The 288,358-nt window shown below is 39.0% G+C and overlaps 1 protein-coding gene and 1 long non-coding RNA gene across 2 annotated transcripts; one reads left to right on the top strand and one right to left on the bottom strand.

The window, feature by feature from the left end:
• Positions 1-63,782: 63,782 nt before the first annotated feature.
• Positions 63,783-67,828, bottom strand: LOC128137100 (uncharacterized). The gene is made up of 3 exons (XR_008233556.1): positions 67,725-67,828; positions 67,280-67,399; positions 63,783-65,281 (listed from the first exon to the last, which is right to left on the bottom strand). It is a non-coding gene; the product is annotated as an uncharacterized LOC128137100 (long non-coding RNA).
• Positions 67,827-203,320, top strand: SUCLG2 (succinate-CoA ligase GDP-forming subunit beta). The gene is made up of 11 exons (XM_052777751.1): positions 67,827-67,979; positions 96,322-96,463; positions 128,815-128,914; positions 129,039-129,129; positions 135,341-135,493; positions 136,464-136,553; positions 138,955-139,051; positions 144,797-144,958; positions 147,191-147,333; positions 193,777-193,897; positions 201,316-203,320. Exons 1-11 carry the CDS (start codon positions 67,896-67,898, stop codon positions 201,429-201,431), a joined length of 1,299 nt encoding a protein of 432 aa, XP_052633711.1. The 5' UTR covers positions 67,827-67,895; the 3' UTR covers positions 201,432-203,320.
• Positions 203,321-288,358: the final 85,038 nt, after the last annotated feature.

Raw genomic sequence — 288,358 nt, 5'->3', positions numbered from 1 at the left:
GAAACTATCAGATTATATAGATTAATGGATTTGAATGCCAGAAGAGGATCCTGTCAAAATGTAGTTGGATTTGGTCCCCCCTGTAGGTTCCAGTTTGGTTTGATTGTTTCCAAAGGGGACATCCAGTCCTGTTGGATATTTTTACAGAAACAAGCAGCTTGCATATATATCTTGTAATCATTGCTTCCTGTGCAATCTGTTTGGCAAATATGCCTTTACATAAGGGGACCTCTTTAAATAATTCCCATTATAAATATTTTAATAATAGAAACAGTTATTGCAGAAAAAAAAGGTCTATGATTAATTTTTCAAAGGGGCCAGCACCCACCCAAAATTCACTAGAGAAAACAAGTATGCACAATTAATTGTTTAGTCACAAAACTGGGACTTGAAAATTGCATGTGCCAAGGTGTAAGACCTTACACCTAGTATAATCCCATCTCTGATAGACTGTCTCAGAAAAGGATAAAATAGAAGCATCGCTCTTACTGAAGCATCAAATGCTGATGATTACTACAGCTAAAATGCAGGACTAGACTGAACACAACTTGAGCTGCTAAGGCAATGTCTGTTCTGAACTGAAGTGTTTTTATTAAGCAGGTCCAAAATAAGCAGGTAATTTTTAGAGCTAACTTCAGAAACATTGCAAACTGAAGTCAGAAAAAAACCCTGCTTTCAACTTCTCTGGAGCCAAGATTTCACCTCAAGTATCCAGTCAGTCTTGAGCTTCTCACATATGACTCTTATAGTTGGGCATTCTGACGATAAACAATAACCAGTATAGGCATATATTAAAGGAAACCAAACAGATATATCATAATACGAAATTTTAGAACATTACAGGGCTTTAATCTCTCTGACACATCTGAGCTGGCACCTTATTCTGTTTCTTCTTGAACAGATGGTGACATTACAGTCACTGCAAACACTGAAGAAAAATTGCAAGAAAAAATAAATACTTTTACACATAAAATTTAGAGTTTGTGTGATGAAAAACATTGTTGATGCAGTCTAACACTCCATTTTGATGCCTGTCCATATTTAAAACCTAAATCCCAGGCAGAGTACACAACTTCAAAGCCTAATAATCCAAGGACCAATGAGTTACTGGAAGCAGGTGAAAGTAAAAATCCCTAAAAAGTTATGCTAACAGAATTAAGTTTTCATTTCCTTTCCTAACATTTAGTGGGTTTTAGAGTCCTCCTATAAAGAGAGGTTAAAATAGCATCTGGATGAGGCTAGAGCCAGATCATCTTATTGTCCTGAAGTTTCTGCCAGAAAAGGCACTGGAGCAAGAAAACCTCTCCACAACCTCATCTAGATCCACAGAGATAAAATCCTTTAGAAGGAAATTGATCATAACCCATGATCTGAAAAAGATCCCTTACGGATTATAAATTTGGAAGTTTGTCTACATGGATGCTTAAGCCCCTAAACTGTCAATGTAAACCATGGGACTGTGCCCCACATGACAGGATGGGTTGTGTTCTGCCTGACCAAGAAGAGGTCATTGCCGCCAGCTTTTCACCTGTCACATGTCACCACTGTAGGAATAACTGGATGGCTTGTGAGGAACCATCAGACACAGTAGTTTTCTGTTTGGTCTATTAGATAACCTGAGACTATTTCACTTAATGCACTGACTTGGAAATTGAATAGGTTTAGGAGTCTTTCATAAGATGTTCTGGTGTCCCTGCAAATAGAATGAAAACCTGCAACTGCCTACGTTGCCCCATCCAGTGAGAAAAACCTCCGATTGGCAGCTACAGCTTAGCTGAGCTCTGAAGCTGTACAGATATTTGCTCTTGGTTTTCCCAACAGATAGCCCAATTGGATTTATCTGTCAGAGTTGATATTACTGTCCTCAGCTATGCCTTAGCTGGGCAGGTGGACATGTTTAGCTGTTACAGCTAGAATACAGTCATTCATGGGCCCACAGCCAAATATTTTTACAGCTATTAGTTTTGAATGCTCTATGGTACAGGTCAAAGGAAAGGATTTAGTATATAAAGCCTACTATTATACAAAATAGTAATCCTGCTCTGTACTCCATCAAGGCTGAAACTCATGTGAGTAAATTGCAGTATCTTTCAGATCAAGAACCATTCAAAACAATAGTGATCATCGTAATGGGAAATATATAATAGGGAAGTATTAGGGAATGTAAGTAAATGAAATAAATGCCTCTCGGCTGAAAAGCAGTAAGAAAAAAACTGAGGTAAACCATTACAGCATTGGATTAAAATAAGCAGTTGATAGCCAGAAAAAAAAAGTGCTGTATAAGAAAAAGCCCCATTTATTACTGTTTGACAGCTAAAGCAGTGCTTTCATCCCCCAATAACAGCTTAAAACAATTGCTAGCAGAGTTCTCTGCAGCTGGAAGGATTATCTGACTCTTACACAATTCCTGTTACTCAGGTTCATTTCTGAGAGATGTGGTTCATAAACTTGAAGTGATTGGCAGTATTTTTGGGATTGCTTTAATGTAAAATTCACTGCTAACATGATTACATTCTGATCATCTGCTAAAGGAAAGTCTGAGTTACCCAACAAAAGTACAGTGTGCTTACGGTTCAAGGCTCCAAGGGAGGTTGTAGTAGCTATTGGACCTGGAGGGAATTAGATGCATTTACCAGCTTTGGAAAGTTTCCAGGCTTTATCACTGAAGGCTGTTGGAAACACTCCTAAGAGCATCTGGAACTTATAACAATATTTTCCAAAGGTTTGTTGTAGTTCATGATCCTTGGGCAATTTCCAAAGAACCTGGGCAATTTTACAGTTATTAAGAAAGCAGTGCAAAAGCCAGTGGCTGAAATTAATTTCCCTTAAATTGCAGGATTAAAAATCTTGAGAAAGAGTCAAAGGAGTATGAACTTGGCATACAACAAAATTGAGAGGTCCACCTGTGAGTTGCTATGGCTGTGTTTCACACAAACCTGGTTCCATTAGAATAAAGTGGGCATCATCAGTATAATAGTCACTTAAGTCGTACTCACCTGTCTCCTTAGCTGTCCTTCCACTGTGACTGTCTGTGGGTTGTTTCACTTTCTACTTATAACAAATAATAGGAGAAAATCCTATTTAATAACACATTTTAAGAACTTGTATGCAATATCTTGAAATCAATAGAACTGCAGTGTCTCAGCAGCCCTCAGGACACACTACGAAGCTATTATCACAAACTGTGGGATCTTATTTCAGTTCCACTTGGCCAGACAGCAATCATTCCCGTTTCATGTTATAAAACTATACTATTTAACAGTGATCTTTAAGTCAGGGATGATTTAGATGGACAGGGGGGCAAGATGAATTGGCATAAATAACAAGGTAGCTCATCTGACAGAAAAACTAGCCAGTAACCTCTGCTTAACACTGTTTTTCAAAGGAGAAGATGTTCAGGAGTAAAATGAAAAAACCTGAATATCAGACAGACTTTCATATTACCAAATATCCTGGATGACTAGTGATGGAAACTGAATCATAGAATCATAGAATCATAGAATCATTTTGGTTGGAAAAGACCTTCAAGATCATCGAGTCCAACCATTAACGATGCCCCCTAAACCATCTCCTGGTGTACCCTGCCCACTCGCTTTTTGAATACCTCCAGGAATAGTGAATCAACCACTTCCCTGGGCAGCCCATTCCAATGTTTGACAACCCTCTCAGTAAAAAAATTTTTCCTAATATCTAACCTAAATCTCCCTTGCCTCAACTTGAGGCCATTTCCTCTTGTCCTATCTCCAGACACCTGACAGAAGAGACCAACACCCACCTCACTACAACCCCCTTTCAGGTAGTTGTAGAGAGCGATAAGGTCTCCCCTCAGCCTCCTCTTTTCTAGACTGAGATGGAAGGCAGCACTATACTTTGAGTCAGTTTTTCAAATACTCACATGCTTTGAGACTATATCCCTGAATTCCTAAAATCTAGTGGGATAGTCTAGTAGTGAGACATAATCTAGTACTATAGTCTGACCTATATCTTAGTATCTACACAATACTCATTTGTTGTGAAGCTGCAGAGTATTGATGCAAAGTGCTGCTGTAAATAATTATCCTCTAGGCTGCACTTGTAGCTAAGAGTTGTCCAAGGTTTTATCAGCTGGGTAGATGCAAACAGTTACCTACAAAGCACCCAGAAATTTATGTAGATATAAAATTAAAATGCCAGGAAATGCACCTAAGCTAGATACATGCTTCCTTCCTTAAAACTATGGTTCTGATATTTCCCTATGTGGGCAAGACTGAGAACTTCTGTCTTATCCCATCTGAAGCATGTCTACATGTGACAAAATTCCTCCTCCAGATTAACATCTTAGATATTTCACTCATACTGCCCCTTCCTTTCTTAAAAAAGCAAGCTTAGAACTGAAAGAAACACTGCCCTCTTCCTACAATTAGGAAAGCAGGCTCTCTAATTCTTTGTAAACTGCAGGGACTGCATTATACTGTCTATTACTTACCTAAGAGAATGGACTAAACAAGGAGATAAGGTCTTTGAAGCGTGATTAATTTACAGAGACCTTCCCACTACAATATAAACTGTTATCCAGAAAGATAAGCACAAATCTTGATTTATTTTTGATACAAGAATGACTGCAGCAGTAGGGACAGTGGTTATTTGAGCTACTATATCTGTATCAGTCTTCCCAAGTAGAAAGGTCATAACGCTGTACCTCTTCAAACCATTCTGCAGTAACAGGGCACTTTTTTGCAGTACCAGATGATTTTGACCATGTAAGTTCCTTTGTGAAGAGAGATCGGGAGGTGACATGTTTGCATCTCAGTTGCCTGGACTCTGTTCAAATTCAGCTCACATGATATCCTCCCTTTCTGTATTCAGTCCTAACACCCCAACCCGTCATAGTCTTGTCTTCCATTTTTCTTCACTGTCCCCGTGAGCTACAGTTGACAGCTTGCTTATTCAAGCTTTGAGTAATGTGGAAAAGCAATGAATTCACTAGAAATTGTATCCTTTTTTGCTGTACAATGTCTGGCTCAAATATCTGGTTGGTAGATCTGCAAAAAATCTGCTTAACAATTCCCCTCCCTGCTCTCCAGTTCCAGACAGATTTTAGAAATGTTGTACCAAAGTGTCCAATTTCTGCTCTGTTTTACCTGCCACATCGCCAGTCTACAGAAAACACTGAAGATGTTGCTGCAGTAGAACTTCACTTTACTTTTCAGAGGCATCTTTCTGTTAGATGTCTGATGGCTGTCAGAATGTATTGCTTTCTTGCCTGACATTTGCATGGGTCTTCCATCAAATATTGCCTTCCACAGCAATCCAGGTGTCCAGATATGTGAAATTCTCTTTTTTTCAGCTCTTTTCCTGCAAACATTACTCTTCCTTCTTTCTATATTCCTCCCACCTTCATCAGCTTTGATTTGGAACTACATACACACAGACTGTATACACAAATACAAAGATGCTATAGAAACAACTGAAGAAATCTAGGTGCCTCTCAAAGGATAATCACGCAGACTTAGACTAGGAAATGTAATGTCTACTTTATCATTGCTGTTTTATGCATCATTGTTAATGTCACCACTGGATGTGCCTCTTCTGGAAGATGGAAATGCTGAGTTTCTTGCATGCGGGTTTGTCCCAGAAATGCCATCACTTAAGTTTCACAAGTAATACAAGACTGCAGCAAACTGGTGAACATGCAAAAACATTCAGTAGTTTTCTCTTTAAGAATGAGTGACATTTTAACACTCACAACTTTAACGGAAGACAGTGCATCTGGCTCTATTCTCTACCAAATGAATTGAATGCTCTCTGTAAGGCTGGATAATAAATACAGTGATATGTTATCAGTATAAGTTGATAAACTGTAAGTGATAGCCTTCATTCACATTTACTTATTAAATTTTGCCTTGTAGTTATAAACATCCAGTAATAAATTAAAGACTTTAGAGATACTCATTCTAGCCTTTGTCTGGCTTTAACTCTGTTAGCTTAACTGTTTAGAGTATCAGTTCTTATGTAAAGTTTCACAAGAATGAAGAATTTAAGAATTCAGATATTTGTCCAGATCCAGAGAGTCTCCACTTGCCTGGATGAAATAAGATTGCTATGTCCAAACTTTATAAGCCATTCTCAAGGACAGATAACCAGACTAACTAAACAGAAACAGCAAAACATTCAGCCAAATATCAGAAAAAGTATTTCCCATTGATCACAAAAGGACAATACTTACAATTCTTACATGCAGAATAGACCTGATTTCCTTCTTGGTTTTGATATTAAATTCTATTAAACCTGTTGATGAAACCTGTTGATGAGTCCCTGAACTTTCCTTCCCCTCCATTCCCAGTGGAATCCAAACTATGAAAGACCTTAGGAATGTCAGCTGAGTCAGGAAAGATCAAACAGAGGTGTGAAACAAGATAGGCTTGCTGCCTTTTAGACACTTCCTGACTGCTTTTCTCTCCTACTCAAGTGACCATGAAAAATAACTTCAACGGAAATTTTAAGCTTCTCTATGTTATGGTGAGCATCGTGACTTTCCCTCTGTTGTTGGTTATATTTTGTGTGAAAGTGGCTGCTGCTTTGTATTTTTCGTAACACCTAGGAATCCAAAGAATTCAGAGTGCTAAGCATAAAATGAAAGTTCGCATCTATATCTTTCCTCTCGTGGCTTTGACGATACAATTTCTGTGATGCTAAGGGCTTTCATATATACTTTTATGCTTTTTCTTTCAGTCAGTCAACTCCCCACTTCTGGTTTCTCTCCCCTTTCCTAACCAGTATCTGGATGCTTTTGCAGCTTCCATGTGCACTCCTGCTAGCTAACTGCTCCTCTAGCCCTTCTGACAGCTAAGCACTTCTATTGCTGAAGACTTCACATTCATGTGTGTGACAAGCTTCCAAAATCCTTGGGGTTCAGAGTGTCCATAGGTTAATAACCAAGGATAGGCCCTTTAAATAGAGAGAGGAATGCAGGAAGTTGGTAACACCAAATGAATTATTCTACAGTAGTTCATCAGTATTTACAAAGATGTACAACAAGAAAATATGCCATTGTGCCCTTGTAAGTGTCACAAAGTATTGTGTGTGCTCAAAGCAATATCAGACATACTATTGGAGTCAGCTGGAAAAGCATTAGACCTTAGTAATTGGATAGAAACTACCTGTAGCCTAGTTCAACTCCTAAGCTAGAATGCTCTTTCCAAGACTTTAATTAAAGCTGAAATGTTTTTTCATTTGGCTTTGCATCTGAGTCTGGAGTATTTTATTACTGCTGAGTCATTCCAATGCATTTTTCTGAAATGCCTCAGGATAGTCTTTGAATGGCTGATAAGAAGTTAATTCCTATGCATTCAGTGGCAGAAAAAAACCCCAAACTGCCACATAACAAGTTGATCTTATTTGTCATGTCCTAGTGAAATGACAACCCGCAAAGACATAGACTTCATATTCCTTACTTCAATACCTATGTCCTGTTAGAGCTAAAGGAGGAGAACCACCTAAGCAAGATATACTTTTGAAGATCTTATATTCATAGGCTATTGGTTACTAGTTCCACGTAGAATATTTGAAGGAGGCTGGAGCTGAGAAGGTAAGAGCAGTACAAAGAGACAGATATTATCAGAAGGGGGAGGGAAGGGAAGATGTCATAGAAATGCTATAAGATGTTTTCAGATTAGGAAAAAAAAAGGGGGAAATAGGAAATTCTGAGCCAGGCTTAGAACAAAGCTAAGTGGTACTTCCTGCAACAGTCATGCAGTCTGTGAAACCTTTTGTCAAAGAGTATTGTGGATGCTACTGTAGGGTAGTTTGAGGGAAGACAGGAAAGTTCATGGAATCAAAATCCATTGAGGTTTACTAAAAACTTAGTACTCCTACTGAAAACAGCTGGAGACTGGCAAGAGTTTGGAGAGCAGAATCATATGTATGCTCCTTCTTCTACTCGTCCCCAGGTATCAGTTTCTGACAACTATCAGAGACAACATATTGGCCTAGATGGACCTTTAGTTTGACTCACAACTCATTCTTATGGCAAGAGGTAGGGGATACAGCCCTGAAGCAAAGTGATAAACATATGCGAAGAAATAGCTGGGCAGGAAAAAGTCACTATTCTGCTTTCCTTCTGTTTAAAGAGGGTATAGCTAGATAAGTTAGAGTGCATATATATGGTAGATGTGTGTATGCAATGGATGTCAGCAATTCACACACCTACCTTACTCAACAGAACATGCAGTGGAGACTGAAGCAGCTGCTCCTGAAATAAGTTATATGTTAGAAGCTGCAAAGTGTTTCCACTAACAAGTGGCAAGCTGTCTCAGTGAAACACATCTGTGGCTTGCTCCTGGTGAAATTTCACTGTGCTCACATAGAAAACTTGTCTTTGCTCGCAATAAGACCAGCATTTTCTTGTAGAATAAATTCATGGATTCTTTGCAAATATCTCTAGCTTTGCATGCAAATACTAACAAAAGCAAAAGTGGGTCATTTTGCTTACTTCAAATCCAGTAACAGAGGGAGTGATGTTTGAAACCAGAAAGCAAGAAACTGAGGACTGAAAAAACAAAAGGAGAATTTTTGCAAACAGCATAAGAAACCCAGTCTGAAAATACCCGTAGAGCAGAGAGCATAACAAACTAAATACAAGCTATAAATACATAATAATATAAATACATATATACAAACATATTTGATTTTGAGATTTTCAGATACAAACCTTGAACTTCCTCTCTTCAGTCTATTGCAGTTTGTTTGTTTTGCATAATAAAATTATTCTGGTTCCTCCCTTAAAACATACTGCAATTTCTTTCCTCAAAAAAGCCCACATTCCAGTGCAATGATATTAGCTCTGTGAAGACACATGGCTTATTTCAGCTGAGAAGTGTTCTGATTTATAGGAACTAATTAGAGCATTTTCTCGAGCTTGTCCCTTTCTTCTCATTACTGGTGACCAAAGACAACTGCTGAGACATGATTACTGCAGAACCGTCTGCTAGTGTATGCATTATTTTTTCAGAAATAAATTGACAAATACTACCAGCATAAGGGGTAGGTAATGCTTAGGAAAACACCACTGGCAGAAAACAGCACCCACAAAAGTCAGCCTAAGGCCAGACACAGAAACAGCTTCAGAAAGAAATTTGGGGGGGGAAGGGACTGTAGAAAAAATTAAGTCTGTGCAGGGTGATGTGAGTGTTTATTCATGAAGGCATTCATAAAATGATCAGAGGTATGGAACACCTCTCCTATGAGGAAAGGCTGAGAGAATTGGGGTTGTTTAGCCTGGAGAAGAGAAGGCTCTGGGGAGACCTTATTGCAGCTTTTCAATACTTAAAGGAGGCTTATAAGAAAGATGGGGACAGACTTTTTAATAGGGCCTGTAGCAATAGGACAAGGGGTAATGGTTTTAAACTAAAAGAGGGTAGATTCAGACTAGATATAAGGAAGACATTTTTTACGATGAGGGTGGTGGAACACTGGCCCAGGTTGCCCAGAGAGGTGGTAGATGCCCCATCCCTGGAAACATTCAAGGTCAGGTTGGACGGGGCTCTGAGCAATCTGATCTAGTTGAAGATGTCCTTGGTCATTGCAGGGGGGTTGGACTACATAACCTTTAAAGGTCCCTTCCAACCCAAATCATTCTATGATTCTATGATTTCTCAGTGCGGTCTGCATGTTGTTGCAACTGTTGGGTATTTCAACCAGAGATTTGAGGCATGTCGTATCTTCTGGAAGGCTGAACAACTTCATATAGAGAGTTCTTGAGTTCAATAAATTAGTGTTATTTACAAATTGGTTTATTTGTTTAGGGCCATTCCTTAGCACCATACTCTATGAGTGATACATTTGACCTCAAAGCAACAGCTTGCTTCATCTGCAAGTCCCTAATTGCTGTGCAAAGAACTAGCAATAATTACCTAAGAAGTGAGGAAAAGGAAGGCATAAGATGTTCACCCAGTTTAAATGTGGCTATGCATACTAATGGTATCACATTTTCACCTTTGTGGTGCTTTTCTACATTTCTGCATGGTATGCCTTTTTTTATTGTCTGGCTGCATGAACTTCTAAAAACCTGAATTAAGTTGTCATAGCATCATACTCGTACTGGACTGAAAGTCCCATGGAGTCAGCTGATATGTCGGCACATTATAAAGACAGAATAAGATTAATGTGAAGGAAGTGCAGAGAGCTATTCACAATATTGGCACCATCATGCCCCTAAGAAGTGTAAAGGTTGCTCTAGCTATTCAAACAGTCTTGCCTGACTATATGTTTCAGACAAAGAGTGGGTTGCTTTGCTGAAGAGTGTTAATAAGACATGCCAGATCTTAACAGAGTCAGTCAATATGACAAATTCTGTAGTCTGAAAAAAATGGTCAGGGCAGAATTTAGCTTCAAAGAGCAACCCCACCTCCAGGAACAGGCTCAAATAACTACAAAATCCATCGTGCTGCACAAGCACACTCAAAAAAGAGTATTTTAGCTTCCCCAGTCCTTCAAAATCCCATTTGTTTCTACTTCCAGAGTGCAGTGGGGCTTAAAAAGCATAAGTTTTCAAAAGTGACAGATTTAAATCCAAACCAAAATAACAACAACAGGAAAAAAGGAAAACATCACACCAGGTTTATGAGGGAGAAAATCAGATGGCATTTTTACATGCAAATGACAAATATATATGGGAAAGAATTCAATATGATAAATGTGCTCTGTTTTCTCTATGCTATTAAATGAGCTCCTGTGATGCATTTGCCTATCCTAGCTTTACATTTCCATAGGAAATTGCATGAGCTTTCCCATGCAAATTTGCAGCAGCTTTATAGGGGGGACAGAGCACAAGGCCATGACTGGTTGACCCATCAGTTGAAAGTAACCGATGGATCTTTTTCCTACCAAGGAAGGCAGCTGAAAAGAAGAAAGACCCTTCTAGGGTTTTTTGTGGGTTTTGTTGGGGTTTTTTTCACTTTTAACATTACATTACTGCTACCAGTATTTTTTCTTTTTCAGGAAGAACAGTCTATCAGAGTCACAGACTGGGTTCATGACTCAGCAGGAATTTCCCACGGTGCCACCAGCCAAGACTACACTGAAAAGTTTAGCTTAGTCTCACTGTGTCTTTCAGGCCTGAAAAAATATTTACATACTTCAAGAATCCCCCCCAAAAGAGTTTGGTTTGTATCATCAGTAGCTATGCCAGCAGGGAAAACTATTTTCAGCCGTATACACTATCCCTTCACCAGGGGTTTCTACAACAGTACTATAGCACAAAGATCTTCGTAGTTGCATCTTGTGACCTGTTCTTGTTTAAATTATCTTATTTAAAAGATTGAATAAAGAGGGAAAACCAAATAATTTTCTCACTTTCACAGGCAACTGATTACTTTCTGATTTTTAACACTTGGAAGTTAACATTCAAAGTCATCATCTTGCATTTCCCCAAACACAGAGAATTTTCACTACAGCTGATGAAGGTTTTGCCAGGAAAGACTGTAATTGTAAACCAAACACACTGAACCTTACTTTCAGAAGGAGAGACAAAATTAAAATGATATGAGTTAATCATAAATATTCTTCTTGAAAGGACACTAAAACTTTAAGATAGTGCTAGAAACAAAGGGTTAGGTTTCTGATGGAGAAATGTTACAATTGTTGTGTGTCTGTGTGCCTTAATTTGAAGACAAGGAAAACTTTTCCCACCACTGTAGTAGGCTCCTTGACTGGGGAAAAAAAAAGGAAGAAACAAATAATGACAGCCAATTTCCAGTGCTTTTAGGCTATTTCATATCAAACAGTGTGATGAATGTAGCAATATCACTTTTGGCTATAGCACAAAAAATATTATTCTCTATAGACACTGCAGCATAAAACAAAAATGCTTTTATTACCAGTAGCAATGATGTGACATGCCTGATAAATGCCACTTTAAGACTCCTTTGGGTCCCAGCATCCCTTCACACTTATTATCAAGTTACTAATCGATTCTGTAGGTTTGACTGGCCATCATTTAGGAGTGTCATTTACTCTAAAATGACAGAAAAGTAAAATGTTCTAAAACGTTCAATTTTTCTCTTTTCCCTGACTGAGTGACTAATGAGTAAGAATAATAACTTTTATTCATGTTGTCTAGGTGATGAAATGGCCATTGTAGAATGATGAATATCAAGTAAAGATGTTTTCATTTAACATAGGCAGGGGAAAAAAACACGATGAACCTTTAAGTCTTAAAAATATGAAAGAGAGCAGGCAGCTATTTAAGTATTCACATCTCTTGTATGACAACTGAGTCTGTTTCCCTTCGTTATTAGTTTTTCTCTGGATGCATAGAAGCATTGATAACAACAGGGTCAGACATGTTACAGATTAAATTCTTATTTGTAAGATGATACTGTCCAAAGGCCCCCACTGAGATTAACACCTCTTTATTCTAGGTACTGTATAGACATACCATAAAGGTTTATTCCCACAGCAGAGTGTAGAAGTTACACAAACCAGGCAGGCAGAAGATCAGAGCAGAGAGAGATTCACAGAAAGAGAAAATAGTTGTACAGCAGGTTCATGGCTGACCTCACAATGTATTATATTTAGATTAGAGATGATACTTAGGCTGCAAACACCTTGAAAGGGTCCCTGCCTTTGCAAATCATAACCATAATACCCAGCAGAAGACAATCTTCACCCAGAGATCGTTTCTACAGTATACCACTGTACCAACAGAAATAAGAATATAAATCACATCTTTCTGCAAATTTAATTAATTTGAGCTGAGTGCCTAATTCTCTTAAGCCACTTAAAAAAACAGCATAAATTCTTGTCTGTATTAGCAGATTTGATCTCACCATGACAAAGATACAGTAAGTAATTCTATATTAACTAACTCAATGTAAATGCTTACCTGACCCTCCACTCATGCTGCTCAGTCCTTGTAGTTCAGTCTGGTCAGCAATGGGAGCCACTGGGAGTTGACCTCTTCTAGAAAGAACAAAACATTAAATAATAATCTTTGTTTTCAAGGGCATAGATTTTGTCTTTCTCCTTATCTGGGAAAAAAACCCAAAAACTTCATTTCAGCCTAATTGTGTGTTGATCAAGTACAGGTTTTTTAAGATTTTTCTTAAAAAATTATCTTTACCTAAAATAGCTTGGCCTGTTCAGTCTAGTGAGTTTATTTGTGGATCAAAGGCACAAATAAATATTTGATTAATATTGTGTCTGTATAAACATGGCAGCAATTAAGCATATTCTAATGTTATTTAAAGTGTTCCTTTAGATTTGACATGGCAGCAATTCCAATAACTTCAGTGGAGATATTACTGATTTGCATGAATTATGTCCTGATTCAGTTTCATTGACTTCAGTATTGATTTTCATCTGGATGAGTCTAGCTATCCCAGATCTTTAGCTTTTCAGTTCTGCAGGGAGACTGAAATGTCACTGGAGAGCCCAGTCCTGCCAAAAAGGGATTAAGTAAGTGAGCTAGATCTGAGCAAGCATCTTTAGTTGCTCTTCTTGAGATGAAGAAATTCCATCATAAAAAGGTCCTGAAGGACAAAGGGCTTTATGGTGTAGGGGGTGAACGGCCACCACCCCGACTGACTCACCAGACAGAGCAAACTAGAGACTGGGGGAGATAAAAGCACCCACGGCCACAGCCTCAGTAAAGAAGTCAACTCTGCAGCTTCTTCAGTAATAGTGCCACAGCCTCTGATCCACTCTGAGAGGACTCCCATTGCTACTGTGCTTCTTATTCATTAGACAGACTTTGAAATGTCAGCTCTGGTCACTCGGCGGTCATTTTTGATCATAACAAGTTCCTTGGCAAAGAGGAGAAAAAAACAAACTATATGATCAGAAAGATCACAAAATGCTGCTCTGGCTGTATTGCAGGCTGTGTAATGTAAACTCTATCAAATAAACACTCCCAGATATTTTCCTACTCTCTGATTACTGCACTAGAAATGCTCAATAATGTTCAACAAATGTACGAAAACAGCATATGTCAATCCAGCATTTCCTTCAAACTGTTCTATTTTCAGTTCCTGTTTTGTTCAGTTACCACTGCTATAACTGACTCACTCTTGTTACATCTGATCTGCTTGGGAAGAACAGAAGGAGTTTTCGTTAGCACAGAAAATCTATAGTTAAGCAACTTTATAGCAGTGATGCACAGGTGAAAGTCAGAAAGATCTGAGGTGTGATGCTCAAAGGTCCTTCTCAAAATGGTGGCAAAAGGTATGTCCCTAGGACTGGTACTAAGGCTAAGCAAAGTCTGTGACTCTCTTCCTCCAGCCAGAAAAGAACAGAGGCAAAAAGCACCTTTGTATCAGATGTCATTAGTGATCGCTGTTGTATGTTAACACTGGTAAGAGCAATAAAGTAATCTTTTTTTCATTTTTCCTTAAGTTTCTTGTGTACACTTCTTACATGTGCTCTCTTTTTCCTTTGTGCATTAACAGGAATTTAACTATTTAACAGAGGAGGATAGCAGAACATACTTTTGGCTTAGCCAAAAAATCAGACTAAAGCTCAGCATGGAAAGCTTAGGGAGAAGGGCGTTATTGTAGCTGAGAGAGGTGGTCCCACACAGGCAAACATGTACATAATTTAACTCTTTCAAAACCCCAAATCTCTTCATGCCAATTAAGTCACTGGTGATTACAATTAGTACTGGTCTACAGTGATGCTGATCGTGCTAAGTACCACCCAGAACAGCTGTGGGCCCCATGTAGAAGACTGTCCGATCTCATCTCACACACAGCACTCTGAAATAAAAGAAGTAGGTGGGAAGGACAGAGGAGCACCCCCAGCACTCCCATGGTTATGGAGCAAAGCTTGCTGTTTGAGAGCACTGGCAGGTAAAAAGCCGGTGGTGGTGACTGGTTAGCATGCTGAAGCAAAACGTGAGAGAGTCAGGGCCCAGCATGTGGTGTTTGCCAGCTGTGTGGGCAGTGGAGAAGGCAAAAGTGTTGCCAGTAGGATGCTCCAGTGGAAGTCCCTAGTATTCAAGAGGTTGAGTGGTCCTGAACCACCACTGCTCAACTGGAGCTGCGGCTTGCGAGCCAGCTGGAAGAGAATGTGTGCAGGCTGAGAGATGAAGAATAAATGGCAGAAAACAGGTCAGGGATGGAAAGATGAGTGTTGTGAGCCGGACAGTCAGAGCAGGTAGCTAAAGCCACATGGGGGACAAGATTTGAAGGTCATGCACTGGCATAACTATTTTTCTGCTGGAAACTAAAGAAAAGTTAAAGGCCCAGGACTCTGACAACTTCACTGAGACCAGGACCCAATGGTACACTTATATAAAAACATATTTAAGCATCTGATTATGGTTTCTATCTTAAATGAAAATACTTATGAACTTGGCTGTATCAGAATCCAACAAAGTGGGAGAAATGCAACTGGACTTCAAATATGGTTCAGATAAACTCTGAGAATCAACAAACAACACATTCATCCCAGACTCCATGGTGAACTGTGCGTTAGACATCATTTGTAAAATTATTTTTTTAGTCCTAAAGACAAATTCATTTTACACAAGCCTAGAAGACTCTGTTGCTATTAAATCATCATCAAAAACATCAACGAAAGGTCATTTTGTCAGTGTTCTCATTTTATATTGCTAGATCCAAATTTCCCTGTGCCTGCCTGGATCTCTCTGCCTGAGGCGCTCTCTTCCCTTGTTGCTCAGGTGAAGGCAGCTGCTATGTGGATATACTTTACAATGTGTTTTGAAATTATTTTCCAAATAAAAATTGGGTTCTGTAGGCTGCAATAGGCAAGTATAAATAAGGAATGTGTCTCTGGTTTAAATACAGCAAGTAAAACACACATCCCTAACGTAGAGTAAGAAACATTTCTGGATAGAGGCAGGAAGGTAAGACATTATGTTTTATATAAAAGCTAACACTAATGAGCATTTCTAAGATGGATTTGTATTAAAATTACCCTGAAAAGATTTTAGAAACAGGTGTATTAAAATGTTCGTTTGAAATTGTTATGAATTTTTGTCTGAGGAGCAAGTTGTCTTAAAGGTTCCATTTTCTAACACAGAACTGTTTTCACTTTATGAAATATTTTGCATTATATTTTAATTAAAGTTATAATTACAGAACTAAATATAATTAGCTTCTTTCTTCAAAAGAAATTGGAAGCGAACTTACTTTATTAAATTTTCAATTTGTTTCCTGCAGTGTTACATAGTTTATTCTAATTAATTGAATGAGATCTCATAAATATTTTATCAACATAGGGATGTGATTAACAGCTCGAGTTTTGTGTGGTGTTCTTTTTTCTTTCCAGCTTTCTTCTTCTCTGCATTACCATTCCCCCAGTTTTCATGTGTGCTCTCCTGCCTTCAGTGATAACTTAAATACGGGAGCCCTGCCAGAGCCCCCCTCTTCCACAGCACAATGTCATATTTTAGCAGTCTCGGCCATAGGAAGCCATTTTTAACTTCTCTTTGGGAATGTTTGTTATCTAAGGGAGCCCTCATATAACACAGACCATGGAAGTGACACTCATTTCTTGTGTGATTTATAACTTCCACACTGAATAGCTTCCTGCAGAATCTTCTCTGCTTTCAGTGTGTGTGTGTGCACAGCATATTTGTTTATTCTCAGAGCAGATAAAGCACAAAGGAGTAAAAAGGACTGTAACCTCCCATTAGCACACCCTACTCTAGAGACTGGAAAATGGAGCAGAAGGTACATGTTGCACAGCTCCCTCGTCCCTGTTGGGTTGCAAAGGGCTCAATTTTTACATGGCATCAGTGAGATTTAAACTTGTGGGTGCTGAATGGAGCCATCGTGGTTTGAACCTCTGGCTTCACCTGCTCAGCCTCCCATTTGCCATGTGGACGTTCAGCACAGCAGAAACATCAGCACAGTGCCCTCAGGCCCCTCTTACAAAATCAAGAGCTAGCATCAGGGGGAAAACACACCAGGGGTTTCACAGATTCACAAGGAAAGAGGCAATCCCTGCTTCAAAGCATGTCAAAGCAAATAAAAAGGGAAGGAGGACATAGAGGTGAAGTGACCTACCTGTAGTTACACACTGTATTGGGACAAACATGAGAATTTGCTCTCCTAATCCCCAGTCCAATGTTGCCTCCCTCCCCACCACTACTGAAATGGGACAATTACAATTTATGTTGCAAACGCTGCTCTGCAGCCACAGCGCTGAGTAGATATTCTTATTGGTATGGATAGCTAAGCAAATAAACAGCATGTTGATTGTATCAAACAGAAAAAAATGCAAGTACAACTGTATGCAAACTGAATAGTCAGAAAGTGAGAAGATAATCATTATGACTCTGTATCAGATTGAATCTCTGTCAGTCCCTAGTTTGGAGGGGAAGGGACTGGTGTCAGAGTAACATTGTGTTCCTTTAATATATTCCAGATTAATTTAATTAAGCGCTGCTTTAATAATATGAAAGGAAAAATTCAGCCTTCACCATGACCTTTACCATCCAGCAATATCAAAGGTATGGGATAAATTGAACAAAAATGAAATCCATATATATTTTATCTATCCATTTAGCTCAGGCAGGCATTGTGTCACTTGCCCATCCTGTATTGTTGACAGCAACAGGCTGAGTATCTTTTAATATCCAAAGAACAAATTGTTTTCCTGTAAGCATACTTCAAAAGTCCGAATGATGCTAGCTGGAAGTGTACGCATTTCTCCCTGTGAAATTGTTTTTCCTGTTCATACATTCCTTTACTACTTATTCTTGAATTTAGGGCAAATTGTGGAAGTAGAAAAGTGAATCAGATTTTTTTCTCATTCTATATGTTGTACAAAACTGGGTAGTCTCCACCTGCATGAACAGTAATGCTTCTTTTGAATTGTGAAATAAATCAGTGGAAATCATGTTGACAAGAACCTTGCGCTGATGATTCAGTGATCCTGTTGCACTGTTAATGTTGTTTTCCAAAGTCTAAAACTATTTTCTGATCAATCCAAATTTTGATTGATAGATGAAGTTAACCCTGATCTTTACAGGCATTTCTTGTAGAGGCTGGAGCTGTGACTGTTGATGCCAGACCTGGATTTGACCTGAGAGTTGCTCTATATTTATGTCTTGTAATGACTCCAAAGAAAGCTTTATTGTGCTTGGGTCTTCATCCTCTCTTAATTTACTTTACTTGTCTGAAATCGAGTAGACCATTATTTGCACAGCTGCAAAGGCAGTAATAACAGTAAATGCAATTTTTATGTGGAGAAGGTCCACATTTCTCAGCTCCTAATACACCAAGAAAGATGAAAAGGCCAGAAAACTTGTTCTGCTTTTAAAATGACAAGATCATGGATATTTTCTAAAATTATTACAAGAGAGGCCTGGGATTCACATGTAATATTTAAAGCACATCCAACATACTTTAGGCACTGCATTATTAATGTCAAATGAAGTATATTCTTCAAGTATTTATTTACAACTCTCCAGTGTTAAAGATCCGAGTGGGGATTCCTTCCCTTGGCTGTATATCCCACTGTGGCAAACATCTTGCTCCTTCTCAGGGTAATGCAACCTCTCATTTTCCTAATTCAGACTTTCTGACCTTTCATTTTCTAGGTTGTCTCCTGGTTAGAGCTACATTTTATATGGTTAGTTGAGAAGGAACTTTGTGCAAAAACAGCGTCAGCAAAGTCAGCTGGGCCAGCTTCCAAACACTTAAAATTCCCTCACCACCACACTTCGACAAACTATGGCATCACGGTACTATCACTTTATCTAGTAAAGGGTATTTTATCTCCTTCTCTTGTTTTAGTTTGTTTTCACAGCCACAGTCTCGTCTTTTACCTTGTAACATAACTTCAGATACTTTCCCTGTTACCAGATTCTTTACTGCCTGCTGCAGATTTTTTCTCAACATATGGGGAAAACAGTCTTCACACTTTTCTTTCCATTCCACATCCCTGACATAACGGGTGGTTTAAACAGTTTGCATATGTATACACAATGGAAAGGGGAATCTGTGCTGACAGAGAGATGGATGCTTTAAGCATTTTGTTGAAACAAATTTTAGAGAAGGTTCTACTTTTTTTTTTTTTTGAAAGTTTGGAGCTGATTTGAAACCCAGATAGTATTAACTTATTTGTAAAGTTAACTCACAACCACTGGCAACAGCACAATCATTCTGTTCTTGCATTTCATCCACTGATGAGGCAAAAAACAACTGAGATCACTGTGCGAGGCACAGAACAGGCAGGTGCTCAGATCCGACCATGGCAGAGGCTCCCAGCTTTATGGGCTTAGGCGATCCCTTTACACACTCATGGCAGAGGGACACAGAAGTTCTATGGACTTACGAAGCTATATCGAAAAGAGAAGTACTGGTGCACATGTTTAGGGAGATGACACGCTACATCAACTCTGCTGCACAGTGAAGAGATGTTGAATTATGAGATGGAGAATAACTCATGTCATACTTCTCACTACCCATTTGTCCAGTATAGTTTCTATTTCATATCTCCTTTATCTTCAGAGCAAATTTCTTGATGATAGAAATACTATGAGCTGGGTTAGGCCTAGTTGGCATATTCTAATAACCAGGAGTCCTTGGAATAACTGCAAGGGCTTTGAAGAAAGATGTACTAATACCAGCTCTGAATGTTTTCAGGTTGTGACCACTACTGTAAGGGAGGACAAGTGAATAGATATTTTGATGTTGCAACATAGATCAATATATTTTTTTACTCTAGCTGTAACAAAACCACAATCTGGACTATTCAGCCTCTGTGGTTTTGTCACAGCATTCACGTGGCATATATACCACAGTATCCTGATCAGCAGGTAGCACCTGTCTTGAGTTTTGTTCCATTTAATTTGATAAAAGTGGAGCTCATGCAAAGACAACTAATTGAGGAGCTGAATACACAACCTACCACCCACCATGTGTCATTACTGGAAATAACTCCACAAAGAAACCACACTTGAATCTGAAAAACTAAGACAGCTTTAACTCCTGATAGTATTCTCTACTTCATTATCTTTCAGAGACTTGGGATGCTTTTTATGACACACACACACACACCACACACACCCCATGCCGAAGAAATTGGACCCAAAGGCATTCTAAGTAAGGGAACTTCAAAATCCCACAGGTGCTATAGTGTGGGCTTTACACTGACTTCAAGAGTGGGGCAGCTTGGCAGGAAGACCTGTCCAGAGCACAGATACTCTCCCTCTGTATCATTTGGTACTATGACACCAAGATGATTATTGGACCAAAAATTTAGTAAAAAGCTGCCACATTGCCTGATAATACACAGGGCACAAACATTGTTTAATGCGCACAGCAATTCCCTTGCTAGGACTTCACTTCATGGGACAAAAGAGAGACATGACACTGGGGCAGGGGCAGATAAATAAAGACATAAAGGACCTGGTGGCTACAGTGTCACCTCTCTTTAGCTTCCTGGAGAATGATAGAGGAAGAGCCTTATGGTTGTCAGGAAAACTTACTGCCCCAAGCCAACTTCCTTTGAAACTGTCGGGGAAAGTGTTGGCCGCCCTTGTCCTCTCTCCTTGGCAATGATAGACACTCCTCTCAGACATCTGCAGGGCACTGCATGACTAGGCAGGTTTCACTACAAGAAAATACCAGGTCTTCACAGTACTCCTGAGAGAAGCAAAGGAAAAAATAACTCCATATCTGGCTTTTCCAAAAAGCCTCTGCACAAGGGCCTATCTACATACATCCACGTCACTTTCAGTGCAATGCTCATCACACTCATTCAGGGCATAGCAGTTCAGATGGACAGACTGCCAGGGGCATTTATTCTACCACAGTCAGTATGTCAATACACCTGTGGCTTTAAACTAGCAGCCGGAACCAGCCACTGCTCTGTGCACCCATCCCAACTTTGAGAGCACCACTCACCCAGGCACCCCTGAAGTCCTGCTTACTTTGTGGCTGTAATTCAGGTCAGATTCCAGTTCATTCTCTTTTGCCCATGCCAATTCATCTCAACAGTTCTGTCTCCACAAAGTATTAAAGAAATTGTCAATGTGGTATTTCCCTTTGCTTGTGTTTTTAAATGGGATCACTGTGGCAGTTTCAGATAGATGGTTTATTTTATTGTCACCTGGAGAATGCCACAGCACTTCTCCCCCTCCTGATTTACACAATATGGGATAAGTGGAAACATGAAGTTTTTATTTTAGAGGCACTGTCACTAAAATGTCTTTAGAAGCTTCCAGATGAATAAGATGTCACCTATTTCTTTTGACCTTATCATTTCACAATTACAGAGCTACAAGCTATGGTTGAAGCCACTGCAAAAGGATATCCTTGTCTCTGCAGAGATTTGTTTCACTGAGGACCAGTCCCCACGGCCTTCCACATCTTGAATCATCATTGATACATTGCTGAAGATCTGGACCCAAAAAGTAACTAGAATTACTCAAAAAAGGACATGTAATCTTTAGTGAATTATGTCCTTGACTCCTTATTGCCCACTCAAGCCCTTGTAACTTTGTATTTAGACACTACTTAGATGTCGTATCAATTTTAATAAAGAACTTCCTGAAAATTCAAAAGGTCTACATCTTTTTACAATGTTAGTGAAATCCTTGAATGACCTGCTATCAAAAGAGGCTAGTTAAGCAGAATTTTCCATTCTTCACATTACTTAGATACTTGCTCCCGTTATTTCATCTCTCAGTAGTTTTCATAACTCTTAACATCTTGCTCATTTAATGCAATTAGAATTCAACATGAGTCTCATAAATCAAGACAATAAAATCACATCTCACTGTAACTTTTAAGCTGTTGTAGAAGCTCAAATTCTTTCCCAAAATCTTTCTTTTTCTCCAATTAACTATGATATATTTAGTGCTTATTTTCAAACATTAAATGCTTCAGTTCAAAAGTGCACTAAGCAAATAACTAATGTGCAAGGCTTTTTAGCATCACTCAGAGGAAATCCTAAGAACCTGTGACACACTATTTTTTAGTAGGAAGAAAAACAGACAATTGTGGATAGTTTAAATCAAAATACTTTGTAAATTTTTTAACACCACAATTCAATTTTGTAGCCATAATTTTCACTTTATGATGTACTTTCCAGAAGTCAAAATGAAAATTTTAAGAGTTTTGAATACATGTGGGTGTGAAAATGTTATCAAGGGAAACATGACTTTTTCACTGATTTCTAGATTATATACTCACATTTCAAAGAGCTGGGTTTTTCCATCACCTTGCTTTCACCAAGCAGCTGAAAGCATGAAATAAAAAGAAATGGGACAGTGTAGCTCTGTGATCAAGTAAATTATATGGAAATATGCAAGTTCATAAATGAACATGATTATTTTGCAATTAATTGGAGTTAGGCACAGAGGAAAGCAGACATTCATGACATTGACCATTGTGAAAATCCAATGTGACCAATGGCTTTTAATGCTATGTGGGAAAGTGATTGCAGTAGCTTCTAATGCTTTTTCTTTTGGATACATTCAGAACCTTTCTGATGTAGCATTTTTTTATTGGCAAATGTCAGTTATGCAATCTGAAACAGTTCACAAGAAGGGGTTAGTTTCAATATACTTCCCTCCACACATTTCTGACTCACACAAAATACCGAAATTAGCAAACATCTTGTTTGCCAAGAAGTTTCATTTCCTGGTCTAATAAACTGTCAGTATTTTCAAAATGATTGAAATGAGGATCTTAAGTGATACAGCATGAGAGGCTCAGTCACTCTGGATTTTTCCATTTCCAATTTAATCCTACTTCAAAATTATTATTTCTAAAATTTTACAAACCACTGCAGACTAGGAAAACCATTTGCCACTCAGGTACAGGATCAGGTACTCCTGCTTCCAGCCAGGTGTTCCCACAGAGAGAGAGGTGTCTGCTTCTGCAATGCACTCTCATTTAGAACTGATTATGAATTGGTTGATCCTTTCTTTCTCCCACATTGGAACATGTTGGTTATGTAGCACTGGACATTCAGGTTCTCCTGGGCACTTTCTACCCATGTAGGTATAGTTCAGGTCTCAGGCATCGGGGAAGAGTTAGGTGAGAAACATTATATTCTGCCCAGGGTTTAATGGATACGACTGTAATGGACTCGGATGTAACTTTGATATGAAAAAGGGAAGGGATGAACGGCAAGTGAATACAAAAATTAGGTAAAGTTTATAACCACTTTAACATCCCTGATAAATCTGTGCCTGTGCTAAACTTGCTAACCTGCATCTCTCTTGGCAGCATTAACTCTGACCTCCTAGAAACAGTCTTGTATGTACTGTGTACCTGTGAGCCAAAGACATTTTACAACAGCACAAAGTGAATAGCCCATGGTAGCAGTATTTCTGCTGGGAGGACTAGAGATGGAACAAGAGATACCACGTATCTGTGAACACCCTGAAGGGACCTCTCACATTGGTATCACTTTATAATCCCTTAAGCTGCTCTCTGTGAAAAGCGAATAACTTCTAGGAAACCCCAGGAGACTCTGATGACCATTAGCAACTATATAAAAGGGGAAGAAGTTCAGCTACCAGCTTTTTACCAAAACTAAACAACAGATATTGTAAATGATCTGGAATTCCAGCTCCACTTTATGAGGACACAGCCACAGAACCACATCTGTTCCTTTCTTCTGCCTACCTACAACCTTTCCTGGGACTTTGCAATCAAAGGAAGCAAAAATGGACTTTCCCCTACTCGGAGCAAAATTGGAAAAGGTTGCACATTACAGAGCATATTTTCTGTTCCGTTTGTTCCTTACATGCAGGCTGAAGTCCTCTTTGGTGAGGACTGAGAGTGGTATCTCACTAGATATGCTCACCAGAAGAGATGTTGCTTTTGGGCTGGGGGAGGGAGCAGGGAGTTGGAGGCTCCTGCTAACAGATGTTAGAGCAATCCCAAGCCTGCTCTAACCTATGCCCAGGAAACGGTACCGATTCTCTCAGCCCCATACTGACTTTAGGGAAGGCTGAACATGGCAGTAAAGAAGCACATGGCTTAGGAGTTTGCGCAGGGGAAATAGGAGGAGACAGCTTAGCTGAGTCCAAATGGAGCATGCTAGTAGCGTTATTCAAATATTAATAACAGCTGCTGGAAATTTGGAAGAGCCAGCCAAATTGAAAAATGCCCTGTGCATCTGCCCTTTTGTAACCATGTGCCCAACACATGTTCTGTCTATGCCAGGAGCAGTATTCCCTCTCTGCAAGGCATTACAGTTGGCACGAATGCCTACCTGGATCACTGCCGGTACCTGGCAAGCATGCTGCAGAAAGCAGTTGTTCTCCAGTCCCTAACCTCACCACATTCACTGAAACCCCTCCAGCACTGTCAGCACATGGCCTGGGGTAAGAGAGGAAGTGGGTTATTATTCCCAGTTCTCTGGACTGAATAACACAAGGAACTGAGGGGTGCTTACCATTTTGACAGCACTCATGGCTATAGATGGAAATATACAACCATAAATAAAATGTTTCTGAGAATTTAGCTCCTCATTGGCTACCACATTTGTCTCCTGCAGCTGGCTGCAATGATAAAGTTAGCTAAGCAGGGGCCATCAGCAATTTGGATGGATTAGCCCATAGCTGCCACACCAAAGGCATGGGTACATGTGTTCCTTTCAGTTCAGTCAATAGGTTCGAACTACAGTCAAACTAGCTGTCTCAGGGAGAAAAATGTGGTAGTCACAACGGCACGCATCTTACCTCGTGCTAAGCACCTCAGCAGATCTGTTGCTGGGCTTGTTAAATGAACCCTATTGTTAGGGGGTGCAATAGTCTCAACACTCAGGCTAGGTGGTTTAAAGCTACCTTAGATACGTTTATAAGCTCTGTATTCATGGCAATGTAGACATACTCTGAGAATACATGCTGATTACTGCCAGAAAGAGGGAGAGAAGCATACCATAGCAATAGAAACACACTATCAGTCCAGCGTGTTATGTCTGTCTAGCATCCACTATCATTGTATTAATGTATTTTATTGCAGTCATGTCAACAGTTCCGAAGGAAATTCTCAGTTTCAGCTCCACCCTAACTGTGGACCTCCACCTTGCTTGTAAGTCAAGCATATCAGACAGACAAAAAGAGGACAGGGGGAACTGTTGGACATTGGCAACTGGCAGTGGAGGACAGAAGGTGCCAAAGAGGCAGGAATGAATGTAGATCTCCTGAATCTTAGCCATAAAATCATTCTTCCTATCAGCTCCTAATCTGTGAACATTGCATGTTGGGTTAATGACCCTACATATTAGACTACAGCAGCAGACTCAGAACTGAAAGGTCCTGGATGATCTTCTTTCATTTATATTTCTTTTCTTGGTGCATAATTATAAGTACGTCCGTATGCATTCATCACGTGTACCACAACTTCTGTTGAATGACTAGGTTTTTTTCTAAGAGAAAGCAGTACAGCAAGGAACTTTTCCACTTAAAAGTATTCTGCTCCAATGAATCATGGCTGTCATTTCAAAGCTATTTATCGTGTTAACAATATTTTTCCAGAAGACTGTTTCATTTAGTGATTTGGAATGTAAGGACAATTGTGGGGAATAAATAACCATGCAAGCCATAAGATTGAAAATCCACAAAGATTTCAGAACATATGAAAAGAAATGTATTTTAAAAAATCCTGGACATGCAAATAAAAGATCCAGATTAAATTCTCATAGCTGTAGGCTTTTGCTTGCTATTCATGAGAGCTATGGAATTTGCTTCTACTTGACATCAGAAATGCAGATTCAGTGAATTCATTTAAGGCAAAATTGAAATCTTATCTTTTTAGGCTGGCTTTTCCAGCCTTAAATGCAGCTCAGTTTTTTAAAGCTCCTAGATATTATTTTAGGTAAAGCTATTTGAAACGCTTTGTATTTTCTGCACTATATACATTTAGTTTTATTGTATTTAGTTCATCTGCATTATAAAATACAAAGGAAAATAGTTGAAAGATGACAAACTGGATAATGGGTAAGGCAAAGTAGTTATTTGCTACTGCAAAAGGATAAATACAGCAGAAATGGGAGGAGACCTCTAAACCATGTTCTTAAATATGAAGAAATATTTAGTGAATGACTATACCATGGGGGATTTCTACATCCTATTTCTTTAGCTGCCATGCATAGCTGTGTGACTATGGGGACCAATTACAAATTGTACTGATCCACCATACCCATATTTCTACCTGCCTACACCACAGCACTTCCGAATGTTCCTCTGTCTTCTTCCTTAAATATGAAATCTCCATCTATTCTCTCTTCATACTTAGTCCATACCACCTACTTATGGACTACTACAAGTAGCCTGCCAACCAGGCAGAACAAATGGGCCTGCTCCAGAGCCCTAGTAAGGTAGTGAATACGTGTGTGTCCCCTTAGCCAGAAAGTCAGGAGGACAGAAGAGCAAATGCCTTTGCTCAGTTGCCAAAAGGCTAAAGAATAGCTAAACCCTGATGTATAGCTTCATCATACTGAACTAAAATCAACTTATTGTCAACAGAGGCAAATTTCAACATAGCAACCTTTTCTGAAGGTTCAGTAACTCCTTCATAAACCCACAGGCAACCAGTCCCCTTTTGCTTTTTTTAAAGGTGAATTTTGTTGAATCACAAACTGCTGCTTTAAATGTTATGATTGATACTGACTTCCCTAATATTTAGCACTGCACAAACACATGACCCTGACAAGATGTATTATGTCATCTCTTGGGAGAAGTCTGGGAGTGAATAAGGACAAAAAAGGGAGAAATCTGTTTCTAATTTGACTCAGGTGATCATCTACTTTAAATATCAAAGGTGCTTTCAGTGAAATCTGTTATAAGACTCAGATGTTCTTGCTTACTCCAAGTGTCAAGGCCTGTCACTCCTTCTTACAGTTACCTTCTCACCCAGCCAGGAGATACAGCTAAGTATTTCTGCATTCCTAAGTGACAAAAGGTTCAGTTCAATTTCTGTCTTTAGTTCACTAACTAGAGTGGCTGCTGCTGCCCAAAGTCTATGATCATTCATTTGCTGTTTATCCCTCACTCCAGCCCCACGTACATCATCATGCTGTAGTGCAAATCCAACAACAGAGCTCAGTTCAGAATGCCCCTGCAGTGTGTTTGTTAGGAGCATGGACCAAACTGAAGGACTGGCGCACCTACCTGCCTGCTTAACAAGAATTTGTGCTGACAAACTCATCATATGTTCTAACTGGTTGAATGAGCAGAACTCATTTTCTAAGGAAAAATGGGGTTTCAACTAAATATTTTTGAGCTTTCTGGGAGAAATTTTCCTTACTGAAAATAGCTTTGCCCCAACCTGACAGATGCAGGCTGAAACAAGAGTGTCATTTATCCCTCCTTCACCATTCTTCTCCGTGGGAAAAAGGATGCATCACTGACTGCTGGGGTGCAGAGAGAAGGACCAGGTTCAGCTTTTTGCTATCCATTATGTTTCCAGGATCAGCTATCTTTATCACTTCTTCACCATCAATGAGTAAGCAAACATGCACCACGCAGCATAGCCAAGAACACCCTGCTGGAGGCCCGCTTGCCCACATTGCCCATTTACCTTTCTCCTAATTTCAGAGAAAACTGCTGCAGAAGAAAAAAAAAATCAGATGAGCTACCTTCATGATTCTACACCCTGTAATTAAAGATTGCTGAACTATAAATGGCACCTACACTCCTGTGCAAGGTACAGGGTGGTCTAGGTGCACGCTCTCATGTCAGCTATATATATAGGTAGCATGCCATGTGACATCGGATGGATCATTGTCCTTTCACTAAAATAAGAAGTGATAATATCTTCTGAGAAGTTATTTACATTACGCTGCATGTTTTCTCTTTTGTAAAAACATTTCCTCTGTGCCTGCATTTGCAACTATCCATCAGTTCCTATCAGTTCCCTTTAAGGGTGCAGGACTACTCAACAGGCTGCTCTGCCACTAAGAAATAACAGCACTGGGAGTCTTAAATTGTAGAAAAGGCATGTTTTCTACATGAAGACTTTGAACTTGTGGAAATGAAGTCTGAAAATGATAGTGGCACTAGTAATAATAAAAAAAATAATGCCTTTGCTAGGATAAATAGACATTGTTCTAGTTACTTTATTTTAATCAGCCTACTCCAGCAAGGAATTTGGCTTATAATTTGTGTTTTTAAAACCCAGCATCTTCTGATATTTATAATTGATTTTGGTACAGAATCATCAAAGGAATGCAGAACAAAAATTGAACAACTTCCTTAAAAAACATTAGCAGAGCTAAATTATATCATGAATATGAAAAAAAGCACAGCACACAGGCAGCAGAAAATGAAAGGCAGCTGGGTAAAGTAAGAAGAGAGATCAAGGTGCAAAAATATCAATTCAAATATCCCAAACATGACTTAAATATTCATCAACTTGTTCTTCAGTATTTTACAGTTCATTCATCTGTGACTTAAGGGTCACATGATAGAAGGCATGGATTGAATTAGGAAACCCATCTTTTCCAGCTTTAGACTCAGCTTTGCATGAGAATAGGTAAATAGTATTTCCTCTTTCCCTGGGTTTCCCAAGCTATGCAATAGAAGTAATGATAATTATCTTCCATTTTAAGATGCTTTGAGATCTGTGATGAAAAAGTGCTCTGTCAGAGCTTAGATAAGGTGATGTTGCAGGCAACTTTCTCCTTATTTGACTCCATTTTTCTTTTTACAGGCACAGTGTCAATCTATGTTAGGTGTCCTTTTGAAACTCATGTTTCTTTTAAATGACCCCAGGCCTCTTAAAGGTCTGTGTCCTTTCATTCAGTCCCTCTGTGAGTACCCTTTGCACAGGTAACCACTAGGCATGTTCCTGTGCAGTCACACTATCCCTGGCTGCCTTTGAACAGATCAGACTCTTTAGGATGGCCCTCTTCACACACTTGCTTGAGGGCAAGCCTTACATTTTGATCTGTGCCAATGACCTGAGTTGTGCCATCAGACAGGGAAATATATTTGGTTTGTGATTCAGATTTAGTTTAGCAGTAGCTGAAAGACAGACACTGCCAGGGCTGGAACCAGACTGTTTTTAGAGCAACCAGTTCTGACAATATACTCTTTCTAAGCCAGGTAAACATCCTTCAGATTTGCTGGAGTCTGTGTGCAGCCTTCCCACATTTGCATGGGTCTGAAACATAGTAAAACTCATTCCCACTGGCACGCTTCAGTCTAGACCACCTTCTGTTCTTGGCACACATAATAACTATTTTCACTGCATCCTTATCAGCTTGTTCTTTCAGGAAATGCATTCTATTTTCCATTAAGTCCTGTTTGCATAAAGTAATTCTTACAGCAAGTAGTCTGCCAGGCTTTCTTTATCCTTGACTGACCTTTGCTAGGTTAGTCTGGCTAATGCCTTGCCTATCAGTTCCATTACTCACAGGCTAGTGCTATTCTTATTGAGGGCAATGCTTTCCAGGAAGTACAGACAGAGCTCTACAAGCAGCCACTTCGCTCAACTAATATCGTGATGAGATCTATGCAGTGTCGAAATCTTTGGGTTTGATCTTAATAAGAAGCCACTTGCATATTTCTGTCTGGGTCCAACACTTCAGTTTTTAAGTCAGATTCTCAGCACTACCTGTGGATGAGAACAGCAGAATCCGATGCCTGTGCACAGGTCTGCGGCAGAGCGAGGACCTGCACACCTCGCTATGCCAAAACGCCTTCATTCACACAGGGCTGTGAAGGCTCTGTGGCGCTATTCCACACAACAAAAGTCATCTGAATGCAGCCCTTAGGAAGTGCGTGCCAGATTTAAAAGCTCTGTTGTTTTGATGAATTAACTGGAATCCTGATTGCTCCAAATGAAGACCACAGAGACTTTTTCTTTCTGCCAAGTAGAAGCAGTAAGTTCGTAACACCATAGGATTTAAAAGATCTTTTTGTCTAGCACCTTGTGTCACATAGCCTTGTGAATTTTATCCAGCTATTCATGTACTGAGCCCATTACCATAACTATGATGAAGGGTTAATGTCTCAGGCTAGCAATAGGCACTTCCAGGGTGTATGTATTGTTTTGAAATAAAAACAATACAAAGACATCTAAAAGAACGTAAATGATATCATGGCTGAGAATCTGAAAAGCAAAGTGATGATTCCTTCCTTGTCTTTGATCTGCCTTGTTGCGTATTATTATATTTCTGAACTGACAGAAAAGAAGTTCATTTCAAGGCACCAAAATGTCTGAACTATATAGGAATTGTCGCCATGAATCAATTCTGGTTTCATATACTGCATCTTCACAGGCATTATTTCTTCCAAATCAATTCCATCTCTAAACTAATTGTTTAAAAGCCATGACTTCATTCCCATGTTAAGGGAATATCTGTGGCACGCCTAATTAAAACAAAAATATTTACAGTAGGATGCACAAGTTACACAATGGTATTGACAACAGTAAATGTTTCCAAATGCAGATCTTTCGCCTTTGTGCATACACAAAGCAGCTTTTTAAAGGCTGAAGGGCCTATGTTAGAAAAACATACAGTACCTACTTCAACAAGAGAATCAGACATCATTTATAATTCATGTAAGTATATTGAAGTTTTCTACTGCCATCCAAGAAAGATGGTTTCAAATCTATGGAGTGCAATAAGCCAATATTCTGTGTAGCAACTTCTATATATCTCACATAGATTTTACTCAGGAGATCATTTCTATACTGAGGTCTTCACATCTACAAAGTGATACATTCAAAACCATCACTTTCTCTGCATATCTATCACCATTAATTTGTCAGTTTGTACCCCGTGTTATTTTCATAAATGCTTTAGGGACACAGATTTGTTGAACAGATAGAAGATAGAGTTAAATGTAATCCGAGAGTAATCAGAAGCAAGAGGAATAGTTATCTCAATATTACAACTTTTTTTTTTCATATCCAGTATAAAAACCAAAGAGAAATGAATGATAGCTCTGGTCAGTTCCTCTTGCATTGATGGGCTGATGCAAAACTGCTGCATATAATTCAGCTATTTCCTACAACCACACAATTTAAAAGCCCAACAAGTGAGCTGCTGAGCTAAGGGAAGTTCATTACAGTTCAACTACAAACAGTTCAGTTCTACTCAAAGACAGACTTAGATTCTATTTGCCAGTATGAGAAATTTGCACTATGACTGCCTGCAAGGCATCTAACCTATCCAAGACAGGATCACAAGAGGAATTCCAGATCACAAGAGCAATTCCATTTTCAGCTCTTTTCTCTTAATTTTCCAAAACAGGTAGTCTCTTAAATAATCCTCTGAAATTTTAGGACTTATATTAAACGATCATGTCTAATGTATAAAATCCAGTTTTACACTTTGGTAAAAACTCACAGAGAACTTGATTACTAATAAAATTTTCCTCCATCTCTGCAGCTGGCAATAGTATTTAGCACAGAGCAGAAAAGGCTAGAGATTGTATAATGCATCACAAATGACTTTATTGGCTGTCATATACTTAAAACTGCTTTGTTCTGCACTTGATTAATTTGTAAAGCAGTTTATTTCAGATATTGAAGCTGCTTGTTCTGCATGATTATTAAAACTAAACAGAAGCAAGTATCCATTATTACCTAAAAATAATGAAGGCAGAAGAGGCAGACACTTGGGACCCAAGGAAGTGACATTAATGTTCAACATCTCGAAAACAGCAGCATATCAAATTATTGATGCAAAGCATTTGACGACTGTCTTTAAGAGGCAGGGACAAAGACTGTCTAGACATGATCAGATATCAAAGTCTACGAGTTTTGCAATCTGATCATTTTGTTTCCCTTTTACTAAGGTAAAGAGGCGCCTGTCAGTATTTGACAGGCTGCAGACACAATGATTATAACAACAATAAGAATAACTGCTCTCTGTAGTACTATTATCCCCTGAATAACTTTGTTGGAGGAACTCTGTTGCAGTTTGTTTATTTGTTGGTTTGGTGGTTTGGTTGTTTTTTATCTCTGATGGAGGGTAATGTCTGTATATTCTGTGACCCTTTGTTACAGCTCCCATTAGACAAGGATTTAGATACAGATTCCAGATTGATCTCGAACCACAGTGGAGAGACTAAGTGGCAACATCTGTAGAAGCTGAATTGGAATATATTCCAGATCCAGCAAGTTGTTCTTTTTTGAATTGGACTTAGTGGGTAAAACCTGACTTAACCCTTTGCATGCACTAGAAAACTTCTGCAATGTTCTCATCTCATGATTGTTTAACAGGCTGCAGGCAATGATTATAACAATAACTGCTTTTTTTTTTTTAGCAGCAGCCTATGATAATAGATTTTCAAGCGGTACACTATATATTTAACATATGCCAACAGCAATTTTAGGAATTGCTGTGTGCTTGTTTTATAATTCTAATTCAATATATCCGTCAATGTTGCTTCTTTTTCCCCAGAGTTCATGATTGTGCTTTTGTCAACAGAAAATGGCAATATTTTCCTCTAAGGGAAAATTCAAGGTCAAATGAAGGTTGAGATAGATAGAAAGCACGTGGTAGCAGAAACTATGATTAGGGCATTTGGTTTAGTCTTTTCTTTGTACCAGATTGCGTGGGCAGCCCCTGCTAAAGTATACATAAGAACAAATTCCCAACTCAGTATTAGTGTTTGATTTGATTTAGACAATGGTGCTGATGTCATTTGGGTGAATACCTATGAGAAAAATAGGATAAGACAGCTACTTAATGAGAGATTAAGTGATTCAATGTGAAACATCACAATTGTAGTTCAAAGAATTAGAACGTGTTCTGATTCCTGAAACTGAAACTGTCAAACCCGTACTCTATAATTTTATTTTATATTGTCATCTTCAAGCTTTCAAATGTCTCTTAAGTAATAACATCATATGATGCTGCATTACGACACTTAAGCCTCTGGGTTAAAATACCAAGTCTGCATCAAGTCATGTTGTCTCATACCCTGATGTTAAGTCACATGCAGAGATTTTCAAAGGCTTTAAAACCAGACTGTGCCCAACTGCTATTTAACATCACTAGGAACTGGAATTCTAACTCGTACCTCTGTGAAGGCTGATCTCATACTAGTGAATCAGTTTCCATATTGCAAAAAATAATACTGTTGCCTGTTACCAAGAGGACTTTAGATGACTGGTCAGTAACCATTTTTGATAGCAGCTGGTGCAAACTTCTAGTAGAAAATCAGAAAACTAATAGGAATAGACTTGTCATAGCTCACCTATAAAAAGTGTTTCCCATTTCTTGGCTTCAGAAGACTTTGGGCATTAACAAGACAGTGTCTGCTTTGCTTTGCAAAATCAGTACCCTGTTGTGTTGAGCATTAGATGCACACACAGTAGGAAACTGTTCTTGTCCTTACAAAGTTAACTACATAGATCAGAAAACATCTTATTGTCCCATTTCAGAGCAAGGAAATCAAGGCCATTGTCTGAAAACTGCAGCAGAAGCAGGAAGTAAATCCACTTCTCCTAAATGTGCACAAATCATCTTTCTTTTGCATGAAGTCAGTGAAGGAAAGACAGGGAAAAGCTGTGAAGACTGCAATTATTTAGGCAACTGGGGTAGCACTGAGGATAAGGAACAGGTGCCCTGTAAGTAATCTTACCATTCAGGCCAAAGGCCAGCTGCTCCAAGGGCTGCATCCCCTAAACCCCACAGATGGTTCCTTGGATCAGAGCTGAAGCCTGTTGCTTACAGTCTAAAATACGATTTGGTCAGCACTCCTGCCTTGCCGGTGAACTGAATTCTTAAACCCTCACGGTTGTCATCTCTCCTCTACAGAGAATCCATACAGACATTTAGGTGCTTAAAGGTGCAATGGGCCGTGTCTGATCCAGAACAGTAGTGAATCCCCGACATGTCCACAGGTACTGCATCATGGCCTGGTTCACACAGAAGCACAGATGTCAAATGTGCTCCAACCCCTGCTGGGACTTAAGAGTTTGAAGCAATGAACCACATGGGTGATAGGAAGGTTCAGGGAACCAAATGGAATCTAGTTCCAAGCAATGCCTCAGCCACACAGCGTGCAGATGCAGGGGCCACAGTACCAACCGCCCCAATCCACTGCACCGCTCCCACCATGCCACATAACCCCCTCTAATGTAGACATGACTATAGACACCCACACAGTCTGTAAAAATGCCTAAACAAGTGAGGGATGAAAGGCAAACTCTTGTGAATCTTGGTGTGTTTGTATGTTTTATCAATCTTTTGTCTGCACAGCTAAACTCTCAAATGCTTTTGAATTCTGCCCCTCAAAGTGCAGTGCTGTTTGACCAGCCTTCAGGTAGCTGGGATTCCTACTTAACCAAAGGTCAGCCATGTCAATGCCCCATCTAGTTCTCCCCTTCTTACTCCACAGCCTCAATTCACTAAGGATTTCTGATATCTCCTGAACTCTTGATCTGTATTATGAATAATGACAGATAAGCAGATAACATTACCAGGCTGCCCTACATTCATCTCCAGAATCTGGTGAACTTTTTCGTATGTCAGTAGAAACACTTAATGGAAAAAGAGCCTTTGTCCCTGCAGAAGTCTTCATCTATTAACCCCTTTTTACTAAAAAAATGCATGTCTAATTCCAAATAGGAGGGTTTATCATACAAAGTTTACAAGACAAACAAGTCATTACTTAACAAGTTAGTTAATAACATGGCACACAACTGACGAGAAATGTCAATTACTAGGGAGAAGGGGCACAGGATACTTTATGTAATCGCAACCGTTGCTCAGGGGCACTTGTGTTTAAGTCTTTCTGACAACATCTACAACACTCTAATTGAACTGACTGGGCATAGAGGAATTGCTTCTTGCTACTGCAAAATAGCTAGCAGAATTACAAAAATGGCGTATCAGAAAAATGTAGTGTTTTTTCAAGCTTTTGAAATGTCACACTCCTGGGCACCAATTTATCTGAGTTACATTGCAACATTACAAATAGCCAGCAAGCCTTACAGGGCCATTTTTCACAATAAAAATACTTTCCTAACTGCTATTTTAGTTCAGTAATGATTGTATAGATCTGTTTATTATGCATTTATATTTTTCCCTAAATAATACCTTACTGTTGGCAACATACTGAAACAGAGGAAAGTGTGTAATATTAATGGGGCCAACCGCTTGCTTCAGCGTAAAAATATTTTTGACTTCAGGGAAAAAAAAGAGAGAAAAAAGAAAAAACTCATAAGAAATCCATAAAGAAAACAAAGAAATCCTTCAGCTATTTTTCTAATTTAATATCGCTTCCACTTCTATCTGTTGTCTTCAGGATAATGGCCATTATGATCATAGTGAAAAGATTACATTGATTGCAGAGTGCCAGGGAAGCTATATTAAAGGTCAATAAGGAAAAGTGGTATATCTCTCTGCTGGAGCTATGATTCAGCCTCTTGAGAACACTTCTTAAGATATTTCCATTGTTTTCTGTTGTATGTAGAAGCACAGATAAACTGCAGCTTTTAGAAAAGCACAGCCAGAAACACAGGGAATCCAGCTTCTAAATGCTTTAAAGCACCTATGTTGTACAAATTATACAGCATCAAAGACACTGTTAGGCATGGAAGTCCCAGTTCTTGGAGACTCCTTCATTATCCCTAAGACAGCTCTTCTCACTGATATATGTCCTGCACCTGGCTAGGTTAGCTGGCTGTAAGGGCTGAACTTGGGATTCCTAGCCCAAATGCATATGCTAGGAATATGTATTTTTTTGCTAGAGCAAAATATGTTGCTATATATCTGGCTAATCTTCAGCGCTCTGTGGCTTATGCATCTCTTGGAGGCATGCAGCAGCATGTCTCATGAAATGTACACATCTGAATTTGACCGCTGCATACATGTTCCCTGTAGTACCAGAGATCGCAGCAGTGAGTTAATTTCAGCCAAGTATGATACTGAACCATTTACAGCTATGCTTCTAGAGCACCATTTCTTCTTGAGTTTGTCCTGGAGTTATTGAATAACAATTATTAATAGTAAATTAACATGCAATTGGCAACAAGCTAACTAATTAATTGTCTCAACAAACTGTCTGCATGCCCCTCTTACCACTGAGAAAATTGCAACTCTGGAAGGTAAGGATTTGATTTCAATGGCACCTCTACTGTTCCAGCTTCATCCTTTAATATATGTGCACACCTCACACAGGCACTTTCCTGATGCCAGGACTTATAGATGGAGTTAACTGATTCTAATACACTGGAAACAGCATATCTATCTACAAATGTGGTTAAAGTTATATTTTCCTTGGTAGTCACTGAAACAAGAAGGCAATTCCTATTCCTTGCTTAGAGTAGTTCCAACCAAATCAAGGAAAGGGATAAATTTAATCTATTATTTTCCTCAGATACACAATGGAGCCTGCTTTTGTCCCAGCTCAGCTCAGCATAAGCATCTACCTGAGGTGCCTGTGGTATAAATACAGTAATCCTATGTACCTTCTACAGTCCCTAGAGAAAATTCTATATCTCCAGATGGTGGCTTAGTCTATTTCTGATCTGAATCATATCTGAGGAAGTTAGCATCTCTTCATCACCTACAGAAGGAATCTAAAGGGAAGCAACAAGTTAAACTCCACTTAAAATTAGAGGGTATGAATACCCACCCACTACGTCTACAAGCCAAATTTCTCTTACAAAGGGAGGTTTGGGAAATCTCTCCATTATGGTTCTAAGTGCCAGTAACTTTCTAGCAGAAGGAGTTGTTAAAGGAACAGCTCTGCCACTTGAAAAAAATGGTTGTTTTTCAAAGAATTAATTGCTACCAGCTTGCTTGGCAGTGAGAGCAATGGAAAATAGTTGGTGTGTTTCATATAACAGCAAATGGAAATGTTTTAGGACTCCTTAGCCTCCCCCTCTGATGTCATGCAGAGGTGAGCAGAGACTAAAGATAAGTATTTTTTACACTGTAATAAAAAAAGTTTAAGTACTAATAACTATTGTTCATTCTGTTGGCAGGATTTTTATACAGCACCCTTTGTCTTTGATTTTTAGAAGCATAATACTACAACCTGGAGAGAACAACATTTATACTTTATATGGACATAAAGCAATTCCATGTATTTATTCTAAACATATGCCTTAGCACAGACTACTCCACTGGGGGGGTGTGTCTATAAACTGGACTCTTTAAAATAAACTCTGGGAAGCTTCCAGATTAATTAGCAAATAAAACACATGGAAAGTAGTTCAGCCCACAGTTCTGTAGGTAAATAACATTCTCATAATAGTTTAATTTTATTTGTGCTTTTAAACTATATTTTAGGAATGGTTTGAGGAATTAGAGTTGTTGCTACAGGGAAACAGTGGGCTCAAGAGGAATCTTGGGATGAGGAAAAGCAGGCTAGAAACCACAAAAACAGAATACTGGCTATTTTGAAGGGAAATATGCTAGTGACTTCTACCACATACAGAGGGGCTACTAGAAGTTATTAGTTTTCTAACATACCTTCCTAAACTAACTTGTCTGTATTTGTGTCTTCTCCCTCTTGTTTTGCAAAGGAGGAATATCTCTGTGTAGCACAAGAGAAGCAGTTGAAGTCAGGATTAGGTGAGGAACATGCAGAGAAACACTGACCTGCAGGATCATCTCATGGCTTTGAGCTTCAGAGCAGAAAGCTTTGATTCTTCAGAGGGATGCTGAGGTTAGTATTCAGCAGACACCAGCCTATTCACACTTGGGAAGCTGACACCTGGGACAGTCAACAGGTCTTGTTTTCGGTGTCTGCTCATCTCTAGGGACAAAGGCTCTTCCCTGAGCAGCAGTAGCATGACTTTGCTTAAGTGATCATCTCACCCACAGGAAAAGCTGTTTAGACAACTATGTGCTACTGAAGAAGCCCAAAAGGAATTGCTTACACTTTCTTGCCCTTTTATCTACTAGCATTGAGTGTTAGTATATGTCTATGAACACCATATGCAGCATGCTAATCCTGTCAGGAAACTGATGCTTAACACCCAGTGATTATTATGTCTTTGATCAGAGAAGACAGGTAAAAATTTCCTATCCTAAACCAAAACCTCAGCTTACAAAATGTAGATTCCTAAAGAAGGACACACAGCATAACGGCACCTTGAAAAAATCTTTCTTTGTGATAAACAGACCAAGTTTAAACAGTCCAGTTGCCTGTGCCAGTTAAATCAATGCCAACCAAACATCTAACCCATATTCTTCCAAGTAAGAATGTTACAGAACATTAGAGGCTTCCTTTTGTTCTTTTTTCTTTTCACACAAATTTGAACTTCTGCATTTTCATTCAACTCACAAAATCCAGAGGATGAGCTAAGAAAATAAGTCATGATAGAGACTGCATACTTTATCAATCCATTTGATGGGAAAGACATCATTATTTGTTTTATTAAACAGTGCATAATTAAAAGTCAATATGCAAGAATGTAATAGAATCTGTGTAACTAGTCAATTTTTTGTCAATGACAATGTCTAATTTATAGGAAATCAGTAATAATATGTTTGTTTTCAACATTATCTGCAAAATGATTTGTATATTATGAAAATAAATTCATATGGCTTTGGGTCAGCAGATAAACATCCATAGGCAAAGTTCATGGGAAGGTGATCCAGCTTAGGCACTGAACCAAGAAGTGTTATTCAGGGAAGACAAATTATAGTTTACTTCTTCAGGTCTCTAGCACATTGTGCAGAAATGAGTTTAGTTCCTTTGAGAATATCTGTCACATCCAAGCAGAGAAGAATACCTTAATAGGCTGTGTCCATTTCATAATGCATACAAGATAGATGTCTCCAGAGGAGGGAGAGGAGGAGTCTTATGCTTAAAAGTTTCTGAGCACAAGCTTTTTAAGAAAGTTGGCAATCTGTTATAGAAACTAACCCACTCAATGAATTACTAGTGTTTGTTAGTAAAGCACCACTAGTATGAAATAATTTCACTAACGACATACATGCTACACCATGCCCTAGTCTCCATTTGCTCTAGCAAGTATAGCAGTCAGTTTTTTAAAGTCTGACATGAGTCAGAGTGGCAACTGCCCATATCAAAGGAAACAAAACCAGTAATCCTAAGGATTTTACTTCCAAAGGAATTTAAAAGGAAATGGTACCTGTTAGTGGTAGTGTTCGACAGCATGTACGAGAATAACAAAGGGAACCTACAGATTGAAGTGGGATACTTCCAAACAGTTCTTTGAAATGCGTGAAAACATTTCCAAAAGGATTTGTTTACGCCAAGAAAAGCAGTGTTTTTTCCATTGTTGCTCAAGGTGCCAGGCATGGTACTAGCTCACAGAGACAGGGCATGAAGCCAGACAGAACCAGCTTCTGTGTGGATTGGAAATAAGCTAAAAAGCCAAGTCTGATTTACAGAGCTCAAGCTGAGATCTTGATCTGAACCTTCCCACTGCCTGGGTCAGTCTGAAATCAGACTCCTTGCTCTGGACCTCTCCTGAGCTAGTCTTGGCTGAATGAAAATTTTTTGTTGTTCTTCTGAGCAGAAATGAGGGGGTGATTTGACATGCAAACAGCACAGCTCTGCAGCAGCAAGCACATGAAAGATAAGAGACATACTGCTGTAAAGTAAGCACCAGAATTTGTTTGCATTTTGAGCAAGGACATAGCTACTGAGTGTGCAGTGTTAAAGCATTGGGCTAATGGACCAGATCTCCTGGGAAGGGGCTACAGAGATGTGAGACACCATAGGGACTGAAGAGGCAGATGGACCCCCTTTGATTCCGTGATTCCTTCCACATTCCTATTTACTAGGCTGCGGGACGGATGTGCTGATACTACAGCAGTGTTAATCTGCCATAACAATACTTAGAACCTGAAGCACTTTCTAGACCTGCCCCAGTTGTCCCTAAGTGACACAACGAAATGCAAGTGTGCCAGTGCATTCAGGACAGGTAGTATTTAAATTCTATATCACAAACATCCTAGAAGTACTCTAGAAAACCAGTTTCCCTCTGTAACCATAGGTAGGCAGAATCCATTTCGGAGACATGTTGAATCCACACATACTTGAGCTTTGAAAAGCTGCTGCCCGGGGCTGAGGCATAAGGGGGATGGAGGGGGGGGGGGTGTCAAAAGATGCCTGATTGCCTACGTGTAGAGCAGTGGCAAAGCATCAGCCTCAACATCTGTCCTCGCTTTTTAGCCTTATGTATACCCTACAGAAGTTTACACTGAGCTGTAGTAAATTGCCCAGATCTTCCTCTTTCCCACCTCCCCACCGATCTACCCCCCCCCGCCCCCCCACTGGCTCCAGTTACACTGTCCCTTGTAAAGACTTTGAAATTCTTCCAGTCGTAATAAGAGAGGAAGCAAATTATTACTTCCCCAGCACATGAGCAGAGAGGAAGCACACTGGTTTGCTCTGTGGGCCACACATATCTGTGCTCTCATTAAAGTTACAGTAGAAATTTCACCCTGCTGAAGTCATCAGGAGTTTGGCACTGGATTTCATCCTCTGCAAATGACTGTGCTACACCCTTTGAAAGCACTGGCTAACATCTCAGCATCCCCAAACTACTAGAACCAGGAATTTCTAGTTTGGAGGAGATTATCTCACCGATGGATTAAGAGGTTTTAGTAACACACACACACACACCCCCTCCCCAGTTACTTCAGCTAGGACTGCTTAGCAAAGTATGCTCCACGTTCCATGAACAAGAGCCCCCCTCCAGATACACCACCTGTAGCCTATTGCCCACAAAGTGTCTTCACAAGCCTTGCAAAAGCTCAGAGGCAAAATGCTGGCCACCTCTGCATCAGCAGGGAGTCCACTGCTGTGTCTGGCACGTCCCCCCAGTTGCACGCTGACTTTGGGCTCACGTCCCAGGAAAGGCTACACAACCTTGCACCAGCCTCTGTCTGCAAGGCCTCTCAGCTGCACTGCAGACTGCACAGCCCCACGATGTGTGCCATAGCCTGAGAGAAGGTGTATCTTAACACCATGACCTATAGAGATTGTTACTATTTTCCCATTGTATAGAGCTGTCCATACAGCAACATTTGGAGAAAAAATTCTTTGAAATAATTTTTCAGTCTCTGAGCTTCTTTTAAAGTTGAGTTTCTGTCTTAAAGGTCCCCAATCCTGTAAACTGACCATTTTCTTATCCCATGTGTTTTGCAGACATTTTAAAACACTGGGAAACGTGGTGAATTTTTATGGAACATTCTTCTTATCTGCAAGCACTCAACTACTTAAAAGAAAATGTATTTTTCAAATGTGTGCAGCACTGATTTGGCATCTTTATGTTAAAATTAACTAATTTGATGGTGTTACCTTCCGGCTGCTGCTCATGACAATTTAGAGCTTGCAGTTACAGCCCCATTATAAAAGGGAAGGGCTGCAAGAGGGTGTTAACAGCCTATTTAGGATAGAAAGCATCGTGCAGTACACAGATTTAAATTCAGGTGCAGTATAAGGTCAGCCTTGAATTGTATGTATAATATGTTTGTCAGGCACCCCATGTGTAAAACTGACAGCTCTAACCTAGTTGCCACGGGCTGTTTTATACAGTTGGGTATATTATGTCTCTTTGACTTCAGTGATGTACACTTGAAAAGAAAATTGTTTCATTTTGAGGAAACTTGGAAAGCCAGAGCCTACTGCAGTAATGAAATACAACATAAACTTTCTAGTTAAAAAGGCTATTTGGAATTAATTAACATCAGCTCATGCCACAATTACACGCAATACATACACATTAATAATAATAATAAAAGAATAATGAAGCTCACATAATCCAGTTTTCTTTTTGTATAAACTTGACACATGTAAAGTCTGGCTTTGCTCTGCTACACTGGAAACGTGAGCTGAATGCTTTGAGCACTCCAGATTCCAGCAAGCGCTTGGTGTATGTTTCAGGAGCAGTGCACAGAGCCAGCAGTAGTCACAGCTCTGTACCTCCTGCAGTACTTGAAGCTCGTGTTTTCTGCATGATCATGAAGTGCACGCTGCACCAGGATAAGGGGGCTAAGTTCCCACTGCTAACTTTAAGACACAAATTGTTCCCCCCCTCCTCACTCCCCGCCATCTTCTGGAGCTGCGAAGCTGTGGTCCTACCTATTCCCAGCTGATTTGATAATAACTAAGTTCTGTTGTCCCTGTTTTACATTTAGTCTGCTCTAACATGGACAGAATAATTCAGTCACTGAGTGAAATGTGAGAGTCCATGGCAGAGGCAATGCTCTAGTGCAAATCATTTGAATTTAAACACCAGACCACTTCTCGCCTACAGAAAGGTCTCTCACCTTTCAAAAAGAAAAGGATAGTGGAAAGAGAAAGGGTAGCCTAAAAGGAGCATGTTGGTGAAGAAATTGAGGCACACAGTAGCACTGTAGCTTGCCAAAGTCATATAATGGATCTGGGACAGAACTGTTTCCCAATCTACCACCTCAGCAGAAAGCCCACTCTCATACACCACATGCAACCAACAGACTGAAACGGAGGAGGGAACCTTTTACAATTGCAGAAATGACAAACCTGTAGGCTCTGAAAAGATGAGGACTGACCAGTATTAGGATACTGTCTCTTCATTATGCCCTACAGCTTTCTTCCAGAGAACAACAGTGCTGCTTCCAATCATTTCTCCCTCACTTTCTTAGAAGAAATGGATGATGATTTATCAGGCCATTGCACACTGATATAAAAAGTCCAGCTCTTCACAGAGCAGTTTGAAGATACCAAAGTTTTTTACGAGCGCTCTTGGGAGTTAAATTCTCAACTGGTGTAAAACAACACTCAGTAATGTCAAATGGAAATATGCCAATTTACATTGCCCATGGATTTTGCAGCTTTATTTCTTATGTAAGTGTTCTCAATATCTTTCAGTCGCCTCCCTAAAAGGTACAATTCAGATCGAATATTTATCATCCTTCTATATTTCTTATCTTCACTTTAAATTGGAAAAGAAAATAACAAGCTGTCTGTGGAATAATCAGTTGCTATAGTAAACATTACTTTAGCATACAATGCAGAACTTATCTCTGTTCTCTTTAATTAAATCTGTGGTGTATGCTGTCATTTGTCTATGCAGAATAAGTGTTCTTCTTACCAACCAGAAACTTAACTCCACTAATTAACTCTTTGGTTTTTGAACAAATTAGGAAAGAGGTTAAGTTAGCCTGATTTTCCTCAGACAGTTTTCTCATTTCCCACGTTACTGCAAACCGGTCATTTTAGTCCCCCAGCACCTCTGATGTGCAGAATCTATGTTACTGCTCTGAACTAGCAAACTTCAGCACCCAGTTGTACTGATGGAAAAAATACTTATATCACGTAAGAAAAGCCACTTTTATGGGCCTTATTTATCTTCTAATGATAATGAATATTCCAAACCTAATGCTTAACTTAATATATGAATTTTTAAGTTGGGAGGGTCACATGCAAGCACTGTGTACCACTAGTGAAGGGCAAAAGTATGAAGAAGATACTCATGAAATAGATGTGAGACTGATGATTTCAAACATTGAGATGAACAGATATTTGGATCTGAACTGCTAATGTGTACAGATATATAAAACAAGTATTGGTGTTAAACTTATAGGTCATTTGTTCAGCTGGTCCAAATCACGGAAAGGTCCTTCTACATCAGAGAAAATGGTCAGGCTTATGACAGCAAAGTGTTTTGTCCTACAGTCTGAAGAGAAAGGTAGTATGCTGTCTTGGGACTGTCTCCAGCAAAAATATAGCCAAAGGCAGGTTTTCCTACCATTGAGAAAGCACCTGGAAAGGAATTTTAACTGAAGGCTTCAGCTATTAAACGCAGGCATTGCTGAGAAGTGACGTGCCCAAGATAGCAGTGCAGAACAACTCTCTTCAGTAAAGTCTTTCTGCTCCAGTTCAGAGAAGCAGCCCAAATAGTGCAACACTCTGCTCAGCTACACAGCCCAGAATCTGCACTGAAATCAATGTAAACGAATGATACCTCTAGCTATTAGTCATATAGGTTTAGGACCCCACTCTGCCCCCAGACATGTGCAGACCTTGGCTCAGTATTATACTTGATGCACAGGTTGTTTCTGAGCTTACAGCTTCCAAATGCTGTGCTAGACCCTGAATAATCCAAAATTGGACTATTAAAAGCAGTGGCAACACAACACTGGTTGTAAAATATTGCCTGAATTTTTGTCAATGCACTTTGCAGATATGATGTTTTTTTCTTGTGTAACACATAACAGTTCGGTCACTCTACAGAGTTAGTGTATATTCTTGGTACAGAGACATGGAAAACATTGTGTTGTTTCACAGTTCTGTGGTAGGGCCCATGGGCACTGATCTAATTTCACTGCATCACAACAAGGCATCTGTAATATTACAGCACAACCTACAACTGAGCTGGAGTTAGCGCAGCAACCACGCTACTGGTACAACCCTGTCATTTCAATTCTTTACGCTTTTTTCACCAGCAAAGTCTCATCTCCCCAGTCTAATAGAGTCAGCTAATAACCAAGAACAGTCTCAACAATGGAAAATCTATGGAAAGTGAAAGGAACAAACTGGAATGATGAAACAGAAGTTCACATTCCTGATCCAACCCCAAGTTGAGGGAGTGGGACAAGAAGGATATAAAAGGGTCTTTTGATCTCTAATCTAAAGGAAAATCAGGAAGTCATACTGTTCAATCTTCATAGTGACATTGCTTAAAAATTACACCAGTGTGACCCAAAGTTTTAGGATGATAAAACCAAAATGAACCAAAGAGTGAAAATCTCTTTGGTTCAGAAGGTCACAGCTCAACTGAACTGACATTTGGACGTGCATTTTTTGGTTTCCATGAAAATAGTATTTCCCATAGAGAGCAGCAAATTTCAATAACTAAATAAATAAGAGTGAACCATCAGAAATACAGATTTTGACAGGAAATTCTCAGTTTACTTAAACATAAATGGATTATGGTATGCTTAAGAATTAGCTCAAATAGGTTTGCTGGGATATTACAAAAAAGAACAGCAAAGCCACACAGCACACCAGGAATCTCTGCACATCTATTTTCCATACCAAATTCTACCAGTACTTTTATTTGTGCAAACCCATCATCTATTCCTGGAGTAGTGCCCGTAAGAAAAAAGATACCATAATCGATCAGCACAGTGGACAATACAGTGGAACCTCCTTGGAACAGTTTCATTTATTGAAGATCTCTTTCATTAAGCATGTCTCTGACCTGCCTTCTCCTTTTCCCTCCTTACTAAGAAATTTTCAAAGAGAAAGAAAAAGATCAACCCTGTGGAAACCACACAGATGAAGGAGCTTGCAGAAGGCTGTGCCACCTGTGTGTACCAAATTGCATTTCCAAGCAATCTGCTTGGCCAGTAATGGAATGAAGCAGAGAATATAACCCTATACTATATTTTCTTCAAGGACCTATATGTGATATAGAAACATAAATTAATTAAACCTCATAACACCTGGAAGAGGCAGGTAAAAGATCTGGGACTACTTTACCTGTCCTAGAGCAGGATCCACTGCAGCTGTTTAACAGTAGATTGCAACAGTATACATCTGTGAAAGGAAGAGAAGGGAAAGAGTTAATATGCCCAACAAAATATTGAAGGGAATTTAATTCAGACTCATCCTTTATTCTTACAAAAATGGCTCCAAAACCTCTATTATTCATAGGTGCTCAGGGCCTCTATTTTATCTCCCATCAACTGCTCCAGAAGGCAATGCTGACTGCACTACTGAGGCATAGCTTCTGCACCAACTCTCAGACAGGAACTGCTGATTCTAAAATCAATTAGGCCTTCTCTTGGAAGTGTGTACTGCACCTGATTATTTTTTTAGTTATCTTACTCTGTAAGTTGCAAAACAGATTCTCAGCTCAGCTACAGCACCTTTTTCAGTGCAAGAACACTAACTTTGCACAATGGAAATGGTGATTAGTATCTGCCTGTTCAGACTATCACTTGATTATGGTCCAAATAACCCTTACATAGATTTAAATCAGTAGCTAAGATTTTACAATAATCCGGAAAAAAACGTAAACAAAATTAGGCTTCTTTATGAAGATTTAGACTATCCTCATACTATTCATTCTTTTCCACATAAGGTGAAAAACTATATGATCTCTTTCATAAAAACCATATTTAACTGTAAACTGTATTGCATACATAAAAACATGTTCTCCAGCTGCCAAAAGTATTCTCCAATGATTCTAAATAATATTCCTTGTCATTTTTACTCAGACAGTATATTAAACTAATAAAGTTGTTGATGAAATACTGCATAATGGAAAAGGAAATATGTTTATTTTTCTAATAACTTCCATGTTTTTTAATCAGTTCAATGCAAATTCAATACAGCCAATCTTCTCTTGGTACTGCTTCCCTTATTGAAATCAATCCTTCAAAAGGGAAGGCAATAAAAAAAAAAGAGAATGTAAATGTCTGAGTTACAATCAATGGAAATAATTCCACAGTCCACTTCCATTTCTGGGAAACAAACTGTCTGGGGGCTCTGCCTTCACACTTGTGCAAAGTTCTCTCCCAAACAAAGCACTCAGAAGTGACGCATCTTTTGTACCCACATGTGCAATTCAGAGTCTGGCCAGTTATCAAATCTGTGTCTTCTGCTTTTAGCATAATGAACTACACAACTTTCCTCTGGGTTTGAAAACTGCTATACAGTGGCTGCCTAAAGCACTTCTGATGATTTCTTTGTTCCCCATGACAGTCTCATAAGTAAATGCAAAATTCTTACCTAAGTTCATAATCAAAACACTATGCATTCTAGGACGTCTGTGTGTGATTTAATAAGAAACTATATGAAACAGTGTCATACAATATACAGAAGAAGTAGACAGCTTTCACAGTTCCCTAGTGTTGGACAAAACAGTCAGTTGTTGGTAATTTGGTATGATGATGATGCACTACAGTCTTCAATGACCAAATAGCAACAGATCCACTCAGCTAACTACAGGACTCAGTGTAATGACTGTTGAATCACGACTGATGAGAGAAGGTGTGCTGCCAAACTTCGTGCCTGTCCAGTTACATCCCCTTTATTTTTATAGAATGATTTAAACATAACCACAACTATTATTATAAAGAAAATCCCACACCGCGGCAAAGAAATTAAAATGGAAATTATCTGTGGAGTGGTATCAAACACTGTGATTGAAGCTTTAAATATACAATGGTAACAAATTTTCTGGGACAACATGACTGTTTAGATTGCCATAGGACTAATTCTGGGGGCTTTTTACATTGTCCGTGTAAATAGCCAGTTTCATACTCTACCACTTAATTCAAGACCTGAGAATGGTAGAGAGAAATTTTATTCAATCTATGGGCCAAATATTATTTTACACGATTTCAGGTTCAGGATCTTGTCCTTTTGGTTCAGGATTTTGTTGTTTTGGAAATATCCTTTTTGATGGTTTATTTTTAAATGTCCTCAAATGGAAAATAATTGCATGCGTAGGAATTTAAAAAGCAAGGGTTATCTAAAGAAAGTGGTTTACCTTGTGATAAACTATTCTGTCAGCACTTTAGCTGAACTTCATAATTCTTCACTCCTGTGAAGCATATAATATTCTGGACCTCTCTCAGACAGGATTTTTTAAAATTTTATTTTATTTTATGAGGAGAGCAGAATTAGCATTTGCTTTTCTACAGAAGAAATCTGCTTTCTCATCCTCTTAGTGCCTGGATACCAAACAGCATTTGGAAGTTTACATCATCAGTTTGCCCTATGCCATTTCCACCAGGGAAAGGACATTAGCTCTTCCTTGCGCTGAAGAAAATGTGTCTGTTCTTTACAATAACTAAGAAAAACAGAAGTATCAAATGGACTAGATGTATCACGACATTCATGGTTCAGATATGATCATCAGAGGAGTAATGCAAGTAGGATCTGCATGGCTCTGGAGCTGTAGGATACTAAGTGTAAGCCAGTGTGCTCTTGTGTGCTTATTTTGCTAATCAAGGATGGGGCAAAGCAGAATAGTATTGATCCTCCTTCAACTCTTCCTTCCTCCCCTATTGTCTCAGCCTGTTCCCAATCATCCACAGAATGTAGCTCCAGAAGCAGAAACTTCACAGATGTCAGATCCAAAGCAAGAGATAACAGAATTAGCTGCATCAGCTTTACACAGATGAAGATTCCCTCTAGCACAAGGTGTATTCTCCAGGTGTCAATCTGGCTAGTTAAGTTCATTTTGTACTGACTGAACTGGATGGACTGCAAAATCTGTTTCACTATAAGCAAGTCTTATTCAAACCCAGAAGGTAAAAATAATTTCTTCTCCCTTTTTGAAGCCAACACCAAAAGTCCCATGAGTTTCCTTGCAAACTGGCCACACTCTTTTCTTTCTTAGTGTGATGCCACCTTCTCCACTTGGGAGAATGATATATAAACAATTTCTGAAAAATAGTATAAAAGTATTATAAACAAACCCACTCCTGCTTCCTCTCCAGTATACCATTACAGTCAGGAAATGGCATTTATGGAGTTTCTTCTCCTTCCTTCATGAAGTCCTGAATTCATTCTCTTCTTTTTCTCTTCAAATCCATTAGCAAGCCAAGACTCAGCCACACCGGTATGTTCATTTATGATTTGCTACTTGAAAGCATCTGAAGCCCAGAAAAAAAGCCCTGGATCAAAGATGTTTGGCTGAAGTAACTTGGCTGGGGAACAAGTCATCTTCCTTGGGAAAGATTTTCCTTCATAATGGGAAAGATAAAGTGAACAAAAACTTTATCCCTAGCAGCAGTCACTATCAGGAAAGAGCGAAAACCACCACAAAGATAGGAAGAAATTTCCATGCACTGAATGCACTAGCCCAGAAACATTCAGCTACTGCAATGTTCAGCTGCTGTTTTCAATACCCTTTGGCAGGCAGGCTGCAGTAAGCATTGCAAAACAGTTGCTGGGGCGGGGACACAATAAAACCCATGCAGAAACACAAGTGCCTGTGCTATATTGGGTTCATGTGATTAGCACTGATACTTGCCTGAAATGCTGAAATATCACCTTTAATAAAGGTAGTATCCATGAAAGAGTTTGTCTTCAGAATCCCTCCTTACTCATTAGCATTCAATTTTTTTAGGCATTGCAGGCATTTTTGACACTTGTACCATCTGAAAGTTACAGCTGCACTCGCAATCTTCACTTGAAGGCATCCTCACCAATGAGAGTTTTTCTGAGAAATGGCAACCTCTCCCCTCATTCGGAACTGTGATTTTTGAATGGAGTGCAGTTAGACGATTTCAGCTGAACGGGTGTCTTTTAGAGGTAGACTCTTACATCTTTTACACTTCCTTAATTTCTTTTTGTGATAGCAAAAGCCTGAGTTTATTTATTCAATTACCATGTGTTTGAGCCTACAGGCTTTGCATGCTTCTACCTAGCTAAAATAACTCTCTCCACTGCTAAAATCTAATTGAAAGAGTTCTGTGCAGTCCCATTATGAATTATTCTGTGTTACGCTAGGAAGGCTAGAGGTTGTGAAACCAGTTATATCAGCAAAGCTGGCATCTGATTTCATTAACTTACACTATAATTACCTTACATATGATGGGCCTGATACTACTACTCCTGCTCAGAGAAAATTTCTGCTGTCTTTGTTTCAGAGCTGTCAGTTCCACTTTGGGGCTTATGGCTCTGTGATCCTGCACTTCATACTACAATGAATATCTGGCTGCTAAAAATATCCCAGGCAGTCAGGGTGGGACAAGGAACATGCCGATGCCATATGTATGTCTTATAGGAAAACTCTTCTACTAGTCTAGCCAACTCTAGAATTAGCCAGTCCATTTTAGACCACTCTTCATCATTACAGTCCTTTCATTTCTTTAGAAGGACTTCCATGAAGGGAAGCTAGGTATTCAATGCAGGCATGGTTAGAAAGAGGAGAGGCCGGTTTGCTCACTAGAAATAATGTCATTACAAGATCTATCTGCATTGTGCAACAGTACTCTAGGTAAAGCAAGACTAGTAGGTCTCCATAACACTACACAGGGCCAGATAACAATGACAGTTCTGAAAGCAGAACACATGGGTCAGTGCTGGTACACAAGTAGTGACAAAGTACAAGTGTTTCCAATGTCATCCTCTTCTAGAAACCTTGACCAATGTGGAGTCTTCCAGTAGGATTTTGGGAAGTGGTAAGGTCAGTATTAGCATCTCTTTTCCCTAGCCTTTTTTACAGCATTCATATCAATCACTGTAGTACCCAAATCGTTGATCAACAAGTTTTGTTTCTCCTCCAGCAGGAAAGCACAGTGGAAATGGGATCCTCTGTCTCTGCCATTCACAGGAAGAAGGATGCCATATACCAGTTATGAAGCTTCACCTAGATTTATGGTATGTGTTTGCCATGCAAAATGAAGACATTATCCACAAAGATTCTATGATTTATTACCTGGAGAGGTGATGCATCACTGAAGAAAAGGATACTGTGAAGGAATAATAAGAGAGAGATAAGCACAGGCAGCAGCAAGGTGGCAAACATTTTCTTCCTTTGCCTACAGGAATTATGCTTCCTAATCCATGCACCTCTTTTAGCTCAAGGAAAGGAATTGGAATTCACAAGGATTTCTGTAGGCAACCTCAAATTGCAGCTGGAAGGCACATACTTCTACCAGTTTCTTATCACTGCTCTCCAGTTCAGTGTAATATTTGCAACTGTCTTTTCCTCCTTTTAAATTCCATGAGCCTCTGCAGCAACTATATAATGAAAATTAATATATCCACTGTTTCTGGAAAAGTTGTGAACTTTAGTCTGCCATTTTTTTCCACAGGAAGGAGATCACATTGTTCCTTCTTCTGGAGCTTCAGAAGATGTGCACTTGGGCTCTTCATGTGCCATTGACTGAGCCGAAGCAGGCAGAGCTCCTGGGGATCTAGACCACTAGACCATAACACCACTACTAAGAATCACAGTGAGAATCACTATCAAACACCTCCCAAGAAATCAAATTCAATCCTCTCAAATTCCTGGGTTAAGAATAGTACAATTGTCCAAAATACATCACATCCTTTATGAGCTCTCCAGCTCCTTTTAAGTCTTTTCTTTGAAAGTCTACATGAAAGTATAAAGTTACTGGCACCTTTAGTAGAATGTCACCCAGTTTCCTCTGTCTGCTATTGGATGCTTATGAACTATTTTGATGTAGTAAAAATAAAATGGTTTCATTAAAAAAAAAGTTGTAAATCATGAATGGTTTTTAGAGAAAAGCTATAAAACAGTCTGTCATAAACCAGCTACCTTCCTGCAGAACACAGGGTGCTTGCAATACATACTCTACAAAAAGGTTAAACGGCTGAAGCATTAGAATAGTTTAATACAGTATTTGCCATTCTTTCTATTTTAGGGTTTTTTCATTATTGGAATATTATTTTATATTATACATTATATATTATATATTATATGTAATATAATATATAAATATTATATATAATATATAAAACATATTATATGTTATATATAATATATTATACAAAATATTGTATATAATAAATAAATATATATCATATATTTTATATTTTATATTACATATTTTATATTATATATTATATATTTATATATAATATTATATTATATATTATTATTTTATTATTGGATTATTATTTGTAGGGGGGGGGGGTTATTGGAAGATACCAATATAGCTAGGGTACATTTTACTTGATGCTATGTACTGTTGGAATACTACTTTAATTTATATAAAGTTTCCAGCTATCCTTGGATTATTCAGCTTTTTTTTAATGCTTTACTATGCAGTTTTATGATAGCAAATTCTTCTGGAGCACATAGTATAATTGAGCTGGTCAAGCAACCATGATTTCCTATAGAAACACATTCTAATGGGGTATAAATTATTGAGTGATCTTGAGGAAGAAGGTGTAATTACATACACAATGCAATATTTCCAATGAAATCTCAGACTAGGCTTGAGAAAATGAATTTTCAAGGCATTTGACCATGAAGTCCAGAATGTGCAAGAATGAACCTAAAAAAAAAGAATCAAAACAGAGCTCCACAGGAAAAAAATCCAGTATTCACATCTGTACAGATGGAACATCACTAAAGAAATAAGTGCATGTGCTCAGGTCAGGTGGAAAGCAGCTGAAAATAAACAGGCTGGGGTACATCTGAGAAGAACAGCCACCCAACTCAGTCACAACAGGAAGGCTGACAAAAGTACTTCTTTATGACAATAAGATTTATCTTTGCTACAGAGTCCCTTGCAAGGAAAATGGATCAGAAACATTCCCCCCACACTGTGTGGACAAGGGAGTGAGAAATGATGCTGAGCAATCTATTAAACAGTTCTGCGATGGAGCTGTAAGTTGTATCATAAGGTGAAAGGAAACTGAAGCAGAGTCTGTGACAAACCTAAATAACACAGCATTTGTTAGATAAATGGAAGCAAGTGACAACAGACAACAAGACAGGCTGTCTGGGCAAAGACTTTGTAGCTCTGAACTTTCAGGTGACAGAAAAACACACCAATATTTTTAAAGGCCTTTTTCCCAGAACCATTGACATGTCACTAGGGAATGTCAGCAAATAAAGAGACAATAAAATTTTATTGTAAAAAGATACATTACGCAAAAGACAGTTGCTATGAATATTCAGTCATTGTTTTAACTAATATTTCTGAGGCATTTGCAACTGACCATTTCTATACTGGTTTAGTGCGCAAAATGCATTTTGGGCCCAGAACTGTGGGAAGCAGATTTTACGAAGAATATTATTATGAGTGCCAGAAAGACTGTTGTCTGAGACAACTTCATATGACTTTGCTTGAGTAGTGACACTGGGGTAACATGTCTAAGATGTAGAGTATTCCTCAGAAATTCATTGAATCTAAAAATGCTGAAAAGCTATCCTTGAATAACAACTATAAGGAAGGAAATGATGGCAGTTCACAGGCATCTCCTGAGCTGAAAATACTAATTAAATACTGTGTTAATTTAGTACTCACCAAAATTTATCTACTTAGCTCCAATCAAATCAGATATATGCTCTATATTAGTTGTAAGCCATATTTAACTAAAAGGGTGCAACAAAGGTGGAAAGGGAGTACTTCATATTATTGTGGACTTCACAAGTATCATCTGTGGCTATTTACTCTAGCTAGGGTAGATATAGCCTGTTGCTTCTGACATGAAACTCTATACCTTTCCCTCCTCCAGGGAAAAAAAAACCTCTGTGAAATTCAAATCTTGAGCCTAGATCATAAAATTAGACCCTGTGAGACAAGTACCAGCAATGCCCTATCAACTAATATCAGTGGCTGGAAAAGAAGTTGAATGTTCCCTGAGTAAGGACCACATGCTTGATTCCAGAAAGAGTTCTTGCTGTATAGCAAGGCATTGATGGCAACACCATCAGCTACACTAAAATCAGAATCTAGCAGAATATTGATCTGCAGGATCTGAAAGCACTCTTAAGAAAGTTGGCTGTCTGAATATCAAGCAGTAGTAAACTACAAAATATGTTCATTGCTTCTTAGTACACCTTGCTATCGAATTTTTTTACATCCCAGAAAAATTTACTGAGCTTATATAGTTTATTGTGGGAGTAATAGAATGAGTGAATAAAATAAAAGTACTCTATCTTCTGTGTCATTCGAATGCAATCAGATTTGCTCAAAGAAAGACTACTGTACCAGTCTCCATCCCCAGTGTTAACATTCAGGACTTCTTCCTAGGTTTGCTTATCTGATAACAAGCCTCTCCATCTGAAGTCTGATATTAATGCATAAATCCCAGAAATGTGTCTAGAAAAGTTCACACTATTCAACTAAAAAACATTAAACAGAACATGAAAGGAGGATAAAACCCTTTTGGGATAAAATATGATTTCTATGTTTCCTCTGGGAAGAGTAACAACAGACCACAATCTCAAGGGATATTGTAAATTCTCCAAGGAACAAACAAAATAGCTGAAAACTTTAGAGATTAATGATATTTGAATAAAAATATTTTAATAAATTAAATATTCACAACAACTCTGTTGTTTATTTAGGCCTCAATATTGTAACGATGTTAGACTGCAGCACGGAGATAAACAAGCAATGAACTGGAGACCTCTGGACCTAAATATATCAGCTATTTCTGCTTGAGTTTAATGACCAACCCTGGAGCTAAAAGCGGTAACAGCATATCATATGTGGATTGGGACCTGAGAGGATAAGGAAAAGGTACTGACTGCTGGCCAGTAAACACTTAATCATGTCTATCCATCTCTCTTAGGGTTTTATACTGCCGTCCATCACCGTACCATCTGAGTGTCTTCATGTAAAATCAATACCAATAGTGAAATGCCTGGAGAATGTCACTGAAACTCTAGCACATCTTCTCTTCTGGGTCAAACTCTGTGTTTGCATAGCCATATAGTCATGCTTTTTGATTTTAATGAGCTATTCATGAGTATTATGTTAAGGTAACTTCCCATAATGATACAAACATTAAATTATTCCTCCAAATACTGTTGCTAACAAGAAGGACAGGTTCAGGTTCAGATACTATGGTTTTTTCTCAAAACTTGCAAATACTAGCTCAAAATATAACTTATAAACTCATAAAAAACCTAAAACATTTTCTCTGAGTTCACCAAGAAGTATTAAATCTTTCTGAAGAGCTTTGTCTGATTCTGAAACTAGCAAATGAAGATGAAATGGATTTCAGCACTGATTTGCACCAACTGCTTAGCAATGGTTCTACAAAATGTCGATATTTAAAGTATTTCTGGTGCACCTATGAAGAAAGACACACATAGCATCTTTGCATACACTCTATTAACTCGGTTTGAACATCTGATGAACAAATGATTTTGTAGTTTACCCATCAGCTGTACCCTTTTCATCATTTACTGTCAAAAAAGGGAATAGACAAATCCACAAATACTCTCAAGAAGGGCTGCCTCATTCCATAGAGGAAGCAATTTACTGTCTCCCCCATTTACACCCTTTGTCAGTGCTAATCCCGTATCATTGTACCTAAATGATGCTACCATCATCTTCTGTCATGCTGATGTCTTCACTCCATTTTTCAGCACACTAAAGACATCAGATCAGTCAGGAATAGATGTACTTACATATTCATATGGACTCAGCTTCATTTACTACCCCATGAAAGACTGAGGTTCAGTTATGATAACTCCTAAACAGATTATACTTAAACACAGTTCTGATTTTCTTTACCATACAGCAAGTATAACATTATTTCATTTCTCTGATTCTCCAAATGTTAATGATTCCTTAGCAAAGCAGTAAAAACGCCCCTCAGGAAAAAATAAATGGCAGATAAATATGCCAAAAAGTTTGTACATACATCTCCCTCTCTTCTCAGTTCACTGAGAGATGGCAGCAAAGAGTTTCTTTCCTAAGCTTCAGAGCTGCCACAGTTTCATACAAGTATTTTGTGAACACGAGCTAGATATCTTTTCAGATGGATGACTGAAAGCTTCATTAACAACTGCAAGTTTTCTTCAAGAGATAGGGTTTGTGTCTTGCTATTGCCACATTCAAGGAGCAGATAAATATGACCACTGATATATGAAAAAAAACCCAACCATGAGCTGCCTAAGCCTATGTGACCTGTTGGACTGGCATGCTGAGGGCAAGCCAATGTCAGTGGTATTGGTATCCAAAGGAGAATTGTGGTAGCATCATATGGAGCTGCCTTTGACACTCTAACCTGTAAAACAAGGTATAATGAATGGGTGGGCTGGCCAATGAATCACCCCAGACCTTAGAAGAACAGCCATGAACCCAGCAATACTCTGAATATTCTCTATACATACTACCATACACTGGATATTTATACAGCGGAACTGCAATTTCAGAGATAACAAGCAAAAAGGCTTGAGACAAGAAAAGGGCTAGAGTATAAGGAATCCAAGCTTCCTACTGCCCACTTTGAAAACATATGCCAGCCCAGAAGGTTGAACAAGATTAATTTCTCCAATTCCACCTGATTGTACAGTTCAGAATTGAAGTAACAGTTGCTTGAGTACCAAAGTATTTTCTTAGTATGTTCCTTTTTTGTTTTTTTTTTTCATATAGACTATTTGATTGTTGTTTTCTTGCCACTGAATGTCCAGACTAAAAATAAACTGGACTTAATTGTCAATTACATCAGGAAGAAAAAAAGTAATGGAATGTCAGTGTATTGCTATGAATCTTAGATTTTCATTATCAATAAAGTTAAAGTGTAATATGTATGTCACTAAGGCAGTAGAAAGCTCATAGCTGAAAGAACTGCGAATAGCTACAGTTATATACATTATTTCAAGAACAATCTAATAAAGCCTAATTGTTTGAATATTAGACGATTGAACAGAAACTACTTTAAACTCACTGTCCCCAAGCAAAAAGTCCATGTTCTTAATAAAGCTTAGAACAAAAGCTCCCAGATACAGCTTTGGAGCTGTCGCGGTATTGCATCAAACCTGCCCAATAGCCAAGACCTACCTCTTTCATAGGTCCTCCTCAGCTATTAGCAGAGAGCTAGTCCTTCTGTTATCCTCTCTGTTATCCTGCTAAAGTCATAGCATACTGGGCAAACAACCAGAAACCTTGAGGTTGCTCCCACTGCAGTGTCTGCAAAGGCAGATGGGATTTACACGCAGGCTGAGTTTAGACAGCCTGCAAAGACTGTAGGTAGGGATGCAAAGTGTCTTATCTGAGCATCTGTCTTTCCTGGGGCTGGTCAGTTAAGTTACCCTGCAGATATGAACAATATTCTTGCACTGCTGCACTGAAGCAGAGAGAGGCTTTTTCTTAGCATTCTTTTCATTCATTAAAATAAATCCTGCTAGTAAATTATTGGATGGGAATTGAGTTCTTAAACCACACATACTTAGTTTTGCTAGTTTTATGGTATGTACAACTGTATGGGTATCATTTCTCTAATCAAGTATTTTATAGGTTTGTATTACAGGTATTTTCGGGATGCTTGCAAGGGAAACTGGCACGTTACATTTTAATTTCCTAGGCATACAGGAATGTTGGATATGGATGGAGGAATCTTTACTGGGTTTGTCTCTTAAAATTGCCACTAACATATAGCAGTATTTTCTCACCCTCTTCTTCCCTCCCTTTGGGGAAAATGGTACCTCAGAGGCTCCTTCTTTTATGCAATGCTCTCTAAGCCTCCTCTCCTCCAACTCCACACTCCCAAAATAGAGAGCTACGTCTGCCCCTGTTTTTGTCTCTGCTAATCACCAAATTTCTTCCTAAAAAGTTTTTGACAAATTTTTCTTTACAGTATGTTTTAAAACTGCAGAAGGAATGATAGAAAACAGTAAAAACATTACAGCATATCCCCTTCTCCTCCACCCCCCACCCTATAATCTCTATAATTAGAAAGCAATTGTATTGCTTTTTGTTTTTCTCAGGCTTTCCAGAATAATTCAACTTTCAGCAAAGAACATATCTAGAAATACATTTGTGTTCTAAACATAGAAATAAAAATGTTCTAATGGAAGTTAAGTTGCACTCTTACCTACAGCATTCCCTGCTGTGAAGGTTATTGTTTAAAAAGTCTGTTTATAATGCACCATCTGCTTGGCTTCTTTATACTCGCTTTATTCTTTATTGTGTGCTGTAATTAATGAGCCTTTCTGTATTACTACCACAGTAGCTGATGTTTTTCTTTATAAATGAGAAGCAATAGCTCCCCGATGAAAATTTCAGCTTACTTTAACAAATGAGGGGAATTGCCTTAAGATTGGACCGTTGTTTAGGTGCCATTGCGGTATCTGAGCAGAAGTCTTAGCAATACTGCAGACCACTTGCCTTGAGACACCATGAGCATTGTTATAGATGAGCTGGATGAAGCTAGGATGGCAACCTTGTCTGTAAAGGAGAGTTGTCATATGTAACTACTGTACTCTTTAGCAGATAACAAAAGAAACAAGACAAAATAATTTAACAGCAAATCTCTCTGCGAGCTTTTGCTTCGTCTTTGTTCAGTGGCTTCAAAATACATCACAAAGATAAGGACATGCTGTTAATGCCTTTTGACTAGGAGGAAAATTTCTGTATGCTCTCGCTGGCTCTTTTTTTTTTTTTTTTTTTTTTTTTTAAGTTGCAGACTACCTTATCTTCCTGGGGAACAACTGAGTATTTTAGATATACAAAACCAGCATTCTTTGCAAAAAGAGCAGAAATTGAGTAACAAACATGTGTTCTGGTTTGGTTTCACATAGACGAGGGAGCAAAAGTGTCACACAACACAAAACAATCCCTGGCTTTCAGTTCACTTATAAGCACATTGTCCTAAAAGGAAGGACTCTCCTTTTCATGGACTTTGTCTCTTCTCTTCAACTTTCATCTACAATAAACACCCTTCGTTCTGCAGACCACAGCTGTACATGAGATTTTGCACTTGCCGTTTAGTCTTAGCTAAAGCCTAAGAGATAATCAACTGAGGCTAAAATGACCTCTGATAGTTGTCTTTCAAATACCTAACAGCCTACCTTCAAAAACACATTTCTCCATCAGCCCATCAAGAAAAATGATTTCTGATGGTCTGTACTCACTGTTCATCAAGGACTGATTTTCTCATTTGGGTGGAGTTTTATGGAGCTGATTCTCACTCTCTCAGCCTTTTGGGTTATTAAGAAAGACCTGCTCAGTCTGACAGCACAGATGCAACAGGGCAGGACTGGGATACATTAACAATTCTATGCAATTTGGTCTGTGTTATATGCAATTAATCTGTACATGCTTGCTAGCAATCTCTGGAATATTAGGTGTACTGAAACTTCCACATAATTTTGAATAAGCAGGAAGAAACTGGAGGAATTAGGAAGGAAAATATTGCAGAATTCCTAATGTCACAAAAAAAAAGTAGAAGAAAGATCTTATATAATATTTTAGCATATATTTTAATATAAATCTATCAGTAAAGGTCTCCTATATATATATATCTCTCTCTACACACACACACACACATATATATAAGTATACATATCTTCTGTGCTTTATATGGTGCCAGAAATCTTTGACTTATTACTCCCACTGGCCTGAAAACAATGAGAGACTTCTGCAGGACATACTGGTTACAAGTTTGTATAAAGCGCAGTGCCACTGCTTAAGTCTGTGCTTCTGCTATAAGACAGCATGAGCCTAACTTCTCACATTGAGAGGTGAGGGTTAAAATAAAGACTCATTGCTATTCTCCAGGAACTCTGGACAAGAGACGAATCCCTTCTCAAGCCCATTTATTGTCCATTTATCGGCTGGAGCTCATATTTATATGCTGCATCACAAGATCATACTTAGCAATAAAGCTAAGTGATTAACTCATAACAATTATTGCCTAACAAATTCTTCTCTTCTTCATAGAGCACTGATGTATTTTGCAAATTCCTCAGTTATTTGTTGTTCTGAAGTAATAAACTAATTGTAATAATCTTCAGTTTTATAGGGTGGTAATAGTTGTGTTTTCAGTTGAAACATGGCAGGCAGTTGCATGTGTCATACAAGTCATATAGTATTGCTTTTCTTTCCTGGCTGGCAATATTATATGCAATTATTGAAGGAAACACTCATATACTTTTACATACATATAAATTCCATTAGAATTTGGGGGAGTATTCATTGGCAATATTAAAATTCTTTAAAATTCTTTCAATTATAAATAACACTTCATGACTTGGGTATTCCTACATTATGCACTTGCATTAATGTCTGCATGTTGGTTAGTATTAGTAGGTTCAGTATTTTGTACAGAACTGAACCATGGGCCATAGACACCGTAATAACTACGTGCCCAGAAACCAGCAGAGGTAAGAAAGATTACTGTTGGCATTTAGCCCTTCAAACTCTGTTATTTGTTGGGAATCCTACTCCGAATTCCATCAAGTAAGCCACATGTAGCCTTGAGTAACAAACTGATTCATTTCAGTATATAGCTCAACACTCATTAAAAATACGTTAAAAATCGAAAGAAGCTAAATCTAAAGTGAATAGAAGAGTGATTTTCTCAGAATACTACACTTTAGATGCATATTACCTTAATTTTAAACATAAAATCATCACAGCCTTTAAATGAGCTGTCCATGTAGATTTTCTATTGTTTCCCTGAATTTTTATTACACTATGCATTTTGAGCCTAAATGACTCTCAAAACAAATCACATACCTCCTATGGCAGTTGTTTTTAATGAATTGGTCTTCACTGGTTTTCTACTTAAGATAAAATTCAGCATTTTCTGAAGCACAGACTGATAGTACAAAAATACCCATTGGGGTAGAATTTTGACTGTAGACTTGCTTGTATGCACTTAAACATTCCCAACTTTCCTAGAGAAACAGAACCATCAAAACACATTTATTAAGGACAAACAATATACATAGCAGAAGCTATACCTGATAGTGTTAAATTTAACAGCTAAGCTTGCAAATGCTACTTTACTAACTCAGATGGATACTAGAACTATCAGTTGCTTGGAGAAATTTTATTCCAATTTCCTTTTTGATGCAGAATGCAAAAGAGGAATTTTTTAGGCTCTGCTACAGCCAAGCTGATGGCTAAAGCATTCCCATTTTGATTTGTTTAACAAATGCATACTGATTAAAAATATGGTAATTTTTCTACTTTTGTAGAAGCTATTAAAAAGACAGGCCATGGGGAAGTTCTTTTTGATTCCTCCTAGCTCTACCAGTAGAAAAAAACCTTTCTATTATTATTTCCTGAAGCATGAAAAACCTGTAGTGTATACGCACACATGCTCAAAAGATTTGAAGGCATGATTATTTGTGTATGTCCATATCCATGTGTTTATAAAATTAGTTGAATGCTTATTTTTTATTACAGATTGTAACAATCTTTATAAGCAAAACATTTTGGAGTTAATTCTGGTTACAAGCTAAAAAAAGTTTTACCAAAATTAAGTTGTTCCTTAGTCTGTAAATGATATGACTTCTTTTACTGAATAAAATGCATCTATGTAGAAAGCAACCATGAGTCTGTACCCTCCCTACTTACCTGTTCATATAGATACTGTCTCATGAGGGTACAGCCTTTGCTTTTTGCCAGGCTTCCCATTTTCTCTTTGAATTTCCATAGAATTTGCAAACACTATTCAAACAGCAAATACTAATGCACCTTATTTACAGTCCTCCTCTCCTCTGTATAAGGGAGGCGATGCTTGCAAATGTAGCAGGAATTCTGGTCAACTATTTAGGCTATATGGTTAGGAAAATACTTAAGAGTCCATCGTGGCCTTTGTCAGTTCTTATTCATTTATATTTTATGTTCTCATCAGGCTCCTAAAGGCTTCCTGCATGCAATTTGAAGGGACGTCCAGAAACATTCACAGCCTGTTTTTTCTACTCCAGAAACTTACATTTTCACTACACTTTTGTTTTTGAACAATTGATACATTATCTGGTAATTGATACATTAGCTAGCAAAAGAGACACCTGAAAGCACCCCTTACCAGTACTATGCGTAGGAAGATTGCTATTCACTGGTAGTTTCTGTTCCAAAGGGAACAGATTAAAAAATAAATCACCACAGCCTTATGTGTGTGGTTGCATTTGTAGATATTCTTCTTCTCCTCACAGCTGGTCTCAGAGCTGAGCCCAGACAACATACCAAAAATGGAAAAAAATTCTACAAACTTTGGCCTTTTTATATAGAAGCACTTTGGGTGAATTCATGTTTGACATTTACATTCTCTCGTTGCAAACCATTCAAGGCTTGATGATGACACTGTCCAATAATGAATGACATGAGGTCAGTGCAGGAAAAAGTAAAAATGGAATGACTTCATGTCTAAAGTACAAAGAGTATGAAATACTGAAACACTGACTGAAGAAATGGAAGGAACTGTAAAGCCGAAGAGAATAAACAGTACAGAGAGGCAGTGAGATGATAAATTGTTGAATGGCAAATTGAGGGACGACACCCAGTAACCCAGAATAGTCTGTACTGGGTCTGATACTAGCACATATAATGTCCTCTATATAGTATAGAACAGTGTATAGTACATACCAGATCTCTGCATGGTATGAGGTACAAGCCCAAGAGTTACGTTGTATAAACAAGTGCTATTGCAAGATCTCATTAAGGCATTGCCATCTTTTCAAACCACTGGTGACTCAGTCTACCTGCAGTTGTGACTGCAGACAGCACAGCTCCCTTAGGTGTAACTACTCTTGTCACCAGCTAAGGCAAAAAATCCTCCTTTATGTTACATACTTGTAAATGTCCAAATATGCGGTTTAGATAACAAAACAGTGAGCATATGTACCAAATACCATAGTAACTGTTGTTACCCTGCTTTATGTCTAGGCAGTTCAGTTTTCTCTACTGGTGCATTAAGGTTTTGCTGTAAGATTTTTTACACAGTGCTGCACTTCTTTGTTAGGCTGTTCAGAAAGGTTTTCATGAACTTCCGTGATCACTGAACCACTTGCTGGTGTCCAACCAATTGTAATGAAAGTGAAACCTGCATCCGTGCCAAAAGATTTTATTGAAATAGGAAAACACAGCAAGCAATCTACAAAATCCACTGAAATAGTACCCCATGACCCCAAACTAAATAGCATACAGAGCTACTTTTAAATCAATACTTAATTCGGCAGAAAAATCAATTTCCCTCCCTCTGCAATCCATAAAATTCATCAGGAAAAAATTAACCCTCACATATTAGCAGCCCTCTCACCCTACAAGTTTAGAAATTAATTACAGTAGACAATTTCAAGCCCTGTAACAGGCTGGGACAACATGCTATAAGGTACTTTGCAACCTGTGAATTAAAACATGGATTAGATGTGGTGTGCACACCTATAGCTTTCGTAATTTGCTTAGCCTCCCTTTGGTAAAAGCAAACACTGCTTTTTTAGCTACAGCTGTCTACAGTCTCAAGCAGTATCCAGGTTTCATTCCTGAAAAATGATCACCTTTTTGCAGATACTGTGCAGTACACAAACAATCCTACATAACAAAGCTTGTTCTGTCAGCATCCAAATAATTTCTCTTAAGGCAGCCACATCTTGCCTTTATTCTTCCACATGGGTATTCCAGCCCTGCTGCGAGATAGTTAAAGAGCTTTACTGCGTGGCACACACAGAGTTCACAGATTCCTATCAGTAAGCATGTGCCCTTGGGTATGGATGTTCCACATTTGACTGTCTGGGCAATCTCTTCATCTGTGAACTTTCCTTCACACTCTAGACAGCTTGCTGTTAAATATGTTTTTAAATATAATGGCTTGCTGATAAATATGTTTTAAAATACAATGTACAGAATATTATTGATCTAGCCAAGATTCTGCTTCATATTTAATAAATCAGTGTTTCTTTTCAGAATGTTTGCCTGCATAATAGACTGAATTGCTTAGCGTACACATGACAGAGCCTGCCTTTTCATTACATCACTCTTTTGCTGCTATTCTAACCTCCATTCCTTTCCCCCAAGTAACTCTCTACCTTTTTTTTTTTTCAGACTGTTAGACGTTTCTTTCCTGAATGTAGATTGTCTATACTTTTTAAAGGCTTCAAAGTCTGTGGGGATATAGTCACATCTTATCAAAGAGGTCCAGCCTCTGGGAGGTTGTTTTCTTCCACTGTATCCCATAGCTCAGATCTTTACACTTTTTGTATTCACAGTCCTATATTGTCTCTGACAGAAGTTCAATAAAATTGTCTTTCTACCCACAATATCAGGGTTCTCAATGTTGTTGGAACTGAGTGTTATAGACCTACAGTCTATCTCTGCCGAGGAACCTGAACTCCCCTGTCTGCCTTATTATACAGTAGGCCGCTGGCAAAAGGGAGCAGTACATCTCTTGTAAATTGATGCATCACTTCTACTGTTTTCAGTCAATTAATTTATGTCATAATTCCTGAATGTTTCCTTTTTACAAGGAGTCAAATGGTTAGATATCAAAAAGGTGGAGCATTACTGTTACTATTGCTCCCCCGGTATTGCCTCTCTTGCTATAAATCTTTTTGAAGTCAGTTGCTTCACTACTTTTTCTCTTTATTCTTACATGTTATTATTTAAAGTCTTCCCTGTTTTAGGCACTTCTTTTCTGTTTCTAGCTTTAACTACATGTCAAAGTTATCACACACTGTTAAAATGCGGCACCCTGGCTTCCCACAGTATCAAACAGAAGATGCAAAGACCATTTTAAGGCTTCACTTTATTCTTTTGCTCCTAGCCACCTATAAGTTCCACTACGTACAGCAGAGGTGCATACAATTTGAAAATGAAAAAGGCAAACTGATATTTACATAGATCGATGATGCAGCAATAGACAGAGCTCATATAGTTACTGAAGACAGTGCAACCGAAAATTCAATCCTACCTAGCCAAAAAACACCCTATCTTGCTTGTTTCCAGGATCCCTCCCATTATATTAAAGTAATTTTTTAATGAATGGAAATTTTGTGGCTGTATACAATGACTGAACTCAGTGACCTAGGAGGTTATTTACAATTCTAATATGCTATTTTTCATTCTTTATTTTCATCCTTCTTTTGTTTTCTAGACTTGAACATTGTTAATTCAATTTTGATCTTTCATTACCCTTCCTCCACTCATTGCTATATTTATCACTTACCATAAATTTTTCTTTTTGGTTTTATGTTTGGAGACAATCAAACGTGACTGGAGAAAAGGAATGAGGAACAGCAAAGGACAGGGACAGTATCATAGACTGAGAGGGACTTGCGCATCAGGACTCATACTCTGTAGTGACACTGTAAGACTCAATCTATGATCTTGTTTCCCATTCTTCAGTCACCTACTGGTGGGACTATTTTAGTGAGTTTGTTGCAGTTTTACTACCCTCTTGCATTATTGTTGGGGATGCTGTGTGTAGTGTATCTTTCACATACGGATGAAGTTGTTTCTAGGAAATGTATGTGGATATGAAGCTCAAGTTCTATAGCTGACACAATAATAATTACAAAGTAATATGCACATGATGAAATGTCTTTCAGTCCACTGTTTACAGTTTTCTGAAAAACGATGCTACAACCCATCAAAAACAGACTAGAGCAACCATATTATCAGTGAGCAAAAGTGAAAGTGTGAGGGCTCACCTGACTTGCAGGTACTCTATTGAAGTTGTAAGACTAATCCTGTGAATAAGAAAAGATGTATTTGGCCCAATTCTATTTCAGCCTAAGTTAGAAGAGTATCCTATCCATGAAAACATAGCTGCTCCCTGCTTCGTTGCTGTAATAATGGTTTTATTCCTGACATGTATCAGCATGAGCTCAGATATGTTACTCAGGAAAAATGAAGCAAAAAAACCTCCATTCAGCTCTGCTAGCTATAATGAGTTTGTATTTGTCAAATGGTTTTATGGTTAAATGAAAAGTTAAAGATAAACAACCTTTCTGAATGGCTGGATACACCATCCATGTGCTGGGTGTGACATCCATCTTCAGCAAATAATGGTTTGGGAGGTAATCTGTGTGGATGAGAAAATGCTGCAATGAAGAGGAAATGCAAAAACACTTAAAATTATGCTTTACCTGTGATAAGGTAACTTTTTTGGTTTTTAAATGTTTTCACTTGAATGCTGTCAACTATTTAGGCTTAAGGATAAGTTCTTAAGAGTTATGCCTTATGTGATGTTTTTTCAAACTTAATTGCAAAAACGTTACTGGTTGTTAAGTAGACCACTGCTAAAAAGCTTAGCTGCAATCTAGCTTTTTATGCATCCTGAGGAAGATATGAGAGAGGTAGCACCCTCAAGTGCTGCATAGCCATGAGAGATACAGGGACAAATGTTTGGAAGCCTAAAAGGAACATCCTTTGAAAACATCCTCTCTACCCGTTTTTATTTTTCAGTTCACTCCCCTTCCCTCCTTATTTGTGAGGACAGTGTGTTGGGACTACTCCTTAGCTGTTCCCAAATTCCTGCACCCCAAGTGAGTTTCCTAACAATAATGAATAACATGTACCTCTTCTCTCACACACCCACACACACATCCTTCCTTGTACTCCATACTCCAAGAAAGCTGGCTCTTGCTTGCTCTGCTAATTGCTTCAGAGACCTGTTTGATCTAAATTTTCTTTGGTTTACACATACATTGAAGGAAACTGAATGCGAAGACAATGAACCTCTATACCTTTTCTCCTCATACGTTAAAGATCAGGTATCTTCTACCCAAGAGATAAAAAAAAAATCATGTCTTGGTGACTAACCCAGACTGTGCGTTTGCACAGTGTTTTTCCATTTACTAAATCTAAACAATAAAAAATATAGTAAAGAAGGTTCTCCACTATTTATATTATGCAGTGAAAGTGCTCCTCATGGCATTAAATGGTAGCGTTGCATGCAATCCACACACATTATCTGAAAGCTTATATACCTGTTATATATATAAACCTAACGCAGACAGCCATAATAGTTTGTATGAATAGGAAACACTGTGCTTACTGAACCACAGTCACGAAACTAAAAATAAAATTATATTTCCTCCATCACAATACCAAAGTCAGTATATAATATTCTGAAAGAATAAGCGCACAGTAATACCTAGGTTAATACTGGGTACCATACATTATTGCTCAGCGCTATCAAAAAGCTGCATCTTCAGATTCTTTATTGAAACATATTACATTACTTAAATTGTCATGACAAAGACAAAACTGTTCAATTTCAGATTTTTCTAGCACCTCAGTTTTTATGAAATTGCAGATTTTTTTCTAATAGAAGTATAATTTATTTGCTGATTAAATTCCAATAAAGGAGTTGTTCAGTCCTGATTTTTTTAAAAACACGTTTAGGAGTGCAAGTTCTAGGCACTGACAGGAGCATCCTCCTTTGTTCCCACTCACATCCTGGACTAGAAGATGGGGATTTGACTGTTTTGTTTATCCAACTATTTCATCATAAACCACTGAATAAATAATGTGCACCATAACTAATGCCTGCATATGCTGCTAAGTCTGCATGCTTCAATATAGGTGAATTTAATATGAACTGTTGTAAAATTGCAAGGGTATCTCATCTGCTGCTCTTTTTTTTTTTTTTTTTCCAAACCATCATCATTAATTGGTAATTTGTGTGAACCATTCAAAGTCAACTCTCCATTACTCATAGGTGGATTATCCAGAGTGGGCATTAATCAGAAACAGAAACGCTCAGTGGGCTCACATACAGACTGTATCTGCAAAGACCAGGCCATTTGACTTTTGAGCTTGCTTCAGATTGTAGACATGCTACACCTGTGTCCACACCAGCCCCTAAGTCATTCCTGATGGATGGAATGAGGTATTTTCACCAATCTCGCTTCTGGGACTCACGTTCATGAAACCACAGCTCAGACTGGGAACTCATGTGCTAGATTTTATACCCATGTGATAAGTCATGAGCTATCAGGGCTCTGGTTTTAAGCACTGTCCCCCAGCTGGGCCTGAATTCAGTGTCTGCGTTTGGGTGTTAACTAACAGGTTTTACCTGTGGATGAAGAACGAACAGAGGCATTTTGTGGAGTTCAGATTAAAGAGCCTGTGAGGAGTCAGCTGGATCCCAGCAGGCCTTATTAGGGCTTATTCGCTTAGGTTAACTTAATACTTCCTATTAGAAAAAACAAACAAACAACTGCTTTTAGTCATAAAAAAAGAAAAGGCGGCAAACTAGTCAGGGGAATACCTCTAGCAGGCAACGACCTGCAGTCCAAGGCTGTCACCTCACACTACCCAGCCCCTCCGCACACGGTTGCTCCCACCGTTCCCAGCCCTCACCTTCCCCACAGAGCCCCTCCTTGCTTTAATCACCCACACCGGCCCTCCCGGTCCCACACGCAGCCGCGCTCGGCACGGTTACCCCCTAAGGCGCCTTTCCCCCACAGACTGCCCCAAGATGTCCTCCCCGCGCCCCCACACCCCTGTCAGCCCCTCACAGCCTGCCCCGAGGCCGGCAGCCCCGCGGCGAGGGCCGCCCGGGTCGGTACGCCCGTCCCCTCTCCTCCCCTCCGCAAGGGTGGGCGCCGCGGGGCCGCGCCGAGCTTCCGCCCGGGGAGCGGGGCAGGGCGGAGACAGCGGCCGCCGGGAGGGTAGGCGGCGCGGCTAAGATGGCGGCTCCCCTGGCTGGGCAGGCGGGGGCTGTGCTGCGGGACCTGGCCCTGAGATCCGCCCGCCTGCGGGGCAGCTTCCCGGTGAGTGAGCCCGGCCCCGGGCCGCCGCATCCCGCCGGCTCCGCTCGTCGGCCCAGGCGCCGAGGGAGGGCGGCGGGCCGCGCACCTGGCGCTCTGGGGAGCCTCTCCTCGGAAGCCGCCCTTGCTTTCCGCCCCCCTGAAGCCGCCTTTCACCCCGCGGCTGGCGGGGACCTCGCAGCCTCCCCCTGTACGCGCCGGTTGCTCGCAGCTGGAGGGAGACCTTTCGCTTTCCGCCTTGGCGGAGCTCGGGCTGCCGCTCAGGTTTGGTCGCCTGAAGGATGCGTTAAGCCCTGCTGTGGTTTTAGCCGTGGAACTCAACAGAGCAAGCGGCCCTCGCTCCGTCGGGGTCGGGGCAAAGGTCTGGTAGCGGCGCTGCGGCCCCGGTCAGCCGCTCCGCCGGGTCAGGGCTGAACCGACCAAAGCGTGACCTGAAGCGCCAGCTCTGAAAGCCTCCCTGCCCCTAAAACTAAAAGTGCTTTTCATTATTTCAGCAGCAGAAGTAGGTGACACTGTGCATGAAGTAATACCATTTATCTAAACATGTTTTGGGTGGGCTTTGGCTTTGCATTGGTGGCTAAGGTCCGGCTGGAGTGAGGACGCCCAGTTGTGCTCACCTGGAAAGGCTGGTCATAGCTCTGACTTCCCAGTGGTCTTGAATCTCAGAAGAGCGATGGGAAAGAGTAAAGAGGCCTCCTTGACGGGCTTGCGTTCAGGAGCTCTCTTCAGGTGTATCAGGAGTTCTTTATTCACCTTGACAGCAGACATGCTAAGGTAAAATGAGATACGTACATTTTAGACAGCTCTGGGGCCTTTGGCAACCAGTCTCTTTATTTTGTCATTTTATCAGTTCAGCAGCTGCATGGGAATCTACTTTGGTCCATGCTTTTGAGCATATTTTCAGAAGCAAAAGCCTCCAGAGTGAACAAAGCGTGTTTCTGGCCAGTTCTGCTCTGCAGGTGATGCTGCTGGGGGTGCTCGTGGCTGCCGGTGTGCGGCTGCATGGGACGGCTGTCAGATAAAGCATGGTGTTGGCGCTGAGCGTAACTTGCATTGTACATCTACTTTCACGTGGTTTATCTTTTAACCTGGAGGAAGTTAGCTAGCTCAGTTTTAAATCTGAAATCTTTTGTGCCCAACTTTCCTTTTTTAATGGTGGGTATGGTATTTGGCAATTCAGTGCAATTGATGAATCGATTTAGTGTATGTCCATGTCATATATACATATATATATATATATAAACACAGACAGGGAGAGAGTGTGTATGTGTGTGTATATATACAGGCACCTGAGTGTATATATACATATAGTTGTCTGTATACACACATACTTAAATCTGTTTATGTTGATGAGCAATCCTGTCAGTCACAACAGTGTTTGGTGCGTATGTGTTAAATGGTTGAAGATGTATTCCTGCCATCGTGACTTATGTGACTCTGAAACTACAACAAGGAACTCAGAGGTAACCTCCCTGTTTTTGTGTGCATCCCTACTGTTGTTGTAGGTCTCTGATACTGAGGACTTTTGTAGGGCTTGAGTATGGAGCACTGTCTGGACAGAGTCATCTCAGAGTGAAGTGTAGAAAGTGCTTTGGTTGAGTTCGGTTTCAAGCCCTGTCTTTATGCCGTGCTCCAGTGGGTATTTGAGGTAGAGGTGGAAATTAGGAGCTCATTCTCTATTGTGCCATCTCTCAAAGCCTGGAGTGATCCTGTAAATTACCCCACTGAAATCACCGGATATCTTGGGATATTAAGGTGGCCAACTTTTAAAAAAAAATTATCTTTTTTTTGTGTGTTACTTATGAAATGGACATATTGAACTTGTATTATAAATCACATTTTATTCTGTTTCTGAACTCTGACAGATATTGAGAGCATCTCCCAAGATCTGTGCTTTCCAAGTAGACTATTTTCAAGAACCACATCAATACTGTATAACAACAAATCAAGTTCTTAATTTCAAAGTATTTTACTTTCCTGTAGGAAGGTCTTAATTTTTGCAATGTTACATTATATAATTCCCATCTAAGTAATCTCCTAATCTTTCACTGTTTCAGACTTTAAACTACAAATAAGTTTATCAGCCAGAGTCTGGATTTCTGTACTGCAAAGTAGGATAAAGCATCTGAGAGTGAGAGAGTCCCTCCATTGATCAAGTTTTTCTTATTTGTATCATTCACTACTTAGAGCAGAAGTTACACTGTTGCATTTATTTATATATTTACCATAAACCAGCAAAACCTGTCCTCTTCTCAAAGCCTATCACATTGTTCTTTTCACAGATAAAGGTCTTCCATATGGTAAGGGTATAATCAAGAAATTTCAATCTTAAAACTTTGTTGTTTTAGTAACCCTATGTGAACAGATACTTGGTGAGTCTTTCCTCATAACCTTCAAGACTTACTATTGGAGTGGTGTTTGTATGCTTTGTATCTGTTGCTAAATTTCTTACTGTTTCACAACTGCTGATTGTCATGGCTGTGTTGAAACAAGCTTTTTGAGAAGTTTGGTTGTATACAGTCATTATAATCTACACACAAACATTTTTCTGTGTAACTTCCTTTTAGAGGTAGAATAAATGGTACTTGATCCTATCACATGAAAATATTTTAATCATCTTTCTGCTTTCCCTTTAGCTCTTTACTGTTTATAACTGTTAAACATTTTTTACTTTTTTTTACTTTTTATATTCTTGATAGATTCAGTACTTTGTGCTTTTGGAGTTTAAATCTGACCAAGTGTTTCAAGAAGATAAAAGATAGATTTCAGTTGTCTGCGGTGCATGTGGACAAGCGTTTTAGACCTGCTCTTACTGGAGCAATATTTGTAAAGAGCTGTGACAAACGCTCCAGGGACCACTCTGCAGCAGAATTCAATCTTGTTGGCTAGCAACAAATAGGCTCCATTGAAGGCTGTTTATTTGAATGGGAGTTGGATTGGGCCCTTTGGGAGAATGCTGTGTTTTCAAAATAGCTTCAGATGCAGTGGATTTCAGCGATGAATATAAATGAGGAACAATTAAATCAGAATCATAAAAAAAAAATGCTTAAGGTAACTCTCCAGTTTTCTAATACAGTGAGTAGATTGGCTGGTGCATTATGCAACCCTATCCTAGCCTTCAAAACGGTCCTCGGTCCTGCCTTAATGTTTCCAAATTTCATGCATGTTGAAAATATAAAAAAAAAAGGGGGGGGAGGGGGAGATGGAATTAAACATTATTCCTGTTATAAAGTCTACTGAATGCTATGTATATTAAAAATAGGGAACTGTACAAGGTTGCTTACTGCAGATGCCCTCAATTCCTAGACTTGAATACCTATAAAGCCTCATTAATGCTGAACAGAGAAAGTTGTCTTTGTTAAGAAGCTATCAGCTGTGAGTTTAATGATCTTCCATGCAACAGAACATTACTGAAAATAACTTTCAATTCATGAGTTCTATGTCAAATTCTTACTTTTTTCTTGGCTTTGTGTTAAGTTCTTGAAAGTTTCTTGAAGGTTTGGGCTGTTGCCCTGTTTGACTTTTCCTGGTTGACAGTTTTGCTATAATTTTTAAGGTTTTACATTTAGAGGCAGGAAATACATGAGCCTACAGACTTTCACAAGCAGTTTTTTTCTATAGGTACCTAAACCAAATGACTGGAAAGCCCTCTTCAAACTCTATACAAAACTGAAATGCCAAAGTGGAGCGGATGTTTGTCCCACTCTTCCCTGGCAGTTCCATTAAACACATGGTTATTGAATCCTTTTTTGAGACGAAAGAAGGAAATGAAAACATAAATATAACCTTAGACTGTGATTTTAAATTTTTTTTTTAAATTATTTTTTAAGTTAGTTTTATATTGGTGGAACTTCTGCCTTGGGAGCAATCTGACTCTGGCACAGATATTCACAGCTTTATCTTGAAGTAGAAAAGCTGCACTTTGTTGCATTTATTTACCTTTTTACCTCATGTAGGTATAATCAGGGGATAGGGCTGGTTAGATAAGGAGACAGCCTTCATGAACATGCCATTAGGTTGAGAATTAGCTGGGACACGTGCAGTCTTAAACCTGGCTGTGGAGAAGTAAACCCTTCTTCCTGACCCTCCATCTGAACTCCCAACCAGTTTACCCAAAGAAACTTCTTACCTTGCTTGGGTATATTTAGGATTCATTAAAGTTTTTGCTGTAAAATCAAGTGTTTTTTCATTGATCTGCCTCCTGAGACACTAGGTAAAGTATCAACAGACAAACTCTATGTTTTCTTTACAGGTGTCTGGGTGATTGTTTCCTCCCATTTTTCTCTGGAATATTGTCAGTGCATGTGGCAATTTTTTTAAATTGTTTTTTTTTTTTCTTAAAAACTTTCATTTAGTCTTTCTGGCTGATGACTGCCAACAAGGATGCTATGAAGAATGTGTGAAGATGTTGAGATTCTTTTGGGAATATAGAAAAGTGAGATGAGGGTTTAGAAACACTTAGGGTTTGGTGTTTTCTTAGTAGATAATTTCTCCGCTATATTTTTCCCTCTCTTGTTTGGAATGTTCATTTTCAGCAAAAATTGGGAATGTATTGATTTAGTGCTTAGAGATATGATTCTCCCCCTCCCCGCTTTGGGGACTCACTCACAGGTATAGTTCCAGGATGACTTAACCCTGACTGATATTTTTTTGTTTTTGCTGTTGACCACACCTGTAGTGAGTAGTTCAGCTCATTATTGCCTCAGCCAGTCCAATCTTTCTGTGTATGTTTGAGACTATAATCTGCAGCTTTGAGCATATACCCTGAGGATTTTCTCCAGAAAATTTTCTTCTTTAATACTCTCTGCTGAGAAAGCCAATTTCTAGCCATCTGTGAGTCAGTTAGCTGTATACTCATCTCTTCCCCGCTCCATAGCATTTTAATAAAACACAGGACATAGAAATCGTGTTATCAGTGCAACTGATTATGACAGTAACTTTGGAACTGGTAATTAAACATTGATCCATAATTAATAGCTGGCTATTGATGTTATTTTAACTAGATAACACAGCAGGAGTAGGCATGAAACTTAAGAGAAGTTAAGATTGACTATTCTGAAAAATTCCTTAATAGTGGAAGTATGCTGTGCTGTTGAATAGATGCTGTGGAAGTCTCTGTAGCATGAATGATACTTAAAACAGATTCTGAAGTGAAGCTGAAGCCCTCCTTTAATATGGTAATGGAAATAAGAACCCAAGATTGGTGGGGTTTTTTGCAGTGGTTTTTTTGTTGTTGTTTGTGACATTATGCTGATGGTGATGTTCTTGTATAATTAGTGACTAAATGTTGACTGAGAAGGAATTGAAAAATAGCAAGTATTTACACTTATTTGTTGGAACACTTTTTAAAATCTTCAGTTAAAATTTTATACTGATAGCACAACATATATTCAGTAAATAAAAGTTCTTGCGTTTCACTTTTTTGTTTTGTTTGTTTGTTTAAAAGGTGCTGGTTTGTTGAGCAGATTTACCCATGAGCTTTTTTCTTCCTGGTCTCTGTCTGGTCTCTTTCTGCTTGCTTATAGGTGTCCTAAACTACAAGAGTCTGTGTGCCAAAACTGAATTACATTTTGTTTTATTTCTGTGATGATCTGATAGTGTATAAGCTTAGAATCCAAAATCATAAAGCTCTAGGCCCTATCCCCATTGGGCATGAAGGTGGGTTGGGCTATTATACTCAAAGACTGTTTCATTTAAGAAAAGCACTTTTGAAATATTTTGTGAGTCATAGATTACTATTCATTTGTGTTTATTTACCTTGCACATTGGTAGTACTTGGTGACAGATCAATTTCAGTCCATCCTGTTTGTGCAGTATAGAATCATAGAAAGGTTTGGGTTGGAAGGGACCTTAAAGATCATGTAGTTGCAACCCCCCTGCCATGGGCAGGGACACCTTCCACTAGACCAGGTTGCTCAAAGTCCCATCCAACCTGGCCTGCAACACTGCCAGGGATGGGGCATCCACAACCTCTCTGGGCAACCTGTTCCAGTGCCTCACCACCCTCACAGTGAAGAATTTCTTCCTTTTATCTAATCTAAATCTACCGTCTTTCAGCTTAAAGCCAAAACCCCTTGTCCTATCACTACATGCCCTTGTAAAAAGTCCCTCGCCAGCTTTCCTGTAGGCCCCCTTTAGGTACTGCAAGGCTGCTATAAGGTCTCCTGGGAGCCTTCTCTTCTCCAGGCTGTACAACCCCAACTCTCTCAGCCTGTCTTCACAGGAGAGGTGCTCCAGCCCTCTGATCATCTTTGTGGCCCTCCCCTGGACTCGTTTCAACAGGTCCATGTCCTCCCTATGTTGGGGACCCCAGAGCTGAACGCAGTACTCCAGGTGGGGTCTCACAAGAGTGGAGTGGAGGGGGAGACTCACCTTCCTCGACCTGCTGTCACACTTCTTTTGATGCAGCCCGGGATACTGTTGGCTTTCTGGGCCGCAAGTGTGCATTGCTGGGTCATGTTGAGCTTCTTGTCAATCAACACCAAGTCCTTCTCAGGGCTGCTCTCAATCCATTCTCTGCCCAGCCTGTATTTGTGCTTGGGATTGCCCTGACCCATGTGCAGGACCTTGCACTTGGCCTTGTTGAATTTCATGAGGTTCTCACGGGCTTACCTCTCCAGCCTGTCAAGGTGCCTCTGGATGGCATCCCTTCCCTCCAGCCTGTCGACCGCACCACACAGCTTGGTGTCATCGGCAAACTTGCTGAGGGTGCACTCAATCCCACTGTCCGTGTTGCTGACAAAGATGTTAAACAGCACCAGTCCCAATACTGACCCTTGAGGAATGCCACTGGTCACTGCTCTCCACTTGGACATCGAGCTGTTGACCGCAACTCTTTGAGTGTGCCCATCCAGCCAATTCCTTATCCACTGAGTGGTCCATCCGTCAAACAGTGTCAGATGCTTCGCACAAGTCCAGGTAGATGGTGTCAGTTGCTCTTCCCTTATCCACCAATGCTGTAACCCCATTGCAGAAGGCCACCAGGTGTGTCAGGCATGATTTGCCCTTACTGAAGCCTTGTTGGCTGTCACCAATCACCTCCTTATTTTCCATGTGTCCTGACATAGTTTCCAGGAGGATCTGCTCCATGATCTTGCTGGGCACAGAGGTGAGACTGACCCATAGTTCCCCCGGGTCAGCATAGCACAAGATAATGGTACTCCTGTGTGCATGGACATACACCCCTCTCTATGTGTTTCCCCTTGTTCTTGTATTTTACCTCTTGCTAGTAACATTCAGAGAAGCTGTTGTATTGCTTGATTTCTGACTTCCATCTTTGAACTGAAATTGGAGCCATTAGCTGCCTGACAGCATTTACCATCATTTAGCAAAGAGCACTCTTTGGTGGCCCAGGGCTTTGTTACTGGCTGTATGTGCAGGGTGTGTGTCTAGGGACACGGTGTGTGGTCACTGGGTCAGATCCATGCCTCTTTTTCTGGGTGATTTCTATGGCTTAGGCAATGGGAAGCATCTGGAAAGCTGGAGGCAGTTGGTGGGGGTGTCCTGTGACTTGGCCAAGTGACCATCACTCTGGTCCCCATTGATACCAGGCATCCTTCCAGGGAAGGAGACAGCCTGAGGGCTCCTCTGCTTTCACTTAGTTCTGTACCTTTATTTTGAAGCCTCAAGAAAACATTACAGGTTTTAAGGCATTGTAAACACTTGATGACTTAGCATCCCTCTTTTCTCTCATAATCTTTCTGCATGATGTGTTGGTTTTCATTATTATTTTACCACAAGATTAAATTTATGAAAAAAAATCAGCCTGCATCAGACATATTAAAAGAACAGCACAAAGGTCGCATCTTCTGCTGGAGTTGAGACACACTCAGAGCGACAAGGCTTTGAGGGAAAGGTTCCTTTCCTCAGAGTATGCTGCCTGCAGCCAGTTAGAGAGATGGAAAGCAGCTCCTCGGTGCATATGCTCCAGCCCTAAGGGGTGTTTTGAACAGCATTTTGGTTTGCTGCATAGTGCTTTATTGATTGGCCCTAGAGAGCAAAGTAGTTTAAATTTGCCTCTATCATTTGTATCTTTGTATAATTAATGATTTGGATTTTAGTTTTCTGCTTTTCATAATAAAAAGGTATAGATTTGTGTTGTTTACAGGTGAAGGACCAAAGGTTATGTGAACATTCTTAGCAGCTAAATTAGTTTGTGCAAAAGCCTTATAAATGTTGCAAATTTGCAGTGTGTAAAGTGTAGAGTGAAGATGTGACTCATTATATAAAGTGCCTAGGCATTTTACGTTAATAAATTTGGCAATTTGTCTTAAGGAAGGTGGAAAAGGTAAAATACTGACTTTGAGGATTCAGTGGGCAGTAATTCAGTTTGGAACAAAAGGGATATTTAATTTTTTTTTTTAACAATTAAACTGTAAACGGCAGAGTTCTATTTGTCTGAAAATGGGTAGATATTTTGAGAGCATCAGTAGCAGCAACTTTAAACACCCATTCGTACAGTGTGTGTTTAGAATACTTCTGGAGCAATAAGAAAGCTCACGGGAACAATAACTGGGAAAGATGAAAACCAGCAAGGTATTACAGGACTAGACAGACTCTGAGGAATATAAGCAATGAGCAACAGCCTCAATTTGTGTCAGGAGGAGAATCACTCTTACCGTAGTTACTTTACCTGTGGTGTCTAACTCTTGTCTACCTAAATTCTTTGTGAGATGCAAAAGTTTTGTAGGAATTGTAAGGAATGAAGAATTAAGGGAGATTTTTTGATCATGTTTGGTAGGTTTGTCTGCTTGTCCAGGACTTTTGACTAAAAAATACGAAGCTGCAAATTAAAAACCAGAAACAGATTACTGGTGGAACACTTCATTATTCTTTTGAGATCTTCCTCTGAGGGATCCGTGGACAAAAGAACAGTTTAATTTGACATCTGTTAATTTAGTGGCAGTGAGGAAGGCAGTTACTGCCTTGTGGAAAAAAAAAAAAAAGGTTGCTCATACATAATATTGATATGAAAATGTCTGGGAAATTCCAGTTATGGGAAAAGTTATATGTGCAAATTATAGATAACAATGATAAGTATAGGTAAAAGATATAGGTACTTATGATAATTATAGATTAAAGGGCTATTAAAAGCAACCAAATACTTTTTATTGTCAACATATTACTTGCTTGAGGTCTGAAGATGGCATGAGAAATTTATTTTCTCTTAAATTTTCTAGCTTCTTCAACTCTGCCACTCCAAACACATTGGAAATAGTGAATCTATTTAATTGAATTCTTTCATGCAGAGTTTCAGTCTGGATTTGTTTTTCAGTTAAATGGCTCAGATTAAAATAGTCTAAAGTAATGCCATAAATTTTGGGAATAGAGGAATGGATATTTAGAGCTTGCTTTAAGCATGTGAAATGTTATGTGAGAGAGCAGCTGGAATGTATGGAGCTCCATCTAGGGAGGGTTGATGACCCGGCTGGGAACCTATGGGTCAGGATTAGCGGGCAGACCAATGTTATTGACGATGTTATTGTACATATCTGCTACAGACAGCTTGATCAGCAAGAATCATATGAAGCTTCAGACAACTGGAGGAAGCCTCATGTTAGCAGGCCCTGGTCCTCATGGGTGACTTCATTCACTCCAGTATCTGCTGGAGTGACAGTGCAACAGAGCACAAGTAATCAAGTAATCCAGGAGGTTTCTGGAGAGCATTGATAACAACTTCCTAATGCAGATGACTGAGAAGCCGACAACGGGAGATGCTACTAGACCTCACGTGTACAAACAAGGAAGAACTGCTTCGGGATGTGAAGATTGGGGCAGCCTGGATTTATGAAGGGGAAATACTTGGCCAACCTGATAGCCTTCTCTGGTGAGATGACGGCTTCATAGTTGAGAAAAGAGCAGTGGATGTTGTTTATTTTGACGGATACAGCATGGGCTGTAATAAGGCACTAGGAACAAGGCTGGGAATATTCCCAATTTCCTTAGTCAGTGAAGTAACGCCATCATCCTTTGGGCTTGGAAATTCTGTTCCATTGGATTAAACCCCTTTTCCTCCCTCTCCCTCCATATAGTCAGGCCGTATGTTTTAATAAGTTTATCAGTGTCATTCAGAACTATGCATACTCCTACTGTTTGGTTTTTTTTTTTAAGCTACATTTAGTTTACTTGTGATCTATGTTATGACTATTATACATTTGGATTTTAGGAGCTGCATAGATCTTTTTATGTCAGGCACCAACCAAGGGTAGAAAAACCCTAGTGTATAACCTCTCTGTTTGGGATTTTTTCCATGCCTGCTCAGTTAGTACTTCTCTATGTAGTGCTAATGGAAGGGTTATTTTGGTCAGTCCATTTTCAAAATCTTCTAGCTGCCTGATAGTCTATCCAAGGTGACAAAAACATGGCAGAGGTGTCAGTCTGTCCGACGGGGAAGTGAGGAGTTTCAAGTTCTCCTCACTCTTGCAGCATGGTACAGATTATAGATTGTAATGTCTGGTCATTTTTCAGTATTTTCTTCCACTGGTGCGGTGATGTCTCATCCCACACCACACTGGTAGCATCTGTTAAGAGTGAAATAAAATTAGATTTTATGATTAAAAAGCAAGATACATGTTTTTAAGTCCCTGACTTCAGTAATACACGTTTTTCCTTTGAAGGTCTAGTAACAGATATTCTGAAAAGCCACCCCTCATAGACAGGTCTAGGGTATTTTTTTAGACCATTCCTATAGCAGTGGGAGATTGGAGGTGGAGATTGGATGTCTTGCTTGGTGTTTGTCACAGAGGAGCCCAGGGCCAGGAGGAGCACTTGGGAGTTTCTGACCCTGCGGAGCTGGCACCTCCCACCTCATGCAGGAGGTTGGCTGGGGGTTTCTGGCTGGTTACAGATTGCATTTCTGCCAGCAGCTGAACACTTTGTTCATTACTTTGCTGTCTCTTATGAGTAGCCATTTTGGGTTGGCATTGGCTTTGCTGGTGACTTCTGTCACTTACTGCCTGATTAATGTTATCAACTGGCACGTAGGCAGTGTTTTTAAAGAGCTACTCAACGAACATGCTTCTGATGAAGGATTGCTCTCCCCTACTCCCTTTGCTCGCTGATTAGCTTTTACTGTACGCCCAGCTTCCACGTGTCTGCAAGTCTCAGTCATTCCAAATGGCCGAGCACAGGCAGTGAACATGCCTGCGTTTCCAGGAAGCAAGAAATCAGAGATTGCTTTGTTTTAGGGATGACTTGAAATGGACTTTTATTTGACTGGAATGTTTGATCAGTGGTATTAGAAATGTAGAAATCCACTTTAAGGTCAGAGTCTGTGATGATGAAGAGATGCTGCTGCTTGTAGTGTCCTAGGCTTGCTTTGAGATTTGAGAATGGCAGCAGGGTGAATTTCCAGTGTGAATAATGGAGAAATATTAATAAAGATATGACCTGCAAAGGAAGGAAAAATGTTCATAACTTTTGTCTTCCTATTAAAAGCATATGTTAATCAATTATTCTGTGGCAGTTTCTGGTTTCTCGCCAACTCCGAGCAAGCAGCCAGAAGGCTCTCTTCCTCTTGTATGTTTGTTCATTTGACTTTGCTTCATGTCATTCTAAGTCAAACGGTCCAATTAAAAACAAGATTTATTAACAATAAAAGGTGTGAAGCATTCAGACCTAAACAAAAACTGTGTACCAGTCCTTTTTTTGGTGCTTCCAGGATAGAAACTGTAACAGTCCATTCTGCACTAGTTTGGTAAACCAGCTATGACTTAGGCATGTGGTAGAACTGTTTCTGTAGATACTTTTCTATATTTCTTTATTCTACTGCTGTGGGCATTTGCATCTTTATTGCTTGGGAGTGCTATGCTGCTTAGTGCTCAAAGTCATAATCTTCTGTGATGACATAATTAGGTAGCAGGGAAATTATCATGATTTGACTTCAAGTATTAAAGAGCTGGAACAAAAAACTGTGATTATGCTTCATATTTGCCTCTCTGTGATGAGAAATGGAGCTCAAACTGTCTAAATTGGCATTTTATTGGTGTTTTTCTTAAAATATCAGCGACTCCTAACACTTAATTAGGATGAAGTGTACAAAGAATTGATAGTGAGGATACTCTGAAAAGCATACTCTTTGTATTTCGTGGTTGGTGGTAAAATAGTTTTAGAATTAATTTTTCCTGGTTATATTTAATATTTAAAGCATTTCTCCATAGTTGCATAAAAGTATAATTTTAATCTTGTAAAAAATTAGGAAGTTAAACACTTCGTAAGATGAGAACAAAAATATTAAATTTCCCCTCAAGATATTTAAAATAAAAGAATATTTCTGATTTATGTGGAGAAGAGCTCATTTCACTTTTTGAATATGTGGTGCATATCACCAACAAACATCTTTCATTTGCAAAGGCAGGGACTGTATTACGGTATTTTCTGCAACTCATTATGCAGTTGTGTATGGTAGTGAGTTTATTTTCATCAGATACTTCAAAGCTTACTTTTTAGGTCAGGAAAGTATGCTTTTCCTAAAGCTTTGAAGTTTTAAATAAGCAAAATGAACATAATTTGACTAAAATTAATTACTAATGCAAAGCAGAGCTACTGATGGCTAGCACATTGACAAAAGCAGAAATTGAATCTGTGAATTCATATTCTTGTTTCCTTTACCCAAGCAAAGGCTCTGAAAATTGATTCCAGAAGTATAAAGCTTCTGTAGGTACGCTTGCTTCTTGGCACATGTGGATGTACAATAAGTATTTTTAATACTGTTTTATTCTGCTGAAGTTTGTTTAAAGAATGCAAGAAAAAAAATGTTTCGCAAATTTTTCTGAAGTGGGGAGGGCATTGTTTGCCCCTTTGAGTGGACTAGCAGCTTTGTGTTTGGGCAGGCTGCTTTGTTTTCTTGACATCGTGTTTGTTATGTGACCTTAGGTGTGTTGTTCAAACCAGAAAGTTTTCACATAGTCTGATAGAATAAGGAGCCTGCCATGTTTCAGCTGGGTTTTTCGAAGTTGCTAATGATTCACTGCTCAGGTGAACGTTAGTGGGATTGGAGTATACTCAGCTCTGCTCAGTCAGCCTTTCAACGCTAAGCAGAATGCATCAGAGAACTTCTCAGTGCCAAAAGTGTACTGTCACTTAATTTCCAGCAATTTCTATTTTGGTGTTTGCATGTAAATAGAGGCCTCAGTACTCTGCTGGGTGGAGGGGCAGGATGCAGGCTGTCAGGGATTTGGCTATGTCCTGCTTAATTTGGAGGTTAGTCTGTAGCTGCCTGACTGAAACGACTGCTGAACAATAGGCTGGCAAGGTATGGGGAGTAGTGAGGTCAGGGTCTTACTGTTCAAGAGGATATTCTTACCACTGTCTCCTCTTTTGAGGAGTACAGTCCTCACAAAACCATATCCACGCACATCCAGAAAGATCATCCAGGTGGTAGCTGTGAGGTTCTGCCTTGTAGTGCACAAGGATGTGGGCTCAGATTCTGGTTTTCTGAGATAAGGAGAATAAGGATGACAGAAGGAGCTCAAGTCTGACCCTGTGCATGTTCCTGGTAGTTTACAATGGAGCTTAGTGGGTAGGAGAGTGTATTTACAGAATAGCTGTCAAAATCCCTGTGTGTAAGCAAGCTGTAAATAAGTCTATAAAGTATAATCATTACTGGAGACTTTAAATCTGCAATGAGTGAAGGACTTGCTTCAAGTTCATTCTTGTCTGTGCTTCCTTGCATGAGAAGTAAACGGATAAATCAGAAAGCTGAGTTTATAAATGTGATTTAAAGGCACATTGGAACAGAATTGTGTAGTTTCTTCTTTTTTTTTCTTGAGCTAATGACCCAAATGAGTTCTGCAGTGTAGGAACATCACACCACGCTGCATTATTTCCAGGGTAGTGCAGAGGTTAAGCTTGGGATCAATCAGTTTGCAATCAGACTGACTATAAGAGGACAAGGAGGAGTACAAGATAAAATCAAAGAACATAGCAGGACAGAAAGGTAGAGAGAGACACATTCGGGAACCCTTGAAGTAAAAGGGTTTCTTGCAGTAGACAGCTATCAGGAACATTCAGGAGAACTGTTAAGGGAGGCATTATGGTTTTGTTAAAATAGCAGTTCAGGATTTTCAGTCCCACTTCCACACTGAGTACATTTACTAAGAGACTGGCAAAGCTTAAATAATCCTTGCCATTTTATCTGCAATACTGTGAAATATCCAAGACAACTGAGATGCTTCTAAAACTTTGTGTTTTTCATGTGCATCTTGCTCTGGCTTAGGTAAAAGGGAAAGGTTCCTGAATAGATACTGTTCCATTTTTTTAATCCAATCTATATGGCTTTGTAAATCCAAGTTTCAGAATTGTGAATAATGTGTGAATGAGTTTGGTGCTGTCTTCTGGAGTCCTCTTCCATTTCTGTGGCATTTGTTAAAGTGCAGCAAAATTATACTGTTTCATGTTGGAGCCACTGTGGAAAGATTTAGAAGGTGGGTTTTAATGAAAGAGATAAATAAAGCAAAGGCGGCCTTGACAGCATCCAGCCAGTTCAGAACTGATGGACGCACTCCTGATATTCCTCTTTCTCAGCCAAGGGATTCCACCATTGAGAGAGGAAAGAAAATATTGAATCAAAAATAAAGAGGGATGTTGAAGTATCTATCATTACATGTTTCCAAACAGAATATTGATTAATATATAATTACAGTTAAATATATTTTTTAATGGCAGGGAGTTGGTTTGGAGGTAGAGGAGGTAAATCCTCATGAGTATTTTACATATTTATTAATGAATTAATTTTGAGGTATTGGGTAATGAATGAAATGTTCGATCCCCCCAGTCATGATAGCATTTGAGTTTTAATCTTAAAAAGCTCAAATAGAGCCACATATTTTTAGATTCAATTATCTTGGAAAGTTGACAGTTCAGCTAGTGAGCAAGTTTTGGGAAGGTTCACCCACTTCAGTGGGGAAATCGGGGGAGAGTGAAGGAGTTTGATTCATGACTTTACTTTGGGGTCAAATCCAGTAGGCTTATTTCTTTAGTTAAATCATTTGCTTTCCCAGGTTAATTTTAACATTCAGGGTAGACTGTTCAGGTTGAGGCTGAAACTGTTCTTTTTCTAAATGGTTTCTGCAGGATCTCGCTACTTTGAGCTGTCCTGTATTACTCATAAATGTCAGACCTTCTTACTCTGACTAAAAGTGCACCCTGCTGCAGTCTCTTGTGTATGACTTTGTATTTTCTCCTTAAAAAGCAGAAGTGTGGCTTATATGGCCATAACACGTAGAGAGTATTTTATAGGTGTTTATTTGATATCACTTGCTGTTCATTTCTATGATATTATTGAAATAAAACTCCTTTGGCAAGACCTGAAATTTGAAGGAGAAAGTAATATTGTTTCTCATTTAAATTGTGTATGAATAAATGATTACAAATTGACAGATATTGCTCATAGTGATTCCTTTCTTGAGTGAAAAAACAATTTCTATTTCCTTCTTAATTTAGGAACTTAAAATTCTTAAGAGATAAAAAGAGAAACTAGAGGCAGCCCCAACACAAGCAAAGAGAAATTATGAGTTGAAAGCTGCTTTTGTTTTCAGGGCCATGTTGCACTGCACTAAATCTGCAGATGGACAATCTTTTGCGACACTATTCCTGTAGATAGGTTAGAATTTATTGGTAACACCACCAACAAAAAGGTACAATAGGTGGTTGTGTGGAAAACCCAATGTACTACACTCTTCTGTGTCCCTAATCTGAGTCCTTCAACCTCTGCCCTGGTGAGCTCAGTAGAACTGGTGTATCATCTCAGCCACAGTTTCTCAAACAGTCCCTACCTGTTAAAGCAAACATATGTTAACACATGCCCAATTCAGCATGTGCCTCTGCAAGGGTTTATAAAGCACTGACACCTGTATGCCAGATGGGCACTTTCTCTCACCTGTGTTCAGGAGGGTCAGAATCCCTGGGTGTAATTTCCCATGCACATAGATGTGGAGTTTTCTGCTGCAGCAGTAGGTTTTTACGTCTGTACAGTTCTGAAAACTTGTGCCTTTTTCAGAGAGCTCATCCTGAGGATTCACTCACTACTAGGCTTTTATTACTGCTTTAAATAGTGTACAATATGTTCTGTTTTAATTTGTTTTGAAACAATTCAGCCATACTTTATAATGCCTTATGGAACTCATCAATACTGCCTGTATATCTGTCTAATAAGAGTTCAGTAAATTAGCATAATCATTAAACACACAAAGTCTCATTCTGTTAGTTATTGGTGACTGCCTGTTTCTCAACAGACAAGTGATGTCAACTGACCTTTATTAGTTTTTAGTATGCTTTGTTATCTACAGGTAGGTAATCTGTAGTTTATATCCTTGCTTTATTATGTTGCATTAGATTAATCACTGCTGCCTGGCGATGGAAGAAAAGTAGCTTCTTTTAACTAAAAGGTTGAGATGACTAAATATAACTGCTTTAGCTCTTCAGTTAAAATACCTTCCTTTTCTAAAATTGACATGTTACTAGTTCAAGAAAGCTCTTCCCTTTATTTCTTTGATGTTTGTCACCATCTTGATGTTTCCTGCTGTGATGCACTGTGATTCCTGCCTTCCTATCTCTGTTTTGCAGTGGCTCCTATTAAAAGAACCTTGCAACATGACAAGAGAAATTGGCTTTTCCTTGAACTATGTGAAAGTCTTCAGGGGAAGATTTAACTAAGCGCTTGTTTTGATTACATGAACTAGAATTAAAATGGTGACACAAACACCTAATATAGTAATAAAAAAATAAAAATCCTTTGATTGCTTTAAACCGTGGACTTCTGAACTATAGCTCTTCTGGAGTGTTACTGTTCTGTACAATGAATTGCAGTGAATTTGAGTAATTACTTCAGAAGGAAATGTGCAGTTGAGTCATCAGCGTGTAGTTTCACGTTGTCTTCCCCAGGCTTGGTTTGCAACAGGCAGTGCAGTCTAGTGTGTCCACTACCCCCGGGTAAGGGCAGGCTGTTGTCAGAAGGGGTGCTCCTGCCCTCACCGCTGCATTGCTGGTGTGTCTCTTGCACTGGCTCTTGTCTTCACCTGGTCCTCTGGTGGGCTGGGTCACGGAGTTAAGAGGGCAGCAAAAGAAGCTTTCTGCAGGGTTAGCTCCACTTCAGGCTCAGGGGACACAAGGGAGGGCATCGGAGTGAGCGGCTGGGGAGCTGTGGTTGCAGCTTGCCTCTGTGTCACCTGAGCAGAAATGGGAGACCACAGCCCTCTAGTAATGACTTCTTCCAGTACCTTGGCTTCTCGGTTTCAAGTCATAGAGAGCATTGGGCTATTAGAGGGGCTATATGGCTGTGTGAGGTATGTCAGCAATATATGGGAGAGTGGTGGTGACGTCTACACTGGTGTCAGCTTTGTTTGGGAGACTGCATAAGGCAGACAGGGGTATCACAGCACTAGTTTTCCTGGATTGCAGAAGCACACGGGAAGCAATTGGTTGATAGTCGAGTGTGCTGCTATTTAAGTGTCACCAAACTGCCTATGGATTGAGCTGATACACTTCTCCTTCAGTTTAAACATGACTTAAGGGTGGATCAGTGTTTTCAGAGGCTACAGAGTCTCAGTTTTGAATAACCTCATTTGGGTAATTGAAAAGCAATATTAAGGCAATGCGGGGCAGAGATTTTCCAAATTAGGATTTAACTTTGGGTTTTGCTATCAAGACTTGCTCACTCAACGTAATGGCTAGATTTTCAGTAATGTGGACCTCTGAGCAGAAACAGTTGCCTGTTTCACTCTTTTGAAGTTTTTAAAGTTTGTATACTTAAACAAAACTTATGCTTTCCAAGCTCTTGGCCATCCTCTCAACTGTTTGTCTGAGTCTAATTTTTGTAAACAATTTAACAGTAGAAATCCTAATCATAATATTAACTGTGTGCTCCTTTTATAAGCAAGCCCCTAATTTTTCTGGGGGTTTTTTTGCGCATATGAAGGAATCATTTATTTATTTAACATAGACATCTTGTTTCAAAGAGTCATATAGCTTTTAGGAATAGTAATAATTATCCACCAGAACAGGCTGTCTAGCTTTAGTAAACAACAATGTAGTGGCATATTTCGTGTGGTTTTTTTTAAATTTTATTTGAAAATGAGTTACATAAACCTTAACAATTGCAGCAACAGATCTCACTCATTCTGATCTACAGTTTAGTAGTATAAAACAGTAAATTGCCCCTACAGTTTATTGATCAAAATGTCATAGCCTTTAAAGAACGGGGAAGTGTGGTATTTTTTTTTTCTCTGAGACGTACTGCGTTTTACTGCTCAAGATATTTTGTGTGATGTATTTTAAGTAATAAATATGGAACTAAAAGGCCTATAACTGTTAGCTAGAGTTTGTGTGTTGCCTTTGTGTTAATTCGGTTAAAATAAATTCCCATTTGTAGGAATAAATAATGGAACTTAACTCTTAAAAGGTCTTCAGCTGTACCTGTGGAAGATTTTAAAATCAAATGCTGATGTTTAAGGTCAAGATTGCTTACAGAGTTTTGATACAAACTATAAGAAATAAGCAATTCCTAACTGCTGTGGACGAAGGTATGGAAACTGTTTTTGTCAGGAAAATATTCAAGACTTCTTAAACTAGCTCACAGAATCAGTTTTATCCTTTATAAATATATCACAGAAGTCTAGATTGAGACTTTGATCAAAATGCTCAGTGTTATATGAAGCTGATGGTCTCTGCTGATACCAAAGGGACTTGGATATTGTATCCAAAGTGAGCCATTTGGGATGTTGATGGAACATGGTTTCCTCTGCAGCTTTTAAATAGGATGGTCTGGATGCTAACTCCTGCTTTGGAAGATTAAAATTACTGTTTTGTGGCAGCCAACAGGACATTACTTGGAAAGGACATTTGCTGTCCTGTTTTTCATAATATACCTGTAGGTATGTGGCCTTAATCATCTTTGGAGAGAAGGGGATGTGTGGTTTGACTTAACGTGGCAGACCTTATAGCTGATCAGTCTTATCATGAGTCTTTCCATTTTCTTTCGTGCTTGAAATACTTGCTTTCATACAGAGCAAAGTGTAGTAATCTCTGTATGTTTGCTTTTTATGCCTTACATTTGTGATAAACTTTTTCTGTTTAGTGTAGTGCCTTTTTTCTAAATTTTTGTTTCTTGTCAGACTAACTCTACGGATACTTATTCTTTATGTCAGCACTGCCAGCAAACTCAAATAAGTGTTTTAGTTTGTTTTCAGTGGCTTATGTGGTATATTTCAAGTATATGATCTAATAAAATGTACCTGTACCATGGTGGTTTATATGAAGGTATGCCATTTAGTTGTACTTCTGATGGCTCCTTTTTGATAGGAACCTCTCCTACAACTTTGTCAATTACAGTAGCTGTATGTCAATAAATATAATAAAGGTTTATTTCTTATATTGATGAATGGTATGCTGTTTCATTACTGTCATCTTTGTGTATCTGTTTTTTTTCATATGCGCTTGGAATTGTATTACAGGTCAGAGTGCACAAACTGAATAAACTGGAATGGTGTAGAATGTGTTGGGTAAGCAAATAGATTTTTTTTTTTTTTTTTTTAATTAGATGCTTTTATTTTAGATAAGATATGCTAAACACACTTCCCTTTTATTTTGGATACAGAATCCATCTAAAAGACCTCCGAATAAACACCGTAGCTTTTCTCCCCAAATGACTTATTTCCAGTATAACCATTACAATATAGTCCATATTTATAAAACTTGATACTATATACATTTGACACATAATTTGCATTCATGCAGAGATAATTTGCCTTGGCAGAGCTGTTTTATACTGGCACAGGATCTGTTAGCATAGTTACAGCTACATTACTTCAGTGGAGCAGCAGTGGGGGGGAAAAGTATTTGACCAGCTTTAGCGCCAGGTACTTTTAAGAGATCCATCTTTATTTCATGATGTTAATACTGGCTTCCATTCATACTGTGAATGAAAAGGGAATGTTGGATGTCACTAAAGTGTGTCTTCCTTTTAACAGTCATGCAATAAAATGCATTAAGCTATGTTAATGTAAACAGTAGAGCTGCTCAAATTATATAGCTGTGTCAAGGGATGTTCAATTATCCCAGAAATTTGCTTAGTGGTAGTTTTGTTGTTGTTGGCTGTTTTTCTTTCATAGTGCTGATTATCACTGAATTCTCTTCCCTTAGCTAGAATTTTTTTGCGTTTTCCAAAAGTACAGGTTTGACCTGAAGAGACCGGCTAAGAGAAAATAAGTATTTAAAGGTAGGGGTTTTTTTAGTGAAATTGTCTAAACATGATCACTGAACTCAATATGGCGAAATACTTAGTTGTGGATGCTTAGCCAAGGTAGTTCCATGTAGAATTAGGCATGAAATGGCATAAAATTTTTTGAAATTAAATTTCTTAAGACCATAAAGTCTTGGTTGTAATAGAGATTATAATTTGAATCTTCAGTTGTTTGTCAGACTTGACCTTTCAGTTCTTTTCAACAGTTTCTTCATACACTTGTTACAGAAGAGAGTTAAGCGATTCATTTATGTTTAAAAAATATATATGGTGCTTAACAGTTAGAATTGTACTGGTAGGTAGTGGGGTCTGCCTGAAAACACTGCTCTCCAGCCCTTGTTGCTATTTTCAAAAATGATTTCACTTTTATTTTGGTTTTTTTGAAGAGTGGTATCTTGTAGTAGTAACTTAATGAGTTGAAGGGTAAGTGCAAAGTTACAGGGATGGGTAATACTGCTGGCTAAAAATGTCATAAGCGTCAGTTGTTCTACTGACACAGCTACTTGTAAGGCCCTTCTATGAGCTGATTCGGCTTCAAAAAGCCACTGATTTTTTTACGTGTGTTTATGTCATCATGGTGTTTTCTGCTTGTTTGTTTATTAAAGCTTGTCTGCTTATCTTACCTGCTCCAGTGTGACACTATTTGGTACCTGCTGCATACATGCTATACGGCAGTATTTATGTGAAATCATCAGTCTTTGAGTCAACCTTAGAGGTTTTACCAGGGAGGCCACTGAGTGAAAAAACATTGTACTGAGCTGATACTGAGCATATAGGTTCAGATAAGAAGTAATCAGTAGTCTAGTTTGATGAAGCTTGCATTTACCGATGCTGCTTTTCTTTTGTGGGTATATGGAACATTTATTTCTGAGCACATTTTTGCCGAGGTAGTTAACATGCAATTTGCAAACTTCTCGGTGAATATGTTAAGAGAGTTTCTCCTGTTTTTATGTGTGTGTTTTCTTTTTTCAAAAGTGAGCACTCAAAAGATACCTCCTGGGTCATCTGAAAGATGCTGCTTATATATAAAAGGACAAAGAAGTCTCTTTGTTGCAGTGTTTTCTAAATCTTTTCTTTATGTATATTGAAGGTGATTTCTGCTATAAGATGTACTTGGAGTTTCACTCCTGTTTAAACTACATTGTTATTTTTTAGCCCATATTATTCAAATAATGCAAATTATTTTTTGTTGCCATGGGACAGCTCAAGAATTGGCAAACTGAGCAGTGGAAGAATCTAATGCAACTAGTCTCCAAATACATTATTCGTTCAGAGCCCTTAACATTTTATGTATAAACAAATGAACTAAAAAAGGTGGCAAATAAGAGATTAGGTATGTTATGTGAACAATCAATTCTTTTTCTCTAGCAGTAGTCAATAAACCACGGATACAGTTATGCAACACCTGGCCTTGTTAAGATGGTCAGGAAGAGATGTTTGATTTCTTGATATGTATGCCATTCATTTTAATGATACTATACACATGTCATTGGACCAAACATGGTATCTAGGTATATAAAGAAGTAACTTCGAACAGAAGGCTTGTTGAGAGTAAAATACTCAATTACTAGTAACAGTACTTCTCTGAAATCCTCACCTGTCTATAGACCTTTGGTCCATATTACTGTGATTCTGACCGGTAACAAAAATTTTGCGGGGTGGAGAAGGGAAGGAAGATGAGAGGTGAACCCCAACCATATGAATTTTTTTGCTTTTGGAAAATGCCAAATAATTCTAGCCAGCAGGAGAGGATCCAGTGTGAAACTTGTACTTGATTAAATAATTCTGCCTTCGTCTCACTTCATGTTACTGTTCAGTTGAGGCCTTTCGTTCCACTTACTTGAGTTTGGGGATTTTTGATGCTGTTGTCAGGCTCTAAGGAAGCGTTATCAGTTGTAATAGAGTCCTATTTAAGTATATTAATCTCTTTGATAAGCACATATATTAGAAATTTAATCTTAAGAAATATCTTATTAGGAAAAATTTAATTCCTCTTTAAAACTTTATTATTTTAAATAATAAATTATATAAAAACATAGATATGTGCTACTAGTGGATGTTTTTCTTAGTTTTATGAACTGATTTATTCTTAAAGCTTATTTGTGATTTAAAATAAAGGAGAAAAAAAAAAACCCTTTCAACTTACCTGGCATATCTGAATCTCAAATAAGAGCTACTCTTCATCTACAATGTGTATATCAATACACAACACACATAAAGAGCTCATATGAAAGCCTTTTTTTCTTGTAGTAATATAAGGTCTGTTGGAAGTCTTCAGCAGAGCCATGAATGATACTTATTTTAGCCTTTTAATAAGAACTTGCTTTCAAAAGACTAGATCCTTTAGTTTGAGTTTTTCTTTATTCCATTACGTGAAAACTTATTGTCTGGATTTTCATCTAGGCTCACTGGAGTGATTTTAAGTTTTTCTTTGCTATAGAAACTGTAGCTAACATGCTAAGAAGTAAAATGCCACTAAAAACAGGTTTAGAAAGATGCATTTAAACCTACAGCCCTTCTTTGGGCTGTTCAGAGCTTGACAGAAGTTAATATTCAAGATTAAGGTATATTTACAGTCAGGAGAACATGTGTAAGTTTAGTAAGATGTTTTAAAACTTTTTGTTGTTGTTGTTAGAAAAAAGTGTCTTAAGGACAACAGAAAAATGCCACCAATGGAAAATTTTCTAGTTCTTGCCTGTCATTTTATCAAGATGAAACATGAGATGTCACATAGAGAGTCAGGTTTTACTGAAGTTGGTGTACTATTTCCAGTCTCTTCTTCACAGACTGGTGTGGCAGAATGTACTCCTTGTACTCCAGTGCAACCTTGCAATAAAGAAACAGGTGAAACACAGATATATCTTAAACTGTTGGAACATACTGTGTTTCAACCATAGACAAAGCTGCATGGAAAGATCTGAGAGAGGTATGGTGTTTTCCAATATGGTTTTCTGACTAGTATGTGGGGAGAGGAGATAAAAGTATTCAAGCAGGGAATAAGCTGGGTATAGAAGGTGGTGAGAATCAATAAAGAACAGAAATTCTTAAAAGGTAGCCTCTGCTTTCCTGTGCTTTAGTTTCCCTTTCACTTGCTTCGCCACTGCCCCCTTTCAGATCGAAATTGTTTTTCTGATGGTAATTTACAACCTAATTCCTCAGTCTGTCTTTCATAGGAGACAGGACTGCTGCACTGGTGAATCTAGCTAGCAGTGCTGTTTAATGCTGCTGAGAGCAATTAAATTGTTGACAAGAGTAGAACTGTAGAATGGGAAAATAAATAATACAAAGACGCATGACACTGGAGTTGTATTCTGTGCCACGTTAACGTGTCCTCCTAATAAGTTTCAGGGGGAAGGGATGGATTATGGCTGCCTATAGAAGTCTAGGTATGGGTAATAGTTTTCTTTCAAAACTTTGTAGACTCTTGTCTAAGCTGTCTTAAGGCTGTACCTTTGTGCAATAGCACTGTTATGGTCAGTCTCAGGTGTGTATCTGTAGGATAAATGTGGGTATCTGTAGCATGTCTGTGGAAATTTATGATGCCCAAGAAACTTATGCTATTTGAAGCCCATCTCAAATTCTTGTGAATGCTTGGTATAAATGTATTTGGGAGGGTTGGGAACTATATCTGGCAAGGATTTTTCAAGATTCTTGTTCTAATTAATTCTTTTTATTGCTGTCCCTTTTAAATCATTCATATATATATATTTTGCAAGCAAAACATCTTTAAGTTGGGAATTGGTTCAGGGAATCATCTGTTTACTCAGATTTCTAACATCTCATGATCACTTTTTTTCTCTGTGCCTTAAGCCTAAAATACATATGTTTGCAAGTGTTTTATTTTTCAAGATGGTCTTGAAAGAGTAGTCATCTTCAAAGATTCAAAGCTTTTGCTTTATTTCATCCCTTGTAACTGCTTTATTTTGCCTGCTCTTCTCAAGACATATAGTATGTATACTGCAAGTGCTTTAAAGCAAGTCTTTCATGTTCCTTGCTCTTCAGAGCTTCTAATACAGCCTTTGTCATAGTTCATTTCTTAAATATATTGTACTCCTGTATACAGTGGTAGGCTGTACTAACTCTTTTTATTGAGTAGTTTGTTCACAACCAGGAGTTTGTCCTTTGTGGAAAGTTTTGATTGAAAGTCTTCAGCTGGCGCTCAGTAAGATGGTCTCTCTTAGAATCACCTAATACAGCAGAGGAAAAAAATGTACGTGCTTACTAACCTTAAGTTTGTAGGCTCCACTTTTCTGTGCCAGCAGTTCTTGGCCAGATCTTTGTTTCATCCCCCTTTAGGACTGCTTTGACAGTTTTCGAATGAATTATTCTCTTATTTCCTTTCTGTGTTCCTCAGACCTGTCTGGTTCATAATTTATGAAGGAACTATTCCCATAATCTCCTAATATTAATTGTCTAACTTTTATAAAAGAACAGACCTGTGTCTATATGCTTATGTATATATGCACTGTATGTATGTGTAATATGATTTTTAACGTCTTGGCAATGATTTGGAGTATCCCCTAGAACATTTTGAACTATATCTTCAAGTTGTAAAACTGATATATACCAAAAGCTTTTATAACATGCCAAGAGGGTGGTTGGGAACAGAGCTCATTGCAGGTTCCCGTTGGAGCTGTTAGGCTTGCTTTATTCATTAACTAGGCTGGAGCTGAATTAACGTTGGAGTGCCACACCAGATGGGTGACACTGGAAATGACCTTTCTTCATAAAACAAACAGAGCGTTGGGTGCTTTTCTTGCTGTCATCTCTGTTCCGTATCTGTCACGTGTTGTGAGTTATCACTGGTGGCCTTTGTTAGGTGGCGGCCCTTTGCAGGCCATATTATATAAGAGAGTCCTTAAAAGATTTTATTACTTAAGCCTTGCTGGTTTAAACTAACAGTGGAGATGTCAGCTGACACACTGTGCTGCATTGCAAATTCCTTAACTACTTAATTCCTACCCGAACAGAAAAATTGAAAGCAAGTTGTGCTGAAAGAGACTTTTGTCAAGCAACAGCAACAAAAGTCTGCCCCAGAACAAGATTGTTTGAATATTTTCCTTTTTATTTATTTGATTTAGATCAGTTTAGTACTACATACATGTGAAACTGATTTATTGTTGTAAATGATGAATAAAAACTGTTTTAAAGACTTGTTCGTAAATTATAAACTCAGTGACCAAAATTTTATTAGCTGTATTACTGAGCTGTAGAAGCCTTTATATAAACCAGTTAGTTATAAATAAACACACGTAAGCATAAGAGACAAATAAATTGTAAGTAAACATACTTCATATATAAGAGAAATCCTCAGTAAAACTTTTAACTCAGCTTTTTATTAATACAGCAACTTTTAACATTGTTTTTTCTGTATTTATTTAATTCTATCCAAGATCAGCTTGACATGTCTCTCAAAGATCTTGTGGCTTCTAGTAAATACAAGATTACATAAAATAAAAATAAAGGACTGTATCTATAAAATTTATAAATATATAACAGATGAGCAAAAAGTGCTGTCAAACTTAGCATAGACTTATCCTTTGTTTCAAATCAACTTCCAGCTAAGGAGAATTAACCTCTCTTCTGGAAAGTACAAATAGAGAATTTGAGTATAATTGATTGTTTAAGTCAAGGTTTCTTCCTTTCAGATTTAAATTAGAATTGATGGTTTGTTTATTTTGGTATAAGTCAATCTGCTTTAACTAAAGGTGTGAGCTTATTTTTCTGAACCCTGAAAGTCAGATTGCTAGATTCCTTGTTGCTCAAGAGAAATGGATTGAGAAATGTCTTTGTAGATGTTCTCCTGCTGTAGCTCTGAGCCTCAAGGGGGGAGTGCACACATCGGGTACAACTTTTAACTAGAGCAGAATGGCTGAAAGCTAGTTAGTCAGATGGAGATGTGTATTGGTTTTTCCTTCTTCCTTGCCTCCCTCCCTCTGTAAATGAGGTTGGCTTCTGATAGCGGTTGGGATGTTCTTTCTTTTGCTGCTGCTTACAGCTGAAAGGGGGGGGCCTTTGGAAATGTATTTTAGTCTTATGGTAGCTGTCAAATAACACGTTAGTAGACTCCCAGCTGCCTGTGCAGATTCAGGTGATGCTTGTCTTCAGTGTGTGCACACATATGGATTATATGCATGTGTCAATAATGAAGTATGCTGAAGTCCTCATCATAATAATAATAATATTGTTATTATGAGGTAGTCTTTAGAGAAACAGTGGAAAAGAGAAGGTTAATGACTCTCAGGGATAAAACTGATATTTCCTCCAGTCATGCTAAAAGCTCTCTGTAGCTTGACAGAAACTAAGGGCTTGTGGCATAAGCTTTTGGTTGAAATTCTCTGGCCTTTTTTTATATGAGGCTAGAATTGACCTTCAGGGTCCCTCTTGGCTCCTCGTGTTAATCCCTTTGTGGAAATGGTCATGAAGTAATAGCTGTTAGAGCCTAACACAGAACTTCAAATAGGAAAACAGATTAAATATCAACAATTATGGAAGTGACTTTAAATTTTGACCCTACATTTGAAGGCATTGCATAAATGTAATAACATATTGTCTGTGAATAACATGGAGGAATATAAAACATACTGAGGTGCCTGTATGATGCCTCGAATTATAGCCGTAGAGTGTACTGACAATATGTCATTTTATTCTTCTAAGATATGTTAACCCGGTTACGGTAAAAGAATTTAAAATCTGTCATTCTGAGCTATTTGTAGCTGTTTAAGTTCTGTGGGAGTTACTTTTATGGAAGACATGTGGTTATATACTGTAAAAGATGGGGTTTGTATTTTCTTTATGCATCAATCTTTTGTGCTATGCTTCAAAGCAAATAGGAACAGATGGAGGTTTGCTTTTGATACAACACAGCATTTAAAACTCTAGTATTGTGAAAAGGGTATGTGTTATTGAAAGACTTTAGCAGGGAGGTTTTTTGTTTTCAGTATAAAGTTGCATTAGGATAATATTTTTTATCACGCTGTTAGAGATCAAAGTATTAGTATAGTAAATAATCCTCTTTGTCTAACATATCTAAATATATAGTGCTAGCTTGCATACTGTGCTCCTTTACTTCAGGAGAAACCCAAGTATTGATTGCGGGCTGTCTGCCAGTAGGACAACAGTTTGTCTCTCATGTGGGAAGAGCATCTTTTGCTGGCACAAAATGGGATTATACCATTGCCAGGAGTCAGCTCCACCTTTGCCATTATACCATTGCCAGGAGTCAGTGACAGCTCGTTAATTATTGCTTTTGTCTGTAACGATTTATCCTGTGTGGAGAATGTGTCCTTTCTTAAAATCATTCAGTAGTGTTCCTGTGACTTTTATAGCATCTACATTCAATGTTTACCACCAAGACAAGCAAATGTGATGTCTTTGTGTGCATGTGTAAGGTTGCCATATCTTTGTATCCATGATAGAGATACATATATATACACATATATGCACACGCCAGCATCTAAACTAGCATGTTGAGAATGGAAGGTAAATTCTTCTCCAACTGTTGTTGGCTTTGCATGGCTGGCGTGGTTGTGCTAGCGTCCTCAACAAAATATACTTAGAAGCGCAACCAGCTACGCATAGATAACAGACCACTGTAAACACATCTATTAGTATATAGTTTCCTAGAAGATGATGCTAATTCTATGTCAGCTGTCTTTCTTCTCAGATATGCTGCAATGCACAGAATTTTATAGGGAAGAATTATATAAAATTTAGTGTAAATAAGGAGATTGAATATGAAACAATGAATTTGTTTTAAGGTAATTGTCTATTAATGTTTTTATAGCACAGGATAACTTAAAAACATGAATAGAGTTCAAGCCAAGTTGGCCAATCTGTGTTGATATTAAATGCAAAACATTTTGTCTAGCCAAGATCACTCAGTGAGCCTTGTGTAGCTTTTAAAAAATACCTGTAGCTTTCAGAGTATTTTGGATGCACAAACGCTAAGAAAAGGCATTTAGGTAAATCAATACATATTTTACCTTTTCTGTGAAAGTGTTGTTTAACTGCTGGTTTGAGATACCCATAAGGCAGAAGAGCTCAGTTCGCTGTCTCGTGAACTGTTCTTAATGAGCATTATGTTATTTTCCCCTCTCGTTTTTCTAGGCTGTTCAATTAACCCCTAGACGATGGCTGAACCTGCAGGAGTACCAAAGCAAAAAAATAATGGCAGACCATGGGGTTACAGTTCAGAGATTCTTCGTAGCTGATTCTGCAAATGATGCCCTGGAGGCTGCTCAGAGACTAAGTAAGTTGACTGATAATGGGAGGAATCTGCTTCACCAGATAGCAATCTGGAAAATAAATTGCTTTCTAATAAGTTGTACACAATCTTCAAATTGGTGCTTATTGAAAAGGTTTGATATATTATCCAGACCATAAATATATGCTTAATTTTGTACATGAACAACAGTCTATAACAGCAATATTTCTTTAGAACTTTATTTCTAAAATGTTTTGTATGCAGCATGTAACATGAAGTCTTTAATTAACATTATGTAATGTTTTGAATAATTCAGAATTCAGAATAACATCATGAATGGTTGCTGAGGAAAATTATTATTGTTGTATACTTGATATAATTTAAGGAACTGAAGTAAATGAACTTGTGTAAAAAGTTGTTTTCAAACAAAAATTTGCTGTATTAAAAAGCAAAAGAAGAAAAAGGTTGTGGACTCTCCATTTTAAAAGATTTCAGAACCCAGTTGGACACAGTCTGCTTTAGCTGACCCTGCTTTGAACTGGTGGGTTGGACTAGACAATCTCCAGAGGTCCTTGCAACCTCAACTGTTCTATGGTTCTATGAAGAAATAAAATATGTATGAGAGAATTATATACATGTATATTTGTTCACATGTATGTTTGTCCATATGGAGAGAAAAGAAAAGGTGAGTTTGAGTTACCTACCATCACAAAAGTCTTGACAGTGGTTGGGAGAGAAGACCATGCTTCTGGAACTTCATTTTCGTTCTCTGACAACATCCTCATTTTAGTGTGGTGAACATAAGATGATAGTGTGTGTCAGAAATTAATTTATATAATACCTTTTCTCTCAAAAGGAAATGCGTTGAAGTACATTTGTCGCCCAATTCTAAATCCGAAAGTTTTCTACTTTTTAAAGTTAATAATAGTTTGCATAGTTTTCCTCTTTTCATTTAGCTTTCGTTAATATTACTATATCACACATCAAAATGCCAGAGGCCAGATATTATTCTAGTTTAATTGTGTAGTAACAGGAAGGTTTTTTGTTTTGTGCTTTACATAATGCACAAGCCACTTAGTTAAATGCATTTCAGTTTTGCACACTGAAAAGTAAATTAACACAACTTACTCCTATCAAAGATCTCATCAGACCTCAAGTAGCTGAATAAGATTAGCGTAATGGCTTGCTAAATCTCTATAACTTTATTAGGGTGATACATTTTTCAGTAATCAAAACCTTCTTATGACAACCAGTATATTTGAAAATATATTTGAAACAAAAACATTAAATGCAACTGTTACGGTCATTTGGCAGTGCAAAATGAAAAATGCTGACACAAAGCAAAGCTCATAAAATCGGAGGGTTTCCTCATGTCTGGATGCCTGAGAAAATCAAGAAATGCTAACTGAAGCTGTGGCAGGTTTTTCGCAAATTTTACAACACTTAAACTCTCCTTTTCATGATTGAACTCGTAAATGGATTGGTCTATCGAATAACTATTACTGTTCTCCATCTCTATAACTATTTGGAGAAATAAATGACTCCATTAAAGGCAGTGAACCTCTTCTGTTTTATGATGCCAGATTTATTTTAAATAACCTCTGTAGCTTGCTTTGCAAATCACAGAAATATTGGTCTATTAAAAAAAACAACTGTGTTGAAATTTAAATAATCAAAAGTAAAAACTAAACCCGAAACTTATTTGCTAATGAAACTTTATCGGGTAAATTGCATGCATTTTAACTGCATTGGCTTGTTAACACTTCAAAAATTGTCAGTGGTACCTTTTTTCATTTTATGTAATTGCATTCAACCATGCTGCATTAATGGGCATTAAAGAATTGTGATTTATAGTGTGGAAGCTATTTCATGTTGAAATGATTGACACTCCATTGATCCACTAAATAATTAACAATATCCTTGTAATCATTCTGATAGCGTGCTGTCGTCGTACTTCCAAAATGCACTTTGAAAACTAAGCATCAAGAACACAAGTTTTGCTACTGTGGTCGTTGTTCTTCCAAGATTTCATCAGATTTATCTTCTTTATGATCCTTTAGACTAGTAGTATCTCTGTCACTCAGGTTTATCTGCACAATTTGATATGGGCTGCTGTCTTCTGAATATGCAACCACACAAAGTAAAAAGTTACGAGCAAAACAAAAAACTTCAGCCTACAGGAGGCACAAAATATTCCAAAATAAAATAACAAATGGAGGCGGCTTTGGGATGTTCTTGATAGACAGGCATTCTGCAGTAAAAGATGGTGAAAGGAGAGACCAATCACACCTGCCAAGTCCTGCTCAAAAATCTGGTGTTTTAAATACTGTATGCCACATTGCAGCTGTCCTTAACTTTTGCTTCTGCAAACAAGAAAGGATGCTTGCCAACAAATTTCTAAGATTAAAATAGAATAAAGTTGTCAAAACTTGAAAGTCAAAGGTTCCGTATTTTTCTTGTGAAAGGAGGTTCTTTCTATAGACCTGTCATCATGAATACAGGAGACACAATGATTTTCCTTGATAATCTTACAGCATTACATCACTCTCATAGGTCTGTGTGTGTGATAAAGGGGTACAGAAAAAGGGATAGAAATTCCTGACATGGAAGTCTTTACGAAGTCTGGTATTTACAGATTAATTTCAGAATTTCACCAGATACTACATGCTTGGCAGAGCTGTCTGTACTGCTACAGTGCCTGTGCTCACCAATTTTGCTATTGTTGGATTTCCTGTTGATGCAATGGAAAGAGATGGGATTAGATTATTTTTGCTGCTGTCTTCACTTGTCAGGAAGGTGTTAATGCATGTGTTCTTGAAAGCGTTTGCCTTTATCCAGTATCAGCAGTTTTGTTATAGTTTGCTCATTTCCTCTGTTGCTCTATTTTTATTAATATGTACACTGAATACACTGAATGTTAATTTTCTCAAAGATTTTCAAAACTTACCAACAGCACAAAAGGCAGTCTACAAGGAATTTTTAATGGAATTAAAGGATTGGTTTTTATTTTCTTCTAAGATAAGAATGGCAGATGTGAAGAAAATTAAAATGACATCACTAATATTGACTTCAAAAGAAGTTGTACACAATAAGGAATACGAAATTAGACCCCAAGGAATTCATTGCCTTCTACGTGCTAAGCAATTTTCAGGTGTAACTCTCGTAGAAAAGGTGATATTTACAAAATATCAAGAAATGCAGTCACAAACAGTTTTGTGTTTCATGTTAAAATTCCTAGATTTTCAAGAGAGGAAAGAAAAAGATGTTGTGCTGTTTTGCTACAACAGTATGGTGTTGCTTGATCTGCAATCTGAAGAAACACAACCTGTAAACAAGTCCTTACAGTTCTAGTGCAGCTATTTAACAGAACAAAGTGAAGTATTTGGGAGCTGAGTTTTTGTCTGAAATGTAAGATCATCTGGCTGTTCCTGCATTAACTCAAAGTCTTCTGATCTGATTCTCACTTAATGCAGTGGTACATTAAGGGCTTGTTTAGCCAGAGAAGGCATTTCCTTTCTTGCTATTTCTTTTCTTCATACTGTAGTACTGATATAAGGAAAAAATCCTTATATATGCATAAATATACCCACACTATTAGGGTGTGTGCATTTTCATTGCTTGTATTGGGCAGATGCGCTGTGCATCATTTCAGGGTCCATCATTTTCTCTAGCCTTCTCCACTAGAGGCCTTTAAGTCTGCTTCAGCTTGTGCACTGTTCTTTATGTTCTGCCTGATGGAGAAGTTATTAAGGGAACCATCATTTTAAACTAGTAGGTGGACAAAGCTGAGAGGGATTATAATTATGCTGGAGGGTGTTACTATGTACTGTCGGTTGGCTCTTTGAATCAGTAGAGAACTTACAGGGGTGGTTGAAAATGCTGACAATCCTAAATGGATGCTGGAAGCTTGGCATGTGTTTCTTTTTCTGATTTTTAACAAAAGCAATAGAGTGCTGCTCGTTGAGTGACTTAGAAACACTTAGAGTGTTTCATTACATTTAAGAATCAGTCAGGTGCAGTGTTCACACTCTTATCACAGAGAAATGCAATTGAATTGAGTGCAAGGCTTTTATTCACTCTTCTTTAAAAAAATGTATAACAAAATATAGTCTCTGCATGTCCTATTTCTATTGCCTTATGCATGAGGGAACTCATAAAATTCGGCTTTGGACTGAAGGCATGCTTTTTATATCAGGCTGGAGAGGTAAACATGTATTTTATAAAGAACAGAAGAGGTTTATTGAAGCCTCTTTCCATGAGGTCATTTACCTGTCACCTATTATTCACTATTTTTAGAATATTGAAAGAGTTCTCAGTCATGTGATCACCAGTCTCCTTCCTATCTCAGCCTGCTGGGTTTTTTCCTTTGGCCATGTTTAATTTAGATGGAAGGCTGCATTTTTAGATGCTGTTTCAGATCCCTTATCTGAAAGTTCATCTCTCCAATACAAGTTGGGAAAACTGCTTGAAAGCAATTTATGTCTAGAAGGGATCAAAAATTGACCTTTAGCTTGGTAATGTCCTTTTTGTATAGATTATGAAGAAAATGTTGGTGATAATGCTGTCTGCATTTAATCTAAGCTTTTATGTTAGGAAAAATGAAAAAGATCCTCGAACCTGATGTTTCTGATGATATTAAAAATGTGAATTCAGATTCTTTTTTTGTTATACCTGAAAGAGCTTTTCTAGGAGTATCCTGTACAGACCAGCTCTCTGTTAAAGTTGTATTTAAGTAGCTTAATTTACTCCTCAGTCTTTGAGTTTGTTGGCTGCTTAGCTGATCTTTTTTTTACTATCATCATGCGCTTTGCTTACATGATTTAATTCCGTTTCTTCTTCTCTCCATCAGGATAGGTAGGAGAGGAATTTTGCCTCCTTGCATTTCTGTGACTTCCAAATTTCTTTCCATTGTATGGTTCACTGTGTAGTAATAATTCTTCACCTGTGCAATATGAGTTATTTCTCAAAAAACCCCTATGCACTCAGTGGTTATAACTAGTTATTTTTTAGAGCTCTTTGTATTATGCTTCTCTGCATATGTTGAAAAATCACACATTGCTGAAATAGCGTTCCATGGAGCTGTACTTAAAGAACATGCTCGCTGTTAAAGGAACAGCTCCCCCATAAGTCCTCTTATTTTTTCTGACAGCTTTTATTAAAGTTCCTTATACTTAAATTACGGCTTTCTGAAACTATCCTTTCAGGCAAAATAATGCTATAAGTTATTGACTAATACGATTCTATTCTCAAATGGGCAAGTATTTAGAAAACAACCTTTTAAATTTAATAGAAAACTAGTGGTGGACGAGCTGCCTTTGGACCACATTCAGCATTGCTGAGCATGAGTATTTCTCTATTCTGTTTAGCAGGTTTTGAGTTAATGGATTTTGCCTTGTCTGAGTGGTGAAATCTAAGACTAGAGGGAATCTGCATTTTCCTGTAGCTTCTCAATGATAGGAAATACCTGTTAATACTGTGTTATTCCCAGTCTTCATAGGCACTTCTTGAATGCATCCATTTCAAAGCTCCACAAAATTTGCCATTGTCTGTGGTTTTAGTCTTTCTGTCCCTTGTTCAATTTCTTGTTGTATCTTAGAGCCCTTTCCTCGTTGTATCCATTTTCTCATTTCTTCCCAATGCTGTCTTCCACCTTATGAGTTCTGACTGAGAAAAGCCTCTTCCTTTTTTGTGCTAAACAGTTATAGCTTACCCTACTTACAACAAATATTTAGCAATTGTGTACTGCTAAAAGCTGCTGTATGTTTGTGTGCATATTTCTTTTTTGCTTGCTGAAGTGTGCTTTGCTTAGACTTGACATAGTAGTCATAGAAATTGATGTTTCTGTGTATGATCAAAAAACAAATAATGGTTGCTAACAGTTCAAATAATATTTTTTCTATATTTGTCCACTTTGAAATGGTTTGATTTTTGGAAAAATTTTCCAAATTTAATTGTTGTGCCAACAATTTAAAAAATCTCAGCTGTGTCTGAAAATGATGAAAATAATAAACTAGAATAAAAGTTATGAGGGTAAGGCCTTGTTTGTTACAGTTATTTAAAGTAATTTTTTGTGGGAGGCTTAATAATCGATATGTCAATGATCCAGTGTATTTACCCTATCTACTGGATGAAAAAATCAGCTGTGGAAAATCAGAGGAATTAGGAAAGGTGTTAAAGGGTTGTCTTCACTGAAACCTGCTTTACTAAGGATTTTGTTACAAACTCGTGGAGAATTTGCTGTGATACAGCTATAGTGCAAAGCTGGAGTATAGAACTTACTTGATAGTAGCTCTTTTTAGGGACATTCTTCATTTTCTCTCAGATTGCTTTTAGGTACTTTAACTTAATCTGTTTTGGAAGCTAAACCACACAAAGGCACAATTAAGGTGGAATTAGGGTTTCCATTTGAGGATTTCCTACACAATGGCTGTTCACACTGCTGTGTAGCAGGACGTTTCTTCCTGGACATGAGCCCTAAAATACTACTGCTTTTTCCTCTTTGTGTATATGTTTTGTTTGGTAGGTTTTGAATCTTGTAATTCCTGCTTGCTCTCCCTCCCCCTTGCTTCTCTCCTTCCTCTGTGTTTCGTGCTAAGAAACTTTATTTCACAGAGGCTGCTGAGAAGTAGCAAAATTTTAAGCGCAGCAGTATTTAAGCCGTGCATTATCCTTGGTAAACCCTGCAAGGGGTCTCTTGCGTAGCTTTTTGCATGCCTCATTCCCCCTCTTCAGCTTAGTAATGTTTTTCCACATCAGCCCTTGGCACCTGTGTGAAAAACGGGCAGCTGTCTAACAGCACACGCATTTGTTGGTAATGGCCACATGTGTTGCATCCTACATGCCAGAAAAACAGGCAGAAAAACTTCCAGCTTCCCTAACTGTGATTTTGAGTTTTATTCTTTTTGAAACAAAATTAATAAAAGATTTTGTCAAAGCTTACCACTGGGTATTGTGTTGTTTTCAAGCTGAACCTTTCTGTTTCAGGTTAAATTACGAATTGTTGCTTTTTTAATATTAGATATGGAAATTCTTCTAAGGGCCCTCAGTCTCGTGAGGAATTACAGAAATAGTTAATTTCAAATGCATTTTTATGAAAAACAAATCAGTTTTGTTTTTCTTATCTGTTCCCTTTGTTAGAAAATTACATGCTGAGTGTGAGTCAGTAAATGCAAGCTTGAGACTGCTTACAATAGTTGGGTATTTTATAACCATTCTTCGTCACCAAATGTCTTCATATTCAATAGATTTATAGTAATATGAGTAATGGCTAGGGGGCTAACAAATCAAAATCTCATTTCAGATGTTTGACACTAATGTTGTGCTGACTTATTGTTCTCTGTGTTGGATTTCTGATCAAATTACCAAAATAGCTACTTGGAAGTAGCAACACAAAGTAAAAAATACTCTAGAAATGGGGTACTGAATTTTATATTTAATGTGTGCCATAGAAAGCGGTCGTTTACAAATTTCAATTGTGTTAAATATATTAGTGGATTTTTGTTTATAAAAGAAGGAGGTGACAGAAGCCATAACTCTTGATTCAAGAATTTCAGCAGGTGGTAAAAAATGCAAAATTTCACAAGGAAGGTACAAGATGACTGCTGGTATTTATTCCAGACTTGTCACACCATATTTTATAGTTCTTCAAGGTACTTTTGCAGCTGCAAAACAATAACCAGATGCATAATTGAGAAGCAGCTGCATGAAATGTTCATTTTTTTATGCATAAAATCAGAACCATTAGACACGCTTTATGTATAAGGTATGAAACACTAAACAACATTGTTTTCTCTGCAGTACTAGCAGCTGTGTAAAGGAGAGAAATCACACCTACTCTCTCTAGATGCTCATCTGCTTCTAAATATTTGGGGGCCGATTACTGAAAGCGAATTTCTTTTCTGTTTTTGTTTTTCCTTGTTTGTTACTCTGTCTTGCATTGGAATGTATGTGATAAAGCATTTGCTTTGGTTTTAATTTGTAAAACCCTGTTGTAAAGGTCCATCTGTGACACTAAAGAGTTGGGGGGTTTTGGGGTTGGTTTTTTTGTTTGTTTGTTTGGGGTTTTTTTCAAATCACCTCTATTTATAGCTGCTGTTTTTATCTGAATGCCACAGTGTATCCCCTTCTGGGAGTGTCCATTTCTGATGGAAGATAAATGAGTTGTGCTTTTTTTTAAGATCACTGCCGTCACTGACTGTATGTGTTTCAAGGCAGAACTGAATCCCAAGTTTTTCGTTTGATACAAACTACAGCACTGTTGAAAGAAATACCAGCTTGTTTCAACAATCATTTAGTTAGCACTTGTATTTTAACAAACTATATGGGACAAGGTATAAAATAATGGTAATTGTCCAGAAGCCATGTGTCGCTTTCACTTGAGAATTCTTCTCTTATTTCCTGTGAAGCCTGATGTATGTATTTATTGAAAAGAAATCTATGTGTTGATAGTTACTGCAGCTTAGCACATTTCTGGTAACAAATACTGCAAATGTTGTGGCTTTAACTTGAGACAGAAAAGATCAGATTCTCAGCTGGCAGTCTGTAGTTTTTCCTCCCTGGGCCTCATTACTATGGCTGTATTGGTGTGATCTTTTGGGTGATTGTGATCAGAAGAACTGCACTTCTTTTCTTTGCATAGTATGAACTCTCAGCAGGAGACATGTTTTAGGTATTAATTTTGAAATAGTGTTTATTAGTTAGAAACTTGAAATGAGATGACAAAGCTTCTGGAATTGATGGGTCTTCACTATGTAGTGCTGCATCTTCTGTGTGATCAGTCTCAGTATGTAATCCCTTGTATAAGGGTGTCAAATACTTAATTGATGCTTATGTCTGTAAAGTGTGGGGTGTGGGGCTTTTAATTTAAATTTTTTAATGGAAGTACTAGTAGCAAAATCATGTTGAACTGAATTAGTATAAAATCTAAGAGCAGAATGATGACAGTCTATCTAGAGGAGAGGATAGTTTATAAATTAGCCCCTTTTGTACTGTCTGTTAGGTCCTTACTAGCAAAACTCTTTCATGTGGTCAGTAGTTTGGTAGCAATTTCTTCAAAGAAATATATAATCTGTTCCCTCCTCCATACCATGAACATTTTTATCCTTGAAACTGATTTTATTTGAGGCTGCAGTTTATCTGAAAAGGGGGCTCATTCCTCCTAGATGTATGTAGAGACCTTTTGTTTTTTAGTCAGGCATCAGATAATTGGCACGGTAAAGAACAGGAGGAACTGGGCTAGATTTAGAGACAGTAAAACTGGGAAACTTTAGAAACAGTGAAGCTGAGTAGTTCTTTCAAATTAATAGTTAAACTTATGCTGCAAAATCAGCTCTTACTCAGATGCTTTTCTTTAACTGAATCCTGAATTATTGCTCCATCTTTTACCATTTCTTTTGTTGAGTGTTTAAAACAACAGTTCTGGTTATTGCCCTACTTTGATACTGTCTTAATTTCCCTGATCTCCACTAGTGTCCCCCAGGTGACGCAAGGTACAGCAGGAAGGTACCATTAGATAACCACTTTCCGTATATAATTCAATTGGGGAAGTTGCATTTTTTTAATCTGTCAATTGTTTCTGTTAAATTTGTTATACCTTTTGTCTTTATGGAATAGGTGGTGGTTTAGGATGGGCTGTGATTGATGTGTAAGGATATTAGCTTGTACATTTGCTATAAAAGCACATGGTTTTGAACCAAGCCAGGAATCTTCGCTCACAGCTGGCCTTTCAACTTGTATAAAGCTCAGAGAACACGCAGCATACAGCCTGCATACCATGGTTCCCTTCCCCTCTTTTCTTCCTTCAGCCTCCTCCACTCTATGAAGTAATCTTAACTGGTATTTTGCAAAGGTTAGTATGACTTGCAAGAGCTTGTTTTATCTTTCAAGATGGGAGGAATTTACAAGCTGATATTCTGAATACATCAGCAGTTGAGAAGTATGATCATAGGAGGCTGTAATGATTATTTTTTGGGGTAGATAATCTCTACCTAAAATGGTAGAGCAGTTTTTGAAGCTGAGGTTGTTCTGACATTTCACTAATCTGCTACTTCGTATTTGAGAAAGTGCTGTGAATTTAAAATATGTTTGTCTACATTTCTTCAAATATTTGCAGTTTAAGAAAAGTAAAATATTTCAACACACTTATGAATATGAAATGTGTCTTTGTAACCCTGCTGGATTTGATTGGGAGATATTATCTGACTTCCTGCATCACAATATATTTTAAATGGGGCTCTAACCCTTGAGAAGTCATCACGAAAAATTTGTGGTGGGAATCATGTTCAGGTTACTACCAGAAGTTAGCTATGCTCTTATTTTAAGTGATTTTTGTTTTATTAAGAAAAATCTGAAGTTGACAGTTTTACCTATATGTGGAATACTCTACTCTGTCCTACAGTTAAAGTCAGCTATTGTTTCTTGCATCATTGTGAAGGAGAACATTTTTCTTGCACCTCCCCTGGGCTTAGCTGGACTGCTCACCTGAGTAAGATAAATAGGGCCAAACTTCAGGCTATAAATCTTAAATATATTTATTGTTCTAAATGCTTAAGAACAGCCCCAGGATTTTTGCAGAAAGAGTAAGGAAAGGCAGCTGTGAAAAGTTTACTGTATAAATAGTTAACAATATAAAGTCACTGGGAAGATTTACCATTGCTGCACTGCACTTCCCTCTACTCTCTGCCAAGTCTTATCCCTCTATTCCTCCAGTTATTCGTCTGTGTATTTTAGTAGTAGCTTTCCTGATCTTAGTATGTGTGAGTATTGTGCTCCACTGAAGATTTTTGTTATAATAATCCTGATACTGTGTCTGCATGTCCAACATCCCCTCTTGTTCTTGTTACCACAGATAAATCTTTTACACAGGTTTTTGGTTTAGCTCATTAGATGTTCAGTGTGGCTGATTTTCTTATTGCCCTTTCCACATCTTACCTTCAGTATAATACATCTTTTGTTTTGGATACGTTGGAATAAAAGTGGAACAAGAGGATCTTGAGGCTGAATACTGCAAATTTAACTATCTTAGAAAAAACTAATCTTATAAAATTTTTCCCCCTATAAATACAGGCTTATGTCTCATGCCATAAAGTAATCTGCCATTTAAATATGATGATTAGCATGTGCTATAAATAACTTGCGTATTTTTATCTTTTGAGTGACATTCCTATTTGAAGTGCATATGCAGATAGTATTTTCTTATCAACTTAGAAACTTAGTTGTTTCTTTGATCCCTAAGCAGCTAAGTTAGATGCTTAAAGGTGCTTTCATAGTGAAAAGTTGTTTTACAATTTTGAGATGAAAAAATTTCACGTATTTTCATATTTTATGTTGTCGGTTTCCAAAATGAGACTCCTGTGTCTCTTGAGTTTATTCAGCTTTGTGTCCATTTTCACAATTGTAATGGTATAGGTTCTGATTTATGGCTGTTTTTTACACTGAGTTTTTGACATTGAGTATCCTGTAAATAGTGATATGTGTGCAATTCCATAGACTGTAGTAAGCATTCCTTCAGAAAATTCTAGGCTGATGAAGAAATGAAATAAACCAGTCAACTTAAATACTAGAGAGAGATTTTTAAGGGCTGAGGTTCAGAGGTAATTTAACAGGAGTTGCATATCAGTGAAGATGTCTATATGATGTGATACTTGTCAGTTGTGCAGAAAGGAATGCAATTAGTGCAGTTAACAGCAGGTAGGGCAACGTTAATTATACGTTCTCTTGTCTCTCTATGAATTGTTTTAGCTATTTAGATCCCTCTTCTTTTGCATCTTATTAGGTAAATTATACCACAAGAGACTTTCTGAGAGTTAACTGTGACCATTACTTACACAGATGTCATTTATACTGCCTCAAATATAAGTTCTGAACATGACCTCCAAGTAAGAAGGTTGAATGGAAGACATGGCAGAAGCATGAACAAAACATGACGCAAAAATTTTGCCTTTTAAAGAAAAATTGCCCTATCGTATACCTGACACTTCAATAAAATCTGGAACTATTTTTTGCAGTGTAGAGAAAAGTAATAACCTACTGTAGCGTTCTTTTCAGCAGTTACCTCTTCTAATTTGTAAACCAGGCAGACACAATTAAGTGACTCTGTGCAGGAGCTGAGAAGTGGGTTTTCTGATGTGGTAAAGCAACTTGCTGACCTTAAGTTAATGAAATACTAACCAGTTCTTAACAGTTGTCGGGATGTCAGAGAGAGCATCAGTTTTTGAGGATTCATAGGAAGGGTCATTGGGGTGGTGCTTGGGTCACATATTTGTCAAACAGCAGACTAGCTGAACCTACAAACTCTCAGCTGGGCCATGGTTATAAAGTTGGTTGGTGTACAGATATGATCATCTGCTGCTGACAAGTTCAACACAGATTTGATTTACAGTCCTGCTCATCTGAAGCTGAGAAGTTGCTGAACAGCACTGCGCATGAAGAATGTGAACATTTGAGATGCACTTGCTCACCTGTTATGTCAGTCCCTTTATAGGTTCAACATAGGTTCAAAACACTTAAATCAGCAGCACGTTCTCTTTCTTTCCAAACACAGTTGCTGCTTATTCCAATTTTACTTTTTTACCTAGAAAAATGCACTTTATATGTGAGTAATTGAAAAAGCTCCAAATTCCAGTTTGATACGACTGCTTACTCATTGTGATGTTTAGACTGAGCAATTTCATTAAAATATGTAGAATTCAACTTCCAAGCGTAATACCTACCTGCAAAGTCCCCACAGAGCTCATCTTGCAGTAAGCCTAAACGAAACAGCTTTGCTGATTTCAACGTTGTAGAGATGCGTCTTTTCCTGTAAATGCTGACTGCCAAACCAAAAGCTAATGCCTCTCTATTGCTTTTACATTCATTTTTCTAGGCTAATTTGATGTTACAAAACCTGGAATACATGAAGTCTTAACTGTAATGTTATATCTTTGCTGCTGAGGTGGTGATTGGAGCTTGAGCTTTAAATGCTAAGCTGTTAGAGTAGGATGTTTCTATTCCCTCGAAGGACTAGGAAAGGTCTACACGGGACAGGCTATTGTATGAGGAAGGCATGTAGGCTTCTAAATAACCACTTCAGCTCTACTAATAATTGAGGCTTGTGCCATGTGCCTAGTGTATGTAAGTGTATGTAGCACTCTCTATCTTTTAACCACCTAAAAAAGTGCCTTATTGGATACTAGAATTCAGTTGTCTTATGTATACTCCCTCCTCTTTGCAAGTACTAAAAAGGTAATTGTATATCTTAAGGAGAATCAAAGTTTGTATTCCTTGGATTTAAACTTATCAGTGGTTGGCCTCATTACAGACTGTTCGGTCATAATTATACAAAATTTGGTATGCTATCCAGCAAACTGTTCTGAACAAAATCCTGCGTGACAAATCAAATGCTGAATTGATTCAAATGAAATGCTTGGGCAAATCTGTGTAAGCCTTTCCAAGTTCACAGAAAAAGAGAGATTAGAAAGACTGGAACAGTCAAAGGAAGCACTGGAAAGCCTGCAATGAGCAGGAGGTTCTTGTGCTTCTAAGTGGGCATTGTGAGGGCGTGTGTCCTCAGATTTCCTGTGAGGTTCAAGAGCAGCTCAGTAGTTTGTAAGCTCAGTTTTCTTCAAGGACTTAATAAGAATTTATGCAGATAACACAGGAAATTTGCAGTCCATGAGTACCAATAATACCTGTAGGTGTTAGGGAACTTTTTTGTTTTCTGCCAGTATCAACGCTTTATTCTGAAATGCAAGTTGTGACCACAATCAAATAATCAATTATTTAATAATTTTGGTCACACAGTGGGTTAAAATATGTATTTAATAATAATAATTAGCCTGTTAGAGCACACAATATTTCTCATTTGAAGATTAACTATTATATTCAAAAAAGATGATAGATGGCATTATCACCTGATGAAAGATGTCTAAGGGGCTCACTGACTGCATGGTGAGCATGGGGAAGCTTCAAAACTTTTGAGTTACAAGGTTTATCTTTGAGTATTATGTGAAAGCGTGAAATTGAATATCATTTATTTTGTTCTAGAAGTCATGGCTTTCTCTGGTGACTCAAGATTGTTCTTAAAAGGTACTATAACTTTAGATAGTCTTCAGTGGGACAGGATTGAGGCTTGTCAGACTTCCTCTGACTGAACTTTCCTTGACCTGCTTGCAACTTTGATTTACTTGGCTTAGCTGTAACAGCATTTTTTCTAATTGACCTGGTATCTGTGGCTAATTTGGTTTACTTTTGTTTATCTTTGTATGATGCCACTGTAGTTTACAACTAATGTAATGATGCTGTATAGAAAAATACAGACCTGGTATAGTAAGAGGCTTTGAGAAGTGGGGACACAGGGTGTAGTGTAGAAGAGTCCAGGTATGGAGTGATGAGAGACAGAGCACAGGCTTGGTGCTGGAGATCCCACAGCTATGAATAACTCACCGATGGTCAGTTAAAGAAATGCAGGCCACAAGCAGGATAAAACGGTTCTAGCATTAACAAGGAGAACAAAGAACTGGTATCTAATATCTGTAAAAGGCACTGTATACAGTGAATTCAGGTGACCATGGACCAGTGAAAAAAAGAGAAAATTTTAAAAGTGTGTGGATCCTAGAGTGAGGAAGAAACCATCAAAATAAACATCATATTCCTCCCAATAAAGGACTCCAGATGGTGATGGCTTGCTCTAACAGCCCTAGACCAGAATGAAGCTGTCAACCGTAGGACCCAGAAGAGCACTGGAAGGATGAGCATAACACCAGGAAAAGGGGTAGAAACTAGGAAATAGTTGTATGACAATTTTAACTGCATTATTATTGAAACTCTTTCACATATAGGTATTCTTTCTTGTTCTATACAAGTAAATCTGGAGTAAATTTTTTTATTGGATTTTTAAGATTATGGTTATACTTACAATGTATTCTTGGCTTTATATGTATCTAAATATGTAAGCCGTGCTTTCTTTTTGCTCATAAACAAGGTTTTGAGTGTAACATTGCTAGTAGCATAGGTTAACACAAATGCCTAACAAGTATGACTGCTGCTTCCCTGAAGCTCAGCTTCTGTAACTCTAGAACGTTCATGAGGTATGTGTGCTTCTCTGCAGGAGGCCTATATTTTTGATTTTTAAACACACCCTCCCCGCCTTTTTTGTTATGAAGCCACAGTCAGTACACTGAGAGTGTTCCCCACTTGAAAATATTTTTTTAGAAGAACAAAAAGACAGTTTCTTTTGTATATAAAGAAAGAAATAGGTTTATGTGCAGGAGTGAAGGATCTTAAATAAAACATTGTCCTTTTTCTACTTTAGTTCAACTGGGAAAATCAATTTTTGGTTCTTCGACTGCAAAGAAAGATCAAAAGGAAAAACTGACAATCTAAACAAAGGGCAAGGTGATACGGGCTGCTTGCACTCCTGTTCCCTGGTGTGCTTCATACAGGCACTTTTCCAAGCAGAATACATTTGCAGAAGAATCAAGGGTATTTTTTTTTTTTTTTTCCTCTGAATCAATGATGTTGGGAGTAAAAGTGACCTGAATATAAAAGTAAAAAAATAGTACTTTATATTAATTTTTGGAGTTCTTTGGTGCTAATATAGGCAACAGTTCTCAGATGTGTGAGGTTCCTCATTGCAGAATACTTATGTTTTAAAGAATTGTCACGGATTTTACTTCGCTAGAACTGGTGAAAGCTATCGCTTTTTTTTTTTAAAGCACGTTATGTAATGCAAGAGAAAAAATGTTCAGTCCCTTGCACAGTTAGAGTGCTTTTATTCTTGCTTAAATGCCTTGCCAGGTACGTATTTGAATCTTCATGTAAAAACCAATTTCAGTCACTGTAGAGGGAAACTTTATGGAGATTGGCTTTTCTGCTTTTTATTGAATCATATTTTTACCTTTAATAAATAAAATGTGATTTATTCTTATAGGCTCATATTTACAAGAGGAGGATATTAAAGTGTCAGCAGGAAAAAAAAAAGGGAGGAGCGTGAAAACTTTCTTCAAAACACACAAACAAAAAACCACCGCAAACTGAAAAACAACTTGGAAGACCTTTTATAAAGTATATTCATTGTCTTCTGTATAAACATAAAAAGTTGAAAATAATTACCAAAGTATTTGACTTCAATGTATTTCCACTTTTTGGAGAGAATTATTGTGTAGGCATCACCTTTGTAACCATACTAAATGTTAATTCAATGGATACTGTAAGTATAAAAAATAAACAGGCTGCGTCTGACTTGAGGTGCATCTTTGCATGAAAATATTTTTGTATGTATGTTTTGTATCAGTATGTTTGGGTCTTTACCCATGCAGGCAGAATGCATTTACATTTGGGACTCTGTACTTTGGCATGTCTTGGCATGGTAGAGATGCAAATAACTGTCTACGGAATGCTCATTTCAAATACAGATGGTCTGAAGTTTCAAAAACAGCAGTTGTAGCTGGCAGCTCTGGGATATTTTGGAGAGTTTGGTGTTTTCAGGGAAGGGTACTCTGTACCGTAGCATTCGTAAAACAGAACCTTTAGAAAATGCTTCCAAATGATTGTCACAAATGACTAGTGATTTATAAAGTTTAGGCCTGTGATTTTTGATCAAGACTTCCTCAAGCACTGAGAAGCTTCAAGACCTCCTCCAAGTCAGGTATGTCCAATGAAAGCTTTGAAAGCAAATCCACTGGTTTTAGACCTTTAATTTGGGTGCCTATGTAATAGCTTTGCAAGGCTGATGTCAGTATTTCATAAGCAATAAAAATCTGGCTGTGTGTTCAATCTATGTAGATTTTGAGCCACTTCAAACTACTTGCAGCTTTTTTATTGTGGGCTTAAATCTTAACTTCTGATGACAAATGGTGTTCTGAATTAGGTCAATGATAAGAAGCCATGTAGAAAAATGACAGCAGTAATGAAATGTGCCTGATTTTCTAACTGTGCTCATTTTCAAGTTTTTTTTCTTTCTTTGTTCACTTAATTGATTGTGTAACAGGATAGTTCCTGGGACATGTTGACAGAAGACTGCCAACTCTTCCTGCTCAGTCTGCGATGTCATGGAAGTGGCATGGTGGTACTTTATCACTTCATTTCTTAGACAGGAGAGCAGGAGTTCGCTGTAGCTCTCTGCTGAAAGTAATCCACTCTTAATTTTCAATTTTATTTGTTGTCCTGTTTCTTCTTTCATTAGGCTAGGACAGTTGAGAGCTTTTTGAAAAGTTTATTGCCTGGAGCACGTATGACTAATATGGGTGGCCAAGGTCAGAGCCTCAGATGTCTTGTTCTCTCTATCAACACCTTTTCTGCACTGCTGGCTGAAGCTTTTCTCTAGAGCTGCACTGTACAGAGCTATGAAACAACCCACTCCTAGGGGAAATTACTTTATTTCGCAAGATGGTTCAGATTCATCACTGATACTCTTCTCTTGCTGCCAGGTCCCTTGGCCCTCTGCAGTCTTCCTAGGTTACAAGCACTTTGACAGTGCTTTGCCCTGGGGATGGTGAACCTTTATGTTTTGTTCTGTCTTCTGGTTTGGCCTTTTGGGATACCATACAGGCTGCCTTGAAGGGTGAAGCATTTCATTTTACACAGGCCATTGTTCTGTGACATACTAGGGTTTTGTTTAAATCTGTTTGTGTTCTAATAATGTTCCCTATGCTGAAAACCCAGGATTTCAATTGTTTTTATTTCAACTTTGCTGCAGGCTGCAAGTTAGTAGGACCTAACCTCAATTTAGTTGCCACTGCTTAAAAATTCCTTTAGCAAATGCAGGCTTGGTTCTGCAAAAGTCAGCTAAGGAAATGTCAGAAAAGCAGCTTGGTGTTAGTCAATTGAAAGAAAAGACATGATTGTAGATGGTCAGTTTCAGATCAGTGGTAATAAAGTAAAAGAAAATTATTGTGTATGTTATCTGATTTAATTTCTCATGTATCCAATATGTTTGGCTTTAAAACTCTAGTCCAGAGGCGGTGCATCCGATTTACTTTGAAGAAAAATCTATTGCTATCAGAACAGCTACTTTGTAAGAAATTTGAAAAAGTCTTCCCCTGTGAAACAACAGGAATTTGTATATACAAAGAAGAAAAAAAATAGATTGTGTTAAAAAAGAAAGTTCCAAAATTAAGGAACAGTTTAGATTCATGTGGGTTTGTTTAGGACACATGCTAGAGATAATGTTTCTTGGGGGGAAAAAATTGGAAAATGATGAGTATGGTTGATAATTACTTTTATATCCTTAATTTAAATGAAATCAATGATTGCTCTTAGAAATGTCACTTTGGGATAAATGACTCTACACCAAGACATACGATTTTAGTAGCAGTGCTTTGTCAGTAATTTAGCAGGTAAAGTGCTGTTTTTCGGTATTTGTTGGAAGTTAAAACATTGATGAGGTTTATAATGTAACTAATATATGAAGAATAACCTTTATCCTCCTTCTAGTTAACATTGGGGTTTTTTAAGGTATAACCATTTTTTATTTTTACTGTGGAATTGTTTAAAGTCACTGGGATTGTATTAACAACCAAAAAGAGTGTTACTGATTCCGGCTTTGCACTGTAAGCAGACAATACAAGATTTGAATTCTTTTCCCTCTATCCCCAGCCAGATAACTCATTACATTACGACTCTTATGAGAAAAGTGCAAAGGTGTATATCCAGGGTGAATCACATCACAAATTCAAGTCTTAAAATTACCTTGTAGGATGCACACTTTCCCATGGTTTTATTGGATAGGTAAAACTTGAAATATGAAACAGTTGTTTCTTTGTATAACCTTATTCAGCTAATTAGTTACAGGCCTCTTAAGAAAAGATCTTCAGGAAATGCTTAAATCTATCCCCTGTTAATTGCTGAAAATGTGTACTTATATGGGGTTACTTAAAAAATTGTTGTCTTCTTTCAGACTTCATCTGTTTTCTCTAGCAAAACATAGTATTTTAGTTTAAATACCCAGAGACCTTTTAAAAGCAATTCTGAAAGGGAAAAATGGGCAAATGGAAGCACCTGTGGAGAGCTGTTTTGCACCCAGATAGCTGCCAAATATTTTCTACTATTGTGCGTCTGTGTTGTGTCCTAGCTTGGATTGAATCATGTAGACCATGTTGCAGACTCTTGAAAATCTAAAGTAAACACCAGCATGAAATGCCCAATGGAACACCAAGGAAAGAAAATGTAAGCAGTGGACTGTGTGAGTTGACTCACCCCCTAATGCAGATGTACCCTTCGATTGCACCAACTGATATACAGAGAGGGATATATAACTTTCCAGGAAGAACGATCACTATGCCAGGGCTCACTTTCCTGTGTCTCCAGCAACGTACCTACAAAATTAATGTTTTAAACCAGATTGACTTTAATACAGAATTTCAGGTATTCATAGTAACAGGAAGATCCACACATCACTCAATAACACAGAAGCTTTTTACAACAGGAACACTCCATTTCTTACACTGTGACATACTGCCTTGATGCCTGTATGGATTTGACATTGCCTCTTCAGGACTGAGCAGTAAGATACAGCAGTAACTACGTCTGTTTGGGCTGATGCAGGTTGGTGAGATATGTTAGACCTACAGACTTGTAATATGTTGTAGAAGTGTAGATTTTGGGAAAAGATCATTACCCGGGGAAGCAGTGTTGTTGGGCATTCTGTTCTCTTTTGATAGCTAAATTTATAAGGTGTGTGTGTATATATACTTCTGTGTGTACATATATATATTATTTTGTAATATGTATCTTAATAGTGAGACCTGTGAAGTTCTTGGGTATGTAGCCTTCTTGCTAAGTGCTTTTAGGGTCTATTAGCACTAACTGAGGTTACAGACCTGACACTAATTGAATATTTCTTTATTTATTTATGCAAACAGCAGTCAAATTGAACTTTTTTAATAAAAAACCACAAGAGCAATGTTTCCCCCTCTTTTGCCCCTTCACTCACTGTAATTTTTATATTCTGTAATTTAAAGCATGCATGTTCCATTTTAATTTTTTAAATTAATGACATCTTTATGCTGGTGGATCTGCATATATGTGTGTTTATATAGAAGAAATACATAGATGTTAGGGGGAAAAATATTTCTGTGAATATGGATTTAAAAGGATGTTATATTTTCTCCTCTTTGGCTTATCTTCAGTACAGCCTCAAAGTGTCTTCCCACAAAAGATGAATTTGACAAAATCACACTCTTGAGAATTGACAGAGACCGTGGTATACTGTATTTTTGAATGCACAAATTCTGCAGATTTAAAGATAGGTATATTTTGAAAGGCATACAGTCCCCATGACTTTAAAATAGTCCATTCATGCCTAAGTTTATAAGATATTTTCTTCCTAATGCTTTTTGTTTAGCAAAATCTCTTGTTAGTATTATTCCCAGGCAACGTGCAGGTAAGAGTGATTTATATTATGAGTGATCATGTTGACATCAGACTGTACTAGAGGTGAATATCGCTTTCCAGGTACCCAAGGCCGGTGCGTGCTCTGCACGTCTGGATTCTCATGCCAGACAATAAAATACCTCTGCCCATCAGTTTGACTTCCAGTGGTAGGCAGTAGCAAAAGCAGTTATCCAAGGTGCTTCTAAGGAAACTTCTCCCCTCATGTATGTTTTGTTCAAAAAAAAAAAAAAAAAAAAAAAAAGTCTGATGAGGCAGGTAGCCTTGTTATTTCTGTTTTACAGTAAGAGACTTTAAGAGTTTATCTAACTTCAAGTACTCAGTGTACTGAGTGGGACTCCCAGATCTAATTGCTCTACAATCAGCACATACAGAAGGCATAATAAAGGGCAGGAAGGAAGAAGGTGGCTGTTAGGGGATCAGTTAGACCAGCAGCTTAAGTTTCATGTATTTGGAGTAGACTAGTTTCTCAACTGCAGTTGCATGCCTGTGTTGGATAGTGTGAATTCTTACTTGCTGAAAAATGACAAGGTCCTATAGTAAGTTGACAGGCTCCCAGATCCCAGTCCAGTCTCTGACACAGAGGTGATTTCTCTGACTGGCAGAGCTCTGCAGATACTTACAGCTGGGTGGGACAAAACTGTTAACAAATCCATGCAGCAGGTAAAGGTGAAGAGTATCAGAATCACGACACAAATTGTGCTACACAGGTCTTCATACAAGCTGTCATTACGAAGTTCCAGTTTCAGAAGCAAGATCTTAATGATGATCTTTGAGGCATACGCTATGATTAATTGTAACATCCAGGGGCTAGCATGGACCAGAAATGTGTGAATGGGGAAAAGGCTGAGGAAATGTTGGGAGCTTCCTGGACATCTGCAGACATTCCAAAGCTTAATTTCCTTCACGTCATTGCAACCATATGTATTTTTATGGGTTTTTTTTTTTAGTGCCTAAAGATTAGAAAATAACTTTTAATTGTTATTTATGAAGCACCATATGGCGCTCTAATTTTGGCTTCTCATGGAATGAGAAAAATGAAATTAATTGGAAATCACACTCAGAAATCTATTATTAATTTAATAGAGGTAACAGCTTGTCCAGTGTCCTCATACAGAGCATGCTGTAGCTGCATATAACAAGAAACTCTTTATGAGTCCGCAAAGAAAACTGAGAGGCAAAGAGAGGCCAAGACAGGAAGAGAAGCTGTGTACATTGGTATGGTGCATGGTCATGAATGGTTCTGCTAAAAAGCTACTGGTTAAAATCAAGGATACAACATGTATTTTGACAACTGCTCTACAGTGTGGTCTAAACCATTAACATTTTCTTCTAGGTTCATGAATTAGAGGCTCATCTCAAGGGATAAAAGGCTTTTGTCCAATTTTTTACTTTCTTCTTCCTTCATAGTGCTAAGCAAGTAGAACTTGTTTGGGGTCCATCCAACTAAGTTGTTGCAAGCTTGTTTCTGTTTTGTGGCTTATGTTCAATGAGTAGTGGTAACAATTTAAATCTTGAGGGTTTTTTCTCTTTAACCTCTCCTAATATGCAGTAAGTCTTCAGAGCTGAATCTGTGAAGTTTGCATTATCTTGCTTCCACCAGTCAAAATTGAAGACCTTTAATACAATGGTGTTAAAAAGAAGAAATTGCCAAGATGAAAGACTGTAAAAATCACCAAGCTATGAAAAACAGAGTGGGACTTTTTTTTTCTCTTATCTTGAACAGTCCCTAAATTGCCTTTCTCCAATGTTTTTGAAAAGTGTCTGCAGATGGTGTGATATTAAGAAAAATATCACAGAACAAAAAAGAAATCTAGAAAAAATATCTAAAGGAAGTTATTTTTCTTATAAGGCTAATTAGTATTGGCAGGGATGCATTGTTAGGGATGCATTCTGAATGATTTTGTGTTGAATGTCTTGGCGCACTGCATGCACGTGAAGGAATTGTATATGTTGGTTAACTTTATGAAGCTGTAAAAAGAACATCGTTCAGATAATAAAGATTTGACACTTGATCTACACAAAATTTTTTTGGCTTTGAAGCTAAATTCACCAATGTGTCATTGATCAGTGAGATGTCCTTTTTATGGAATAATTAAGTCTGAAATATTGAATTAAAAATTAACAGATTCTTATAATGGGTCTCCTCTTAACCTTTTTCCAATATTAGATTAGTTTGGCAATTGCTTCTATTTCACATATGTGATGAGTAAACAATAATAAGAGGAGGATGATAGTACATCCTCTCCCATGTTAGTTGTGCTTAGTGTATTACTGGTATTATCTGACATTAAGTTATAAACAATTGTGCTTACCAGAGATGAAATTTCATCTGCCTACAGTAGTTAATATTTACCAGTTGCCAGAGGGCTGAAATATTTCTTTTGTACTGCTTAATGCAGTAGGGTTTTTTATGAAATACAAAGCTAGATACCTTGAAAACTAACATCAGTAATCCTTAGAAGGATTTTAAGCAAAATGTGCAGGAAGATATATCTAGGAATAAATATACTTTTAACTCTGGTTGCAGTGTTTCTATATTTTAAATAGATATTTCTCCATTTATTTTTGTATCCCATTGTTTCTTGTCATCTTTAAATCTTTATGTGGTGAGCTTTCTCTGTCTGTTTCAAACTTGGATAACTCTGTTTTCTAGATCTCAAGCTCTAGCAGTGTATGAGCTTTTGTCTAGAAGCCTCCAATTAGTTAACCTCCACTTGACAGGAATGAAACATCAGAACCAGTTCAGGTAGTTTTCTTCTTGGTTTTTCTTTTCACTCTGGGTGAAATTCATTGCTACTCCAGATGGCCAGAGCCATACCTGTTCATCACTTAAGTCCCAGTTCTATCTGCAAAAGAACTTAAATGTCACATAGCCTTGTGCAAGCCTTGCCCAGCATCTCTGTTACTAGATTTTACTTCTCTGTCTGGATTTTACTCCTGCTATTAGATGTCTGTTAGAAGCCATGCTGGAAAAAGATTGTTTCTTTAAAATAAGTTAGATTTTATTTTCATTGTGGAGTCTGATATTCTTTCCTTCTTCAAATAGAAAATACCTCAGTAAATGAGACTACATTTGAGTGGTAAATACTGTGGTCTTAAAAATGTCCTCTTTTAAGTATGTAATTCCTATCCGTAAGTAGTTCTTTTTAATGTGCAGAAGGTAAGGTGGTGGTGGGTAGACATAAATTCTTGTATGTGATCATTTTCCCATCCAGATGTTTCCCAGATAATGACCAGTCTAGCATGATTTTCTTCAGACGCTCAATAAATTATTTCAGCAGTACAGTGAAAACTTTGTACTTAATTCCGCAATGTAAGTTGGATAATGAATCGGACTACTGGAGGACTTTTTGATACTACTGGGCTTGATTCAGATCAAAACACTGCCAGACTTGCTATTCTTTCTCATGTTTCTAGTTTTGGTGTGGATTGATTTATTTATGGTCTGAACAGCAAAATGTGTGGTATCTAATGCAGCCCTACACAACGAAACAAAAGCTAAGGGATATAAGGCTAAGAGGTAGAGCAGAACTGTTTAACGGTAACTGTCTCTGGGAGGGAATGTTAATTTTGCTAAAAATGTAAATTTTTAGCTAAGAGCTGTTCAGTATTTTCATCACTTTGGGTAAAAATGCAAACTGTAGAAGAGCTTTAGGTTTGGAGCTTCATTAAGAATTCTTCACGAAACATGTCAAAGCCCCACTCAGGGAAATATTTATGCATGCACTCAAATGCCAAGCTGGCATTAGTGTATGCTTAAATTAAGCAGATAACTACCTGTTTGATGAAAGCGTCAGTATTGTGTCACTGTAAATTATCGTAAAGAGGAGAAATGACCACTGCTGATGCGATGTCGAGTACTGTGGAAGCAAGGAGGTCCCCTGAAGCTGGGTGGTGCATGCACACGTTAAGCTATCAGGTCAGTTTGTCCTGGTATTTACAAGGCAGTAAGAGATGATGAAACCCTTTAAAGGGTCTTAGTCCTGCCGTAGTACTGGCAAACTTGCAGAAATTGGATCTAAAGCTGCTCCGTCTTCAGATGCCTTCCTTTTAGCACGTGGCCTGTTTCTTCTGCTTTTGAAGGTTGTAGATTATGTGCCCAGCCACCACTGTGTGACATGCGCCAAATTTCTTTTAGCTTTGTCCTCCGTTTTAATGCATATTTTTTTAATGATCTTGCCGGGCATAGCAGGCCTGTATGTAAAGACTGTGTTCAGCAAAGGACTAATTATCAAGTCTGTACTTGAACGGGGTTCACCTGCCAGATATATTACATTATGAATTTGTTAACACTTCTTAAGCAATGATGGTAACATTGCAGTTGTCTTTCCTCTCTGCATATTTACTTGCTTGTTTACCATGCTATTTCCCTGGTTTCTTGCTTAGGTTTCTTTTGTGCTCCATGTCTGAAAATATCTTCTACTACAACAACTCTTTTATGCTTAAAAGTGAATTATGAAAAAACTAATGTATGTTCCTCAGTTTTTATATTTTCTACACTATGTACAAATTTTTCAAAATCACCTCTGCAGTTCAATAATGGATAACAGAATTAGAATCAGTCGGAGAAGACTTTTTGTCTTTTGTGCCTTACAGATAATCACAAACAATGAAATTTTGAAAGCGTTCCAGGAAAACAGGTGTGTGTATTGTTGCAGCTAGGGGCGAGAACAGTGTTTGTTCTTAATGACTGCTTGACTTCAACACTACAGATTGCATAAAGCCTGTTCTGTGAATTGCATTAAAACAAATGGTGTTATGGTATTCAATCAAGAATTTAGGATGCAGTTGAACTGCCTGAGTCTGCTAACTTTAAAATATGTTTTACTTAAAAAGAAAAAAAAAAGTTTGCAGAATATTTTGGCAAGGAAAACTTGAAATCCCTGTAAGCTTTAAAAGGTAAAGATGCAAAGAAAACTGTCAGTATATTCATTTCACTATAACTTTTTTTTTTTTGTAGTTTAGGGAAAAAGGAAGGGTGGAAAGAAATGACTTGCTAAAAATCTGGTAAAATGTCAAATTTTTGAATGACAGTGATTTTAGAAAGCAAGTTTTGTGATGTATCTATGTATTTTATATTTATAAGGAAAACAGGTCTACTAAACCACACAATTTTGCATGCCTGAATTTCTTAGTGCATAATGGATTATCCTGAGAAGCTTCCATGGTGGTGTCAGGTAATAAGGATCACAACTAATACACAAGGAAAAGTATTCTTTGTTTGCTTTTACAGTCTCTTAAAGTGAAATCATCAGAAGAGGAGAAAAATTGGAGTAAGGCATAATTTAAAGAATATTTTGAAGTCTAAAAGTTGCAAGAATGAAACTCGTGGGTGTAATGACAGAAGAGCGCTGTATCAATTTGCATGAATTTTTCCATTTTGTTCAGTATTTACTATGCATCGTAGTGCCGGATGCCAGGTTGACATTGCAGGTTACAGAAAGTGGCCTTCTCTGTTTTACCCATAAAATGGCTGTTGCCTAAGAGCTGGCAGAAAAAGCTTTTGCTCACTTGTCAGTAGACTTCAGTGGTCTTCCACCAAATGAAGAACTTGTTCCTCTCCTGATGGAGTTTTCAAACCATGTCTCCTCTTGAGTTTGTAAGCAAATGTGACCAGTGTGACCCTGTGTCTATTACAGAGGAAATCTACATAAAAAATAATGAGAACTTAGGTTGAAAAAAGAAACTGTTAAAGGCTGGAAAATATCAGAAATAAGATATCCTATGGAGTTTTAAACAAGCACATACAATGAACAGTTTTAATGCGAGAACTATTTTCTTGATACCTGCCTTAATGTGCATATTTTTCCACGCATTATAGTGGTGCTGCTGGATCTAGTGAGGCTCTGTTTGCTGTATAAGTAATTTATCAGGTTTAACTTAAATATAGGACATGTGAATACTTGATTACTTCTACTCTGAGAAGGTTTAAGAGTGCATTATTAAGAGTGAGCTTTAGCTCAGCTGATTTTATCTAGCTTTAAAATTTTTATCACTGGTGAAGTGTGTAGTAATGGTTATGAAAGCAATTAATAACAGTAGTGACAGAATCAAGAGACTGACTAATTTATCATTATAGATTTTAATGAGGCTTATAATCTAGCAATAAATATACAATATATTCAAAAGTATGGAGTTATAAAAAGGATGATTTATTTAACTTTAATTATAAACTAGTCTGAACACCAAAGGTTGTAGAAACTAGGCATGTAAGAACATAATTCTTTTTGGTGTTACAGAGCAGAAGAATTAAAATAACAGAGGAAGGGAGTTTAATTAAAATTAAAGGGGGGGGAATCAATTGTTTAACTTCATTCTAAAGACCTTTAAGCATACCAATAATTTTGTAGATGTGGGAGGTATCTTCCTGTGGACAGCTTCTTTTTCCCATCTCAATCTGCTTACTTGGCAGAGCATGGGAACTGTCTCAGACGCTGCATCCCTGGAGTTCTCAGAAGATGGGGAACAGTGAAAATGGTAGCAAAACTTGCTCCTTGGGAAAAGCTGTCTCAGATTTCAGAGCAAGTTCATGCAAAGAGACCCAAATGTGAAAAGTTAGTACAGCAACTTTAAGATTCGGTGTTCAATTTGGGAATTAGGGTTTATTACCATTTTTTATGATTGTGTTCATTATGGTCTTCCTTATAGCTTTTATACTTCTCCCTTCTTTCTTGTGTTGAAGTAAGTATACCAGAGTGTCTCTGGACAGGAGTATTGTTAAAAAGTAATAAGCACCTGACAGGATCTTGCCTGAGCAGTATAACAGGATGGCTGAAATTTGGAAAATTACTTGTAGCCAGTCTTTCCCAAAGGGAAGTTAGAAATTCAGGTGGTAGTGGTAGCATTAAAACAAGAAAGAAGCAAGCAACAACAATAGAACAGGACAGATGAGACCACAAAAAGTAGGTTTCCTTACGGTTGGATCAGCTAGAGATAGGTAAAAAAAAAAATATGAACCGACCCAAACTTGACCCTTTCAGGGCTTGTAAGGGAAACCCCATGTGTTGGAAGACAAGCTCTGAGCTGCAGAGATGCAGTTTGGGAGAGATTATCTAGAACCCTTAAGGGACACTTGAGCATTTGCGGTTTTGCATCAACACTGGTGAGGAAACTGAAGTAGGAACGGCATGTAGGCATTCTGGGTTTTGTTGATATCTTTATAGTACTTGTGCGATCCAAAATGAAGTATAATTGCTGCCAGAAAATGTCTGTAATGTCTGCCTTGTTTTCCTCAACTCCCATGTTATGAAAGCTAAATTATAAAGCAGAGTGGGGGGAAAAAAGCTTGCTTTGGGAAGGGAAGCACTGAATTTACTGCTCTGTTTTAGGAAATCAGTGTCCAGCATAGGTGGTTGGGAGGTAGAATTGATCATGCAGTGGGAGTCCCAGCCAGTCCTTAGTGGAGTAATATTCTAGAGAACCATGAAAAAGATGGTGACTCAAGCTTGACTGGCCAAAGGGAAGCTTAAAGTTGCACATGTCCAAGCATAACAATGATTTGTGTCGCTCAGAGGACTCTCGCCAGATAAACACATCATTAGATTGGCCTCTGCCTCTTCTGTAGAGGTGGAGAGTTTGGAGCTGGTTGCAGATGCACGTATCCCATCTAGCTCTTTTAGGACGTAGGCAAGGAGGATGTGCTCAAAGAATTCTGCTCATCAAGCGCAGCTTAATGACTTTTGGTAAAGAAGGGTGACTAGCAAAGTTCTTGAAACTAGTTAATATCTGCCTAGCCACACTGGGCAGGGGTCCTCCTGTGCATACTGAAGGACAAAACAGTCTTGTTAACCCCAGCTGCCTTTGTGGAAACAGCTCTCGCGTGTTTATCAACTCCGTGTTTATGCTCGCGTTTGGGTCAGTAAGGAGACAGTGCTTCTGTAAGACCTTGATTTGGCACGTCCTCAATTTGTCTTCATTGCACTGCTCCCATGACACTGGGTTTCTTCCATCTATTTTGCAACATGTACTAAGCTCGTTACAAGAGAGATCAGTGCATTTTCCAGTGATACTTTCCTTCTGCTGCAGTGCTTATGGTGCTGCCAGGGTTTGGAGTCAGCCCTTCTGCGATCAGCCTTACACTGGGGTAAAAATACAGTAATGTAATACTGAATCAGGTTCTGCATTTTTGAAAGAGGTGCAGATGCTAATTAATTTTCACAGAGCCCCTGCGGACAGAGAAGGCGAGCTGCTGAAAGTCACATGGTGAGACAGAAATGTGATTAGGTTTTTGTGTGAAACCTCCTCCCTTTCAGTCCCATGCTCTAATTCTGTAGTGTAGGATGCCTTGCCAAAGTAGTCCTGAGTACTCTCTGATAGAAAATCTTTTGCTCATAAACAGTCAAGAGTGAGGCCTATTACCATGCAGTCTTACATTGTCTGTTCTTTACAGTAGTTTATTTTTTATAAGCTACAGCACATTTTAGTGTAATTGTTAACATGCCTAATTTGCAATCACACAGTTGTATCAATAATAATGGAAAGTTGTTCACAGGTAATAAATTAGCATACCATATAACTAGCAGAACTATGGTTCTCAGTATATTGTTTCATGATCAAAAATTCAGTAGTTAAATATACACAGCAGTGGGCTGAGAACAAGCTGTTCATTTTTGCTGCAAGCAGTACCAGTGGACCAGAGTAATCATAGCTCCCAAAAGCAGGACTGATTTTATTGATTTTAAATAGGCTTTCATTATAGAACTGAGCCTATTACAATTGCAAGGAGTATCACTGCCATTTGTATTCACAGCGCTGACTGAAGGGAAGGAGATATATTGTTGAATGCAGTGTAGAAGATGCTTGTCCCTTGGAGTGTTATATTCTGTCCTGCTGAAATGTCTGAATTTATTTAAAAGAAAAGTACTTAAGGCTTTTTCCTATGTGGTTATATTTGATTTTTTAGAAATGTGGTTAGACCCAACTACAGTTGTGAAATTTTAAATTCTGAGGACTTTTCTGAGGAGTAAAGGTCTTGCTTATTTATTGGCATCTAACATAGGGACAAGCTGTATTTTGCTCCATTTTTTTAAAGGACTCTTTGGAAATGTTCATGTCTCTCTTTTTTCTGTAGAATAATGTAAAAAAGACGAATATACGATCCAGTGAATACACTGTTAAGTCCGAGATATTAATGTATTCAAGTTGTAATTAGTTAAGAACACATGCTGTTACCAGAAATGCGTCATTAATCTGCATGGAGCAGTTTGCGGCTATTTGCTGCTAAATTAGTGACACTTAAAAGCAGTCTTTTTTTGTATTGTTTTGAATGAGAAAGAAAATTTTCTATCTGTGACAAAAAAAAAAATCTATGTACACTTAAGAAGCAGTCTGTTTTGTTATTTGGGTTTGTTTGGTTTGGGTGGGTTTTTTTTTAAATTTACACAAATGCTTATCAGTCAGTGGACATAAACAGAAGTTCATTGAAGCCTTAATGACCAAATGCAGTGCTGTTGAAAACATTGCACTGTACTTTATGGTGGTGTAAAGACATGTTGCTTGTGCTAGGTTCTCTTCAAATCCAGTATTTATAACTACACAGTCCTGCTTAAACATTTTTCCAGTGTTACTACAGCAGTTTGGAAGGGTGCTAATGGAAATCAATTACAGCTTTTTGGTTTTGATGGGTTTAATACTGACTTTGTGCACAATTTTGTAGATTTTTTTTTTTTTTTTTTTTTTATATTACAGCCTACAAGTGAAGGTGAATTACTTCATATATTCCAACTAAAACCACATTTTTCTTTTGGGGTAGTCTTCCATAACATAATTTGGGAATCAGGCAGGAGATAACATAAAAACTTTGTGTGAGCATTTCTAGAAATCATCTCTTTAAATAAAATGGTGATGCTAAGTAGTGAATCAGCTTGATAAGTACTGAATGATCAAGCCTAGTTACTGTAAAATAAGATCTGGCTAGTTTACTTCATTTTGCAGAGCTTGGGCAAATAACTATTGAATTAAATTGCTTCCTGTTGGTTTCCCCCAGGGCAAGAAGAATCTGCTGTACTGTGCTCTGCTGAGCTGCTGTATTGATTAGTTCTTCAGGTCTAATCTTTACATGGTTATGCTTACTTTCTAGTGTGTTTGTTTATGGTTTTGATAGTTGTTTTTCTGAAGTTACTGTATTGCCTTGATGGTCCTCTAGTGGATTATAAAAATGTACACATTAATTTCTTTCTCTAACTTAATTTGTTGTAGCCAAATGAAGATAATCAGCGCTTGTGTAGCGTGCTGGTTAGGAATGAGGGTAGTGATCACTCACATAATTGATATCACGTATCACTGACAATCAAAACTCACCTTGTCAGGATGGTTGGCACCCAGAACCTATCTAATTAAATGCTTGCAGCATCTATTAACAATAGTGTATTAGATTCATTATCACAGCAGCTATTGTGATTTTAGAGTTTGCTTCTGCAGGTTGGAAAGTGATTTATAGTTTTAATTCATCTTAATAATTTGTGTGCTTAGGAAACACTTGATATAAAACTTTTTGTTGCATTTAAATTTCCTTGTTATCTGCCATGCAGTGGCATGAATAATAGGGATCCAAGAACATGAGTATATTGGAATGCATGAAGTATTTTCAAGGAGAGTGTTTTTAAGGTTCAGAATGATATATGTCAAATGTTACTGAATGGATAAACATGTGGAGGGATTTTGCCTTCAGAAGCTTGGAAATCAGGCATCTCTTAGTACAGTACCTCCAATAGCTGTGTTAAAAATGCATTTCTGTCTTAATACAGGAAAGAGATTATTTATTTCATAATATTTATTCTATCCTAAGATCCAACTGTCTTCTAGTAGCATGAGTTTATTATACTGGAACTTTGAAATGATGCTGTCAGAGCTGGCCTGCACCAAAAATTGCCACACCTCCAAACTTGTATTTAATCATCTGTAATATGTTTTTATGTAATCCAAGCCTAGAAAGCCTGCGTTAGTTTGAATGACAGCATCCATATCCTCTGTGCCACTTAAACAGTAAATTTGTCAATTTAACAACAAATTCTCATGTTTTCTTGCATACTTGCATAGAATATTGTGATTCAAGGTGTGACCTAATTAATCCAAACATCACTGACATCAGAGATTTCCACAGACTTTAGAAAAGGGTAACGTTAGCCTTTTCTAGGCACGCTTAGTGATATGTTAATATTAGGATCTCAGACTTTGCAAAATACCTGGCAGTAGTATGATAAATGCGCAAAGTGACAGTACTCAGTATTAATAAACATCTTACAGGCAACTGGGAGGTCTTTATGGCTCAAGAAGTTGCTATGGTCCACGGAGCTGCAGAGATCATAACTGATGTTTTTGTTTGGTTGTTTTTTCTTTTCCCCTTTTCCCCCTTGTTTTACTCTCTAAGGATGTTAGGATTGCTTCTGTTTGGAACGTAGGTCTTGGTGCAGTTGCTTTTGTCACTGTGTCTTGCTGCACTTTCTTGTTACTAAGATACTGTTACACTCACATTGCCAAAGATTCAAGTGATGCCTCACAAACAGATGAACATCTTTTCACAGCTACTGCCCTTGCTCTACACTTGCCCTTTGGAGATAGGGATTTCTTCTTTTAGGACCACATCCATTGGTTTGCTTACATGTGTTCAGAGCAAGGAACGGAATTTATTTTCCTTGATGAGCATTTGTTTGTTGTGCATTCAAGACAAAATATGATCTGATTCATGTTTTAAAAACTGTGCCAGAGTGTAAGCTGTCAAACTGTATGCTGGTTATATGGTTTGTTGTGCAGGCCATGTAGCATTAATAGCATGGTTTTGATCTAAATAATGACATATTTATCCAGCTAATAAGTAGTGTGTATATATCCTTTAACTTTCTTGAACAATTCTTTTTTGCAAGGTTGCTTTATAAAAATGCTGAATTGACTCTAGTTTTATTGCTCACTAGTTACAAACAACTTCTCATTGTTTTTAAAGAGTCTAACCTGGAAATGGTTTTTAAACTTACACTCACAAGCTCGATAAATGACACACGATAGAATAACAACGTGTTTTTCTTTTACAGAGGCAAAAGAAATTGTTCTGAAGGCACAGATTCTGGCTGGAGGGAGAGGAAAAGGTATTTTCAATAGTGGATTGAAAGGAGGAGTGCATCTAACTAAAGAGTAAGTCTTTAAAGTGGAAAAAGCATAAATAAATTGCTTCTCTTGTAATATTTAAGCTGTTTGCAATAGCTGTGTGACTGTTTCTTTTAATATCTTTCAATAAACTAACCTTTTTCCTTTGTAGCCCTAAGATTGTTGAACAGCTTGCTAAACAGATGATTGGGTACAATCTGTCAACAAAACAAACTCCAAAGGATGGTGTGACAGTTAAAAAGGTAAGATTTTTGCCTCTTGAAAGTTGAGAACTATGTTCAGCTGCAATTTTGCATTAATATGCTGGGGTGTATGACATAGATTCATTTTTTTCATTCCTTCTCCAATGCCTGATTGATTGCATCTAGTTGATGAAAGAAAAAAAAAGTTACTTTTTCTTTCTGTGTGTGTATGTATGTTGTCTATCAATTTCAGCATACCTAGTGGTGGAAAAATAAATTCATTTCTGCTACCTCTGTTGAAGGGAATCCTTTGTCATATGTTCATCCTTCATCAAGTACATACTAAATGTTAGCATAACTGTATATATATAGCATTAACTGTACATGCTTATTGATGTTCTGCTTAGAGAAGTAATATATACATGATTACCTGTAGCAATAATATTATCCATATTTCATTCAGCCTCAGCTTTGGGCAACTGTTATTAAAGACAGTGACAGATGACTTTCATAGAATCATAGAATAGTTTGGGTTGGAAAGGACCTTTTAAAGGCCATCTAGTCCAACCCTCCTGCAACGAGCAGGGACATCTTCAACTAGATCAGGTTGCTCAGAGCCCCGTCCAACCTGACCTTGAATGTTTCCAGGGATGGGGCATCTACCACCTCTCTGGGCAACCTGGGCCAGTGTTCCACCAGCCTCATTGTAAAAAAATTTCTTCCTTATACCTAGTCTAAATCTAACTTCTTTTAGTTTAAAACTATTACCCCTTTTCCTATCACACCAGGCCCTACTAAAAAGTTTGCGCCCATCTCTCTTATAAGCCCCCTTTAAGTATTGAAAGGTTTGCATGAGAATGATCTCTATTTAAAAAAAAAAAAGTCTGTAAAAGTAGATTCCTCCTAACTTGTTGCAGATACAGAGTAAAATGTGGTCATGGCAGTGGTTCAGCTAGTATGTGGTAATTCATTGACCTATGATGGTGCATACTGCAAGGTGTCAGCATAAATGTGTTGCTCTTTATTGGCCTAAATAAGAGAAGCATAGATTGCCCTTCAGCAAGATTCTCCTTTACCGTAGTAAAATTCTGGAAGTCAGGAAATCCTAGCAGTTGCCTATCTACTATATATATTTTTATCTCTTGCTTTGTTTTACTGAGCAAGGATCTTCATACAGGTATGTAGTCAAGGGCTACACTGTATTTGATGCCAGGAGTTAATTTGGCATGAGCTGAAAAGAACTGCAGTTCACTTTTAATATATTGTGAACAGCTTGGTATATTAGCATAGAAGGGGAACACCTGTCTGGAAAGATACTGTCTAATGAGAGCTGGAGGAAGGTGCTCAGGTGGTTCTTCTCTTGGGGAGCAGGGAGAGCAGATTACCATCACTCCTCGTAGTTGTTAAAAAGAAATACTAGCTATTAAAAAGAAGGGACAGTATTACTATTAGGGCATGTCTGTCAGAGATCGTGATAATACTAAGGATATAAAAAAGGATATACATTTCCCATATTAAGGCACTCTGCTTTGAAAAATTTGTATTGTAAAAGCAGCTTGCTTTTATAAATTCCTTGGGTTTATTCTTTTGCCCTAGTTGACCTACTTTGAATACATCAGTACAGGAAATTTCACTCTTTTGTCTGAGTGCAAGTCTGTTCATTCATTTACATATTCAGTTCTGAAAAAGAAACTTCTAATTCTCTTTGAAATTGATAGAAATGAGAGAAAGGTATGGGTGTTGGGGTTTTTTGAAATGGATTATTCAAAGAATTTATATTAAGATGACTTTTGTACCATGTATAGAATAGCTATAGAAGATTTAACTTGCAACTGCTTTCCTCCCCATCCACACGTTGCTTGTATGAATAAACAATGGTCAAGAGTAAGCAGCTAGGGCATATGTGAAGTTTAAGGTGAAGTTTGCATTGCTGAACTTCAGATATTTATTTTGGTGGTACAGGAAAGTATATAGCCTTGATAGACTGTGTATTTTTCCTTTACTATAGGCTTACATGGAAACTTTTCAGGACTCAGCTTCCAAGTATTTTAATATTGATGCATGATAAACCAGTGTGATGCTTTTCATCTATTGTCATAGACTTCCATTCTGATTATAGAGTTGGCTTTTAAAAGCCATAGGCCAATTCATATCTTCATTGCACACATATGTAACAAGGTAATAGTATGTTTTATATTTTTGGTGTTAAGATCTTGATTCTTGGTAATGTATGGAAAGAGCATGCACCCTGTTTTAAATTAATTCATTACATAACACTTTGGCCAATGGTTTCCTCATTGCTAGTTAGATAGTGAAGAAAGCATGTTTAAAATTATGCATCTAGGTCATCAAAAGACCATTTCACAGAAAAATTAATGTCTTTTAAAAGCATTTATTTTTTCCAAAGTTAGCTCACTCTAGGATCTTCAAAGTAGTTAAAGGAGTTGAGGCATTCAGGTTTGTAGTGTCATGGCTACGATGTCAAACACTGAAAATTTAATCAAGGGGCGAACTACAGTAATATGATTAAAAGTATAAGTTTAGCTATGTCTAAGATGTCATTTAATGCAGTGCGTAGTTAGTGCACAGAAAATGCTGGACAGACTCTTTGAGCTTGCTAAGAGCAGTGGGGAAGTTGAGAATTAATAGCTGGCATTTTTGTTCTATTTCAAGGCATATGCTTTCTCTGTATGTGTATGTAAGAATATGTGTGTGTACAGGTACTTAAAGAAAATTGTAGTTCAGGAAGAAAAGAAAAGGCATGTTTTTAGGTTTTGTGTTTTTTGAAATTTTTGGTGTTCTGGAAAGTTTGAGTGAACTCGTATGTTTTTAAAAATTTAGGTAATAAATATTTTTCAGAAGGAAAATAGTTATTACTTCAGTTTCTGTGAGGCAATCAATAAGCTAGTGTCAAGTCAGGGAGTGGAAGTCTCGTACCTTTTACATGTATTTCTAAGGAAGGAATAAGAGAAATTTTCTACAATTAGAATAATGATGGAGCAGAAAATGGTGTTTTCAGCTTGTTTTCTCAGCTTGTGCGCCTACTACAGAATTTAAAGCATGTGTGTGCTTCTTTAGATTGATGTTTCTTAAATAAACAGCAGTCTTCTCAGTTCCCTTGTAACTTGGAAGCTATTTTGTGAGTTTACATAAAATCCTCTTATGGCAGCTTGGAATTTGGAGAGCTTGGTTATCTGAGAAGACAGTCTTCTCTTATCATGACAACTTGAGAATTTGCTACCTGTGTTTTCTCTCCAAGCAATAACAAAATTAACATTTTGAATATTTGATTCAGTATAAAAGAGCTGTTGTAGTTACCCTTATGAAATTATATGTATGAGTTAAACTTTTAGGTAGTGATTTGTTTTTAAGAAGGAAAGCTTGAAGTTGTCAGGGAGTTTTAAAGAAAACTGATTTTTCCCCAGGACATTTTAAATATAAACCTGATGTGGTAAACTGATAATGATGCTTCATATTCTTTATCATAAGCAAACCAGACAAGATATGAGAAGAGTCAACAGTCTGTAGATTCAATTTCGCTACTCTTAACTGTTCATTAATGTGTTTGCATAAGTTTTGTCAGGTGAATGATAGGTAGACTTTAACAAATAATATTTAAAGACCTTGAACACCAATTTCCCTGGATTTGCTCTGCATCAAACAGGGAGGATGGTGAAGGAAAGAAGCTGTTTTTCGTTGGGAGAAATGAGAGATGTTGCACAGTCTGACAATTTTTACGCTGCAGTAAGCTTGCCTACTATGAAGTAGATGGACTCTCAATGGTTTTATGAATTAAGACAGAGAAGTATTTGTCAATGTTGACATGGTTAATTAGCAATAGTGAGGAAAATCACTCGGGTCAGAAGTAACAGTTGAAAAGATACATTATTAAATCAGGTAAGTTCCACCTGCTGTGCTTGCAAATATATTCCTCAAGACTTGTTGAGTGGATTCCCATCCTAAATCTGGGCTTGTTCCTGAGCACTGTGGAAACTGTCTGAATAGCTCAGACAAGATCCAGTAGCACCAATTGGTTTTATTTGACCTATGTCTAAAGGAGTTGATTCACGTTTTTCAGATACATTGATGCAGGATATGTAAGAAGGTGAAAACATGCATGCAGGTAAAAAGACTAATGGTAGCAAATCAAGGATGCTTTCCATATCTTTGCTTGTTAATTTGACAAATGTTTGTAGGTAGCTGAGCTATGTTTCTGAAGTTGGCTTTTAGCATCCTTTTATAGTAGCCTAAAATAGGCAGATGCTTTTTAAGTAGTGCGGTAGTTTTCTACATTCTTAGTTGCCTCCATCACCCTAGTTTTCTTTAGTTTGCTTTTGAACAGTCGCTTATTTGAATGATTCCTTTACATCACCCTATGTTCTATGAATAAAGCAAGGTAAAAGTAGAAGGAAACAAAATTACTATAAAGCAAATTTCTTCCAAGTCAAAAAAACCATAAAGAAATAGCATCTTTTCTTCCATTCTGAGCACAGAGGGCTTTATTTAATTCCTTGTCTCTTGCTTTTTTTCTGTTCTGTTAAGATGTACAGCCAGGCAGAAGGTACGTACATTCTTTCTTATGTACTCTGGAGTAGAATGTCAAAGAAGTGATGTGGGTGAAAGTATAGTGCATCTTTCTTGTTTATAGTCCTTGAACTATGAAAACCCCAGGAATACTTATTTGATGGAACACATCTTGCCGGGTGGGTAGAGTTTTAAGACTGCAGGTGTACGTATACATGCCTTTCAGATCTAAGGAGTTTGAACTGCTGACTGGTAGAATGAATTTCACTTCATGTTTCATTCAGACTGATGATCTTCATCTACAATCATTGTTCAAAACTGTCACTTTATAAACAGACCATGTTAGAAAGACATTGCTGCTTAATCCTTCTTAATTATATTAATCTTAGGGAAGTGATTTTCCTGATTTCTGCTACTTCCATTGAAAGACAGGAAATAGTATCTCTGCTAAGGAAGAATATAGTTGATTGTCATAAGGAGAAGCTATGCTGCTAATTAAATTGCAGAGGTGGCTGCTCAGCTTCCAGGTTGAAAAGCAAAACTGTAGTGCAGAGCAGATTTACAGTCTTTGCACCTGAGTTTGTGGCACCTGTTATAAGGAACAATTAGTAGTGATCATATGCAGATTTTTTACTTCTTAAGATGAAGAACATTTGGGGGAATTTAGTATTCTTGCATCAAAACATAGTTTTGTGAGCCCTTTGCCAAGTGTAAAACTACTTAATCTCTGAAATTGCTTCAATAGCTGTTGTTAAACTATTACAAAAATTGACAGTTCAGATGAAGAGGAAGGTACAGTTATTGTAATACTAAAATGACTTTGACTTTGGCATGTTTTTGGCAAGAGAGAAAAAATGTAACAAAGAATTTATATGGGCCATTTTCCCACCCAATTTTAATGTGAGTACTTGTAGATTCCAAAGATGTAGGACTTGAGTCATCTTTGTTGTTGTGCGCTGAGGTATCTGTCAGATACTGGTGTGAAAGGGCTCTGTAATTTATAGTAATAAATAGAAATTAATAGCTCTTGGGAAAAATAAATTATGTTTCTGGATTGTGCCAGTATCTGAAGGTCCCACATCTACTTGTGTCTCTAAACTGAAAGTAAAAAGCTGGATGGCAGAATTATCTGTAAACCCATTTCCTTAGGAAGTACTTAAGCAGGGTAGGAATTCAGTGCTGAGATTCTAAGTGCGGGATGGCTTTCTGTCAGAATGAGGGAGAGGACTTAAGCCTGAGACTTTACTGGTAAGGAACAGCACTACTGACGAGATGCATCTGAAAGCCAACATAGCCTCCCTTACATCTATGTGATTTGCAAACTGTACTCCCTTGTGACTCAAGTTTTTCTGGGGACAGTATGTTAAATTGCTTGCTGGGAATAAAAAGGTAATATGGAGGTCCCCTTTATGGACACAGCAGCAGCAACGATTCTCTTCTTGGGAAAACCCCAGCAATTAGGTGTTCCTGGTTTACACTGCTTGGTACATGCCCCAGTGAGAACAGCAGCATCAGAGGAGTCTTTTATTTAGGGAGAGAGGATTTCTTGGGCAAAAGATCACTGGTTTGTAATATCTTGTAAAAGCAGTGAAACAAACATTTCTTTTCAGGATAGCAGGTATCACACTGCTGCGTTTTAAGGCAATGCAGAAAATGTGAGCCACAATGTTCTCCGCTTCACCAGCTAGATGGACCCGTCAGAACTGTTGCTAGTTTGGTTTTTTTTCTTCCCTATATTCATTTTTAGGTGATGGTTGCAGAAGCACTGAATATTTCCAGGGAAACATACTTCGCAATTTTGATGGACAGAGCTTGCAATGGACCTGTTATGGTTGGCAGTCCACAGGGTGGCGTTGACATAGAAGAAGTTGCGGTTACTAGCCCAGAACTTATCTTTAAGGTATTAAAATAATATTTTACACTAAAAATGTTCCTTGTCAGTTATCCAAAAGAATATATCTTCCCCTCCCCCTTCCATTTTTCCTTCTTCCATGTATGGAAAGAAGACAATAAGAACCATAAAAATTGTGTTTCACCAGATCTGTTTTCAGATCTGCCATCTAGTAGATGAATGAAGCATGTTTAACATCTGTTTTTGTTAGTGTTTGTGTCTCCAGCTTGATTAGAAAAAGAGCTTAAATCTGGCTGTTATATGATATGTTAAACTTAATATCTGAAATGTTTTATGAGTTTCACTTTCAGGAAGGTACACAGTTTTATCACAAGTGGGTCAGTGCCAATATGGTTATTGTTTCTGGGGTTGTTTTTTTCTAATTGACAGAGTTGTTAATGATTTCTTTGTACCTGGATGACTTCTGCATCTGAAATACAACTGTTATAATTGCTTTCATAACGATGACTATATTTAAGTATTTTTTATGTTACTGTGGCATGATAATGAGTAGAGAAGCTATTCATCTGGGAAAATAATTGATACAATCAAGTATAATTATTCAAAAAATTGTAAAAATATTTAATGTGCATTTTAAAATTACATAAACTTCACAGTGTTACTGGGCAGTGACACTCATCGCCTTGAAAATATTCCAGAAGATGTCATAAAAATTAACAGACTAAATATTCGTCAACGCCATCTGTACAGTAATTAAAAGTGAAAACTGGTGTCACATTGTCTTGTCAGCATGCCACCCTGAAGAATTATATATTTTTTGGAAGGACTGTTTCATAGCTGGTGTGGTAATTATAACATACCCTATAGGCAGCTGCTATAGCCTCGGTCTGAAAGCTTTGGCAAACAGCCATGCTTTAATTACTAATTTGCAAATGTATACTAAGTGTTTTCCTTTTGAAGTTATAAATCTCCATTCAGATTGAATATTTAGTTGTATTTATGCACGTTATTGTTACAGGAAGAAATAGATATTTTTGAAGGCATAAAGGATCATCAGGCATTGCAAATGGCAAAAAATTTGGGATTCAAAGGACCTTTGCAACAGCAGGTAACCTGACTCTACTCCCTCAGATTTTACTGAAGCCTTTTTAGCCCAGCTATACGATAAATGTTTTCCAAATAGACATGAAAGGCTAAGTGTCTATTAGATCAGGACCGTTTTGACATTTTAAATACTAAATTGCACCTATATAATTGTCATCAGGCTTTAGCAATTTGAATAAGATCCTTATTGTTCCAAAGTGAAAGTCCCTGGTCTTTGAAGCAATTGATGACAACATGCTGTTACACCATGTGGGTTTCTTTTGATTTCATTGGAATTCTGTTGAAGCTCAGTGAATTACATGGGTGGAGCTTTTTTTGAAAATTTGGCCCTTAATATGGAGAGAAGTAGAAGTGTATCTTTCTGTGTAATTGAAGCCTTTTTCCCCCCTCCCCAGTCTTCAACTCAAAACCAAAAGGCTGCCAGCTTGTTGTTTTTTCAGTATCTCTTTTCTATATATATTGGAATCCCATATTGTATACAAATATGCAAGATATTTTGCCTTTATGAATCATTTTGCAGAGAAGAGGAAAGCTTGTTTAAGCTACTTTTGCCTAGTTTTTTTCAATAGTATCAGTCATTTTTGTAGAACTCCTTTATTTTTAATTCAGCAGTTTTAATTATTTTCTATCCCAACCGTGCAATTAACAAATGCATAATCATTAACTTGATTAACACATCTGAAGATTTAGCTGTATATGTAATGAGGAGGAATGATTATGTAGAACCTTTCAACCCTTGAAGAGTTCTGGTACTTAATAATTAACAGCAATATATGGACTTTTCAACAATACATTTAAATAATGCTGCAGTGAATGCATTTCTTTCCTTGTGCTATCAACTCAAAGGAATTTAGTGAAGCATAGAGACGAAGTTTTTATTCAGACAAATTCTAGTGTTTACTTAGACATTCACTATTTCTAGGTTGGGATTTTATGCTTTGCCTCGAAGAGGCTCAGTACTTGTAGACCTTGAGAAAGAGAAATGTTGACATTAAGCTGCCTGATTCAGAGAGGTGCTGAAAGATGGAGCAGCCCTTAATAAAAGTTAAGCGATTCTGGTGATCTGTTAAAATTACAGCAGTGTACTAGGGCAACAACAGCTTTGCAGGTTGCCCAGAGTCAATGTGGGGTTGCACAGTGGGAATTCCTCCCTAGCATCACTGTTGATAGCCTTAGCCATGTGTTATCAGGATAGTTTGTCAACCGGCGTATTCATGCCAAGGAAACTGCTGCCTTGATGGGTGCGGATTTATAACTGATAATTTTTTTTTTTAAGTCAAAACCACTGAGAAAGATTCAGCTGATGACTTTTGAGCAGGGAAGACTTCATAAGCAATTCATATGCTGCTTCCAAACTGTAACTCTTTATAGAGTCTTAGACATGTTGGTCCCAAAACTGGACACAGCACTCCAGGTGCTGCTGTGTCAGGACTGAGTAGACGGAGATAGGAACATCCCTCACCATGTTCTTCCTGATGTAGTGCAGTATTGGGGTTGAGTCTTTCCAGTTGTAATGTTTTCTTTCTTATGAATGACATTGTGGGAGAAGCTGACTTCTGGGTTTTTTTATTCTCATTCACTTTGCTTATTAGGAGAGGTCCCAAATATTTTGGGGTTGTGCACTTCAGTTAACTGATCAGTAATGAAGGAACAAATTTGAATGGTTCTTTATTAGTGCACTTCTGCATCTGCAAACTTATTTCAGCTAATAGGTTGTCAGTGTGTAATGAACCAAAGGAATTTTTTTATGCACGTTCACGTTGCTGTTGTTTAAGTTGTTCTGTTAATCAAAAAATGTTATAAGAGCAAAAGACTTGGAAGTTAGTAGTCAGTCACAATACTTTCGGCCACAGAACCAGTCACAGAGATAGATGTGAGGAACAATAAGGAACGAGCAAGAGTATCTTGTAAAGAGGAAACAAGCATGCTTCTGACATAATTTCTTCAAGAAAACATTTCAGACTGATGTAGGAAGGAGAAATTTATATTTTTTTCTAAAGTCACTAATGTGCACATACTGCGTTATGGTTTCTGAATTTAGACTGATTAACATGAATGCAACTTGGATCTCAACATACTGGAGAATATGTCATTATGAGCTGTTAGGCACTTTTCAAATTAAACTTGTCATAGTAATAGTGCTGTTTATTTTGTAGAAAATCTCCAGTTCATGTAGTCTTTAAATGCACATTTACTAAATGTTTTGCAGTATCATAATGCTACATTATAGCTATTTATGATACTATATAAATATGATTAAGAAAACAGAAATAAAAGCAGTTATTATCTAGAGCTAGTGTGCCATTTAATACATTAAAAATAATCAATAATGGTTTACCTTTGCCTTGAAAACATTAACTTTTATTTTTCTGTGTGGTAATTGTAAATCACTTGATCAAATTTAGGCAGCAGATCAAATTAAGAAGCTGTATAATCTCTTCTTGAAAATTGATGCCACTCAGGTTGAAGTGAATCCCTTTGGTGAAACTCCAGAAGGGCAAGGTAAGAAATTGAAGGAAACAAATGAATGCATTATGATTCTTTATTTATGCAAACTATAAATTAAATTGCATAGAAGGCTGTAGCAGCAGCTTTGCATTAATTTCATTTTGTAATGTAATTTAAGCAACATTCATAAATATTCCCATGGCAGATTTTACATTTCAATACCTTTTGTTATTTCATCCAAATACTGGAAGTATCGGCTTCTACATGTTACGCTTGGTGAGAAACAGCAACATTTTCTGCTCTTCTGCTCTTTGTACAAAGTTGGATTTTTCTTGGTTTTGTTTTGGGGTTTTTGGTTTGGGGGTTTTTGTTGTGTTTTTTTGTTCTGTTTTTTTGTTAATGCTTGTAGAATTACTGAGATTAGGTGGAAAGAAACTTGTTATTTCATGTTTGTAAACATATGGGTAAGTTAAAATTGTAAGTGCATGACTCTGCAACCTACTAGAGCACAAGAGAATTTCCAGCTGGAACTGACACTTAGCTACATCCTTTGGGAACAAAAAAGGGTAATTGATCTGCTTCCACCGTGAATACAGGGCTAAGAAGGTATAGGGTAAAAATAAGAAGCTAGGTTAGCTTTCACAACATTCTAGTAGTTGGTTTTCCAGCTGAAACCTTTCCTTCCATTTGTCATTTTTGTCCAACTAACTTGGACAAAGGCGAAGAGGGGAGGAAGTAAAGATGCCTGTGGTATTTTGAAACAGTGGGGCTGATCCAGGTGGATCATAGTTACCACCTCGCTGTTTCATTTGATGCCAGAGCATTTTTACCCATGCATTCACTCCTAATGCCAATATTTTACGGTATTCATGCCCCTTCCCTTTTTTATTTCTTGTCTTTGATTTAAATGGGTAATGATGAGAAGTTGTGGACTCAGGGGGAGCTAGCTGAGACTTCAGTGTCAAAGGCTGCGGTTCACAACCACTAGTGACTTCCTAGTAGAGGTCCTACTACAGTGTCATTTTGTGATTTGAGAGAAGTTTGACGTTGGGAAGTGCTGGTGGGCGTTTCTTGAGTATTCTTTATCAATGTTTGTCAAGAACAACAATTCCAGCTTTTCACCAACTTTATAAGGTATGCCTACAAATTAAAGTGGAAATTAGAAAACAGAAAGAGAAAGCTTTTACCCATTTTAACAGGCATTAGGAATGTGGCAGCTTAATTGCTGTTTTGGAAACTTTTGGAAAAAGGTCACTGCTACGTCAGTTAAGAACACGAGTTCCTCATAGGAGTCAGTACCAATGGAAAGAATTAGCATTTTTAAAATACTTTTTATGTGCCCATAGCTAGTTTGTAAAATAAACAGCTTTTCACTAAAAATCCATATTTTTGGCTCAGTTGGTCAGGAATTCAGAAGCTGAACTGTGGCTAGAAACTACGCAGTCTCTTCCAATTGTCCAACCTTGTTTTTCCCTTTTCATTAAAAAACAAAATACAAAAGAATTGGCAGAGAATTGTCCACAGCTTAAAAGGAAAATTCTGCTGGTAATCAACTCTGAAAATGTCTAAAAGATGTAAAACAAATCCTGCCCAAGAGTGTTTTATTAACACAGCTTAAAAGATGGTGGTCTTTGTTATAAAGTAGGTTCTGGACACTGAAGTGCCCTGTTGTAAAGTGGCATTTTAAAAATAAATACAAAAAGGAATATCTTGTCTATTATATGAGGATAATTCAGAGACAATGATAAAAATGATAAAATGTGTCATCTTTTTTTTTTTTTTTTTACATAATGAGCTGCTTTCAGGTTAAACTAAGCTAGAAGAACATATTTATGGCTTGAATGTATGAATTTTGCTTTGATAGCAGACCTTTTTCGAATTCCTTCTTGGTTGGGGGCGGGGGAGTTTAGTGTTGTTGCCACCAGAATCCTTTAGCTTTCTGGACAGACACCAAATTCTTTAACTCTTTTTATTTGAAAATCTTTCGCAGCACTGTGTGTTCAGATTTCCAGCTCATTGGAAGTACCGTAATAATGTACGCATTGAATTGATAGTTTCTGCATTGTAAACCTCCCTCAGCTTAATAAATATAAGTCAAATTCTTAGCAGCTAACTCTAGCTCCATTGGTTATTATGCAATTTGTGAAATGTGTACTGGGGGAGAGAAACAAAAAGCCCTGCTGTTGACCAGTGTAGTTCTATTGTAGGCTGTATTTTAAATGGAAATCTTCAGAACCCAATAGACTGTTGATTTCCCCCGCCATTTAAGTAGATCCATTGGCCTCATTAGAACCAGTTGAGAATGAGGTGAGAAGGACATCTTCATTTTGTGTTGCACAGTGAAGTTAAAGCAGAACAATGAAATAGGGCCTTGTAAAATGAATGGTCTGGATTTTTCACGTTCTAGCAATGTGCAACACATGACACTTTTGACCTTTGGAAGATGAATGGGACCTTTAAAATAGGTGCAACAAAAACTGCTGGAACTTCCCTGCAGATTATGATGTTCACTTAAGTACAAATTTATTGGTATGTTTGTCTGCTATGACTGATGTACTTACCAGGTTTATTTTGTGGGTTCAAGACCACTGATACTGTAAAAACAAAACTTCCTTCCTCAAAACTTGTTGAAATAATTTTTTTAGTAGACTAATTGACCAAGATACCTTAACACTACTGGGCAGTGTGGAAGGTACCCGGTAGTCCTTTTGCTCAGTCAGATGTCAGGAATTGGGACATCTATGACAATTGCCTTCTATCAGGCAGGGAAATGAGCTTTAGGTGAGCTCTTTGTGCCAGGACTGGGCTGTTTGGTATTCACACTTGCTGGTTCAAAGCTAGCTCAGATGACTAATACAGAAGCACTTTACTATTCTGCCAGAATAACTTTTGGCAGAGCAAAGGACAGAATCCCCAGTTCAGTACCTACATCATCTCAGCCATGTAGTCCTGCAAGGAAGACCTTTAAGTATGTCCTGGGAGTTAGTGGGTGGGCACTGTAGATGTGTATAGACACCAAGAAGGGCAGAGACAGCGCTGTCAGATAACAGAATAGGGACATCATTGAGGTGCTGAAGACATTGAGGTGTTTGGCTGGGTACCAACAGGGGAAACTGGTAGACAACTAGGGACAAGTGAAGAAGAGGACAGTTAGGAATGAGGGGAAACAAAGCTGGTGGTCCTAAAAGGTCTTAAAGAACCACGGCGGTACTAACTTTGCATCCTTGCTGGACTACTATGAGGTGGCACTGTGGAAGAAATGAACCGATTTGGATTAGTTACCAACTTAGCTTTTCTGGAATGGCTGTGCATATTTAGTGAGGAGGGCTTAATATGAGGGATGGTAGGAGTTTTTATGTTGTTTTCTCTGAGGTTTTTCCCCATGTGTTCTGCATCCAGGAAGCTGAGGAGCAGAAACAGAGTGGGTTTCAAGCTGTGAAAGCTGTCTTACTAGCAGACATATACAGAAGTCTTCCTGTGCTTATTTCTTTTTTGCTAGCAGTTTCTCCATCTGAAATGTCTTGAAGAAGAATAAAGATAAAACAAATGGAAGAACATTTGAGTAGCTTAAGGCAGTTATTTCTAATGATAAAATATAAGTCTCTGTATGAAGACCATTATTCCTGTCAAAGTAACAGTTAAGATGGATTTATTTCTTGCTGTGTTTTGTGTTTTTCACTTGTGTGAATTTCCATTAGAAAATACATTGCCGTTTGTATTTCCTTTTGTTTAATTTTGTAGCAAATTCTTCGTTAACACTATTGGGTCAGAAGCCTGTAACTGCCAATTTCTTTGGGGGTTTTTGTTTTGTTTGCTCTCAGTGTAAGCTGTTGAATTGGCAGATGACAAAAATCCTAAACTGCTAGCAAAAACAACAGAAGTACTCCATGAATATAAGTATTGGAGCTTTCTTTGATATTTGTTTAAAAGCAAAATTCATTTGTATAATCTATCATGCATGTAACAACGTGCTTTTGATGGTAAAAATGGTTTGATAAATATTAATAGGTGTTTTTTCTGTTACTTTGCACAGCATGGCCTTTGTTAAAGATGAATGTTCTGTAGAAGTTAGATTCTATTAATGTGACATTGAGGATGTTCATGTGCAAGGTAAACAGAGCTCTGAAACTGCAGTTTTACTCTAGGTTTGAGTTGTTTTAGTGATTTAAGGAACTGAAAGCTTGAAGAAGAAAAATGGTACAGGTCTTGTTAAAAAAAAATTAAAGCAGCTGTAGTACAGTAGCAGTGTATTATGAACTTCAGACGTTTCTCCTTTTGGCAGATTCCCACATGATGGTTGACCGGGTAAGATCTAGACTCTTCCAGGAGATATTTATTATACACCAACACTTATGAATAGTTCTGAAACTGCAGTCACTGAAACAAAATTTGATCCTGTTTTAATTTAATTTGATATTGGTTACGAATCAAATGTATTTAAAAAAAAAAAAAACAAACCACAAACCCCCCCAGCAACATCAGAAAACCAAAACAAGAAAACCAAATGCAAATCAAGACATACAACTGAGACTCTTCTGTTTGTGTAAATGTTTTGTTTGCTTTTTGCTTAGATATTTTCCCCCAAGTTAAGCAATTGTATATTAAAAAAAAAAAACAAGAGAGGTATTTGTCCACCAAAAAGATTGTGTGATTAGTTATATTAATTGATGGGTATCTATATCAAAGACCAAAAATTGTCTTTTTAATTGTACTTGACCTCTAGTTGCAGAGATGTGTACAATGTTCGTGAGCACATGCACACGTACAAGGTATGTGTTTCAATGGCAATATGAATCAAAACACAGCAGAAAGAAAAACTATTAGATTTTTCTGGATGCAGCATTTAAAGGCACTTAAATCTGACTGGTTTGCATTGAGAAATTAATTATACTTCAGTCAGTAATTATAATCTGGATATAGTACAAATCAAATTACTTAAATAGTGAAATGGTAAGTATATAGTCTTACATTTACTTACAACATCTTAATCTAATGAGGTGTTTGCCTATGCAAACCCATAGAAATAATGAGTCAGTAAATAGGCAAATAACCAGTTCACTCTACGTGCATTTCTGTTACTGGTGGTTTTATGTGAATATTATATCTACTAGCTAGTCTTTTGTATCTATTATTTAATATAGTCAGGTTTAACTACTTCTTAATTTGTTTTTACAACCATAGCGGATGTTGACATTGATGAGAAGTTTTGTATTTACTTTTTAAATTTTCTTTATTTAAAAGTAATCTTTTGATAATTTTTAACATACATTGGCTTAAAGTTGTTTTAATTCAAATCTTTAGTGAAATAATGTGTGTATGGCTAGTAACATTATAAACTAAAAATATGGCTAAGGAAAGCATTTTGTATTGCTCAACTATAAATAAGTGCATGTTACCAAACATTGCTTTGGATTTCTAACCTGTTACCTGTTATATCTGTCATACATTCAAAATATTTAAAGTAGACTCGCTTATGTAATTACTGCAGACCACCTGTCCAAATCATAAAAACTGCCTTCATAACTTAGGGGAACTTGTTTAAAGCAAACACAGAAGATCATCCTGTGACAAGGGCATGTGACTGTAGTGTGGAGATGCTTGCTGTACCTTTTCTTAATATAGGATTTAAGGAAAACTTGCCCATCTCTACTGGACTCAATGCTAGAACTTCAGCTGATCATATGTTGGAAGCAGCATCAGTCCCTAAGCAACCTTCTCCCGCTCCCTGCTGTAGTAGTCATAATATTTCAGAAGCTTTAACTGTAATCTTTAAATGCCTATATGTTTTTTTTTCTTTAGTTGTTTGTTTTGATGCCAAGATAAACTTTGATGACAATGCAGAATTTAGGCAAAAAGAAATATTTGCCATGGATGACAAGTCTGAAAATGAGCCTATAGAGAATGAAGCTGCCAAATATGACTTAAAATATATAGGACTGGATGGAAATATTGCTTGCTTTGGTAAGAACAAATAAATCCAAAAGGCATTTGAAGACAAATTCATACTTGTTCAGTGTATAGACTTTGTTTACATTCTGACATTCAATCCACCCTTCACTGTATTTCAGTCTATTTTGCTGAGGTTGTCTGTCCTTCCACAAGTTCTTGCAGGAATGAAACTAAAATTGTGTTGAAACTGTGATGAAGGCCACAGCGGACAGGCAGGGTACATGTGGTATCAGAGAGAAGGCAGGCTAAGGGAGAAGGCTGTGGGGTTTCTACATTCTGAATTTTTAAGCTGATGCAATTGGTCTTTCCAGTAATTAAAACAAAACAAGAGAAGTCATCAGAATTCAGTCATTAATTTTCAAAAATGAGACTGTGTTACTTAAAAGACTCTGCAAACGTAGGTGTGTAAAAACATGATATTCCCACTTACAACAGAATATTGAACTCCATTTCATAGAATCATAGAATCATAGAATCATTTCGGTTGGAAAAGACCTTCAAGATCATCAAGTCCAACCATTAACCATGCCCCCTAAACCATGCCCTGGAGTACCCTGTCCACTCGCTTTTTGAATACCTCCACGGATGGTGACTCAACCACTTCCCTGGGCAGCCTGTTCCAATGCCTGATAACCCTCTCAGTAAAAAAATTTTTCCTAATATCTAACCTAAATCTCCCTTGCCTCAACTTGAGGCCATTTCCTCTTGTCCTATCTCCAGACACCTGACAGAAGAGACCAACACCCACCTCACTACAACCCCCTTTCAGGTAGTTGTAGAGAGCGATAAGATCTCCCCTCAGCCTCCTCTTTTCTGGACTGAACAACCCCAGATCCCTCAGCCGCTCCTCATAAGACTTGTGCTCAAGGCCCCTCACCAACTCAGTTGCCCTTCTCTGGACACACTCCAGCACCTCAATGTCTTTCCTGTAGTGAGGGGCCCAAAACTGAACACAGTACTCGAGGTGCGGCCTCACCAGTGCCAAGTACAGGGGAACAACCACCTCCCTGTTCCTGCTGGCCACACTGTTCCTGATACAGGCCAGGATGCGATTGGCCTTCTTGGCCACCTGGGCACACTGCTGGCTCATATCCAGCCGGCCGTCAACCAGCACCCCCAGGTCTTTCTCTGCTGGGCAGCTTTCCAGCCACGCTTTAAGGAAAGCTGCTAAAGAAGCTGCTTGGTTGTTAAAAGGAAAAAAACAGGTTTTTTTAGTTTCCTGAAGTTTCTGTAGAACAGAAATTACTCTTGTGTTTAGAAGGGATAAGTAAAGAAGTCACCTATGCTCTAAATTTTCATTTTGTACAAATTCTTTTAGCCAGTACAGCTTTTTATTGTGAATCTAATTGAATTAGGCATTTTATCTCAGCTTGATGAGAAAATATCCAGCATTTACTTTGCTTAGATGTGTACTCTAACCACAAATCCAAAAGATACTGATAATGTGTTGCAGTTGATTCAGTAAGTGACAGTGAGACTTTAATCTCAGTTTAAAAACAAAAACAAACAAAAGAACCAAACCCCCAAAAAAACCAAAAACCCAAACAACAATTGGCAACACTACAGTATTTTTTTTAATATTAGGTATTGCTGTTAAATTACAGGTGACACAGAAGCCTTACTTTGTCCAGCAGGAGCAACTTACTGGGGACAAATAATTCTCATCTACTTTTCCTAGCTTAGAGGATGTTGGTGCCCATGGCAATGCTTCTAGACTGGTGCAAATGCAAAACAAAAGGCAGTTTCAGGAGCATTTGATATCTGTCCCCAAAATGTGGTTGTGTTTTACAGTAATACAAAGCATCATCTACTGCTATCACAATGGTAGGAGGGAAGCTTAAGGAGTCAATTTGTCCTTCACGTCTCATGATGCAATCACTATTCCCAGAAGTTTTTGTGTCTCTCTGTCTCTCTCTCTTTTTTTTTTTTTTTTTTTTTTAAATCAGAAGTTTTTGCATTTCCACAATTACCATTCTGGTGCTCGTGCATGCTTAAGGGAAGGTGCGCATCTAAGTCCTAAAATTGATACAGTCATAAAGAAACCTAAATGTTGGTGTGTGTGCACCAGATTTTGAATTATTTGTTGCATTGGATATCCTTAAATAGGTACTGACCTATTTAGAAATAGCTATTTATGTAACATTTTGAGCCATGTTATGTGCTTGTGCTGATACGGTTTAAGCCTTTTCACAAACCTTATATACTTTTATGTGAAATACAACTACTTGATGTTTACGATTACAGTCAATGGAGCTGGACTTGCAATGGCAACATGTGATATAATATCCTTGAACGGTGGAAAGCCAGCCAACTTCTTGGATCTTGGTGGAGGTGTGAAAGAAGCACAAGTATATCAAGCATTCAAGCTGCTGACTGCTGATCCAAAGGTAAAAAAGTTGGGTTGGGACCAGAAGCTTCCCCATGCAGCAATACAGTTGTGTTGTTAGAGTATGAATGGTATGCTGAAAAATACAGATAATGGTGTGAACGCTGAGGATGAGTTACTAAAGGGGCGATCTGGCAGGAAAATGATTTCACTGTGAACCACTGGACTGACTTTTCAGTTCCTGATCCACACTCAGGCTTGCTGGTCAGTCTTGAATGGGTACTTTCTCAAGGCAGTTCAACACAGAAATGCAGATGTGGTAATGCTGAGCATTGCAGTGCTGAACTTTGAACATCTGGCTCCTAAAGTAGAATTTGTGAGGAGATTTAGATTTTAGGATTTAAAATATCATTCCTAACAGTATAGTGCCACTGTAGAGTGAGAAGAAAAATGGGAATTAAGCAAATAGCTAATTCTAAAGGCTGATTTGTACTCTTTTAAGCAAAAGGTTTCTAAAATATCTGATTCTGCACTGCGGGATAGTCTGTGTTTAATTAACATTAACAGGCTCAAATCATAGCCTGGTACTTCATAACACTTCCTTTTGCAGATGGAGGTACAGTTGCTCTTTTCTTTTTGAACAACAGGAGAAGACATTAGTCTGTATGTATTGAGTAGAAGTTATTTCTAGAGATGCATGTTAGCATGCTGAGGTCATTGGTCCCCTTTGCAGACAGAAGTAGAATATCTACTGAGAGAATATTGATCAGGCGTAGGCATTGGAGCAGTGCCACCTGACCATCCCTGCCAACACGGAGTTATGCTTTTGTATGTAGCCAGAACTTAAGTTGCTGTAGATTTTTTTTTACTAATGAATATCTGTTGAAGGGCTTTGATCATCTTTTCCATCTCCTGCACCTAAGTATCTCTGCTGAAGTCCCAGTTTCAACATTTTGCTTCTTTTTGTGGATCTGGCTTTGTCTCCTTTATCTCTCTTTTTCTGTGCTTCCATCCGTTTTCCTCATGTTCATTGTGTCTGTGATATTAGCTCCTCTAAATAGCACCTTCCCAAGACCCACAGGAAGAGAACTGGTTGTCTCCTTCTGCTTGGTGATCTTAGAATATTCAAGTCATTAACATGCCTAAAAGAACACAGACCTGGAGAAGTAGAGAAGCAAGATTTCTTGCCTGGGGCAGAAGGGAGGCAGGATGGGACTTGAGATTCATGCTAGAAAACCTGATAGTTTCCTTCATTTTCTGATTCTAGTAGACACTGTTATGCTTGTCTTCATTTGTGTAAGTTTCAGCTATTCTCAGGACATTACACAAAGATGTGTTTGTGCATGTTTGAGTTGTTCTGCAGTGCGTGCTTCGTATGATGATCAAGGTTTGGCTGAAATGTAATTTAGTTCTGAAACTTGTGTTAGTGGTGGAGAAGCAGGTGCAGTAAAGTCTTAGATACACAACTTAGCTGATGACTATCACTATGCTAAATGGGTTCTTCTGTCTGCTACAGCACAAACAGCAGGTATTAATTTTGGTGATGAAACTTACAGAGTTTAAACAATTTTAAAACAAAAAGGCATTTCAGTAGCTCTCAGCTATATAACATCTGCATGCCCAACATTTGACTTGTAAATGTATCCTTCTTCTATTGTATGTTCTGGTTATGTATTACTGCTTAACACTAGCTGCTTACACCAGGGCTAGTGAAGCTGTGCTAATTTAGACAGTGGGGCAAACTAAAAGGTAGCATGGAAAGGACCTGAAATAGTCGGTTATGCTTGTGTCTATGCACAGCTGTAGCTCTGCCATTCCTGGCTTTGGCTGGCTGAAGATCCAGAAGGCTTTAGCCTAAATGCAGCACAACCCATTCGCCTTTAATTTGTTGCCTCCTCTCTTCCTTTGCATGCCTTTTGTGATCTTTTCTCCATTCACAGGAAGAATCACAGAACAGTTCCATTGCATTTCTCTTTTGCCTGTTCTCTTTATTGGACTCCAGGAGAAAAAGGGAGGATGACTGCTTAGAGCCTCACTAGACTGTTTATTTGGTATGGTGTAGGGGAAAGAGGATGCTTCTGAAAGGTATCTGCTCCAGGGAGTGCAGTCCATAGCAAACTTGGATGCCCATACGTAAGTGACAGCATTGTCGGCCACAGACATTGTGTTTTTATTGAGATTTAATGCTGTTGCCTATTTTTAAGTTATTAACATTGTTCTTTTGAACCTAGCCCTGCACATGACCAGTCATACCACAGGTCTTATCTTGAGAGGTTTGCCAGGTTTAAGTGAGCCACTTCTGAACTGTTTCTTGTCAGCCCTTTCAATTTGACTGATTTTGCCTTTATTTTATGTCACTGTGACCATCAGCAATACTGTTTCAGCTCCACGTGACATCAGGTGAAAACCTTCTCTTCATGGTAGCTGATGAAGAATATTTATGAGATTAAATTAGGATCAGGGGAAGATATGCTGGCATCCCAGTACATAATAGGAGACTGAGGCAACCCTGGCAGTTACATCAGGCCTAACATCAAAGCCCTTGTTTTTCTTACTGCTCTGTAGTTGAATATTAATATCTAGCTATTAAAAAAATAAACGTTTCATGTTTTATTTCATTCTGTTCAGAAAAGATAGTAAATGTCTGTTATTTCTTCTCCTGATCCACCATGTCCATTAGCTCACTAATATACGTTAAGATAATTGAATTAATATTCTCTTCTTAACCAATAGTAGGCTTTCAATCCCAAGAGTCATTGTGGCTAATGCAGCATTCACAGTTTGTATCTGGTCAGTAATTTCCCTGTAACCTTTAACCTGATTCCCACCTTGTTTGAGAAAATAAAAATTTGCTCTTGGGAACTTGAAGGGCAGTTAATTGTTGTAAATGTCTCTAAACAACATGGAGCCTCTGAGGAAGACTAAACAAACAAAAAAAAGTCTACAGGGCTGTAATATGGAGAAGCAATGTCTTTTAGTTGCACTGAAATGTGTCACTGGCAGTGTTAAGGACATTGAAAGAGAAGAAATCTTCCAGGAGGAAACATTCAACTGCACTTTGAAATAGATCTCTTTCTCTCTCTTTAGTTGTCTTTAAAACATCTATTTTGCATTAAAGCAAAAAAAATACAGGTATGCCAATATTTGATTTAGTGAAGCTGGGCATATTGTTTTGAGAAAAATGAAGATCTTGGCTGGTTTGCTACTGGTTTAATCTGGCTGTTATCAGTGTCTATAATTCTTACAAAAAAACCCAAACAAACAAACCCAAACCACAAAAGGTTACCCACTGGCTTTTGGATGAAAATGCTGTCTCTGGAGTCAGTGACCCTTTTATACTCTGCTGGTCTTGTTTGCAGTCTGCCATATCTGATACTTCCTAGGTCAGACAAGTCATTGCAACAGTTCTGAATTCCTTTCTTTTACTCTCTAAATTCCAGACTCTTTGTTTGTTTGTTTGTTTGTTTTTTCCCCCTCCTTCCTGCCTGTCTGTTTCTATGAGTTGTGCTGTGCGTCTGCTTTGGCAGAAAATGAACTGTCTTCCTTCTTTTCAAGTAGTAACAGGAAAGGGAAGATTGCTCGATCTGGGTGTTCAAGCTGCTGGGAGGCACTGCGGGAGCTTCATTGCTCTTCTTTGTCCCACAGTCAAGTAGAAGAGGTTGTTTCCTTTGGTATTTCAGGGGTTCTGAGTGATGCCTGGCTCTCCCCTGCATGTATGAAGTGCTGTTTCAGTCATCCTCACTGAAGTCCTCATCCTTGAGTACTCTCACATCCTTACCAAGCTCAACAGGTGCTCGTTTTTATTCATGCTGAAGACCTGGACTGTTATATTTACCATATGATAACTGTGTGTAGGATTCAACAAAGTTTTGGAAAGGCTAAAGCTGAAAAAAAGTCTTGTCAATAAATCTGCTGTCAGGGGCACTGAAGCTTGGTTGCCATCTCTGCCCTCTGCTTTGGCCTGGAGTCATCCCACATATCTGACACTCCTAAGTTCCTGCAGGTTTTTCTCTTAGCTTTTTGATGCGCATTGCAGAGTCAACGTCAAGTTTCAGATGTCGGGCTGGCTGAATTGTGTTTTTGAAGACCCTAGTGAGTATGAGAGCCCATAACGACTAGGCTCTTGGTGAGACATATTTAGTGACTACAATTAGGCAAAGGCCAGAAGCATCTTATGTACAACCTGAAGCAAGTCACATCCTCTACCTTTTTCTCCCATGCAGTCTTGATAGAATAAAAATAATATTGTATAGGTTACTGGTATAGGAGAGTTGCCCATTAATGCTAACATAAGTGGTATGTGTGCTTGAGATGTGACCCAGATGTAGGACTGCATAGTCTTTCCTCAGGCTTTTGGCTATACACCATCTCTTTTCTTTGTTGTCCTGTCTCCCTAACAGGAGCTAAAAAACTGAAATACGAGTAAAGCAAACTAAGCTGTAAACAGGTTTGTTTTACCATTGACTGGCTCTAGTCCTGAACTTAACAATTGACTCCTATTGACTCCTAACTGAAATACAGGCAGTTTAAAGGCCCAAATTGTTTGTTGTTCTTGTTCTCCTTTTCCCCCTAAAGCTCCTTTGACAACCTTTTTTGAAGCCTGTCATTGATGGTATGACTAAAGACTTATCAAATCAATTGATGTTAAGTCTTTGCTTGTCATTTAAGCAAAATACTATTGACAGATTGACAAACATTCCTCTGGAAAAAAATATTCCGTATTGACATCTGTTAACTCATACCCAGGGAATAATTAATATCAAACACACAAAACTTAATTTTTTTTCCCTTTAACTGTTCTTTAGTCCAAATTCAAATTATTGTTTTATTAATATGGAATAGGCGTTCTTATTCCTGTCACTTTGCTTCGCCTGTTTGCTTATGTCAGATGCATCTCTCTGTCCACCTTAGTGACAGGAAAAGTAATGGCACTGATGTGTCTCACCATTAAGTTGCATGTGAAGCAGAGGTCTTGGGGCTCTTATTTTCCAGGCATCTGAGAGAGTGAACAGAATTCTGAAAGAGGGTATCATTAAATCATAATTTTGAAATTCACTTATTTTGCAGCAGTGCTTGGTGTGAAAGTAATACAGTTTATCCATCCTTATTATGTAAGACATTTGTATCGCCGGTTTATCCTTTTGGCTTGAGGGATTTTTAGTATTAGTTTTCTTAACACTGCAGTCCATTACGTGGCAACAGAAGGGATAACATTATACTAAGAGGAAAGATTTGGGATACTATTTTCTCAGATTTCAGAAATAAAAATAAGGTTGCCTTGTATAATTTATTTGGTCTTTATTTTGGTTGAATTAATTCAGAATTGGGTGAACTAGTTCAGTTAAGACAATTCAGGAAGTTTGGAGTGTAGTAACTATATCAGTGTGTTACTGGACTGTTTGCTCTCACCCTACAACTTTAAACAAGGACCTGCTCCTAGTTTAAGGGGGAAAAGGCTCTTTTGGGTATGGTTTCTAACTAGGCTTGACTATACAGCTGAGGGTTTTGTCCTGGAAGTTGTGCAAAAATCTGTCTTATTCAATGAGTCTGTGCCTAGTGTTTGACTGTTGGGTTACAAGCCTGAGCCAAAAAGTGGTTTTGGCAGATAAGCTTCTTCTGTTCGCAACCAATTATTCCCTGCATTCTGCCCACTGAGGCATCGTTTCAAACAGTCAGGGAGAAAAGAAAGTGGAAGAAGAGGGGAATGTTGTCACATGGCATTCCTGATCCAGGATTGGGCACTGACACATTATAATCACATCAAATAAAAATAAAAACAATGTCGGCAGCCAAGTTGTGAGTGCAGGCAGTTTGTGCAGCTATTTAATGTGGTCTGCAGAATGTCTGTTGCAGTATTAGTCATGCCAATCAGTCAAGGCTGTCAAGTCTGTCTTGACTAAGAGGAAGAGAACATCAAAAGCAACATCTAGAAACAAAGAACCAACTCGTTTGATTTTCTTCTGGGCTGCCTTTGCCCATTGATGAGAATGGTTATTATTGCTGTTAGTCCTGGAGGTTTTGTGTGGAGTGAGAGTGCTTTGGAGAGTGGGAAGGGGACTATTAAACTTTAAAAGTCATAAATAAAAAATAGTGTGTAGAGGTTTTAAAAATATAAAAATTGAAGTGACCACACTTGCTGTGATAGTGAGCTTTATCCTAGTTAGAGCACAGGCTAGTTGTGAATAGTTTGTCATGCATTTTCTGCATTTAACTGACTAATTGTCAGTAGTGGATTTCTCAGTGTTACAATAATGTGAAACCATAAATCAGTAGGATCAGATAACCTTCTCTATCACACATGCAGCCTATGTCAGTGTGTGTATAATGTTGAAGAAAAAAATGAAATGTAAATAGCATTCAGTTATGCACATATAATAGAGTGTTAGCACTGGATTTGTTTGAATTGTGAGATTGCATGTCATTTCAGATAATGCAGAGGAACCCTATTCTTACATAGTCTTTAGAAATCTTTTTGCTTTCTCATTCAAATATCATGTACCCTTTACACACTTCATTACCCAGCTCTTCTTTACACAGCAAGAAAAGTCTTTATGCCTTGTGTGTTTTTCTGATTCACACAAGAGGGTGAAGCATCATATGCTGTTTTGAGTACTCTAAAAGCTGTAGCTGAAGAGTTACTGTAGTGAAAAATACCTGTGTGTAATAGTATACTGTTCCACCAGTGCTAACTGCTAGGGCAGCATTCACACCTCTGCATAGCCCTTTATAGCTCCAGCTGGGTATCTGAAAATGGTGGCACTTGAATTTAGTGGATGCTTTTGAAAGTTCAGGCTTTGACTGCTCTGTTTTTCCCCCTCTGTGTGAGTTGTGAGTTATAATACTCCATAGATGACTCTACAGATACCATAGATGACTGCTCTCAACACTGATCAAAAATTATATAGTCTGTTAAAGAAATTAAGTGCTATGGAAATGATAAAAGTTATCTTCCTTTATTGCTTATTACATAGCCCTATCCTGCTAGCAGTTTTGTACTCAGCGTTGTTTTTGTAGAACTGAAATATTAAATTTTAAAAGAAGAAAGACATAATCAATAAAAGTGTTGAGTTTGTGTTGCAATTTCGACATATGTGTAAGACAATGTCTAATCAGTCACTGAAGTACATCACATAGTTTTTGGAAGCTGGATCTTACTATGTCATCTTAATATTGTCTCCTAATAACATGTAGAGAGCCCCTTTTGCCTTGGGGGTGTGTGAACACATAGGGAGAGACCATCCTTTTCTCCTATTTAAAATATACAAAAGACTCAAAGGTTGAACGAGGAACCAGACACAAAAAGTTGAAGGAAACCTTCAGTTAACCTGGGTAATCTGCCCAGTGCTGCAGAACAATGTCTGCCTTGGTAAGGCAAGAAGTAGTAAGGTTTAAATGCAGCAAAGAAATTTAGGTTAGCTGGTCTTAAAATTGTCCAGCAGAAAAGGTAGTTGAGTCCTACAGCAATTTATTTTAGGAACTTAGAGGCTACCTAGCACCAGAAGTTTTTAAGAACTAGCTAAACAAAAATTTATCCAGAGTGTTTCAAGAAGAGTTGATCCTGCCTTGGGGCCAATGAATGGACTGGAGGTTTCTTTTCCTCTTTCAGAGAACAGCCCTAAACCTAAAGCTGTGATTAGTAATTTTGTATGGGCAATAATGCCTTGGCTTTTGAAGCTTGTTGAAGTTTAAGATTACTATCGTAGGATGACAGTTTGTAGAGGTAGAAAAGACCTATTAGAGCACAGAAACATCTTGTAAAGCTGGGAAAAGTTGACAAAGGCATATTGTATATTCTGCCTCAGAAATTTGTACAAATACTTTGCCTTTAACCAAGGGTATTGGAGCATCTCATACTTCTTTTATAGATACTGTAGGATTTGAGTTTATAGGACTAATTTAGGAGTTTACCCACATTTTTATTAGTGCTGCATTGGTGAGAAAATATAGACTAATAGAAGTTTAACAAGGATTTCTTCTAATGTGTCTTTGCAGTTTTGCAGGAATTAATGTGAAATGACTAGTCATCTTTTAGAGCACTTAAAGTATTGAAAAGGCATTCTTTCATTTCACTGAAGCATTTTTAGAGACTGATAGTATATTGCCAATATTTATGAAAATGTGACAACAATTATGCATTTAAAATACATAATTGAATTGTCTTGATTTATAATCAAGAGTAATGTATTTTTCAAGAGCATGTGTAGTATTGAGTCCTAAGTAATTGATATGTAAACATACTTTAATATGAATCTGCCATTATTTATAGGCACTGACAAATTGAATGCCTCTTGGCATTTTAAAGTTGGCTATAATGAATCTTAAAAACTGGATATGAAAATAAACTTACTAAGCAAGAGGGAAACTTGCAGAGATTTTGTAATTGCCTCCTTTGTGGCGGAGTAAGGAAAAATCACAAATTTTTCCTTAGAAGGTAAATGCTGAAATATTTGTGGGAGAACAACAATAAAAATTGAGCTGTTAGGTTTGGATAGAATTTGAAATGTTTGTGTGCCAATTACCCTCTCTGTAGTGGTATCCCTTCTAAAATAGGGACAGAAGAACAGGCATTTCCATTTCTTCGAAGACAATCTGCCTCACCCGCTTGAGATAGCTGCTGTGTGGTCAAGGCTTGTTGCATTTTCCTGCTTGTTTGGAGGTACATTTGATTAATGATCAAAGTGATAAAGGATTTTTTTATTGGCTTCTTCATTCATTAGTGCTTGGGACTGGAGAATCTGGACTTTTCCAAGGAAGCCACTGATGAGCCAGTACGGCTGAGCCTGCAGTGGGGAGTGTTTAAGAGAAGTCCATGGTAATGGTTATGGGATAGTACATGTTTCCTGTAATGTGGTATCACTGTCTCACTCCAAACCACGGCCTAAAATGAAGGACAACGGATACAGACAATAAATCTCCATCCTGAAAAGCTTGCCAGCATCACCTCTAACTGCCAAATGCCTGATGTTGCATCCAGCATGTGCAATATAATGTGCAGTTACATTTGTGTGTCTTAGTATGGCCTAGTAAAAGGAAATGCCATGCATAATGCATCAGAAAAGTGTTTAATCCTTTACTGTACTTTACAAATTGATTAAATTTTGAAAATTTATATGACTCATTTCACAATTAGTGAGGATAAAAGAGAAGATATTTTAGGAATCTCAATTTGGTAATTCATCTTGGTGAGGTGAGTAATCTATTATGAATCTATTTATAGATCATCTATCTAGCATACTTACAGGAGAATGAAAGACAAATCACTTGGTAATATAGGTAGGAAATAGTATATTAAAAGAAAAGTTGTAGGTGTCCTTAAGCTCTTCTGTAGAGAAAATCACATTTTAATACCCATTCTTTTTTAAGTGGTTTGAGGTGTTATGGCTGTATAGGAAAGTGTTTGTTCTTTCCATCAAAATGAAGAAATTTAATCACCTTACCTCCATCTGTTTCTGATAGAAACAGGCCTAGATGATGAACTGTATATTTCAAGCAGGTGCTTTTAGCCATTTGTACTGGGTAAGACACACTCTTCTTCTGACAATGAAATTAATATCAACTGTTTTTACTTATAATTTCAGAAGCACCCTTGATGGATGGAGCACAGTTAGATAGAGCATAGGTTAGTTGAAGAATAAGACTCAATTTTGGCAAAAAAACCTGGTGAAACATGACAAAATTAATGAGCATTTTCCTGTCATAAAATTATCTTTTAAAGACAGAAGAATAAAGGGCCTGATCTTGCTAAGATTTTTAGTGTAAAGATATGCCTATACTTTAAAAAAAAAAAAAAAAAAAAGCCAGGGATGGAATTTGAAGCAGTTTTTTAAAATGTGCTTTTTGTCTCTAAGATGAAAAAGTGCAGTGTCAGGTTCAGTGATGTGCTTATTGGGGAAGAGGAGAGAATTGCATGGAAAAATACACGTTGCACTTGTCTCTGCTGTGACATTTGTGCTCTGGTTTGCATCCTAATATAGGAAATAATTATGATAGGTGATCTTGTTCTAACCTATTATTATTAATCCTGTATGCCATCTGAAATGACTGGCACAGTGATGTGATCAAGAATAATATGTAGGTCTGGCACATATGTAGCTTTTAAATTCATTGGCATCTTTTTAAGAAAAAGATCTGTTAGAACATCCACCCATTTCTATGGAAATGGCATTTTGAGGTGCAGTGTATCTTCTGATATTTTCTGTATTCCACTGTAGATGCCTTTTTTTTTTCTTTCAGTTTTTTTTAATATTGAGGTAGGGAATGTATTTTTCTAAAGTATGTGAACTTTGTTTTTGGAGCATGATACACTCTATCTGTCCAGTAAGAGGAATGTATTTAATTTATATTTGAATAAGAAAAATATTCCTTGGCCTGCGTTCATCCATTCATTTGCATAGCTGAGCATAGGTTGATGAAAAAGCTTTGGAAGAGGCAAAAATTATTTGAAATATGGTGTAATGAAAGAGGGAAAAGCTATTTCTTTCTCTTGAATCTCTGTTTTGTTTCAGGTAGGACTGAATTATTTCACAACTTCATTATTCATGCTCCAGTTCAACAAGATATTCAAACCTGTTTCAAGTTTTAATATTTTATTATCTATTATTCTGAGTGGATGGGTAAAGCTGAAATAAATGAGCCTATTCACTTTTAAAGCTTGTCATGTGCTTAAGTACTTGGCAAATCAAGTCCACATCTACCATAAATGAGTAGTTCTTACTCTTGTTGCCAGAGGTTTTGTTTCATCTTCTAATATAAAAACTACCCTGTTATAGGAAGATGAAAATTAGACCCAGTTCTCAAAAGATGTTGTCTGTGCTTTACCTTTTAATATGTTGTTGTACTAGGCAGTCTCTCAAATCAGGTGTTTTCTTTAGAGTAGTGTGAAAATTGAAGAGCTTATCTCTCTTAGTGCTCATACTTTGATAGCAATCTGCAGAAAACACAAGTTATTCCATCTCCCAGTGCCCAATTCTTTTATGTATGTAGTCTGGGAAGGGTGAAGGAATAGGAGGAATATTCCAGACTCTGTGGGCATCTAACCACGTTTCCTTCAGTTGCACAGGAGTTCAACTGATTTAGATGGCTCCAATATTCGTGTTACCAACTGTGAGTGGGGAATAGTGGTGCATAGAGTCTGTGTAAAGCAGCATGAGGGTGCAAAGAACAAGGTCTACAGAAATAACCACTTCAGTCAAAAGCCAGGCAAAACTTGAGGACTGTCTCTGCAAATGTATTGGATTTTGCAGTTATCACACTGTTATCTTCATATATCAAACTTGAACTATCCTTGAGAAAAAACACATTATCATGTGCTGTTTATATCAGGTACAGTGAACACATCTCTTTCACTTGATCTTTCAATGACTTTGGCTTGAATTAAATGTATAACCCTGAGCTTAATTAACTTCTTGAATTTTCCTTAGGGTTCTAGCTAATACCTTTGGGGAGTAAAATAGGTTCCCTGTGGGGTTTTTTTTGTTTAAACTTTTATCTCCACCTTAAAAATCCACATTTGTTTGGTTTGCACTCCCAAACACCGTAGCAGATTCTGGCTTAACTCTGGTGAATAGAAAGCAGGAAATTTTTGCTCCCCCCTATTTCCCTTCCTTTTGTAACAACTCAGAGGATGTTACTTCCTTGTCCCCTTTATTCAACAGAATCATTTGCTGTGTGGGTACCTTCTAAAGCAGCAGAGGGGAAAGTAATCCTAAATACCTGTATTTAAGAAACTCATTCCCTCTCCATTATGAAAATGACAATATTCCTTTCTAAAATGTGGACAGAAAGTCTAGTGAAAACTGAAATGAATAATTCAACCTTCTACCAACACGGATTGATACGTTCCTACAAATCTATAAGCAAAATTAGATTTTTTTTGTTTTTTTTTTAATTGGGTAAAGTGTATTTACAAATTAGCTGGATAAGGTTATGTACCTCATTCTGATGCTGGTGCTTCTCATTGAATTACAGGGGAGTTGCCTCTGGTGCTGAATGTCCAAGGAAGGGATTGTACATGGGAGAAGGCAGCAGATAGCCATGGGGGCTGGAAGCTACAAACTGGGCTACTGCTGTATTTTGGCATAGGCTACAAAGCTGGGATCCTATATAGGCTCTGCTTGTCAAGAGAAAAGTGGGTCCCAATTCCCAAGCATTTTCCTATGTCTCTATTGTAAAGCAGAATAGAAATAGTAAGCTATTTTTTTGCAATGGCAGTACCTAAATGGTAATAGAAACTGTCACTTTAACTCAAGGGTTTTAATTGAAAATCTGAGATTTTTTTAATGGGCACTGTTGATTTTTCTTTGGGTTGGTGGAAGACCACACATTTCTTCAAGGGGAGAGGACTGACTTAATGAAAAAAGCTGAAACCTTAGTTTTTAATCAGTTTTGGTTTTGGTATTTTTTTAATGGAAAAATGTTCAACCATTTTGAGCCAACTGGCTTTGAAAATTCCAGCTAAAAGCAAATAAGTGCCTGTGTGTGGAAAGACAGGTGGATAATGTCTGACCAAATAGATTTTGCTGAAATTTCCGAAATTATGCAGAGGTTTTCAGCAGAAAAAAAGCAAATTTTTTAAAGAATTTTTTCGAGCAATTAGAGGAGTTGATCAAGAATAAGGTAGCCTTACTCATTGCAAATTGTTATATAATTTGTTCTGTTTGGCAGAGTGGAGCAGGTATTGTACTATTTCAGATATTTCTAATGAATAATAAAAAAATATTTCACTGCTTATACAACACCATTTTCACCTTGAATGTTCTGCTGTGGCTTAAAAATATCTTTTTCTATTCTTTTTCACTTATATACATATTTTGCTCATTGAACAAGTAGGGGGAAAAGAGCTAGATTTTTTTTCTTAGTTTTATATATGCAGTTTGCTACAGTGAAGTGTAAAGGGCGATGTGTATGTGTGAGTATCTGCATACGTATATACGATTCCTGCTCTTACGCAAGTTGTGTGCACGTTTGCACAACCTTTTTTTATGCAGTGTTGGGTGTTGCCGTACATCAGAAACCGTTTCTAATTATTTAAGGATAAGCCTGAGCAACCAAAAGAGCTGCAGGGCACCAGATGTGCATTCCCCGCGAGTGTGAGGGAGAAGGAGCACTCTGTTGCTGCCAGCAAGCTGCTTAATGCAGAGGAGCAGCCAGCCGTAGTTGTCATGGCAGAGCGTGGCCTTCCTCCGACGACGAACGTCTGAAGTGCCTCAGGGTAAGCAACAGAGCAAGCCTGCCACCAGTGCCATAAAATTGCATTTCTGAGTGGACGATATTTGGGCTGACCATGTAAGCCAGTAGTCACTTTACCAGAAAAGGGAGTGAAATCTCTGTTGTGCCAGCTTGGCCAGATTGGGCTGTATTTACAGAGAGGCTCTAGCTGAGAAGGTCGTTAAACAAAAGTTAGCATAAAGCTCTGTCCTTTGACAGAGTAATGCCAACTTTGTGATTAAAGTAGAAGCCTTCGTGTAAACTATGGATGGCTCTTGTGCATTAATAGTGGAATTAATAGTGATAATAGGGGAAAAGAGTAAAAGCATCTCATTAAGAAAATAGATTACATACACGTTTATGTGGTGTAGACAAGATTAAAACTTTAAAATGCTGAGGATCTCTTTTTTTCTTAACTAAATCTCAATTAAGTCAACCTCCCAGAATACTGTTAGAGGCCTGTAAATGGCAAAAAAAAGAGAAGAATCAGTTATTGGGTAGAAATGAATGAATGTGCAGAGTCAATATTTTATAGTAGGTGGTGAAAGTTGAATGCCTGATGCCCAGCAAATCATTTGATTTAAAGGTTTGGGACTGCAATGCTTGACTTCTCATTGAAGAAATATAAAAGAACAAATTACTATTTGCTGGAAAGTCACAAAAACCTTATCAGAATTGTTTAGTTCCTGCTGCTCCCTGGAGGTTTTCCTCTTTAACCATTGATTGAGTATGTGTTCTCTGAATTGTGAAGGATTTGCCTTTAATCAAAACTTCCATGGGACTGTATGCAGTTGTTTTGGCTTTTTTTGTGTGTATTTACTTAGAGAGAATCTCAAATACATGTTTTTTTCGCTTAGTCATACAAACTGTGGAAGTAATTGAACTGAAAAGATAAAATAAAAGCAATTTAAGCAAAGGTGGTGCCTACATTTCAGCAACATTTGCTTAACTCCCTTAATGATGCTAAAAGTCTGTTGATCTTCAGTAGGAAAAGCAGATGGGTTCAGCCTTCCCCCCTGCCAGTGGAACAGATTCCGCCTTACTGACCACTGCAGTTTTTGGCTTTTTATCAAAGAACTTCCTTCCTCCACTTGTAGTATCAGCGGTCAGCTCTGTAATTCCCTTCTGGCAAAGAATCAGGTCTGTGGCAGTGTATCAAAGATACTACTCCATGGCTGCACCCTCCTTCTCTCCATTTGCACCCGCACTCATCTGACACCACAGTGAAAAAGCTCAGTGAGCTACATTGGCAGAAGACTAAACCAGTAAAAAGAGAAATAGATTGGTTGCCTGACCTGGCTCGTTACTAGGTCAGATGAGTAGTTCTTGGAGGACAGTGCTGGTCTAGATAAGCTTCAGTCCTTCACGCCTACCGTTGATCCCTTGTTCATGCCAGATTCTCATGTTCTTTCTTGCGGTGCACAATGCTTCCATCTTTGAGTGCTCCTATCAAATTCAGTGAAACTACTTTCTGGTCATATGTTGTTTGGCATAATCTTCTCCAAAAGGAATCTGGTCCATTAAGGAAAATTAATTATTTGATATTGTTGATGGGGGTGCTGATTATATATAAAAATTATCTAGTGTTAAGCTGCCCAGCAAAAAAAAAAAAGAAACCAAACAAAAAAACGCAGCCATTGTCTGGCCTACGACTCGATTTGAGCTCTGATTAGAATAGGCTTCCTTTCTTCATTTCATAAATCACCGGCAGTCTGTGTACTGAGAGTTTTGACTCAGATCCAAGAAAAAAATGAATTTTGTGTGTGTGAATATATTTACATATTTAATGTCCTCAAAAAAAAAAAAGAGAATTAAGCATTAAATCTAGAGAGATTTTCTGCAGTTCACTCCGATTAGTGATCAAATGTGCTGTACTCTTCCACCCTTTGTTTGACACCTGATGGTATTTCATTTGTTAGTCTTGCTGAGTTCAATCAGTGTGTTTTACCATAGAGCACTCCATAGTGCTCACAGTCAAGAGCTAGTCGCCAAACTTGTACTATTGTTTAGCTTTTAAAACCAGAGGAGCAACTTTAACACAAATTTGATTGCAGTAGAAACTAGTATTAGTGGCATGCTGGTATTGGTGCTGCTGTTCTGTACGGTGAGAGGTCTTCTCTTTGTATTAAGTTGAACAACACCAATATTAGATTGTCCCAGCAACCCAAGAAGAGCAACTCCACTATTGAATTCTCAGGTGCAGCATCTTGGCGTATAAATCAAACCTTGTCTAACTGTAGTACCAACTTATTGGTCAAAATCTTAGCCCTGGTGTTGAATTTAATTACACAGTAGGTAAAGAGCATGAAGTACTTTCATGTTATTTAGGAAATCGTGGTCATGACTACTAAATAGCTTGTATTATTCCCTGAACTTGGTACAGGGCTAATTGTTTATCACTCACAAAGTCCCTCATTTTCCCACTTCTTACAGTCAGTGGTGCTGTAAGACCCCAAGAGAAGTCACAATACTACCCTCAACAGAGGAAGATGATATTCATCAGAAATAAGGGGAACTCGAAATCGAGCTAAAATTGCTGTAAAGGTGGGGGTTTTTTCCTGTCTGAAGAGAAGGAAAACTTCTTAGTGAAAATGATTTTATTATCTCAGTTCCTTCTGGTTTTGATGTACTTTTATCAGCTGATTGGCTCCAAAATAAAATGCCTGAAATGAATTACTGTAATATAAAAGAAAATACTCTTTTGGTCTGTACTTCTTTCCCAAGCTGCATTTTATGTACTAACACAATTTTTTGGTTACTTTGAGGAACTGTGTTTGCAGAAAGTGGGGAGCTGTTTTGGAAGTCCAAGTATTCCACTCCCTTTGAACACTGGGGTGGAGGGGTTGGTTGGGGGTTTTTTTTAAAGCATTTGTCAGGACAGAACAGCTCTAGAGGCTTTAAGTAAAGCACTGATTGCCCTGTCAGTCAGGGTGCTGAGGAACTGGGAACTTCACAGATTGATGCTTGACAGAATAATTAGAAAACTGTCACTTGAAGTAACCACTCTGGTGTTCCCTAAAGAAATGTGCCCGTGCCAAATGTGTGCTGTCCAAATCTAGAGGTTAAATGTTCAGTAAGACAAAACATAGCATGTCACCAGAGAAAATTACTTCCAACATGCTGTGGAAGTGATGCTCCTCAAGCCCCTAAACAGTGACTACACAGTTTATTGAGCTTACCTGCTTTGATCTTGCTCGTGTATTCAAGAGCTTTTCAGTCCTGAACTAGGGGTTTTAACTTAGTAATGCACTGAGGCATTATCTAACATTTTAGATAGCAGAGAGTCTTGAAGGGTTTGAGGCAAAAGCGCTTAAAGCTGTAACGATGTTTTCCAATTCTGGAAAGATTTTACAGCAGTCCTCCAAGTGTTTTTGAGTACCTTTCAGTAAAGTAAACAGAGGCAGGTAGTATGACATGCTTCTTTCTTAATCCTTAGCCTGTAAGGAAACCTGGATGTATTTTTCAGGTTTGGGTTGTTTTGGAGACTGTTCTGAGGAGTGCAGAACAGGGGCTGTGCCATTTGTGTGCTTTGATTTTCATTCATGTTAGTGCTATGTTGTCTGGGGTGGGGCTGGCATATCAAAGAAATTAGATTTGTTCTGGGAAAGGTTGCTACTAGTTTGTTGGAGTCAGTTCTGGAATCTCAGGCTGGAAAGATCAAAGGAAGGTGTCTCCAGGGAGCAGTTTTTATGGTAGCAAGCTATGTTCATTCCTGGCAGTCGAGCTGCTGGTCCTAGCTCTGCTCCGATGGAGTTAGAAAAATCTGATGTCAAAGCAGTTTCTGCAGCTTGAATCTATCTACCTGTTGCTTCATAGTAGTGGGCCAGGAGCTGAGAAGTGATCAAGTACAATGTTTGTTTTCAACTAAATAGTTCAACATGAAGATGTCAGGTACAGTTTCTATATGGGACAATTCTCCAGAATGAACATAATAGGTTTATCTTATGCCAACCAGACTTGCAGAGTCATCGTGTTGAGGTTTGTCTGATTTGCAGCTTGGAGTTTATTTTAAGGTATAATGGGCTTTTTCAGAATTGTTATTTTACCTAAACTGCTTGTGGATTCTCTAAGTGGTAAATACAAAGGATAATTTGAGATTTGAATTGGAGGCATACATTTTTCTATTGATTTGGAATATTATAGGAACCTGTGCTTTATTTTGTCAGTGTGATGCTTAAGATCACTTCATACGTGAGAGTGGTTTCCTGATTGCTTGTTATCTGTAGGGCTGAAGCTTGAATCATGCAATTTTCTCGACAGAGGAAAAACTGCTTGAATAAGTTAGAATGAATGAGTTACGGACACTCAGGTTGCATTTCTCAACGCTCGCTCTGGAGCTGCTGAGACTGTATTTGCAATGGATCCGTCAATCAGAAGTGGAAGTGTCTTTTCTTTGAGCGTTATAGATACTGAAGGTCAGTGCTTCTATGGATTTAACTGAGAATGATTTTCAAATTTCTTTTTTCAGAGTTATAGATGAAATTTCAGAACTGTCATAGGAGGAGAAAAGATTTATTTCCATGAGCAGTCAAGGTCTGATTCTCTTCTCGGTGAGATATTTCTATTAGTTATAAATCTCCCGGTACTGGAGTGTTAGTGCTGTTTTGCATTAATCTAACTACAATGAGATTGGGTCCTTAATACCTGTTCAGTTTTTCCTTGTGCAGAGCGAACTAAATTTATATTTTTTTTTCCAGGTAATGCACGTATGCAGTTCTGTACATGCATGTATACAGAGTCTTAAGCAGTGTTCACGTAACTGCATGCACTTTGAAGCCAAATACTGCTTGCTGGCATTGTGACAGTTTGGGAATGTGGTGTTTGTTTTCATAAACTATAGATTCCTCTCTGGCTTTATTTTCCAAACAGCATTTGTGACTGTAATTTTATAGTGCTTTTACAGTTTTGGTTTTCCAGAACGAAACAGGCTGTGGCAAGGACAATACAGTATGGCCACCAAGAAGTTACTAAAACTGCCTCGCTGCCTTGGTGGAAGACTGGGGCTCCAGCCACCTTGCTAACACAACAGGGTTCCTATGGTCACAACAGCTCTGTCACAGCACTTGTTGGAAAATCTTAGCAGAAGGACAAGAGGAGGTGTCTCATACCTTTCAAGAACAACTGGAGTAATTTCATTCAGATCAGAAAAAACATCAGGAATAGATGAGACAGGGGTGATCTGGTTCTTGAGACTCAGAATCAAAGGCAGATAACTTGTTGAATGCAGGACTCCTCTGTTGCATAAGGTGGGATGCTAAGACAGAATCCTTCCTTTGGGAGTGTGAGAGGTCCAAGTTCTACTGGAGTTGGAAATTTTTATGATACTGTTCTTTCTCAGCAACTGACTGCCTGCAGAGTTTCTCCGTAGGCTGGATACAGTACAGTGAAGCACTGACCATCCACTGGGTAAAGGTAGTTGTTGCAGCCACAGATATAACAGACATGTCAGTACAGTTTGTTGGGTTTTTTATGTTGTGTTTTGTTTTTTTTTTACCCAAACCACCCTTCAGATTTCAAAATGGTATGTAAACTAACTTTTCACTGACACAACTTTTCATGTGCTGCATCAGTGACAGAATTGTTTCTATAGAAACTGATTTCCTCAAAAGACCAACATCAAAAAGCTGAAACCAAATAAATGGCATGAAATAAAATGTGATGGTGCAGATGCTATATCTTTGTGATTATTGTCACTCATGGGGGAAAATTCACATAGGACATTCATATCTCTGGCACCCATAAGAGAAGTTGTCACTCCAAGCTCACAGTAGTGAAACCTTTAGAGGTTCCCACACCATCTCCTATTAATTTTTATTCCCTTTTTTCTATCACACATACCAGTTTTCCATGCATGCTCCATATACATTTTTATCACAACAGTTCCAAGTAAACTTCCCTTATCTTGCTGCTATTCTTCAGTCCAGAGTTTTTTAAGCTCTATCATACCTTTCCTACCCTGAGGTACAGTAAAAGTCTTCACTCTCTTTTTTTTCTTGTTAATATTTTTTTTAAAGAAGGTGGTGAATTTTGATTGCATTTTGTAAATATGTGAATAGGGAAAACTTTTATTTCCTACCCTTTGAAATCATTTCCATGTAGGTTTTGATAAATTGGACCTGGCATAAATGCCTTCATTTTCTCCCTCTGTAAAAGATCTGTGTCTGAATAAATCAAAGACAGCATCAAAAATAGTGGAGGCAGGGGGTGAAAGGGTTATAGGGAAGCGTTAAAAAATTATACTCCCTAGGAAGAGGGACATGCTGAGCATTTTGAAGTGTATAAAAGGTGTAAACATGAGGGAGGGAGTATAGTTATTTAATCTTAGTAAAACTGGAACTAAACATTTTTAAAAAAACAAAGAGCAGTGAATATCATCAAAAAAATTCCTAACAGCAAGAGCTATAATGTAAGACTTTGATCCTGAAATTAGCTTGGTATGTGCCCTTCCAAATGCAGGCAAGGAGTCTGCTGAGTAGGTTCTTCACTTACCCTATCTGCATTTCTGTTCGCAAAATCCTGCCAAAAGGTGCTTAATATCTAAAATAAAATGGAAGCCATCTCTCTGGAAAACTTTAAAAGGAAATAGGCTGAAAAGGGAAAGATATTTCATGGCCTGTCAAGAGAGTAACTGGAACTCCTCATAGGTATTTTTTTGTTTTTTAATTAGTGATCCTCTTGCATGCACAGAAGATGGCAGGTGGTAAGTGCTGTTTTTAGAGGCTGTGGCATAATTCCAGATTTGCATCCGGTAATGGGATCTGGCTTCAAATGTGTTCTCTCAGTAAGTCCAGACTTTTACAGGAATTACCTCTACAATTCCTCCCTCTTCCTCTTGCATCTTTATCCTTTCCCATATGGGATTCTCCTTTCAGCCCCTGCACTGTGGTTTGCACTGGCACTTCCAAATACGGAGCTTTATCCACCTCCCTGGTAGGAAGTGGTGACCAAGTACTTCACAGTTCGACACCTCACTGATGGAGGAAACAAGTATTAGTCTGAAAGATTAGTAAGGAAACAGGCGTGATGTCATTTATTGCTAAGATGTGTCTGGGTAGGGGTTAACTGGTGTTCCAGATTTGGGTTGTGGGTGTTATGTTGTTTTGTCTTCAGAGCTGTTAAAAACCCTCCAGATCTGCTTGAAATTGAGAACCAAATTTATTCAATACTTAGGCAAAAGTCAGTGTCAAAGGCTGAAGGGTCCCAAGATCAGGGTCCCAAAGTGGTTTCCATGGCATTGACTTGCCCATGCTGTTTTCCTTTGACTCATTTTGGATATTACCTTTTTTAGAGTTAATAGTTTGGAGTTAGTCTCTTTGTTTGTAGCTTTTATTGCAGAAAGGAAGAGATAAATTTCTTTCTATGCTTATTAATTTTCTATCATTTTTTCCCGGTCAACACACACCACATTTCTGCCTTATCTTAAAAGCAAGCTTTTTCAGTGCTGGAGTGAATTTTCTAATTGAATACATCCAGTTGGCATTCTAATAGCTTGTCAATTTGCGCATGTTTGACAGCTAGCCCTGTTGCCTTCACAACTAATGCTAGTTGAGTGCCAATATAAATGAGTATGATAATAGTCTGATATTATGTTTAGTCTTTTTCTAAATGTAATGTCAACATTTTTCTGAATCTGTTGTGGTGTTTTCGTCAAAGAAAATGATTGAGAAATAATGAAATCTTGCTTTGTTTGTCGTATCTGTGGACACTGAACCCTACAGAGAATTTTTCTTTTTCTTTTGAACGTCAGAGAATTCAAGTTGTGAACTCATTGTAAAACAGGTCTTATTAGCCAGGGTATGACAATAAGAAAAGAATGTAAAAATTGATGTCCATTTAAAAGAATAAGAGAAAGGGAAAGAAAAAGGCAAAGAAAGGCTGCCCTTTAAATGATTGATGGGCTGCCTAGATCAGGTAAACTCTAAATTAGACACATTTGGATAATTGACCTTCTGAATGGATGTAGATTAAATTTGATTGATCATGTCACTATTTGAATATAGACTTTATTTTTTGCCATTTTTGCTTGTTTATTCTGTTGGCATCCAGAGACAATTAAGGACTTTACCATGTATCGTGACTTTCCAAAAGACTAATAAATTGTTTGGAGGAAAGGTAATTTTTACATGCTGTACCACTTTGGTGTACAAAATTACGTCCAGGTGAACGTTGAGTTTAACGGGCCCTTGGAAGAGATTTGTTGTAATTGTTTATGTTGGAGTACAGAATAGAAACCTGGGCTGAAATCAAGGTCTCTTAGTCAGCATCCTACTGTAGAGCTCCTCCTTTCCTTAAACAGTTTTAACAGGTAAAGCATGAAAAGAAAAAGGTCTCTGGAGGTGATAAGACTTTCCCAAGGTTACCCAACAGTCAGTGGCAGAGCCTGTGTTAGGAATCGGATTCTTTGGCCTTGAGTTGTGCAATGCCACATCCTCTAGTGTGGTCTCCTGCTGCAGATGTCACTGGTGCTGAGCTGGGGGGGGGAGAATGCATGTGTATATATTTATAAAGGTATCAAAGATCAATGACATATTCAGCAGAAGTGTGGAGTGCTAATAGTTCCTCCATGTTGTTGTTTTTCCTGCAGCAGAAAGAAACGTAAAAAGTATTGTCATTAAGATTTTTTTCCTGCTGACATGCTGCCTAAAGAAGGTTTGATATCAGCATTATGTCAGGAAATTTACTGAATTGACAAGAAAGGAGATGTTATTTATTAGTGTCCAAAACAAATATATGCAAATAAATGCTATTGTTTTGTGAAGCTGAGGAGAATCCCTGTAAAACAAAGTCACTTTCATTTCATCTCATCGGTCTGCTGTGTTGAAATAGTGGCCTGTGAAGAGAAAAAGGTTACTTTTTGAGATTTAATGCTCTGAAAATTTACAGGCTTGATGCTTAAGCAGTAATAAGTGAAGCATTAAGGCATTTCTTGGGGATTAATGACTGGCTGGGAGGAGTTGATGGCTTGAAGAATAGCTGAGGACCATTAACCTCCACTGGTCATTAATCTTTGAAGGCTGCCTTGAATACTGAGGTCATTATTGCTATTAGAAAATAAATATTTGAGGAGGGGGAGAGAGGAAGGATCACAAAGACTTCTAAAATATATGGTTTGACTGGTTTAGGAGCTACCCTGTCTATCATATGTCATGCTAGGTGAACAGTCACTAATATTATTAATCTACAGGATTAATAATAGTTTTAAATTTCCACTTATCAGGTTGCTTTTATTTTATTCACTAATTCAGGCTGTGAAGTCCATTAACATCAGGATAAATACAGTTTTAGAAATGTGAATGTAAGGCATGTACGGCTGTGTGGTTAGAGAACGGACCATGTAATGGTGCTTCTAACATTGTTTTCGTGTTTAAATGAGATATTGTGGCTGCCATTAAACATCCTTTGTTCTGCAACCCCATTCTCTGTTTAGGCACGTGGTAGGTACATGATTGTGTCTCATTTCCCTGTCAAGGGACACAGCTTTCCTTGTCTTAGATGTTCAGCAGTGGTGTTCTCTGCAATTCTTTGCAGAATAGCATGGTGCAGCATTTTATTTCCTGCTAGTCAGATTTGCTTTGTGTATGAAAAGGTCTAGAAGTGGCCTTCTCTGTCTCAAATACAAGTGAAAATCAAGCTGGTAATACTGCTGCTGTTTGCAATTTCTGGCCTTCAGCTGCAAGACAGAGAACAGTGTCACCTGGAATAGCGGATGCACAGTGTTAACTGGAAACATGTGTTTCTAGCAACCTCCAAACTGCACTGCTTTTATATGCTGTTTGTACAGCATTTACCACATGAGGAGTATTTTGCATCTTTACCATGGTTTGTGCTGTTAAAGGGGTAATGTCAGACGAAAATCGGCTTGTCTTTATCTTTGTTAGGGTTACAATGCCTAGGGTTACAAAACCAAGCAAATTCATGAACAAAACATTTGAGGTTTTTTCTTCATCTTTTTGCTCTTTTCAGCATAGCTTTCTGTATATGCTTAGTTTATTTTCTAGGTTGAACTACCCTGCTCTCATCTCGTGTCCTACCATCACAATGAGCTGTCAAGGGAACAGCTGATGGATATACTGATGATCAATCACCTGTTTTTTGTGTGTACAGGTTGCTGCTGCTTTTAGTGTTCATTAGGATGATGCTATGTCACTCTTACTCTCAGTACCTTGAATTACTCTTGACTTCACAACTACTACATTTTGCAAAGATGATCACTGAAAATGTGCGTTTCTTTGTAGTAGGTGCCACCTATGGGACAATATCTCTAGCCTTCTAAGACTACTGAAGGCCAGCAGAAGAATATGAAGGGATGTCTTTTGCTATTAGACATAGTTATGCTGCTGAAATGAGGATTAGCCTTTGCTCACATCCAGCCCTTATTTAAGTCAATGGAAGATTCTCTATGGATTCTGGGAAGCTCTAGATGAGGTTTTGGAGTGGCACGTAGAAGCTACATGGCTCATTTTCTCCTTGCCTCAGCCCAGGAAGCACCTGCTATGTGCTCCAGTCAATAGGTATTCACCCACTGGGAATGCTTAGGGAAAGTGAGGCAGGATGCTCAAGGCATGTAGTAAAAAGGATCACTGAGGTGTAACCTTTAGGGTGTTGCCTTTATGTTTTGCAGAAGCTTGTACTTATGTAACTTAGTGTCTGCATTTCTAGAGCATACAGACACAAATACTTGGGAATGTTGTTAGTTTTTCTTTTTTTAACTTTACATTATTCATAATACTCATTTTAGAAGCTTGAAATTAAAGCTTCTTTCCCTACTGATTTTGCCCTTTTTCTATTTGGCAAACACTGATTTCTTCTCCACCCTCTGTGTTTCTAATGAACCCTGAAATTACTGTAGCCTCCTTCTTGATGCACTGTCAGCATCAGTATTGCAGAAGATGCCCTAGTTGTTTCTGTTTCTATGACTTTGAGTGTATATCCAGGGAAACGCTAGCTTTGATTTACTTTACTTGCTTGAGAATATCTTTCAGTGTTTATTGTTTTTTATTATTAAGGTACATGTTCTTTTTGCATGATGTCAAGTATCTGCCATTCCAGTTCAGTGGTTTTGAACTCCGTTTCCTTGTGTACCTGCAGTACATTAATGAGACAAATTTGTTTAAAAAATTGTGGGTCAGCTGTTCATCCAGTGCAGCCTTACCAAAATGAATGCGGGTGAGCAGGCTTGCATTTGCTGGTTCTACACTCATAACTAGTTACTTGGGAAAGCCAAGTAAAAGCTACCCTTTAACTTTAGAGTAAAAACAAATTTATATTTGTTATATGCTCAATTGTTAAGGTACGTGGAGGTTATACAAAAACAAATCTGTATGTGCTCCTTGAGACAGATTTGAAGATTAGGAGAGACCATCTAGTTTGACTGCCTGCAAACTCTTGACTAGAAATTCCTGCCTTGAGTTCAAAGTCCTGTGATTGAGTTAGCACGTCTTTTTTTTAGAAGAAATTCTCAATCTGGTTATACATACTTCATTAGTTTAGGCAGATACCACACATATACCTGTAAGCTTTTCCATAGTTAAACTATTTTTATGCTTACACATATGAACTTTCAGAGTTTATGCTTCCAATTGTAGTATGTTGTTACCTTCTAATGTATTAGATGTTTTCTGTCAAAAGTGATTCTGTAGTCTTCCATTCAGTAGTGTAATAGATTGAGTTTCTTAAGTCAAGTGAATTTTTGAGATTCTAAGTAACTCTTCTGGTTGCTTTCTCCAAATCCATTTTCTTGCCAAAAATCTAAGAATGTGAGAATTAAACTTAACTCTAAGAGGAGAAATGACCGAGACAGCCATTGCTTTGTAGTCCTTGTATTTTGCACAGGAAGAAATATCTCAAAACAAGAAACTTGGCAACAGTAAAATTAAGTTAAAGACTTCCTTAACAGCTGTGCATAATAACAAGTTTGAAAGTGTGACAAAGATGCTGGAAGTCCTCTTTCTGGTTCAGTTTGTAAAATCTGCCTCTTCCTACTAAAATATTTTAAATGGAAGACTTTACCACAAGTGAAAGATGAATTAATCAATTTAAGCCTAAGGCAAGACAAGGTATATGTCAAGTCACAAGTTTTTGGTGAAAAGCTGTCTGCTACTGTACTTGATGTGTGCAAGTTGCATAGCAAGCTATGCAATGAAATTGAAAACTTAGGAATAAATACATGTCTGGTGTTGAAAAGTGAATGAAACAGACTTGTACTGCCACTGAGTGCTCCCAGAGAGGACTTTTTCTTGTAGAAATGAAAAATTAATGAGAAACAGGCGACAACTTCAGCATCATGTTATACTGAAGGAAACTGCTACCTGTAGGTTTTTTGTAATTGGAAAACCAAAAGAGCTATCCAGAAATCAATAAAACGGTTCTTGTTTCTTTGAGGGTTTGTATGTGAGTCTTAACATTTGCATTTGTGTGCAGTGTTCAACTGTGTCCATGCACATTTTCTGACATATGGATGGACCAACATGCTTTTAGAAGAATGCTTACAAGTCCATGCCATACAAGTGAAGGCCTGAAAATAACCAGTAAGTGAACCAAGAATCCAAACATCCTTGTGGCATCTGTATTCAGCAATTTATAAGCTGAACTGTTGCAGAATTCTGTGTTTTAAAAAAGTTTGTCCTGCCTATGCTGCAACCAATGGTTGTAGCTAAATGTGGATCCTGACCAAGGCAGTTGTCTGATTTTGTGAGTTGACAGTAAGTAGGTTCTTAGTTGTTCAGCTGTAAAATGTTTGAAAGAATTTCAGTGCCTTCTTCATGTGAACCGTTATTAATTGGGAGCGTTCACAGCTCTGCCATTAGACAGGTTTGTGGAATTCATTCGTCAAATAATAAATGGGGGTCATGAAGGAGGGTTGCAATTCCACAATTCTGGGTATGGTAGAAGAGTTCGGACAGATACAAGTAGGACTTGCAAGGGCTTGCTGGGTTTTGATTTCAAAGCCTGAAGAGTAAAAAATTATTTCAAAAGTAGCTTTGTAACCCATGGGTGAATTTTATACCAAAGGGAGAGCAGCAAGCTCTCAGTGTAGAACTACTTCAGCATTTTCTGCCAGTTCCAGTGTTTTCTAGAAGTCATCATCACAGCTGCAGCCGTAAGAGGAAATCAGTGATATTGGATTTGCTGAGGTCCTGGTAATCAAAGCCTAGCAGGTAATAATAGAGGCAGGCTATGATGGTGATTACCTGGACCACAGTTGTTTTGCAGGAAGGGAAATTTTATAGGAACTTGAAGTCCAGGCCAGAAAATAACTGAGACGATGACATCGAATGAGTGCTTATTGTAAATAAGTGCAAAAAACAATGGCCAGTTAGAGGCATAACTGTTTAGACTTAAGAATCCAAACATCCTGGTGACAGTAATGTGTCACATCCTTGGTCTTGTCTTGGCAATTTGCACTAAAGGATGATGTTGAATAAGCCTCCTTTGAAACACTAATACAGTGAGCTTTCTGTACCCCCAAGTAGCCTGTCCTTCAAGGAAAAGAATACAGAATCAGTAAACACAGGACATGAGCAAAAGCACTACTGGTTTGGATCAGAATTGTCACCTCTGCTAGTCATTGTATCTCTGACAGTAGCCTTTAACAGATGGCTACTTAAAAGAGAATGGTTAAAAAAACCCTATAAGAGGCAGTTATGAACCAAAAATAAAAAATCTTACTCAGATTTCCGGAAATATATTTTTTTTTATTTACTAGAACTTTGTATTGACTTTTCAACGATAAAATTCTTATGCTTGGAGTGGTTAAATACATTTGTAAAGGTTGATCTGAGAATATAATTTCAATAGCAATGATTCTTTTAAATTGTTTTGTATATTCTCTGTACTTCTGATAGTGGTGACTATGAAAGAACGTTCTCTTTACATGAACAAGTAAATATATTCATTGCATAAGGATTAATGAAAGACAAGTGTAGCTATGTTGATTGCTCTGTAAAGTACCATACCTGTTTACATTTGATTCCATTGCAAAACAGTTTTGCATGAGATTTTTCCTAATGTCTGCTTCGTTGATATTTGAAAACATATATGAAAATGAATTTTGAACACATAGAATCATAGAATCATAGAATCATTTCGGTTGGAAAAGACCTTCAAGATCATCGAGTCCAACCATTAACCATATATGTAGGTGCCTTGTTATCCAAACTTGATTGTTTGGACTTCGAGCAGGTGTTGGGTTTTTTGACAGGATGACTAAAACACTACCATGTACAGTAATCTTACCGCTCTGCTTGAGCAGAGGAATACATTCACACATGAAAGAGTGCAGGAATTGGTAAACTGGATCATTTCAATATTGCTGTATTATTGTTCCTTCTGATTTTTGTCGACTCTAGCCAGTTGACTTGCTTTCTTTGGATCACTGGCTGTATGACTCCTCACCTTTCTAGAGAACTTACACATATTTTAAATGAAACCCTGAGACATTCACTGCTAGGTATCTGCCAAAATGAACACTGACCCTTTCATTCTGCATTTTGCTTTCTGAATCCAACCTGTCTTGTTCTTAATCCATGACAATGCTTTTTCTTCCACATCAGGTTACTACTATGATAATCTTTTGCAAGAGAACCTTTACAAATGCTTGTGTATTTTAATTACAATGCATGACTAGCCATAACTTGCTGACAGAGTTCATTCTTTCCTTAATTCTGAATTGCAAAGCCTCTTGATATATTGTTAATCAAATATTTGGGGTTTGTCATCCGGCTGGTTGAAAAATCAAGAAATGATGACTGTAAAGTATTTAGGTATTTATGAGAGAAATGTACTGGTTGTTTCAACAAGGACTATCACGCTTTTCCAGTGCTTCTCATTTCTGATTTGTATCAATTTTGTCTGCAGCAATGTGTTGCCTGGAGTTGCAATTGGTAATCATTGCATTTCTGAGATAGCTTTGATCATGTGCTCATAGAGGATTTCGTGAACAATCTATCTAATTCCATATGATCAGAGTAATCCCAAATGAAAGGAGTGATACAGTAATCACTGTACCATTTACCTTGGCTTTAATTTGTTGATTTTTTTTTTTTAAGTAGATGTTCTTTGTGCAGTTTCAATAGTGTTTCACTCTTGGTTTTGGAACAAAGATGACAGTTTGTAACTCTAAAAAGGAGAATATTTTTCTTCATTGATATGAACAGCAATTTTCACTGTTTCAGGCATTTATGGTGAGAAGGAATTATAGGCAGTGTAACAGATTTAAAAACAAAGAATTTTTTTTTTACTTTATGAAAGTCCTTAGAGATTTAGATATGCTTCTAATTTGGATCAAAATTGGAACTGTTCAGAAGTTTGTAGAGCAAAGAGATTTTCTTGATGCTTTACTTTTGATATGTCTTAAATTTTTCATCCAGTTGTGTTCAGTTCTAAAGAGAATCAGCATTCCGGCAAACACCAGGGAACAGCCTGTTTGTTTTTCTGTTAGGTACGATATAGGACTTTTTGGGTGTCTTGAAGCAAAGTTTTGAAACATTGCCCAGTCATTTGTGGAAAGAATTAAATTTGTAGGCTCAAGTCGAGGGACTAATTCAAAAGAGTTTGCCAGTCTGCAACTGGCAAAGGATTATAAATGAGTATATCTGTCAGCTGCAGACACTGAAGACAAATGACAAAGTGAAACTTTGATAATGAATGTATTACTATCTGTTGCCATTCAAGAATCATTCAGTTGGCTTCATGGATTATGAAGTTAAATTGTTTCCCCTCCTTTCCCACTCCTCTTTCAGTCACACCACCAAAAAATGGTTTGCAGTACTACACATGCGTTACAGGTATCTAAAAGTCATTGATTTTTAAGTACCTGTGTTAGACTTCTGGAGCAATCTTGTGTTAAGTCTGTAAGAAATTGGTGTTTTGTTAGTTCAAGGGTTAGCTATAATGAAGAAGAGCACTTAGAAATAAGTGGCATCATGCTATTCTAGTCTAGGTCTTGGCACAACTTTTGTGTCCTTAATTGTTTGTGTTGTAGTTTTTTCTTTGTTTATTTTACCAGCAGAAGTTTTTTGTCTGTCAAAGATGTCACTTGTGCAATATGCCTGCATATTACTTTTATTCTATTTGAATGTAATGAGCTTGTAAAGATCTTGTAAATTTACTTTCCCCATTTAAGCAGGAAAAAAAAGCATACAAATGCTGCCATTATATTCTAAACCGTATTCAAGCACTGGATTACGTTTCTGGTCTATTTTGGATTAATATAACATTCCTACAAAGAATTTAATCTTTTAACATAAGCAACATAGGTTGCTCTGTCTTCGTGTTGACTCATAATTGTTGCATTTCAGAAGATGAAAATAAGGCTTTACAAGAAGTGTAATCACACAGTCTTTCAGATCTAAACATCTGTTGATATGGAAAGCAAACTATTCTTGCAAATTATTTAAGTCTGAAATTAAATAAGCTCTAGTGAATATTTTTTTTATATCTGAAACTCAGCTTTTATGTTTTCAAAATAAGTCGGGATTTCAAGTGGTTAATTCCAATGACAAGTTTTCACTGCTTAAGAGTTACCTTATTTTTACAGAATTAGTCTTAACCCATGGCCTTTAACATTTTACCCACTCATGCAGGCATTTTTCAATTAATAAGAGGGCTGGCATCTTAGCAATGAATATAGATAGGGAAGCCTGCAATTAATAGATAACCTGAAACAATAGTTTGAATAGCCCATGATTGAGATTATTTAATATGTAAGGAGATTTTCTCACTTAAAACAAAGAATAAGTGAATGTGTGCGAGATTACCAGCATGCATCAGGGGTATACCATTGTCTGGACTGAAAAGAGCCACGCATCTGTAGATAGTTGATAATTCAGATAATTATTCATTTATGTGTAACCGACTATTTCTTAATAAGAGAGGGGTACAAGTTTGGGGTTTTATTTTGTCTGAATTAGATAGGGAAATGATTAATTACAGAGCTGTATTTTGTGTCAGGTTGTGAATAAATATGTTTAGCATTCATATGGTTGTTTACAAACAGGAAACCCACACTGCTTGCCAACAGTTTGATTAAAAAAAAAAAAAAAATCTTTCAATTCATCACTAATTCTCTGTAGGAAAGATCTTTACGTTTGTGTAGTTTGGCATATTGTAATTAAATTCTTTTAAAATGTTTTAATTAGGCATAAGTAAACCAGAGTCCTTTCGTTTGCTCTTTGTAAACACTTGAAGGTGTCACCGAGGTGAGAGCTATTGAGAGTGCTGCAGGGTATCTTCGCTTTTGAAAAGTACTCAGCTTGAGTTTTTTAGTGTGTGTCCACATTTAATTGGTAGATGGCTTTATCAAATCAAATAATAAATTCAAGAAACCGTTCTTCAGTTAAAGTTCTTCAACTGTGTGTTGGTGCCCTAAAGACCAAATGTGGTAGAATACTTTGGACCGGCATCTCACAGAAATGTGAGTATTTGTGATATTCTCCACCCAAAAGAGAAGGAACATGCCTTCTGGAACAGGGACTGTTGCAAAGGTGTTTAGTTTGCCCATCTTTTTTGCAAGCACCACTGAGAACCACTGAGTTCCCACCCCTTTCAAAGAACATGGATGAGGTCTGAGCGTACGTCCACATGTCATCTGCTTGCTTCCCAGAGCTATAATCTGTCTTTTCAGGGCCAGCACTGGTGAGAATATAGCCACGCGTTGCTGCCGTGGGTGGCTGCAAGTGCCTGCATTCGTTCAAAGTGCTCTCCTGTGGAGGTGAACTGTAGCACTAAAATGGCAACTACAGTGAATTAAAAGGCAATAGCTTGAAGAACATGTGGATTTACTTTCAGGGCCAGTATATTAGTTCCCGGTGGAACTACTGTCATTTTGCAGCTGCTGAATTAGGGTAATTGCTGTTACAATACAATGTCATTACTGTTGTTGTTACTGGTAGTATTTCTCCTTTTGTATTGGCTCTCGATGGACCAGGACTTCATTGTGCCAGACAGTATATCAATGCAGCATAAAAAACAAGTCTCTAATTCAAAGAGCTGACAGTCCTAGGATATGACTTTGCATTACAGCTAGGTCTTACTGGGTGAAAAGGCAAGGTCTTGTTCCTCTCTCCTTCCATTCATGCTTTAATTGAATTAAAGCCATTACAGGAACCTGTGCCCTGAGGTTCCAGCAGGGTCCAAGATGGAAAATGGAGATGGAGAGCTACAATCCTACAATCACAGTGGTTTCAGGTTGCCAAGTGTCTTACCTTTGTCAGCCCGTGAGGTTTTTGGAAGGCTGTAGATCTCATGACTAAAAGGTGTCAGTGGAGTGGCACGGGGGAGTCTTAATGGGAAGCTTCTTTCAGACGTGAGAAAGTGCATTAAGATGACTGTTTAAGTTTAGCTGGTGGCTGCCGTCAAGTGGCAGGACAGAATCTAGGCAGGAACCTACCCTGTTGGTGCTTGAAAAGAGAGGGTGAGAATGAGATTATGGTGGGCCATTAAGGGCCTTGAAAGTGAAGGCAAGGCTTTCCTGATTAATCAGCACTACTATGGCAGACTGTGGCTCAGCATGAAACACCCACTTGGAAATGTTTTTATGTGCTCTCTCTTTCAAATTCTCTTTAGCTACTACTGTGCTTAAGTACTTAAAAAGTAATTAACAAAAACTACATGCAATACATGCATTAAACTGTTTCTGTCTGCATTAATTTCCTTGCTTATAACCATTTGTATTGTTTTCTTTTGAAATACAGATTTTGAATTCATTTTTACTTTTGCAGCTTAGCCCAGATCATGACTGCTTCTCGGTACTGTGTGTATCGGTGAACAAGGTGTGTCTCTCAGGTGATGAAATAGATTCTGACAACAGGAATTTTTCCTTTCTGTGGATGTTCAAGCAGTGAAATTAAAAAAAAAGTTGCCACAAGAAGATATAAATCTGTAATTTCACTTTTATGCTACCAAATTGTAGAGCGAGTAATCTGCTTTGGATGTACTTGCTTATCTGATTTTGAGATCAAAAGGTATGAGACACGGCTGGACTTACCCGTTTGCTTAGCATTAAATGTTACGATTCGGTTTTGCGCTATAGTAAGCTTCTGAAGTAGTTTTTGTTTGGGAGTTGGCTCTTTATTTGTATCTTTGGATTCCTACACCAAGGAACTACTGTTAAGTTGCCAATATAATACAGTATTGATCACTGCAGAAAATCTGAATTTAGAAAACGTCTGCTACTGAAGCCAAGTGACAGCTTTTGTCTGTGTGATAGATGGTTGGTTTTATAACTGAATATTTGCTGGCTATTTGTTTGTTTTCATCATGCTTAGTTTCAAGTGTTATGACTGCATGCATTTGATGCTCATTCTGACATTTTTTGCAATTTAATGTGGGAGTTTTAAATCCTTATAAGATTTTTTTCTAATTCTCATTGAAGTTAACAAGTATCTTGGAGAGACATTTTTTGAGATATATATTTTCCTCGACCATACTGCAATATCACTTGTGAAGCAAGGGAATATGGTTAACAAAGACCTACAATTCCATGTGTTGTTCTGTACAGAACTGGGTTGAGATGTAAGAAGCAGGCTGTGATTTACATGCATCTCCTGTTAATTTGAATGTATATGACTCCCTATGGCTGCCTTGAGCATCTCAACCTTGATTAATCTAAAGTTAAGTTCCTTTATGCTTGTTTATCTCTGATTGTTTTATGCTCACTCCATCTGTTTCTTAATGTAGCTCTATAACTTATTTCACAGTTCAGATTTGCTGATTATATCACTTTGGGGTTGTGGTTAAAACATTCAGCTCTGTTTTTATTACAAGATGCTTTGATAAATTTGTGAAAAGTGGCTGGTAGATCATTATTGAATAATTATTTCTCTGAAGGTGATTCCCTTTTTTAATGCAGAAAATAGGTGAAAAAAAGTTTACTGAAAATGAAGATGATAGGTTAAATTATTAGGAGAAGTGACATCACTGATTTGTACTTGTCAAAGAGTCAGGCCAATCTTCTTCCCCCTTGTTATAAGGAAAAAAAATGTTAAGTTGCATTTTTTGATTTTGCAAGTAGTAGCAAAGCAATCCAAAGAGTCTGTAGAACCACTTTGTCAACTCCTGAGTCATCCCATTTTGTAATAATACCGTTCTTAGCTTAGCATCCTATTTGTGGGGATGTTATTACTGGCCATTAATTTTTAAACTGTCACTTTTTTTTAGTTTAAATTACTTTATATAAACCTTGCGGAAGATAAAGATCATTATCCATCTTTCAGCAGTCCTGTTCTGAGCTGAATATCTTTAATATATAATGCCAGAGCAGCCAGTCTTCCAAAGAGACATTTCTGGAACAGTTCTCACTAATGTTTGGGTGGTAGCAAGTCCTGATGGTCACCTACTGCTGGTGCACACTGGGAAAGAGTCTGAGCTGATGGGTAGTAATCTGCCCCCCATCTCCTTCTGCTGGTCAGGAAATGTTGTAGGCTGTTGTAGGAGTTTAGCAAGGTGGGAGGAAAATGTCCTAATTCTACTTATGCTGTCTTCCATCTAGGGCTTAATGAGTAGGCTTAATGAACCAAGAGGAAGAGGGCATACATAAGGTATTCTTAAACCTGTTCCCTATGTGGGCAAAGTCATAGGTATGAATTTCAGTTCCCATCTTCTGATTGGACTCCTATCCTTGAAAGGATAGGAAAGAGCAAGGAATTAATTCTATTAAAATGAAAAGAGAAGTAATCAAAATCACCCATTCCAATGACTTGTCAGGTGCCACATACCTTAATGATATTAAGTGCTAACTGCTGAGATTAGACAGTATTGTAATCATTGAAACTGGTAAAGGAAGGTATGACTCAAGCATTAACTATTTTGTGATTTAATTTGGACGAGGGGGGGTGCATAGGTGTAATAAAGAAATTATGGATATACGTTTTGTTTTAATGGAAAAATGTAACTTCATTGAGTAAGATTTGGATCTGTCTGGATCTATCTTTTTTTCTCCAGTAGTAGCCAAAAGCAGGTTACTAGAGAAGAACAAGAAGAGGACAAGTGTGTGAGGGTACTTTCCTGATACATTCCCCCTGCTTTCTAGTGATCTTTGATATCCTTGTATTTACTAGTCTTTGTTAGCTTTCCTTCCATTAATTTGTTACTGTATATTCTCAACTCATGTAAGCTTTTGACATAAACAATATTCTGTGGCAATGAGTTTCACACAATAACTATGCTGTATTTAAAAATAACAGTAAAAGAACTCCTTTTGTATTTTCACCATCTCTGGCATTACAAGAACTAAGGACTAAGAAATAAAATTATGAGGAGGCAGGTACAAAATGGTTGCACCCTGTTCCTTTTTTCTCTTGCTACTTGCAGTCTTTGCTATACATCCTCCTTCAGCTTTCCTTTTCTAAGATAGAAAGTCTTAGTTTATTCAGTCTTACTGTATACAAAGCTTGTTCCGTATCTTTGTCACCCTTCTTCATAGCTTTTTCGGTTTTACTCTATTTTGATTTACTTACATGTTAATAGTTAGCTGATTTTTATGTGGTAGTAATTCAGAACCTAATGAGCACAGTAATTCACATTTTTGATGACTACAATGTTACCATGAAAGAACAGGGTTTAATTATTTGCAGATTTCAGATGTGTATATGCAGTTCAGTACCCATGACAATGCATTTTTATACTTTAATTAAGCTTCTTGAAGTACAGAATTCTTTTTTAAAAGTTTCCATTGTCTCAGTAAGAAAAGCAGTGTGACCTAGATAGGAGCTTCTGTGGCATTTCATTCTCTTCTGCATGGGGAATACCTGTCAGAGATGCTTCTCAGGTGACAAAATAGGAAGATCCCAAGTCTCTCTAGAGCACAAGAATAACTGTTCTTCACCTCTTTTTTCCCTTGTGATGGGTATGATCACTTAGTATTTTGATACTCTAGATAAATACGGTATTTATATTTCTTAGGCTATTTCTAAAGAGGGAATAAAGATAGGTTTTGATAACTGTTGGTTTCAGGAGATAAATCCCTTGCCATGATGGTTTGAAAAGTGGTAGTTGGGCCTGTCCCTTACCTAAAACAAGGTGTAGAGCTGAACATGTAATGATGGGGAAAAGAAATGACAGATGACTGTGGTGCTGTGAAGTCTTACGGTGTCAATCTTTCAACATGTGGAGTATCTCTTTAAAATTCCAGCTCCAAGATTCCTGTGCCTTCTATAAACAGAAGATAAAATCTTCATGTAAAGTGAGTTCCCAGCTTTCAATATGGGGAGAAAATCAAAGTCTGTTTTAAAGATTAAGAATTATTTTTTTTCTTGTTCTCCTGAGCAGAAATGCAAAGCCACAATGATTGACTTGCCCTTTTTTTTTGGTCTTCCTGGGAATTAGCAATATTCGTCAGACTCTTTGGTTGCTCACTTTGTATATGTGGCCATTCCTTTAGGACCTCATTTTTCTGTCTGTGGAAACTGTTTCTGATGCTTCATTTGCAAATCATTTTCAAAGTTACATTACTTTTTTTGACTCTGGTTTTTGTTTTGGGACTTTTTTTGTTCATAATGTAAGAAAAGTGTAAGCATCAAGCATGCTCACAAAAAGACCCTTTAATTTTGTACTTGAGATTTTTCTGGGCACAATTCTTACTGTGCAGACTGGGAAGTCTAAAAATCGCCAGACCTAGAACAGACCTGACAAAACTCGTTTTGCATTAGCCATTGCTTTGAAAGTAGCCATTGCCAAATACTTTAGAGAAAGGTGTAGTAATGTTGCCATGAACAAACATAATTTCAGTATCTTGCAGGACAAGTTAGTTTTTACTGTTTCCAGATAGTGGATGACAGATGTTTGAGAGCACATGCATGAGATTTTGATACCTAGTAGACCTGTGGGTATTCTCATCAGCCATAGGTGTGCCTTCTTTCAGAGAGCAGCTGTATCCGTACAAGTCTTGCTATCTCCCCAGATCACTCCAGTTAGATAGGCTGCTTTGATAGGAATCCATGTACCTTTTGAAGGCTACGTAGGTATCAGATATGGGGGGACTCCACAAACAAATAAAAAAAATGAATGTTTTAAAATAGCTTTAAAGTGACATGTTGAAATGTTGTGCTTTGTTTGGAAATCTCACTAGTGGTCCTCAAACATTATTCACATCAAGATTTCAGATCTTAGTGCAGTTTTGGTTTTTGGTTGGGATTGGGGTTTGTTTTCTTTTTACCTTCCCTGAATTATGAAGTAGCTCTGTGTTTACAGTAAGGCACATTCTGGCTGGACTTGTGTCAAAGTCAAACCAATGGCCAGCAGGTAGAGAGAAGGCATGCCTGAAGATGTTTCCAAATTTATAATACGTACATTTTTAATTGGCTGTTCAAATAAACATGAAGACTTGAATTAGTCATCAAATCAACAGTTCTATTTAGTCAAGCCCTTTTGTGGATATTTGTGATTGTATCATTTAATAGTATCAGCTTTGGTAATTTGCCAAGTGTCTGTAACACACCGCAATGCACTGACCAGTGTAACTTAATATTTGAGCAATTCATCTGACAGCAACCCATGCTGTGGACTGTGTACTGCACCAGTTGCGTTTTGATGGTATATCCGTGTTCTCCAGGTACTGCCTCTTTTGAGGAATATTGCATTTTTTGAATTCAAATGATTTAAAATCATTCGGCCTTTTGCCTTTTAACACATCATAAAGTATGATGAAACTGTACACAGAAGCACCCCAGGGCATAGCATGTTGCTGAAATAACAGGAACACATGCTACCTGTTGTATCACATTGCTACATTATTTTTCAGAAAGCTGCTTATTGTTTAGCAAAAATCTAATTTGAACTTCAGACACTAAGAACGTTAGGGAAACTGTACTATGTGCCTTTGAGAAATTAATCTGAAATGCAGAGGCAAAATTCAGCAAATACTGGATCAATTTCATAGACTTTGCCATTGTGGAAGAACTACTTGCAGTCATGCTACTGTATAAACTATCTTGGGTGAGTGGATTTGGAGGGTATCTATAACTTATGCTAACATGAATTCCCTAAGTACTTAATGACCAGTGCTTACTGCATACGCCTACAAGAGGGGTGGTGTGGGTGTGTCTTGGTTTTGCTAGAACAAAATCTCCCAAATCAGACCTAAACATGCAACTACCCTTAGTTCTGGGTGCACAAAGAGGAAATTAAAAGAAATCTGAAATATTGTACCTCTCATCTGACACACAAGAACTGATCATGTGTGGTTTTTCGGTCCTGCAATATGTGGTCATGTAGGTAGTCATCATGCCTTAATTTTATATTGGTCTGCATTCTGATCTGCTCATCCAGGGGCTTGATCTCCTTGAAGCTCAGATATTTAAATGATAGAACAAATTTATGTACTTTTATTCCTTGTATCCATGATCTGATAGAAGAGTTATCCTCCCATATTGGCACCAAAAATGCAATTGTTCTGGCAACTACCAGCTGCATTTTTTCCCCCAAAACAATACTAAAAGCTGTTGTCCTGATTCTCAAATATACTTCAGAAAATAGTACTTTGTGGTCTCAACATTTTTCTTTCCCTCTCTTTCCTTATTCTTATCCCCTATTATCATAAATAAGGATTACATTAGGAGGTGGTCGTGCTTCCTATCAGTGAAAGAATATGCCCGCGTGGTTGCAGGCACTCACTTGCCTGCTCTGCTGTATTCTGAAGTAGGATTAATTAGCTCACGCTCTGGACTGTATTAACATGGTGTGTGTGGTTTCTGGACAGGAGCTGACTGATGTCTTGCCAGGCGGTAGCACAGACGTAGAAAACACGTGACGGTTTACATCTTCATAAACACATCTGAAGTGAGATCACATACCAAGGGCTGCCCGGGAATGATGGCGTTATTGTGATGAATGTGTTTGTGGCAGTGCTCAGGGCATGCAGAGTGCAGGTCCTGCAGATGAGGAAACGTTCCCAAAACCGGCTTGATGTGAGACTTGTCTCACTGAAAAGTAATATTGAAATGAAGGTTCCTGAGGTCACGTTGCTGCCTGCCATGATATTTTGGAATTTGAAGGAGAATGTGTGCCTAGAATTGGAATATTTCTGTTCCCAAAACACGGTCTGCTCGCAGCTGGGCGAAGGAAGGTCTCTGGGGACTGTTTCCAATACCATACTGTGGTGCGTAATCTGCCAGTCCTCATTTCATCTCCTACCATGAATTTAATGAGCTCTGATCCTTTATTTTTTTTCTTATGTTAGTGCTACAGAGGAGTAAGACAAAATCCCAGGACAGAGATGTTCCTGGTAGTCCATTCTGGAAACTGTCTTTGGTGTGGAAGGGTGCCAGAGCTTTCCCTGCTACAGAACCCTGCTTACCTGCATGTTTTTCTTACCCCATCGAAGGGCCACAACCTGGATCCTGGTCAATTAGCAGAGGGTTGTTGCTGAATCATTTTCAAACCAGCAAAAGCCAATAAAATTGTATCCTGTTCTAGATCCTGAATTTGCTATAAGCAGGAAAGACTGAAGACTGTAGGTTAACACATCAGAAACTGGAGCCACAAAGTTTTGATTTTGCAAAAATGTGGTATCAGGGACTTGGCGTGGCACCAAAGGAGTCGCGTTTCCAAAAAACCTTCCTCCAGTGCTGGGCCGGTACGCAGGCGAGATACTGCCATCTCACCAGCCATTCAAGAAAAGGGCTTAATGTACAACAACTGGATGTAGCAGAAGCAGGGCATTTGCTCTTGGTGAGACTTACATTCCTCAAGAACCCCTTGAATACAGGCCAAAAAATAGCATTGGAGAAAATCCTTAATTTGCTTTTCCTACCTGTCAGCCAGTCCCCCCCAGACAGAAAAATCTGAATTTTGTTTTGGAGATTCATAAGAGTTCCTTTCCTCTTATGGCATAAGGATGCATTACTAGTGAATTTTAAACCTTGACCTGTTTTAGAATAGTATAAAACATTAAAAATTGCATTGTATCAATATTTCTTCACCTGACTGCAAGGTTTCTTGCTTTGCTTTTTGTTGATTCAACCTACTTAAATTTATCACCATCAGACTTTCAAAATTCCATCCCAAAGAGGCAAAATAATATTTTGCATCGTTTTATAAAGTAAAATGAGATAGTTTGGCTTTAAGTGGAAAAAATAACCCGGCTCTTCTCTCCAAGGGGATTTTTATATTCCTTTTCCACATTGAATTGCACTGTCCTCTAGTGGCTATTTTAAGCAACTGGTTTTGTGTTTGTAAATCTTTCATACTGCTCTGATACAGTACGTTTAATCTGTATTTTCAAATGAACCGTAAATGTTGTCTGATATAAAAAGCCAGAGGATTAGAGTAATATTTCAAAACTGGATAAGAAAAAGTTACATTTGACCTGCTGTCCAAGTTATAATAATATAGAGACATTTTTAAATGTTTGTATCTGACTTACCCGTTGGAGCAGAAAGATGCAGAGTAAAGATGCAAGTGTATGGCATCTGTGTTTTATTACATTTTATTACATTGCATTGAGAGTTAGAGATAATCTGCTTCTTTCACACTGAAACAAATCTTGTAAATGAATTATTAATAAAGAATAATAGGAAGGATTAAATGCACGTTATTAGATTCAAAGTGAAGAACTATGCATCCCCTTTTACCCAGTGGTTTGGTTTTTTTCTTAGTATTGCTACCTACCTCTTAAAAGGCATAGGGAATAGATGTTTGTCTGGGACACAAGAGCATTTGACTTGTAATGCAGGTAAACTCAACCATCTCCAAAGGGTTTGGAAATTGTCCTCACCTCTCTGCCTCAGTGTCTGTGTCTCCAAAACAGATAAAAAGGAGACTCGCTTTCTCCTTATCATGCTGAAGATTTCTTTCTTAATAAAAGCAATGTGTAGCCTCTAAGAAGCTGAATGACAGTTTCTTGCTTACCTGTAGCTAATTAAATATATGTTCCTGGGATTCTCCAGTCCTGGCAAAGTTGTGTTCATGTAAGTGTATCTCGCCTTGCACGTCTCTAAACTGCAGCAGTTCTTGATGGTTTACTGTTGGTAAAGGTTCCCACAATCTTCTAGCTCTATGAGAAAGAAGCTCTTGCATGTTATTGTTATGAAGACCACTGGATCTTTGTGAGGCCAAGCTGCAACCTGGATATCTGATTTTAGAAGTGGTGAATACCCTTCTTTTTAACTGGGATTCCCTGGGATATTCCCAGAATGGGAATATAAAAGTCTTAAGTGACAGTGCTTGTCAGGCTTGTGTATGTTTGCAGTACTGGATGTCTGGATCCAGCTGTAGGTTACATCCCCTTTACTTTCCCTTCATGAGCTGGGAATACATGTGCATCTTCAGTGCTTGTGTCCCAGCATCCTGCAATGTGAGCCTCCCCACATTCTTTGATATGTTTGAGCAATTTGAGTTATTGTCCTTCCTCTGGTGTTTATTATGTTGAAGGAAGGAAAGAAGAAACAAATGCCTGGCGGTATGCTGCTGGCTTGCTTCTCTTATTTTTTTTTCTGGCAACTTAATGATTTAGTTTGGTAAAAGAATGTGTTTCTGCAGACACAAAATTAGGCTCCGCTGACCAGAAGGATTGGGAGACATGATACATGTTTTAACTTCAAAAAATGCTAGAAGCCTCCAGGCAGGAACATGTTTGCCAGCTGTACCATGCAAACCCACTGTCTTCCATGAATATGTGACCTGTGGCATCCTGGAGAAGAAAACTTGACAAATACAGTCTGCTGCATACTGTCTGGGTACACTTTTAGCTGATGGAAGAGTTAGGAGTGGTCAATAAATTAATTCAGTTAGCTTGAAATGTAAAGGTGTTTTTTTCAGATTTCAGTCAAAGCAAACTAAGCAAGTTCTTTGCTAGTGTAGCTTTTAATTTGCTGCAGATGTAGTTTTACTGACGGTGAGTGGCTTGTTTTCAACTAAAATAAATGGATTGAGCTTCAGAGCAAGAATTTACAGCAAGGTCAGAGATTGTATTGGTGATTTTATAATATAAAATATGTGTGAGTCACTGTCTGAGTGTTCATGCATCTGTGTGTGCATATAAGGAAGAAGAAGATGCATTCAAAGTCACAAGGCATGCATCTGACTGCTAATAGTTGGAAAACTGTTGTCTTTCCTGCTGTCATCATCAGACGAGATAATGTGGGGGTTTTTTTGAAAGAGTTTCTCATAAAAAATACACTAGCAGAAACTTTGATTAAAGGGATCTGAACACTGGAATAATTAACAAGTTTTTGAGCTATCTTTATGTCAGCCATCCTGAAATATTTTGTTAAAACACATAATAAAAAACCACACACATTCCAGTATACATTTTCAGTAGTATTCAGAAGAGATCTGTGCTGTACAATCATGGTCGTGGTGACTTGAGGTTTGATTTTTATTGGACAGTTCTCTAGTTGTATTTCTGGCCTCACATTTTTGTACATAACTAATATTCATTCTGATCCTGAAAGGCAATAGCTAAGAAAGTGGTTTCACAATTGGCTTAACGCATTCCCACCTTCTCCTAGGTCCTAAGAGCACATTGGAGGTTCTTTCTTGCTTCAGGGCCAGTGTTCATGTGTCTGCAGGGTCAGTCAGATCCAGGAGCTGCTTTGGCATCCGCATGGCTCAGATGCTAATACAAGCACGGGAGAGGGGTGTTTTGATTATGAAACCTCAGCCTAAATTAATTTGCATTCGTGTTTGGATTTCTGTTTTATGTGAGATTCAGAGCTTTACCTTGTATGAAGTATCTGCCATTGTTTAGTGCTGCAACGCGTTGTTATCCTAAGCCTGTTGTAATTGTTCTGTGGTAATAACAAAGGTGGAAAATGAAAGAGAAATAACAACTTGGAAGTGTCAAGTTTTTGTCCTCTCTCTTTTTGTGTACAGAATTTGCGGTGGTAGTGTGGACTCTGAAGGTCAGCAGACTGGAATGCAGCGGCTGCAGACAGCGAGACGTCCTGTGTATAGATTTATAAATGGGCTGTAGGAAAGGTGAAATTCTTTATAGGTGCTGCCTGTATTAATCCTTAAGTGTATGATGATCAGATGTCAGCGTGCATTTTGTTAAGTCTAAGAATGTTTTAGAAGGAAAAAAAAAGAAGATAATATAGTAAATGTACACACACACTATATCTATTTTTTAGAGTGCAGGCAGGTATGCTAAAGCTGCTTCTGCTGTAAAGTGCCCTTAGTTGCATGGAACCTGGCAGCCTTGTGGATTATGTGGGTGATCCAATACAAATCTAACAGTAATCTCCTAGCACTGTTACTTCAGTTAGTATACAATTACACTTATTTGGGGTGGAGGTTTTTTGGTGCCAAACATTCAAAGCAGAATTGCAGGCTTTGTCAAGGCTCACTTTAACAAAAAGTCACTGTAAATTAAAACTGTTAGTTTTATTAATAAAGCAACATAGACTTTATATAGCTATAGCTATTCATAAATATATCTAATCTCTTATATAAAGAGAGAAAAGGCCATCTTGCGTGTCTGCATATATGTTCATATAGTATTTAGGAGCTGTGGGATTAATGGGTATTCCAGTGTTTGCAAAGATTCAATACCATATCTAGCACAAAGACAGTGATAATGCAGCAATCCCTTAGTTTCTGTCACTTTTGCTTCCCAGCATTGGTGCTTAGACCTGGCAGACTGCGGGTTGTTACCACTATTGATGGTGATGTCTTCATGCTATTGTGGGTTCCCTTACATCTCCAGAGGAGTCCATAATCAGTTGCAAGTACGTTTGATGTTGATTTCTCATCTATCAATTGTTTTGGTGGATGGAAAGAACCTAAAATGTGAATGTGTCCTGGTTTCAGCTGGTGACAGTATCCACCCCTTATTCTATACCATTGACGTCATGCACAGTTCCCATACCTTTAGTTACATCCTGATCAATCATCACCTTTCCATTCCTTTAAGACATATGAGCAATGATATATATATATGTATACACACACAGAGATATCATTCCTTTAGTTCATGGGTCATGTTCATAAAATGTTCATTGAGTTCATTTAGTTTCCCACTCTGGGCTCCATCTCTCATACCAGTCTTTCTGGGCAGGAGGGATGGTGCAAAGTCCTCTCAGTCGGTAGAGCAGAATTGGGCTTCAGTGCAGTGTGACAAGCAGGTGACATTTGGCGCAGCAGGAGGATGGTGTGCACCGTTGGATTGTTGCATGCTGGAGTCAGTTCTGGTTCCATCACTACTGCTATCTTTAGTTTCCTTAATAATGTTGTTGAAATACAAAATTATTTTGTAAGGCATGCTGTTGGGTAAAAGTGGTTATTAGAATAATAATGCTATTAAGTAACCTATCTTGTGTGTAGACAGTTTGTCCTCTCCTTAGTATGTCTAATAGTCCATATGCATTAGATACTGAGCATGTAATGGTTCTGGTATACAATGGGAGGTTTATTTTTCTTATAGACTTAAATAATACGGAGATTGTGCATTCTCTGTGCACATGAAATACTGAAAATCTTTTCATCCATCTACTGGGTTTGAATGTTAAAGTTCTTCCAGCTGGAAATGCAAGATCTAGTCAGGCTACAGAAGCATATAAAAACAATGTTCACAAATTTCAGCGGAGTTAAAGTGAATCTCAGCATCATTTGGACTGATCTTTTGGCTTATTTGGAAGATTACAATAAAACCCAAGATTGAATTCTCTACCTGATTCAGTTTCTTATTGATTGAATCCTTTTAGACTCCTCTCTAATTTAACAGTGTATTTTTATTAAAGCCAAGCATACAAACATCAATTATCCAAGCTGCATCTAATTTTCTTCAACATTTTTTTTTTCCTTTTGCTGCCAATGGATTAGAAGACCTGATTAGAATTCAGCTTGAAAGCTGAAAAGCAGATCCTTAAATGAGAATGTCTGCATTAGGAATTAAAATATCTGTACTGGGCATAAAATCCTCCTCCTTATCTCTAATAACGTAAACACGCTTTGTTAAGTTGATCTGTCACATGCCTGGTGCAATATCCCTGTATTAGGAGCATGTATTAGAAAGGGCAGAATGGGTCTGTGGCTTGTCCCACTGTTAGAATCCATCACCAGTATATTTTAACATCAAAGTGCTTTGCATAGATACCTCTCTACCACAAGGGTTAATGTGGTAAGAGTTTGAAGGGCTCGATTTTTTTCTTCTCGTGTTTTTGCCTCGTAAAACCAAGAATGTTTGCATGTGCACAAGCAGTAGGAGCAAGGCAGAGGAGGGGCCTTCTAAGGTTTCACTGTTGGTAGCTTCTACAGAGTTTAGGATTTTGTAACAATGCAAAGGTGAAATAATTGCAATGGCATCACCAACTTAATATCCAGAAAACCCTGAACTGGTAAATGCATGCATTTAACATGACATTAAAGTGTGGGACCATGTCTAAACTCTTAAGAAAGAGTTACAAAATTAATTAAATTGTGTGTTTTGATTGGACTGGATTACGATTTTCCTTCTGATACCTAGCGTGCTCTGCCTGTGATGAGGAAGCCAGGTCATGAGCCATATGCAGGCTGTTACTGTGCAGGCTTTACGAACTGAAGCAGTTGCTGTCGTGTACTCGATCATCATACCTAATTTCAGTGGGAGAAATTTGGATATCAGGATTTTAAGGGAGTTTATTATTCATTATTGCTGTATTTATGTAGTATTAGAGATGTTTCATGCTTTGAAAAGGCACACAAGAATTCTCTTTATAGTATCAGGATGCCCAGAAGAGTGAGCAAATCTTAACTGGATGACTCCACTGCAAATAGTAAGAGGAGACATGTAGCAGGGGCAGGCAGCATCCTAGCACATGAGCACTGGAAAACTAGATGAAAGAGTTGGTGTCTAATAAGCTCGAGAGGAGAAAATGGGGCTGTGTCCCGTATGGTCAGATGGGAATTGTTCTGACCACTTTTGGGTGGCCTTATGAAAAGTCTTGGAGTTGGAAGGAGCAGCAGGTGATAAGACAGATGTCAATGAGGTGGTCCCATTGCCATCTTCATTTTACAACTGTAGTGCTAGCATTGGAGTTCGATAGTGCAATGTAAACACTGCATATTCTTCTAGTAAGTGATGTTTTTGCAGTCTAGGGTACTGCTTAAGGAGTGAAATGATTTCTTGTGGGAAGTAAAGTATTTGTTGAGATTTTTTTTTCCTTTTTTATTGCTGCATTATGGATGGCAGTATTAGTAACAGTGGTGAGCTTTCAATCTGTGTGTGTGACTGCACATCACAGGAGTTAATTGTCACATTTTGTCTGCAGAGAAATATTAAATGTGATAGTGCAGAGCTATAAACATGTGTGACTGCAGGGAATTTTCTTGGTGCTGGTACGAGTCTGGCTACCCAGAGGTGGGCAAAGTGAATCTGTTCATCTTGTGCAATGAGTTAAGCATAATTGCGGTTGACATCACGCACAAGTGAAATCCAGTGATATTTCATTCCTTCAAACCTAATCTCCTCTTTATCTTTTCGTATTTTGAGTCAACATGATTCTGGCAAAGCTTGTTTGTGACACCCAGTGAAGCTTATTGTAGAGTACCCTGAATGTTGTGGATTAGCCCCACTGTGGAACGAGAAACAGCATAGCTGCATCTGTATGCTGTCTCCCTGGACTTAGTAAGCCATGGTGGAAAGCCTGGTGTATGAACTTGGGTTCAATATTATACTACCTTACCAAGTGGAAAGAAACCATATTAATATCTTGTATGTATTAATGTCTGGTGTGTTGTGAAGGGTAATTTAATTGTGAATTGGGTGCAAGAATTTCAGTTTCCAGAAACTGATGAATAGCAGTTTTTTGAGGTTATCAGTTAATCTGTTGTAATGAATGCTCTTCATTACATGCCTCTCCTTGTTAATTAGAAGGGATTTTTACTCCTCTTTATCAAGTCAGGGCAAGTATATTACCTTTGCCTCTGTACTACTTATGATAAAGTGTGTATCCAGATCGTTTTGTGAAGTGTCCACATGAATATTTAATTGCATGTGCATCCACACATTCATACGCTGTCTTTTCTGAGCTCCAAGCTCTGATGATTATTCAAAACATTAAAAAATCCAAAATATAGATTGTTTAATCTCTTCTTATACTTATCAGTAGAAATTCGCCTTTTCTGTGTAATAATGTGTTTATGACATTAATTACCATGCCAGTTTAGACCAAGGCAATTAATCACTGCTACACATGACAGAAACAATAGACTCAGAATCAAGTACAGAGGTGAGACTTGTACCTTCCATAAATGAGAACCTGCCTGACAGAAGGGAATTTGTACCCTGGTTTGGATCTTTTACCTGTATTTATTTGAAAAACAAAGCCAAAACAAAACACAAAGAAAAAACCCACCTATTTCCTGCTCTGTTTCTTTCCTACAGGTTGAAGCAATACTTGTAAACATATTTGGTGGGATCGTGAACTGTGCCATTATAGCCAATGGTATTACCAAAGCCTGCCGAGAGCTTGAGCTGAAAGTACCTCTGGTGGTCAGACTGGAAGGTGAGTGCTAATGGTTTCAGACAAAAATTGTCCCTCAGGGGCACAGTAATCCGCTTCGGCTCTCTTCGATCTCTAAGCTCTAAACAGATTAGTCCCACACAATACGAGTGTGTCCAATTCTTCATCCATAGCATGGCCTGAAGTCAATAAGCTCTTTCCTTACATATTGCTGTATTCCTGGTCCCTGGTGGTACTTGAAGCAATGAAATTTTGCAATGAAAGCATTATGGTTTTGCTTGTAAGATTTGCAATGCAAATAGAAATTATTTTGATGCAAGTTTCTGTTTACTGGAAGGTATTTCTTTTTCAAATGATTTTTTTTACTGAATGCAATTCCATTATTGCTAAACCTGCAGCAATATATAGTTTTCTTAAATTTACTCCAATACCATAATTAAAAGAAAGATGTTAGAAACAGTATTTTTGAGAGAGAGATTACTGTAATATGTTCTTCTGCCCAAATATCCAATCCAGCTAAAATCCATTAAAAAACAGATTTGGTAATGGTAAGGAATATTTTTTTTTAGTACATCCAGCATTGTTAAACTGGAAACAAAAAAGTAATAGGGAGGTAAGGAAGAGCGCTCTTCAGCAGTTATTGGCTTTAACATAATGGCAGTGGATATAGAGTTCTGTCTCCAATTTCTGAGAAGTACCCTGAAGGAGGAAGGGAGATTCTTCTTCTGCCATTGAATGAGAAAGTGCTTTGATTGAAATCAGCACACAACTCTGGTAAGCTTAAAACATTTTTTTCACGCTAAGTAGGTTTGGAAAATAGAGATTTTTCTGGTTTGTTTTTTTTTTAAGCCCTGTTCCTCAAAAACATCAATATTCATGTTTGGGTGTATGTAAAGAGCATAAAATGTCCTATCACTCAGCGTTGGTGATGAAAGGAGGAAATGCATCCCTTTATGTACCTGATATACAAAACAAAGGTGTTTTTTAACACTAAGATAGAGGGGGGAGGAAAAAAGTTCTGAATGCACCAGACTTTTTCCTTTTCAAAAAGTAAAGTCGCCAGGACTCATGATGATGCAATTACCCGTGAATTCCTCTGGTTAGGGGGGTACTTGTTTTGCCTTTCATGAGAAAGCAGGGTTTTCCCATCCCTCATTCTCGTGCTACATTACACATGATATGTAGTTCACGTCAGGGGAGACCATAGCCTATGACATGCAATTTTGTCCTGTAAAAGTTCTGCTGTGCATTTCACTGCAGGGTTTGAACGCTTTCCAGAGTCCATTCTCAGTTTAACATGGGTAGACTTTTGCTGTGGTAAGTGCAGGGAAATGTAAATACTCTAAAATGGATTCTAGAAACAAATTGTGAAAATTTTCTTTGGGTGATGCAGCACCACTGAACACCTTAAGAGAGTAAGTAGGTAGTTTAATATGGATGAAAGAGAGACTGATGGATGTTCGTTAGAAGCAGGAAAGTTTCATAATATAAAATCTCATTGTTTATCAGCTCTAGGCAATGTTTAGCTTTTTGTCATAGCAAAAAACTTTTCCTGTCTGTCATAGCTGGGAAAAAGTTTATCTGTCAGATCTGCAAGACTTCTCATCTATTGCAGCTGTTATTTTTAAAGTGAAGATATTGGAAAAGCTGTTAGTTTTCCTTATGAACAAGGTAGTTAGAAGTTGTTTCTATTGCAATATTTGAAACGGGTGTAAGACAAACAAGAAAATCAACTTGCTCATTTTAAACTGCAGTCTGCTAGGTCTGCCACCGGGTTTTCTTGACCTTTCGCCAGTACTTTTGATACTTCCATGATTGTACACAAGTAAGGGTGAATTTTTTTTTAATGTGACTTTTGGGAGATTGCAAGAGGCAAAGCAGTCCCTGGACTGAATGAGGAGAGTCCCAGTGCTGCTGCACTGTGGAGTTTATCTGGAAGAAAAGGTGTGGAGCAGGAGTGCTTCTGCCTGGGGGTTGCAGAAAGCCCTGCAGAGGGGACTGCGTGGTGCCTGTTCCTCTTGTGCCTGCGACCTTTATGAGTCATGTGCTGCTTCATCCACAGAGATCGAAGCTGAATCTTCAGAATGTTGAACACAGATTTTAATGCAAACATCTTTTGTTGACCGTCTTCCCATAATTGCTCACTCTTTACTAGGTTTGTAATGATGCTTCTCCTATAGTAGTTGCCAGCTCCGGAGGCGGCGATACCACATTTTCTTTAGCAAACTCTGTCCCAGAATAGTATAGCAAAGTCTCACTTTTGCATAATATTTATCTCAAAAGTTTTTTTAATTCCTTCTCTCATTCCTAGTGTTACCCATCAGTTCATCCTAAAAGAAGAGCTATGATGTTTACAACCTTCAGATGTTGTACTTAGAAACGGTTAGCTTGTAACTCCTGCTTTCTCTGCCTCCTTAATCACCCAACCAAGTAATACATATATATTTGGTTCTTTTAATCTTTCTTCCGAAATCAATCCCTCTGGATCCTTAATCATCTTCATTGTTCTTCTTCGAACTCACACCGGGTTATCTAAACATATAAGGATTTTGAATTAATAATGAGTACTGTGGAAGTAATAAGGCTACCCAAGACTTTTTTTTAAAACATCTCTGATAACATTTTGCACTTCAAAAGGAGAAAAAGGGACAAGCACTTTTGGGGGATTTCCATTTTGAATGTTTTTCCAACAGAAGGTTCATGATTATTCCCATAAATCTTAACAGATTTGTGACCTGTACTTAAAGACTCTTTGCCCACATGCACTGTATTACAAATGTCTTGATGACTAGAGTTTTAATCAGTCAAATCTGTCTTGATTTAGCAGGATTCTGTAGACGAATCTTTGTTCTCAGTTGTATAATAATTACAAGCTGTTTTACCAGTGGATAAAGAAAGGATTAGTCTCCTCTTTGAAAATGGTAACTTTATAATTACATGTATTTACTTGCCTTGTCAGTAAAGAACTCACCAGCTGAGACGCAGGATTACTGTTGTTTAAAAGGCTTATGGACAAATGGAGAAACTACATATTCCAAATTTTATCTTTTACAGATGTAGAAAACTAACTTCTGCTGGGTTTATGCAGGATTTTTCCCCCTTTAAAATGTAATGTACTTCAATTAAGTTTTGTGAAAACTAACTAGGAGTGCTGAATGGAAGCTAAACCTTGTTTCTCATTTATGTAGCTCAGAGTTAGATGAAAAGAGGAAAGAATAAAAAAAATAATTGTGAATTAGATGTCCTCTTCCTATGCTGGAAATTTTACATTCTCTGTCTTTCAGCAAATTAATTGTCTGCTTCTCTGGTCTTAGGACAAGAAGAATTGGGAGGAATTAGAACTACTTAATATGTTGAAACGCAGCTAGAAGCAAGTTGGCTTTTATTCAAATGTTTGAATCCAAAATTTCCTGTTATATTTTTCAGCTGTGTGATTCGTGACCTTCTGTGTTCTTCAGAATCTAATGATTTTTTTAATATATTCAGAAATCTTTTACACACAAGCAAAATTTTGCTCCAGCTTGCGTATCTTACTCACAAATATGGTTTAGTATGTTATGTCTGTGATTTTTAGTATCCCAAATTGCCTATCAAGAGAGAAGAATGGGGTATTGCAAAGTCACACTTAGAACTTTATTCATATCACCCTCTTCAAACATCCTGGGTTTAAACCCTCAGCACAAATTTAAATGTGTCTTTCCCAATTAGGTTGTAAACATGAGGCAGAGGAAAACACTAAAATATTCGTTGGGAAAAGTTTAAGACAGAAAAGGGCAAATGGGGTGGACAGAATAGAAAGGGTATAGGCAGTGAAAGTTGATTTATTCTTGACTGCAGAGCCAACAGCTACGAGATGTATAAGCCACCAAAACTTCATAGGTTCGCTATTAATTAAAGCTTACCACTAGCCAAACCTCAAATCAAACGTTGATGACTGAAGATTAGCTAGTGATGAACTTCAAACCTTGTCCCTTATTCTCCAATACCTCTTGTCTTTGAGACCTGGGAGTCTATGAGTTTCCAGCTTGTGGGCTAGCAGAAATGACATAACCTGGATCCATGCCGGGGCGGGGGAAACTGGGTTCTTAATGTGCTCAGCAGTGTAGCGTATCAAAGCTGAAACATTGCTATTGATAATGTAACATGGTCACAATGTTTTCATGTCAATAATAATTTTCAGACATACTGCATATTATGAAATATTTTGTCATAGCACAATGTTTTGGGTAGATCAGATTATTTTTTGTGGTAGTCTTCTAATTGTTAGGATGTACCCAATGTATATAACTGTCTTCCCCCCCCTTATATCTTATTTACTTGAAAACCTAGAAATGGCATTGCAGAATCTTGCATCCTCTCCAGCCATCAGCATTAAACAGTGGCAATTTAGCCTGTTCCTGATGGTTTTATGACAGTGCAAGTGAATAAATGAACGTTATCAAAATCCTGTTGGGGTATGATTGGGAGTGTTTAATTTGTTTGGTTTCATTCAGTCTATGCAGCCCTCTTGACTCATTTCTAACAATGTGTACTAGTATAACCTTACAATTTATAGAAACATGCTTAGATAGAATATTTATTACTAGGAGTTTTAGGTAATGAGTTGAATAGATTTTCTTTTCTAGTGATAGCAGAGATTTCAAGGCCACAGAAGTGTAAACGTGAGAAATCGTATGTACACAGACAGAGAGGTTGTTTCAGAACCCAGGTTTCGGAAGGAGGATATTTAGATTAAAAAGCCTGAAGGTGTATGCTGATAAAATTACATCTTTCCTGTTTTTCTATGGAGTGTCATTGACAGTAATATGTGTCAGAAGGAAAAAACTTCTTTTTCTCATTATAAAGCCATTCCCTTAATAGAGTCCAGTTTAAAAAAAAAAAAAAACCCAAACAAAAAAATATCCAGCAACAGCAACAAAAGCCCTGTAGCCTTCAGTCCTGTGATTTTTCTCTGTTTCTCAGTTGGCTACAGTGTAGGTGAAGGGCAGGTTATTTTGATAGCCTGTGTATGAGATTCTGTTTACAGTTCTCTGACACCATCCAGTGGCAGGAGGTTAATGTTAGAATAGTGGGATTATTTATTTGTTTATTTTAACATCTACTGCAATAAGATTGTAGATTCTTAAATGTTTCCAGTGTTTTCTGAACGTTTAATTTTAAAATTTTACCTCTGCTTTTAGCAGGTCTCATTATAATTTCCGTATTCTCCATATATCTAAACACTTATCACAATGGGATAAAAAGCTATCATTAAAAAAAGAAAATTACAGCAAAGGAAATGCTTGCTGAAAAATATGTTTAGTTGTATGGCCTGCCTATAAAACAGTATTTTATTTAATAAATGCAAAGCATATCCTTACTCTTTTGACTGCAGTGAGATTTTTTTTCAGCTTTCATATTTTCATTTGCCTGCATGAACTCCCCCCTCCCTTCTTAGTGGACTGTGTTTTGTATTGATTTTGTAATGCATGTTAGACAAGTGGTGTGTAGAGCAATCACTGCAGTGCAGAATAGATCCAATGTATTGTTCCCACTCTGACCTGTTAGTAAATTAATATTTGCCCCTTAGTGAAGAGCAAAAGTTAGTTTTAAATCCGTGGCTATCACAAACATCATAATATTTTTCTCTGTGGGAAAATTTCCGGGAAAATATCCCTCTTTCCATTTTTTTTTCCTCACAACACTTTGTCTTGTAGAACCCTATTTGAGAGATCAGTACAATCTTGACTGTTTTAAATGTTTATCATACTTGTATCTAAATAATAGATAAAACCTTCAAGACTTGATGGGAATCACAATACAAATGTGAGGAACTTAACAAAGAAGAGAACCTTCCTACTGCCTTCTGACTTCCCTGTATAGTTCTGTACTGGCAATTATTATATAGGATGGTTGGGAAAAAAATCAAATATTATGCTCTTTTTTGCCCATAATATTCTTTTTTCTGTAGGAAAAGTCCTGTACACTCCTGGATGTTACTATGCAACCAAATCCCCCTTCTGTCAGAGATTTCAGATGTCTTTGACCTTCCTACACAAGTCCCACAGTGTGTCCTCTGCATATCGATGGGAAGCGTGACCTCTTCTGCCAGTGCTTTTAAACAGCTAGCAGATGGGGTCCCACGTTCCTCTTCCAGACACCTGCCTCTCCTATCACAAAGTGCTGGGGCCTGCTGCGACAGAGACGTCTTTGGTCTCTTTCAGTGCTGGAGTGGGAATCCTGACTTGAGCACACTGATGAAACAGACTTTTGAATTTCCCTACTTCTGCTGTAGAATTTCAGGCGTTTTGTGAAGTCTGCCAAAAACCCAAAATCACCCTTTAAAATGAGCATTGTGGAAGTTGCGTAGTAAAGAGTATGCTCCTTGCTTGGTTAATAATTAAGGGTATAATTAGTGTATAGCTCCAAATATAATTAAAATTCATTTTGCTAGGTCTAGGAATTACAAAGTAATTAAGCATTTTGACACGGCAAATGAACAAGGAACTTGATGTGGAGGAGGGGGCTAGAAATGATCCTAAAGAGGATCAGCTCAGGGTCTTCCGCTTGTGACTAGTGTGTGATCCCGAAGTATGGACTGCACTTCCTCAGTAGGATATCTGATTCCAAGTCCTTCTATGGTGCAGAGCACATCAGTGATCAAAACTGTCACTTGGCTTTGCTGGAGAAAGCTCTGGAGAATTTATATTTTCTGTTTGTCTTTTGTCTTCCATCAAGAATGAGCTAGAATATATGGGAAGGCGATGCACTTGTCTTTTATACATGTGAAAAACATGTTTTCCTGAAATACCTTTTTTAATTTATGGGGGTTTTGTCTTTACTGTGCATGTAGTCTGTTGATTAAATTTGAATTCTTTATGTACAAAATGGAGCCCTTGCAGCAGCAGAGGAGGGAACAGTGTCATGCTGAATGCTTCAGAGATATCTGTGTTCCCCCTTTTTAGCAGAAATGCAAAAAAGTGTATTCAAGAGCAGCTCAAAGCCAGTTGGATTTTCAGGATTACCCAAATCTTTGTCTTTCAATAGCCCATTTTGCAGCTTTCAGTTAACATGGGTGAATTTCGGTTATTGTTAAGGCACTGACAGCTGATTAGCTGTAGCTGATTGTTGCTAATAAATGTGTTAAATCTTCTGAGTGTCTTAAAGGCCTGATACGTGGTCCATTATCCACTGTTCTTGCTGGATGTCCCTACTGACTCTGGTGGATGTTGGATTGACCCTCTAAGCTTCACAAAGCCCTTCCTGTGGATGCAAGTGCTATTATCAGATTGCATTGTCTGTCAAAATTGTCATTGAAATTAAGAGTTCCTTCTTCTCAGCTCAGTCTAAACCACTCATTGAATCTATTGTTAAACTGATGTGTAGTTTGAACCATTAACAACTTCTATAGAGATTTAATAGAAGATGCTCATTTATTCAGTAATATTAATTACTAATTATAGTCAGTGTTCTTTTTTTAGGAACAAATGTACATGAAGCCCAGCGTATTCTGAATGAAAGTGGACTCCCCATCACATCTGCAAATGACCTTGAGGATGCAGCAAAGAAGGCAGTGGCTAGTGTGGCCAAAAAATAACGACGTGAAGATTATTCTTCTGGAAAGTGTGTGTTTCACAAGACATCCTTCCTGTTGTTATTTCGGAGAGGATTAGTGGAGTTTTTCTGAGCAGTCGTCAGTGTTGGTGGACTTAATTTGTGATACATGGCAAACTCAGGCCATAGGCTTGCAAGTTAGGCTTCAGAAATTTTGCAGCTACGTTCTTGAAACGTTTGTATGTCTTCATCTAATTTTGGTAATTTTGTTACTCAGAGTTGTAATACGTAATATTTCACTTCATAAAGCTCTTTTTCTGCCTTCCTTCCAAAATTGTCACTGATAAACTTACGATAAGATACAAAAATTAATAATTGATTTCTATCAGCAGGATCGTTCTTTAATCAAACACATGTAGTTCACTCATTTCACAATATTTTCATTCATTTTTTTATATTGTAAAGAGTCAGCAAACTAATAATGGTTTATATTTTTTATGGACTTTTACAATGATGTAAAAAAATTGTGCTTACAATATCTATTTTTATTCAAATGAATAATGTTTATTTTCTTTTTTAGAAATCACACATTTTGCCTTAAGATGATTTTCTTTTGTAGATGCCAAAGTATACCTCACAACAGGAAAAGGGATTGAATAGTTGGTAGTGAAAGGACCTTCCATTCTTATACTTTGCCTATAAGCTGGCGAAATGAGATTCATTTTATTTTCTAGGTTTTGGAAATGAGGTGCAGTGTTTCTAGGTGTAACAGTGCCGTACAGAGAGCTCTAGGAGGATGTGTCTGCCAGTAAGAAAACGGCTGCTAACTTTTTAAAATAACCTCTTTCATAAGTATGTTGCTGCTGTGAGGTTTTAAAATAAGATGAGAACCTGAAGTAGTTTTCTGTCAGGAGCATGGAGTATTCTTCAATTGATTTAACTTCCAAAAACCATTTCTGATTTATTGGGAATAAAACACAAATGAATTTTTCCATTTTTAAACTATTTGATTTCTCAGGAATCAGTAAAAATATGTACGAGAAAAAAAAAATGTAAGTTTCAGTACTCAGATATTGACCGAGATTTATTTTGATTATATATTCTTTTGTAACAGTCAAAATTCAAACTGTTAGTTACACAAATCATTCATTCAGGGAACAGAAGGCAATACCAAATGGCTTGTGTAACTAAAGAACTCGGTACAAATCTCACTCAGCCCAGGAATTACATGCTGAAAATCATCAATAAATTTGAACAGTGAACAAATGAGTGGATATTATGATCTGGTCTTGTAAATGGGCAAAGAGGTAAAGATTTGTCTAATAAATTCTTAATTGTGATTTTTGAGCAGCTCTAATCAATACCATGTTCTCCTTAGAAAAATGTAAATAAATTTTTCTTGACATTTCCATTAAAACTGTTACATTCAAAATAAATTATCTGCACTAATCTCTGGCTCTTGACACAAATAGTATAGATAGGTTGCTATCATCAGTTACTGTAGGTTTTTTCTTCTCCATTCCTTTCTCTACATATTGCTCAAGGAAAAAATGTATGACCATTAGAATAGCAATAAATATGCCACTAGGTATGTACTTATTGACTGAATGAAGAAGGGTGTCGTTAGCAGTTCTCGTGAAGGTGCATAGAAGCACACTGCTTTGAAGGAAGAAATGTTTACCTCACCACAATAAATAAAAAAGTCACACTATTTTATATATTTTAATACTGGAAATAGAAGCATTCTGTGGAAGAACTGTTTACGCAACGTTGTCACACACTGTATCTAACTTCCAGTCTCAAAACCATTCATTGTGTGTGTACATGATTATTATTCTGCAAAAATAAATGCTGCATACACCGTTTCATCAAATAAATGTAAAAATGAATACATTTAATGACTTTGTCCTTTCTATAAAATAGAAGATTGTTTGTGTGTTGTATTCTGTGCTCTTCCATTCAGCATTTTGTTACAGGTGGGTGAAATCAAATGCACAGGAATTCGGTTTCAATTGGGTAATATTGATACACTCTTATATACGTGCTTTTTATCTAAAACAGTAGATCTTTTTATCTCTCTGTATATCTTTTCTTATGCGTAGGCTGACAGTACATACAAGTTTTATTCCTCTTAAGCCGTATACAGAACAGTGTAATTTGTAATTTTCAGATATCTCATGGAAAATTTCCTAAGCTCTGGTTTGTATTTTTGAACGTTTGGTGTTTCACTTGCGCCAAGGCACTGTCTGTAACCAGAGGCTCTCTTTCTGTGTTCAGCTTGCTTGGTGTGGTGTTGTGGACTGGTTTGTTTTTATTTGCATGGGTCATTTCTCTGTGTATGGAAACGGTGTTAGTTTTGGTCTCCCTTGGAAAGGCGTTTTAGTTACATTTCCTGTGATTTTTAGCTGCTATAAATTGCAAGTAAACGCAATGCCTAGAAGGGATGCTTTTGTCTTTGCTCAAGCATGCAGAGTTGCAACCTGGCAAGAGTGTGGTTTGCTGTCCTCAGCAGCTGTCTACCTGATTGCTGCTCCCCCACCTCAGCGGGGCTGGATGCAAGCTTCGCTCCAGCCAGCTTTTATAGCTTAAACCCAAAAGGCACATACATGAGAACTGCCCCTCCCGCAGAAAGCGAACAACAGTGTAAGCAGTGGGTAAGTTCCAGTTAATACCCTTTGTGAAAGTTTTAAGTGGGATTTAGTTAACCTTTAAATCTTGACATTTCAGCCTGTATTAATAAAGCTCTGTAGGACTGGGCACTTAGAAGGCAAAACAGGAGGAAACTGTTAATGCTGACATTGTGTTGCATCTTTAACAGGATACCTTTAAATTCTCACAGCAAAAGTGTAACAGCTGGGAGTTCTGGAGTAATGTCCTTAACGTGCATTTACTATCCCATTTGTCAGACCTGTTCTTCCCTACATCCGGAAAAGCAGCTGGTATCATGCAAAATTGCTGTGATTGGAACAGCATGTCAGTGCAAATCAGCCACCAGATGAGATCCCAAGAAGGGCCGTCCCTTTGCAGTGGAGTCTGCTTCCCCAGTCAAGAGCAGTGCTGTGCCGCTTGCCTTGCCCTCCGAGGTGAGTCTCGCCTGGTGACCTTGGTGATTTTCAGACCTGGGCACCTACAATAACCTCTGCTTATTATAGGTCAGGTTGGCCCGGGTGGTCCCCTTGTGCTGAGAGCTGAGCACAGTACTAGCTGAGTGTACTAAGAGTGCCCCGAAACACAGGTCTGAGCAGCCTTGCTGGGCTAGAAGAGCTGGGAAGTCTGTGCGCACAAGGCTAGGTGCTGGCAAAACCACGTCCTATAGCAAAAGCTGTCAACTTAGTTACAGAAATCCAAAAACCTCCTAGGCTTAGTGGTTTATTACATGACATGTAAAATGCTAGTACTAGATGCTGCTGTAAGCCTCTGAAGTGATTGCGAGATTTCATGCCTTGTTTTTCTTTTTGCTGCCTTTCAGAAAATTGGAGTTTCTTTTGAAGTCAAGGTCAACTCTAGCAAGGGGCAAGTGGGGGAAATCAGGTCATTGCATGTTTTAATTTATCATCTTAGATTCTTTCCCCTTCCTCTACTAAACTTCCTGGGGTTTTCCCCACTTTTCCACCCACATAGCTCACTCCCTGTGCTTCCTCACTCCTTATGGTGTCGTCCTCAAAACCGGCAGAGTCCATGCCACTGGGTTTTGCTAGGTTTGCATGGTTGGGCCGGCTGGTCTGGAGCTGGAAGTGTTGTGTGAGCATCCAGCCATCTGCCTGGGAACTGGGTGTGCTCTGGTCAGCCCACCTGCCAGCGCCAGCCTAACACCGTGCTACTAGCAGGCATTGGCGGCCGGGTGCAGCCGGTGTATGCCAGCCTAAAAGCCATCCTAGAGTCCTCTCAAAGCCTCTTCCCTACCTGTCCATTGCTGTCCTGGGAGGCTAAGACCTCGACCTCCTGTGTTCTCCACTCGCTTCTATACAACAGGAATAAACGCAGGAGCAGAAATGGGCTGAGGAGCAGTTTGACTTGCCTGTTCAGGAGTGCTGAGCTCTGAAATGGGGCTGTGTTTCAGAAAAGTTGTAGACAGGTATGTTCATAAGAGGAGTGAAAAGCATAGGAAAGCTTGACACGCGTGTAAAGGTCCGCTTAAAAGAGAGAAGAAATACTCTTCTTCAAGGAGAAATAGTCTTCCTTGAGTCCAGTGTGGACGGGACAAGCAGTGAGGAGCTTTGACTGTGGTAAGGGACATTTAGGTCAGACTTGTAGCCATGAAGTAAGCCAAGGAACGGACTGTGAAATCATCAGTGGGTGTTTATTTTAGAGTTAGATGAGCATCTGTCAGGGATGGCTTAAAAAGAGTTGATTTTCGCCTCAGGGCAGAGGGATGGATGAGGTGACCTTCCAGCCTGATCTGATAGGATTTAATGCTTGTTGGTAAGGTTTCATTTTCTTATTTTCTTCTTAACTTGTAGGTACAGGGAGGAAAAAGGAGGACAGATCTGGTGGATTCTTGAAAGAAACTGTTTTTAATTTAGTCACCAAGAATGATCTGCAGCTGCCAGGGAAATGAAAAGCAGATTATGCAAACTCAAGATGTTCCCTAACAATGGGAGCAGTGTTATTGCAATGCATAAAAGGCTGAGCAGAGAATTAGGGGTATCTATCAACTTTAATATGTTTAATTTAAAAAGGAACAGGTTGCACCAACAATTTTTTTTCTACTTAATGAGGCCCATTCATAAGTAGAATAACAGGATTTGCCTGTCACCCAGAGGAAATCATGGTATGTGTATTTGTACTTTGGTGCAAAACTTGTGTTGATCGCAGTGATTTAAAACTTTTTCCAGCCCAGCTGCAGTCAGTTTGATGTCAGGATCCTTTCATCCAGAGACAGATGCACCCTTGGTAGAATCCTGAACACGTCTGTGTCTTTGTTCAGCCCCACAAAGTACCAGCTAAAGATTAAAACTAAAGGTATACATGAATTATTGCATGTTATTCCTCAAAGATAACCGCTGTGAGATAACATTTGACTTATCCAAGACCTGCTAGCCCCCTCCTGCAGACTGCAGAAGGATCTTTAGCGCATATGTGATTTTGGCCTTTTGCATTTCTCTATTCTGCCCACGTTTGTGGGTGCTGAGTGTTGTAGGAACAGTCATAGTAGAACATTGCATAGCATATGATGCTCCCCATTTCTTGGGGCTATTTCTTTTCTGTAGGACTTGGAGCAGTGAAGAGGGAAAAGCTTTTCTGTGTATCTTGGATCACAGTGCCAGGCTGGAGACAGGACTCTCCTCTGTTCCGGTGTGTGGATAGATGCAGGCTGCTTCCAATGAGCTACTCCTTCCACGTTCTGTTTACATAAGTACAAAGTGGCCTTGGTGAGCAGGCAGAGGGCAAAAAAACTGGGGGGAGCCCACAGGACTGGATGGGGATGGCAGGTGGGCCTCAGGGAAGGCTCTGCTCCACAGGTCTTCCGTATCTCACCCTGCTTGCAAGGAAGAAACTCCACATTGGAGTTATGATAGTTTCCCATATCTGCCCTCCTTTTGTCCTTGGAGTGGTCCCACATCATCAAGAAGGAGAAAGCAAGAGCAATGCCATGAGGACACTATTCCCTTCTCCCATTATCTTGGGTCAGGAGATGCCTCGTTCTGGACCTCCTTGTGTTTGCGAAGATGGGGGAATAGCCTGGCTCTCAATTCCCAATTAAATCTAGGCTAATTTGTAATGAAATCTAACAGGGATAGCCAAGCCTGGAGAGAAGGAAGCAACTGACAGAAATAGGTTACTCCATGAATTAAGTGCTGTTGGGATGTGCAGCATGATGGGATTTGGAAACTGGGTCCTTTGTATTTACCAGAGCAACTCTTCTGAACATGCACATGCATACAAGCAAGCCATCATCAAAGAGGTGACAGTGACAAAGTATTGGTAAGTGAATCTGGGAAAGGAGGGCTTGGAGAGATCAAGTGTAAGACTTTTTGCATTTCTCTAGATACAGAGATGAGAAAATGAGAAATTTGATCTTTCTATTATAATCGACATAAAGAATTACAGGGCAGCAAAAGGCCACACAGCTAAACAAAGCTGTTCCCCTTAAGTTTATTTCAAATGTCTCTCTGCTTTGGCACTGTGTCCTTCAAGACTTTCTCTCTGTAATTGCATGTGGCAGCTCTTTACAGCTAGATACCGATTGCTGCTCTCCAGCTGCTCCAAAACAGAAATAAAAAAAAAAAACGGGCAAGCAAGGGCATTGCAGCAAGTACTTAGGAGAGACCTTCCTCCTTTGTTTCACAGATGGGTCAGTAGAGGGGTTTAGAAAATGCCATTTTGTTTGCAAGCACTGCTTGCTTTGGCTCCGTGACGGAACACTGTCCAATACTCAGCAGCTCAGTCCCCATAATAACCCTCCTTCCATTAAAAGACTTTACCCTTGCAAGGCAGCACAGTTGAGGAAATAAATGGTATTTGGTGCCCTGCCTTACCTGGGCTGTTTGCTTAGCAAAACTGACCTTTTGCCCCAGCTACATGGGACCAGAGGCTTCATTCAAAGGATATTGGCAGCAGCGTGGCGTTAATCTCCTACAGTTGTAATATCCTGGTCTGTAGGGGAGACAGGTTTGTGAAAACAACCTGCAGCTTTTGGGGGGTTCATGCTGTGTTTCAATAGAAGAGCAGCAGCGCTGCCATTGAACATCAGAGGGCTTATCCGCCCTCTGCCACCAAGCAATGGGTGAGATGGCGTTTGCATAGCAAACACAGATCAACGTGGCTCCTGCCCTTATGCACCTCTCTACCATATACAGACAAGCTCAAACTTTACCATGAAGGTGTAAATCCTTTCTTTATCATTAGAAGATATCAGGGCTAAAATCCTCTGCTCCTGCATAGGTTGTTAGGACGTGCTTGACTCGCCTCTGAAAAGGGTGCCAGGGAAGCCAGTCGGTGTTGGCAGCTCTGTGCAGGGAGCTCCTAGAGATGTTTGGGCAAGCCAAGTTGTGAACTCGCCCTCTCTTTTTGCTCACACTGAGGTTGATGGGGTGCTTTTCTCACTGTCCCTTGTGGTTTTCCATTTCTCACTGTCCCTTTTGGTTTTCCATTTTCTGAGGGAGATATGAGAAGAAGGACTTCTTAGGAATTCTGACTGTAGCGTTCTAGGAGCATCCCTGACCGATGTCAACAGAAATTGCTAGGGCTGGCCCAAAGAAACTAGTATTAATAGGAAGTCAGACAAATTCCCAATATTCTTCTTGGACCTTCTTAACCTGTCCATTCACTCAAGTTCAGCTTCATTGATTAGCAGTGCTCAGCCTAAACCCCGAGTTCCTGAGGTACTGGAAAGCCCTTAGTGCCAGCAGCTTTTTCTACTGTTTTCCCAAGTGCTTTTCCCATATTGTACAGCAGGAGGAATAACACTTCAGATGTGAAGATGTTAATCCACTTTGAGTTGTGTACTAAACAAGCACGTGCAAAACACAAGAAAAATGAAGCATCCATTATTTTTCATTTAATTTTCCATAACTATTCTCTTGTAGCCCTGGTGAAATGTTTGACATAACACACCTCTACAGCTTGTCCACTGAACATCTGGTAATCAGTCCTTAAATTCGCTTCAGAGAATACTCAGAGCAGAACGTGAATGTTCTTAGACATGCAGAATGTCACTTGCAAAAGAATGAATCTTTATTCCATTATCACCATGATAGATGCAGGATACTGCTGCTCTCATGCCGATGTCCAGAATGCCGAGTGCTTCCTCATCATGACAAAACTTTTGAGGACAACAACAGACTAGTGTCAGTGTCAGTTCTCCATGTATACAGCTCAGCCTTAGAGCTTCAATGCTATTGATTTCCTTAACATTCATTATCCATCTATTGATTTTTCCACTATCCTCTGGATTATACCCATTGTAGAAATTGCTGCTCACGAGCCTAAAGAATTCTTGCTGTCACGCTCCATCTGCTGAAGCCAGCCTGTTCTTGCATGACAGCTGCATTGGCTTTTCTAGTTGGGAAATTCCCATCCCCATCCTCGTGAGGCTGCCCTTTGAAAATGGCTTGCTTTCAAAAGACACGGAGGGGTCTGCCAGGGCTATGCCTCCTTCTAATGATTGATTTCCAGGTTTCATCATTAAGCTTGAGCTTTTTCACATCACAGCTCGAGTTCTTTCCCAGTCATTTCCAGATCTTGCAAAGATCTGAAAATGCAGCAACAGCAGCAGAAGCAAAGCCCATGTTTGCAGCCTTGTACGGCAGGACTTTTATGTACACTCCCTTTTGTTCTGCTATCTGTTGCTGGTGTAACAGAACCACCCACACGCTGTGTTTGAGTCTCTTCTGAGATGGGTATTAAAAGCCGGTAATTCAGAAAGTGCCTGTGTCACTACCAGCCTTCAGGACCAGCTGTGTAACATCTCTACAGACATCCCAGGCCCCCCCCATTCCTAACTCGATATATGTGGTTCACAATGAAACATTAATTTGGCAACTCAAGCGTAGGTGCTGCTTCAATGGTTTTCAGTAACTCCCTTTCCACTCCTAGCATAGCAGTACCATGTCTGCTCTAATGCTAGGGTGAGGTGGCTCAGACCCACCATGTCTGTAAATGCCTCCTATTTCAGTGAAGCTGAGCTGCCTCTAAACTGGAAATGTGCTCACCGAGTCTTTCAGCCTGATATTTTTACAGGGTGAGTGATGGAGACTGTGGAAAGATGCCTTTGAATATGTCCTCCAGTTGCATATCTCAAATTGAGTCACTGGGGAATACCTCTGCTGTAGAAAACCAATGTTAAAATTACTGTGCATTATTGAATGGACATAACAGGCCTTTCAGCCCTGGAGGTTGGACAGCAGCGTTTACTCTGAACATGCTGTTAATACACCAAAGACATTTTGGGTAAATGTTAGCTAAGTCCTGACATATTTGTAGCACTCGATCAGGGGTAGCAACGGAGTTGTTAATGGGACTGCTTGAAGGATTTCATGAGCCACGTGGTCAGGTGTAACACAATTTGGTGTATTTGCTTATTGGAAATGTTTTTCTGAAAGCTTTTATCACAAATCCTGATTCTCAGTAAAATGAAAATTTTGAAGTGTGAAAATTTGGCCAACATTTAGATTTGTTTACAACTGAACTGTCAGAACTGATTTTTGGAGCCGAAGGATCCCTGGAAGATTCCCGCTTTTCCTTGTAGTATACATAAATGCAATATTGTGATGAAAATTTTAATGGGTAGGATTTTTCCACCACACTTTCCCCCTTCAATTTTCAATCAATTCTCTGTCTTTCCCCAGAAAGGACAAAAGAAACCAGACCGGTAAAAACAAAACAACTTTCTGATAAAATTCTACTTATTAATTAGGCACAGTAAATACATCCATAACAGTGTGATGTTTTATTTCTCAGGCCTAAGCTATGAGTGGGAGAGTGGAGTGAAGGCCCTCGCAGCCGGAGCAGCACCGGTGTTTCTGTTCCGCCAGCTGCGGGAGGACTCTTTGTGGTGGGAGCAGCTGCTGCGGCCCCTTGGCTCCCATCCTTTCCCTGCCTCTCCAGAATGGCTGGATGCCAGCAATTAGAAACTAATTGAGAAGCTTTAAAAATGCATCTCTTCCCCATTCCTTCTGCTCTGTTTAATCCCCTGACAATCCCCAGCAGAATTCTTCACAAGGGATTTTGCACCGCTTTACTGTTTGCTCAGTGTTTGGAGTTAAAGCAGGTGTCTCAACAGAGTGGGGCTGTTTGGGGACCTGGGAGAGACTCACTTTTCTTGCTGTCTTCTCTGCTGCTCCATCCTCCTGGGCACTCCCTGGTTTTGCAGAAGCTGGGATGTCACCTGCTTGCACAAGCATGTCCAGGTCCCAGAGCTGGTGCACTTACTGAAACCAGTGTAGTGCCTGCAGTGATTTTGGTGGTGTGGAGATCAGGACACGGCTATGTGAGAGCAGGTAACACTGGCAGATATTTCTGTGCATTTCCTTCTATCAGTTTAAAAATAAAACCTGTCACTATTGATAGCCTGAGAATTTCCCAGAAGCGGAGAGAAAGCAGCTTCATCTCCTCCTCACTGGCTTCTGGCCGTTTCTGGATAAATGATAAATGTATTACTGCATTCTTTGCCTGGCAGCGAGGAGCACCGATCAGTGACCGAGGGCCCCTTGTACCCAGCGTTATCCAAACAAGCAACACAAGTCAGGCAGCACCTTGGAAAGTCAGCAATCTTCTTCTGGTTTGTAAGTCTTCCCCTGACTTGTAAGCCATTCCCCATTAGTCCTCAGTGACAGATATTTATTTTCTGCATACAGCAGGGAGTGAAGATAGTTATCCACCTTCTTCCTATAGCTTCTCCCCCGGCTCTGCACCTCCTTCCTGCTCACTCCATCTCCTGACATCCTCCTGCTGTTTGTTTTCTAGTCACCAGGTAATCCAGAATACCAGTGGAGGGGCAGGAGGGTGTTAGACCTTTGTTTTCATCCTTAGACTATGCTGACTCCATGGAGCGTGGGTCAGACCCCATGTTATCACCGTCACAGCTCTTGTCGGTTTAGGTAGAGTTTTGCCCAAGGAAGGACTTTGAGCACAAGCACTTTAAATGCTCGGTAAAGAGAAAATTAGAAGCTGCTTTGCCACTTAGACCAAGCTGCTCACTAGCAGGGGAAGATGTTTGGAGCATGTCTTGAATGCACAGAACAAGCATGGCCACCCTCATCCTTCCTCCTCCTGCCTAGGGTGGCTGCACAGAAGTGCCTGGGGTTGTGACAGAGCAGCTTTATGTCACTTTGATTTTTCCCCTATTTGTTCCAATTCCCCAGCTCATTTACCAGAGGAGGACCTGCTTCCATGGATTTAGTGCTCACCTCTGATAAAGCTCATCAAGAGATTTATGAAAGTAACATATTAAGATCATGGTCTGTCAAATGTCAATAAGCAGAATAAAGAGCTCAGCACTGCAGTTATAGAGAGAGAGATCCAGCAATTAAAGTATTTGATGAAAGCATTTTATTGGAGTATATATTACCATTTGGTCCAATTATTCTGCCATTAAACATTAAGAATAATTGAACCAAATGGTGCCCAATAGAAGGAATACATCTGCTCTGATGAATTCCTGCCAAAAGGCACTGGGAATCTTAGTACAAGCATTTTGTCAACCAAGATAACAGTATTTTTCTCTCCAGCTGATAAAGCAGGGCTTTTGAATCTTATTTATGACGTATAAATTGGCTAATTTGTTACCAATATCAAACAGCCCATAAGAATCAGGCAGTGTAATAGCTAACAAAATACTGACAGCTTCATCACTTGCTGACTGCATAGAGTACAATATATGCTCAATTAATAGAGAGTGCAATTATCACAGAAACTGTGAGCAGGAACTAATTATACAGAAGCCAATCAAAAACAGCCCAAAGCAAGGCGGGATGTATTTCGAGAAACTGGAGAGCGATTTTTTTTTTTTCTTTTTTCATTTCTTTTTTCATTTCTTTTTTTTTTTTTCTTATCTCCATGTTTGCCTTACCTCCATGAGAAGGAAGGGCATGTGGCACTAAGAAGAAGAAGAAGTGAGCCAAGAGCCTGGCCATAATGCTATGAGTGAGCTCTAGCACAGGTTCCAATTTCCGTATGAAACAGAAAAATCGCAGTGTTTTTCTGTTTAAACACATTGCAATTATGGTGTAACTAGGGATAACCAAAACACAGCTATAGCAATCCTTTCCCTAAGGTATAAGACAGTTGCAGACAGTGACAGATGGGAACACTTTTAAAGGAAATTAAAGGAGAAAATAACATCTTGATATGTATTTTGAAAAAAATGGTGCACTAAGGGAAGAATCTTTTAAACCCCTAGGAAGGGCAGCTTTTAATTTTGGGATAAATACAGCACTGGCTTGTTAAATTCCTGATGGTCTCTTAAATACTCAGTAGTTGCTAAAGTAAGAGGTCATTCTGCTTTTTTCACTCGAGTTGAAGAAAAAAAAATCTCTATATAAGTAAAGTTGGGTCAAGTTGGTCAGTCTTGGAAAGAAGTCTAAAAATACAGAAACCTGGAGAAAAAAAAAAGAAAAAAGAAAAATCCCACTAGAGGCAAAGCATATGAAGGGCCAAGAAATTTCCAGTGTTTCAGATACTGAGAATATTTTGAATTTTTCTGGTTATCTTCAGTAAATAACATTCCTGACCCTGGAATTGTTTACATTTCTATTAATGGGAGTTTTAATTAGAAATGCTAATAACTTTTACACACCACCATATTCAGAGGCTGCAAAAATAAATATACTACAAAGCAAAAAAACCCCAACCCTAAAGCACCTCAAATCCATAATCTGGCAGTCACAGATCACCTTCTGCTCAGAAGAGTCCCATCTAGAATTAGGAAGTAAAGTGTTTTACTCACAGGTGACTGGTAAAGACATTTTTTTTTTTTCTATGAGAACAATAATCTTAATTTAAAGTACTGTTGTTGAAGATTTGTTTTTGCACTTGAAGACAAATGGCCATTTGGAATGGATGTTTTTTACTGAAAGTTAGGAAATAACATTTTATACTGAAACTAAAGGAATGTTGTGCTGGTTTTGATTGATTCACATGACAAAACCTGAGCTTTCCTGTGGCAGAGTCAATGTCTGTTTTTTTCCTGGATATTTTTTGGTTTTGATAAGAAAACTTTGGATGCATGAATTGTACTCTACCTGTGATGTTACATTTTGGAAGCTGCTCTGTGTACGTTATTGAAAAAGAAGCTGTTGGTTTCCAAGGGATGTCGGAGGGAGGGGGAGCCCAAACTTTTCTCTCCTTTTTTTTTTTTTTAATTTTAGGTCAGAGCTCTTCCCTGAGATTCTGGGCTTGCAGCAAAACCTTTTAGTCCACAGCCTATATTTTTGCATCCATGTATTCTCTGCTTAGTGAAAAACAAGGTTGTTTACCAGTGGAAATGATCAATGGCTCCTGCAGGCCTCAGTTCAGCAAAGACATCCCGCTGCAGGAAACCACTTAAGCATGTGCTTTGCTATAAGCAAAGATGGAAGACAGAAGTTCTGTTCCCTGACAAGCGATGGATGGACGCTGATGGTTTTGTTAGTTCGTTTTGTCCTCTGAGGCATTTATTAGACTTTCACCTACTCCCAGCTGTATTGCAACTGAGACCTGCAGAGGAGTTAATTGCTTGCATCCCCTCAGAAGAGAGCACCTTGTCCCCCCCATGTTCAGTTCTAAGTGCTGTCACCCAGCACTGCTGCTTTAGGATTAAGCTATGGGGCTATTTTTGCTAGAGAACTGCTTCTGGTAAGCTACACCCATGGCTTAATACTTGGTGGCCTGACCTGGTGGGGAGTCCCCTTCACGATACAGGGTCCTCCATTGTGCAGCACATCCACAGGGCTGAGGGATTCTCCCAGTGAGCTGAAAAATCTGGTACAGGTCCTGAGGTGGCTGGGATTTGGAAGATAAAATTAGTGCTGCCCTGTGGCTGAGAATTAGCTATTGTCAGCAGTTGAATGGCTTAGCCTGCATGCTTGCTCCAAAGAGAGAGGAGCGCCAGCTGGCATGAAACCAGGACTCACAGGCTTGCCCCGCTGCAATGGCAATGAAGGAGCTCAGCGCCTTGCAGAACTGAGCTCTGCTGTATTAGTTAGCATCATCAGTAGCAGATACAAAGCCGTGTGGATGGGCAGTGTTGCTTAGTGAGAAAAGCGCTGAAATACTGTGCAGGAGACCTGCCTTTTGTTCTTGACTCCCAGCCAGTCTCCTGGGGGACCAGGAGAAAGAAACATTTTATTTCTTTGTACCTCAGTTTGCTATCTGCCAAAGGACATTGGTTTATTTCATAAAACCTAGGGCTGAAGAGTGATATTCCTATTTACTGCTGTATGAAATTCACCACTGTTAACTTACTCAATGTCATTTGTCCATGATTTAAAAATATTCTGAGTGGTTGCATTTATTTTCTTCCAACCTTTGGAGTTGTGAAACCTTTTCAGTTTTTCTGACAGCTATTTAAATCCTGCTTTTTTCAGTTTCTGGTATAAAATTCCAACACAGAGAAACGCTGGCATGCTAGATTAAATAGTTATTTGATGGTCAATATCTTTGCGCTTGCGAGTTCTCCAAGAGCAACCAATAGCACTCCTCTAAACTCCAAAATTAGTTTTCCTCGCTCCATTTATGACTGATCACATTAATCTTCTTCTCTGGGTCTGATACTGATAATACAGCATACCTGTGCTCTTCATGAGAAGCAGATTATCAGAGCAGCAGGGAATGTCATGTGTACTAATGCTCCGAAGCATTTAGCCTCCTGCTATACCTCTGACAACAGAAATTCCACTTTGCATGGACTGTGAGGCTTGCAGAGTTGAAAGGCTTGGGAAACCATAGTTAAACCTTCAGCAAAATGAAAAAGAGATTTTCGTAAACATTTCTCACTTTGCCTGGCTCCTGGACACAGCTGTCCAGGCTGTATTCAACATACAGAACTCCCCAGGGGTGGCTCAAGGCTCCTCTGCAGACAAAACCAAAGGATAGGTGAGACCATAGCTGCATTGCTTGGGCATAGGAGGGGGAGAAGTGCACAGAGGAGAGCTGTGGTCAGGGAGGAGAAGGCAATTAGTGTTGTGGGGGAATGCTATAACTGTTCTTTTATTCCCAGTGCAGCTCAGAGCATCGTCTCCGCAGAGTTGTTCACAGCTCAGAATTTGCGAAGCAGGGACTGGACTCTATTTCCTGATTTGAAAATAGTTTTTCACTGGCATATTTATTGGGTGCTTGCCCTGCCAGCTGGGAAAAGCCAGGCAGGGCATTTTCCTGCCCAAACCCCAGTTCATTTATCTACCTGCACATGAGTACTGCCATTGCAGTCAGTGAGCCTCACTATAAACAGGTGTTAATGCTTTACTGGGTCAGAGCTAATGTAAATCTGTAAGTGCTTTCAATCAAAAAGGGAATATAATAATTTAGTCCAGATGCTCATTAGCACTGCCGCCATTTGTCAAGAACATCTTGCAGTTCTCTCTGTTTTGCGATATGCTCCGTGCATGTTTGATATTCATGTTTCCACATACGTGTCATTTGTTCTGCAGACAAACCTCTCCCAAGTTTCAGGGCCTTGGCTATAGGCAGCTAATTCTTTGGGTTGTCTTCTCCTATTGAGACATGAAGATGTATGCTTGATCAATTCAAGTACTAATCAAGGCTTGAACGACTCCCAGTATCACTCCTGTTCATTTTGAGTTGGGAATATATCAACCTCAGAGCAAAACGGTGTTTCTCAGCAATGTGTCATAATGATTGGTTATACGAGTGTCACAATTCTGCAAGAAATACAGTAAGTTCAGTTCTATTGCCAGGAGTGCTGCCTCACGGGGAGGCATTTGTAACTAAAACTGTTGTTCATTTGCAGAATCTGTAAGAAGAAAGAAGCCTTGACTGGAAATATGCTGAAAAGCTGCCGTAATAAATTTGACATAATATGCATGACATGGATGGATAGATCATTGTTTGCTAGGCCTGGCAAATAAAACTGGTGTTGTGGAGCCAGAATTACAGGGAGAGAGAAACATTGTTCTACAAGGCATGCTTCAGATAGGAACCAAATTTGAAACAGCTATATATTTTAGTTGTGCTTAAATTGGATAATAAAGAAGGCTTGCTCAGAAATCTTATTGTGCCTTGGAACACACATTGATTTTTTGTTCTTGTGAACTTCTAAGAAAGTTTCTTACTCATAAATAGAAGTACCTGCATACTTCGTATTCCTTCTTACTGTTATTAAAAGATATTTAAGAAGCAGGTATGAGAGACCCACGAAGGAAAGCAGAGAAATAGATGTGTAGTGTTGTACCAAGGAGAGTTTTAGGACTAGCATTTTAAATCTCGCTTGGGAGATCTTGCTCCTGTTCTTGGTGCTTTTGCAGACTCCCTGTATGTCTTTGCCAAATTACTCATTCTCTTTGGCCTGTGTTTTCAAACATGATTTCCAGGTCTGGTGTCTGGATTTCCAGCTGGTTAGCTGCTGTAGGACCTATATGAACTATATAAACTATGCAACAGTTCCACTTTGGAGTTTTGTACCCTACCATTTATCTGTCTGGATTATGTCTTATTATGTGCACATACAATTCCTAGCCCAAAGGGAATTTGAACAGTTAGATCATATATAGTATTTAGAAGTATACAAGTGTGATGGGTTAACCCTGGCTGGATGCCAGGTGCCCACCAGAGCCGTTCTATCACTCCCCCTCCTTCTCAGCTGGACAGGGGAGAGAAAATATAACAAAGAGCTTGTGGGTCGAGATAAGGATAGGAGAGATCACTCACCAATTACCGTCACGGGCAAAACAGACTCAGTTTGGGGAAAATTAACTTGATTTATTACAAATCAACCGGAGTAGGGTAATGAGAAATAAAACCAAATCTCAGAACACCTTCCCTCCACCCCTCCCTTCTTCCCGGGCACAACTTCACTCCCGGATTCTCTACCAACCCCCCAGCGGCACAGGGGGATGGGGATGGGGTTTACGGTCAGTTCATCACACATTATTTTCTGCCGCTTCATCCTCCTCAGGGGGAGGACTCATCACAGTCTTCCCTGCTCCAGCGTGGGGTCCCACCCACGGGAGACAGTCCTCCACGAACTTCTCCAACGTGGGTCCTTCCCACGGGCTGCAGTTCTTCACGAACTGCTCCAGCATGGGTCCTTTCCACAGTGTGCAGTCCTTCAGGCACAGACTGCTCCAGCGTGGGCCCCCCCACGGGGTCACAAGTCCTGCCAGAAAACCTGCTCCGTGGGCTCCTCTCTCCACAGATCCGCAGGTCCTGCCAGGAGCCTGCTCCAGTGCGGGGTTCCCACAGGGTCACAGCCTCCTTTGGGAACCCACCTGCTCCAGTGTGGGGTCCTCCACGGGCTGCAGGTGGATATCTGCTCCACCATGGACCTCCATGGACTGCAGGGGGACAGCCTGCCTCACCATGGTCTTCACCACGGGCTGCAGGGGAATCTCTGCTCCGGCGCCTGGAGCATCTCCTCCCCCTCCTTCTTCACTGACCTTGGTGTCCGCAGGGTTGTTTCTCTTACATGTTCTCACTCCTCTCTCCGGCTGCCGAATACCGCCGTCCCAACTTTTTTCCTTCTTAAAAATGTTATCACAGAGGCGTTACCACTATCGCTGATTGGCTCGGCCTTGGCCGGCGGCGGGTCCATCTTAGAGCCGGCTGGTATAGGCTTTTCTCGAACACAGGGGAAGCTTCCAGCAGCTTCTTACAGAAGCCACCCCTGTAACCCCCCCTGCTACCAAAACCTTGCCACACAAAACCAATACAACAAGCTTTCAGTAATATACTGCAGCAATGGGTAAAAGGCATGAATTTGAATAGATGGGAATTGCAGCTTGCAAAAAGAGGCTAGAAAGAGGCAGATAGAATTTAGAATTTTATGATAGAAAATAGCAATTTTGTGTTCTGGAGATTCTAGCAAGATATCCCTGGGAATGCAATACCACTTCTTGCATGTACAGGGCTTGATTCTGAAGCACGTTGTGGTATGTTACACTCTGCTTCACAAAGCAGTTGTGGGGCCATCCCAGCCATGTCCTGCCTCCATCCATGACTTCTAGCTATGAGATTTAGGGTGGCAGTTTTCAAAAGTTTTTAAGTGAACTAAGCTTCAAAGACATCTTTAAACCGTCTGTGTCTTTACTGGGAACAACTGCATCTTACACGGGTGTGAGGGTTTTCAGCAGACAGCTCTATCTGAACAGGGGCAGCTGGAGGACAGAAAGTATTCTTCCCAAAGGAAAGACAGATTAATTTGGGCCCTGACAGTAGGAGATGCAAAATCTAAGCAAGCATGGAAGTTGGTCTCATTTAACAGCAAAGCAATTTGCTGAGAACCAACTGCAACTGATGACATTTGGGGAGAGGTAAGTCACTCTTGGACATCTGAAAGAAGGAATGCACCTATGAAAATGCTCTGTGAGCAAAGGCAGGCACAAACCTCTTTCCTCTCCCCTCCTAGTGTTTGATGCACATGTTGATAAGGGGCTCTGGGGCCACGCAGCGCTGCCCAGCCCAGGCAGAGCGTCATTAATATTCCTGACTTGTGGCTCTGTGCTGCTTTGACACCAAGGAAAATGTATCAGTAAAAGAGAAGCTTGTTTTTCCTGTTTATTTCTACATTTGGGAGTGCGGTGTGAAAAGCAGTTTTTTTACCTCAGAGCAAAATTGCATGGAAATGTCCGGACAACAAGATTCTGTGTGATTTCCTCTGCATATTACAACTATTCATTTACCTGAGTCTGGGCGGGCAGCTCGTACTGTCCCTGGGGGGCCCTCAGCCATCCCTCACCCTCATCACGAGGAGTGATCTCGTTTCTCCTGCCATGGGTTTCTCTGCTAAAATTGTCCCAGAAGAAGGGCTTGCGGGGGGCGTTGGGCACTGGCATCTCCTTACCGAGCATGGGGTTAAGCCTGTCCCAGGCACAGGTACACCAGGAGGGACTGCGCAGAGAAGGCAACCGAGGACTTAGAAGGAGAAATTCAGCAGCGTGCGACCGGGACGGTGAAATAGCAAACGCCACATTCGTTGGGGGACGTGCGCATCCCCCAGGTTCCTCGCCCTGCTGCAGAGCCCTCTGCACGGTGGTGGGTCGCTCGTGTCTGCCTCAGGCTCCCTGAAGGCCTCTCTTCACGGCAGGGTGCGGGCCAAGATGGCGGCCAGCCCCACGGTTGCGCCAGTGACGACAGGGACTGGCGTGGTCCCTGAGGCCCTGCTGACTGACCGGGAGGCTGCAGCCATGCAGGAGGAGAGAGCTGGGGGCCTTTCCTTCCCATCTAGAGACATGGCAGCGGTTTCAGTAGCCATGTGGGTGGTCAGCTCTGCCTTGAGCCGCCCTGGCACTGGCCAGGGCCGTTTGGTGGGGTGAGCGGTGCTGACACGGGGCAGGCAGGGAGGATATCTTCCCCTGACCATTACACCCACAGCCGAATGACACTATGAAGTTGGGTAGACTCAGTTTCCCCTTACATGCTGTGCACCAGTGTGTTTCCTCAGCCTTGTGCCGGTGCCCGGGGAGAGGCGATGACTGCCATGCCACAGGAGGGGGGTGGGAAATGGAGCCCTTCATGTCGATGCCAGTGTTTGTCTCTGCATGACTGCCAGGGGGAAGACCGACCCTCCAGCTCAGCGTGCTGGCACTGAGTGTTTTCGTATTATTAATGTTCTGCCTCACCTCTAATTTAATTATAATCAGTTAATGGCCCAGTCCAGGACTCACTTAATTGCAGTAAATCATACCTTTGAAAGGGGATGCAGACATGAGCCGGGCTCTCCAGGGAGTGAGGGATGAGGCAAAGCTGTGCAGGATTCCCTGAAAGCCTCATCTCCTGCTTTTTGAGGAAAAAAGAGGCAGTGTTGGCCCTCAGCACCTGTTTCTCTGTGCCCAGACACGTGCCCAGGAGAAGGAGGTGGCTGACAGGAAAGGTGAGTTTACACCTTTGGAAAGTTTCATGCTGCTGCAGGACTGTTTCTACTTACAAACCAAATTTTTTGGTCTTACCAAGAGGACTACAAAGCATCACAGACAGTAACTGTTTGGGAAGTCTGAGGACACCTACTACCCTTGTGCTCGTATAAAGGCTACCATCTAACCTACCTGCGCAGCAGACACAGGGTCATTGATGTTTTCTCAACAGCATTGACTGCCTCTTACATGCCCATGGAAAACGGGGAGAGATAAATGTTTTTGCACTCTCACCAGTAAGCTGTCTGTGTGGGGATGAAGGTCACCTTGCAACAACTCAGAGCAATTATCTGAAGAAGGTTAGATCTCTGTCCTCTGCCTTTATATTATTCTCATAAGCTGCATTTTTGGCATCACTTAGAAGCCAGGAACATATCAAACCCGCATATGTCAAATGCTATTGACATCAAATACCTTTCATCGAGCCCCAAGCCTCTTGGCGTCTTTTGAGCTCTGCACCCAGGAAAGTGGCTTGTCAGAGATGATTTTTCCAACTGAGGAAGCAAGCAGCATAATGAGACAGTGTAGCTTCAGCATACACCTTCCAACTAGTTTCCCAACTGCTCAGAAACCAAACATGAGTCTGCATAGTAATTAGCCCATAAAGAAAGCTGGGGATACAATGAATGTACAAACTCTTTATGGCCCCTCATTACCATTCTCCAAATGCATTTCTGTCTGCATTTCCCATTTTCAACAGCCAAGATCATCTAGAAAAACAGAATAAAAATTTGACTGTGTCAAGCAGCACAAGTGTGGTCGCTGCTGCAAATAAACTACCCAGATGTGCCAGGTGCTGTACAGATGTGCTCAGCACTCAGAAAAGCTCTCAAGCTGCCTACAGAGCTGTTGTTCCTGGACTTCACAGCAATCAGAAAGTGTTTTGTTCCACCCAGGATGCTATGCTTCACAGGCTGGCGCAGGCATGCTGTGGTCAAAGGGAAATGCCCATCAGTTTCAGCACAATCTGGATTTGATCCTAAATGACTTTGTTTTTTTTTTTTTATTTCTTCTCTAGAGCAATAGAGGGTGAGCACTGACCTGCAAAGATGCTGCCACCAAATACTTCTGTCAGCAGAGAACCTTGTAATGAGGCCCCTTTTCTCATGCTGGCTCTTCCCCAGGTGACGGGAACTGCTCAGCTGAACTGACTTTTCAAGAGTTATCTGAGCAGGTGAGATACTCTTACAAAATCTAAACTCACACAGAGAGGCAGTCTGAAGAGTTGGATGCATGCTGTAAGAGACACCATGGGTTAACTGAAATAAGTCAAACCTCTTGCTCTAAACAGTCATAGGTCCTGCAACACCTGAATAGCATATCTCACAGGTCTTTTCTTTTCTTCCTTTTTTTTTTCTGAATTCACATACTTTAGATATTCTACACTTTAGTTTTATCCCTTCTCTTCACAGGTGCTCAAACTGAAATGTCAGAGGAAGAGTCTTCACCTTTCTTTCATGGTCATTTTTGAGATTCCTTTACTTCGGGGTTTTTTTCTTATTTAAGCCATGATCTAGTTCTGCAAGAAGAAAAAAGTGCTTTTCAGGACTTATCTCACCTTTCTCATCTCATCTATGATGTGATGTGTTCACAATCATTGTGTTATTTTCTCCACAAATACAGAGTTTTTAATAAGCTTTTCTTTTCCAAGCTGAAAAATATGTATATTCACAAAAGCTATTGAAAATGGTGGAAGAGAAAGTTGGGAAAGGGAATGAGAATTGACACATTTTGCTGGGAATATTTTCACAGTCATTCCTGAAGGCATTTTTTTATTTGAGCATCCAGAAGAACTTGGCTTGGAAGAGTCTTTCGGTAAGTGACAAATATCAGCAAAAGTTTTTATTAAAGTAATGGTATGGAAATGAGTATGAAAACAACTTGACAAGTAATCCAATTTACCAGCTATTCGTGTGCAGCTTGTGCAGAACTGGCACAGGTATTTTGAAGTGACCTAACCCTTTGCTTGAGAATGCACTGGGTAAAGCCTAGGCGATGTAAGGTTTTGCTGTGAACACTCCTGTTCTCAGATTTGGAATTAGGGCAGCTTGCAATTAAAATTTTACCTGCCTGAAGGTTTTGCAGATTGGTTTGTAAGAGCTTTCTCTGGCAGAGGTCAGTCTCCGTGTTGTGCTGAGTGTGGTGATCTACTGGATGCCCTTGTGATGTCCCTGAGGAATATGTTGGGTGTGGAAGGCCTGGGAAGAAGTGTACTTTGAAGCAGTGTATGACTGAGGAGTGTCCGAGTGTTGCTGGAGGGAATGATGCGGGGTGTAAGTGCTCTGCTGTCCCCCCCTTGGCTTTAGTGCCTCTGACAGCACTGTGGAGGGGGAAAGGCTTTGGCTCAAGGCTGGGGGCTATGAGGAGAAAGCCTGCATCTCTGAGATCAGCATAGTCCAGGCAGTGTCACCAGCACTGCCCGCAGAGGGGATGGGCTAGGGAGGGCAGTATGTGTCCCACGCATACTGTTCAGCCTTCTATGTCCTTTCGCTCAGAAAGCCCATCCCATGGCTCTTACCCCTCCAGGGTACACCTTCCACATCTCTCCTCCTCCCTTGCTTGTACCTGAGCTGAGAAACCAACCTGACTGCACTGCCCTCAGTAACAAAAGTTCTGTCAAACATTTACCCAAGGGCAATTATTTTTATCACATCCCCAGGCCTTCTTAAATGCCACAGCTATAAAATTGTCCCCACATTTCCATTGTTTAATAGCAGGGTGCAGTTTCTTTTAAGTCCATGTCTTTGCTTTGCTATTTGATGTAGACTGGAGAGGGATTCATGGACCAAGGTTTTAAAAAGATGCCTCAGTTCTGAGAAAAGAGAGACAACAACATCAGGTTTGAGTCTAGAGGCAGGTGAATCTTTGCTAGCAGAAATGTGTGTGCGTCAGCAAATCCACTTGCTTCCAAACCATGCAGAGGAACAGCGTGATGGCTGGGTGATGAAAGGAAGGAAGTTGGGAGACTCCTTTAGCTTCATCTAATGAGCTGTGTGTTTACCAGTTCTTCTTACCAAAAGTTATGACAAACAGTAATCAGGAATAGAAGAGTTTTATACAATGTTGAATTCCAAGTGCACTCTAAAAATATAACATTTGAAGATGAGGAAACACAGGAGTAAGGGGTATCTACCCCTGCCTCTTACCCCTCTTTCCATTACCATAGCACCTGCCACTTCACAGCACCTCTGTGAGTTATTACTGATATTACTCAATGGCTACTATTCCTATATTTGGAAGCAGGACTGCAGCATGGAGAGTGTAAGCAGCATGCCTTACATTTCACAGGAGATCATGGCAAGGCAGACTGGAAGTTGGGTTTCCTAAAAAGCATATTTAGCAATTAGCACAGAAAATTGTGGATAAATTGTCTTTTGAACTGCCCAAGCCTTAGGCAAAGTCCAATATGGCTCTGGCCTGCTCCAACCTCTGCAATTGCTCACGGAAACACTCTTTTCATCAGCTAGAACAGAAATCCTCACTTTCCCTCTGCTGCTGTGACCTGTTCATTCATCAAGCTACTAGAAGACACTTTGCCCTTGCCTTTCCCCAGCCATCAAAGGTTCGTTCTTCTCTGCCCTCCTCAAAGCCTAAAACCATAAAGAAATGAAATATTCTCCCTAATTAATGTGGTGATTTTTACAGAAATAATTTATGGCTCCATGTCCTTTACGGCTGTGAGGCTTGTGTGCTCATTATGTTACTCCTTCCCTGTCTGAAGCAGTTTGACTGCTGGTTCCAGTGGTGGCCAGTGCTCCCCTTAGCAGGGAAGTGCTATTAACTCCCAATGATGGAATGCTGAGGAGATGCTGAATATCTGGCACTGTGGGGTTTTGGGTCTTTGTTGGAGCTCCTATGCAGTGCTGAGTGAAGAGCAACGGGTAAGAAAAAAACAGCCCTAATGAGGGCCCAGGGTCACTTAGCACCCTAAACACCAACAGCAGTGACTAGGGTGCTTCCCAGGTCCCTGGCAATTATTTAAAATATTTCTTTTGTATAAAAATAACTTGAAAGATCTGACTTCAAGCCAAGAGTTACTAATAACATGTAGAAGGAGAGATAGTTAATGGTCTGATACATTAGAAATAATTGTTGTCCCTACTTTATGCTGTTAACAATGATTCATCAAGGTCTGAGGTGGAGAAGATGCAGGTGCTTTTCAGAAGTGGTCAGCATACCTTTTCCCTGGGGATGTGAGGTTTGTGCCCTGACCTGATACAAAATCTTCGCCTGCTGTTGCCATACGTTTCCGGTATCAGCCATTAAATGAGCAACGCTATTTAAAAAGTAGTTGTGTTCTGAAACCCTCCTTCAAGGACTTGTTGAATCAGTTATTAAAATTGTAGAACAATAGTTCTCTGTAATAGACTTGTGCTGGGAGAGTAAGTTGCCCTACTTAATGTATTCATAGAAAGCTACAGTTGTAGGTTTCTCTTTTATACAGGTCAAGCAGGGGGAATCGCTGCTGAATCAAAGTATCTAACTCCTTCAACGCCCAAATTTACAAAGAATACATTCCTGCTAAGATTTCTATCTGCTTTTTTTGATTGTGTCTCATCAAAGCAAATTCACATAAGGTGAGCCTTTAAAAGGAGCGATTTTCTGCTCCTCTTGACTACACAAGACATTCAAAAATTAATGAAAAAAGTGACACCCATCTGGCTTCCAGGGCATCACATTTATTTCTGCATAAATTCTCCCAGGTCAACTCAAAAACAGTTCAGGGTCAAAATCTCATCTAGTCACTTAGATTAAAAACTAATTTCTCTAAAGTATAGCTTATATTGAAGCCTTTTCATGCAAATAAATAGCCAAGGGCCTCATTCTCTCCTTCTCTATTAGTTGTGCATGTCATGAATTTGAACAGAACATTTTGTCCTGTACTCTAATTACATGCATTATAAAGAAAAATCTATTCCTTGCATACATATTATTAGGAGCAGTTCGGAAGCACCATTCCATCAGGGCAGCCGTCATGGTGGCTCATCCTAATATTGACAGTTTAATCTTTTTGTTTCATATGAGATTAAAAGTCATATGATGGCCATTCCTCCGTGGAGCAGGCGGCGAAGCCAATTGGAGTCAATCCGTGTCTAAGTGCCATTTCTGCCCTGAAAATGGACTTATGGTTTACAAAATATATTCGGTAATTATCAGTGGTTATGGAAGAATGATAAAAAAAATACTGAGTTGATGACAGAGTAAATAGGGCTACTGTTAAAAAAACAATACTCATTTTACTCACAGCTATGCTGCAGTACATGTACATGAGAACTAACATAGTTGCCATCTAATGTATTCATGTGCATGATCATTAGCAGTTTCAATTCCCTTCGCTTTATCTCACTAGAGAAGAAAGCAACTGATACACCAGGTGGCCACCTACACCTATTGCAATTAAAGTTGTCTTTTATCAAAGGAGAGTATAACCTCCTTGAAAAGATGCTGAGAGTTTTGATTAACATAGCAAAATATTAGACCTCTACCCTTGTTTATTTTTGTTTAAAATATACTGAATTAACTTTCAGAGGCAATATCTGATTTAGCCTCTGTCTTTCAAAATGCACACCAGGAATAAGCAGTGGTTCAGCTGTATCCATTTTTGGCTGCTCAGTGTGAGACATGGTAAAAGGGTATGATTTTTTGGGGAGGACAACTGGGTAATGTTCTCTAAAGATCAGTCCACTCCAAACCATCACACATGGAGCACCCTAGATCACCTGTCACCTGCACAAATGTTGACTAGAATAAATTCCCAATGGATCCTTCACCTCACTGAGGCCAGGACTATATCTAGCATCCTAAGAAGTCAGCGATTGAAATTTAGTGTGGGTCTCTAGTGTGATTGTGAATAACGCTATGCCTACAGCATGTAATATGGGACTGCTGCCAATGTGCATGCATATGTATCTATCTGTCTAGATGACTGCTGATTCAACTTACTTCCAGTCTGGGGTAGCACAAGAACTTGGGTACTGTATTTTGCTTTAAATCACTCAATTTAGTCTTTTTATCTAGTATGTTTCAGACATGATAAATACCCTGCAACTTCCAGTGATGTCCTTAAAAGTTTAGAAAGATCAATGACTGTCCATCAAGAAATTTGGAACTTGACTCCCTTGAGTGCTTTCCCTTGGATGGAGCATCTTGAAGAGTTTAAGCTAGTATGCAGTAACTGCCTTGTTATTGTGAGAGTGCTGTATTTGAGGTCACAGCTAAAAAAAAGCAATAATTGATAAAATGTCTTGTCTCTGGCTGCAATTCCTCTTGGAGTGGATAAACCATAATTATTTTTATCTTAAATCCCTTTTCATGGAGTGCCAAAAGAGGTACAGTTCAGCACAAAAAGGGAATTCAGAACCATTGAGGATTTTCACTGTGCAAGTTCATAGACTTTTTTGTTGTGTAGTGTCAAGTATGCATGATGCGAGCAAGCTAATGGCCCTGTGCTTCAGCACTTGCTTTCTCTTTAAAGCCACGTTTAGCAAAGACCTGGCACAATGGCTTCACAGTAGCCAGGGAGAAGGTTTTAATGCACACTGAATGCCTTCCTGCTGGAAGAAATATTCTGGCTGCAGTTACCCAGCATTAACCTTTCACTTGGCTAAATAAGCCAGAATTGCCTGTGTGCTGTCAATGTTTGCACATAGGAGTAGTAATTATGAAAGCAGGATCATTCCTACTCTCTAGCAGAGTGCAGTCCTTGAGTAAATGAATTGTGATTGGGAAACAATTGGATGGTGGAGATGTTTCTAAGGAGAGCACCTTATTGACATTATTTTCAAACTAACAGGACACATCCTTGCAGTGCAAATATTGCTTTCTTTTGCAAATGTGAAAGAGTTATTACTTACTGCTCTGTAAGAGGACAGACCTGCCATCGAGATAATAGCAACTTAGTATTTTATTGTGAATCTTTCCACACAGTTTCTGTGATGTTTATCATAGCAATTGCATAGACAACCCATTCTTCATTTCCAGTCTAACTAGATTACAAGTGACAGCAATATAAAGCATGATATTTAATTGCCTCAATGAACATTGACTTCCTTGAGCACATATTATATACTCCCTGGCTGACACTCTCCAGAGGTATGTGTCATTCTGAGGATCTGCATTTTGGGGTTCCCAGGCTGAGTCACTTGAAAGAGTTCTGACCTTCTAAAAAAGCCTGTAGTGAAAGACTTGGTAACTGGCTTTAAAATGAAGCATTTTGCAGGTTCTCTGCTAAGGTCGTGGCACAAGGTGAGAATTTTTTGGATGCTACTGTCGATTCACATCTCCCAGGCTATCTGTAATCAGCATAACCTTGACAGTTACTCGCAAAAGGAAAGAGGCAGCATCTTTCAAACAGGTGAACTGTATTACTTTTGTGAGAGTTCTTCTCCTGCTCAGTGATGCACATCCATGTGCCTGTATGTGGTGATATCTCAGGGTAGCCTGCAAATATGTAATAAGGGTAAAACAAAACAAAGCAAAACCAAACCAAAACAACAACAACAACAAAATGTTCTTTGTGCTGTCCTAATAAGAAGCCTTGGCTTATCAGTGCCAGGCAAGTTGATAGTAGGAAGAGCCACCTTCTCACAAAGATAAGGTGAACATCAGACTTGATTGCTTAGGGAAGATGAGACTCTCTGTTGTTGGAGGTTTTCAAGAGCAAATTAGCCAAGCATCTGTCCCTGAGTCTGTGACAGGATGATAGGTTCCCTTCCCAGAGCCATTGATTTGGACTGTATGGAAGACTACACTGTTTAAGGCTCCTTCAAGGATTCCCTTCTCTGACAGCAATTCCAAGTCACCAAAAGCATGCATAAGTGGTAAGAAATACATTTAGAAATTGGTTCAAACCCATTTTAACCTGAAGGCCTGGGGATGCCTCTGAGAATAATAATATATCTGCCTGACATATCTGCAATCAGTGCAGTTGCTTGTGCTGCGTAGACACTCTGGGTCTCTGGCTGGTTATTACTGCTCCTAACAACCATGCTTCTGCCTCCACATTATGCACACTCATTTCCAAACTCTGTGGTAATAATGTACTGTGTTTTGGGGGTTTTGTTTGTTTGTTTGTTTGTTTGTTAAGTTTAGGAAAGATCAATGATGAAGGAGATGGAGGACTTCTTCCTCTGTCTGGGTTTGGATTTAAACAGTGTTACTCTCTTTTTCTTACTCTATCTCCCAAGCTGTCCAATCATATCTTAAGATTCATGGAATGGTTGCCAAATGCCAAATCCATTTTACAAATGCCCCTATAAGTCAATAAATCAAACATATCTCTTATTCATCCCAGACCCTTTAAGTCCTTCTGCAAGGAGAAAGTCTATGTATTTGGGAGACTAAAGCATACTAAAGCTTTCGACTATTTTTTTTTATGAATTAGAAATTACTGGAGCTATACCTTTTAAGAGAGTACTGAAGTTTAAAATGATGTCCTAAATTATTTAAAATGATATAAAGTATATTACCAGTAATTATTTTCAAATTAAAAATGACACCTTTAAACAATGTTTTGATGATGTCTTACGTTCAGGCTGTGCATGGCATGTACATAACACTGTGCAGTTATAAAACTGTTTAATGGAATCATTAAATAAATTCCCGTGTGTTTGTGTTTCTCTCTATATCTGATATAGATATCTGATATTTATATATCAGATATAGACACACATAAATATTTTAATTGGAAAATATTCTTATACCAGCTTGTCTACTAAGATCTCATTAACTCTAGATACATGGTAGCCCATTTAGAATGTGGATACACAAGCTGATTTTATTTCAAGAGCAGGGAGTTCTGTAAATGTCCTCTAAGATTTATCTGCCCTTGATACTGAGTTAGTTTTTGATTGGTTTCTAGAATTCCTGAATTAAACGTGCTTTAAGCTGATAAACCAGGTTTGCACGAACACTTGGAGATTACGAGATCCTGTTAGACACAGAAGTAAAACACAAATAATTTTAAACTGACTAGTTTGGGTTTACTGTTTAATGATTTCTACATGGAAGGGATTTGCTCTCCTCTGCTGCATATGAGCTTTTTTCAGAGAGACCAACTTATATCTGAGAAAACTGCTATAACCCTTTTGGTTACTAGTATGAAATCCAATCTGAGAACAGGTTAAGTGCCTAGCACTCATCATTCTAGTTATATAGTTTGAGTGGATTGAAATAATATTGGGTGATGTTAGGATTGCACATTTTTTTTTGTCATGAAAATGAGGCATCAAAGATCTCATGTGTTGCATACAATGTTCTGTTCTTAATGATGCCTTTCAGTTTTCAGACTTATTTCACTATTTTGTAGTTCGATTGGCTGGCTACTGTGCTCTCTTCTTGGCTTGAAACAAAAAGTTAGAAAGTGGGTGGCAATTGCAAGCAGTTTGTGGGAAGAAAATGCAGAACTTCTTTCTCAGTTGGATGAAGATCCACTGATTTGTTGGATTCCTTTCGTTTAGTCAAGGTTGGACATATCTGCTGAGGACATGCTGCTAGAATGAAAACCAAATTCCCACTACAGAGATTAGTGTGTAAACAGCTGTAGACAGTGTCGCTGTGACAAATGTTGTCTTGGGGAGGAGAAACAGAAGGAATTTCACTGTGCCTGAATTCCATAAGTCTTTTACCAATTTTTTGACCCTAACGCTGTTTTCTTCTTCTCTTTTTGCTTGAGAGAACTCATGTTTCTGCAAGAAGAAATAATCCTGGAGAGATGGATGGGTCCAATGTTCTACTGAGGCTGTCATCATGAGGTTCTGCAGAGCAAAGGTAATGCCCAACTGCTGCTCAGGGATGTTTCCCAGATGTAAAAGCTGGGTGGCTAAACCTGTATTTGATACACTGTGGCAGGGTTTCATCTGCAGCATTTCCCCTGTGCTTAGAACTGGGCTGCCTTAGTCTGTTTGTGGAATTAACCATCTTTTGCCAGCTGTGTGCTTCACACTTCACTTGACTCAGATGTAACATGTATGTCAGAGAGCATGGTGCTGGGTAATGCCTGATAGAGAGATACTTGTGGATTCAGTCTTCCTTCAAATTGATCAGGGTGATAAAATATCCATATTTTTAATGACTATCATTGGTGTGAAACTTCACAGCAATAACACGTTAATATTGGAGATAAGCTATGCACTATGGACCAGAGGTGCAGTCAGGTTATTTTGCACAGCAACGCAACCTTAACCCCGATTAACTGACTGTCTGAGCTGGGTTTGAGCATCCTTAAGCCAGTACAGAGCAGCAGCGTTTGCTGGCAGACTCTGATTCTCTATATTCAGAGCCTTGATTTCAGAGAGTCTCAATCCTAGCAGTTCCCAGCAGTTCTGAATCTGGGAAACCTCTCCCATTTTTCTTCAATGTATCAGTAACTTCAAATAGAGCAATGTACTCAGATTGAAAAATGCTGCTCGTGGAAGAAACCTGCACTATATATTATTTTCTTATTGAGGAGAAAGGCCTATATCTTGGTACTGGCTAAAGCTGCTTTAAATGGGCAGCGAAGGGTTTTTGTCATGGAGGGACACTTAGTTGGTGCAGAACCACGTTTGCAGGCTTGCTGTGTGCTGTAAGGGATAATGTGGGGAAATTCTGGAGGAAAGAGAGATACAGCATCTTTGTTTTCCCTGACCAGTGTAATAGATCTCAGTGTATCTCACCCACAAAGATGGGTACCACTGCTGATCTCAATGGTTCTTGTCCAGTGGCTGAGTTACAAACTGGCAATGAAGAATTTTATCGTCATTGTAATAGTTCTGCTTGCCATGGGTCATTTCCTTCAAGTTTTATAAAGGCTTTGTTCTAGACAGATACTCAACCCTGGCTGTAGCTAGAACGGCTGCTGTCATTTGGCATTTATTTCTCAACATCTTAGTCTGGTTGAGGACTCAAAACACTAAAATTACTTGTTCTTTGGATGTATGAAGCATTGACAGACTCTGTTATGAAATCAAGGCACACACCATAAATTCTCTCTGCATGCCATTGTCGGTACAGTTTGTTCTGCAGGTTATGTTCTGTAAAGGTGCATCTTGGGAATGTGTTAATACCATCATCAGAACTAGCTCATATTCATTGGCGGGGGGTAGGCACTTTTTTTGGGTAGTTTTTACAGTTTTTATAACCCTTTGCTAAGGCCAGTGTTCTGTTGTGGTGGAGCCACATGCAAAAACTTATTGCCTGCAGTCTCTTATCTAAAAGGCCAAGCAAACAGGAGAGCAGACCACAGGTACAAGGAACCCTATGGATCTTAATCAAATGCAAGCAGCAGGGCAATAGTAGAGCTGTAAGAAAATCCCTCTCTTCTAGTCCACTGTATTACCCATTGAGTGACACATTATCTCATGACTGTACTGCCAAACCAGCCTTCGTTTCTCTTTTTCCCCCAAACAGCATGTAGAAAGCTCTTTTGATATATCAACCGAAAGAAAATTTCCTCTTAGTCACCCCACTTTTCTGTTAGCCTCAGTGAAAAATCACATCACACTTTTGTTCATAGCCTTTTGTATTCCTTTTTTCCCCCCCTTTTCTTCATATCCACTTTTCATTTGTAAAAGAGCTAATTTTCGATCCTTGATGGAACTAATATTTCTGCTGAGGTGTTTTGGAGCAAGAGCCCTTACAAAACTCATTTCTTCATGCAGACTATGAGTGTAAGCTTAATGCTCTACCTGTACTGTAGGATGTAGCAATAGGTTTGATTCTTAGCTTTTTGCAACATTAGTGTCCAATTATAGCTCTCTTTCTTCTGAAGAAAGAAAAGTAATGGATACACAGTTAAAATGAAGAGCAATGAAATCCAGTCTGCAATTGTTACTGCAGTTCTGAAACCAGGTTCTTGGGACAGACATCTTGATTGTTCATGTTGATCTCTCCTAAAGCTTACAGGTCTGGTTATTGAAGCTGGAGGTGTGAAAGCTCCAGTGCAAAGACTGTAAAGAAAAGGGAAATTTTATAAGAAAAAGAGAACTGGTATGACCTGAAAACGTGGGGATTAAGAACAATGGCAGCATACTTGCTTCATTGGACAGGATGCTAGAAATGAAAAGACTAAAAATTATTACTTTTTGGTTTTCTGTTTGTTTTGTTGGTTTGGTTTTTTTCTTTTTCTTTACTGGAGGAAACTTAGTTAAACCAGTGGGAATTGTTCTAAGTAACAGCCCGCAGCCCTAGTCTTACTGCTGTCTCCTTTGCACTGCATCATTGTCTTTGCTTTGGGGGCTCTCAGAGGAAACAGATTTTGCTGGCCACTTGGTCATTTTGATGTGTTACACCTCAGCTGGGATCTCAGTTTCAGCTCACAGAAGTGAGAAAGAAATTTTTAAAGGTGGTGTGTGAGCAAATTTTTTTGGCCTTTAAATATGCATGTAATTTCTACAGGGATTTGGAAACTTTTACTGTAGTTTACAAATGTTATAACTCTAAAATGCCAGCCTGATTGTAATTATAATGTCCCTTTCTCATGTAAGCTGAAGAGGAAAATAATTCAATAAAACCACTCACTGTTTAAACAAATGGGGGGGGTAATTAAATGAATGGATACTGTGGTTTCTGCACAAGTATATGCATTCTCTAATGAAATCTACAACTCTGTCATGAAGAAATGATGGATTAAAAATAAAAGGAAAAAGAAAAGAGCAACAGTCATTACTTTTGTGATCTTCAACAAGAATGTGCTCAGCTCCATCTGCTTGTTCTGCAGCTGTGGTTAACTAATAAACAGTATTCCTAGTCCTGTACTAACTGCATTTGATGTGGCTGGTACACAAACAAAGATGTCTTGGCAGAATAAGGTGCTATATGAGTTGTTAAAGAAGAGAGGCCTTGTCAATTTTAGATCCAATGGAAGCAAAAAGAAAAGCTTTGCCTTTGCCATATGGGAAAACAAAAAAACCCCAAAACATTTTACCTGCTATTTTCTGAAACTGTAAAACAGATAGTGTAGAGTAATAATAAGAATGTGCTGGTGGCTGTGGAGGACTAACGTCCAATTTAAAAGTGCTCACAAGCTGTGGTTTTCTTTTCCCTCTCTGTTTCCAGTGGCTCTATCAGGTACAACCAGAGAAGAGAGTCTCCTGAAATGCTTCAGCAAATTTCTCAGCTTACTCCAAAACTTTAATCTTGGATCTCTTATTGCTCTGGATAGAAGGCAGCTTGCGCAGGAGAATTCTGTGATCTGAATGAAACAGGGCTGCCTTAGGCCTCTTCCCTGCTAGCTCCATGCTCACAGCCTCAATGGAGCTCCCAACATTGTGAAGCTTGTGTCCAAGAGCCTTGCTGAAAGGTAGTCTAGACACAAGTGAAACCCACTTAAAGCAAGAATTCAAAAGGTAGGATATCTGCTATGGTGCTTCTCACAATGCCCAGATTTCTAAGCAAGTGATTATTTTTCAGAGATTTTCCCTCCCACAGGCTTAAACAGGAATTGCAAGTAACAGATACTACTGGAAATCAGAATTTCTTTTCCATTTGCTCAGCTGTGGATTCTCTAGTTTAACTTTAATTCACAAAGTTTAAAACAATTTGGCCTGGATGTCTTGGTTCAGGGATATACCAGACCTGCAGGTGGAAGGTTTCTCTTACTCTTGTTACGCATGGAGTGAAATGGTCATCTTCAAAAGTTAATTACTCTGTCATTGTCACAGAGTTGTGCCTGAAGCATCATTAAGATTTTCTTTTCTAGTCACTGGCAAGTATTTTTATGCCAAAGTAGCTATGAGTCATGCTGGCAGCCACAGTATTGGTTCAAAACTGGCACAAAGCTTTTATATGCTGTTCTTCGAAATGAAAGGGAAAATGCTTCTCATAGAAAACTGCTCTGTACGAAATATTGCAGTCTTGGCAATAGGAAAATAAGGAGATGTAATTCTGTTGCTCCTTGCATTTGTTCTGCAACCATACAAAACCAGAGAGAGACAATATACATAAGAGCTTGTCTAAATGGAGATTTTATTATTTCTTTGGCGGAAGAATTATCATTACCGTCATTAGAAACCAAAGTATTTACACTGACATAGCTACATAATGAGTCTTCCATAAATATTTCTTAGTACCTGATGCAAGTGAAGTAAGGGGTCTTCACTATTTTTACTGCTCTAAGTGCTTGTAGAAGAGGTCTAAATGAAAACAGGGGCAGTGAGTGAACCAGGTAAAGGAGGACACAGTTGCAGCCAGGTTCCTGTACGTGCTGCCATTGTTGCCAGTGGCAATAGCAACTTGAGGGTATTTGTGCCTCTCCCCAGTTCTCCAGGGCAGGACTGCCTCAAAAACACTCTCCTGCTTTCCCTCCTGAATGCTTCATTAATCCCCTAGCCTTCAGCTGCTTACACCTGATTTTCTTTGCCTTTATGAGTAGCTTCATTCGGCTCAGTGAGCCAAGACATGTTTAGGACCCAGACCTCAGCTTTCGGGCTCTCTCTGGGTGCACAGTGTGCAGAGTTCCCCACCGAGCAGCACCTTGCCTGAGGTGACAGGGCCTTAACAAATACAGATGACATTTAAATTCTGAAATTAGGAGGCAGCTGGGGAGAACTCTGTCTATAGAAAATACAGGCAAGCTGAGACATGTGTATATATATATATATATATATGCAGCACATGCCCACACATACAGCCATGTCAGGCCTCAGTTAGTTCCTGAATTGTGAGTGAACCTCGGAGGGCCCCGGTCCTTGGTGATGTAAATCCAGCAAATTTACATCAGCTGAACACACAGCCCTGGGCCTTTCCTGGGACACAAAATGGAAAGGCAGAGAAGAGGAGATTGGTCTTTCTTCCCTTATGAGTTTCTCTTATTTGATCTCTCAGATGTAAAATTACAGCTCCTCCAACACACTAAAACCTACCATACAGATAAGGCTGCATTTTTGGACCATGTGTATCTGTGTAGCTCCTCTACAGCCATCGCCTGTGCTGCACTGATTTACACTGCGGAGGATCCGGCCTTTTGTTTGTAAACAACACAATGATATAGCTAATCTAGAGGAATGCACAGATGAACCGTATTCTGCATAGCTGGTAGCTTGCTAATAACTTTCTAAAATTGTTCTCCAGCATTAATTGAAATCATAAATCCCAATCACATTCAAAACATAACTACTGTATGTCATTGGCTCGCTTCAGTTCTTAATCATAGTCTTCTGGGGAATTTTCTTGCTGCTTCTTCCTTCCCTCAGGAGCAGCCATATTTATTATTGCAGTTCAAATACCTGGAGATATTTCAGTTGAAAAGCCATATAACATCTCTCTAAGCATGTCAATACGTGTTCAGCTTAATATGAATGCCTGTGCCATTCCCACTGGAGAAAAGTAAAAAATGTCAAGGAAATATATTTAACTTGTTTCTGCACAGATGCCTGCAGATATCTTGTATCTAAAGAATATTTAAATTCTGTTTTGTTAAGACAGGATACTTACATTATACAGTGGAGCAGCCAGGAGGTTATAGTCTCCACTAGACAATTTGCCAGACAAGAAAGATGGCTTAGTTGCAATGTTGACAGCTTTATTCTTGTGGCTTTGGCAGAAAAATAGGCAAAAAGATTGCAGAGGCGGCAGGATAGAATACAACATGAAAGTTCAGAAAAATATTAACTGGTTGTAAAATGAGTGGGTGGATGCACTAAAGGAGATGGCATTTCAGTTATATAACAACACTTATTGCAACATTTTTATGGCCAAATTATGCTCTTTTTCTGTGCTGTATTTTTGCATCTGCTGCCCAGCTCCAACAGTGAGGAACGAAATGTTTATTTGGCAGGAGAAAAGGGCAGTAGCCATTCATAATTTTCAGCTGAATCATCCCATTGGTCTCAGTGAAGATTCCCCTGAGAATTTTATTCCATTTCTAATATATCATACACTGTGATTTTACAAATCTGCTTTTATTTTCTAAACCAGACACTTGCATAAGGCCCCTATAAACATCCCTGATCTGAATGTGGGTTTAGAAGCTAGACTGTGCATGCTGAATATAGGCTATAGCAGGGGAGTGGCCATGCCAATGTGGTCTTCATCAGGAAAGAGCTCCACGTTTACTATTACCATCTTTCTGCCTGAGGAAGACCAAGCAACCTGATGCATTTCCACAGTCATATCCTTGGGCCATCCAGAGCGATGTGCTGCTGAGCATGATGGAGCCAATTCCTCCCCAGTAGGCTCGTTAGCAAGAGCAAATTCAAAGGTGCTTCCAGGGGTGTGTAGTGACAGTTGCATTGAAGGTTGCTTGGACTCTCATTCTATGTATAACTCTAAAGCAGTTTTTCTTAGCAATCACTACATACTCCTTGTGCACATCGTGAGGGACCTCACTGGCAGTACGTTTTCTATTCTAAAGAGCATTAGGCATGAATAAGGGGAAAGGAAATAAATATGATTACTCCCACTTCAGAAATGGGACATAAGAAAGTGAGGCACTCTTTCTTGTTTTTTTCTCCTTTTCACAAGTATGGAGGCTTTTAGTGGAGGACCCTTGGAGCAGTTGTAAAATCTGGGGGGAAAATTAGTTTGTCTGTGCTTCAAGTGGGGCCTCAAGAGGTAAGTTTTATATGCTGAATAAACAGAAAAGGATTTTGGAGTGCTTCATAGCCCGGTCCATTGCATCATGCAATATCCAGAAGAATAATCTCTGCAGCCTTGGAACTAGTCTAAGTTGTGACCACAAGTTCAGGGCTTCTAGAGCCATCAGTTCAGTCCCCTGTGCTTCCCGTGGTCCCCTTGAACTTTAACTTTAGCTTCCCAGTGCATCCATTCTGATTCTCCGAAGATCTGCCCTGCTTTCCTGGGCTAGGTTAAAAAGGAAAGGCTTTCAAAACAAGAAAAAGTATTTACATGATTTGGAGGGGGGGATAGTGAAAAACTCTACCCAGTGAGATCGGTCAGAATTTGTAACTTAATATTAAGGATTCCTTTAAAACTGGGGCGTAGGGGTAAGGGTAACAAACCTGAAGCCCTTAGAAAAGAGCAGGAAATTTAATCACTTGGTTACATACATGCCTAAACCCAAAAGGTGACAGCCTAGACATTCTTCTCAAAGATGCTGTGTTTTTCTGTCTCAAGGATTCAAAGGTTATATGGGAATTCACTACAGTAGGCCTAGATAAGAAATAATGGAAGAGCCAAAGTTCGGTGACCAACACAGGGAAAAACAAGATAACAACCACCATGGGAAAAAGTGAGCAAAATATAAACTAAAAGACCAGGGACAATTTATACTAAAAAGAACTGAAGACTGGTAAAGAAAGAAACTCAAATAGCAGTTAGAAAATTGGCAACAGAGTGAGGAAAGATGCCAAAAGCAGTTCTTGCAACTAGAGAGAAGGGTCTGTCCGCTTTGATGACTTCCCTATAGCCCAGTTCTCAGGAAGGTGGAAGGCCTGATGGGGAGATGGTTAATAGGGAGAGCTGTCTAGAAAATAGGTTTGTTTTTTCCTGTGGAAAACATGGTGCTTTTTCTTTAAAACCAAAACATTTTTACATTTCAAAGAGACAATCAAAATATTTCCACGGTACTTTCAGTGGCAGAATTTTGGTGGGTTAGGGATTAATTTTTAGTAAGAAAAGTCATGTGAAAACGGTGTCCCAAAAGTACCAACGCAGATCCTCTGGGTGCTGAGCTACTGACAGAGCAAATAGTGAGAAGGGAGCACAGCTTTCAAGGAACAAGTGCACCAAACGTCCTTTTCCTGGTGCTGGTCTCTCTGGTGTCCTTCTAGCCAACCACCTGAACCAGGCATTTCTTGATTACCACTTTTTATAACCCAGATCAAACTTGTTTACTGAGCTCTTCTCTATGTTTTCTACAATAGTGTTTACTGGTTCAGACATATTTTCATTGCATGAACATTTTATTTCACATTTTTACAGGTACACTGTGTGCAGTTTGGCTTAGAGAAACTTGTTTTTTCAATAGAACATCTATAGAATGTTATTACCAGACATTTAATGGAACATTTTTACAGTGATGGAGTTTTGTCAGAAAAGCAGCAGTTGATTGTGTCTGTGTGTAAAACTGATGTGTGTGAATACTTCTGCCCTGGCACAAAATAAAAAGAGCATTTGAAGTTCTGTAAGAGGTAAACTAACCTCAATACTAGATATTTTAACAGATACACTGCTTAAATTCCTCCATAAAAAACTCAGAAAACTTTCAGGGAATGTTAGACATTTTTTCCCTCCATTCGTCTTCATGCAGTTCAAGTTTTTGCTGTGCAGTTGGTGTAATTTTTTAGCAGGACAGAAGACCAATTCTTGTAGGACCATTTTTTTCCGAATTATTCTGTAGGTTTCCAAAACAAAAGAAAAAAAAGGATTCTAGAACTAGTGAAGGAAACTGTGACTTCTCCAGGTGTGACTGGGCTACTTTTCCTCCAGAGGTTATTGTGTAAGAACAATGATTTCATTTTTTTACTTCTGTGCCTTACAAAGACTTGTTCCTTTACTAGTACATGGGACAGGTGTACATTACACCTCCCATAGCTACAGTAATAGGACATGAAGATCAAATAAAATGATAAAGTTTGCTTGTGGAAATAATTTACCTACCTGTGCTTTCATATAAAGGAGGTTAACTAGATCTTTCTTGACTTTACAACTATTCTGAAATTGTAAATTCTGAAGGGTTCAGAGGTGCTGAGATGCTCAGGAAATAGAGTAAATCAAGCCAAAAATCTCTAGAAACATCCATGGGGGTCAGAAGCTTAGGCTAGCTCCCCATTAATGCAATAATTTGGTATTTAGTTTTCATGTTGTAAAACTACATGAAATAAGCCAATGAATTACACTGTAGTCCTTGCTGAGTATTTCTCCCCATACAATGATACAGCACGTCAGTAGAAACTTTGCCGTCATGGTTTGTTCTGTAGGATGCTCAGTTCCTTTCACATGATACAGCAGTGGTTTTAAAGCCTAGACTTGGTTTCAGAAAACCTTCCGTTTAACCTCTTGCAGAGAAGCCTGTGTTTTACATACATCCCACCCACTGAAAGTGCTGTGCTCAAAATGTCTCTGGGTTTATCCATCTCTGTCCTTCTATCCTATTGTCAGCCATTCTTGACATGGGTAAAACTGGGGTTATCATGAAAAGAGAGTACTGGGTAAAGAGTATTGTGAGCAAAGTGGAAAGCAATGCAGGAGAGCAAAAAAAGGGATAAACATATTTTCTGTGCAATTCTTTCAAGGATTGTTCACTTGGAATCCCAGGGTACTGTTGCAATGTTTGTTGCATTTTTATAGACAAAAGGGATATTTGCTCTGTGAGCGCTACAGCATTGGGAGGATGAAGAGCTTTGGTTACCGGGCTGTTTGTGATCTCAGCTCACGACTCAGGGGAGACATTTTTGCTCCATTGACCTCTAAGCTGCCTTTAGTTTATTGATTGGCTAATAGGGAAAATTGATTTTTAACTAACTCACCAGTTTTGAGACCTGAACACAGTTGTCACTTCCAGTAAGTGTACTTTTACTCAATCATATAAGTTGTCTCAGTCATCAATTCATTCTGGATGCTGCAAAAGGTAAGGATGTGCCAAAAGGTTTGGCAAGGAGCCCAGACACAGAAGACATAGTCCAGGACAATCTGTAGATAAAGTGTGTTTAATATTATGTTATGCCTATCATACATGCTCTGGTCTTGGCAGAAAACAGCTGGCTATGCCTAAGGGGTAATGGGCTGAACACAAGAAAAGGCAAAGTCAGGGAATATCAGGGAAAGATATCGGGGAATGTCAGAGAAAGAATATCAGGGAGACGCTTCTGAAGTGAGGTGTTTCACTTGTAGGTCAGCTTTTCTTGCCCTGAGACCTTTAAAGATAAAGTAAAGAAGTAGCTGAAGATGTCATGTATAGAAATATTGGCCTGAACTGGTCCAGTAAGAAATGGGATCTTCCAAGTGACCTTTTCAAATTCTAATATCCATGAGCGGAACTGGTAGATTTCACAAGTATAACTGGTGCATCATATTTTGTAAGTGTCCTCCTGCAAGATCCGAGTTCAGGGGTTCCAAGTGTCATGCCCTCACTTGTTCTCAGCTCACCTGTATGCTTGCAAAGTGCTAGCCAAGCTGAAAACCAGGGTGGGGAGTGTAAGCTGGGGGTGACTGAGCTAGAAGAGGCTGTTGGTTTTTATTGTTCATTTGTTTTTTACAAACAATAAAAAAGGAAATGTAAAAGAAATGTCATTTTGGGTTCATCTGAAATATTCAGTTTGCCCAGAGCAAGGTGTTTTTATTTTCAGGCTTTTTAATCAAAACCAATTACATTACATTTTACAGGAAAAGGAGCACCAGTTAGAAATGGCAAAATGAAACATGAGAAGAGCAAAGTGAAATGCATTCCTTTTTTAAGAAGAAAAATACTGGAACTAAAGGTTTCAAAATTTTCAGAAACTTTTTTTTTTTTTTAATTGAAAATATTTCTCTGTGTCCAAACAAACTGGTGAGTAGTTCTGTGCCCCTTCCTTCAAACTCTTATTTTCTGAGTGAATTTAATATATGTAATTCTTTTTTATCCGATTCTGGGTTCAGTGTGTAAACATTAATGTATATTAATTAATGTAATCACATGAATATCTTCACTGACTTGATTGAAGTTGCTTATGATAATGGCAGGTTTTGCTGGGAAGGCTGTTACGAGTCTGGTAAGCTAAGTCTGTGAATCTGGAGAATTCATGCACACAGCAGCTGTGCAAACAAGCCATTTGGCATCATAAATATCTTAGTTTGCAGGATCCCATCTCATATATGAGGATTACAATTTTGCAATCTATAGGTGACCTGTAATATACAATCCTATCACCAGATGCTGGTATGGAAATACAGGCTAAATTCTGCAAACAGTTCCTTGAAATGAGCAGTAAAATGTGTGTGGATGCACCAGGGCCAGGAACTAAAAAAGCAACTACTAATTTGGAACTTATCTGGTATGGCACCCCACAAAATTCATGCTCATAAAAAACCCTAGGCCCTCCAACTTGGTTCAGATATTCTTGTTCCAAGCACAGACATTTCCTGACAAATCTCTTTGGACAGATTTTTTCCTCAGTACATCTGAGCTGCATTTCCTCACATGACAAACAAGACTGCAAACTGATAAAAGCCAATCTGATGCAGTGCAGCCTGGTGCCACAGATGAAAAACAGCAGATGAAAACATCTGAATTTGCTGAAAATCCTTCAGCAGGATAACTAGGTATGGTGCAAACATGCTGCTGGGGAAGATGGAATGTTTGAGTCTTGGTTCACAGTGGCAAAACCAAAGGGTTACAAAGATCATGATCTAGAGAAAGGGTCATGACACCTTTTCATTTATATGTTGGCACATACTGAAATTTTCATTCTTACCATTTTTTTCCTCTTTCTTGGTCTGTCAGCTACACAGAATTCAAATTTAAACATCTTTTTTAGCTCACAGCTAGACTACTGTTCTTCAAGAGATGGAAAGTAAAGAAAGTAGCAATGCTCTGAAGTACTTTCCTGGCTTCGGACCACATCTTAGCCTATAATTTATGAACATGGGGACTTGCAAAAGAGGTAAAATCATATTGCAAGTGTCTACAGGCGGGATGTGGTTCTATATTTACTAATAGCTATTCTAAAATGTACATGCCAGTCTCCATCATGTAAAGTATGTAGCTAAGTGTAGCTGGCAGTATGGCAAATCTTAAAGGATACTTTTAATTGAATGCTGCAGATTTTGATTATATACCATAAGTTTTACTGTTGTTATGTACTCCACAGTATTCTCTGGGGGTGAATGGGACTGCAAATGTGTTACAAGAACATTAAAAAGTAATGTCTTAAAATTGTGTCACACAAAGGAGAACTCCAACACATTTGTTGATTATTTTGAGGAAATGTTACCTCTGAAATTGGACATAAATGCACCTGCAACCTGCATGCATTGAGTGCTCCCTTACTCTGCAGTAATCTCACTCATTTCTGTGGGACTATTTGAGAACAACAATACTGATCCCTGGGTAAGGAAAAGAGTCTGCTTTTTACTGTTAAATACAAATCTTGACCTCATCACTCTTAGACCATGCTGTAGATAGATGCTAGTTTACTAGAAAAACGGAAGCAAACATCCAGCCCAAGATATTCCTTTTAATCTCTTATCTGCATTTCTTTCTTGCATTTCACTGATGTTTATGGGTATTTTAGGTTCTTTATGTCTGTGTTGAAGTGTTGCCCTCTGTCAGAAGCAATCAGACATGTAATAGACTGTGGACAACTTAGCTTAGGCTAGAGAAGCTCATTTCTCAAGCCTCCAAAAGGCATCAAAAGCTTGCTTTTTAAAAGACATGCTGTTTACATGCTGTTTTAGTTTGTCCTCAATAATTTATTACCTACTAATGTCTTTTTTTCAGTCTTGCTTATTCTCAGTGGAGGCAGTTGGATTTTATCTGAAGGCACGGTCATTGTGAGGATGTGGAGTAAAGAACCCTGAATCGTTTATCCATTAAGGCCTAGAGTTTCACAGACTTGGGCTTTCACAGAATATTTTCTCCTCTTCAGTGAGGAATATATCTAATAAATCCATTTAAATAGGCATATGTGGAAATAACTGATTTTTTGAAACACTTATAAGTGTTAGACAAATATGCCTGATTTCTGATTTTTATTACATTTTTATATTGAGTTTGAATTTGCATCTTCATTTAGAAGTGCTAAATGTTAGGACTGTCTGAGGCACTACCTGTGCTGTTTCTGTTGGAGGATCACCACTGTTTATTATATCATGTTATGCAAAACCAGTTTAAAATTGCATTTTACAAAAGCCCATGGAACAATTTTAAGCAGGATCACTGATTAACTGGATGGTCTGCTCTTCTGAGATCTTGTTAGTACTGACTTAAAGTTTATACAGTTTTACTCACCGAATCGGTATGCTAAGTCAAACAACAGGTTTATAACTCATTCACCTAATCATGTTTACATTACACTAGCCTATGGAAATCCCAACCCAGACTACATTCCTAGTGAGAGCCCTGCCTTTCTCTGCAGGCCAGCCCTAGCTATAGTGTATCAAAGATACATTATTAGAATAATTTATGTTATTTTGATCTCACCCATTTGATAAATTACATATTGCAATGTCTAATGTGCTGCGTAGACAAGTTAACAGCAGATGCTGTCCTCATATTCATATTGCATATGTTTGTGTGTATGCATGTATATCTCTTTTTTTTCTATGTTCTATTTATACTTCTTGGTTTTCTCATATTTTCCTTGTTCCTTTTTGTTAATTATATGGCTGTTGCATTACACTGAACTTGTGTCTTGGCATCTTTTACAAGAACACATTTTCTTCCTGTGCAGTTTTTTGTACAAAGATTAGAACACCTAAATCTTATTTTTTTGTGTCCAGTGTTCTGAATTCAGATGTACAGAAAAATACATCTCTGCTGGAGAAGCCCTTTACCCGTGATTTTCAGTTTCCACCTTTCTATTATTTGTATGTTTTCATTGACACTCGGAGACATGGCTGGAATAGCTGGCATATACTAAACACTAGCACCCCTGAAGTCTTTATCTTTGTTGTCTCCTTCTACCCTCAGCATTTTGATTGAGCCAGTTTATGCATCTTGAAGCCAGAGATCCCTTATGGAAACATTTCAATTCAGCTCATTCATAATATGTATTGACAAAACCTCTCTTTCCCTCTCTCAGGTTTCAAAAAGCCCCTGCCATTACCCTGGCAGCATCTGCGTTATTTCCCCTATCCACCCACATCTGGTGAGAGTGATGAGGATCATGCATAATGCAAAAGTCGAGCTGCGCTTGGGATGTGGCTTTCAAGGCGGTGTTTGTACAGAGATCTCACAGGTGCATGTGCTGGCCTGAAGAGAGCAGCCCTGGGAATCCATTAGGCAGCTGTTTGGATTATCGCTTTAGAAACATTTTAGGAAGTTTTAATATCCTGAAATTAAACCTGTGTTATTGCTCACTGCATTCTGGTTTCCCAAGAAACTCAACCTCAGTGGAAAATCCAAATAAGCCCAAGCTGCAGGAACCTCCTTTCCCTAGAGCAGAGACTCCTGTATATCTCTGGATAGCTTTGTGGGCTCCATTTTACTGGTGCTAGATCAGTAGTCCACTCGCTCTGTGTTTCAGCTGTTCCAGTCTGGTATTCACTCACTTCCTCCAGCAGATTAATTACACAGGAAATATCAAAGAGATTACTCTAAATCCAAAGTATATGCTTTAACCTAAAGTGAATACATAATACACCTGCTGTGTTACTTTCTGTACACATGCGTGCTTCCTACTCAGAAGGATTTTAATAGGTGTACTTGGTATTTATCAAGTCAGTGCAAAGTTTTGATTTGGCAAAGTATATTTAGACCTTCAAGTCCAAGTTCTTTGCTGAGATAAACAGAGGATGTATTAACATCAAAGCAGCTTACATCAGAAGGACTTCATTGGACTTCTGTCTGGAGGATAGAGGGCGTCAGGAAGAGGTTTCTGTCTGATTTAGTGAAAGGTCATATTTGCTGTTTTCTGACAAATAGACATGTGAACCTGAGAGACAGAAAATTAGTTCCAACGGTAGTATTAAAAAACCCTTGTGTCTGGAGAGGTCTTGAAATCTGAATAAAAATGCAGTCCACCAAAGGCTGGAGCTGCAAATGGAAACAACTGCTAGAACTGAAGAACTGTTCCCACTGCTGTGTCTGCATAACTCTCTTCCCTCTCTTCTCTCCTTTATTTCTAAGCAGCTGTACAGGTACATCAAAACCAAGTCTCTCACAATTCCATCCAAAGAGAAGGTGTCTCTATTTGAAGGCTGGCACATTTTGGCTATCTAAAACCAATGGGAGTGAACTCTCAGACCCCCATTCTAACTTCTTTCTCTTACCATGCTCCTGCAAACTATGGCCCCTGTTCAAAGCACTACTGATTTTGGTTTGATTTTACACAGATTTAAGGGGAAGCTGGAACAGATCAGACAATACCATCAGGACTGTAATAGATTCATAATTAAGTAAATCCAAGCTGTGTGCCAGTTTTGGCTAACTCTGCTTATCCCCATACTGAGTCATTATTATCAACTGGAGCGTGTCTGGGGCTCACAAGAGCACAGTCCTCATGCCAAATGCTTTCTGCCTCACATAGCACTTTCCGTAATACTTTTTTCTTGTAGCACATGAATGCAGCTTCTCATTAGTAAAACAGCTGTACTGTTGGTGAAGGGAATGATTTCTCCGACACCATCTCTACACTGCTGAAGTTCCAGTGATATAACTAGAGGTCTTCCTGATTTACCATGCTGCACATAAAAACAAAACCTGGAGGAACTAGGGTTCTGTTTCTGGCATGCATAAAGCACATTCTTAAAATAACAAAAATGATTCTTGCCAAACAACCTCTAGATGGCTCTTGAGGCTTGCTTTGTCAATTAGCAGGCACCTGAAATAAGTCTGCATCAGGCTGTATCAAGATTTTCCTATTACTGTCTTTCTTCTTCATATGAGAGATGAAACGCTGGAGTGTTTTGCATGCAGTGGGAAGGCTTCCCTTGGTTTTGTAAAAAGCATTGAGAACCCTTCAGCTGAAGAGAGGAAAAATGTTTGTCTTCCTTCTACCCAGCAAGTCCTGATCATGGATTCCACCTGTGCATATTTTGCTGTAGTTACTACATATTTATTCACTCAGGTGTGGAAATCACCACTTTTGATTGTAGCATCTCAGGAAAAAAGCACAGCCACCTATTCCCCTAAATAAGCAGAACTGCTTGCAAGTGTCTGATTTACCCCGTGAAATCCCAAGGTTTGGTGCCTTTAGAAATTCTGCTTACAGAAGTACATCCCTTTTTCATATTGCAAAGGGCACCTGGGGTTTATTCCTGATTCAAAGAAGCGGGGAAGTAGGGGGAGGAGGGAAGGAAGAAAAACATATTCATAGTTTTAAGGTGAATCACATCATAGCAATCCACACTTCATCCTAAACAGATCCTGTGAATTACTTGCTGCTCAAACTATTACTGAGCAGATCATAATGGAGATGATACTCGTAATCCAAAAGGACACAAAGGAAACTGACAATTAAGGGGGAAAAATCTGTTAGGAACTTTAATCTGTCAGACAAAGAAGTATTTATACCGATATGTGCAATGCATTGCCCTGTTTGCAATTAAGAGCTCACATACCTCCTACAGTGTTTCCTCCAGCACAGTAACTAGATCTTTCTATGACTAAGCCAGACATTATATGAGCTAGATACTTAACTTCACTACTAACTGCTTGAAATGAATTTTTTTTCTGGATGAAAATGTCATCATTACAATTCTAGGGCAGATAAAATATTCCTTCCTCCCTTAAGCAGATAAATGGTCAAAACATTAAAAAAATATTCTTGGATAGATTTGTAACTTTTAATTGGGAAACCTGGTAATGCTTCTAAGATAAAGAAAAGTTTAAAGATGCTGCCTGCAACCAAAATATATGTGTACTTCTTCCCTTATGTAGTAAGAAATTATACACTGTTTAATAACACATTGAGGTCCTCCACAATTAAAAAACAATGAGCTGATTTAACATTAATCAAGCACCATGCAGCAAAGAAGAATTCAATGTATTCTTTGTTGCAAAAGTTAATATCTTTGTGGGTTGTACATTAAGAAAACCTGTAAAATATTTATGCGGTTAAAAGCAATACAGAACTGGCCATCAGCAACAGTTACAGTAACTTCCTCTACTTTTTTCAAAACAAGACATCTTTATACTTCAAACGTTCCACCTCAATAAGACGGACAGATCTTTGGCTGTAACTCAGCATCTCTCCACAGTGATGGAGATATGCCTCTGTACAATAGTGAGGGACACACTTCTCTCCTGTGAATACACTCACACACTCTGTTTGGCACAGATTCCAAGTATAGGACTCTTCTTTTTGGAAAAGTTTTGATGAGAGGACTATTCTTGAACAAAGAAGGATGCAGAACGTGACCGTCTTTCTATGCTTGGACTTTAGCTCTCAGCCACCAAACAGTCTGTGGTTTTTTGTTATTCAGGGCTGAATATGCTGAATGTAAGGAAACATCACAAAAGATAGTGATAAAAGAAATCAAACTCATGATCTGAATGTATCTTTTGAGATAAGCCTGTTCTGTATTATCCTCATCAGGGAGTACTACCCAAACTGAACTGGGAGCAGCTATCTGTATTTAAAACTGAAATTCACATTGGCAACAATATGAATTCTTTCTAAAATACCCTGGTCCCAGGAGTTTAATGTAAAGTAATCAACTGTAGTATCTGTTTTGGCTTTATATAAAAATCATTGTGCCTTGCTAAGACATTAGTAGGTGTTTCATTCTTAAGACAGCATAGAGATTTAGCCAGCAGATGCTCACTGAGAGCAGAATCTCATTTTTTCAGACACTGAGAGAACTGTATGCATGGGACCAATTTAGAAAAATCCATTCCAATGTCACTTTCTTTTATAGGCTATATAAATAGGTATAAAAAAAAAAAATCATGTAACCACAAAGTAATAACACGACCTGCAGATTACAAGGTAATTAAACTTGAAACTACCAAGTACAGTGCTCCAGGAATAATTTACCTCATGGTGTGGGGAGCTGAGATGTTCTGATGTTTCTTGCTAATGCAAAATGAATAAGCATTGGGAGCTCCAACCTGCCAATGCTAAGGAATTAAAGGGTTCCCTACCTGTATCTTTCACTTCTTAACACTCGTGATGACAATCTAATTTGGAAAGCAGCAATAACCATGTGGTAACTGTCTTTAAAAGGCACTTACCATGTAATTTTATGGTCAGTGAAAAGATAGTGTAACTGGCTGAGAGCACTGATTTGAAACACACTGCCTTCATTAGCTGACTGTCACCTCGATAGAGACCTGAGCGTATGTTGCTGACACATTTCTACAGTTGGTTCCTGGCTTGAGGCAGGTGTAAAGGAAATGTGAAGTGCTAGTTGATATAGGATTTAGACAAGCTTTAGGATGTTCTGTTAATTTCTAGGTGGGTAATCCAATCTCCTCCTCTCCTTGCCCTAGGAAAGAAGGTACTAGAAGTGAGCTTTTTGGAAAGATGTGCTCTCCCAAAAGGGGGAACTTCGGCAACATAGATACATAACTCCATTTGGTAAAATACGCTTCTTGATTTTCACTTCTGACGTGGATCTGGTCAGGGGCAGAACTGAGAGATAAGTCCAGTTAAATTTAAATGAAGATGAAGGTGATTACACTGATTTGCTGTGATGTACTGGTAGCTCAAATAGATTTCATTGATTAACTGACAATTTAAATAAACATCAGTGCAAGCAGATGGCATTTAAATAGGAAGTGAGTTTTTAAACTTAAAAATGTAGAGTCTTTTTTGTTGTTGTTGTAAATTGCTGATACAACATGTTTGCTTAGGCCACAGTACTTGGTGTTGAAGTCATTGCTTTATGGCCACAACATGCGAGCCCAAACACAGCAATGTTGTCTTTTACACCTTGATTCAAGTACAGCCAGTGGACATGTTTTAACTCTCACTGAACTCAATGAGACTTAAATGAGTTTTAAGTGCTCTGCTGGCTGCAGGTGTTTTCTGTAACTGGGGCAATGGATATTTTTAGCTTTTTCATTGTTTATGTCTTTGTCAATGTGTCCCTGAGAACAGATGATAGCATTCAGTCCAGCGCTTCCCTCTATGCAATTCTAAGGATACATTTAAGGTAGTGTTCACGAACTCCTCCCCAAAGATGTAGTGGGGCCTCTGTACATTACAATTATTAATCTTCCACAGCTGGATGATTTCTGCTTTTTCAGCCCTGCCCTAGCTTTGAACCATCACTCAGCTGTGCTGGTGGAGGCTGAGTGCCTTTCCATAAACCTTGCTGCTGTAAATGTCAGGAACGTATAAAACCAGATTGCAAACTGCAGTTACTCAACAACTCTTACATTAAAACTCAAAGTAATTTTGACACAGGTGTATCAGAAGGTCCTAACCTGAATGAGAGTACTTATAGTAGTAAAATCAGGCAGTCTGCATTTTGAAACATGTTACTAGACTCTACTTAAACATTGCTTCTTGACTCCTATCAATTCAAGTTCAATGGTAGCTGGGCACGAGCGTGTGCGAGTTCCTCTTTTCATGAAACACAATAGACAATTCAGCAAGATAAAGCTAAGCCTCATTTAACTGTGTGTAAATACACAGAAACACTGAAAACCTCAAAATACTCAGTGAATTGTTGCAATGATGGGTCTCTTCTAGTTTCCTTAAATCAAGAACAAAGTGAACCCTGCTGCAAGAAAAAACCCCCAGTATTTCAAGAGGCACTAAGCTGTTCCTCTGTGCCCAATGACATAAATTTGACACTTACTTCAATAAATCATACACTTTCATAGTGTTGTTCAAAATTTAAAAGACTTTCTTTTGTAGTGTGGCTAGAAAAATCCAGAAGTTGGCCAGTTGTCAATGTGCTAAAGACTCCCAGTTACTAATGGCAAGGTGGGAGAAAGGGAAGACAGAGCAATGTGAAACTCAGCATTGCATCCCACTGATGTTCCCTGCTGATTTCTGTTTAAGGCCAGGTACTGAAAGACAAAAACTGTTGTGTTCTGTTCCTGAAATGGGAAATCTTTTGGTTTACTTCTGATTTACAGCTTATGACCAGAGATGAATGCTGATTAGAGGATTCCCACAGATGAGCCTGGAAAGCTGGTAGCAGAACAGAGATCGATCCCAGCAAGAGAGACAGATTCTGCAGAAGCCAGAGCTATTCGCTTTATTTCATTAGACTTGTGAGTAAGTGAAAGTGAATTTGGTCCACTGGACAAGGAAAGGCAATGTTATGGCAAGGGAAGAAATACTAATTTCCTCCCTGATAATACCAGATCTCAACATAATGTCAGGAACATAATGGCAAGGTTCAGCAAGGGCGACAGAGGACTGCTATGGGCAGTAGCAGGAGGCAAAGATAAAAAGGAGGCTCTCTTGCGTGGGGTGAACTGGACAATTTCTGTTTGTTGCAGGTCTGCTCTGTGGGCTGAAATTTCCACCCCTACTTTCTTTTCCTACCAGCATCCTCAAATACAGCTGGCAGGCACTGGCAGCATGCCAGAGGACTGGTTCTTCTCTCATTGAGGTCAACAGAAAATGCTTCCTCAACACAAACAAGGGCAGGTCCAGCCTTCCAAACATAGCCTGCTCCCTGCAGCTGGCATTGCAAACAGCTCCCTGCAGAACTAATCCCCTCTCGGAGCCGTGCGTGCCATGCAAAGGCAATACTACAATACACGTCTCCCTTCCCCCTCTTTTTCTTTTTTTTTGAAAAATGACAATGAATGCACACGAAGCTTCAATTACAAAAGATTATGGGCTTCAATTTAGTGTGTGCAGTAAAGTTGTATTAAACGATCAAATGCTAATGAGGAGAAAGGCTCTTCTAGAGAAATAGGGAATTAGCATAAATTAATAGAGTTCCATATGTGCAAGTTTTACAGGGTAACAAAGTATCTCATCACAAAAGTATAAATATTTAATTTAATTCTTGCTGGGGCCAGTACACAGCATTACAGTCAGCACAGAAATATGAATTAAAGTGTGGGAGGGAGAAAAGTGCTACCCAATTCGGGTTCACAGAGAGGTCACTGTGATGGCTCTGCTGTTCTTTTTCTGTTTTCCAGCTCACACAGTTTGAGACCAGGTCCAAATGGCAAAGCAATATATGCATGGCCTCATCTGCAGTCTGGGGAGTCTTTCTGCTGGCTTCACTCAGTGTGTTATCAAGTTCCTTAGTTCTGCCCAAGAGTATATTTGCTTGTTAGCATAGGATCTTCCTGCTCTTATGGCAGAGAGAAAAGGCTTCAGAGGCATTTTGGTGGGGCTTTTACAGCACTTTCCCTAACCATGTGGAAAAGAGCTGCTGCAGGTATAAATTGAGTTGAATTTGTAATTTACATTCAGCCTTACAGTGTATATCACATTAATGTTGTGAATGAGTTGCTATAATTAAGATTAATTTTACTGAGGTAAAAAGCAAGCTCACTCCTCTATGTTACTTTCCTGAACAGCTGTGGCACTGATTAGTGTGATCTGCTCCAAACAGTGCTCTGCACACACAGGGAAGAGTCTTTGTGCCGCTGTAATAAACATATGGGTTTCTTGGGCTGGCTTTTTCTTGTATGACCCAGTTTGTGGGACTTGGGAGAAAAGTATGTACCAATACTACTGTGCTTCTCATGTTCTAGTGTTGCATTGCTAGAAGCAGCTGTCTTCAAGGGTGCAATTTTGTTCACATATGCATGGTGCGTGTTTAGTGTATTTACTTTCTTTCCTGCAGTTGTGTAAATATGTAGGTGTGTGAAGGAGTAAGTTCATTTTTACCTCTAAATAAATATAGCTGTTGGATGTACTTTGCTATGTTCTATAATTAGAAGAAACTGTAATTCTAGTCTGAAATTGTGCATATGAGTACCTCCATGCTTGGCACTTGAGATCTATAATTGTGGTTTTGAGAGGATTTTCATTTGATTATTGTCTTATATTTTGCAGCAGAAATATGCAGCAAACTGTTTAAATCCATGACCACAGAGAAATATGTCACCTTCCAAGTCCTTTCGGTCATTATATATAGTCATTTTGTTAATAGACTTTTTACCAGTTCCCTGTATGCTGGGCTTCAGGAAATAAGGCTTTTTACTAACTGCTCCATTCTCAATTCACCTTCTTCATTAGTGTGATAAACAGCTGCTTGAAAACAAGGGGAAATCCTGTAATAACACAAGAAGAGAACAATGCCTAAAAAGTCCATTAGAGAGGAGCTGAAACATCAGCATGTTTCTTCTAGTTGAACAAATACCCAGAAGACCGCAGCCACAGTTATATCTTTCCAACGGGTCCCTGCTCCATCTCATTCTTTGGCAGAATATGGGAAAAACAGCTTCACTAGGTACCACATGTTGAATTATCCTTCTCTTGGCTGAAATTCACAAAAGGTGTTTCTTTGTGGAAAAGCAAGTTCCATGTGAAGGTAGTGGATTTGGTTGGTGGAGCCTTGGGATCATTTCTCTAGCTCCAGCACAGACTTTTCCTTTTGACCTTGGCCAATTCCTTTCATGTGTCTGCTCGTCATCAATAAAGCTTTTCTTTCCCTTTCCTCCCCTGTTCATCTTGTCTATTTAGACTGTCATCCCCCTGAGACATGGACTACTACTCACTCTGGATTTTCTCTGCACCTAGCTCAGTGGACGCCAGAATTTTCTGTTAAGATAGAAATAACACTGATAGCCAATGGTTACTATAATAGTTTTGAAAGGAGTACACACCGCGGTACTCCAAGGCAGGAATCCCATCAGGGTGAAGGCAAACTGGAGACTGGTCCAGCAGGAAGAAAAGGCAATTGCTTGCAGAGCACAGAGCTGCTGTTGTATAACTGGCAGATACAGATCTAAAAATCACACTCAAACCTCTCTGTTCTGGTGCATATTACATCAAGGATAATTGTTTTTCAATGGTCTTAGAGACCAGAACTGATATTTCTGGTAGTAACACAAAGAATACAACTTCTGACTGATGATATTTTGATTGACTGAGGTGCCCTACTTCACTTCAAAGGAGGGACTGGTTTTGACTTAGCAGAAGAGAAACCAAGTCTGATATTAATGCCAATTAGACCATGTGACCTTGATGACTCTCTGGTGGTTTCCTGCTTTGATTTTGGCTTTTTTGAACTGACCCTTGACCAGCAATGTCAGTGCCATGTCAGTGATACCACAGTGATCTCACCACGGCCTGAATACACATAGGTCTAGGAGAGCACATTTCCCTTCCACGATTTAAGATGAACCTTGCTGCCAACAGACTCTGCATGCTTTCCATCTTCGCTTTGCATCAGCTGAAACAATTTCAAATTAGTCACTTTTGAGAATCATTATGTCAAGAGATCTGTCTTGATCGCAGAGCCTCTGTGGGCATAGAAAATGTCAGTCGTGTTCAGAGCACGCTCCTGACACTTGGTGACTTTCTGCCAGGTTACATGTTTGACAGCTGTTCTGGGGTGTGTGTTCCCAGCCACTGGCCTGACAACCATCATGAAGCCAATTACAGTCACAGGCAATTAATGTTCCCCTCCTCAGGTTCTCATGGAAATGATAGCATAATGCAGAGGATCAGCATGAAATCTGTGACCTTTGGAAATATAAGCTTGAGACAGGAGCTGGGCTTGTGTATACATCAACTGTGTCCAATTAAGCTCTTAAGACATGGCAAGGGAGATGGAAAATTACATGTTTCATAAAAGCAATGTGAACAATTTTTTCCTCTCACTTCCAAACACAATAGCTTCTAGTTGACCTGAAAATACCAGCTCTTCCCCCACACTCTCCCTGCATCAGTTACTCAAATATCATGGTTAGTATCCTCTAGCAACAGCTGTAATTTTATACAGATTTTCTGTATTGCTATTGTACACAGGCCTGAATCCATCATGTTTCTTCTGTTCTGAGCCATGTGCAGGCAAGCCTACGGGGCCAGCTCCTCCAGTAATGTAAACCAATGTAACGCCACTGAATAGAGAAGAGATATGTTTATCTGCATCCTTTCAGCTCCTTCCCCAACAGATTTCAGTGTAACAAGGGAAAAGAAGATCCTTTCCAGGTTGACATGGCCAATTAACATGTATACAACTCTCCCAGGGGTGTTTTTTGTTGCCATACACTCTGGAGAGAGACTGCAAACAAGCAATGAGAAATTTCAGTTCAATTACTGGGTGACATAACTTTGATTTTTCTTTTCCCCTCCTTCTTGGCTGCACCAGTCAGGGATGTTGTTCTAGTTCGAGCTGAATTACAGGCAGCTCTTTCTATCGTGGTCACAGTAGATCACGGTTTTCTGGTTTTGCCACTGTATACGTACGTGAACGGTCCATTTCTGGCATTTATCGCCTGCCAGTGGAAAGGAGCAGTATCTATGTGCAGAGGTACTGTCTACCACGTAGAAAGCCAACAAAGAGAGGTTTGAGCAAACAGTTTGGAATTTAGGGAATTCATAGCAAGGAAATTGTGTGACAGCAACATCTAGAGTTCAGATGTTTCATCTGCTTTACTCCAGATTCAGAGAATTTGTTCATTGGCTTTTAAAAGACTAGGAAGTTGCCATAAAGCATATTGGGGTTTTAGGCCAGAACATTTTCAGGATAATTGGTCTAAAATCATGTTGTCTGGGTAAAGCAGCCTGGAGCCTAGCCTGTCTAGCTGTTAGGTTTTTTTCCAACACATCTCACAATAAAATATGCAAACTGAGAAAACAGAAATTTTGACATATTTTTTAAATTTCATGGCTTTCAGTTCAGCTCCATAATTCTTAAGAATCATGGTTTTAATTTGTTGGGGGGTTTTTTTGTTTGTTTAGTATTTGCCGTTGGAAATATTGGTCTGATTGAGTCTGTTCCTAAATAAATCTCTGGATTATCAGGATATAAAATCCCAGGATGAGATCGGCAAAGTAAATAGTTCTGAATAATTATCCTTTGCATTATTGTCTTCTCAGTCATGTCAGTTTGGTATGCTTTAAAGGGAGACCCCAACATCAGAAGTATCCAGTCCTCATTTGAAAGAACTCCATTCCCCCAAACAATGAAATTTGAAAATACTGATTGTATTCTTCACTATCCAGCACGCGAACTGAAAATAAATATTCACGTTGGAAAACAGGATGAAAAGCATCAGATGCTAACACCACCAGCTGTATTTCTTTCACAGATGTGTGTGTGCATGTCTGAGGGAGAGAAAAAGAAAGTGGCTGGGAAAGGAAGAGAAAGAAAGTATTTGTGAATGTCAAAATAGGTCATCTTACCTTTTTCAACATGAATGTGTGTTTCTAGGGGAAAGTTCTGAGGTTACATTGCCCAGGCCTCCCAAGAAGCTTTTGCTGTGGAGTGCAATGCATTGCCTGCCTGGTGCAGGAGTTTTGTAGTACTTCAGGCCTCTGCACGAGTTAATTAGGATCAGCCTTTTTAAGCCAAGTGCAAAGCTGGTTGGCCGCTTCTAGTGCAGCCTCATGCTGAAATATTTTTCCTCTTTAATAATGAAAGTAATTCCGTGAGAAGGAGCCTGAACTGTAAGAAAGGGCTGTACAAATGCCATGCATACGGAGACTAACTGCATAGTGATGCATGCCACAAAAGAGACAGTGCAAAGGTTTGTACACTGAACATTTCCACAAATTCAGGGTACAATAAAACATTTTCACTTAAACCCAAGCTCATCCTAATCTGGCAAGACAATTTTGTATTGATGTTAACCAAGAAGGGAAGGGGAGTGTGTAGGGAAGGGAATTTATTTTTGTGTGCCCATAATATTTTGGTCAATGAGGCTGCAGAGATTTGGAGCATGGATATTCCCACTGGTATGACACTGGTGACTGCTTGGTGTCCTTGGGCCGCAGATGTTTGGTCCTGGTGTTGATGTCCAATATGTCCAGCTATTGAGGCAGATGGTGAGCAGCAAAATATTTCCAAACTTTTGGAAATATACCACCCTGGAGCCCAATGAGGGAGATAGCTGAAATTGGAAAATAATGTAATAGAATATTTTATTTTTCACAAAAGACTTTAAGGCTGGGAAGACTGCCATTTCTGAAAGGGCAGTTTGGCTGACTTCCCCATATTCTGCACAGCTTTACAATGACCCTCCATTAGCACCCCTTTCCTCTTTTAGACTGAAACAGAGGTTTGTACTTCATTTTATACACATATACACACACACTCACAAGACAACAGCAAGTGATATTGAATTTGTAGACTCATTAAAAAAAAAACCCAACCTAAAACAGACTTTAGCTTAGTCTTTCTGCAGCAAAGGACAGGAATAACTTTTTGCATTGTGTGTGACATACTGAATTGTCTGGCCTTTTTGAAGATGTGTCCATTCAGCCATGGGTCTATCTGTCCTCTCTCCAACAGCAGAATGGAAGAAAGACAAAGGAAGAACAGTTAGAACCTTGATTCATCAGAAGGCTTGAAAATTTGATTAAGTTCATGCAACTACATGGAAATCAACAGCAAGGTTCACTTATTGATAGGACCCTTGTTATCTGTGGGTTACTAGTAGACTTAATATTAAACTTGTGCCTGACAATTTTTCTCACAGCAAAAACAATGGCATTTCAATACATTTCAAGTAACAGCTTTTTGGAAGGAATAAGCTTTTTCTTTGCGTTGGGGGTGGCGGGGGCCTGCACTTTTTTTCCCCCATAAAGGATGTAATTATAGTGCTACTGGGAGAAACTGAATCGCTTGCAGGCTTTTTCCATAAAAACAACTTCTCCATTTTCAGTGTAATAAATTAACTTTGAGGCAAATTCTTTCTTGAAAGAAGAGGCCAGGTCTTTGTCTTCTGAGGAGTGAATAATAGAGAACAAATCATTGTTCCTATAATTTCTACTTGTTTCGGATTCATGAAATTCTGTAGTCAGGCAGGATGGAAAGGGAGCTCCAAGCAAAACAATTATGATAAACAGACTCAATGGGCTTGATTGATACACTTGGCAGGGGCATTTGCTGAGCTCCATCCAGGGACACTGCTAAGGGGAGGTTGAGGATAAGTAGCACCAATGAACTAACACTAAGTTCGTGTGCAAAATCTACTTACTGGATCTGCTTCCAAGACAAGTCATGGATAAAGCATTCTAGATAATTTCTATGGTTTGTATTTTCTGAGTTCACTTTGGGCATAGTTTTAATACCGAATTTTGGGTAAATTCTCCAGGATAGTTTAATCTATCTCAGTGTGGCAAAATTGTGCAGTAAAGTGAACAGTAACTAAATGCCATTAGCAACAAAAAGAGTTTAGAATGAGGAAATAAGGAAAATATGTAATTTTACTGGAGTGGTTCTAGATGCACTCAAATAAAAACACCTTCCAGTTTCTAGAAGACTATGAAACACTCTGTTCTGAACAGGTGTTTAAATATTTTCACTCTGGAGTGTTGATTTGTTAATATTCTCTGCAGAATAAACTGACTTCTCTGAGCCTAAGAATCATTGCTTGAGGTGTAGCATGAGTCACACAACAGGTTTTGGACGGCTGTTTGTAAAGCCATAGACAACAGCAAAAGGAAGCACAGTCAATTCGCAGATCCATTTGTGAACCAAACGCCTGAGGGAACTGGATATCAGTGCAGGAACCAGAGATTGTGTCAAGCATATTTTTCCTATCAGTATGGCTACCATGGATGTAGTAACATCTTATACACATTACTGGTTTCCTCCTCCCAAGAGCTCAGTGCAGTACAGAAATAGCAGAATCTCTTCTTAATTACAAGGATGAAGTAAGGCTGGCCTAACTATTCACTCCATGCAGGATCATGCTTGAGATACCCAGGTATCTCCAGGAGAGATAGATGGTTGCCTTCAGGGAATGATGCCATGGGTCCAAGAGTTTAGCATAGGTCTTAGAGACTATTTGGCTATTTTAAGACCATGCTAATGGTAATTGGCCTTACCTCTCAGGAGGGCTACTAGCACTGCGCACTTTTGGTGACATGTTTTTAGCATGAGGCTGAGAATCTGTTTTGGTGGGTTTTCACTAAAGGCAAGTGCTTAGGGCTTTTTCATCTGAGACTGCAGTAATGTTTTTTAAGTTTTACAGACCTCTTTTTTTCTTTTTTTTTTTTTTAACTACTATAGTAAGTATAAGCATACACATACTTAAGATGTTAGTATACATATGAACTACATTTAAGAACACGAATGCCTCCTCAGTACGTCCTGAACATTAAAATTTTTTCTGGAGCTCATTGACATATACATAACTGGACATTCCTGCTATTTGTATCTGTGAAGGTGTCACTGACATGAAAGGTGCTGTTTAAATAAAAGATACAATTTATAAAATTCCTGCTTTATGTTCAAGGTACCAGAAGGCCAAATCGATTTTCAGTTTAATTGCAATGACTATTAGCTATTCATGCTACTTATTGTAATGGACATAATGCTTTGCATTAAAGGATATTCTCATTCCAGTACAGAGGGATTTACATGTGTATGGAAACTTCCAATAACAGTTAATATGCAATTGTAGAAATCCCTCTGCATAGGGATGAGACTATACTCTGAGCCTTCACCATCTGGTCTGTCCTCTGATGATGAATCCAGCATCATAATATTCACAATCCACTTCTTTAAAAAGTGAGGTACAAGTCATTCAAATGCAGGCCTACCATCTCTTTTTTGTAGAGAAACTTGCCTCTGCCTTGTTTACTGAGAGAAAGATACTCTGAACAACACTGAGAGCTGTTATTTTTCCTTGGTGCTCTGATCCCAGAAGGCCCAAGAACCGATGATGCAACCAAATTTCCAAATTTAAGCTGGTGTCCCTCAAAAATAGAGTATGAATATTCACAGAGCTGTGTGTTTAAGAGTGTTATGAGCAGGGCTCTGTTAATGATGTGTATTTTGTTCTGATGCTGTCGGCCTCATTTCCTTACAGAATTATAGAAACTGCTCTGTTTCATTGTGATTCTGATGATAATATAAATTTAATGGTCAATACGAAATGGGAGGAAAGAGATTTGTTCAGCTTCTGAAACCTTATAGCCCAATATTACTACCTGATGCCATGCAAGAAGCAAGGAACTAAGAGGTATCGTTAAAGTGCCTGCAACTCTAACATATAGTGACAGAAATGCTTAAATATGTATGCACGCGTCAGAAAGAACTCATTTCATTTTTACCTCTTGCTCGAGTTTTTATCAAGGGTGGCAAAATTGTCAGGAAGGAACAATAGTGAAAAACAGAGCTGAAGCAGACGCAGATGTTTGTATAGCTCTCCCAGAGGTACGGCCGCCTTTGCTTCTCCACAGTGAGACAGCACTGCACCAATGTGTGATTGCTCAGAGATGGAAGTATATTTTTAATGTGTTCATAGCTGTCTGGAGGCTGTTATCTGTCATGCTGACAGAGACAGAGTGATCTACCAAAGCTGCAGTGAGCACCTTTCGAAGCACATCAGTCCTGTCCTACATAGCGATGTGCCATTTACAATAAGTCTGGTTCTGTTCCTCCCCCCTTGCACTAGGTTTAAGAAATTTGGATATGAGAAATGGAGAGAGGGTGGCTCTGAGTTGCTTTAAACTTCCTATTTGCTGGATCCACTGTGGGTCCCTACCGACCCTTGCTGAAAGCAAGAGCAGCACTGCGTGCTCCCGGGAGTACGACTTCAGGCTGGAGCAGTAGGGGTAGAAGAGGTAGATGGCGTATTGCATGCAAGGAAGGTGCTATTTCTCCTTTTTAATCTTCCTTTCTTTGCCCCATCTGCTCATCTTCAGACTCCAGAGGAAGCAAAAGTCACCCAGCCCTATCCCCTGTAGGCACGTAGTGATCGATTCCCAGAGACTTCACACAGGACTACGGGGGAGCAAAAGCAATTGGACGACCAGTAAAGCTGCTCAGGTGAGTAAGAGCTCTGCACCCACGTACGCCCATTACTTCTCTTAATTTCTACCCCACTGTCTGCTGGATATGGAGACCACCCTGCCAGTTGTCTAGCTTGGAAATTAAATATTCAAGCTAAGAATTTGCTGAGAGCGCTCAGGGATTTAGACGCATCCTTTGCATTAATTTTAATGGACGATACATCTAAATTACCTGCTGTGCTTGGGAAAGTCTCAGCCTGAGGTTTTATTTATTATTTATTGAATATTCCCTGAGTAAACAGAACTTTTTAGCACAAAGATGATCTGGCAGGAAGAACGGTCTTAAAAGGTACCCTATTATTCATGCAATTATAGTGCATCACTCATTCTTTTTTATTATTGTTTGTATTACTGTAGCACCTTGAGCTCCACAACAGAGACGAAGGTCTCTCCATTTCAGCTTCTGTTTGAACACACATTCGGAGCCAAACCCCATCATAAGAGCTTCCAATTTAAATGGATAAAGCAAAACAAACTGTGCGAGAAGCAAGTGTGGAGAGAAAAAGCATGCTTGCCCAAGGTCATACAACAGATTGTCAGTAGAAGCAAACCTAAACCCCAGATATCTTGAACTCTTTGGCCAGTTAGACCCCACTGTTCCTCTTCTTCCTCAAATAGCACAGCACACTGCGCTAATTCTTGCTCTCTGATACTTATCTGATGCGTTTCACCAGTTCTAGAAAAATTATTCTCCTTTTTGGTTCCTCAGCAGACTCGTTTCCAACCTATCGGTTTCATTTTGACAGGCCTAACATTACAGGGGAAGAAATATATATATGTTCACAACACAAAACTCCCATGTTATTGGATTTCCTTAACTGGACCCGAGGAAACACAGTGCAGCCTGATGCTTTTATAAATCATAAATCTTTAGCAACCTCTGCAAAGAACCAAACAAAGAATGAAAGCCCAAAATACAGTATAACAAATATGAAAATTATATACAATTTGGATCTAGTTAGCGATTTAATTGCTTCATTGTCACTTGTGATGCTGATGCAGTGAGACTGGGTGTCATCTCTTCCTTCCTCATAAAACTGTGGTCCGTCTTACAGCATCCCTGTACAAACAATATTGTCCTCAATCAGGCAACGAAACTCTTGAGGGAGAGACCATTAACTGAGGCAGGAGGAATTGTTCCCTGTGTTCTCTTATGGGGCAGTCAGGAAAGAAAAATAGTCATTCCTGAGGCTCTTGCCTACTGGTTCCTACCAAGAGAGTCTTAACCTCTTTACGGCTATGTGGATAGATGCTGTACGTCAAGGTTTACTGCACCTCCGGTGCTCTGTGCAGAATATGTGCCCTGCCACGTTGTTGGCCTCTTTTTGCAAATGGAGCCCTGCTGAGGATGGGGAGGCTTGTTTCGTCTCGCCTCACCTCTCATAGAGCTGCTGGATGTGGGCTTCATTCCCTTCCCATGTAGCTGAGCGACACAGCAATCTGTCACATCGCCCTGCCACAGAGGAGGTCACGGGCTGCGCACATCTGCGAGCACAACTCGTGTAAGGAGCAGAGCCAAAAAGCAGGCTCTGTGCATCTAAGCATGCAGGAACTTTTTTCTCTTTTACTTGTATTTATTCCTTCTTCTGCATTCAACAGTGGAAATTTGACTGTATTCACACAGTGATGTGCTTCAGTAGGATGGTTATTTAGCTGCTGAAGTGTCAATTGAATAAAGTTACCACATGGGTCAGGGGTCTTATGCACCTCTTGTGTAAAGATGAGTGCTCTCTTCTGTACAACACCCCTGTATAAATAGAGGTTGCACATGGGCTTTTGCCTTCTCACTGGATAATGTACCCCAGGAAATAGAGATGATCTAATCTCTCTCCCTAGTTTCTGATATGACACTAGTATGACAATTTTCTGTAAGCCCTGTCCAGGCCTTTCATCATGGTCACAAAGGAAATCTATACTTGGGACGAGCTGTGTATTACCTTCCAAGACCAGCACGGTGGCCTTTAACCCATCCTTTTGCTAAGGGTTGAATGGCGATTAGAAAGGACATGCTCAAAGCCCTCCTCCCATCAGCCCTGAAAACCACTGAGTTTTCAGGGCTTTGTTGTGCTTTCTGATTTTATCCATTTGGAATCATTGCCTGTTGGAGAGGACAGATGTAATTCTTTTCACATCCTCATGACAGAGACAAGTGCACATCAAGACTTTCATTGTTTTGCATTGCCTAGTCTGCAGATTTTGGCTGGATGGTTGAACATGTAATTCTTTTCATATCTTGGCTACAAATAGCTTTTCACATGTATGTTTGCTAGTTTAAGATTTGGTACCTGAAATTACTTTGTTCTGTACACACTTCCCCACGCATCCTCCTGTCTGAATACATAGTCGTGGGATGGTACTGCACACCTTTGTTTATTTATATTTGCTATGAGCATGTTGTGTCTCTAAAGGAATGAAATGGGTGAGATGCAGTCCTCCTGCCTCCTGTCTTGCGTGTTTATTTCTGGGAAGACAATGCATGCTTTCTTTTAATTTTAAGACGGGGGGTGATTTAGAAAAAGCCTTTTTATACATCAGCGTGGAGTTGCGTGGACTGAGGAGTTAGGTAGAAAAGCTGGAAGAGAAGGCAGGAGCAAAAACATTGCTGGAGGAAAAAGTAGCTTCAAGAGGCAAAGGCCCAGGCTCTTCTACCTCTCGGCAATGCAGAGTGTAACACTGCTAAGCCATTTCTGAAGCCCCCTTTGTTTTTAGCAGAGGGCTGGGTGCATTTGAGCACTTTTTGGCCAAAAAAAAAGGAGACTCTAATGTCTCTACCCTGCAAGAGACACAAAAGCAGAGGGTGCTGTTTCTTTTCCTGAAGACACTGGGAAATCTCAGTGCCGCACTGCAGAAACTTAATAATATATTTCCAAATATCAGTTACTGAGATCTCATTAAAGTCATTCTTTCCCAGGTCTCCACCCCATTTTCTATCATATAGTTATTCCTTGAATTGAACAATTAATAAGTAATGGTCAGATCTGTACTGATCTCATAATACTCTGTAAACTTTTAAAGACTATTTCAATATATATTTCAACAGGCCCATTTGGGAGAAGGTTTAGTCCTGCACAGAGACAGCCTTTTGATTTGAGCAGAGTCTCATGAGCAGGCAGGAAAAAGACAGGGACTGAAGCAGGTAATAATAATGGATCAAGTCAACTGAAGTCGATATGGGCCCTTTGCTGGATGAAATGAGGATCTGTCCCTGACAGACACCAGAAATTTGGCAGAGCTATAAGTGTTAAAAAAAACCTTCAGTACCTGCCCCTGGTCCAAGTCAGAGGAGACATGCAGAAACAGTTCAGAACAAAAGCTTTCTGAAAGGGAGAAGTCCATGAGCTACTTAAATACTCACAACTGTTATTCTGCCTTATCCTACAATAACCTAGCAGTAGCAGGGATAACCTGAAAATCAAAGATGCAGCGGTGGGCTCCCACCCTCCTCTCCAGCTTGGCCTCTAGTCTATGGCTCAGAGGCATCCTGGCTTTTAGCTGTGCTGCCAATCCCCCTGCTTGGTGACCCCAATGATGCACAAAAGCAGCCCATAATCCTTAAACTCCCGAGTTTACTTATATTGCTTTTCCCAGCTGCCCAGAATAAGTTCCCATTCCTCCCAGGAACATTTCCATTCCCCAAGACCATGGCTGAACCCCACAACATGTGCCAGCGATAGCTGTGCCCCTTCTAGGTCAGGCTCGGGGACACTGAGGAAGGAATGTTGAGCCAAAGCATCCTGCATGCACCTGCCTCACTGGCCTTTGTGCTGAGATTTACACAGGGAGAGATGCAAAATAATTACATTAATAGGCTTGCTCAACTTCTTCCTCTCCAAATAACATCTCAGGAAACAGGGAACCATTGGCATGAGGAATGGAAAGCTTTTTCCTACTGTCAGTTTTTTTGGCTATCCCCAGGAAGCACCCATGTCACAGGGATAATGTCTCTCCCTTGGTAAGAGAATAATGTTCGGTGTCATTTCTCTCGTATGCCCTGCAGGAAGCAGGAGCAGGATTTGACTCAGATAAAAGACTCAAATGACCCTTGTAAAAGCAGGAAACCATGCTAGCTTTCAGAGTGACAGAAGGATGGATAAACTGCACGTCAATACACCAGGTCCATGTATTTCACTATTTCTCTCTGACTTACAAATCACTTTTCAGGTAGTCTCAGCATTCTGGTATAGGGCAGAAATCACGGTGGGGTCATATAAGCGGCCAATTACAAAACCCCTCTGAACTCCTGGGAGGAAAAGCCTCCTTCTCTTAAAATGTACATGCTCAGAGTGCCCTGGGTGGAAGTCTTGCTTCACTTCACTGCTCTGCACTACACAGAAGGCAAAATATTGCTTTGTGTGAAATGTTTATTTTGGAGACTGTGTGTACAGGGGAATGACAATCGCCATGTACTCTGTTTTTGAATATTAACCTGTCCTGGTTTGTGTGTGCATGTGTTTGTTGTTTCTGCCTTTTAAATGGAACGGAGAGGTGTCTGTGCTTAATCCAAATGTCACATCAAGCCTGACAGCAGGAGGCATATTTCAGTGATAAAGCAGCCAAAATAAATGGACTTCTAGGGAGAATAGCCTGGGATTTGGGTGGGAGTGGGACAAGGCTCCCAACTGGGACAGCTGGCCCACAGCATAAATTATGAAAGCAGTGCTCTTTCTCTACCATGCACTAGTCCTTCATCCCATCTATTGTGTCCATTGTTGTTCTCTTTATATCTTGTCTTGCCCTATATTTTTTTCCCTTTTTCTAAAGCCCTGCTAAAAAAATATTCACAATTTTATAAGGGAAAGCAATGTATGACAGTTCCGCTCCAACCGTTATCTCCCAAAATAAATTAGAAAAAAATCCCTCCCTTCTGTCACACTGCAACTTCCAAACTGTTACTAACAGCAGACAAAGTCCATAAATCATTCCTAAATTGCCTACCAGGCCACAGTTGGGCTTTTATCTACAAAATAAAGTAGGGCAAATATATAAGGTCTATAAAGTTTAAGGATGTACTATTTACCATTGGTAATTAAAACCCAAGTGCTCTACAATAGGCACACTGTTACAGTGGACTCCAGGCTGATGTAAATGGGCACAGCTCCATTAGGCACAATGAGGCAAATCACATTAATTTTAGCCAAAGGTTTGTTCCTTATACATCTTATTTTGCTACCAAAAGACCAGGCGGTGCTTTCCTTACTTGCCTTATATAATCCCAAATTGATTTCAGTGGGACTATTTGAGTTGCAAGGTACTATTCAGCTTGAATAGGGATGGTTGTACTTGGCCTTCGGTGTGCAATAGATTTTTTTTTTAAAGCCTATAAAAAAATACATTTTCTTTACATACTCTTTTCAAGGCCTATAATCTAAGTAGTTATAACTCCTCACATCATTCGTCTTTTTTTTATTTTCATGGTAATGACAAAAGATGGAAATCATCCTGATCATGGAATTAGTTGGTGCAATTGGGTTCCTCCGGCATTCATACCAATGAAGGGGCTAAGACAATGGAGTGATCCCCGTCCCTTCTTGGGACACATAGCGTGCTAATGTCAGATTTCTGAAGTCACTCTACTCTGTCAGCTCTCTCCCTGTCAAGCAGGTGGTGAGTGAAAAGTTATTCGAGGATGGTGTTATGTACCCTTCATGAATTATGCATCTTAAACAAACTTACATGATCTGAAGCACTGAAGTGGAAGCCTTTTAGCTAGAAGCAGGCCGCTGGAGAGCTTAGCTACAGATCTCCGATAATGGTTTAAAATAGCTCGCTGTAGTATGTCTGCTCTCGTTCCCTCTTTGACTCAGTGGCCCATGCTTCGCTTCATTTGCTTGCTGCGGCTGCAATGGAGCTTCTGAAATCCCTGTAGGAAAAGCCCATCTTAAAACATCTTCAATGGTTAAAAAGGCTATGCTTCTTTCTGCTGGAGCTTTGTCTTTTGATGGTCTTGGTGGGCAGGTGCTGGTTTGGTTTTATATTGAAAGAGGGAGAAGGAGAGAGAGAAATTCTGCCAAGGTCACTGTTTTTTTCCCTTTCATGAAAAGATAATGAATGTTGTTTTAATATTTGCTTTCAGTGAAAAGGAATCTTGCTGTGTCTTCATTGCAGCTACGAGCTGGTTGAGGAAATGTATTAGTCACTGTGTCACCTAATCAGCCTGTGGCAATATTACCTGGCACTAATTAACTGTTTCCTCTTCAGAATGCGTTACTTGGGTGCAAGATACAGCACTTCATTTCTGATCCTGAGATGATGTTAATCTGGTAGGAAGATGGGTGGACTGCCTACTTGCACTCCATAGACCATGTTTTTTCAGCACCTGAAGTTCCTCAAGCAGAGAGAAGAATTAACTTTTATTTCTTAAATTTCATTCAACATCATCACTGTGTGCAGTCATGCTGGAAGAAGGCTGCTTTCTCTAGACACTAAGTTGTGGTTTCATTATGGATACACTGCCAAACTTGCATTGGATAGGGCTTTATTCCACTACAAGTTCCCTCAGCCTGATATAAGCATTTCAGACAGAGCAGTAGCATACAAAGAAGGACATTATAGTACAGCTTATTACAGACTGATCTCAGGAGCGCCAGTCACTTGGGACTCAGACTGTGTTGGCGGTGTTAATACTACATCTGGCTTCTCCTTTGGTTCTCATGTATTTCTCTGTCCCTCTGTGCAAAGAACAGCAACACCTAGTAACCGAGATCACTGTTTATCCAAGCTTGTCCTGATCCTGTGCAACCACAGGCAATAGGAACTTTGCTCCTGATTTCTTTAAGGTAGGAGCAAGCCCATACTCACTAAACCCACAGCGGCAACGTTACAGCTGCTGGCTCCAGAAGAAGCCTCAAGTGGGCTATACATCCTCCTCCCATGTTAGATGGTGGAGATCTGGAGAGCAACCTGTCACCTGACCAATCCCAAATGGCCAACTCACCCTGCTCTTGACCAATCCTGTGTCGCCAGCTCGCCCTCCTCCTGACCAATCCTGTGGGGCCAAATCACCCTGCTCCTGACCAGTCAGCGCCCGACGGCTCTTTGCTATTTAAAGGCTGAAAAGGGATGTGGGCACTTTCCCTCTGCTGTCAGGTGTCTTCTCTGGCCTGGTGTTGACGTCTCTTGGTTGTGTCTTCTGGCCCTGCTTCTTCCTGCACGATGGAACAAGAGACACACTTGGGAGATACAAGTTCTAACGTAAAAGGTCAGATTTTAATTTGGTTTAATAGTGCTGTGATTGAAGTTGCTTGGGCTCCACATGGCTTTCAGTTGTGGGCAATCAATAATCCTTGAGAGATGGCTTACTTATGGGAGCAACCTCGCAGGGGCCAAAAGTGAGTAAAGACTGCTAGTTGAAGACAGGAGACTTTGTGCAAACAGCATTGTGTATGCATGAGAATAGTTATATTGTTCAGGGTAATTCTGTTCTTGCATCAGTACCTTTGGGGAACTGGTATTATGAGGTCAAACCGTTTTGCAGACTTTCAAAGTGGCATCATTTTCATCTTGTCAAGAATTTTGTGAACAAAATCTTCATGGAGTATTTTGAAACTAACATGTAGCTTAAAAAATTTGCTTTCCAGCTAGTGCTAATACTTTTTTGTAAAACCACAGAAGGAAAATAATCCATTTTCTTTAATGGTTTGTAACAGGGTGGGGTAATGGGGCCTTTCCACATTTCATGCTATGTCAGAGATGCAGTTTGTATAAGTCTGCCAAAAAAGCAAGAAGGAAGAGAAGAAAATCTGAGATGCCTCAGTGTAAAAAGAAAGAATTGCTTGGTTAAAGTTTGCAAAACACATTGCTAAAACTTGGAAAATATTGGAATTCTTGTATGTGTGTTTGTAGGGACTTAGTCTGGTAATGTGCCCTGCACCAGGACTTCAGAGTGAATAAGCAAGGCTTGTCAACCCCTGTAAGAAAAGCTTGCATTTGGAAAACCTGGTGAACAATGTGGTTTGTGTGTGAGTTTCTGCTTTCTGTATGCCACATCTGAGTGCTTGGGTCAACACTGAGGGGCCAGTTAGGTGGAGTGGGGCAGCTAGAGCAAGACCGGACTGTCCTCTGAGGTGGGCTCTGTTTAGGTGGTTAGTTTCAAAGGATGTTGCTAGAGCTGAAGCAATTTTAAGGTTCTGGTTTGAGAAACAAAGGTTTTAGAAAACCAAATTCACTTCTTACAGTGCAAAGTTGGATTTGTGCTCTTTCCCCTTCATCCTCAGGGTGATGTAGTAGTCAAATGAAGACTGCACTTAAAACTCCTCTGAAAATCACAACTCATTCCCTGCCTGTGCGCAGATAGCCAGACCTATTTTTGTCTTTAGAGTTTGTGTAGTCATAAAAAATATTTTCCCTTCAGGTAAAGATTTCTTGGAGTCAAGTTTCTTGTGGGTGCCACACCCTTAAATGTGATGGGGACTGCTGCATTTATGGTGTAATTAGCTTTTTTTATTACTGCAGTTTTGACTGAAGGACATAAAGAATTTTTTTTAAGTGTTTACAATGAGTGTGCTGAGTGGCTGAGGAAATGCATCCTTTCACTAGCTTAACTGTATAGCCAGCCTTTTTGCAAATATATTTCTGGAAATACAGCTTAATATGAAACTTCAAAAGCTTGAGCAAAAGTGAATGACGTGGAGAGAATTCAGGTTACAAGAATCGAGATACACCAGTTTCCTCCATATTTCTAAAACAAATCTGAGACAGTCTAGCTAGCCAAGCAAGGGTTTAATTGCCAACATGTCCTCAAGAGAAGAGCTAGCTTTATTGAGTGCAAATGTTTTTTAAAAAAATCAGAAGAACAAAGGAGCTCAGTCTGACCCTGCAAGATCCCCCTTTAATCACTACTTTGATCATCCTTTTCCCCACGGAGCTCCCTCAGTGCTGGAAAACATCCTCCCTGGCACACAAGCGGGCTCCTTTTGGACTGGAGCACAGTGATCTGCCAGACACCCGGCAAAGCAGGGTGCTTTTGGGGGCTTTTATTGCACCAGCTCTGCCCTTTGCTCACCCTTATTGCCATTTCTGGACATTCTCATCCTCAAAGACATTAAATCTATAAAATCTGTATAAACCAAAACAATTTGGTTAATGTACCTGTAAGTAAACTCTAGAGGACTTCCGAAAATGCATTTTAAAATTCTGATTTTCTCAACTGTAGGTGTAGTAAAAATACAAATTGGAAATTTGGAAAGCAATTACTGCAATTAAAGAGTGCCAGTAAGTTGGCAAGTCCTTGCCGCCTTTGAGACCAATCTGCTCTCCACATTATTGCATAGCATGCTTACTTGGGGATGGGAGAGAGGAAGAAATGGAAGTGATTGTGTCTTTGAGTGTAAATTGGCCTTGATTTCCTTCACTGACTTCCCCACTGTTCACAGTTGTTCTGCTATGACATTTTGCCTTGGAAGTCATTCATATCTGCTTAGCGCTGGACACTTGTTAAAAGGTTAAAGTAATTTCTTCAGCTGTACTTTGACCAAATTCTGTTTGGAGACTCCATGAGCCAGACTGTGGCCAGAGCCTCTGGTGGGAAATTTGCACCCAGGTGGGAACCTCAAAAGCCAATGGCTTTGCTGAGACCAGAATTTGACCTTTTAGCTGAGTACATCATGTTCATTCTTATTTCATCCTGCTCTTTATTCCAGAGCCAGCTAAGGTGACATTAGAAAGCCAACCTACAGCTAACTCATCACAGTAAACAAAGGGAAATCATAATTATGTAATGAAATTAAGTCCCAGTCCCTAGTTACCTGGCTAATCCCATGGAATAGCATGGGTCTGTTCCTCCTGTCTCCCTTGGACATTATTGAGAGTAAGCCTGCAATATTATTCTGAGTGTTTAATTGGGTATTTACTTTCAGATAAAATTCTAATTTAAAACCAGCTTTTCCAGTTTCTTATGGTTAAGTAAAAAAAAAAAAAGAAAAACAAAACAAGGCGTATCCATAAGACCAAAAATGATCCTTAATTGTCACAAAAGGGTTCAAGTAAATTTCTAAGCATGTCTAATGTCCTTGATCTAACTTGCAGGCACTCAGTCAAACCATTCCAGAATATCTTTTAAAAATCAAGTCACTGAACTGCATTAAATCTCTGAAAAGACAATCTTACACAGAATTAGACTGGATTTAGTTGAGGTTACCTTAATTTACTTTGGAAACAAAAATCAAATTATTGCTCTTTTAGTCATGAATAACCATACCTACAAAAAGGTAAATGTGATTCAACAAATTCATTTTACACTGGTGTCTAGTTTTAATTTTGATACATTGCTCTAGTTTTGCAGTGTGGACAAGTTCTACACCAAGGTAAATTTGGAATAAATCAAAAGTTATTCCAGGCTTTCAGGATTCAGCCAGACAAATGCAGAGCTGACCTGAGCAAATGTTGGCTCTTGCATGGAGCAGGAGGTTGCTCTAGACGACCTTTAAAAATCCCTCCCTCTCCAAATTACTGATGTGCACCAGTGTAACTGAGCACACTGTGCTAGTTGTCCTCACTGTCAACTTATTTTTAGAGCTGAATTTTTATAATGGGGCTCTTTAAATATTTAAATAAAAATACTGCTATATTTTTCAAGCTTACAGGTTGTTTTTTTTAATAGAGATGGAAAACAGATAATTATGGGAGCAAAGTGGCATTCTATCATACCATGATAATCTCAGCTAGGTTTTTAAAGCCCTGAACTTTGTTTTAAATTTACGCAAACTTAAACTGTCAGAATAAATCTGCTTCATTATGTATAGGGATAATGTTAAGGCCTTTGCTTTGTTTGGTATATACAAACAAAACTGGAAAAATATATTGATAAGAAGTTTAAAATGCTCTGGGGATAACACAGAGTCCATTTAAATCAATAGGAAAGAAGTCACAAAATCTGTTTTTTAGAGGTTTTGGATTTACAAGAACCCTTAGGGAAGAATTTTTGGTAGCACTTGTGTTGCTGAATTACACAGGCGCTTTATAAATCTCACCCTTTATCTCCAGTAAAGTCTCACAAATGCAGCCTGCTGGGTTTGATTTACTCAGACTGGCAGGGGTTTATGTGGCTTTTTCAGACAGGCATTTACTGGGAAAGGGGCTGAGCTCTCCTCTGCGTTTCACATGGTCTCCTGAAAGGTGATGACTTTTAGTTGCTGCTTCTCAGCCAGACTGCCTTCATATTCTCTGTCTAAAAGCTTTTATGCCTCTTCAGAACACCTGCTTACCTTTATCAGTCAGTGAAATGGTTGTGATTACTTGAGGTAGAAACCTGGGTTCCCATTCACACGAACACAGAGATGTCCTTTGGTGCCAGCCCAGGCCAACTTTCATCTGTACAGAGACCCTATGCTGTCTTCAAACTCACCAGTGCCAAGGGACTTGCTAGTTAAATGTGAAATTATTTTGGTCAAAGCTGAACAAAGTCATTAGCATTTCACTGAAACATTTCATATGATCTTGAGGAAAATAACTAGATTGACTTTCAGGTCTTTTAATCCTGTCTGCAAAATGTTGAGTTCAAGTGTCAGATATTGGTTAGAATCAAAAAGAATAAGGAAAAATAAAACACAAAAAGAACAAGGAAATATTTTGTTTTAAAATGATAGATGACATTATTCATTTCTTTGCTCCTGTGACTTTGCAGCTGGCTGCAATAACCAGTTTGGGACCATGCAAATACTTGCTGGGGGTGCACAGCATGTGGCTTGAAGTAACCAGAGCAAACTTTCTATTGTAACCTTTTGTTCCATCCTGGAACCAGGACATTTCTATCTTGCAACCTTTGAGAAATGATCTGTCTAAAACAATACATGGAACAACTAACCAAGAAACCAAAGAGTACATAACTTCCTTTACTCCACTGAAAATTACCCATGTGTGCATCCTCAGAGAATCTCGCTTGTTTTGAACCAAGTCTTTCCCAGTCTTCCCTTAGAAATATTGTTAAATGGTAGCTGACCTGACTGAAATAGGACACCTGCTTTTTACCAGCTGAAAAATTTTTAGGTTAAGGAGAAATCTGTACTTATAATAGTCTTCCTAACAGACTTCATTTATTCCTGTCAGGGCATATAGCACCCATTTTTAGATGCATTGAGCTGATTGTCTATTTTTTAATTGCATCAGTAATATTTTATATGTGCTGAAGTGGTATTAAAATTTAAATTATTTCAGCAAGCTAATAATTTATTTTCTACCTGGCAGACAGACAGTCTCTCATGCATAGGAGTAGACAAGAAGAGTGAGAGATGGTATATTAGATGTACTTTAAGACTAAAGCACCTTCTGCAGTCCTGGAGGGTGAAGAACAGACACTTTGATATAGTCATTGCGGTTTATTGATCCTATTAACATTATCTTGTGGTAAAATCAATGCTGGAGTTTCAGTCTTGCAGGAGACATGTAAATGAGAAGATGAAAAAACATGCCAAGGTAAATGGTTTCCTGATGGAGAAAGAGATATGAAAAGAAATAACAGGAGGAAGGTGTGTGTTAAGCAAAGATAGTACTTAGAGACGGGAGACTGAGTGTAGGACCTTGCCAAAAGTCATCCTCAGTGTTTGATGCAGAACGTGGTCTCCTGAAAAATCTCTTCACTAACTGGGACACGGCCTTGAAAGGCATGAAGTGCTGACAGCTCCTGTTACTTGGACAAACTCTGGACACACATGGTCCCTTCTTGTCTCAGATCCTGCACAAATGGGGCTTTTCTGCAAGTCTTGCATGTGTTTATGCAGGGCCCGTCCAGGCCAGGCACATAACAGCAGCCCATCCTGCCATCAGTAATTTGAAATCAAATACAAATGGCTGTCGCATGTCCATAGTGCTGTAACTAACTCACTAGTCTGTTAGGTGTTTTTTCTCCACTTTGGTCCCTTTACATACTTACCTAGCGAACCAGGCTGTCACCCTAAGCTCCTCCACTGCACCTGCAGCCCCACATTTAGGGTGGTCTTAGCCCAGATTTGATGGCAAGAGGAGATGGGGGACTGCTCAACCAGCTATCTCAAGTTGCATGTGCACCTTGTAACTGAAACGTGCTGCCTGCCTCCCTGTCCTGTCTCTTTGGTGAAGGCTGCAGCCACAGAGTATTGGGAGAACCCAAAGGTGTTGAACAGGGGAGACAGTAACAGGAAAGGAGAATCTTAGGAAAACTTTGCACTCCTTTTGAAGTGTTTTAAAGGATTTTTAGAATCAGATTGTCAGGTGACTGAAACCAGCTCTAAGGCATTCACTCAAATCAGAGCATTAACTTAGAATTAAATAGTTCTCGCTCTTCCCCATTGCAATTACTGAATCTTTTCTTTTTTTAACCTGACCAACTCTTTGAAATCAACATGAAATTGTGCAGTCATTTGGCTGAAGGAAGCTGCATTTTTAAAGGGAACTACACAGGATGTGCTCAAGAAATGAAATCTGGCTCCATGCATAGGTTTCACTGGATGCTGAAATCTGCAGGTAGCTCTAATAGCATCTTTACCCTTGTGCATTGCTGCAGTAGGGCAGCATCACTCACAGATATCAATGAAGGCTCAGGTCTGCAGGCAGAGATGCACCCAAGCTGACAGGGCCAAAATAAATCTATGTTCTGCTATAGCTGGGTCTGAACATAATGAAACATCAATGTCGTCTAGATTTATTTGGACTGAATGGTGGTTTCTTTCAGAAGTTTGGGGTTTTTGTTCTTCTCGCACCATGAAGTCCACCTTTATAACAGTGTGTTCTTAATGATCAATTAGTGAGTTTCCAAGCCACAATCCATATTACAGAACGACAACTTAGAAGTTTCATGCGAGATCATTTTTTGCCCTGTAGTACTTTTAAATTAGTATGGCTTCATTTGCTGGGCAGCTTGATCAGAGGAGCTGTCTGTGCATGAGTGAATGTATAGCTCCATTGTTGTTTTTAAAATTCATTTGATCTGTAAAATATGAATTTATCTAGTTCTCTGCTCTACCAGTTCAGCCAGGTTATTAATGAAAGGTAAGATACAATTTTTGGTAGAAATTTCAGTGATGACACAAGTTGTACATTAAATCCTGATTCCCCCCTCCCCCCAAAACCCTCTCATCAATACTTACCAAACCATCACCTAAAAAAGAACCAAGGAAGAAGAGAGCTGCTGTACTGAGCATAAATGTTCTGTCCCTGACAGCAACCAGCTGCAAATGGTTAAGGACACAAGAATGGGCAGGTCTAGGTGGTTGTTCTCTGATGCCTTGGGCCATCCCTGTATTAGGGGCTTCACCAAACTGGCATCTGAACCATTAGGAGAAAACCTCCCTATCAGTGAGTGACTCTTCCCTGTTCCCCTTTTGAATCAATTTATATTTTTGACCTTTACAATATGTTTTTGGCAGGAATTTTTGCAAGGATGTTGGTTGAGATAATATTTCCTTTGGTTTGTTTCATACCTGCTCCCTGGTACATTCATTGGGTTCTCCAGAGCTCCTACTTTCATGAGAAATAGGGAATAACTGTTTCCTGATTAGCTTTGATCCACCATTCATTGTGTCCTCCTTCAGTTATTTTATTTTTAATTTTAGGTACATAAATAATGCTGTTGGCTACTGTGTGCCTAAAATTAAGCATGTTGTAAAGCGCTTGCCTGAGTCAGGGCCAAGGCTTTTGTGCCACTTAGCTTTCTGTTCACCATTAGCCAGAGAAGTATTTGGATGTGCAGGTGTAGCACAGGACCTGTTGTGCTCACTTTTCCCCACAAAAAATGAAGTGCTGCCCAGTGAGAGTTCCCTTGTGTTGAGCTTCTGCATGTGGCTCCTGGAGATGCTGCTGGCCTCCAGCGCCTGTGTTTAGGACCTGGAGCTGCAACCAGTGGAGCAAGACACTGGGTGCATCTGGGGTCCTCACCTTTCAGCCCTACGGTGATCTCTATGTATGGAATAAGGGGAGCAACATGTTTGGCCTGGGGGGGTGTTTTCAGGCTGGGTCCTGGTGGTCACCTGAATCGCCTCCGTGAGTGTGGGGAACAACGATCACTGGAAAGGGGCGTAGTGCCTTGCGCTGCATCTGCTTGGCCTTGATGATGATGATGATGGCCGCTCCTCTGCTGTGTCTTGGGTCACAATATAGGTAAAGGCAAAGCAGAAAGGATTTGTGCTCAGTCCTGTTGATTCTGAAGCAAACCTTGTTCACTCTGTCCTCCGAAATTGTATTCGGGCAGGATAAGGCCATAGGCACAACTCAATGTTACAGCATCTTTCCAATAACCCCCCCCCCCAACCTATAGTTCAAAAAAACCAACAATGACTAAACAAATAGATCAAAACTCATTAATAACTACAGACTCCATTGCCAGTTTAACATGAGGAGCAATTTAATTGGGACCTAGACTGCTTTGTGTAGCTTCGTTAATGTAATTGAGTAATGCATATTGATTTTTCATGGGGCTCAAATCTTTTTTCTTCATCTCGTATAAGAAAGCCTGTTAAGGAATTATTAATCACACTATAATTACTTTAAGATCTATGCTCTAATTAAAACCATAAATTCTTTATTACATCTTTATTTTAATTAGACATCCAGAAAGACAATAATTTTTACAAGAAAACTCGTACAATAAAATTACCCTGCTTAGCAATGCTTCAAAGAGCCTGTGCTTAGGACACACAGACTCCAATAGGACTTCCTAAATGAAGACATGCGTGATTCTAGTCATAATCAGAATTAAAGATGTCCTCTGAATGTAATTAAGTAACTTTACAATAAGATCTCTATGCAACAAAACTGGGTTCATCCACAGGAGTAAGACTTTACTTTCTCTTGTTTTTCTTTTGTCTTTTAAAAATCTAGGATCGAAGAAGTATGTTCCGAAATTTTAAGAGTCTAATCAAAGGTTTAAAATATAATCCTACTGTAATGAAAATAAGCTTATTATCATAACCACCTTCTGGTATTTTCTTCTGGGTGTCTTTGTTCCTGCTGTGATAGGTACTTTTTACCTGCCAGGAGGAATTAAAAATAAGCATATTTCCTCATCTATGTCGAAGGACCTGATATTTCTCTCATTTAACCTATTGGGAAACTAGGTCCTGGAGAAGACAGTCTGGCTTATAATTTGTGGGGATGGTTTTTAGTTTTTTGAACTGTGAGTCCTATGGGTCTTTGTTACTAGAATTTGAAGGTGCTTTAAAAGCACACAGTCTCACTTCATTTTTTTAAGATTAAAATTATTTCTGTAATGTGAAATAAGATTGTGGTTTGAAATGTTAGCTAATCCACAATTTGCTTGGGTTTAAGTCCAAAACTTTATCAGAAAGGTCAATGACTAGCTGACTCTGACTGAAACTTTTCTTAGTATCTAAGCATAATTGAGAGTTCACCTTAGCCCAGTTCAGGATTAAATGTCTCAGAGTGCTCAAAACGTTCACAGAGAAAACCTTGTAGATTCCCCACTTGAAGGTGGGGTATGTGCCAGAAATGCTTATCACAATTCCGCAATGTGTTCTTGCGGTGGGTACTTTGTTTATGGCCATAGTCTCACTGCAGCCAGGTAAGGAACCTGGGCCAAACAAAACATGCTTTTATCCATATTTATTTTGTGGGAGAAATGTACCAGTTCATTCCTCGCTGCAAGGCAGATTTTAAACTCTGGCTGTTTGCGAAGCGCCAACTACAAACTGCAGTGATATGCTTGTAACAGAAGTGAATGCCTGTATCCCATTTTCCTTGAAGAATCTGCAGTGTGTCTCCTTTCAAATCCCAGAACACCACTTCAGAGTGATGTGTTACTATTTAGGCCGACAAGGTCTGATTGAAAAGCCAGCTCATAGCCTAGCAGTTGGTAAATGGTAAAAAGATAGGTTTATTTGCCACTAACTCCTCCACTCATCACTGAAGGAAGCCAGTACACAGCCAGTGCATTGCCTAGACACATCGCTTGTCAGATAATGTCTTGACAGTCACTTGATGCTCATTCAAAATAGATGAAATAAGGTGTTGCTGGAGGGTTTGTTACAGTGGCAATTAGATTTGCATCTCTGGCTCAGCTGTGATCCTTACCTGTGCTAAGGAGTGACTGCTCATCTGAGTGATGCTGTAGAGGTGCCCAGGGGCTGCAGCCCAAAGTTGCTCTGATGTGGGCTGGAACACAGAAAGAGGGACTTGCAAACATCCTGGTACTCTCTCTCCTCTCTTCTGCCCTTTTTTTTTTTTTTTACATCTGCCGCTCTTTTCCAGCATTTTTTATGGTTCTGTTCTTCTGTGGCTATTGCTTTAATTTAACCTCTGCTTAGTTATGGACTAGACTGCTGATGGTTTCAACATCTCCAAGGCATGGCAGATGCTGACACAGTACATGAGCTCAGGGTTTAGGTGCCCCATTCTCAAAGCATTGCCTCCATGTGGGACCTGAAACCAAACTCACTGGCCTGGTCTGGACCAGATCATGGGGAGCCTTTTCATTGGTTCCAGTGGGCTTTGAATCAAGATACCTGGACACGGTGGAGTAAACAAGTGAGCTAGGTGTGAATGGAAATGTTTGAAAAATGTGGACATATTACCTAGAACAGTCTGCCTTGGCAATGCATAGCAGTCGGTCAGAAGGATGATAGTACCAGCTTTTGTTTAAGTGATAATGAAATTAAGGGGGTGGAGGGGTGCAGGGAAGCCTATTCCTGAGATGCAGAGAGCTGCCTGCCACAGATTGATTAGCGAATAGATCAAACAGCATTGCCAGCCGTGCACTCCTCTGCCTCAAACATTTCACTTATTTGGCAGTCCTTGTGAAGTTTGCAAGATATATCTGCCCTGGCTCCCGCTTTAGAGAGTGAGAACATGATGTTTTTTTCAGGCTTGAGTTCTGAGGCTTTGCTTTCCTGATCTGTCTTTGCTTAGCCTGAAAACAACTCAGCAGGTCTTCTGTGGGAATTAAGCAAACAGACTACAAGGCTGGGAGTACGTTTTGAATACTTGAGTTGAGCAGCTAAAGTAGGGAGTGAAGGGATGTGCATCAGCAAGAGCTCAATTTAAGCTATATGCCCTTCTGTGAGGGAGGGTTAGCTGCCTTTCTGGTTTTATTGTTGCTACATAGGTAAGCTGAAGTAAAGCAGAACATGGCACTGTTCATAGTTTGACTGGTCCCCTCAAACATGATCTAGCTTCAGTTATACTAGTAGGGCTATTGCAATTTATGAACCTGGTTTTACTGAGATTTTCTCCCACCGAAAATGGACAAAGGCGGCCAGGATTTACCTTAGAGATTGCTAACAAGCAGAGCTAGAAGGCTGCGGTGGAAAATATTAAATATCATTCATTTCTAGGTATATTAAAAGTTATTAAAGAAATAATAGTTCATTTGTAGAGACCAAAGTACAGTGAGCCACTTGGGTGAATCAATGTGATCAGTCTCTCTGAAAAGCATCCTCAAACATGGGAAACTTTTAGACACCTCTATCAAAAGAGCAGCTATCTGTTTGATCTTCTTGCTACCCAAATAGAAATCAAAACAATAAATAAGCTTCCTATTATGTAGGAAACAACATTATTTAGCCTGTCAGTACATTTCAGGAATAAATCAAAAGGGGTTTTTGGCATCTCTGGCATTTGAGCTCTGCTAAATGCTTAAGACCTACTATTCATTCATGGGAATCCCTGGGTGGATATCATACTCAAAGATTCAGTATCTATTTCTTTAAGAATTAAACAACATACATTAAGCAATTATTTACTTAGATAATTTTTATGTATTTAGTATCCCTGTCACTGATCTTATTATAGATATAATCTGTTTTTCCCCTTTGAGAAGCAAATAACCTTTTTTACTATTACAAATGTCAGGAAATGGTTATTCTCAATTCCTCACAAATGTGACAGAGGGAGGGAGATATCACATGACACTATTGAGCAGAAATATAGAAAAAGGAAATGCATAATGAAATTGTGGAGCTCGTGGCTGCAGGACCAAGGGAATAAAAAACAATGAGAAATTAATTGAAGAAAAGTCCATTGGAGGCCATTAAATGAATCTCTATCTTTCAGATTTCTAGCAGCTGGGGATGTTGGATAATTCAAGACAGTCATTGTAAGAAATAGGGCATCTGTTACTGGACACTGAGGAGAGAGGATATTAGGCTAGAAAGGGTCTCGCTCTGATCTATGTTGCATGTTTTATAATGGTAGGAGAAATATATGAGCAATTTATAAATGATTGCTTGTATACAACTATTTACACTCAGAAGATGCACTAACCAGCCTTGCGTGTCCAACTGTGGACAGGATTGCAGCTCTTCCACGTGTGGGTGCTGCTGAGCAAGCCCCGATGCTACGGCTCAGGGGGGCTCAGCTGGGGCAGAAAGCAGCACCCGCTGAACCCCACTTCTGCTCAGGGCATCCCAACACACAAGTGTTTGCCAGTCGCTCCAGCTTCCAAATGGGCTCGTTCTGGTGCCAGCTCAAAGCGGTTTCATAAGAAGTTCCTGTAAATGAACAGTAAAGCAAGAAATGTCCAGAGCAATAACTCTTATTTAAGCATGGCCAGCAGAACTGGGAACAGCAAACATAGCCAAGTGTCCGTGTCCTGTTTGGCACGGATCAGTGAAGAGCACAGTCTTTTTTTCCCTCCCTTCCTGACTCTGCCATGGGTGATGGGAGTAGAGCTTTTTAAGAAAATGGATGATATTGAGGCCACTTTGTAATACTAGCCATTTTAAAGTGTTCATGGCAGGAAACTAACCCCGAATTCCATATTCCTGAGTAGTTCCTCTGCTCTGGATCTATGTGGTGACTCTAGTGTCCCAAATCCACCCCACTCGCCCCCAGCCTTGGGGGATCTGAAGAGATACAGTCTTTCTACAGCTGCATCCATCTCTCCTTCGATCCCATAGAGCTAATCCTCCAAATGGCGTAGCTTCAGACACACACACACACCCCTGCACTGCTGTGCATGTAGATTTTAGGGTGATATAAAATGCATCTTTCCATTCCCACAGGGTTATACTGGCTTCCAAACTCCTGACCTAGCACATATGCCAAAACACCTCTTCTCCCCTCCTGTTTTCTTCAAGCAGGAGCTGACTTCCTTTGTCATTATAGCTGAGTAAGCCTGTAGGGATGTGAACCACATACTTGCCTGTATTTCTTGGGGACAGTGTGACAGGGCTGTGGAAGGAATAGACTGAAGACATTTTTCCTCTGTTATTACGGTTCCTGTCTGCGCTATGGATCTTTATTGCACAATCCCCACTTGTTCTGCATTCAAAATGTCTCCACGGCTGTGGATGCAAATTCCACACATTAGTACACTGACAGGTATTTAATATGAACAGAGGGAGCCAAGTGAAGATTGAAATCTTCAATCCTTTAGACATCCATATGAGCAGTGAAACTGCTAACTGTTATAAATGCCTGTTGACAGTGCAGCTGAACTCTGGGTTTGTAGCAGTAAAGAGGCAGGAATTGTATTGATTCTGTGGTCTGAGAACACCCTGAAGGCTGCTTGTGATGGCACAGCTTGGCTAATATGGATTAGAAAAAATTGGGGAGCCTGTGCTCCACCCAGCTGCAGTTGGCAGCTCTGGCTCAGGTCCTGCCTGCCAGCCCTGGGTTGGGGATGCCTACAGATCATGGTGCTGGTTGCTCACATGGTGTAACTGGAGATAATTTTACCTGCCCACTGATTGTGCTGAGCTCTGATGATGGAAAACAATCAGTGTGGTAACCAGCAATTAAGTTGTATGGAAAGATGCATTTCTTACCTCTGTGCTATTGGGAGCCAAATTATGCCAGAGAGCTTTATACCTGCCCTCCTCAACCAAGACATCCCTGCCTCCCTTCCCCAACCCCTACCTGGCAGAGTGCTTTCTGCTTGACCTGCCATCTGATCAGAGACAGAATCTGCCCCTTGTTCTCTGTTTGCCCCTCCCATGAGAGAAGATGAGACAGTGAGTCTTGCTTTGGTGGTACCTCGAGGGCTGCCAGGCTGCCCCAGGCTCTCCAGCGTAAGTACAAGAGCTGCTGGGGCTGAGCATCCAAGGTACCTGTGGGGAAGGCTGTTTGGCCAGTGGGACCAATCTGTCCAGCTTGCTGCCTCCTGGGGATGGAAGAGCTATTTTAGCTGTGAAACCCCAGAAGTGAGCATCTTGCTTGTGGCCAAGCCCTCAGCTGTCAGTTTTGTGGACTTGAGACCCAGAGCTAACCTCCAGCTCTGCCACCGCTGAGGATGGACTGCTCCGCGGAGCCTGTGCCATAGCCGAATGAATAACACTTGGTAAAGGCAACGAGAGGCAGCTACAGTGCAGGAAGTGTTTTGTCCATCAATTATCCCCAATTCTTCATCCAGAAAGATTAAAGGCTGTTTGTTTGCAGTTATGTGTAATGTCATGCTCTGTTTGTCATCTTATTAGCTCTCCTGGGATCATAAGACATGCCTAAATGCTACAGTGCCACCTTTCAGAAAACAGCCTACTAAAACTAATTAATAGTGTACCCTAGTTAACACATGCAAACTTGGCATTATTCGTCTAATTAAACGGATTTTAACAATCTGAGTTCCCTTCTCTCTCCCCCTCACAGATTCCAACATACGCAAGTCAAGTAAATTAAACCCATTAATCACCATTGGTGCAAATGATATAGGTGCCTGTAACATGGGCTCATCTCTGAAGAGAGACACTAACAGGCCTCATTATGTTTAATTTCATTCCTTAGCAAAGGATAATAAATACAAATTGTAACATCACAATAAAATATTTAATTATTCACGAGTTTGGTAAGAAACATAATTAGCTTACTGGTATGTGTCTTCATTTGGGTGATAATAGATCCAATTTAGGAGCTTAACCATTTCTGGATAAAGGTTGAAAATGAGAGTTTTTCCAGGACTTTATTGCTTAAACATGAAGAGAATGAGACCGTTTCCACAATCTCCATTACCTCCCGTGGAGAAAGCTTTGCAGACATCCCAGCCCATAGACCTCACAACATGCCCCATGTACCTGGAGCTCTCCTGCCTGTGAACAGGCTTGGGCTGATCTCTTCAGTCTTGCAGAGGTATGGGAAGCAGAGGTCTGATGGTGTTGCTAGAGATGATACTAGAGCAGTCTCAAAGAACAAGATGTCAATATTTTGAGCTTAATGTTGGTGGATTTTTAATTTGCTGCATAAAGAATCTGCTTTGTGTTTTGCAGCTGATTTGAAATTCAGGGTTTTCCATTCAGCTACATGAAAGATGAACTACAGTTGGGGAAGACCTGCCAGAGCATCACAAGCGATTTAGGCTATGTCCCATCTGCAAAAGGGAGTGGACTGGATGGAGAGCACTCTTGCCCACCCCGCTACCCTCCAGCCCATGTACATCCCTGGACACAAGCCTGGCCATAATAAAAATGTCCCAGGAGCTGCTGGTGGATGGGCCCGTGGCTTGCAGAAGCAGTGTTGCTGCAGCTCAGGGGTGCAGGAGTTAACCTGGTGCACTACTCAGTGCAGGAGGCAACCGTGCTGGCAGTTTAGCTGCTGCTGTTAGCTTTTATGGGATCCTAATTTTATTTATGTTATGTTCTCCTTATTGCATGTATTTAGGTGACAGATGTGTACGTTCCTTAATCTCTACCTCATTACCCTATGAAATTGTAGCTGCGTTTTGACAGCTTTCAGACAAAGATAAAAGAGGAGAGGAAAACTTCAAACGTATGGAGATTTGCAGAGACCCTGGACTGACTCCTGGTGGGGAGATTACTGAACACATAGTTAGAGGAATTAGTTAAGACTGGCAGCCTTTGAGTTCATGGTGTCTGAATGCGGATGTAAGGGAAAGCATTGCTCAAGCAGCCATGATCCCAGCTTTCGATTATGTATCATACAGGAGCGAAGGAAGCTTAGGAGTGGATTAATGCTCCGAACAGATTAATTCAAAATTGTATTTCCAATGCACTTGCCATGCACCTCTGCACTGTAACCTTTGTTTAAGGAAAAAAAACCCAAAACATCAGGAAAACCTAGGATGTCTCAGCACCTGCATGATGCAAACAGCACAATTCAAACTTACTTTGTAAGGTAATTAACAGTGGGGAGATTGATTGGTTTGGCAGAATATAATGTCTTACCACAAAGGGAATGGGAGCTTTATGCCAAAATTAAGAACAAGGCACTGTATTTTTTGTTTAGTTTGAATTATTTTGCATTATTTGCCATACCCATTTTACTTGCCCTATTGTGATGTCGCCCTCACCATTTCCCATTTCTAAATAGACTTTCAAAGAATCCCCTAAAACATGAATTATATTGTCTTTCTGAAGAAGACATTCAAATTAGTGCAAGAGAGTGTGAATATAAATTTGTAATCAACATTATAAATGCAGTGTAAGTGTTATTTCTTCCTCTGCTAATTCTTCTGAGCAAGATTTACTGTCTCGGTGAGGTTCTTTTTAAATAAATTAAATATAACATGAACTAGATAGTTGTTCACATGGAGCTAGAGCTGGAAAGGCTCATTAATCACTAGTTTAAATCCCAGAGTATCCAGTCATCCTAATTAATGATTCCGTGCTGAACTTTGCTCCGGCAGTGGCAGCAGAACCAAGCTATTACCCATCCTGGCTGATGGGGACCGAGCAAGTCGGAGGAGATGAAGCAGCCCTTTGGGCTGGTGAGGCAGGGCTGCTGCTACCCGGGCAGTTCTGTACCGACCTGCACCCACCGCATGGGCAACGCTGGCCGTCATTGATGCCTAATGCCGAAAGCAGCTGCCCCTGCTGCTTAATAGCCACATTTGCGGCATTTGGTTGGCATAAGGGTTCAAATGCCAACCCTGCGGGACGGGTATGGGGTTGGATACTGGAGGTGAAATGCATCCAGTCACTCCTCCTCAAACAGCGGTGGGCTCCCTGATGTGCGGTAGGGTGGAGTGAGAGGTTTAAAATGATCCTGCGGTCTAAGCTAGGGCACCTGCAAGGGAGAAGGGTCATACCTGTCTCCAGTGGGTGCTCCAGTGACTATATAGGCAAAACAGAACATATTTACGGGAGAAGAGGGTTTCTAGCCCCCTGGATTCCTGGTAAGCTGCTGGCTAAGGCACTTCTTTTGGCAGAGATGCAGGACCCCGGGAAGGGGAGTATTTGTATATTGCCTGCATGGGCTTGAGGTCTCCTCTGAATCCTGTCTGGGGTCCTGATACGTCATACATGGGAACAGAGCAGCTTTTGTGCAAGCCAGTGCATAATTAAAGGCTGTAGAATTGGAACTCATTCTTATAATAGGAAAACCATAAATCATAATTTTATTATTCAAATGAATTTACCTGCTCTTTAGGGCTACATTAGTTCTGTACTTCATTTATCTGTGTTTCTAAGGCGAACAAGTCACACTATTTCAGTGCTTTTTTTGCTGTAATGTTTTAGCATGTAAATGCTTTGCATTCCTCACAAATGCCAAGGAGAGGATGCTGTCTTTTGGTTTTGTTGTAGGTGCTTTGTTTATTATATATTGGCAGGAAACTCCAGTAGGAAAGTGTTCCATCATGCCTTAGAGAACAAGAGACACACGCGGGCCCTAGATTAGCAAAGCAACAAATTACAAACTTCTTTGCCTTGCTACAGTCCTGCTGCCTGGAAGTTAGTTAATTAGGTGGTCTTGAAGGGTTGAACTTTGCCGACTTCGGGGACAGTAGGTTTTTTGTTTCTGTGGTTTTTTGTTACAGGCAAATTCTTACAGGAGAAGGTTAGCTTGAGCATAGTCTTGGTGCATGGAAAAAGTGCAGAGAATGGATTTTGCAGCTGCATCATTGTTTTGGACTTAAAGTTTTTGTCAGCTGTTGTTATAATTAACTTAACCATGAGAGCTTTTAGGGCTCTACTCACCTAATTCTTAACAGATGTCCTGGTTTCAGCTGGGATAGAGTTAACTGTCTTCCTAGTAGCTGGTACAGTGCTATGTTTTGAGTTCAGTATGTGAAGAATGTTGATAACACTGATGTTTTCAGTTGTTGCTCAGTAGTGTTTAGACTAATGTCAAGGATTTTTCAGCTTCTCATGCCCAGCCAGTGAGAAAGCTGGAGGGGCACAAGAAGTTGGCACAGGACACAGCCAGGGCACCTGACCCAAACTGGCCAACGGTGTATTCCATACCATGTGACGTCCCATCCAGTTTAGGAACGGGGAAGTGGGGGGGGGGCAGGGATTCACCGCTCGGGGACTGGCTGGGTGTCGGTCGGCGGGTGGTGAGCAATTGCACTGTGCATCATTTGTACATTCCAATCCTTTCATTATTGCTGTTGTCATTTTATTAGTGTTATCATTATCATTATTAGTTTCTTCTTTTCTGTTCTATTAAACCGTTCTTATCTCAACCCACGGGTTTTGCTTCTTTTCCCAATTTTCTCCCCCATCCCACTGAGTGGGGGGGAGTGAGTGAGCGGCTGCGTGGTGTTTAGTTGCTGGCTGGGGTTAAACCACGACAACAGAGAATCAGGGCCTTTGCAGCAGCAAATAATTTTTATTCTTGTTGATTTTTAGCCTGGCTAGTGGGAGCTGGGAAATTTTAGCATATGTAATTTGAATTATTTCATGAAACATTTAACAAGGGCCTATTTCATTCTTCACTAAGGCAAGTTGATATAAGAAGGATGATGTTATGGTTAATGTAAATCATAATTATTACCAGGTGCATCACTGAACTGGGAAATTGTGCTAAAAATGTAAGTTTTGCTCCATTTCATATTGAAAAATTACTTTGCAGCCTGACAGCCATTAATCTCCGTTACAGGAGTGTTATTCTTTATTTTGGTAAATTACAGCTCTAAGACATAACAAGGCATAAATTATCAGGTTGCAGGAGTCCACTTCACTGAGCTAAGCTGGGCTCGAACAACCCCTGACAGTGAGAAGAACCAAGCCACCTACACCTCCTGCCCCCACCCCAGTGCTGTCCACCCTGGGGGGCCCTTCAGCTCCCCACATAGCCAAGCCTTTAGCAACTCCGTTCCCTGAAACTTGTCTTCTGCACGTATCTACAATTGTCATAGCGGCACTCCATCTTTGTAGCTCCCACGAGGCTGTATCCTGGAGAGGTTTGTGGTCTGGGTGCTCTTCATCTGTTGGCATTGCTAAATCCTCTCTAAAAATAGGTTTTATCATAAAGCAGGGCTGCAAGAAGAGTTCCCTTTTTATCCAACAGCTTCATTCTTAAAGCAGGATGGGACATCTGTGTTTGGTATCCAGCCCTGAAGGGGGGATGCAAAACTGTGTTACTTAATTTATCCCCAGGGGGTGAATTGGCTATTCCAAGGCAGAAGCTTGAAGTACTTTCTGACTTGTAATAAAGATGCTTTTCCAGAAGTGATTAGCTCTGTGTTGGGCTTGGCAGATGGAGAAGCTCTATGGCAAGTAGGACTCTAATAGTACTGTGTGTAGTAAGGTCTCTTCTTATAACAGCGAGAGTACTTGTACAAAGGAATATTTATTACAAAATACCTAAACTTCCTCAGAGCAAGGTGCTGCTCTTCTCAGTTTATGCTATAACATCAGAGGTATAGAGTCCTAGTAGTTTTTGCTTTATAAGCAGAAGAAGCAAATAAACATGAGTTTCCAACCACTGAATTATTCAATAAGAGTGTGTAGGTTTTTGAGATGATTCTCCACTAGGCTTTTCATGTGCTTCCAGTGAAGTAGTTTTGGTGTGTCCTACTTGATTTACTGTGAATCCAGCTTCCAGGCTATTGACTCCATGAATGGTATGAAATTCAGAATACTCTTTACTTTTGATAGATATGTCTTTCTGCATATAAATGATACTTCTTTTCCTCTCACTTTTGTCAGCTATTCCAAATCAGTGTGATCGTTTTAACTCTTCACAATAATGTTTTAAAAAACATCATAGGATTGTTTATCAGCACGCCATCACCTGCCACGCCAAGCTTAGGTCTAAGTAGGTGGATCCTGGGTGCTCTCTATGAAGTGCCTGTATCTCCCATTTTGTTGAAGCTCAGCTCCTCGTACTCAAATTGCTGTCCAAAAGCCCTGAGGGCTCCTCCAAAGCTTTTTATTAATTGTGCAAGCAATAATTCTCAGAAGGCTCTTTATTCATCTTTGACAACTTTCCAAGACAGGATGAACAGTTTTGATAACATAACTGAGGGATAGGCCAGAGAGAAGTCTGTCCACCTTTAGTGACCGTTTTTAATTTTTATTGTATCATCCTCAGGCTGCCAGGGAAAGGGGCTGGAGCGGATGTATCTGCGTCTTGGCATCTCTGGTCTCTTCACTTGCAAAAAGCAATATTGAAAGTGTTAGAAGTGCATAGCGAAGCTAAAGTGTCGCCTGTGAAAATGATGATAACAGCAAATGGGAAACTATTTAATACTAGATGTGTTGGTTAGCTTAACAGCACTGTGAGAATTTTGCCAAACCTGAAATGTATGCCTTGATAGCACAGAGTCAGCAGAAAAGACCCAAGCCAGCTGAATTGCCATGCTTGCATTCAAAGAAATTGCAGCAACAGATGCAAGTACTGTTGCACTTCAGGGTTTGCTAGAAGCATGCGAGAGCAATATGGAGCTGCCCTTTAAGCAAGGCAAGAAGTTAAATTAAATACATTTCCCTAAAGTTGGTGGCTCAGCCCAAATGGTGCTCACAGTCTCATTAATAACTTACCTGATCACATTTGGTTTGCCTAGGAATGCAATTACGTGCAGCTACCTTTAAATGATTGCTAAAAAATTACTGGCATTTTCCATACTTTAGCATCTGGCATATTATTATATAGAATGCTTATTTCTCCTGCAAAAGTGTTGAAGTGAAAGGAGTTTTAGTAGGACTGTCACCATTTGATAGCACGGAATACTGCACCAAAACCATTTCTCTATATGCCATTTTCTGGGCTCTTAAAAGAAATCTAGTGTCTCAGCCAGAAAGAACAGATGTGAGAAAATTGCAAAATGGTTGCCAAGCATTATGAATTAACTCTGCTGGTCAGATGTTCAACACCCCTGGTTGATTGTGTGCTAATCGAAGAGTAGAGTAAATCAATCATTATCCAGGCTCAGGATATCTAGGTAGACCATAGGAAGCCTCTTGATTAATACGGACATCCTCACCTAGACGATGGTTAGCTCTGCAATTCAT

This window comes from Harpia harpyja, chromosome Z, assembly GCF_026419915.1.
Source record: "Harpia harpyja isolate bHarHar1 chromosome Z, bHarHar1 primary haplotype, whole genome shotgun sequence".
In the NCBI taxonomy this organism is placed as follows: Eukaryota; Metazoa; Chordata; class Aves; order Accipitriformes; family Accipitridae; genus Harpia; species Harpia harpyja.
The sequence above is the reverse complement of the archived record's forward strand: the minus strand, read 5'-3'. Positions and strand labels throughout refer to the sequence as shown.

Excerpts from the sequence above, each read along its gene's own strand:
- SUCLG2 (XM_052777751.1), top strand. The coding sequence starts at position 67,896 with ATGGCGGCTCCCCTGGCTGGGCAGGCGGGGGCTGTGCTGCGGGACCTG. Across the intron at positions 136,554-138,954 it reads AAGGACCTTTGCAACAGCAG|GCAGCAGATCAAATTAAGAA; the intron begins GTAACCTGACTC and ends GATCAAATTTAG. Across the intron at positions 139,052-144,796 it reads TGAAACTCCAGAAGGGCAAG|TTGTTTGTTTTGATGCCAAG; the intron begins GTAAGAAATTGA and ends TTTTTTCTTTAG.